The 274181-nt window shown below is 41.8% G+C and overlaps 5 protein-coding genes across 16 annotated transcripts in view; 3 read left to right on the top strand and 2 right to left on the bottom strand.

The window, feature by feature from the left end:
• Positions 1-35557, bottom strand: part of ulk2 (unc-51 like autophagy activating kinase 2) — a 53043-nt gene extending 17486 nt beyond the window's left edge. For all 3 annotated transcript variants that reach the window (XM_063017257.1, XM_063017258.1, XM_063017259.1), the window contains exons 1-15: positions 35273-35557; positions 32904-32996; positions 32291-32332; positions 19165-19197; positions 16260-16296; positions 12244-12417; positions 10758-10831; positions 10546-10647; positions 8908-8966; positions 8709-8791; positions 8557-8607; positions 7632-7720; positions 7379-7550; positions 6411-6471; positions 1145-1288 (exon numbers count right to left, since the gene is read on the bottom strand). In XM_063017257.1, the coding sequence (XP_062873327.1) occupies positions 1145-1288; positions 6411-6471; positions 7379-7550; positions 7632-7720; positions 8557-8607; positions 8709-8791; positions 8908-8966; positions 10546-10647; positions 10758-10831; positions 12244-12417; positions 16260-16296; positions 19165-19197; positions 32291-32332; positions 32904-32996; positions 35273-35362 (1304 nt within the window). In that variant the 5' untranslated portion in view covers positions 35363-35557. The remainder of the gene's footprint in view (positions 1-1144; positions 1289-6410; positions 6472-7378; positions 7551-7631; positions 7721-8556; positions 8608-8708; positions 8792-8907; positions 8967-10545; positions 10648-10757; positions 10832-12243; positions 12418-16259; positions 16297-19164; positions 19198-32290; positions 32333-32903; positions 32997-35272) is intronic.
• Positions 35558-38874: 3317 nt separating this feature from the next.
• On the top strand, positions 38875-51400 carry LOC134334432 (aldehyde dehydrogenase family 3 member A2-like). 5 transcript variants are annotated; one of them, XR_010015489.1, is made up of 11 exons: positions 38875-38920; positions 40986-41195; positions 42442-42673; positions 42772-42854; positions 42937-43145; positions 45586-45703; positions 45784-45925; positions 46814-46980; positions 47166-47593; positions 47708-47991; positions 48117-48203. XR_010015489.1 is itself a non-coding variant. In XM_063016739.1 (11 exons), the coding sequence occupies exons 2-11, from the start codon at positions 41034-41036 to the stop codon at positions 50944-50946; spliced, it is 1467 nt and encodes a 488-aa protein (XP_062872809.1). In that variant the 5' UTR covers positions 38875-38920; positions 40986-41033; the 3' UTR covers positions 50947-51400. The 5 variants fall into 5 exon arrangements, 2 of the variants coding, with proteins under 2 accessions (XP_062872809.1, XP_062872810.1); XM_063016739.1 differs by lacking the exons at positions 47166-47593; positions 47708-47991 and adding exons at positions 48305-48543; positions 50932-51400 and having other exon boundaries at positions 48117-48216; XM_063016740.1 differs by lacking the exons at positions 38875-38920; positions 47166-47593; positions 47708-47991 and adding exons at positions 39352-39668; positions 48305-48543; positions 50932-51400 and having other exon boundaries at positions 48117-48216.
• Positions 51401-55136: 3736 nt separating this feature from the next.
• LOC134334225 (aldehyde dehydrogenase family 3 member A2-like) lies at positions 55137-92480 on the top strand. 2 transcript variants are annotated; one of them, XM_063016461.1, is made up of 10 exons: positions 55137-55292; positions 56718-56949; positions 57921-58006; positions 59030-59238; positions 60259-60376; positions 61354-61495; positions 62945-63111; positions 63202-63301; positions 64256-64432; positions 92395-92480. In XM_063016461.1, coding segments are annotated over exons 1-10 (1389 nt in total). In that variant the 3' UTR covers positions 92397-92480. The 2 variants fall into 2 exon arrangements, with proteins under 2 accessions (XP_062872531.1, XP_062872530.1); XM_063016460.1 differs by lacking the exon at positions 92395-92480 and having other exon boundaries at positions 64256-65333.
• An 11484-nt stretch (positions 92481-103964) lies between these two features.
• On the top strand, positions 103965-173953 carry tpst1 (tyrosylprotein sulfotransferase 1). 4 transcript variants are annotated; one of them, XM_063016358.1, is made up of 6 exons: positions 103965-104099; positions 133456-134445; positions 147215-147413; positions 170627-170677; positions 172643-172712; positions 173245-173953. In XM_063016358.1, the coding sequence occupies exons 2-5, from the start codon at positions 133613-133615 to the stop codon at positions 172676-172678; spliced, it is 1119 nt and encodes a 372-aa protein (XP_062872428.1). In that variant the 5' UTR covers positions 103965-104099; positions 133456-133612; the 3' UTR covers positions 172679-172712; positions 173245-173953. The 4 variants fall into 4 exon arrangements, with proteins under 4 accessions (XP_062872428.1, XP_062872431.1, XP_062872430.1 ...); XM_063016360.1 differs by lacking the exon at positions 103965-104099 and adding an exon at positions 106769-106909; XM_063016359.1 differs by lacking the exon at positions 103965-104099 and adding an exon at positions 115379-116221.
• A 12222-nt stretch (positions 173954-186175) lies between these two features.
• sgsm2 (small G protein signaling modulator 2) lies at positions 186176-272084 on the bottom strand. 2 transcript variants are annotated; one of them, XM_063016370.1, is made up of 24 exons: positions 271947-272084; positions 252749-252824; positions 220432-220600; positions 213964-214128; positions 212915-212982; positions 212618-212766; positions 210218-210352; positions 208255-208379; positions 208083-208150; positions 207790-207953; positions 205992-206124; positions 205571-205705; positions 199435-199594; positions 198135-198199; positions 197907-198052; positions 197696-197824; positions 197435-197617; positions 191702-192070; positions 189416-189540; positions 189238-189320; positions 188034-188143; positions 187853-187949; positions 187591-187758; positions 186176-186502 (listed from the first exon to the last, which is right to left on the bottom strand). In XM_063016370.1, exons 1-24 carry the CDS (start codon positions 272004-272006, stop codon positions 186414-186416), a joined length of 3171 nt encoding a protein of 1056 aa, XP_062872440.1. In that variant the 5' UTR covers positions 272007-272084; the 3' UTR covers positions 186176-186413. The 2 variants fall into 2 exon arrangements, with proteins under 2 accessions (XP_062872440.1, XP_062872439.1); XM_063016369.1 differs by lacking the exon at positions 205571-205705.
• Positions 272085-274181: the final 2097 nt, after the last annotated feature.

Below are 274181 nucleotides of genomic sequence, written 5' to 3'. Positions count from 1 at the left end.
CCATATCCTTTGGTGCGTGTAAGAGGTTTTTTTTGGGCTTAGGGGTTGGGGTCGAGGTCCAGGGGTACGTCCCTGAAATGAGTTTTTGCAACTTGGGATGTCTGGGTGGATAGGAGCTGGCAAACATGAAATCTAGCAATGCCCTTGGGCCAATATATGAATCTGAGAATTGACATCTACATTTGTGGCAACCTGGCAGTCGTGGGGCTTGAACCAGCGACCTTTCGATTACTAGTCCAGTACCTTAATCGATAGGCTACAACTGAGAATAACAATAATTGTATTATATACCTTTCATCCAATGATAGCACACTCAGAAGTGCATGAATAAATCAGAACATTCATTATTCTGGCTGTGTCCCAAATTGTATACATACGCACCAAACAGTATGTCAAATAAGTGCACTAAGTTCTTTAACACTTATTGCAGGACTTCAGCAGGGCTTCAGCAATTCAACCCACCCTTAGACAGCCAATCATGTATGTGTAGGTGCCCGGGTGGTCGATTGCACCTGCTGAGATTCAAACCCAGACGCTAGATGTGGTGGTGGGCTGGCATAATAGACCGAAGCCCAGCAATTGATTGGCGGCCTGTACGTGGTGTATTCCTCCCATCCAGGAAACTAGACACACCACGACCCTGACCAGGGCCATTTTTCTCCGTGTTTGAATCTGGGCACCCACTAGCAGGCACAATTGACAGTGCCTGCAGCAGACAAAATCGGCCACTAGTCTGCTGGGTGGGAAAAGACCGGACTGAAAAGGGAGTAGGGTCTTCGATGCTGTGTAAGGACCCTGGTTAGTAGGCCGAGGCGCCTACAGAAGTGTAGGAACACAGAGAACGCAGAGGAATGAGTGACTCTCCATGCGCAGGACTGGTCTCGCATGCAAAACCACCATATTATGGGCGAATAAGAAGGGGTCGGTGGACAGTGCATGCGTCGGAGGGAGCGTGTCAGGCAAATATACCCTCCTCGGATGTGACTTTTGGGTGTAATGCGCTGCTATCGGACAAAGATGCTGTACAATAAGGGGAGCATGGTACTCATTCACACCCTAAATGTTGAAAACTTAGGTATCAAAAAACTACAACTTTTTAAATGATTTAATGAACTGTCAGAGCATTTGTTCTAGCATTTTTTACCTTGGAGAGCCGTAGAGCGTGTTGCTCGGGCTGCTGGAGAGGTTCTGCTTGATCCTCTGGTAGTTGCGTACTTGAGTGGGCACCGGGATCGGCGTCGTCTCGGCCCTGGGGGAAACCATCTGGCTCAACGAGGGCTGCGGATGCCTGGACGCATCAGAGAAAATATGCAGCGATCCGTTCGGCATGTGTCAGAACCTGCTGAACCATTATGCTAACACCCTTAATGCCTTTTAAAAAGTAGCAGCAGAGCACAGAGCTCTTCAGAGTTCTTTGTTTCACAGCTTGTTTACAGTGGCTCGATTATGAAACACCTCTTCCTGTTTGAGGGACCTGAATGAACTCGAGAGGGATGAGAAACCATGTGAGCACATGCAGCTTCAGCCAATCGGAGCAAAAGGAGCCAAGCGGAGGCTGGCTCAGTCAAATGTGGGTTAAGCTTCTTAACCAATGGCAGGTGCCAAGAACTCCCACTTTGACGAAAAGCTCATTTGCATTTGTTTTCTGCAGGGGACAAAATGTCTAAGGGCAAAAGTCATGAGCGGGTCACCTACAGGAGGGGTCGGTGCATATATTTAGAGCTTGTTTTGAGGAAAGGGAGAGGTATAAAGCAAATATGTTATCAGATGGAGGGTATACAGACATACACTGATCAGCCATGACATTAAAACCACCTCCTTGTTTCTACACTTACCATTTAGAAGCACTTTGTAGTTCTACAATTACTGACTGTAGTCCATCTGTTTCTCTACATACTTTGTTAGCCCCCTTTCATGCTGTTCTTCAATGGACAGGTATTATTTAGATAGTGGGTCATTCTCAGCTCTGCAGTGACACTGACATGGTGGTGGTGTGTTAGTGTGTGTTGTGCTGGTATGAGTGGATCAGACACAGCAGCGCTGCTGGAGTTTTTAATACCGTGTCCACTCACTGTCCACTCTATTAGACACTCCTACCTAGTTGGTCCACCTTGCAGATGTAAAGTCAGAGATGATCGCTCATCTATTGCTGTTGTTTGAGTTGGTTCATCAGTGGTCACAAAACAGTGCCCACTGGGCTTTTTGGTTGGTGGACTATTCTCAGTCCAGCAGTGACAGTGAGGTGTTTAAAAACTCCAGCAGTGCTGCTGTGTCTGATCCACTCATACCAGCACAACACACACTAACACACCACCACCATGTCAGTGTCACTGCAGTGCTGAGAATGATCCACCACCTAAATAATATCTGCTCTGTGGTGGTCCTGTGGGGGTCCTGACCATTGAAGAACAGCATGAAAGGGGGCTAACAAAGCATGCAGAGAAACAGATGGACTACAGTCAGTAACTGTAGAACTACAAAGTGCTTCTTTATGGTAAGTGGAGCTGATAAAATGGACAATAGAAACAAGGAGGTGGTTTTAATGTTATGGCTGATCGGTGTATAATCCCAGAGTATCTATTATTCTGAGTCTGAAGCACTGCTGGTGGCTACTGGAGAAGTGCTGGTGCATAACTAAGCACTAGAAACGAAGAAAAAAGGCGAGAACAAAGTGAGCCTCCATGCGCCGTTAAATCCGAAATCCGTCAAATGAAGGTCCGTTAAATCGAGGTCCCACTGTATAGTAAATTATACATAAAATGATGTTTCTAAACTCTTTCTAACACCATTATTTGTCCACCATCACAGATTCTTTCATCAAAGGCTAGTTCCTGTGCATACGTTTTCAGTATCCCACGCTACTGTCTGATTTTTGCGTACCACTCCTGCGAATCACATGTTCAGCAATCCACACACAGAACAAAAACACTGTGAGTCAGAGAGCAGCAGATGGGAAAACTGTGTAGGGCAGCGCTGCAGAGCTCCAGGAAAAGCGAACGGCTCTCCTGGAGGACCTGGCACATGGCCAAAGTATTGCGCTACAGTTCACACATGAATAGCATGAAAAATGCAGCGTGACCCGCTGCTTAGCCGCCTCAGTCGCGTTAACACTGAGTGTGTCTTAGGTTAGAGTTAAACAACATAGGGGTAAAAAGCAGCTACAAGGGCAAGAGGAGCATGGAAAAATACAACGGTACCCTGGGAGTGGAGTGGAGTTTAAAAGGTGTTGAGTTTTAAGGTATTTTTTTCCACAAGGATGTATGGGAAACCTTTTAATGTGTTTTATGGGCCTGCATATATTTTAGGCTTATGTAAAAAACCACCTCCTTGTTTCTACACTCACTGTCCATTTTATCAGCTCCACTTACCATATAGAAGCACTTTGTAGTTCTACAATTACTGACTGTAGTCCATGTATTTCTTTACACACCTTTGGGCCTGCTTTCACCCTGTTCTTCAATGGTCAGGACCCCCACAGATCAGGTATTATTTAGGTGGTGGATCATTCTCAGCACTGCAGTGACAATGACATGGTGGTGGTGTGTTAGTGTGTGTTGTGCTGGTATGAGTGGATAAGACACAGCAATGCTGCTGGAGTTTTTAAATACCGTGTCCACTCACTGTCCACTCTACTAGACACTCCTACCCAGCTGGAGATGTAAAGTCAGAGACGATCGCTCATCTTTTGCTGCTGTTTGAGTTGGTCATCTTCTAGACCTTCATCAGTGGTCACAGGACGCTGCCCACGGGGCGCTGTTGGCTGGATATTTTTGGTTGGTGGGACTATTCCCAGTCCAGCAGTGACAGTGAGATGTTTAACACACCACCACCATGTCAGTGTCACTGCAGTGCTGAGAATTCTACTGTCCTGGCAGCAAAACGGGGACCAACACAATATTAGGAAGGTGGTCATAATGTTATGCCTCATCGGGGTACGTTTTGAGAATCTATGCACCGTGTGCAAAACTGAGTTGCAAAACAGAATCATGTGACATTTATTTTCACACGTTTATGCTGGAAGAGGGATGGCCGGATCTCCGTGATAGACTGATGTGTTTACTTTCCACTTCTTGAAAGTGGGAATTACATCATAACAGCCGTCTGTGTTTGTGCCGGTTACTCATAATTCAGTGGTTATAAATAACAGCCAGATAAAAATAGAAAGTACGAGTTTATGAGCTGAATAATGAGCTCAGAAACACATTTAAAAGCCATAAAGTCAATTCAGTATAATGCAGTCTGTCTATTTTTACACCGATCAGCCATAATATTAAAACCACCTCCTTGTTTCTACACTCACTGTCCATTTTATCAGCTCCACTTACCATATAGGAGCACTTTGTAGTTCTACAATTACTGACTGTAGTCCATGTATTTCTTTACATACCTTTGGGCCTGCTTTCACCCTGTTCTTCAATGGTCAGGACCCCCACAGAGTAGGTATTATTTAGGTGGTGGATCATTCTCAGCACTGCGGTGACACTGACATGGTGGTGGTGTGTTAGTGTGTGTTGTGCTGGTATGAGTGGATCAGACACAGCAGCGCTGCTGGAGTTTTTAAATACCGTGTCCACTCACTGTCCACTCTATTAGACACACCTACCTAGCTGGAGATGTAAATTTAGAGACGATCGCTCATCTATTGCTGCTGTTTGACTTGGTCATCTTCTAGACCTTCATCAGTCATCAGTGGCTGGATGTTTTTGGTTGGTGGACTATTCTCAGTCCAGCAGTGACAGTGAGGTGTTTAAAAACTCCAGCAGTGCTGCTGTGTCTGATCCACTCATACCACACTAACACACCACCACCATGTCAGTGTCACTGCAGTGCTGAGAATGATCCACCACCTAAATAATACCTGCTCTGTGGTGGTCCTGTGGGGGTCCTGACCATTGAAGAACAGCATGAAAGGGGGCTAACAAAGCATGCAGAGAAACAGGTGGGCTACAGTCAGTAATTGTAGAACTACAAAGTGCTTCTATATGAAAAGTGGAGCTGATAAAATGGACAGTGAGTGTAGAGTGTAGAAACAAGAAGGTGGTTTTAATGTTATGGCTGATCAGTGTAGATCTAGCACTAAAGGAAACCATCTAAACAACTGTGCTAAATTTTTTCCTATAAGCAATCCTCACAACCCGATATAGTTTTTCCAATGCTGTCCACCATGTGACACAAGATTCAGTCACCTGAGTGAGTTTTCCTGATTTAGCGCACCAAAAATAACTCATTCATGACTAACGGTGTGAAGCCAGTTCTGCTGACACTAGAGGTGAGCAACAGAGGTGAAATCACACTCTCACTTACCGATCAGACATAACGTTATGACCATCTTCCTAATATTGTGTTGGTCCCGAGGCATCAAGACATGGACTCCACTAGACCCCTAAAGGTGTGCTGGGGTATCTATCTGGCACCAAGATGTTACCAGCAGATCCTTTAACTCCTCTAAGTTGCGAGGTGGGGCCTCCATGGATCGGACTTGTTTGTCCAGCACATCCCACAGATGCTCGATTGGATTGAGATCTGGGGAATTTGGAGCACGTTGTTGTGCTCCTCAAACCATTCCTGAAGCATTTTTGCTTTGTGGCAGGGCGCATTATCCTGCTGAAAGAGGCCACACCCATCAGGGAATACCGTTTCCATGAAAGGACGTACATGGTCTGCAACAATGCTTAGGTAGGTAGTACGTGTCAAAGTAACATCCACATGGATGGCAGGACCCAAGGTTTCCCTGCATCACACTGCCTCCGCCGGCTTGCCTTCTTCCCATAGTGCATCCTGGTGCCATGTGTTCCCCAGGTAAGAGACGCACATGCACCCGGCCATCCACGTGATGTGAAAGAAAACGTAATTCATTACACCAGACCACCTTCTTCCATTGCTCCGTGGTCCAGTTCCAATGCTCACGTGCCCATTGTTGGCGCTTTCGGAAGTATACAGGGCTCAGCATGGGCACCCTGACTGGTCTGTGGCTATGCAGCCCCATACACAACAAACTGTGATGCACTGTGTATTCTGACACCTTTCTATCAGAACCAGCTTTAACTTCTTCAGCAGTTTGAGCTACAGTAGCTCGTCTGTTGGATCGAACCACACGGGCCAGCCTTCGCTCCCCACGTGCATCGATGAGCCTTGGCCGCCCATGACCCTGTCGCTGGGTTAGCACTGTTCCCTCCTTGGACCACTTTTGATAGATACTGACCACTGCAGAGCGGGAACACCCCACAAGAGCTGCACCCAGTCGTCTAGCCATCACCATCCTTACGCTTGCCCGTTTTTCCTCCTTCTAACACATCAACTTTGAGGATAAAATGTTCACTTGCTGCCTAATATATCCCACCTACTAACAGGTGCGGTGATGAAGAGATAATGTTACCATGTCTGACAGTAATTTATTAGCGGTAACGTACCCTCCACACAGCAGAAACTCGCTGGACAATCTGCGCCCGGTGGCCCCCATCGGCAGGTCATCTGAAAAGCACAAGAGTAAATAACTCTCAACAGAGCTGGCAGTTGTGACAGTTGAAATCAAGAGTTTACATCCAGCTGTTGTTTAAACAAACCCCATTTCCATGCAATGAGAAAGAATTTTATGCCTGCAACACACTCCAGAAATGTTGGGACATGGGCAAACAAGTGAGAGAAGTTTATACTGTAGAATATTTAAGGTACAGTGTTCCACATGGTAACAGGTGAGGGAGTCATGATTGGGAATAACAAAAGGATCCACCAAAGAATCAGTCTTTATGAGCAATGATGGGTCGTGGTTCACTACTTCGTGCCAAACTTTTGTGAGAGAATCACCAATCAGTTCAAAAAGAACATTTCAAGCAAGATCACCATCTACTGTCCATAATATTGTAAAAAGATTCAAAGAATCTGGAGAGAACATGTAGGGCAAAACCACTGTTCAATGTGTTCGACCAACCAGACTGGTATCAGTGAAAGACGCAACAGCCAACATCTGTTATGGTATGGGGATGCATCAGTGCCCAGTACCATTGACGCACATTGACGTGTACTGGGATTTTGGAGACACATGCTACCATCAAGGTATTTCAGCAAGATGATGCCAGGCTTCATTCTGTACGTGTTTGACTCTGCACAGTGCTTGAAGACCCCATCCACATAGTCCGGTCATCCCGCCCTAGCAGGCACTGCCAATTATGCCCGCTGGATGGCGCCCAGTCGCTGGTGGTTAATTACACTGTTATATACTGTTATTATAGACAAATTGCCAGAACAAAAGCACGGCTGTAGATCCACCATCGATCATTGGCATCCAAAAATACCTACCATCCAAAAATTAGAAAGTCATTATTTATAATGTGTTGCATGATTGGAATGTCGCGCCCGGTGTGAATTCCTGGTAACTCACAGGACTGTTCCCCCGATAGGTGCGGCACCAGCACGAAATCATCCGTGTCGCACGAGGAGTTCTTGCTGCTGGTGCTTCCGCCGGACTCTTTAGACAGCTGCAGGTAGTTGGGAGGGCCGAGAGGGGGCGAGGAGAGCACGTCTTCGGGCAAAGTCTGCATATCGGGCAACGACTGGAGGGCGGAAACAGTCAGTCAGTGAGTGCACTATTAATTAGCATTTACAGCTCGCATGGGCTGAAGGGACGAACTCACCGGAGGAGAGACGAAGCGGCAGGACGGCGAGCTACCACAGGTGCTGTCCGAGACCGAGCCGGGGCATGCGGGCACTGGCACAGGACAGGCTGGGGTAAAACAGGACAGATTGCTTAGTTAGCAGATCAGCACCAGACTGGCTTTTGGAACAGTATATGATTATACAACAATGAGGCATAACATTATGACCACCTTCCTAATATTGTGTTGGTCCCCCTTTTGCTGCCAAAACAGCCCTGATCCATTGAGACATGGACTCCACTAGACCCCTGAAAATGTGCTGTGGTATCTGGCACCAAGATGTTAGCAGCAGATCCTTTAACTCCTGTATGTTGTGACGTTGGGCCTCCATGGATCGGACTTGTTTGTCCAGCACAGATTGGATTGAGATCTGGACCATTCCTGAAGCATTTTTGCTTTGAAGCAGGGCGCATTATCCTGCTCAAAGAGGCCACAGCCATCAGAGAATACTTGGTGGTGGACAGGGGTCAGCATGGGCACCCTGACTGGTCTGCGGCTATGCTGCCCCATATGCAACAGGTGTATTCTGACACCTTTCTATCAGAACCAGCATTAACTTCTTCAGCAATCTGAGCTACAGTAGCTCAGCCTTCGCTCCCCACGTGCATCAATGAGCCTTGGCCGCCCATGACCCCGTCGTCGGTTTACCACTGTTCCTTTCTTGGACCACTTTTGATAGATACTGATGCTCTGACCCAGTCGTCTAGCCATCAAATCATTACGCTCGCCCATTTTCCTCCTTCTAACACATCAACTTTGAGGATAAAATGTTCACTTGCTGCCTAATATATCCCACCCACTAACAGGTGCCGTGATGAAGAGATAATCAGTGTTATTCACTTCACCTGTCATTGGTCATAATGTTATGCCATTCATTCATTCATTCATTCATTATGGTTCTTACATTTTTTAATGCTGGGGGGTTGCTCCAGGAAGGGATGGCTGAAGAATGTGTCTGTTAGAGGCAACAAGAGTGTAATTAGTAAAAACAAACCCTGGATTTATTACAGAGAGACGTTCTTTATTACAGTGACAGAATGAAAAAGCCGTCCTGACCGAAATCAATTCTGTCCTTCTGATTGCGCTGCAGCAAGCCCAGCAGCAGATCTGCCAGAGGAGGAGACGTTTCTCTGGGGATACTGAAAGCAGGAAGGAAGTGCTTAATATTATGAAGTCAGTAGAGGCTGTATTACAGTAGAACTTTGGAGCCGTAATGGCTGTTTGCACTGTGAATAATAATAATGTGAGTTTTTACCTTGGCATCAGGGTCTTGTTCTTCTCGTAGAACATCCTCAGGTCTTGTGGACTGTTTGCCTACAAGGACAACAAAGCACATTAAAATATTATTTATTTATTTATTTATTTATTAGGATTTTAACGTCATGTTTTACACACTTTGGTTACACAAGATTCATCACTTCACAAGTTTAATGTCAAATACAGTCATGGACGATTTTGTATCTCTAATTAACCAGACTGCATGTCTTCGGACTGTGGGAGGAAACCCAAGCAGACACGGGGAGAACATGCAAACCCCCCACAGAAAGGACCCGAACCGCCCCACCTGTGGATCCAACCCAGGACCTTCTTGCTGTGAGGCGACAGTGCTACCCACTTAGCCAACGTGCCACCCCGACATCCTCGGAAACGGCGCTGAGAGAGCAGTAACAAGTGCGCCTTTCAAATGATAGGCTGTTCCACACAGCCAATCATATCTGTGTATAAGCCTGCCTGACCGAAAGCACAGCTGAGATCTGGAGTTAGGATCTCAGCAGTGCTATCAGCTGGTTGGGCGTCTATACAGACATGTTTGACGATGTTTGGGTGTGGGATAGCCAGACAGCCTGGGCTTGCTGAGCCACATACTTATGACAATTGTAAGCTAACGTAGAAAGAATTGTTAAGAGAGATTAAGCTGGACTGCAATTATGGGATGGCAAATGGTCATTGGGGTCTTTCCAAACTGCCTATTAATGACAATTCTTGGTGTTTTAATAAAAACGAACGTTACAATGTTGCTAGGCCATATTTATTAACAATGTATTAAATTACCTAGATTATTATTGTTTTTTAATTGCATTTCCCCTCAATTTTCCTCCCAATCTAGTCGTATCCAATTACTTATCGCATTTCGCTTCCTCTCTACTGCTGAAGACCTCCACTCCTGACTAAGGAGAGCCGTAACTAACACACGCCCCCCTTCAACACGTGTGCAGTAGCCGGCTGCATCTTTTCACCTCCATGAGACAGGTTCACATGGAGCTCAGTATCACGTACAGAGTCGCACACTGATCCCCGTTATTCCCTGTCTCCGTGCAGACGCTATCATTCAGCCAGCAGAGGTCATAATTAAATAATTTATGAGGAATCCCATTCGACAATCCCACCCACGGACAAGACAATCATTGTCCGTACAGGTGCCCAACTTGCCGAAAGTAGATTTGAGACTTGAACTCGTGAGCTCGAGGCGGCAGCTCTGATGTGCTAGAGTGTTTTACTGCTGCGCCACCCGAGCACCTAATTTTACTAGGTTATTGATAGATTCAATATATGTAAGTTAACTTTCAAAGGTTTTTTCTTAGATTTTTAAATCAAAAGAGCCATTTATGTACTTGTTACAAAATAATCACTGTCCAGTTTTACTTGCTATATTATCAGCATCATAGCTGATGCTGACCAGTCCTATTGAGAAATGACCAACACCATGTGTTCCAAATGCAGTTAACTAAGACGACACTGAATGAGAATTTTTTAGACCATTTATAAATAAACCTTTGTAGTTTTGTAACGTTCTAATGTGTTCTGTATACTACCAAATGCTGTACGACATCCCCTTTGTGCTTGGTTTCTGTTCCCATAGTACTAGTCAGGTATAATCAAACAAGTCTCTGACCTGAAAGGGTGGCTTCCCCACGAGACACTGGTAAATAACAGTCCCGATGCTCCACAGGTCAGCCTTGGCATCGTAGTTCTGGGACATTATTACTTCAGGGGCCTGGAGGGTAAAACATGCAGTTTACGATATGATGCACAATAAAAACTTAAACCATAGTAGTCTTAAAAACAAAAGGGGGGGGGGGGGGGGGTTAAAGGGGGCTTACTTACCATGTACATGGGCGAGCCGCAGAGCGTGGCAGCCATCATGTTGCTTTGTAGATATCGCGCAAAGCCAAAGTCAGCTGTAAAACAAGTGCAGGTCAGTGTGTCTGTGCTTATTATTAGCACTTTTCTGCTATTGTTGGCATAACACGAGCTCCTGGCACTGAGATGGACCATTGTGCATGGGCCAGGAATAGACTAACGGGTGATAAGAGGAGTTTTCCGCTACATGAATGCCCGGTCCATAATGTCTGAGAGCTATTTTATAACAGACAGGTGATGAATTACAGTAAACATCTTTGATGTGCCTCGTGATAAACCCATTGAACCCCTTTTTCCAAAGGATACGTCCTCTATTGGTGGCTTGAAATCTTCCTACAATGTTTAATTTGCTTGAGATCTGGCAACCGCATGATTTCTACACTTATAAACAAGGGGACAAACGGACACAAATCGTGCCTGCAACATGTCACCAAAAAAACAGCACAGCTACCAAGTTCTGTCATTGCAAGGGTCAAGCATTCAGTCCTGTACTGTTCTCTTGGTGTACTCCACACATACAAAACAAACCAGCTGAGGAGTATTTGTGACCGTCAAACTTTTCTGTGCCCTGTCAGTAACCCTTTGCTATAAAGGGACAAATGGACACAAACCGTGCCTGCAACATTTCCCCGATGGAATAGCACAGCTACCAAGTTTTCTCATTGCAAGGGTCAATCATTCAGTCCTGTACTGTTCTCTTGGTGTACTCCAAGAGTACATATATTTGTGACCGTCAAACTTGTCTGTGCCCTGTCAGTAACCTCAAATGGAATAGCACAGCTACCAAGTCCTGTCATTGCAGGGGTCAATCATTCAGTCCTGTCCTGTTCTCTTGGTGTACTCCACACATGAAACTCTAGCCAGCTGAGGAATATTTGTGACCGCCAAACTAAACAAGGCGACAAATGGACACATACCGTGCCTGCAACATTTCCCAGTTGGAATAGCACAGCTACCAAGTTTTCTTATTGCATGGGGTCAATCATTCAGTCCTGTACTGTTCTCTTGGTGTACTCCACATATAAAAAAACTAGGAATATTTGTGACTGTCAGACTTTTAAAGGCACCAAGATCTTTTCTTTTTGCATCTGGTTGCATCTGCCATCGACTTCAAATCTTCCCACAATGTTTAATTTGCTTGAGATCTGGCAACCGCATGATTTCTACACATATCAAACCAGCCAGTAAACACATGTGCCCTGTCAAGGACCCTTCGTTATAATGGTCTATTCTCTGCAAATGGCCACAAACCGTGCCTGCAACAATTCCCCAACAAGTCCTCTCATTGCATGGGGTGAATCATTCAGTCCTGTACCGTTCTCTTAGTGTACTCCACACATGAAACACTAACCAGCTGAGGAATATTTGTCACAAAAAAAACTTTTAAAGGCACAAAGATCTGTACATACAAAGCAATAGCAGTCAGTCTTTGTTAGATGTATCCGATTACCTATTTTAATCCGGATGCCGTTGATGTTGGATTTCTTGCGGCCAGTGTAGGACAGAAGGATGTTCTGGGGTTTGAGGTCCCGGTGGATGATGCCCTTGCTGTTAAGGACTCGCATGGCTGCTGCTATCTGCTGCAGAAAGACCCGCAGGGTGTCCTCCCGCAAAGTGCCCTTACCTAGAACAGCAGAATGACAGGAATGTTCATTAATATTCACAAAAGTGCCAAAGTCGTTGAAACGTTTGTAGGTATTTTGTGAAAGATACTTTGTGTATTTAAACATATATTTATTTATTCATTGTTTATAATAAGGCTGGAAAATACATGAACTTTTGTATTTCATAATTGGTTGAACCCTAAAGCAGCAACAACATTGAATGTAGCCACTGTTCAGTCTTGCACAATTTACATCATGTGGGGATTTCTTGCATGAATAACCCACTTCAGGTCATATCACATCTCAGCTGGGGTATGTACTTAGAATTGGTCATTCCAATTTCCAAAAAATCTACCCATGATTATTATTATTACTATTATTATTACCACTGCTATTACTACTACTACCAGTATTATTTTCATTATTATGATGATTTAAATCTATTATTATTGTTAAATAAACTTATTCATATTTATAATACTACTGATTTCTATCTATTATTATTTTATTATTATTATTATTATTATTGTTATTATTAATAATAATAATATTCATATTCATATACATATTATTAATATTATTATTATTACTACTGATATTACTACTACTACTTCTATTATTGGTATTATTATTATGAATTTTTATTTTTATCTATAAATTACTGTTAATATTAAACGTATTACTATTTATTATAATACTGATTTCTATCTAATCATAATCATTATTATTATTATTTATTTTAATCTTTTTATTATAGTTATTATGATATTATATTATATATTATTATTACTACTGCTATTTCAACTACCACCACTATTATTTAATTATTAAGAATATTTATTTTAATCTATTTATTATTGTTATTATTAAACATTAGTATTTATAATACTACTGATTTCTATCCAATATTATTATAATGAATATTTATTTCTCTTTATTATTATTATTACTCTTGTTATTACTACTATTACTATTATTATTTTATCATCATTAATATTTATTTTCATCTATTCATTTCTGTGATTATTAAACTTATTAATATTTATAATACTACAGATTTCTATCAAATATTATTATTTTTCTTAAAATTAGGATTTAAATCTTTTTATTATTATAATTATTATTACTACTGCTATTACTACCACTACTATTATTTATTATAATTATGAATATTTATTTTTATCTATTAATTGTTATTGATATTTTTCTAATCATTATTATAATTATAATAATGATTATTAATATTTTCTTCTTTCTGTTCTTATTACTACTGCTATTACTACTATTACTATTATTATTTTTTAAATATTATTATGATTACTTAGTCTATTATGAGTACTTATATCTAATAATTACTGTTTATATTAAACTTATTAATACTATTAATAATTATTATTATTAATATTATTTCTATCTATTATTATTATTCGTTTATATTTTATTATTAATATTTCTATTATTACTATTATTATTATTATTATAATTATTATTATAAGTATTTATTGTTACCATTACTGTTATTGTTAAACTTATAAATATTTATAATACTGTCTAATAATAATCATTATTATTATTATACATTATTTATTTATTTTCATCTTTTTATTATTGTTAGTACTGAACTTATTATTTATGCTATTATTAATATTTATGTCTATCCTTATTATTATTATTATTTATTAATAATAATAGTTAAATTACTTGATAAAAAACAAATAAATAAATGAAAAATAACAACTTAAGTGCATCTTTTCTTAATTGACAGACCATCTTCAAAACCCAGACCTTATTCATTTAAACACCCAATATAAGGAAAAACATTTATTTCCACCTGAACTGTCAATGGTTAATCACTGGGTTCAGTGAAGACAAAGACATAACCGGAGCTAAGCTTTTGCACACACTTCACTGCCCATGCATGAATTTCAAAATTAAGGCCATGTGGGATTACACAAATATCAGTGTACCCTCTGTCCCCTGTTACAACAAAACCCCATTAATACACTAATCCATTAAGAAGCTTTCATTCATCCACTCGGTACACAGCGGCAACGATTATCACAATAGATCCAGCTTCTAGAGTGCTTATGGTGATACTTCCCACCGTACACATCAAAAGGAGTGCGCTTGTATAACCGAGGAACAGTTACACAATTAACAGCAGGGAGGGTGAGAGGCCGAGACGTGCTGCACCGTGCCGTCTGACGTGGGAACGTTCACCTGAATTCAACTGTTATGCAGTGATAATAGCTCCAGTTTCACAGAACAAAGGGCTAGAGTTCAGCTGCTTTATTTATCTCTTTAAAAGCTCGATAGAGTACACAGAGACATTAAAACACAGTACTTAGGACTACTAGTGACTCATTTTAGCATGAAAACATGTTTCAGACCAATAACATGCAGTCACAAAGTGCACCAGAGCATTTACAGTATATCTTCATGTAAACACAGATAAGCCATAGATCAATAGGCTAACCGGTGCAGGGACGAAGCCCATCTTAACAAGCAAATTCTTTATTTTTTACTGTGTTCCCTGAATAATTATGTGATTCCAAACAGGTGATGTCAACAGGTGATTGTAATCATGGTTTGGTACAAAAGCAGCATCCAGGAAAGGCTGAGTCTTTGATGAGCAAAGATGATCAGAGGATCTCCAGTTTGTCAACAAATGTGTGAGAAAATGATTGAAATGTTTAAAACAATGTACCTCAAAGAAAGATTGGAAGGGATTTGCATATTTCTCCCTCTACAGTGCATAATATCATTAAACCATTCAAGGAATCGGGAGGAATTTCAGTGAGTAAAGACCAAGGGCGCAAGCTTAAGCTGAACGCTTGTGATCTTCGATCCCTCAGACGGCACTGCATCAAGAACCGCCACTCAACAATAGCTGATATAACCACATGGGTGAGGGATTACTTTGGCAAACCTTTGTCAAGCACTACTGTGCAAAAAAGAAGCCTTTTGTTAACCATGTCCAGAAGCGGCGTCGACTTCTCTGGGCTCTGAGGCACCTCGGATGGACCATCACACAGTGGAAACGTGTATTGTGGTCAGATGAATCAGCATTCCAGGTCTTTTTTGGGGGGAAAAATGGACGCCGTGTGCTCCGGACCAAAGACGAAAAGGACCATCCAGACTGTTATCAGTAACAAGTCCAAAAGCCAGGGTCTGTCATGGTCTGGGGCTGTGTCAGTGCCCTTGGCAAAGGTCATTTACACTTCTGTGATGGCAGCATTAATGCAGAAAAGTACATTGATTTCGTCTTTTCCAGGGACGTCCATGCATTTTTCAACAAGACGATGCAAAGCCACATGCTGCACACATTACAAAGGCATGGCGACAACGACAACCCCGTACTGTTGCACATCTTAAGACGTGTTTGCAGGAAGAATGGGACAAAATAAAAGCTGAAACACTAAATGGCACCGAAGCGTCTTTTAAGTGTGGTGAAAATGTGTGGTGAATGCTTTACTGTCCCAACTTTTTTTGGAATGTGTTGCAGGCCTGAAATACAGGAATGGATGTTTATTAATAAATGAAATGAAGTTGAGGAGATAAAACATGAAATATCTCAGGTTCATCCTGTCTGCAATCAAACCAAAGTCAAGTCTGGGGTTGTATTATACGGATCCTTCATACAGATCCTCTATTTCTCTGTGTATTATTGGCTGCACTTTGAAAAAGTCAATGGCGAATGGGCCAAAGTGCAATCTGATTGATCGAGCCGTAAAAACCAACAGCAGCAAATTTACTTGTTTTATAGTTTGTGGCGTATCATGTGACTGCAGCCTTAGAGAAGACAGTAAATGATCTTTGAGAGATATCAGGGTTTTAAGATACGCTTAATCCAAGTGCTTACCTTGTAAATAGTCAGCCAGATCTCCTCCATTGCAGAACTGCATTAACACACACACACACACAAAATGCTATTTAATTCCCGGCATCTATTATTTATTAAGTGACAGACATTAGTGCTGGGAGACGAGCATTAAACAGGAATAGTACTTGCAATATACACCGATCAGCCATAACATTAAACCACCTCCTTGTTTCTACACTCAGTGTCCATTTTATCAGCTCCACTTACCATATGGAGCACCATATGTTAGCCCCCTTTCATGCTGTTCTTCAATGGTCAGGACCCCCACAGGACCACCACAGAGCAGGTATTATTTAGATGATGGATCATTCTCAGCACTGCAGTGACACTGACATGGTGCTGGTGTGTTAGTGTGTGTTGTGCTGGTATGAGTGGATCAGACACAGCAGTCCACTCACTGTCCACTCTATTAGACACTCCTACCTAGTTGGTCCACCTTGTAGATGTAAAGTCAGAGACGATCGCTCATCTATTGCTGCTGTTTGAGTCGGTCATCTTCTAGACCTTCATCAGTGGTCACAGGACGCTGCCCACGGGGCGCTGTTGGCTGGATATTTTTGGTTGGTGGACTATTCTCAGTCCAGCAGTGACAGTGAGGTGTGAGGCGCTGCTGTGTCTGATCCACTCATACCAGCACAACACACACTAACACACCACCACCATGTCATTGTCACTGCAGTGCTGAGAATGATCCACCACCTAAATGATACCTGCTCTGTGGTGGTTCTGATCATTGAAGAACAGAGTGAAAGCAGGCTAAAGAAGTATGTAGAAAAACAGATGGACTACAGTCAGTAATTGTAGAACTACAAAGTGCTCCTATATGGTAGGTGGAGCTGATAAAATGGACAGTGAGTGTAGAAACAAGGAGGTGGTTTTAATGTTATGGCTGATCAGAGTATTTGATTAATCTGATAATGTGATGCAGGATTATGTTGCTGAGTATAATGCTGTTCTTTATCATCTGTTTAATTAAATCTCGTTAAAAGCATTATTAGACTGGATTAATTACTGCCACTGTTGATTGCGGAATTTATAGAGTACAAGCTTATCACATGGATGGACTGATTATATAATTGACTTTTCTAATCCAAATTCACATCTAACCGCAAGCATCAAACAGCTAAGCCAAACAAATACAGCCACCCAGTCTTTATGGTCATTCCCACTTCCCACAGAATTCCAGTAAACGAGTCTTATCTTATCAGCAGGTGCACATAAAGGGTCTGAATTAGGGCTGGGCGATATGGATCAAAAATTATATCTCAATATTTTTTTCTGAATGGCGATATACGATATATATCTCGATATTTTTTTATTCCATAAGGTAATAACAAAAAGACACTTCTGAGACAAAGCTACATGTTCCAATTTTTTTACAGGCACTTTTATTAATATTCATGCTGGGGAAGCTTCACACATGAATGATTTTTGCTTAAAAAAAAAAAAAAGAGCTATTCTAAGAAAAAAAAAAGTTGTTTTCTAAGGCATCTCCTGTTGTCTAACGTGAATTACAAATATATTGTCTGGCCCTTTAAGAATGTTAAGTGTACTATAGGGCGCAGGGAGCGAGTGTGTAGGGAAGATGTTGGAATGACATGGTTTCCGGCTGAGCTTGTGTGACATTAAAAGTAAAACCCCGTTAAAGTAAACCCCTCGTTAACCCCCCACCCCCCCATGTTTGGACTTTATACATTATTTTATGTATATGTCGCCACAACATTAACATTTACATTAATATTTTCTTTTACTGTATAGAACTCAGTTCTGTAATACAGGCAGAACTAATGGTTCATGTTACTGTGTAACTATTACAACATTTAATGCATTTTAATCAGCGTTCTTCTTCATGCACTTTATTATTATTTAACAGCTTTATTTGCTGTTTAATTGCTGTTTGCTCCTTGTTTACTGCAGAGTTAGTTCATGCAATTTAATAATGTTTGGTTGTTTATTGGCCGACAACAAGAAATACTATAATAGAAGATAAATAAATAAATGACGTGTCGGACGTCGGGCGATCGTCCAGTATAAACTAACACAACCACGTACAACATCCAGTACAGAAATCCCCATAATGTTTGTTTTTACAGATAGAGCAAATATCTGCACATCACATATACAAACACAAGAGTCAGAACAACAGGAGACGCACCGCTACGTTATTATTACTTTCTCAACACTTAATGTGAAGTAAACACGTGCATGTCAGCGTGTGCATGCGCTTGTGTTGGTTTTTGAAATGAATAACGACTCGTTTTCTTGTTTTTTAACTTTGGGATTTGAAGTGAAAAACGAATGAAGGTACACGGAGCTGGAACCTTTTGTCTGGACTTGTTTTCGGCATTCTCTACAGAATACATTATTCTGCTGCTCATCTGACACTTTGAATTCGAACCATCTCCAAATAATTACAAAATTAGTCATTATTTTTCTTTTTAGTAAGCAGCTCCTCTTCGATAGCTTATGTCATGTCTTTATCCGTCTCCATGCTATCGCTGCCTGCAGGAATTACTGGTGAGGCGGTGGGGAGGGGCGAGTTGTGTTCAGTGAGGGAGAGGGGCGGGGCAGGTGAACATGTGCAGAGACAAACTGGGAGAAGAGAAAGACGAACTGTCGGATCTAACTGGAACGCAACATTTATATCGATATATGCGATATTGTCTTATCTTATATCGCGTATGAAAATATATCGATATTTTTAAAATATCGATATATCGCCCAGCCCTAGTCTGAATAACATAAAATATCCCAGAACAAAGCTGGTTTGGTCAAGTGATGATGCTCAATACAGACATCAACATCAGCAAAAGACAGAAGTAGAGAGAGAGAGAGAGAGAGAGAGAGAGAGAGGATTTGCTTATGATTAATGCAACTGACTCACCTCCATTACTAGGAACACAAAATTAGGAGTTTCCTGAAAAAAAAACAGAAGACACATTTATGCATCTCATCTTATTTCTAAATAAAACATCATGTAGCTTTGACCAAAGAAAAAAAAACAGGACACTTACTACGGTAAAACCAAAAATAGTGTTACCATAAACTGTACAAAAGCAGCATCCAGGAAAGGCTGAGACTTTAATGAGCAAAGATGATCAGAGGATCTCCAGTTTGTCAACAAATGTGTGAGAAAATTATTGAAATGTTTAAAAACAATGAACCTCAAAGAAAGATTGGAAGGGATTTGCATATTTCTCACTCAACAATAGCTGATATAACCACATGGGTGAGGGATTACTTTGGCAAACCTTTGTCAAGCACTACAATACAGAGTTACATGCACAAATACCACTTAAAACTTTACTGTGCAAAAACTAAGCCTTATGTTAACCATGTCCAGAAGCAGCGTCGATTTCTCTGGGCTCTGAGGCATCTAGGATGGACCATCACACAGTGGAAACGTGTAATGTGGTCAGATGAATTAACGCTGTGTGCTCCGGACCAAAGAAGAAAAGGACCATCCAGACTGCTACCAGGAACAAGTCCAGAAGCCAGGGTCTGTCATGGTATGGGGCTGTGTCAGTGCCCTTGGTAAAGGTCAGTTACACTTCTGTGATGGCAGCATTAATGCAGAAAAGTACATTGAGATCTTAGAGCAACATGTGCTGCCTTCAAGACGTCATATTTTCCAGGGACGTCCATGCATTTTTCAACAAGACGATGCAAAACCACATGCTGCACACATTACAAAGGCATGGCTGCGGAAGAAGAGGATACGGGTACTGGACTGGCCTGCCTGCAGTCCTGACCTGTCCCTAATGTGCCAACACATCTTTTCAGGAAACACCTGTACACCCAGTCAACCAGTTTTGTGGCAGCAGGGTTTACTCATAATTATGTAAAAATTACAGTAAATGGCAGTTCTATGAGTAGAAACACAATGTTAATAAGAGTGAGCAGCTGATTCGAGCTGACACGAAATGGTCAGAAGCCCTCACAGGACCCCCACAGAGCAGGTATTATTTAGGTGGTGGATCATTCTCAGCACTGCAGTGACACAGACATGGTGGTGTGTTAGTGTTTGTTGTGCTGGTATGAGTGGATCAGACACAGCAGCGCTGCTGGAGTTTTTAAATACCGTGTCCACTCACTGTCCACTCTGTTAGACACTCCTACCTAGTTGGTCCACCTTGTAGATGTAAAGTCAGAGACGATCGCTCATCTATTGCTGCTGTTTGAGTCGGTCATCTTCTAGACCTTCATCAGTGGTCACAGGACGCTGCCCACGGGGCGCTGTTGGCTGGATGTTTTTGGTTGGTGGACTATTCTCAGTCCAGCAGTGACAGTGAGGTGCTTAAAAACTCCATCAGAATTGCTGTGTCTTATCCACTCATTTTAGCACAACACACACTAACACACCACCATCATTGTCAGTGTTACTGCAGTGCTGAGAATGATCCGCCACCCAAATAATACCTGCTCTGTGGTGGTCCTGTGGGGGTCCTGACCATTGAAGAACAGCATGAAAGGGGGCTAACAAAGCATGCAGAGAAACAGATGGACTACAGTCAGTAATTGTGGAACTACAAAGTGCTTCAATATGGTAAGTGGAGCTGATAAAATGGACAGCGTGTGTTTTAATGTTATGGCTGAGTACTATTTCACATGAATTTAAATGTTTATTATACCCACTTATGCAACCATTGAGTTTTTGCATTTTTATTTTTCCCCTCTAAATTAAATGATTTCAGTTTATTTTTTAATTAAATGACACATTAAAGGTGGAAACAAAAGAAATGATGTATCTTAAACCGACTGAGTTTGGATAATGACTCAGCACCGCAATGATCTCCCAGCTTCTTTAAATAGTCCTGAAATCAGGTCCAGTACATTAGCCCTTATTAGTGCTACAACTCCTAAGTTTTATAGTCTGTTTGAGACTACATCGGGTCATTTTACTCTGATGAAAGTAATCAACCCGTTACACCCGCATCATCTGTTTTTCTCAAACACATTACTATGCTGGCAGCTGAACTAAGAATACTAATTTAGCCCAGCAATGCCCTTGGAATTGCTATTCATTTGACTTTCTACTAGAAAAATGCTAGTATTCTCTTCAAACAGCCGAGTCCTTGGACCAGGCATCAATTCAGCTTGAGTTTGTGTAAGCAATTCAGTCTGCACCCTCTCCTAGACTGGGGAATGGACTGGTTGCCGGTTGTGCAACTGCTTATCTCCATAATATTACGTTCTAGACGTTTCAGAATGTTTGCCAAGTGGGTACAAAGTGATCACACGCGCACGCTGGTGTGATACGCCTGAGAGGAGCTGTTGACCAAGTGTGGGTGGGGAGAAAAAAAATCAAAACAAGCAGCACTAAGTTCAGAATCACATGCTGTCCACAGACAAACAGCGCTGCCAAGATCAGATCATCCTGCCATGTTTGTATTTATTTTTTTGGCTTTTGCCAAGTGACCCTGACCGCGTTTGGTTGCTTGCCTAATAACATCTTGGGGCAAGAACCCATAGTGGTAGTAGATCTTATAATGTAAACAATCCAATAACAAAAACATGATTACAGTAAAGTTTATGTCCATGTTATTTACACCGATCAGCCATAACATGTTTCTACACTTACAGTCCATTTTATCAGCTCCACTTTTGTGGTTCTACAATTACTGACTGTAGTCTGTTTCTCTGCATGCTTTGTTAGCCCTCTTCATGCTGTTCTTCAATGGTCAGGACCCCCACAGGACCACTACACAGCAGGTATTATTTAGTGTGTGTTGTGCTGGTATGAGTGGATCAGACACAGCAGCGCTGCTGGAGTTTTTCTCCCGACTTTTTAGCGCGTCCAATTGCCCGATTGCGTAATGCATCCTCTCCACCAATGCCGATCCCTGCTCTGATTGAGGAGAACGAAGCTAACCCACGCCCCCTCCGACACGTGGGCAGCAGCCGTATGCATCTTATCACCTACACTTAGACGAGTGCAGTGCAGCCCAGCGTTGTGTACCGAGAGACACTCCCTGAGAGCACTCTTTTCTCCTCTCTGTGCAGGCGCCATCAATCAGCCAGCAGAGGTCGTAATTGCACCAGTCATGGGAGAGAGACCCCATCCGGCTTAGTCCCGCCCATATCTGAACAACAGGCCGATCGTTGTTTATGTGGCCGGCAGGCAAAACTGAGATTCGATACGATGTATTCGGGATCCCAGCTCTGGTTCCAGCGTGTGTTTTTACCGCTGCGCCACCTGAGCGGCCCTGATGGAGTTTTTAAACGCCTCACTGTCACTGCTGGACTGAAAATAGTCCGCCAATCAAAAATATATGCAGCCAACAGCACCCGTGGGCAGCGTCCTGTGACCACTGATGAAGGTCTAGAAGATGATCGACTCAAACAGCGGCAATAGATGAGCGATCGTCTCTGCCTTTACGTCTACAAGGTGGACCAACTAGGTAGGAGTGTCTAATAGAGTGGACTCCAGCAGCGCTGCTGTGTCTGATCCACTCATACCACCATACCACTCATTTCCCTGCAGTGCTGAGAATGATCCACCACCTAAATAATACCTGCTCTGTGGTGGTCCTGACCATTGAAGACCAGGGTGAAAGTAGGCCAATGAATAAAAGGTATGTAGAGAAATAGATAGACTACAGTCAGTAATTGTAGAACTACAAAGAGCTCCTATATGGTAAGTTGAGCTAATAAAATGTGGTTTTAATGAATGACTGAACGACTTTGCGTTTCATTAATATGCTAGTGACGGGATGAGGTTTTAAAAAGTCTATTCATCCAGACCCTGAGCATGTTGTTGCACAGAGTACTGACAGATAAAGAAAGAAAGGGGAACAAACAGTGCTTGAACTAGCTTGTGAGGAACACTCTCAAGTAAACACACACACACACACAGGATGTCGTACATATATGCTTAAACACACAGAAGCCATTCTCAAACCCAGTCATTTCTGCCTACATGGAGCTAGTTAACACACACACATTTTCAACTGTTTACTAAGGAAAGGAAGCGTATGATGTCGAAAATAAACTCGGCCTCGTCAGCTCAGGCTCAAGTTAGAAAATTACATACAGACGGGACAGCCTGGGCATGACTTCAGACCGTGTTATCTAGTGAAAACATCTACTCTTGAACCACAACCTGTTCTGCAAGGCTGGAAAGCAAATTCCTGAAAAGCACAAACCCCCTGATTCACAGCGTGATTCTTCTTCAAACCCTTCCCCCCGTGCTTTCCAAGAACTGGAGAGCAATACCGAGAAGAACACAGACACAAGGAACACAGAGTTCTACAGCATAAAGATTAGGACCTGCACGGTGGTTTGAAACAATGGACTGTTCTGTTGGTATATGTATCGCTCTCAAATTCATTGTAAACAAACACTTGCGTGTTCACATTCTCTATACGTAATAGACATCAAATACACTGATCAGTCATAACACCAAGACCACCTCCTTGTTTCTGCACTCACTGACCATATAGAAGCACTTTGTAGTTCTACAATTACTGACTGTAGTCCATGTGTTTCTCTGCATGCTTTGTTAGCCCCCTTTCATGCTGTTCTTCAATGGTCAGGACCCCCACAGGACCACCACAGAGCAGGTATTATTTAGGTAGTGGATCATTCTCAGCACTGCACTGACATGGTGGTGGTGTGTTAGTGTGTGTTGTGCTGGTATGAGTGGATAAGACACAGCAGCTCACTGTCACTGCTGGACTGAGAATAGTCCACCAACCTAATGAAGGTCTAGAAGATGACCAACTCAAACAGCAGCAATAGATGAGCGATCGTCTCTGACTTTACATCTACAAGGTGGACCGACTAGGTAGGAGTGGACAGTCAGTGTCAGTGTCAGTGCAGTGCTGAGAATGATCTACCATCTATATAATACCTGCTCTGTAGTGGTCCTGTGGAGGTCCTGATCAGATGGACTACAGTCAGTAATCGTAGAACTACAAAGTGCTCCTATATGGTAAGTGGAGCTGATAAAATGGACAGTGAGTGTAAAAACAAGGAGGTGGTTTTAATGTTATAGCTACTGGAGGATTATGCAGGCTTAATATAGGCAGCCACATCCCTGTTATTAGAGGAATTTAAACCACTTCCACATAGCATACATAATGCCTGAACAGGAGCGATACAGCTCTTGGTATAGACCTGTTATTAGAACAGTTGAGCTGACAGCTCTATTCAGAATAAAAGAATCCATGTAGAAAGGTGCTATTACTGGGATGTTAATTCAGCACTTACAACCAGTCCTCACAGTGTGCCAGCACTTCTACATTTTACTCTTTGGCGTACTAATACTTTTCTAATGTGCTGCTGTACTATTGTTTGCCCTCTCCATATACAGTGGTACCTTCAAAATCAACGTCAACTGGTTCTGGGAGGCGTTGGGTTTAAAAGGCGTTGAGTTATGAAGTATTTTTCCCATAAGGATGTATGGGAAACCTGTTAATGTGTTCCATGGTCCCGTGGAACTGCATACATTTTAGGCTAATGTAAAATAAATGGAGTTTGTTTGTTTAATGCAATGACAATAAACACTTGCATGTCTTTGGACTGTGGGAGGAAACCGGAGCTCCCGGAAGAAAACCCACGCAGACACGGGGAGAACATGCAAACTCCACACAGAAAGGACCCGGACCGCCTCACCTGGGGATCATCAAACCCAGGACCCTTCTTGCTGTGAGGTGACGGTGCTACCCACCGAGCCACCGTGCCACCCAAAAAAATGGGGTTGTTTTTGACACTTATACACTGAAAATAATATAATATAATATAAAAACACTAAAAACAGTTCAACATCAATGAAAATACAATAAAACCTGCTCTTTACCTCTTTATTGTTTCCTTATGCTTCTTAATCATGGAGATGCTTGATCTTGGAATACCGTATTCCTTAGCAATTTCACATGAGAAGCGGCAAAATAGCTTCTGCGCTGTCTGTGCCATCTTTTCCTATGGAGTGTGTGCTGTGCACAAAGCTTAATGTTGTACTAAAACAACAAGCGAGGAATTTCATTACTCAGGAGAACTTGAGCAGTAATAATTAAGAGAGGTTTAGTGCTCCTGTGTTGTTCTTTTAATACATTTAGTCATTTTAGACTCTCTCTGAAAAGCTGATTCTCACAATTTCTCAGAACCTCGAGCTATAACACAAGTTTAAAAGTGAAACAGGAGAAAAATCCAGCTAAACACAGATACATGTGAAGCTTTCAGAGTGGAATTGAGGGTTATTCCACACAAATGCAGATTCGTCTCGCATTCGATCTTTGATGTCGTCTTACCGCAACGCTCAAGCCGAGCGCTGAACAAAGCGGCGGCCTCACACACGTCGAGTTTAAGGATACACATTTCTCAACTAAGGGCGTCCAGTTTCAAAGATTTCGAGTTTACAAGGTACCACTGTAACTGATTTATTACACCTGTTGGATGTAACACATGAATTCAGAAATGATAAGGCGTATCCCAACACTGTGCTCTGACCCTATCTTCCAAACAAGCGGAGATATGCTGAAAAATCATTTCATTGTACTCTACACCAGTAATTCTCAACCTTTTTTCAGTCACGGCACCCTTTAAAAGTATTCAAAATCTCAAGTCACCCCAGTCTAAAATGCATTAAAAAAACTTACACTCTGCATTACTCGGACTGCTAACACACAAAAACACTACAGGGAAGAGACGTACTGTAGTCGCATTGCATTACAGTATATATATATTAGGGCTGTCGAAGTTAACGCGATAATAACGCATTAACGCAATCTCAATTTAACGCGATTAAAAAAAATAGTGTCGTTAACGCAAATTCTAGTTAATGTTAAGACTTGACTGGTAGAACAAACGTTTTAATGTCGGACTTGCCACCGCTTTTCATTTGCGGTTTGTTAACATAATGTAATTATAACGTAGTGATGCCCTTGCATAATAAAGAAATAAATACACGCTATATTCACAAGTTGTCGGGAGCAGAACACTTTTATTAACTTATTCTGTTACGGTACCAAATACCGGAAAGCTGAGTCAAGCACGTTAGTCCATGCACTATGGAAGCCCCAAAGGGTCAAAACACACTCACTTCGTGTAGAAACGGCCATCAAACCATTGTCACAATACAACCACAGAAAAGCCTGTTACAATAACTACGCCTTATCCCACCTAAAGCACCGCTGATCTACAATGTTTGCTGATGGAGAAATTCTAACCTACAATCTGACATTTACTGCCTAGTATGTGAGTGAATAAACTCCCTTACAGTTTTCTCTTGTTCCAGCAGTTTTTAACATAAGGACATTTAGCATAAAATGTGTTCACCATTTTAACTGTAACATTTCACTTAAAAATCCTTGTTTTCTATAACATTTACACAGATTTTTTTATGCGATTAATCGCGATTAACTATATGAAATTCTGAGATTAATCGCGATTAAAATCTTTAATCGTTTGACAGCCCTAATATATATATATATATATATAGCGGCTCCCAGAGGCGCGACTCGGTTCCTTTTGTTCATTTTAAAGAGCCGTTCAATAGAATCTGATCGTTCGCGAACGACCCCTCACTATAGGCAACGCACGCAACCCGCGTTGACGTTGTAGCATGGGAAAAGGGGCGTGTGAGACAAATTTGGATGTTTGAGGCGGCTAATGGTCTACATTTTCATGATAAGTTGACTTTTTTATGAATTTATTTCATAGTATCAGTAACGTCAGAATATTTTTGACGGCACCCCTGACGAAGCCAGACGGCACCCCAGGGTGCAGCGGCACCCCGCTTGAGAAAGGCTGCTCTACACGTACATGTACAGTGTATCACAAAAGTGAGTACACCCCTCACATTTCTGCAGATATTTAAGTATATCTTTTCATGGGACAACACTGACAAAATGACACTTTGACACAATGAAAAGTAGTCTGTGTGCAGCTTATATAACAGTGTAAATTTATTCTTCCCTCAAAATAACTCAATATACAGCCATTAATGTCTAAACCACCTGCAACAAAAGTGAGTACACCCCTAAGAGACTACACCCCTAAATGTCCAAATTGAGCACTGCTTGTAATTTTCCCTCCAAAATGTCATGTGATTTGTTAGTGTTACTAGGTCTCAGGTGTGCATAGGGAGCAGGTGTGTTCAATTTAGTAGTACAGCTCTCACACTCTCTCATACTGGTCACTGAAAGTTCCAACATGGCACCTCATGGCAAAGAACTCTCTGAGGATCTTAAAAGACGAATTGTTGCGCTACATGAAGATGGCCAAGGCTACAAGAAGATTGCCAACACCCTGAAACTGAGCTGCAGCACAGTGGCCAAGATCATCCAGCGTTTTAAAAGAGCAGGGTCCACTCAGAACAGACCTCGCGTTGGTCGTCCAAAGAAGCTGAGTGCACGTGCTCAGCGTCACAGCCAACTGCTGTCTTTGAAAGATAGGCGCAGGAGTGCTGTCAGCATTGCTGCAGAGATTGAAAAGGTGGGGGGTCAGCCTGTCAGTGCTCAGACCATACGCCGCACACTACATCAAATCGGTCTGCATGGCTGTCACCCCAGAAGGAAGCCTCTTCTGAAGTCTCTACACAAGAAAGCCCGCAAACAGTTTGCTGAAGACATGTCAACAAAGGACATGGATTACTGGAACCATGTCCTATGGTCTGATGAGACCAAGATTAATTTGTTTGGTTCAGATGGTCTCAAGCATGTGTGGCAGCAATCAGGTGAGGAGTACAAAGATAAGTGTGTCATGCCTACAGTCAAGCATGGTGGTGGGAATGCCATGGTCTGGGGCTGCATGAGTGCAGCAGGTGTTGGGGAGTTACATTTCATTGAGGGACACATGAACTCCAATATGTACTGTGAAATACTGAAGCAGAGCATGATCCCCTCCCTCTGGAAACTGGGTCGCAGGGCAGTGTTCCAGCATGATAATGACCCCAAACACACCTCTAAGACGACCACTGCTTTATTGAAGAGGCTGAGGGTAAAGGTGATGGACTGGCCAAGCATGTCTCCAGACCTAAACACAATAGAACATCTTTGGGGCATCCTCAAGCGGAAGGTGGAGGAGCGCAAAGTCTTGAATATCCGCCAGCTCCGTGATGTCGTTATGGAGGAGTGGAAAAGCATTCCAGTGGCAACCTGTGAAGCTCTGGTACACTCCATGCCCAGGAGAGTTAAGGCAGTTCTGGGAAATAATGGTGGCCACACAAAATATTGACACTTCAGGAACTTTCACTAAGGGGTGTACTCACTTTTGTTGCCGGTGGTTTAGACATTAATGGCTGTATATTGAGTTATTTTGAGGGAGGAATAAATTTACACTGTTATATAAGCTGCACACAGACTACTTTTCATTGTGTCAAAGTGTCATTTTGTCAGTGTTGTCCCATGAAAAGATATACTTAAATATCTGCAGAAATGTGAGGGGTGTACTCACTTTTGTGATACACTGTATATGCATATAAGACAAATAAAGCCATTTTTTATCTATTCTTTTGTCCATATAGTGTACTTTTTAGGGTGAGCCTGTGAGGGGGTTTGAACGTTACCGATATGCAATACCGATACTACACACTGCTGTAGTTTATTAATATTCATTAATAAAGATCTATTCACTGCACAAGTGTGTGTATTCATGTCTCCTTGGCCAAACATCACAGTACATGTTCCCCCTAGACGGTCTTTAGCTTTTTCTTTCTACAGTAGAGAAAACGCACTAAAGCAACTGGCATGTCAATAGCAAATCACAGCAACGGCACAGCCACATCATTTCCTCCCACATAAAATAAGCTCTGCAGCACTTTCTAAATGGGATTTTGAAGGATGAGATATCAGATCTGATTCTGCAGGGCAATAATGCAGTGCAGAAAGGTTAGAAGTCTTATACTGAACAGAGCTGCATTACAATAGCAAGTGGCATGAAGAGAGGATGTGTAATGGCTAGATACGAGGATAGATTTACTAAAGATAAGTGAGTTAAAGGATGAAACCCCAAGCTTAACAGGCTCTGTAAGCATCGCTTCTCTGAGGTGGGAGTTTTATGTAAGAAAAAGTGGGAAGAGCAGTATACACACTATTTATACACACTTCACTTCATGAAATGCATGTAAATCTGGTTCACTTTCTCTTAAATGACGTCCCACTGGAGTGGCTACTCAATCCAGATGTTCTCAATTAGAATCCCACAGCTACTTAATAAAGGCTTTATTGCCTCTCAGCATTACTTCTTATTTGTTAAGCACTAGACGACAATGCACAAGACTAAGTGATGAAGAATTAATCAGCTGAAGTGTAGAGCATGCAATTGAAAACACCCATATTATAAAAAGGCCAATATTTTTTAGACTGGATTACCATCAGGTGTCAAAAAGCTAGCTAAAGGACAGTCAGGGTACTAAGATAGTGATTCTCTATCAAATACAATTACAAGAAAAGCATTTCCTGAGTCTGATCTAACATTAGGCTAGACCGAAGATGATGACTCGAATCTGTGACTCGAGTCTGAATTTCACATAAGTCGCACACACAGCCACTTCAGACTCGACTTGGACTCGTTTCAAATGACTCGGACTCGACTCATGACTCGCAAAAAATGACTCATGAACAAGAGTCCCTAGTGTCAGCATGTGATAACATTAGTTACGTGTGACATATACAGTGTATCACAAAAGTGAGTACACCCCTCACATTTCTGCAAATATTTCATTATATCTTTTCATGGGACAACACTATAGACATGAAACTTGGATATAACTTAGAGTAGTCAGTGTACAACTTGTATAGCAGTGTAGATTTACTGTCTTCTGAAAATAACTCAACACACAGCCATTAATGTCTAAATGGCTGGCAACATAAGTGAGTACACCCCACAGTGAACATGTCCAAATTGTGCCCAGTGTCAATATTTTGTGTGACCACCATTATTATCCAGCACTGCCTTAACCCTCCTGGGCATGGAATTCACCAGAGCTGCACAGGTTGCTACTGGAATCCTCTTCCACTCCTCCATGATGACATCACGGAGCTGGTGGATGTTAGACACCTTGAACTCCTCCACCTTCCACTTGAGGATGCGCCACAGGTGCTCAATTGGGTTTAGTCCATCACCTTTACCTTCAGCTTCCTCAGCAAGGCAGTTGTCATCTTGGAGGTTGTGTTTGGGGTCGTTATCCTGTTGGAAAACTGCCATGAGGCCCAGTTTTTGAAGGGAGGGGATCATGCTCTGTTTCAGAATGTCACAGTACATGTTGGAATTCATGTTTCCCTCAATGAACTGCAGCTCCCCAGTGCCAGCAACACTCATGCAGCCCAAGACCATGATGCTACCACCACCATGCTTGACTGTAGGCAAGATACAGTTGTCTTGGTACTTCTCACCAGGGCGCCGCCACACATGCTGGACACCATCTGAGCCAAACAAGTTTATCTTGGTCTCGTCAGACCACAGGGCATTCCAGTAATCCATGTTCTTGGACTGCTTGTCTTCAGCAAACTGTTTGCTGGCTTTCTTGTGCGTCAGCTTCCTTCTGGGATGACGACCATGCAGACCGAGTTGATGCAGTGTGCGGCGTATGGTCTGAGCACTGACAGGCTGACCTCCCACGTCTTCAACCTCTGCAGCAATGCTGGCAGCACTCATGTGTCTATTTTTTAAAGCCAACCTCTGGATATGACGCCGAACACGTGGACTCAACTTCTTTGGTCGACCCTGGCGAAGCCTGTTCCGAGTGGAACCTGTCCTGGAAAACCGCTGTATGACCTTGGCCACCATGCTGTAGCTCAGTTTCAGGGTGTTAGCAATCTTCTTAAAGCCCAGGCCATCTTTGTGGAGAGCAACAATTCTATTTCTCACATCCTCAGAGAGTTCTTTGCCATGAGGTGCCATGTTGAATATCCAGTGGCCAGTATGAGAGAATTGTACCCAAAACACCAAATTTAACAGCCCTGCTCCCCATTTACACCTGGGACCTTGACACATGACACCAGGGAGGGACAACGACACATTTGGGCACAATTTGGACATGTTCACTGTGGGGTGTACTCACTTATGTTGCCAGCTATTTAGACATTAATGGCCGTGTGTTGAGTTATTTTCAGAAGACAGTAAATCTACACTGCTATACAAGCTGTACACTGACTACTCTAAGTTATATCCAAGTTTCATGTCTATAGTGTTGTCCCATGAAAAGATATAATGAAATATTTGCAGAAATGTGAGGGGTGTACTCACTTTTGTGATACACTGTATATATATACCGCTTTCTGAACCAATTAGACCTTCTGATTTTAATTTTTAGTAAGAAATGCTGTTATTTGCATTTATTCAGTTTGCGTCACACAGATTATGTGTGAATGAAACGCTTGATTGGCTTTCTAACGAGTTCGTGTTTTACTTCACAACCGGGAAAAGTTTGGAGGTTTTTAATTATAAGCACATTTACAAAATAACGGATTCTATTTCTAATGGGACACACGGTTATAAATGTAATAGCATCTGGAAGAACATAAGCTAAGGTAAGCAGTGGTTAGGATTTTTTTTTGCTGTGTTTTGGATTTTGGCCGCTGTGCCGTGATTTATCGGGCGCTTTTGTTCTGCAGTGAAAACAAAACGTATCAGTTTAAGCTTTTAACTGGTACCTTCTTGTTACAGAAATTACATTCATTTGCACAATGACTAGGAAAGTAAAGGTACTAAGTAACACGGCAAAATACAGTTGCTAATCTGTTGTTGGTTTTTATCTGGACTTACATATTATTTGTTTATTTCTATGCTACATTTCCAATATATGTTTTGTGTAGATTATATTGACTCGTGACTTGACTCGGACTCTAGCCTAAAGACTCGTGACTTGACTCGGACCCTAGCCTAAAGACTCGTGACTTGACTCGGACTCGTATTTTGTGACTTGTGAACATCTCTGGTAAGAGGTGGGTTCATGTAAAAGCGAACTGCAAGTTAATAGTTTTACACCAGTACTACTGCTAGAAGCCATTTAAGCATCATCTCAGATTGTCAATCAAACAGCAAAATAACATAAAAATTTGGCCTACCTGGACATCATAGAGTGCCACAATGTTCTCATGCTGCAGTTCCTACAGAAAAGGTAAAAAAAAACAAGGTGTAAACAATCCTTCCCAGCCCGCTATTTCCCCAAAGCCATCAGTGATCAGGTCTATATGCAAATCTCAATGACTATTAATTCCAATGGCCATATGTGCCTTTCACATTTGATCGGGGTATAGCTGCAATCACAGCGTTGTAAGATGGTGAGAGACGTACTCTCAGCCACACCCCCCCTCCCCCCGGTTCAGGGATGGTCGTGCCCTCTTCACATAGATGACTGCGTTCTTCCTTGTCAAGGATCTGCACATCTTCATCATTAAATAAGTGGCCGCTGAGTGTAAACTGCGAAGTCCTGGCCAGAGGAGGTTGATCTTCTATGTTGGGCCATCCGTTTGCCGTTTCTTCACCGCCCGCTCAGACTGAAGAACGGATGAGTGACGAAACGTATCTCTATCTTGGGTATTGAGCATGCATCAAGATATTTCCTCAAGGGTTCAAACTTTTACCTACTTCACAATTTTTCCAGACTTTTAATTTTACACCATGAATTCCCATGAATTTTGGACCCAGTACCCTCAAACAGCCACAAAACAATCTCACCTTCAAAATTTTTATTTCCTTTCCAAGCAGAATCTGAGACTTGGAGAGATTCTTCTTGTTGATGCTCTTGATGGCAACTTCCCAGTCTGTCTTCTGAAATAGATTGAGATAAAGACATTTCTTAAACTTCTGATGAAGTACATAACCGCACTGTGCACTGTGCATAACAACTGAATATTATATACACAACCCCAAATCAGAACAGTATGGAAAATGCAAATAAAATAAGAACAGTGTTTCTTACATTTACTTTGACTTTTATTTCATTGCAGACAGTTTGAACCCGAGATATTTCATGTTTTGTCTGCTCAACTTCATTTCATTTCTTAATATACCTCGGTACCTCATAAACAATGTTTTTAAACATTTCAATAATTTTCTCATGCATTTGTTGACAAACTGGAGATCCTCTGATCATCTTTGCTCATCAAAGACTCTCCTGGATGCTGCTTTTGTACCAAACCATGATTACAATCACCTGTTGACATCACATGTTTGGAATCACATCATTATTTAGTTTTTTCACCTCATTACTAGCCATAAATTGCCCCTGTCCCAACTTTTGGTTTTGTGTTGCAGGCCTGAAGACAAAACATAAGTCAAAATAAATGTAAAGAACACTGCATTTTATTTTAAATGTTGTAAAGTTTGGTGGAGGGGGGATTATGGTGTGGGGTTGTTTTTCAGGAGTTGGGCTCGGCCCCTTAGTTCCAGTGAAAGGAACCCTTAATGCTTCGGCACACCAAGAGATTTTGGACAATTTCATGCTCCCAACTTTGTAAGAACAGTTTGGGGATGGCCCCTTCCTGTTCCAACATGACTGCGCACCAGTGCACAAAGCAAACTCCATAAAGTCCTGACCTCAACCCGATAGAACACCTCTGGGATGAATTAGAGTGGAGACTGCGAGCCAGGCCATCTCGTCCAACATCAGTGCCTGACCGCACAAATGCGCTTCTGGAAGAATGGTCAAAAATTCCCATAAACACACTCCTAAACCTTGTGGAAAGCCTTCCCAGAAGAGTTGAAGCTGTTATAGCTGCAAAAGGTGGGCCGACATCATATTAAACCCTATGGATTAAGAATGGGAATCACTCAAGTTCATATGTGTGTGAAGGCAAACGAGCAAATACTTTTGGCAATATAGTGTATCAATATAGTGTTTCTTCATTTATCAGTATTTAAGTAAGCTGGGGTTAAGAATGAGTATCAAGCTGATTATGAACTAAACATTGGATTTACTGAAGGCGTGTTACATTACACCATGTAACGGAGGACACAAGTTATGTTTAAACACACTTTTGATGGTGTAAACAACACACTTCCACAAGGATAAGTCAGTCTCATTGAGTTTAGATCAGTACTAGTACCGACTTCTATCTATTTAATCTATTTAATGTCAAACTCAATTTAGGCATCCTTAGCGATGGTGTTGGTGTTAGATATCTGCCAGCCTACATGCTCACCTCTGCTGATTTTATGAATGAGAGTCTGCCTGGCTGGCTACGTCCATCCTGCGTCACTCAATCACATGATGCCATTCATTTGCAGTGGTTGTTAACATGTATAAGATATCCATACATTACATATTACGTACTTTATAACAATGTCCTACATACAAAAAGCACTGACCCAGATTTTAAACCATCATGAGTGTACGCCGCTTGTATGCCCGTGCTCGTCTCCCACCCCTGAAAGTGTCTGTGAGGACATTTGTCTGTTTGAGCCTGTTCATCAATGCTAATCATCAGATGATTGGGCAAAATTGGGGATGTTTTATTAGGGACAGTGGTAGCCTAGTGGGTAGAGCTTTGGGCTATCAACCGGAAGATTGGCGGTTCAAATCCCAGGCTCTGCTATGCAGCCACTGATGGAGGGTTGGGTCCTTGAGCAAGGCCCTTAACCCTGTCTGCTCCAGGGGGCGCCGTACGACGGCTGACCCTGCGCTCTGACCCCGGCTTCCAAAACAAGCTGGGATATGCGAAGAAAGAATTTCATTGTACTGTAAAACTGTATAAGTATATATGACAAATAAAGTATATCTTTTGCCATTTCTCATGTACATAACTCTTTACGAGGGGTCTTAAGTCTGTTGGTGGGACGTGCATTGGTGTGACTGGTACTTCTGCTGCTCTTTTGGCTATGGTATCTGCTTCCTCATTTCCTCTAATGCCCCTGTGGCCCGGTATCCAACATAGCCTCAAAATTTTGCCAAACAAGCTTGGATATGCAAAGAAAGAATTTAACTGTACTGTACACCTGTATATATGACAAATAGTATATAGTATATATATATAAAAAAAGTGGTGGTTTTGGATGAATGAGGATGAAGATAGTCATGAGGATAGTCACCTAGTAAAATAGTTTACCTTTTTATGTCTCCCTTTGAAGACGACAGCGAAGGCTCCGTGTCCTATGAGGTCTTTTCGGGTGTACTCGAAGTCCCCAACGGTCTCCATCTCTGGTTGAAGCAAGTGGATGCCCAATGATGATGCTGATGATCAATGGATGGGGGAAGTTGTGGAGTTTACAAGCCCTAGCTCAGTAAAGGCTGCCATACCTTAATGATAATAAATGATAATTGATCTAATAATAATGATTAACAATAAGTATAAATATATTATAATATATTAGTATTATTTACAACAATCCTATGTCTCTTTGTAGGATTTAAGCAAAGCCAAGCCAAGCTAAGTGAAGTTCAGGATGTAGATATAAGTGCCCTAGCTGTCATTTTCTGACCTAGTTAGCACTTAGCACTGAGCTAGCCAAGCTTCCTATTGCAACCAATAGTCAAAGTGACAACCAAGCTCTCTCTCTACATGATGACAGATATACAATATCAATACAAAACCAGTTTGACGTTCCAGTACTGACTGGTTGGTTTGACGTAATGCCCATGCTAGAGTCCCCAACCTGTGAGCACTTTAAAAATCCTAAAAAATACCATATGACACAGTCATTTCATTCGAATTTCATCCAAGTCAATATTTCAATTCTTCTTAGAAGAAAACTGCCTATTATAAACGATCTATGAGCAGAATTATGATGTCATAACGTGCACTCGTTATATTAATCCTATTTCAAATCCGTCACATTAACACACATGATGTGTTCGTTGTTTGTATTCCGCAACACCTATAAACAAAGCGGTTTGTTTATCCAGCTCTGGTCCTGTACAATCCGTTTGCGTCTTCAAATCCCGCATGACAAGTCAGTCGACTTCTTTCTTATCCGTAAACAAGCGCGTTTTATTGTTCTTGTATTAAAAATAAATATAAAAACATATAAATTACAGTCTGTCTGTTATGTCTGTTAGCTCTGCACTGTCTCTCAGTGTGCAGGATCGACTTGACGTAAGTGCGGAGCTGGCCTACATCATAATAAAGCCGCCGTGCTCGTGTATTACTCCGCCAGTTATTCGCCCTCCGTTAGAAAATAGTTCCATGCCATCAATATATATTTATATATTTACATACAGGCACGTGCACAGACATTTTTGGGGGCAGGTGCTCAAGCCAAAAAAAAGGGCACCCATCGCCAAAATTATTAATAAAATAAATTAAAAAAACACAGTAGGATATTTAACTTATATGTTTATTTTTGTTAACACAATCAATACACATCTAATCAAATAACTTAAATTATCAAATTGAATGAATGAATAAAAAACAGGCAAAACAAGGCCCTATTGTGCGCTTTTTAATAACCAAACAATATATTAAATTATCATCAAAAAATAGCTCAACTTAAGACCTACCTTTGATTTCAAATCAGAAACCCACTTTGGGTATTTAATGTTAACAATGGGCCTATTATTATGCAATAAAATCAAACAGACAGTTAAATAACATTTTCCTATTTATTCATCATTTTGTATGCTGTTCTATATCATAGAGCATTATATTTAGCCTTCTACATATATTAGTTTGTAATGTTAATTACCTAGCAAAATTATTCCTCATTTGTAAACCTCAACTGTTGAAGTATAAATGCTTGCATGAAAATAACTCCTTGACTAAAGGTGACTTTTCCTACACAGCGTTTTGGCCAGGATGCTGTAATTATAAAATATTGTATGTTTGTATCTATTTGAGCTACTTGACATTTTCCTGCAAAATGTTTGTGCTCATGTTTTGTTTTTTTCACACTTTCACATCAAACTAAGTAAGATTTTAAATAAAACAAAACTAGTGGAACACTTTTGGGGGAATTGATGACAGAGAGGGTAATATTTATTTTTAAATATTGATAAATGTAGAAATAAATTGGGCTCCAGCAGAAAGGGCACTTTTCTCATCCAGGGCAAAAGGGCAGGTGCTTGAGCACCACTAGGGGTCTATCTGTGACTGTTTACATTTATTTTACATACACACGATTAAAAAAAAACACTTTATTTTTATGTGTGTGAAAGTGCTATAAAAATGTATGGCTGCATGTGAATAGGCTCAATAATCTAGATAGCATGTTAGCCTATGCACATCGACACAGTACATTTGTGCTGTATTGTGTCTTATTGAAATAATTTGTTAATTTATTGATTATTTGTATATATTTTGTATTTTTGTAATTATATATATATATACTGTAACAACACCATTCCCAAAACTGCGCTACACGGTTAAAGTAAGTTTGGATACCACGGCCGCAAGTCCCTTCGTCATTTTCTCCCTCTTTTTCTCCATTTTTAGTGCGTCCAATTGCCCGATTGCGTCATGCTTCCTCTCCACCAATGCTGATCCCCGCTCCGATTGAGGAGAACGAAGCTAACCCACACCCCCCCTCCGACACGTGGGCAGCATGCCGTATGCATCTTATCACCTGCACTTTGACGAGTGCAGTGCAGCTCAGCGTTGTGTACGGACAGACACTTTTTTCTCATCTCTGTGCAGGCACCATCAATCAGCCAGCAGAGAGACCCTAAATACATCAGTATACTGGGGAGGGGGGCAATTTGAGCATATCTGTCCCCCCACAATAGATTCTGTGATTACGGTCCTGTCTTTACGAATACGAATACCTTTATTGTCATTGTACAAGTACAACGAGATTCAGTGTGCTCTACTTAGGAAATAAAATGTAAAAAATACAGTATATACCTATACAAGTAGTTAGGAAGTAGGATAAGCAGTATATACAATCAGTCCAATGGAGAAGTGTGCACTACTTGTATAATAACCCTTGCCTTTAACCCCTGTGTTCTGCTGACATTGACTTTACTGCTTTGTTCTTTGGAATCCCAGAGACCTCAGCGTTGTGTAGGTAAAACAAAAGAGAGAGGGTGAGGTGGGAGATTGAGATTTTGTAAAGGGTTTTGTGTGTGTGTATGTGTGTGTGTGTGTAAGACATTTAGCCGTAGCCTCAACACCAGACATAAACTAAAAACATATGAAATTCTATATTCATGTATTCTAGCTGGTATCTCTGAGGCTTCAAACTAAAGTGCATAACCCACACGGAAATGTAATATATGACATATATGCCCCTATATCAATTATGTTTTTTTCCACATACTGTATGTTACCTGTAAAGTGATATATAATTATAACATACCTACATCCTCTGGATATATGTAGATGTAAGCTTATAACATATATTAAAAACCCATACTAAAATGTGTCTATGTACGTGTATTAAATATATCTATAGGATTAATTTTGTATGGTATCATATGTTGTGTATATATGCAATTCTATTAACATAAATATATTATTATTATTATTATTATTATTATTGCTGTTGTTGTTGTTGGCTACAGTAATATTCAAATAATTATAAACAGCAGATGGCACTATAGTACCCATCATTATGAAGCCATGACCAACGCTCAAACGTGAAGAAGCCGCACCAAAACGATTCGAATTCCGAATGGCTGAATGTGCACTCCCAAGTGCACTACTACAGTTTTCATTCCTTGGTAATTCAGCCCCTATGTAGTGTATTTCTATAGGCAGTGAGGAAGCATTTGAAACTTGACCAACCACACAAGGACCTTCACGTTTTGACTGCTTTTAAAGGTAAATGATCGCGCGGATTAATGAAGTTGTTGTTTATTAAGCAACGATGAGTGTTTTATATTACCTCCTTTAGCTTACAATCTAACCACAATGTTTATACGGCGTTATTTTCGTCTTTATAGTCGTCATAACTTGTATAATAGCTTTTAAATCACATTGTTTGAAGGAATAAATTTGAACTGTGTTTACTGTTTTAACCAGCAATCCAGTAATATTACAGAAAGTTACAATGTTTGTCCAAATATTTTTGAAAGTTGACTAACATTTAACAAAGTTAGGGGCTAAGGTCCCTTTTTGACTCACAGTGTGTATGTATGTATTTATTTATATATTTATACTTTTATCTTTATATATCTATAGATATACATACATACATTGTTTTTTGCATTTTTCCCAGTTTCCCTCCCAATCTAGTCGTATCCAATTACCCTATTGCATTACGCGTCCTATCTACTGATGTTTATCCCCACTCTTGATTGAGGAGAGCGAGACTGACGCACGTGCCCTCCGACACGAGTTCATATGCGGATCAGCTTTGTGTACAGAGAGTCGCACCCTGGTCGATGCATTATCCCTCGACTCTGCAGGCGGCATCCACCAGCCAGCAAAGATCGTCTTTGCATCAGTTATGAGGTCCTGTCCTGTCCTGTCCATCTTCCCACCCTGTATGAACAACAGCCAATTGTTGTTCATGTAGCCGCCCAGCCCAGACAGATGGCAGAGCTCCTACATACATACACATCAACAGGTTAATGACCCAAAACTAGTGTCCTGTAATGAGTCTTGATCTAAATTCTTATTGATATGTGTGGAAAGAGCTTAAACTTGCTTGTGGAAGATTGTACTTGAACAATTTGCCATAGAAGAATGGGCCAAACTTCCAAAAACTTGATTGCTTTTTCCGATCCATTTATCATAAATTAAAGAATAATGGATACAACACCTCTTTGTCAGGACGAAAAACTTGATGAATGTGTAGGTGTAGTAATATGTTTGGCCACATCTGTATTTGGGCAGTGGGAAGTCACAAACTATAGTAAGTTCAAATCACTAACCAGGATTTAGGAGGTCATGTCAGTTAAATGACATTATATAACTTTCTATACTAACAACTCTGACCTTAGCCTAGATAGAGTGTCTCATAAACAATGGTGGACCAATTTTATATTTAGATTTAAGGCTTTTTAACAGACATACGAAGGTAACTCAGTATTGCCACTGAAAACAGTGTAAGCACTTGAGAATAAGCCATAACATTAAAACCACCTCGTTTCTACGCTCACTGTCCATTTTATCTGCTCCACTTACCATATAGGAGCACTTTGTAGTTCTACAATTACTAACTGTAGTCCATCTGTGTCTCTGCATTCTTTGTTAGCCCCCTTTCATGCTGTTCTTTAATAGTCAGGACTCTCCCAGGACCACTACAGAGCAGGTATTATTTAGGTGGTGGATCATTCTCTGCACTGCAGTGACACTGACATGGTGGTTGTGTGTTAGTGTGTGTTGTACTGGTATGAGTGGATAAGACACAGCAGCGCTGAACATCTTACTGTCACTGTTAGATTGAGAATAGTCCACCAACCAAAAATATCCAGCCAACAGCACCCTGTGGGCAGCGTCCTGTGACCACTGATGAAGGTCTAGAAGACGACCAACTCAAACAGCAGCAACAGATGAGCGATCATCTCTGACATTACATCTACAAGGTGGACCAACTAGGTAGGAGTGTCTGATAGAGGACAGTGAGTGGACACAGTGTTTAAAAACTCCATCAGTGCTGCTGTGTCTGACCCACTCATACCTGCTCTGTGGGGGTCCTGTGAGAGTCCTGACCATTAAAGAACAGGGTGAAAGCAGGCTAAAAAGGTATGTACAGAAACAGATGGACTACAGTCAGTAATTGTAGCACTACAAAGTGCTTCTATATGGTAAGTGGAGCTGATAAAATGGACAGTGAGTGTAGAAACAAGGAGGTGGTTTTAATGTTATGGCTGATCAGTGTATGCCATTGTACTAAGTTAATGTCTGGCTTTTAATTTATACCTTTGTTTTGTCCTTACAGTTTCAATTTCCTTTGTAAACACTGTGTCATGAGTCCAGCCTTTTGAAAATGTCTCGGGAACAGTTGGCAGTTCAGCAGGCCAGGAGGGCCTTTCATACAGGGAGGTCAAAACCACTGGATTTCAGAGTGCAGCAGCTGAAGAACCTACAGCGTTTCATTACTGAAAGACAAAAGGACATCACTGATGCTCTCAAGAAGGACCTGTGCAAGGTGATATACAGTTCATATCAGATGCTAATCAATGCATTGCCACAATGTTTGAGGAAAGTCAAATTATTCACAAATCTTTAGGCTAGAGTCCGAGTCAAGTCACGAGTCTTTAGGCTAGAGTCCGAGTCAAGTCATGAGTCAATATAATAAACACAAAACATATATTGGAAATGTAGCGTAGAAATAAACAAATAATATGTAAGTTCAGATTAAAAAAACAACAACAGATTAGCGACTGTATTTTGCCGTGTTACTTAGTGCCTTTACTTTCCTAGTCATTGTGCAAATAAATGTAATTTCCGTAACAAGAAGGTACCAGTTAAAAGCTTAAACTGATACGTTTTGTTTTCATTGCAAAACAAAAGCGCCCGATAAATCACGGCACAGCGGCCAAAATCCAAATCACAGCAAGAAAATCATAACCACTGCTTACCTTAGCTTATGTTCTTCCAGATGCTATTACATTTATAAGTGTGTGTTGTCCCATTAGGAATATAATCCGTTATTTTGTAAATGTGCTTATAATTAAAAACCTCCAAACTTTTCCCGGTTGTGAAGTAAAACATTATCTCGTTAGAAAGCCAATCAAGCGTTTCATTGACACATCATCTGTGTGACGCAAACTGAATAAATGCTAAAAATTAATTGATTGGTTCAGAAAGCGGTTCTTTCAACCATTAGTGCCAATTCTGTAGGAGTGTTCCATTCATCCAGTTGTTCCTGTGAAGTGCACTGTGTAGGGAATTACATCATTTTAAATGAGATTCCAATCCAAAGGTAACAAAAATGCTCAAATGAAGTGAACTTCAAACTGTGTAGGGAGTAGGGAGCGACGCTTCATCACTATTCAGCTGGCTGTAACATTCACCCATTGAGTGCGTTGCGGGTTAAGATGGCCAAAACGGGTTAATTGTCACACATAAAAGACGGGTTAACTGTCACACGTAACTAATGTTAACACATGCTGAGTCATTTTTTGCGAGTCATGAGTTGAGTCCGAATCATTTGAAACGATTCTGAGTCGAAGTCTGAAGTCCCCGAGTACCCATCTCTGCTGATAGGCCCAATAGATGTACACCAGCCCAACATTGACTAACATTATATCATCCGGTCATTGTCACTGCTCTAATAAGAATGGTCCAGTCAAGTAATAGCTGGTCAGTGCTGGTCCTGTGGTGGCTCTGTTTTATAAGGTAGGTTTAGCAGATAACCTGGGGCATCTAACTGTATCTTTTGCTCTAAGTAGAGCGAGAACGGAACACAGCTGTATGAGATCTTCGGCGTTGAGGGTGAGATTAAACTGGCCCTCAGCAAGCTGCCAGAATGGACAGCGCCTCGTCCTGTGGCTAAAACCCTTCTCACCATCACTGACGAGGCTTATATCCATCCAGAACCTCTCGGTGTGGTGCTCATCATCGGAGCTTGGAATTATCCAATATCTGTGACCCTTCAGCCGCTTGTCGGAGCCATCGCTGCGGGTAAAGCTTAAAACACTATCTACCATTGACCATCATGCTGCCAAATATGCCTGGGTGTAAAATTTACCTCCTTATTACCTGGATTTACCTTTCTGTAGGTAATGCAGCAGTGATCAAGCCTTCAGAGGTCAGCTCTCACACTGCAAAGGTCATGGAGCTCTTGTCCCTCTACTTGGATACGGTAAAACCTAATTCAGTTCTTAGTATCTGTGCTTTTGCAAGACAAGTAAAGTTAAACTTGTAACACTTTACACTGTTTTTAGGAGATGTACCAGGTGGTGATCGGAGGGGTTCCAGAAACGCAAGAGCTGCTGAAGGAGCGTTTTGACCACATCTTCTACACAGGAAGCAGCACAGTAGGAAAGCTGGTTATGGAAGCAGCTGCCCGACACCTCACACCAGTCACTCTTGAGCTGGGGGGAAAAAGTCCCTGTTACATCGACAAACATTGTGATCTTAGGATTGCCTGTCGGTGAGATTTATCCACATAATATCTAAATAAATGAATATTAAATATAATTATATGTACATCTCTAGCAATGGCAAAGTCATTTACTTTGACTTACATTTCACTGCAGACAGGATGAATCTGAGATATTTCATGTTTTATCTGCTCAACTTCATTTCATTTATTAATAAACATCCATTCCTGCATTTCAGGTCTGCAACACATTCCAAAAAAGTTGGGACAGTAAAGCATTTACTACTTTGTAATGTTGCCATTCCTTTTCACCACACTTGAAAGACGTTTTGGCACCGAGGATACCAAGTGATTTAGTGTTTCTGGTTTTATTTTGTCCCATTCTTCCTATAGTACGGGGTCGTGTTGTCGCATTTTCTGTTTCAAAATTCTCCACACGTTCTCTATTGGGGACAGATCAGGACTGAAGGCAGGCCAGTCCAGTACCCGTACCTTCTTCTTCCGCAGCCATGCCTTTGTAATGTCTGCAGCGTGTGGTTTTGCATTGTCTTGTTGAAATATGCATGGACGTCCCTGAAAAGATGACGACTTGACGTCTTGAAGGCAGCACATGTTGCTCTAAGATCTGAATGTACTTTTCTGCATTAATGCTGCCATCACAGAAGTGTAAATGACCTTCACCAAGGGCACTGAAACAGCCCCATACCATGACAGACCCTGACTTTTAGACTTGTTGCTGATAACAGTCTGGATGGTCCTTTTCGTCTTTGGTCCGGAGCACACAGCGTCACCCGCCCCAAAAAAAGACCTGGAATGTTAATTCATCTGACCACAATACACGTTTCCACTGTGTGATGGTCCATCCTAGATGCCTCCGAGCCCAGAGTAGTCGACAACAGTATTTTGGACATGGTTAACATAAGTAAGTTGCCAAAGTAATCCCTCACCCATGTGGTTATATCAGCTATTGTTGAGTGTCGGTTCTCGATGCAGTGCCGTCTGAGGGATGGAAGATCACAGGCGTTCAGCTTAAGCTCCTACACTGTAAGCCCGGATAAGTTCAATCTACTTAAAAAATTTGAGGAAACCGGTTGCCTTAAAAAAGTTAAGTAATGTATAATGAAAACTTGAGTTAGCATAACTTAAAACATTAAGTTATTACACCTAAAAGGCAAGTTGATTAAACTTTCTTTTTTTTGTTATACCAACTGCTTTTCCCAATAATTCTACTTAATATCTTGAGCTCAATGGAAAAAACTATTGATTTTTTCTTAGTTTTCATGTTAATTACATTTTAAATATGAATTACAAATGTTTATAGAAAAACAGACACAATTATAAAATTATTTTTCTTTATTTCACTTCAGAAGTATTTACTTAAAATACAACATGTCAAGAAAACATCTTTAAAACTGTACAAACTGTATCTAAAGTTCTGATAAAACACAAACAGCTCTTCACAGTAACCATGAACCTGTAAAACAACAAAAAGAAACAACAGAAGTATTAAAATCAACATTAATAGCATTAATTTAAGGATTAAAATAAAGCAGGCCAGCACACTCTTTGCTTTGTATGAAGGCTAGCATGCTAACATGCTAGCATGTAGCCTAAATATGGCAAATAAAGCAGCGCTGTTTGATTATTTATTTAGTGTCAACATTAAGATCATTTATTTTAAACAAAATTGTTAAGTAAAGTACAACACTTACCAAAATTAGACGGAAGATGAAAAAGCCCCATCAGACTGGTGTACATGCTACTCAAAAATAGCATAATGAGGAAGAAAATGTTTGTCCACTTAGTTTAACAAAGGTTCCACTTCACAAAAGACATTTCAGGAAGACAAGTTTACTTTTGCAAAAAGCCTTAAATGAACAGTAAAAAGTAATTTGCAACAACAGGTTACAAAAGTTAAAACAAATGGCTGCCTGATTCACTAACAGCAAGCACTTACATGTAAATGGGGGCGTTTTTCCTTAACTTAACTTTTTTAAGTTAATCTGATAGAAAAGTAATTTTTTTTGTTAAGTAAACTTAAATCTTTTAGCACATTTAAATGTGTACTCAAATTAGTACAATGTACTCTGCATTTTATAGTAGAGCAAAAAAACTTAAACAATTTATGTATGTTGTACTAAAAATGTTTGATTAAATATAAAGTCCGGGCTAACAGTGTACTGACTCGTTGAATGGTTTAATGATATTATGCACTGTAGAAGGAGAAATATGCAAATCCCTTCTAATCTTTCTTTGAGGTACATTGTTTTTAAACATTTCAATCATTTTCTCACACCTTTGTTGACAAACTGGAGATCCTCTGATCATCTTTGCTCATCAAAGACTCAAATATCTCGGGTTCAAACTGTCTGCAATCAAATAAAAGGCAAAATAAATGTAAGAAACTCTGCATTATTATTTAATTTGCATTTTCCATACTGTCCCAACTTTTTCTGATTTGGGGTTGTACTTATATTACTTGTGTCCTTAGCCGAATCACATGGGGAAAGTATTGTAACTGTGGACAGACCTGCATTGCGCCTGATTATATCCTCTGTGAACCATGCATCCAGGATAAAGTGGTGGAGGAGATCAGCAAATGCATTAAGGTTAGTAAATATTTTTAAATATCACTGACTTTTACTTTTTTGCTTGGTCACATGACAAACAGTTGTGTTCGTAATGACAGGAATTTTATACAGACGACCCTAAGACCTGCACGGACTATGGCCGCATCATCAATCGACGTCATTTTACGAGGATTACGGCTCTGCTCGAAGGAAGCACAGCAGCTATCGGGGGAGAACATGACGAATCCCACTGCTACATCGGTATGTTCTAACGGTGGTAAAACCAGAAGTCAAGGAGGGATAATGGAGATAAGCGTGAGATTCTCTGTACGTGATACCAAGCCCCATATGAACTCGCCCTGTGCAGGTGATAAGAAGCAGTCGGCTACTGAACATGTAACAGATGGGGCATAGGTTAGTTATGGCTCTCCTCAGTCAGGTGTGGAAGTTGGGTAATGCAATCGGGTAATTGGATATGACTAGATTTGGTGGGAAATTGGGGAAAAGTGAATACATTGCGTTCAAACTGAAGTGTGAAGGCTAGATGTTGCATAGGGTAACATTGTATAGCACAATGCTTTTAAAACACGTGTTATTCTGCTCATTTACCATGGTATGTCTTTACATACACACTTTTTTTTATTATTATAATTAATATTATAATTATAATCTATTTTCCTTCGCCGCTGACTCAGGACGCCTCTCAACTGACTTGCGCCCCCTCCGGTACGCAGTCAGTCCACTATACACTAAAGGACGCTGTGTACAGAGGGTCACACCCCCATCAGAATTATTCCTCAGCCCTGTGCAGGCGCCATCAGTCAGCCAGAAGGGGCCGCAGTCGCACCAGTTATGAGGACCTACGATCCGACTCTCTACCCTCTAACCCTGAACAACAGCCAATCGTTGTTCATGCTGCCACCCAGCCCAGTCAGAAAGGTAGAGTCGAGATTCGATGTGATGCATTCAGAACCCCAACTCTGGTGCACTAGCATACTTTACCGCTGCGCCACCTGAGCGGCTGTCTTTACATTTCTAAACTTAGTAACTTATCTAAAAGGATCTAAAAGTTGTGTATTATTTTTATATCTATGGAAAGTAAGAAGTGGCCACATATTGCATATTTGAATAAAGCTTTTCTTTTCTCAGCTCCCACTGTCTTAAAGGATGTAGACCCAAAATCAAAGGTGATGCAGGAGGAGATATTTGGGCCTGTACTACCCATTGTACCTGTCAATGGACTGAATGAAGCTATCCAGTTTATCAATGAAAGAGAGAAGCCTTTAGCCCTTTACGTTTTCTCATCCAGCAAAAAGGTATTAACTTGTTATTAATGTGTAATAAGTTACATTTTACAACCCCAAATCAGAAAAAGTCGGGATAGTATGGAAAATGCAAATACAATAAAAATGACTGTATGTATGATTGCAGACAGATATTTAATGTTTTGTCTGCTTAACTTCATTTCATCCCTTTATAAACATCCATTCCTGCGTTTCAGGCCTGCAACACATTCCAAAAAAAGTTTGGATGGGGGGCAATTTAGAGCTAGTAATGAGGTGAAAAAAACTAAATAACGATCTGATGTCAACAGGTGATTGTAATCATGGTTTGGTACAAAAGCAGCATCCAGGAAAGGCTGAGTCTTTGATGAGCAAAGATAATCAGAGGATCTCCAGTTTGTCAACAAATGTGTGAGAAAATGATTGAAATGTTTAAAAACAATGAACCTCAAAGAAAGATTGGAAGGGATTTGCATATTTCTCCCTCTACAGTGCATAATATCATTAAACGATCAAGGAATCGGGAGGAATTTCGGTGCATAAAGGCCAAGGGCGCAAGCTTAATCTGAACGCCCGTAATCTTCGATCCTTTAGACGGCACTGCATCAAGAACTGCCACTCAACAATAGCTGATATAACCACATGGGTGAGGGATTACTTTGGCAAACCTTTGTCCAGCACTACAATACAGAGTTACATGCACAAATGCTACTTAAAACTTTACTGTGCAAAAAAGAAGCCTTACGTTAACCATGTCCAGAAGCGGCGTAGACTTCTCTGAGCTCGGAGGCATCTAGGATGGACCATCACACAGTGGAAACGTGTATTGTGGTCAGATGAATCAGCATTCCAGGTCTTTGTTGGAAAAAATGGACGTCGTGTGCTCCGGACCAAAGACGAAAAGGACCGTCCAGACTGTTATCAGGAACAATTCCAAAAGCCAGGGTCTGTCATGGTATGGGGCTGTGTCAGTGCCCTTAGCAAAGGTCATTTACACTTCCTGAAATGCAGGAATGGATGTTCATCCTGTCTGCAATGAAATAAGTAAGTAAGTAAATGCAAGATACTCTGTTTTTTATTTGCATTTTCCATGCTGTCCCAACTTTTTCTGATTTGGGGTTGTAATACACAGAATCCTACCATCTTACATTTACCATTTTATCCTCAAGGTAATAAACAAAATGATCTCCGAGACATCCAGTGGAGCCCTGCTAGCCAACGACTGCCTCGTTCACTTCACCATCAGTGACTTGCCCTTTGGTGGTGTTGGTAAGCCTCCATGATTCAGCAACTCTTGATTTCTTTTTTGTTTAAAGAGAGATACTTTGTTCTAGTGTCGCCACTTTTATGCCAACAGGTAACAGCGGGATGGGTCGTTACCATGGTAAACACACATTCGATCAGCTGAGCCACTTGCGCAGCTGCCTCATTAAAAAGCTGCACATGGAGCCGGTGAACCAGATCCGCTACCCTCCTCACACTAAGGAGAAACTGCGCTGGGCACGAATGCTCCTTCTCAAGCAGGTGAATTTGAGACGCTGGCGCCAGTTGGTACAGGTTTCCATGCTCGCAGCATTGGCGGCTTTTGTGGTGAAGGTAGGTTACTTCATTTCTTGAGTTCATGTCCTTTGTATTCACAATGCACGGCACTGCATTAAGAACCGCCACTCAACAATAGCTACATAAAAGTCTGAGCAGCCTCATGATATACGAGGGTTCTTCAAAAAGTTTCCTTACTTTTTTTACTCTATTTATTAAGTTTTGAAAACAAATTACATCATTTTTCTACATAATCACCATCCTTTGTGATGCATTTTTCCAGCGTCGTACCAACTTTTTAATGCCATCAGCAAAAAACGTTTTTGGTTGAGCGAGTAGCCACCGATACACCGCTGCTTTCACATCATCATCATCACATGAAAATCTTCTTCCCCTTAAAGCTTCTTTGTGCATCCAAAAAGGTGAAAATCAGGTGCTGCTAAATCTGGACTATAAGCTTTCTCAGTCCCCTCCCACCCTCACCATTTCCAACCAAAATCTAAAAGTGTGGAAACTTTTTGAAGATCCCTGGTATTACTGCTACTAAATTAAATAATAACCCAATTGCATTATGCTTCCTCTCTACTGGAGCTGACCCCCGCCCTGATTGAGAAGAGCGAACTGACACACGGCCCCCTTCAACACGTGTGCAGTAGCCGACTGCATCTTTTCACCTGCATGAGGCGAGTTCATATGCGAATCAGCTTTGTGTACAGAGAGACACACCCTGATCCTCATTGTTTCTCGACTCTGTGCAGGCGCCATCAATCAGCCAGCAGAGGTCCCTATGAGCTATGAGGTCCCTATCTGACTATTCCCTCCCTGTACGAACAACAAGCCAATCATTGTTCACATAGCCGCCCAGCCCAGCCGGCAGGCGGGGCCGCCTATATGGACAATGATTGGCTTGTACGTGGGATACAATTGCAGGACGGGATTGCTGCAATTATGACCTCTGCTGGTTGATTGAGGGAGCATGCACAACAGACGGGTTTAATGGTGTACCCTGTGTGACTCTCCGTATGAGATACGGACCCCTAGATCATAACAATCTGCCTTATGTGGATGGAAAGAAGTGTACAGCTCCCCACACATGTCGGAGGGGATCTGCAATGGTTGTCTCTCTCCTAAGATTGGGAATAGAGAATTGCAGCAGTAGAGGCTGAAATATGAATTGGGTAATTGGATATAACTAAATTGGGATAAAATTGGGATAAAATTGGGGGGGGGGGGGGGGGGGGGGTGTATAAATAGAAAAGAAAACAAAATGTATCACATTGGACACCTCCAGCCCTGGCCTGCCCACCAACCCTGAAAATATAAGACTGTGCAGACATTAATGCAACATTGTGCATACAGTGGAGTTTATTATTTGATGCATGACGGATACCCTTTTTAAGAAGTTATATAGTTTTTTTTTTTGTTTTTTTGTTTTTTAGTTTAAACATATATTTTTTTATATAATTTAACGTAATTAAACCCTTAGTTTACTTTCTTTCTGTTCTTGTAACTAGATTTTTTTATGGGGGGGGGATACAAAGACCCTCTATATCAGTGGTCCCCAACCACCGGGATGTGGACCAGTACTGGTTCATGGGTCATTTATTATTGGGCCACAGAAAGAATAAATAATTAGAGATCGCTACAAGAGCAATTACAGTTCCAACACTCTTCGGGTGTCATTTTCCCCAATCATCACTAGGTGGGAGCAGTGTCTCGTTGCAGCGATAAAAGCTCAGGATTCACACAGATTTTTTATTCTATACTGTAGTTATTCTATTTTAAATCGTCCCTCCCCTGCCGGTTCGTGAAATTATATCTTATATGAAATGGGTCTGTGGTGCAAAAAAGGTTGGGGACCACTGCTCTATATGTTTTATTTTTTTAATAGGAAAATAATAAGTTAGATTTAATTCTTTTAATGGGTGCTTCGATGGTGAATCGATCTATTACATATAGCCAGACACAGCTAATGTCCTGGTTTAATTCTCATCACATAGGGTACATGAGATTAATTACCTGATTTCTAGGCTAAAATCTAAGTGACTGTTTTGTTGTTCGCATGAGCGCTCAGTGTATACTAAATGCTACATTACCACATTGTAAACAAGACAAAGGTTTTACATAGTGAGTGGCCACATAAAGTTCTCCACAATGAGTCTCTGTGCTTGTGATAGAAATTCACTGAACTGGACAATTCATCCCCTTCCCCCAGTCAGGAAGAGAAGAATGAACAGTAGGTAATACAATTACCATGTAGGAATGACCAGGTTTCTTTTACATGGTCAGAAGAAGAATACCTTAATTAACTGGTGGGAAAAGACAAAGAAAACAGTTCATCTGTATTTTTGAGCCATGCTGTAATGGGAGGAATCTCTGAACTGCTTAATGACTCATTCTGGTGTGTGATCTGATTGTTTAAACTGGTTTTTACTTCTTTTGTAGAGGTTCCTGCGATAGGACGACTGAAGAAGAATGCCAGCCTGCCTTGAAGCACCTCTCTGGAAACAAATGGAATTACTGTAATAAATACAGGCTTATCACATAAAGTAATAAAAAGATAACCATGTGATATTTATTTGGTAGCTTAGACACTAACCAAATGTAAATCAGGTGTTCAATTATTATTTATGCATTAATTTTATAATTAAACTCGATTACTGGTAAACTTTTATTCTGTAATATTTTATTTGGTGTACAGTGGTACCTTGAAACTCAGCATCAATTGGTTGTGGGAGTAGTGTTGAGTTTCAAGGTATTTTTCCCCATAATGATGTATAGGAAACCTGTTAATGCAGTCAATGGTCTTGTGGAACTGCATATATTTTAGGTTAATATAAAGTAATGGGGTTGTTTTTGACACCTATACACTGAAAATACCACAAATATAATAGACAAACACTAAAATACAATTGAAAATGGTTTAAAATCAATAAAAATTACAATAAAACCTGCACTTCTTAATTGTGGAGATGCTTGATCTTGAAATATCGTATTTCGTTTAGGAAAGGTGCATTCATGTAAGAAGCGGCAAATTAGCTTTTGCGCTGGCTGTGCCGTTATTTCCTATGGAGTGTGTCAGTGCACAAAGCTTAATGTGACTTATTGCACTAAAACGAGAGTGGAATTTTATTAGTGGAGAGAACTTATGAGCAGTAATAATTAAGAGAGGTTTAGTGTCAAGCTTTTTTTTACGATAAACATTTAAAACTCTCTCGGAAAAGCTGATTCTCACAATTTCTCAGCACCCTGAGCTATAACACAAGTTTAAAAGTGAAACAGGAGGAAAATCCAGCTAAACACAGGTACATGTGGAGCTTTCAGACTGGATTTGATGGTTATTCCACACAAATGCAGATTTGTCTCGTATTCGCACCACTCGAGCCAAGCGCTGAACAAAGCGGCTCTTCATTGTTAATCTGAAATTAAATAAATACATTTAAAAACAGTTAAACACTTTGAGTTCAAGGGAAATGTTGTTGAGTTTGTACACATTTCTCCACGAAGAGCGTCAAATTTTAAAGAATTTGAGTTTACGGGACGTCGAGTTATTGGGCATTTAATTTTCAGGAAGTTTTTTTCAAAACATGACTGAACAATACCGTTTTATGCAAAAGTTTGGACACTTGGGCAATTTCCATGGTTTGTTGATTTGCACATTTTACATTTTAAGCATTTAGCAGACGCCTTTATCCAAAGCGACTTACACAATGAGCGGAACACGATGAGCAATTGAGGGTTAAGGGCCTTGCTCAAGGACCCAACAGTGGCAACTTGGTGGTGGCGGGGCTTGAACCGGCAACCTTCTGTTTACTAGTCCAGTACCTTAACCACTGAGCTATCACTGGCTATCACATTGACTGTTTAGGTGATTTTAACATTTTGGGGAAAAATAAAACCTAATTAATGATGTGTGCAAATGTCGTTGTACATTTAATATGTTAATTTTTTTCTTTTTCATTAAATGTATTAAATACAACCCCAAATCCGAAACAGTTGGGACAGTGTGGAAAATGCAAATACAATTAAAATGCAGTGTTCCTTACATTACCTTTTATTTAATTGCAGACAGTTTGAACTCAAGATATTTCATGTTTTGTCTGCGCAAATTCATTTCATTTATTAATAAACATCTATTCCTGCATTTCAGGCCTGCAACACATTCCAAAAAAAGTTGGGACGGGGGCAATTTAGGGCTAGTAATGAGGTAAAAAAACTAAATAATGATGTGATTCCAAAGAGGTGATTGTAATCATGGTTTGGTACAAAAGCAGCATCCAGGAAAGCAAAGATGATCAGAGGATCTCCAGTTTGTCAACAAATGTGTGACAAATTATTGAAATGTTTAAAAAGAATGAACCTCAAAGAAAGATTGGAAGGGATTTGCATATTTCTCCCTCTACAGTGCATAATATCATTAAACCATTCAAGGAATCGGGAGGAATTTCAGTGCATGAATGCCAAGGGTGCAAGCTTAATCCGAACGCCTGTGATCTTCGATCCCTCAGACGGCACTGCATCAAGGACCGCCACTCAACAATAGATTATACAGTATAACCACATGGGCAAGAGAAAAAGACAAAAAGGACCATCCAGACTTGGTATCCTCTGTGCCAAAACGTTTTTTAAGTGTGGTAAAGAGAAAAGCAACATTACAAAGTGGTAAATGCTTTACTGTCCCAACTTTTTTTTTTTAAAGTGTTGCAGGCCTGATATGCAGGAATGGATGTTTATTAGCAGACAAAACATAAACTATCTCAGGTGCATCCTGTCTGCAATGAAATAAAAGTCAAAGTAAATGTACGAAATTGTTGCTGTCCCAACTTTTTCTGATTTGTGGTTGTAAAATTCGATGCTAAAACGTGCAGAAACAGTCATCTGTAGTGGATGTTCTGTATATCCGATTCCAAAGACGTGCTAATGGAATTTGAGCAGGGGAGTGGTGTGGCTGCACCTCCTTTTATTCACCACACAGTATAAAGGGCTTTGTTTGCTCATTTCACTCCTATCCGAGGCTTGCAGTTCGTTAGCAGCACGTTACACCATTTCTACATAAACAAGTAAGTAAATCTTGCCTTTTTGTTTTGTTTAATGCTGTCAAGAAGCATTGTTTACTGTGCTATAGAAAGCGAAGCTAGTTAGATAAGCTAATGTAGGCTACAGTGTGACGTAAGTTTTTGTTTATACCGATTTTGCACACTTTCTACGTCATTATGACGAACCAGCAGCTGTAGTAACGGTGTAAAACAACATTTATAAAAGGCATAGTTCCGGTCCTGAAATCTGATTGGCTGAGCCGCGTTCGAAGCCGTTGTAAAATCCCCGATAACCCCACACCTATGACCGCCTCACATCATTCCATATTAATACGCCACTGAAAAGAAAAAGTGAATGTTATGTTCGCCCTCATGTTGCCTAGCAACACTGTTACCGGACTACGTGATTTCGCGGAAGAATGCTTTTTGTACGTGTTTTTGTAAATAAAATCATTTATTTATTGAACATCGTTGTATTTTATTATATTTTATGTTGACCGCCGTTTTATAAAAACAATAAGCCACTCGAGACCGTGCGTTACTGCTATGATTTTATCACAGGGAAAGACGTTTTAGGCACTCCGCTTGGCGTCGTGCCAAAACATCCTTCCCCGTGATAAAATCGCAGTAACGCACGGTCTCTCGTGGCTTATTGCTTTAAGCAATAATGTTACCAGCTCTCAAAACCTTTATTTGTTTACACTGTATGATTATTTTTGCTTTAAAATCGAACGCTATTAAATATTTATAGGTTACGGTTATATAAAGTAAATTAATGCATAATGAATGTATTAACGTAGTAATGTATATTAAGTTCTGTATATTAATGCTGTGAATAAAAATTTTATTGGGTCTATGACTTAACTGTTTAAGAAATTATGAGTAGAATTTATTACATTTAATGAGTAATTGGTTTGAAAATTTACAAGTGGAAAGCTAATGGAACTACAAATCGCTCCACACACCTTCATACTACCACCACTATGTTTCACTGTTGGTGTAATGCTGTATCACCTTAATGCCTTGTTTTACAACAACTTTTTTTTATATAGTAAAAGGATTATATTTTATACACATATAAAATGTGTTATGTTTCTCTTGGTAACTATTGCTATTTTTAAACTATTTTTGGACTTTTTATTGATGAAATCATGAACGCTGACTTCATCAGGTGAAAAGGCTTGCATTTCCTTGCATGTGTGGGTTTCTTGATTTGGTATGATTTCCTGGATGAGTTCCTAAATTTGATAGGCTAGCCATTTCTAGGAGAAAATGACTCTCGCTGTGGTTCACTGTAGTCCCAAAGCCATAGAAATGGCTTTGTATATCTTTTAGAACTTCTTATATCTTCTGGGGCGGCACGGTGGCTCAGTGGGTAGCACTGTTGCCTTACAGCAAGAAGGTCCTGGGTTCGATCTGTGTGGAGTTTGCATGTTCTCCCCGTGTCTGCATGGGTCTCCTCTGGTAGCTCCGGTTTCCTCCTACAGTCCAAAAACATGCAAGTTGAATGAAGTATGCTACTGAAATAGTCATTCAGTGTTTTGTATCATTTATATCATGTTTTCTGCTTGTATTTCAATATATTTTTAACCATTTTCATCAGTAGCAGCAGAAATGGTGAAAGACTCGGTGGATTTAGCCAGGAGAGCCTTTAACACAGGACTGTCCAAAGTCCTGCAGTACAGAGTTCAGCATCTGCGAGCTTTACTGCAACTCATCACTGAACGCCAGGCAGATATCATAGCAGCTCTCCAACTGGACCTGCACAAGGTACACCACCAACACCTTACAGTGCATTGTGTATAGGGTGTGTGTTTGTTTGTGTGGGGAAGGGGGGTGGACGAAAAGAGCTGGAATATTGATGATTCTGTATAGTGCAGTGCTGCTGGCCTGGTCGGGTGCTCAACAGACACAGTTGGTCAGGTCTAATAGAGGGAGAGTCAAATAGGTTTTCGACTCTTTGGCTGTCTGGTCGTGGTCCTCCATAATTGCTAAGACTGTCAGTCTAAAGATGAAGTCTACATATAACCTTGTGCCACAAACTGGATTCTGAGGATCACCAGGAACATCAACCGTTGTTGTCATAGTGATCAAGGTCTGAGATGGTGCCTGTAGCTCACTTGCCACCTTAACTGGTTATTTTCCAAATTTAGTCCCAGTCATTACGAACAAACTTATTATTTCATTTACAAAATACAAACACCAAGTCATTTGTAAATAATTAAGGTATTTTATCAGCAGTTTACTGCTGCAATTCTGATAATGGACGATAAATAGCTGTGATTAAGCCATAAAACTGAGGACAGTCTGCACCAGGGCGATTGCAGCTTAAGTATTTTAAATATGGTGACATATACACTATACATAGACAGCCATAACATTAAAACCACCTCCTTGTTTCTATACTCACTGTCCAGATTATCAGCTCCACTTACCGTATAGAAGCACTTTGTAGTTCTACAATTACTGACTGTAGTCCATCTGTTTCTCTACTTACTTTTTTAGCCTGCTTTCACCCTGTTCTTCAATGGTCAGGACCCCCACAGTACCACTACAGAGCAGGTATTATTTAGATGGTCGATCATTCTCAGCACTGCAGTGACACTGACATGGTGGTGGTGTGTTAGTGTGTGTTGCACTGGTATGAGTGGATCAGACACAGCAGCGCTGCTGGAGTTTTTAAATACCGTGTCCACTCACTGTCCACTCTATTAGACACTCCCACCTAGTTGGTCCACCTTGTAGATGTAAAGTCAGAGACGATCGCTCGTCTATTGCTGCTGTTTGAGTTGGTCATCTTCTAGACCTTCTAGATCAGTGGTCACATGACGCTGCTCACAGGGTGCTGTTGGCTGGATGTCTTTGGTTGGTGGACTATTCTCAGTCCAGCAGTGACAGTGAGGTGTTTAAAAACTCCAGGAGCGCTGCTGTGTCTGATCCACTCATACCAGCACCACACACACTAACACACCACCACCATGTCAGTGTCACTGCAGTGCTGAGAATGATCCAACACCCAAATAATATCTGCTCTGTAGGGGTCCTGATCATTGACGAACAGCATGAAAGGGGGCTAACAAAGCATGCAGAGAAATAGATGCCTACAGTCAGTAATTGTAGAACTACAAAGTGCTTCTATATAGTAGGTGGAGCTGATAGTTACAGTTACATTTAAGTGTGTGTTTTTGACTGCAGAGTGAGTTTGACACGTCGCTTTTCGAGCTCATTGGTCTTGAGAATGAAATCAAGCTGGCACTGAGGGAACTGAGTGACTGGATGCGTCCTGAGCCTGTGCGGAAGAATCTCCTTACCCTGATGGATGATGTGTATATTAAATCCGAACCTTTGGGTGTGGTGCTGATCATCGGAGCCTGGAATTACCCTTGGGCTCTTACCTTGGGGCCTCTCATTGGAGCTATTGCAGCAGGTATACAGCTCTCTCTTCTGTTTTCAATGATGGAATACGGGTAGGATTTCAGAAAGTAAACAAGGCCAGATAAAAACATCATAAAGACCTGAGTGACTTTGAAGGACCAAACAGTTATGGCCAGGTAAAGGGGTAGAATGGGTAGATGTATCTCAAACAGCAAGGGGTGCTGACAAACAGCCTTGGTAATTATATACAGACAGAGGTCTGAGGAAGGACAAGCCAAAAACCGCCAACAGGTTGTCGGGCGGCCAAGACTCACTTATGTCATGTGGCTCAAATTGCATAGTTCCATCGTTTACCCACTCGCAATATACAAAAGTTGAAGAACCTGCTGGTAATATCCTGGTACCAGATATCCCAAGCACGTTCAGACAGTCCATGTCTCAGCTGGTCAGGGCTTTATGACAACACCTTAGGTGGGTGGTCTAAATGTTTTGGCACATCAGTGTATACACAGCTTCTAATGAAGGTCTAAATGTATGTACAATTTACCTTAACTGTAAGTAAAAACTGGCTAAGGGTAAATCTTACTAGGTCTGAGGAAGGACAAGTCAAAAACCGCCAACAGGTTGTTGGGCGGCCAAGACTCACTGATGTCAGAGGACATGAAGGCCTTAGAGTCTGGTATGGACCTTCAAAAGGACTCATGTGGCTCAAATTGCATAGTTCCATCGTTTACCCATTCGGCAATATACAAAAATTAAAGGACGTGCTTGTAATACCAGATATCACAGACGTGTTTAGACAGTCCATGTCTCAGCTGGTCAGAGTTGTTTTGACATCACCAAAGGTGTGTGGTCTAAATGTTTTGCCGCATCAGTGTATACACAGCTTCTAATTAAGGTCTAAATGTACGTACAATTTACTTAAATCTTACTAGGCACTGTTGTGTATAATTTTAGTCTGCGGTAATGAAAATCCAATGTTTATTATAAGTAACTCATGACTTTTTGATCTTCTCCTGTTAGGTAATGCTGCTATAGTGAAGCCTTCAGAACTGAGCAAGAACTCAGCCAGTCTACTGAAAGAACTGCTTCCTCAGTATTTAGATAAGGTGTGTTAACTGCTGTTTTATACTGGTCTGCAGCCAGTTTGACTTTACTGTAATCATGTATACACTGATCAGCCATAACATTAAAACCACCAAAGTTTATACTTTTTTAGCTCCATTTACCATATAGGAGCACTTTGTAGTTCTACAATTACTGACTGTTGTCCATCTGTTTCTCTGCATGCTTTGTTAGCCCCCTTTCATGCTGTTCTTCAGTGGTCAGGACCCCCACAGGACCACTACAGAGTAGGTATTTTTTGGCTGGTGGGTCATTCTCAGCATGCAGTGACACTAACATGGTGGTGGTGTCAGTGCAATGCTAATGTCACTGCTGGACTGAGAATAGTCCATCAACCAAAAATATCCAGCCAACAGCGCCCCGTGGGAAGCGTCTTGTGACCACTGTTGAAGGTCTAGAAGATGACCGACTCAAACATCAGCAATAGATGAGCGATCGTCTCTGACTTTACATCTACAAGGTGGATCGACTAGGTATGAGTGTTTAATAAAGTGGACAGTGAGTGGACACGGTAATTAAAAACTTCAGCAGCGCTGCTGTGTCTGATCCACTCATACCAGCACAATACACACTAACACACCACCACCATGTCAGTGTCACTACAGTGCTGAGAATGATCCACCACCTAAATGATACCTGCTCTGTGGTGGTCCTGTGGGGGTCCTGACCATTGAAGAACAGGGTGAAAGCAGGTTAAAAAAGCATGTAGAGAAACAGATGGACCACAGACAGTAATTGTAGAACTACAAAGTGCTTCTGTATGGTAAGTGGAGCTGATAAAATGGACAGTGAGTGTAGAAACAAGGAGGTGGTTTTAATGTTATGGCTAATCAGTGAATATTATTACTTGGAAAATGATCCACTGTCCACCCTAATAATATAATGTGGTAACTTTCTGAGTCTATCATTATCTATTAAGACTTCATTGTTTTTTAGTAGTTCATGACTATACAGAAGCAAATCCTCTACTTATATGTGCTGTAAATACCTTGTTGTTTACCTTTTAGGAGATGTACCAAGTAGTGACTGGAGGAATTCCAGAAACCCAGGAGCTGCTGAAGCAGCGTTTTGACCACATCTTCTACACGGGAAGCAGCACAGTGGGAAAACTGGTTATGGAAGCAGCTGCCCAGCACCTCACACCAGTCACTCTTGAGCTGGGAGGAAAAAGTCCCTGTTACATCGATCAGAACTGTGACATTGCAGTTGCTTGCCGGTATTGCATTGTTTACTAGAATTCTAACGTCATCAGATTTAAGTACAGTTGTTAGTTAAAACAAGAAGGTCCTGGGTTCGATCCTCAGGCGGGGCGGTCCGGGGCCTTTCTGTGCCGAGTTTGCATGTTCTCCCCGTGTCTGCGTGGGTTTTCTCCATGAGCTCCGGTTTCCTCTCACAGTCCAAAAACATGCAGTCAGTTTAATTGGAGACATTGAATTGCCCTATAGGTGAATGGGTATGTGTGTGTATGTATGTGTGTCTGCCCTGCGATGGACTGTCCAGGGTGTTACTGTGTGCCTTGTGCCCATTGAAAAGCTGGGATAGGCTTTGGCTTGAGGCAAAACAGCTGCTCCCTTATATGCCACGAGCACTTCACCTCAAACAAGGTGCAGCTGTGGATCATTGGCTACTGACCAATCATAATAAGGAGGCGTTGCCTTGACACCCTAAACAAAGCCCCCTTCAGCCTCCATGTGCTCTTAGAAACAGGGGCGTGGCAGCTACACAATAAACATTCTCTAGGAGCGCAGGGGCTGATTTGTGACAATAATACCATAAAAGTCATATTTTTTAGCCCTGGGACACACAAAGCCCATGATTTTGGATATGATTTTGTGGATTTTACCCAATACTGAAGCCAAGGCGGATCACCACACACCCCTTTTGACACGTGTCCAGTCTGTAGGTGCTTCTTATCACTTACACAGAGCTGTATAGTGAATGGCAAGCCATAATAAACTCCATGTGACACCATCCCCACCTTCCCTCTTTTAAACACATCCAGTTGTGTTTGTTTGGATACCAGGCCTGGTAGGTGACTCTGCTGCTCGTGAACTTGCGAGTTTGAACACTCCCCAGTGGTATGCTAGCGTGTTAGACCACTGCGCCACCCGAGCACCCAAAATACAATTCTAACAAGCAGTTGTGGATATGTGCTAGGGCCATAAAAGTAGTTGAAGTGTCAAGATCTTAAATGGTTACAATCCATGTAAAAAGTGTTGGTTATTTACACCCACAGTCGAATCACCTGGGGAAAGTTTGCTAATTGTGGCCAGACGTGCATTGCACCAGACTACATCCTCTGCCATCCCAGTATCCAGAACAGCGTGATTGAAGAGATCCGTCAAACGTTACTGGTGAGATTTCTGATGTTTTGTTATGATAATCATATTGTTTGTGGATAAGACACAGCAGCGCTGCTGGAGTTTTTAAACACCTCACTGTCACTGCTGGAGTGAGAATAGTGCACCAACCAAAAATATCCAGCCAACACTGAAGAAGGTCTAGAAGACGACCAACTCAAACAGCAGCAATAGATGAGCGATCGTCTCTGACTTTACATCTACGAGGTGGACCAACTAGGTAGGAGTGTCTAATAGAGTGGACAGTGAGTGGACACGGTATTTAAAAACTCCAGCAGCGCTGCTGTGTCTGATCCACTCATACCAGCACAACACACTAACACACCACCACCATGTCAGTGTCACTGCAGTGCTGAGAATGATCCAACACCTAAATAATACCTGCTCTGTGGTGGTCCTGTGGGGGTCCTGACCACTGAAGAACAGGATGAAAGCAGTCTAAAAATGTATGTAGAGAAACAGATGGACTACAGTCAGTAATTGTAGAACTACAAGGTGCTTCTAAATCATAAGTGGTGCTGATGAAATTGAGGGGCAATCCACAAAATGCCGACAGGTTGTTGGGAAGCCAGGACTCACTGACACTATGGTGTCTGGTACAGTCCAAAAGAAAGACTACTATGGTTCCTATCCACCATCAAAAGCACCTACAATGGACACGCAGGCATTAGAACTGGACATCAGATTAATGGACGAAAGTCAACTGTCAGTTGAATCCTGTTTTCTCCAAGGTCATGTGGGCGGCTAGGCATAGGTGCATGATTTACCAATGGAAGAAATGGCACAGATGCACTGTAGGATCATCAACGTCTGGTTATGTCTTGGACCCGGATACCAGGCTCATTCAGACAGTCATTGTATCGATTGATCAGAGCTGTTTAAACCACATATTATTTTTATATATAGCAGTTTATAGCAGTTAAATTAAATGTTTTTATATGTTCTGACGTTTGTGTGTTCATTAACTGCAGGAGTTCTACAAGGAGGACCCTAAAACATCTCCAGATTATGGTCGCATCATCAACCAAAATCACTTCGATCGTGTGCTGGCTCTGATGGAAGGATGCAGTGTGGCTGTGGGGGGCGATAGTGATAAATCACAGTGTTACATTGGTACGGTTAAGAATAATTTTTGATATTTAACATACGTATAGTGGATTTAAAAGGTCTGGTCACCCTTGTTATAGTGCCAGGTTTTGTGATGTAAAAACATGACACCAATTCAGTTCATTAGAATAACAAACTTTTATGACAGCATTTTATGATAGAATTTTATGACAGCATTTTATGATAGAATTTTATGACAGCATTTTATGACACCATTCACTCATTTACATAGGAGTCTATTAGCATGGCACATCTTGACTTGGCAGTCTTTGCCCCCTCTTACTTGCAAAAATGTTCCAAATCTGTCAGATTGTGAGGTCATCTCCTCCCTTCACCTTGACTAAAGCCCCAGTTCCAGCTGAAGAAAAACACACCCAAAACATAATGCTGCCACCACCATGCTTCACTGTAGGTATGGTGGTCTTCAAGTCACCTTACAGAATTTCATTTGGATTCTCCTCAGGTCTGAGCTCTGGTTGGGCTTCCAGAACTTTGATGATTTTGTGGTGAAGCCATTCTTTTGTTGATGTGGTGGTATGCTTTGGGTCGTTTTCATGCTTTGGTTCATTGTCATGCTTTAGGTCGTTATGGTGGTCTTTTGGTAATACACTCTTCAGGTCACCTTAGAGAATTTCAGTTGGATTCTCCTCAGGTTTGGGCTCTGGTTAGGCTTCCAAAACTTTGATAATTTTCTAGTGAAGCCATTCTTTTGTTGATGTGGTGGTATGCTTTGGGTCAAGCTGTCAAGCTGAAAGGCTAAAACTGTTCATACTTCCTTCCACCTTGACTGAAGCCCCAGTTCCAGCTGAAGACAAACAGACCCAAAACATAATGCTGCCACCACCATGCTTCACTGTAGGTATGGTGGTCTTTAAGTCACCTTACAGAATTTCATTTGGATTCTCCTCAGGTTTGGGCTCTGGTTGGGCTTCCAAAACTTTGATAATTTTCTGGTGAAGCCATTCTTTTGTTGATGGTATGCTTTGGGTCGTTGGGTCGTTATGGTGGTCTTTTGCTAATACACTTTTAAGGTCAGCTTAGAGAATTTCAGCTGGATTCTCCTCAGGTTTGGACTTCCAAAACTTTGATCATTTTCTGGTGAAGCCATTGTTTTGTTGATGTGGGGGTATGCTTTGGGCCATTGTCAACTCTTAATCTTCAGCCTTTTAGAAGAGGCATAAAACTGTTCATATTTCCTTCCACTTTGACTAAAGCCCCAGTTCCAGCTGAAGAAAAGCAGACCCAAAACATAATGCTTCCACCACCATGCTTCACTGTAAGTATGGTGGTCTTCAGGTCACCTTAGAGAATTTCAGTTTGATTATAAAATGTAAGGAACACTGCAATTTTGTTTTATTTGCATTTTCCATACTGTCCTAACTTTTTCTGATTTAGGGGTTGTATTTAAATGAAGGATGTGCAAATACGTTATTAATATTTTCTGATTTCTACTAGCCCCTACTGTTCTGAAGGACGTTTCGCCCCATGCCAGGATAATGCAGGAGGAAATCTTTGGACCCGTGTTGCCAATAGTAGCCGTTAGTGACATCAGTGAGGCCATTCAATTCATCAATGAGAGAGAGAAACCTTTGGCTCTTTATGTTTTTTCTTCTGACAAGAAGGTACTTTTATAAACCATTAATAACATTAGAATTTTAATGGAGGAAAAAAACTGGCACCAAGTGACTTTTTTTCTATTTGTTTTTGGGGAGGTGATCAAGCGAATGCTAAATCAGACGACCAGTGGAGGAGTGGTGGTTAATGATGTCATAATGCACTATACAGTCAATTCTTTACCCTTTGGAGGAGTAGGTAAGCCAGCATACTGAAAGTACACTTCTACTTTGTTAGTCCTTGACCAACAAAGAAAATGATACATTGGTACATTTTAGTCCTGGTTTGCTTAGCGTCCAGACTCACAAATTTAAAGTAGAACCAATATACAGTGGTAATGATCCACAGCTGCGCCTTGTTGAGGGCTAATGCACGATGTATAGTTTGCTCGATGTATTTTGATTTTGGTTTGCCTTTGTCACGGTTGCTTAGTGGGTAGCACTGTCGCCTCACAGCAAGAAGGTCCTGGGTTCGATCCCCGGGCGGGGCGGTCCGGGTCCTTTCTGTGCGGAGTTTGCATGTTCTCCCCGTGTCTGTGTGGGTTTCCCCACAGTCCAAAAACATGCAGTCAGGTTAATTGGAGACACTGAATTGCCCTATAGGTGAATGGGTGTGTGTGTGTCTGCCCTGCGATGGACTGGCGTCTCGTCCAGGGTGTTATTGTGTGCCTTGCGCCTATTGAAAAGCTGGGATAGGCTCCAGAACCCCCCTCGACCCTAACTGGATAAGCGGATAAGAAAATGAAAGAATGTCGGTTTGCTTCCTTCCTGTCTTCTTAAAACAAGAATGCGTCATGTTCATGCTCTTTGTATTAGTTTGTTTATGTTTAGCTCTAGTATTGTTAGCATAGGGTAGGATTGTTTAGGTTTATGTTTCTGGTGTTTAGATTAGCTCCAACATGTACTCCCGGAGAGAGGGGCGTGGCACATAAACACATTGAATATATTTATGGATGTGTTAAGGAGGCCATAAGGATTTTTTTCCTTTTTTTAGATCGTATTTTACTTATTTAATTATTTGTTTGACGTGCTGTCTATGGGTTGTCGACTTTATTCTAATTTCATGTAGAAGTTACTGATGTTCTGCTACTGGATTCTTGAAATAATTACTTTACCATTGATAGTATTCATACTTGACTTTTTTCTCCGTCAGGAAAAAGTGGAATGGGCAGATACCACGGCAAACACAGCTTCGATCAGCTCAGTCACAAGCGCGCCTGCCTCGTCAAGTCTTTGGCGATGGAGAGTCTGAACAAACCACGTTATCCTCCACTGACGGCGTCCCGTCTCCGACAGGCCAGGTTCTTCCTTCTGAGTCGCTGTTGCAGCTGTAAACATCTCTTGTGCATCTGGGCCATAACTGCTTCAGTTCTGGCTTTGGGTCTGCTTATTGCGTTACTTGTCAACCTGTTTAAAGTTGACCATCAATTTACCTAATTTTCACCTTGGAGTAATTGTTTCTGAACAATACGTTAATATTAGAACTCAGCCAGGAGGTGGCGTCATTTCGCTACAATAAAATGCTTTAGTTTTAATCTCAATACACTATTGGCTTAAATCACTTAATATTCCCTAATAACATTTAGGGAACATTTACGTCTAACATTTTGCCACAGTTGAAGACATTTACATACACTTGGTCAGTTGTAATCCAAGGTCCATTTAAAACCTGTGTTAAACGGCCCTTAGTTGAACATTACATGACATTGGTCTAGAGCAGTGTTTCTCAGCATTTTTTCAGTCACGGCACCCTTTAAAAGTATTCAAAATCTCAAGTCACCCCAGTCTAAAATGTATTAAAAAACTTACACTCTGCCTCCCTCAGACTGCTAACACACAAAAACACTACAGGGAAGAGACGTACTGTGGTTGCATTGCATTAAGTTTCAGAAAAATCCTCACTTGTGCAGAGATGTGCCTGTGTTTGTTTCTGCTTTAAAACAAGCACCATGAACCAATCAGATTTAACATCATTAAACAAGTTTATAGTTTATTTCTCAATTATTTGTCATTATACCACTAGCACTGCTCATTGTCTGCATGGTTTCTCTGTAGCTCGGTTATGGCTCTCAAACTTAAACTCAAAAGAAGCTTTATTGGCATGACAAATAAGGACATTCGTATTGCCAAAGCAAGTTGGAGAGAAATAATAAAAATAACAATAAGAATGAACAAATACATACAAAACAGTTACATGTGCAAAAATATAAAATAGAATAAAATATTAATAAAAACAGCAAAATAATAACAATAAAAATTATAATATTTACATTAATTAGGTAATTACCTCTCTCTCTTTCTGTGTGTGTGTGTGTGTGCCGCTTGCTCTCTCCGCAATACTGAAAGTGATTTGAATTTCGACAATTAACAGCTCTTATTATGACTGATTAATTCCCTCTACTGATGGAAGCGGAATGGTTGAATTCCTCACGATAAGAACTGCACAGAAATATAAATATATATATATAGCGGCTCCCAGAGGCGCGACTCGGTTCCTTTTGTTCATTTTAAAGAGCCGTTCAATAGAATCGGATCGTTCGCGAACGACTCATCACTATAGGCAACGCACGCAACCCGTGTTGACGTTGTAGCATGGGAAAAGGGGCGTGTGAGACAAATTTTGATGTTTTTCATTTTCATGATAAGTTGACGTTTTTGTATTTTAAATTTATTTCATTTTCAATATCAGTAACGTCAGAATATTTTTGACGGCACCCCTGACGAAGCCAGACGGCACCCCAGGATGCCGCGGCACCCCGGTTGAGAAAGGCTGGTCTAGAGGCCACCATGCAAGAACAATATGCCTCTGCCCCAAAATTGGCACCATAAAGCTTAAAATAAGCACAAGTCTGTGTACAGTTGACCCATGCTCCAGTAGGTAACTAAGAGCAGATTTGTTTTTGTGCATCTTGGATCATATCTAACCATCCAGTCATATTAGATAACAGGATAAAAAGGCAGTTTGGCTTTTCTTCATTAATCTACCTTTTCCAAAAGAAAAGTTTCCCTTGTATTTTTAATGGGTGCAGACAAGCTAGCCCTATTTATATTGTTCATCCTGGCTGAACAGCAATTTCCTAAAACTTAATACGGACAAAACAGAACTCTTGTTAGTTGGGTCAAATAATCTCATCAAGAAAATGCCTAATTTGGTCATTGACATCGACATCACGAGAACGCGAGAATGAAGGGAACCTCAAAGTTATGTTTGATTTCCATCTCGCCCTTGAATCTCACATCAGTTCCTTAACCAGCTCCGCAACATCACATGGCTGCGACCTATTACCGATACTAAAACCCTGATTCATGCCTTCATTTATTCACGCATCGATTGTAATTTGTTATTCTCTGTACGCTGGTCTTCCTACCAAAATCATCAACAAGCTGCAATACATTCAAAACTAGTCGGCGAGAGTTCTCGGCCCCCATCACCCCCATTCTAAATGAATTAATTGCACTGGCTTCCGATCACATTACACATACAATTCAAAATTCTTCATGGTCTGGCCCCAGCTTATCTTTGAGAGCTCTTACACCCTTACACTCCCTCTTGCTGCTTAAGGTCCTCCGGTGGTAGGTTTCTTTCTATGCTTCTGACCAAACTGTCCCCAATGGGTGGCAGAACTTTCACTGCGGTTGCTCTTAAGCTTTGGAACTTTCTGCCTCAATCCCTGTGAGATTGCTCTTCTATTTCTATTAAGTCCCTACTGAAGACTTTTCTTTTGGAACAGCATTTTTGTTCCTTCTCTCCTGTAAAGTGACCTTGAGACTGTGAAAGCTGCTTTATGAATAAAACATTGTTATTATCATTATTATACTGGCCCAAAAAGGTCACCCTCTATAGTAAATCATGACGGCTAATAAAGAATTGGCAGGCCATGACACAAAGTCTATTGGTGTAAAAAGTTCTATACTAAGTAGCTGGATGTATATTTTACTCCTCTATCGCTGAGATCCAGTGTGAATCTAATTGTCTACAACAGTGCTTCTCAAAGTCAGAAGCACTGCTAGCATTGAGTTTTGTGCAGTAAGACATTGCAGTTATGTATAGATTACAATATGTAAAATAAATCTCAGTGGAGTTTAAAAGCATATGACGTGTATGTGTGTGTCGGAGTGGGCGGGGGGGGGGTCTAAAATATTCATATTTACAAAAGGGTAGCACTGCAGAAAAAAGTTGGGAACCACTGGTCTACACAGGCATGAGTGGCTGTGTCCAAGGAGAAGGGGATAGCGCTTGTCAGTGCGCTCTTAGTGCTGGTCCCAAGCCCGTAAGTAAATAAGCAGGGTCGTGTCAGAACGGGCATCAGTTGTAAAAACTGTGCCAAATCAGATATGCAGACCAAAATGATCCGATGTGGCCACCCCTAAATAAGGAGAAGCCTGTATTTATGGCCGTGATGTACATTTCACTAATAAGTGTATATAAATTTTTTGGCATCAACTGTATACTGATCTCCCTCTTAAAATAATTTTATCATATTGTTTTTTATGACTGTATATATTGTTTTACAACATTCGGTCTATTCAGTTTTACTGTATAATCAGTCTATCAGTTTTATAAATAAAGAAACATTTTTGTAGTTTGTAATTTTTTTATTAATAACTGTTAAATAATGAATTAAAGAATGAATTTTATGTTTGTTAAAATTTACAAGTGGCCGCTCAGGTGGCGCAGCGGTAAACCACACGCTAGCACAGATGTAAAGTCAGAGACAATCGCTTATCTATTGCTGCTGTTTGAGTTGGGCGATGTTGGCTGAATATTTTTGGTTGGTGGACTATTCTCAGTCCAGCAGTGACACCACCACCATGTCAGTGTCACTGCAGTGCTGAGAATGCCCCACCACCCAAATAATTCCTACTCTGTAGTGGTCCTGTGGGGGTCCTGACCATTAAAGAACAGGGTGAAAGCAGGCTAAAAAAGTATGTAAAAAAACAGATGGACTACAGTCAGTAATTGTAGAACTACAAAGTGCTTCTATATGGTAAGTGGAGCTGATAATCTGGACAGTGAGTGTAGAAACAAAGAGGAGGTCATAATGGTCAACAACCACACTGTTTTATTAAGAACATATTTAACATTACAATACACATAAATATTTAACTGATCTGTCTTGGTCAGTTTGGCAATGTTCTACTCATATTGTTCATTTCAAAGCCAATTTTACATGCATTATTCCACATTCTCTCAACCACACTGGGGATAAAGCAATATTTGGAGGAGAAAAATGACACTGCTTGGGCCTGTCCTGTTGTTTTTCCATATGTTATTCATGAACACTGTGTTCAGTACAGATTTCAGCATATTGCAGATCTGCTGTGAATCACAGCGTCTAGTCGACCCCTGAGGGGACGACACCACTGTTACTGTTTAACATTCATGTATTCCAGTAGGTTTTTGAATTCCAGTACAAGCTCAGAGCTTTAGTGTCTGTTTATACTGGAATCTCGCCATTAGTGCGGCTCCAAGTGTTAAAGGCTACTAGGCTGCATATCTTCTTTTGTTTATTCAGATGTGATATCAAGTGTTCCAGGGGAAAAAGAGCGGTTTCTGTACCGATCAGCCATAACATTAAAACACCCTCCTTGTTTCTACACTCACTGTCCATTTTATCAGCTCCACTTACCATATAGGAGCACTTTGTAGTTCTACAATTACTAACTGTAGTCCATCTATTTCTTTACATACTGTTTTAGCCTGCTTTTACCCTGTTCTTCAATGGTCAGGACTGTTCCAGGACCACTACAGAGCAGGTATTATTTAGGTGGTGGATCATTCTCAGCACTGCAGTGACACTGACATGGTGGTGGTGTGTTAGTGTGTGTTGAGCTGGTATGAGTGGATAAGACACAGCAATGCTGCTGGAGTTTGTAAACACCTCACTGTCACTGCTGGACTGAAATTAGTCCACCAACCAAAAATATCCAGCTAACAGCTCCCCGTGGGCAGCGTCCTTTGACCACTGATGAAGGTCTAGAAGATGACCAACTCAAACAGCAGCAAGAGATGAGCGATCGTCTCTGACTTTACATCTACGAGGTGGACCCATGGCTGGATTACTGACCGGGCCAGTGGGGCCAGCGCCCAGGGGCCCTTGAGGTCAGGGGGCCACGGGGGGGCCCTGGCCCAAAACATTTTGCGATGCCTATCAACATTTATGATACAATATATTTTTATTTCCGAGGGCCCTCCATTTTAAGGATCCTCTGGCTATTAGGGACTTTGACCCCAGGGCCTCTTGGGGGCCCTAGCCATGCTTTTGGGGCCCCTAGCCATGCTTTGGGCCCTAGCCAAAATACTTAACTCTGTTATAGTTGACTCCACTCCAGACCTTGCTCATGTGGACCAACTTACTTTTATTTTCAGGTTTGTTAATAATGACGGACATGTAGTTGAGCGTTTTCTAGCTTTTGAGCCTATTGAAAACCATAGTGGGGACAGTTTGGCAGAGTGTGTCGTTGCTATGGTGGAGAATCTGGGCCTAGACTTATCCAACTGTAGGGGCCAGTCATATGATAATGCAAGTAACATGTCGGGAAAGTACAATGGAGTCCAAGCTCATCTTAAACAAAGAAACCCTTTGATTTGTTATGTCCCCTGTGCAGCACATTCACTGAATTTAGTTGGTGTCAATGCTGTTGACAGTAGCCCAGAAGCTGGACGTTTTTTTGACTTTGTACAGGCAATGTACACATTTTGTGCATCATCTACACACAGGTGGGGAAATGTTTTCCGTGATACTGATATCAAACTCACACTGAAATCACTGTCAGGTACTCGATGGAGTCAACTAAGGCTCTTTGGAAATATTATGCACAACTGAGAGAGGCATTGAATGATATGTCTAAAGATATGGAGGAGAAATGTGTAACTCGAAGTGAAGCCTCTGCACTCTGTGACAAATTGGACACGTTGGAGATGGCCTTCATGGCATACTTCTGGGACACAATACTACAGAGGTTCCAAGCCACAAGCATGATATTGACATATGTACAGCTACACAACTTCTCTTGTCTTTACGAGACTTTGTGGCAGCACAGAGAGATAACTTTGAGGTGTTTGAAGGGGCAGCTTTAAATGTCACCACTGCTGTCTCCCAAGAGTACAGGCATGACCTCCAGCGTACAACTCTTTGCCCAGGGGCCCAGACTATCCTTAATCCGTCCTTGGGTGGACCAACTAGGTAGAAGTGTATAATAGAGTGGACAGTGAGTGGACACGGAATTTTAAAACTCCAGCAGTGCTGCTGTGTCTGATCCACTCATACCAGCACAACACACACTAACACACCACCACCATGTCAGTGTCACTGCAGTGCTGAAAATGAGTCAAGTCAAGTCAACTTTATTTATATAGCGCTTTTTACAATAGACATTGTCTCAAAGCAACTTTACAAAATCCAGGACCAACAGATACAAAAACCCCTGTTGAGCAAGCCGAGGGCGACTGTGGCAAGGAAAAACTCCCTGAAAATTACAGGAAGAAACCTTGAGAGGAACCAGACTCAGCAGGGCCCATCCTTCTTGGGTGGCCTGGAGGATACACCACCCAAATAATACCTGTTCTGTGGTGGTTCTGTGGAGGTCCTGACCATTAAAGAACAAACAGGGTGAGAGCAGGCTAAAAACGTATGTAGAGAAATAGATGGACTACAGTCAGTAATTGTAGAACTACAAAGTGCTCCTATATGGTAAGTGGAGCTGATAAAATGGACAGTAAGTGTAGAAACAAGGAAGTGGTTTTAATGTTATGGCTGATCAGTGCACTTAAAATTGTAAAGTTAATAATAAAATACAGACTTATATTTAATATGTTGATTTTAATAACTAACAATGTAATTGTCATGCTAACAACATGCTAAACAGCATGATTATCAAAAAAGCTAATTAGTGATTAGGGTGGTAATTGTAAGCTTGGTGGACCTAATTAAGATCAAACAAAAATAATATTAATAAATTATATAAATTATATTACTAAGAATTAAAGGAAAAATCACCAGACTGTTAATTTGTTAAGTTGCTAAGGGGACTAATACATGCTACATGATACAGCTTTATCTACCTTGGCATTCATTTCAAAAGTCTGTGCTAAAGGAATGGAACATAATTCTTTTTAAAAGATATTTTCATTGATATTTTGTTAAAATAGTGATTGAGACTATTGTATAACATATTAATTTAATTTTGTATACATTAAAATTTCAGTGTTTAATTAAGTTCAAAAGCGGTACGTGTGAAGCACTTAGCATGTAGCTTACACAGTATACTCATAAAAGCGTCTCATTCAGTTTCTCCTTGTGCCCTGTAGATGGCAGCGTTGTCATCCTTGAAGAGATCACTACTCACAGGAGAGCAACATTATTCAAGAGATCAGTCACAATATTTTGGTATTGATTTGCACTGATTTTTTTCCTCATAAGGGACTAGTGCATCCACTAGTGCGTCCATCACTTACAAGGGGTCAAGCATGTGGTTGCAGACTCACTCCGTTTCATGTTTCATTTTGTTTAATATCAGAATCAGAATCAGATTTATTGGCCAAGTATGTGGATACACACAAGGAATTTGGTTCTGGGTGATGGTATTAACATTAAACACAATATTATACAAATTATAAGACTTTATACAACAGTTAGTTCCGACCTGACAATCTGATTGGTTGAGAAGCGTTCTAACCGTGCTGATATTCGTGATAACAGCACGGCCTTTTCACACCACGCGTTGCCAGTAACGACAAGCTTCATGCACACAAACGCGCACGCAGGCGACACAGACTTTTTTCCCGATCGCGTTTTAAATCCGTTATCTGATATACAATCTAGCGCACTGTGTAGGGAACATAAATCAATTGTCTAATACACTGTCTAGTGCACCATGTAGTGAACATGAATGCGTTATCTGATATACAATCTAGTGCACTGTGTAGGGAACATAAATCAATTGTCTAATTCACTACCTAGTGCACTATGTAGGGAACATGGTACACAATCTAGTGCACTATGTAGGAAACATTAATGTGTTTGTAACGCAAACAGTTAGCTTAATAGCCCAGTTAACAGCTCCTAAGAGTTCTGTTATCACCCATAATCCTTTGGTGTGTGCAAGAGGTTTTTTATTTCTTTTTTTTCCCTTCGGAGGTTCTTGCCTTTTTCTTCTTGTTGTTCTTACCTCCCTGAAATGAGTTTTTGCAACTTGGGATGTCTGCTTTGTAGTGTTAAACTTTGTGGAACTACTTTTTGGCGGAAGGTATTGTCAATATTAAAGCATATTTATTATGAAATTCAGGACCTCTTTGATTTATTTTCTTTCTTTATTTTGTAAAAACTGTTGTATAAAAGCAATAGAACACTCGAGGTCGTGTGATATCGCGATAACACACTCCCTCGTGTTCTATTGCTTAAATACGGTATACAAGCAATATATAGAAAATGTATGGACGTGTGCATGTATGTATGTACAGTATTTAGTGACCAATGTATGTATGTACATATAAGCAGAGGTACACAATATATGGTACCATACCGATGGCAATACACAGTAATATACAGATAATGTAGGTAAGCAGTGTGTGGAATATTTACAAAAATAATAGTAAAGTACACAGCATGTAGGATGAGTACTACAATATTTAGTCAATTGGCAGCAGATGAATATTGTCACGCTCAAGTCTGTATTGTCATTTATTTGTTTAGGAGGGAGATGGCCTTCTTTTTTGCACAGTAAAGTTTTAAGTGGTATTTGTGCATGTAACTCTGTATTGTAGTGCTGGACAAAGGTTTGCCAAAGTAATCCCTCACCCATGTGGTTATATCAGCTATTGTTGAGTGGCGGTTCTCGATGCAGTGCCGTCTGAGGGATCACCCTTGGCCTTTACGCACTGAAATTCCTCCCGATTCCTTGAATCGTTTAATGATGTGCACTGTAGAGGGAGAAATATGCAAATCCTTTCCAATCTTTCTCGAGGTACATTGTTTTTAAACATTTCAATCATTTTCTCACACATTTGTTGACAAACTGGAGATCCTCTGATCATCTTTACCGGATGCTGCTTTTGTACCAAACCATGATTACAATCACCTGTTTGGAATCACATCATTATTTATTTTTTTCACCTCGTTACTAGCCCTACTATTTTATTTAAATTTTCCATACCGTCCCAACTTTTTCTGATTTGGGGTTGTAAATGTAATCCTTTCATATTCCCTGCAGTTTTGGACAGCTTTTGTACTTGCTGACAGGACAGTTGTGACATCTGCTTTGTCGTTAAAGCGCTGCACTAGTGATTGCTGGGGGTATGATCTGTCTCTCCGTATATGTGTGGTACTGCTGTCTGTGAGACTCCACCACTGACAGGTAAAAATGTAGCCAACTACTGTACGCTTTTCCATAAGTGTGAAGTGTCTTTTACATTGCTATGGGGGAACTTTGGCACACTCTTCTTTGCAGAATTGCTACAGTGAATGCTTTCCGAGCATAAAGTTCTCAATGGGTTCAGCTTGATTCAGCTTCTCCAAAACCTTAATTGTGTTTCTTCTGAGTCATTCAGAAGTGGACGTACTTGTGTCCTTTGGATTAATGTCCTGCTGCATAACCCAGCTGAGCTTGAGCTTTAGGTCATGAACTGATAATTCCTGTAGAATCAAAGCAGTCCCAGATCATCACATGACCTCCAACATCTTTGGCCGTTGTTATGACGTTGCTATAGTGGAATGTGGTGTTCGCCAGATGTAATGGGATGCATGTCTACCAAAGAAATATACCTTTAGCACATTAGTCCACAAAATATTATCATTCTTCCTTACTGTGGAATTGTATACACCGATTATGACCACCTACCTCCTTGTTTCTACACTCACTGTCCATTTAATCAGCTCCACTTACCATATAGGAGCACTTTGTAGGTCTACAATTACTGACTGTAGTCCATCTGATTCTTTACATACTTTTTTAGCCTGCTTTCACCCTGTTCTTCAATGGTCAGGACCCCCACAGGACCACCACAGAGTAGGTATTATTTGGGTGGTGGGTCATTCTCAGCACTGCAGTGACACTGACATGGTGTTTGTGTGGATAAGACACAGCAATGCTAATAGAGTTTTTAAACACCTCACTGTCACTGCTGGACTGAGAATAGTCCACCAACCAAAGATATCCAGCCAACAACGCCCCGTGGGCAGCGTCCTGTGACCACTGATGAAGATCTAGAAGATGACCAACTCAAACAGCAGAAATAGATGAGCGATCGTCTCTGACTTCACATCTACAAGGTGGACCAACTAGGTAGGAGTGTCTAATAGAGTGGACAGTGAGTGGACACGGTATTTAAAAACTCCAGCAGCACTGCTGTGTCTGATCCAGTCATACTAGCACAACACACACTGACACACCACCACCATGTCATTGTTACTGCAGTGCTGAGAACAATACCTACTCTGTAGTGGTCCTGTGGGGGTCCTGACCATTGAAGAACAGGGTGAAAACAGGCTAAAAATATGTAGAGAAACATATGGACTACAGTCAGTAATTGTAGAACTACAAAGTGCTCCTATATGGTAAGTGGAGCTGATAAAATGGACAGTGAGTGTAGAAACAAGGAGGTGGTTTTAATGTTTTGGCTGATCAGTGTATATTGACCTCACTTAAGGTAAGTGAGGCGTCGAAGTGTTCTGTGTAGACTCACCACTGGGTTCACCACTGTTCCAGGTTTTCTCCATTTGTGAATAATGTGGCTTTCACTGTGGTTCACTGGGCCTCCGCAATGGCGTTGTAATCCTTTCCAGACCTTAAATTTCAAGGACTTTGTTTGTATGTGTATTTCAATGCTGCTTTTTAGACCTTCCAGTCTGCTTTACATTGCCACACAGTGGTGTTTAGATTTAACCATGCTGGCAGTAATCATGCCTGAGTGTGTCTAGTGAAATTGAACCCACTTGTCAATTGAATTGGGTTAGTTGATTGATTTAGTAGCTAAGCAGTTACTAAGCAATTACTTTTTCCACATAGGGCCAGGTAGCGCTGAACAACATTTTTCCTTCAATAAAGAAAATCATCATTAAAAATGTGTTTACTTGGGTTTCCTTTGTCTAATATTACAACCCCAAATCAGAAAAAGTTGAAAAACGCAAATAAAATAATGCAGTGTTCCTTACATTTACTTTGACTTTTATTTAATTAAATTTTTTATATCAAAAGTTGGGACAGGGGCAATTTAGGGCTAGTAATGAGGTGTAAAAAACTAAATAATGACGTGATTCCAAACAGGTGATTGTAATCGTGGTTTGGTACAAAAGCAGCATCCATCCTGAGAACATTATTGAAATGTTTAAAAACAATGTACCTTAAAGAAAGATTGAAAGGGATTCACAAAATATCATTAAACGATTTAAGAAATCAAAAGGAATTTTAGTGCGTAAAGGCCAAGGGCGCAAGTTTTAGCTGAATGTCTGTGATCTTCGACCCCCCAGACGGCACTGCATCAAGAACCGCCACTCAACAATAGCTGATATAACCACATGGGTGAGGGATTACTTTGGCAAACCTTTGTCAAGCACTACAATACAGAGTTACATGCACAAATGCCACTTAAAACTTTACTGTGCAAAAAAGAAGCCTTATGTTAACCATGTCCAGAAGCGGCGTCGACTTCTCTGGGCTCGGAGGCATCTAGGATGGACCATTGTGGTCAGATGAATCAGCATTCCAGGTCTTTTTTGGTAAAAATAGACACTGTGTGCTCCTGACCAAAGACGAAAAGGACCATCCAGACTATTATCAGCAACAAGTCCAAAAGCCAGGGTCTGTCATGGTATGGGGTTGTGTCAGTGCCCTTGGTAAAGATCATTTACACTTCTGTGATGGCAGCATTAATGCAGAAAAGTACATTGAGATCTCAGAGCAACATGCGCTGCCTTCAAGACGTCATCTTTTCCAGGGACGTCAACAAGACTATGCAAAACCACATGCTGCACACATTACAAAGGCATGGCTGTGGAAGAAGAGGGTACGGGTACTGGACTGACCTGCCTGCACTCCTGACCTGTCCCTAATAGAGAATGTGTGAGAAAACATCTTTTAAGTGTGGTGAAAAGGAATAGCAACATTACAAAGTGGTAAATGCTTTACTGTCCCAACTTTTTTTGGAATGTCTTGCAGGCCTGAAATGCAGGAATGGATGTTTATTAATAAATGAAATGAAGTTGAGCAGACAAAACATAAAATATCTCAGGTTCATCCTGTCTGCAATGAAATAAAAGTCAAAGTAAATGTAAGGAACACTGCATTTTTATTTTATGTGCATTTTCCATACTGTCCCAATTGTTTGTTTATGTAGCGGTTATCTTATTATTTTGTTCTTTTTGCTAAACTGAGACACATTTCTGTCTCACGGTTCCTGTGTTGCAGTTTCCATGACTACACATTAACCCTGCTAACCTTGGCACAGAAAACAGTTATGAATGTGTGTGTGTGTGTGTGTTTGTGTGTGTGTGTGTGTGTTAGTGCAAAGTGATTGCACCGCCTACGCTAGACCAACTTAACTCTCTCTGCTGTACTCACCTTTCCTCCCTCTTTCTATTGTCTTCTCTGGTTCTGGTTCTGGTTCTGGTCTGGGCACTCTGCCAATATTTCAGGGTTGTAGTTCTTGATACTAGTTTTGGTCTTAACTCCAGACTCGATACCACTGTACCCTTGTATTGATCTTGTCTATCTTGAGAGATTTTCCATGCCAAACTATATTATTATGGACTTTACATGCTTCACAAGGACACAATCCATTCCCAAACCAAACCATTGCCATGAAATTGCAGGCATGTCATTTATTATATTCTAGTAATTGTATATGCCTGACCTGTCTGGGGTGTTTCCACAATGACCCTGACCCGGAGATGTTCACAAGTCACAAAATACGAGTCCGAGTCAAGTCACGAGTCTTTAGACCAGAGTCCGCGTCAAGTCATGAGTCTTTAGGCTAGAGTCTGAGTCAAGTCACAAGTCTTTAGGCTAGAGTCCGAGTCAAGTCACGAGTCTTTAGGCTAGAGTCCGAGTCAAGTCACGAGTCTTTAGGCTAGAGTCCGAGTCAAGTCACGAGTCTTTAGGCTAGAGTCCGAGTCAAGTCACGAGTCTTTAGGCTAGAGTCCGAGTCAAGTCACGAGTCTTTAGGCTAGAGTCCGAGTCAAGTCACGAGTCTTTAGGCTAGAGTCCGAGTCAAGTCACGAGTCTTTAGGCTAGAGTCCGAGTCAAGTCACGAGTCAATATAATCTACACAAAACATATATTAGAAATGTAGCGTAGAAATAAACAAATAATCTGTACGTTCAGATAAAAAACAACAACAGATTAGCGACTGTATTTTGCTGTTGTACTTAGTGCCTTTACTTTTCTAGTCATTGTGCAAAGGAATGTAATTTCCGTAACAAGAAGGTACCAGTTAAAAAAGCTTAAACTGATACGTTTTGTTTTCATTGCAAAACAAAAGCATGCTAAATCACGGCACAGCGGCCAAAATCCAAAACACAGCAAAAAAAATCATAACCACTGCTTACCTTAGCTTATGTTCTTCCAGATGCTATTAAATTTATAACCGTGTGTCCCATTAGGAATATAATCCGTTATTTTGTAAATGTGCTTATAATTAAAAACCTCCAAACTTTTCCCAGTTGTGAAGTAAAACACGAACTCGTTAGAAAGCCAATCGAGCGTTTCATTACCACATCATCTGTGTGACGCAAACTGAATAAATGCAAATAACAGCATTTCTTAAAATTCAAAAAATTACAATCAGAAGGTCTGATTGGTTCAGAAAGCTGACTTTTGACCATCAGTGCCAATTCTGTAGGAGCGTTCCATTCACCCCGGTTGTTCCTGTGAAGTGCACTACGTAGGGTATTCCACCATTTTAAGTGAGATTCCAATCCGTCCATCCTGTGTAGGCAGTAGGGAGCGACGCTTCATCACTACGTCGGAAGCTGCCTGTAACATTTACCCATTGTGTGCATTGCAGGTTTAGACGGCCGGAGCGTTATCAGAGAGCAGAATATTTATAATAATAATTATATATATATAGAATTGTCACACTTAACTAACGTTGACACATGCTGCCACTAGGGACTCGTTGTTTACGAGTCATTTTTTTGCGGGTCATGAGTCGAGTCCGAGTCATTTGAAACGAGTTCGAGTCGAGTCTGAAGTCAGACTCAAGTCCCCATCTCTGCCCTGACCAGGATAAAGCAGTGGTAAAACAGACGATGAATGAACGACTTGTACATACCTGTTTGTAACAGGTGTGGCTGATTCAACTGATTGCAATAATTAGGAGGGGTGACCAAACCTTATTTTTTTTAGACCATAATGGTGGTTCAGCACTGGGCCCTTTGGTCAGAATGAGAAATGTTGGCATGTACTCCTGTGTCCTTGGATTTCTTCTATGCACACTGTTTTTTCCACCTCTTATAAGGAATGTGTATTGGCTCACACCCCTAGCTAGCAAATGGGTGTGTGTTAATGATATTGGAAAGGGATGACCAACACGCTTGTGGCCAGGTGTCCAGATACTTTTGTCAATACAGTGTTGGCTAATGGCTTGCAAATCAAACACCAATAAGCAGTCAATAAGCACTTCACAACCAACACCTGCTATGAGCTGCCAAGACTATTGTAATTAGCTGTCCGGTTAGCTGTCGGGTCACTTCCCTTCTTATTTCTTCCTTTTACTCAACTTTGAGAAATCAGTTGTATCCAGCATGGTGATGCTAGCTCTGCTGCCGCAGTTAATGACGTCCCCAGCGACATGAACTACAATAGGCTATAGTTAACCACTGGAACTATGAAACCGGTGGTGTGTTTTGGGACAAAGCAGATTTTCCTGTATTTAACAAGCTGTAACAATACAGTGCTGTCAAATTTTTTTCCCAAGAGAATGTGGTCTGGTTAGGGTTTCTCTAGAGCAACTAGAACTCCTTGGAGATATTAAACATGTGTTGACCATCTCTCTGATTGGGTGGGTTTACCCAGAATCAGAATCAGAATCAGAATATCTTTATTGTCATTATACCAGGTATAACGAAATTAAGGTGCAATACTCTCTAGTGTTATAAGCAATACATTTAAAGAAAAACTAGAATTTACAAAATACCAAAATTTGCATTTACAAAAATTAACAGAATTTACAATAAAAACAATAACATTAACACACAAAAATAGACTTTCTCTCAGTAACAAGCTGGTGGAAAATTTGCACATTACCCTTAGTAAACATTATAAAATTGCCCAAAAATTGCACATTACCCTTGCAATTTAAATTGCACATTACCCTTTGTAAACATTGTCCGAAAATGCACAGTTTGTAAACATTGTCCAAAAATTAACAGTCCCACTGTTTACATAACAAATGTTGAATTATTGTGGATTTAGAAGAATAAATGATAATTAATAATATATACACTATATTGCCAAAAGTATTCATTAGTCTGCCTTCACACGCATATGAACTTGAGTGATTCCCATTCTTAATCCATAGGGTTTAATATGATGTCGGCCCACCCTTTGCAGCTATAACAGCTTCAACTCTTCTGGGAAGGCTTTCCACAAGGTTTAGGAGTGTGTTTATGGGAATTTTTGACCATTCTTCCAGAAGCGCATTCATGAGGTCAGACACTGTCTCCGCTCTAATTCATCCCAAAGGTGTTCTCTCGGGCTGAGGTCAGGACTCACTCATCCATGTCTTTATGGACCTTGCTTTGTGCGCAGTCATGTTGGAACAGGAAGGGGCCATCCCTAAACTGTCCCCACAAAGTTGGGCGCATGACATTGTCCAAAATCTCTTGGTATGCTGAAGCATTAAGAGTTCCTTTCACTGGAACTAAGGGGACGAGTCCAACTCCTGAAAAACAACCACCATAATCCCCCCTCCACCAAACTCTCTACACACTGTTCTTGAGCTAATCTGAAGGCCACATGAAGTTTGGAGGTCTGTAGCGACTGACTCTGGAGAAAGTTGGCGACCTCTGCGCTATATGCGCCTCAGCATCCGCCGCCCCCGCCCTGTCATTTTACGTGGTCTACCACTTTGTTTCCAATCGCTTCCACTTTGTTATAATACCACTGACGGTTGACGGTGGAATATTTAGTAGCGAGAAAATTTCACAACTGGACTTGTTGCACAGGTGGCGTCCTATCACGATACCACGCCACACACTCCTACTAAATACATGCTTGCACACACACAATCACCTGTCTGAACAAAAGTATTCACACTCATACTGAATACATGTTTGCACACACACAATCACCTGTCTGTGCAAAAGTATTCACACTCCTACTAAATGTCTGGACATATAATCTGTAATATTTTGTAGCTACAAAGCGCATGCCTCAGCTCAACACTTATTCAGCACAAGTAAACTCGTATTGGTGTCACATTTAATGACATACTGCGTTGTCTTTTATATCTTTACCTCAGTGTTAAACCGACACATCCCAGCAGGCCTATTCATACTCGTTTTATTCTTTCCTTTAACCCGATTCCTGCATGTAGCTTTATCCAGCACATCTCCAGCTGACACCCGAGAGTCCATTCAGTGTAAAATTAAAGTACTGTTCCTTGCCTAATTCACTCAGCATTAAATGGATATCTTGGGAGTTGCCTACCCAGCTCTCCAAGCGTCTGTGATCCTACCTTTCCCACACATACTTGAATACAGACCTTTCACCAGGGTTTTGTGGATACAAAGCACATCAGGGATCATGTTCGTGATATGGGTTGAACAATACTGGAATAAAATGGGTAGTGGGTAGCACTGTCACCTCACAGCAGGAAGGTCCTGGGTTGGATTCCCAGGTGGGGCAGAGCGGGTCCTTTCTGTGTGGAGTTTGCATGTTCTCCCCGTGTCTGCGTGGGCTTTCCTCCCACAGTCCAAAACCATGCAGTAAGGTTCATTGGAGACAGTGAATTGCCCTATAGGTGAATGGGTGTGTGTGTGTGTCTGCCCTGCGATGGACTGGCGCCCCGCCCAGGGTGTTACTGTGTGCCTTGCGCCCATTGAAAAGCTGGGATAGGCTCCAGCACACACACACACACACACACACACACACACCCCCTCCCCACCAAACACCAAATTGTATATCCAGTGAAAAATCCATTTTGGGGCTACCTTTGATAGTTAAAGGTCCCATGTCCTAGCTTGCTAGCATACTGTCTCACATCACAGTGGGTGGCAACATGTCAGCTTTCACCACCCAGGTCAACTCTGAATCAAGATTTATGGACCACACACATAGTGCAGACCTCCCTCTTCCAAGAGGGAGACGCAGAAATACTGGATATTGGATACTTTACCAATTACTTAAATGCTGGGAACATGATTATTTAAATCGAGATTTGTAGACTCCACTTACAATATAGAAGCACTTTGTAGGTCTGTTTCTCTGCATGCTTTGTTTGCCTCCTTTTATGCTGTTCTTCAATGGTCAGGACTCTCCCAGGACCACTAAAGAGTAGGTACTATTTGGGTGGTGGATCATGCCGTGACACTGACATGGTGGCGGTGTGTTAGTGTGTGTTGTGCTGTTGTGCTATGAGTGGATCAGACACAGCAATGCTGTCACTGCTGGACTGAGAACAGGCTAATAATGAAGGTCTAGAAGAGCAATAGATGAGCGATCATCTCTGACTTCACATCTACAAGGTGGTCCAACTAACCGCTCAGGTGGCGCAGAGGTAAAAACACACGCTGCAACCAGACTGTGATCTCGAATACGTCGTATCGAATCCAGCTCTGCCTTACCGGTCGAGGCTGAGCGCCTGTATGAACAACGATTGGCCTGTTGTTCAGATGGGCGGGACTAAGGTCGGATATGGGTCTCTCTCTGTCAGAATGGTGCAGTTACGACCTCTGCTGGCTGATTAGAGGCGCCTACACGGAGATGAGGAAGGAGTGCTCTTAGGGTGTGTCTCTCCGCACGCAACGCTAGGTGGCGCAACACTCGTCAATGTGTGGGTGCTGCTCACGAGAGGATGCGTGATGCAAATTGGGCAATTGGACGTGCTAAAGGGGGAGAAAAGGGGAGAAAATGCAAAAAAAAAGTAGGAGTATCTAATAGAGTGGACAGTGAGCTGACACGGTATTTAAAAACTCCAGCAGCGCTGCTGTGTCTGATCCACTCACACCAGCACAACACACACTAACACACCACCACCATGTCAGTGTCACTGCAGTGCTGAGAATGATCCACCACCTAAATAATACCTGCTCTGTGGTGGTCCTGTAAACAGGGTGAAAACAGGCTAAAAAGGGATGTAGAGAAATAGATGAACTACAGTCAGTAATTGTAGAACTAAAGTGCTTCTATATTGTAAGTGGAGCTTATACAAGGATTTTAATGTTATGGCTGATCAATATATATATATATATATATATATATATATATATATATATATATATATATATACTGTATATATTTATTTATTTATTTTTTATTATTATTTTTATTGTAGCTAACATGCTATATCTTTTCTGTCTCAGTGCCCTCAGTACCCATTCGCAGCTTTTATTGGGCTCACCCTGTTCCCTCTTTTAATGAGGAAATCATTACGCCTTTAATATTTGATCACAAGCCGCATGTTGTATTACATTTTCCTCTGTGATGTACACTTGGTTCCTAGTGACATTTAATTCCGCTTTGATAAAAAATGGATTGATCACCGTAGGCGCAGACCTTTTATCCACATTTACTCTGTTTCCATGGGTATGTTATGGACATTTATGTTTTATGATAGCATTGCAGGGTTCACTTTAAAGATAAGATTAAAACGTGGCCCAATTCCTGCCCAAACCCACATGTTGACATTTCCAAACACCATTGATCTCTAGGTTCTATCTGGGAACGTGTGTCGCAGTGTGGGTTGCAGAGTCACTGGCAGTGTGGGTTGTGTCGTGTATACATTTGGATTGTTTAGGAAGATTAGCTCTCTGGAGGGCTGTAAACATTTTTCTGTGAACATTTTTTCCCATCATCCCTCATTCCTCACATTTACTCCCATTCATTTTTTTTCTTTACCCGACAGCCACTAAAATTAATGTATACCTTCGGTGTAGGTCATCAAGCTCTAATCTCCTTTTTTCCATTCACTTGTGGTTGCACACACACATAATCACCTGTCTGAGCAAAAGTATTTGCACCCCCACCAAATACATGCTTGTCTGAACAAAAGTATTCACATTCCCACTAACACCTCAGCAACCACCCGTATACCTTGAAACAGTTTAGTAATACCTTAGAAACCAGCTTGTAACAGCTTAGCAACCATGCAATCATGTTGCCCATGTTTCTTGTTTTATTTTTATCTCCTTTGTTTATGCCTCCTTCCTCTCATTCACTTTTGTTTGCACACATACATACTTGCACACACACAATCACCTGTCTAAATAAAAGCATTCATATATCCTCACTAACACTAACATTTAAACAATTTAGCAATACCTTAGAAACCAGCTTGTAACAGTAACCACACAATCACCATAACAATTACCTAGCAACAGCATAGCAACTAACCAGTTAGCAGAGCAACTGACTAGCAACATCTTATTAACCACCTAGTAAAAGCTTGGCATCCTCAGTACATCTTGGGCAATGCATAGGAAAACCTTAGCAACCACTCATCAGCATCATAATATTACCGGTCGAACAACTCTTTAACAGCATCTTATCATATTACCATAGCAACAGTCTAGCTATATCTTAGCAACCACCTAAAAAACCTTAAGGACCAATGAGTACACCTTGATAACCACCTTACCCACACACAATCACCTATCTGAGGAAAAGACTGCATGATCATTTAAGTCAATATGTCGCTCACATCCTTATGCAAGAGTGACTGATATGCATTTGCACATGTTCCTAATCAAAGGATCCGGGGATTTGTATTTCTATTGAATGCAATAATGCCAGTCTTTTTTATACTGCATGTACATGAAGATACAGCACACCCATAAACCCACCTGAGAAAACACGCTCTCCCAAGCTGCACATAATGGCCGTGATATTTTTATCAAGCTGTGCATTTTCTGTTGTTGCAGAACACTCAGATACATGAGTCATGGCTGCACTGGTTAGTTATCACAGAGTAACATTACTCACCCACTCACATTCTAAACCGATTATCCTAATAAAGGGGGGGGGGGGGGGGTGTTGCTGGGGCCAGGGTAATAACTAGGCATAACATTATGACCACTGACAGGTGAGGTGAATAACACTGATTATCTCTTCATCACAGCACCTGTTAGTAGGTGGGATATATTAGCCAGCAAGTGAACATTTTATCCTCAAAGTTGATATGTTAGAAGGAGGAAAAATGAGCAAGAGTAAGGATCTGAGGCCAAATTGTGATGGCTAGACGACTGGGTCAGAGCATCTTCAAAACTGCAGCTCTTGTGGTCAGTATCTATCAAAAGTGGTCCAAGGAAGAAACAGTGGTAAACCGGCGACAGGGGCATGGGCAGCCAAGGCTCATTGATGCCCGTGGGGAGCGAAGGCTGGCCCGTGTGGTCCGATTTAACAGACGAGCTACTGTACCTCAGATTGCTGAAGAAGTTAATCCTGGTTCTGATAGAAAGGTGTCAGAATACACAGTGCATTGCAGTTTGTTGCGTATGGGGCTGCAAAAAGGGGGCCGGTGTATACTATGTGCTATACACTATTTGACCAAATATGGACATTCCCACTCATCAATTACTAAGTTATTACAGGTGTATATACAGTAGACCTACAGTAGGTTATGTAAGGTCATAGTTCGACAAGTTCAGCCCTGTCCCCAACTCTACTGAACACTTTTGGACTTTTTGGGTACAAACTGACACCCTAAAATCTTGTTGAATGCCTTCCTAGAGGAATGGAGGCTGTTATAGCCACAAAGGGTACACAGGATGATTAATGCCCATGGTGGGTGGCACTTACAGCAAGTCTGTGTGGGTTTCCAAAGACACGCAGTCAGGTTAATTGGAGTCCCCTTAGGTATAGGTATGTGGTTTACCCTGTGAGGCACTTGGATGGTTCCCGCCTTTTGCCCACTGAATCGGACCCACTGTGACTCTTAATGAACCAGACAATGTATGAATGAATACTGCCCATTGTTTTGGGATGGGATGTCCAACAAGCTCACAGTCAGCTTAAATGTGGGGGTAAAGTGTGTAGCACAATAACAGGCATCCGCTCCGGGAACTTGACTTCGTAGTTGCACAGCCAGCACCGCAATGCTATTGGACAGGTCAGCACAACTGCCATCTTCATGGTGCAGAATTTCCGACCTTGCACATTTATGGTATCTTCGGAACTCTTGTCGGGGCTCAAATTTCGCCATACAGGCAGAGGATGAGGACATTAATCCTCTGGGCATTAGAAGAGAGGAAAGGAAGACAATTATGTGTCGAATGCTATTCCAAAACGATTCTGTAAAGTCTGATTAGCCACTTTATGGAGGGGGAGGATCACGTGTATCATTAGTTGCGAACAATTCCGACTAAGCTGCCTCTCAGGTTCCATTTTATGGTCTACACGAAGAGGTCTGTAGAATCACAAATCTTAGGAAAGTTACTGCATGTCCAACATGTCCAGAAGTATGTGGACACCAAAGCTGCAATACATCCATGTTAAACATTCCATTCCAAAACCATTACCGTTAAAACCAGTGATGCTAGATCAGTCTCCACTCTTCTTGGAAGACCTCCAACTAGATTTAAAACATGACTACAAAAAAAAAGTATGCAGATGGACTACAGTCAGTAATTGTAGAACTACAAAGTGCTTCTATATGGTAAGTGGAGCTGATAAAATGGACAGTGAGTGTAGAAACAAGGAGGTGTTTTTTTTGGTTTAGAATAATCAAAGATAATTTACTATCATTGCTTTCACAACTTACTATCATACAGCTCGTTGTTTTCCTTCTTTTCTGTTGCATTGTTGTTATTTTTATTAATAATTTCTTTTTATTTAAAAGGCTGACTTAATAACTAAACCATCAGTCAACTGTCTGCCTTTCCCATTGCTGCGTCTGTGTTAAACCAACAGGACCTGTCCTCCTCACGACCCATCAACCTTTCAAAAGGGTATTTACAACAGAACCACCCACGCTGGACACCCACTGATTAAGCAAACACTGCAACGCCACTGTAGCCTTTGTGATCGTCTAATCAACACAGTGTGCTCTTCAATCACTTGATGGGATATGAGTGTGCTCTTTCACAGCGATGGTGACAGTTGGCATGCTTAGCAGGGAAAGAAAGAAAAATCCAGAGAGCAGATCTTGTGCCAGCTGCAGTGTTGGCGCAGAATCACTGTCGCTCTGTCGGCCTGTTAATGAACGATAGCTGGAGTTAACTCCGATATAACAGTCAGGATTTAAATAGGTGGAAGGTCCAGATCAGCCTGTCAAATACAGGTTGGGTCATTCAACTTCATCCATTAAAACCTCTGAAAAACCATACCAGTTCCACGCGTGTCAGTCTGCTGGCTTCTGAAAAGCTGGAGTTTATGTAGGAATGCAGAAGTCGAACCACCCCATAAGCACAAACCACCATCTGGTACTCATTATTCTTGTATAGGAGTTACATAGTTACGCCACTACGTGATTAATGCAGCATTTTAGTCATCCTTGCATTCAGTGGTGGAACAGCAGCTAGTATCGTCTTACAGGAGCTACACACTCCTGAAAAGAAGGCTGTCCAAATTCTTAGATACCTTAAAATGCTGCCTACTAAGGTGCCTTAATTCAAAGCTATAAATGGACTGAATGAAGAGGGAGGATCCAATGCTTCCTTAGCAGTGAAGGCAATCCCAGCATTCAGTGCGGCACAACTTTCCTCACAAAATAATTACAAATATGGCTGACGAATGCGAGCAATAAAAATTCTTTAATTTGTATAAAGGAGGGAGATGTTAGCTGTCATGCTGGCGGGTTGTGCCGCCTCAGCCCATTGGTTTGAATGGCCTGAGGCTAACTGTGTTAGCGTAGTAAGCTAAAACTTCACTAAAATCACACACACTGCTCAGCCATAACATTAAAACCACCTCCTTGTTTCTATACTCACTGTCCATTTTATCAGCTCCACTTACCATATAGAAGCACTTTGTAGTTCTACAATTACTGACTGTAGTCCATCTGGATAACGGGCGTTCAGTTTAAGCTTGTGCCCTTGGCCTTTAAGCACTGAAATTCTTCCAGATTCCTTGAATCGTGTAACTATTTTATGCACTGTAGAGGACTCAGCCTTTCCTGGATGCTGCTTTTGTACCAAACCATGATTACAATCACCTGTTTGGAATCACATCATTATTTAGTTTTTTCACCTCATTACTAGTCCTAAATTGACCCATCTCAACTTTTTGTCTAAGTTGAGCAGACAAAACATTAAATATCTTGGGTTCAAACTGTTTGCAATCAAATAAAAGTCAAAGTAAATAAAGAACACTGCATTTTTATTTAATTAGCATTTTCCATACTGTCCCAACTTTTTCTGATTTGGGTGTGTATTTAGAACAGGCCTTTTCCAAGCCGTTCTTGTGTTAAAATGAGGGACACTGGGGATAAAGCATCAGTTTTATTTATGAAATCAAGCATAAAATATGCCACTGCAGTACACAGTACACTAGGCTGTTTTTTTTCCAGATGGTTTGCTGATGACGGGGGACAGACACCCCCTTTAAAAGCAAGACAGGCGGCTAATGAGATGAATTGCTGGTACATTCGATGTATTGTCCTTTGTCTCTGGGCCTTATTAAGCGTAGACAAGAGCTGTGGGGCACACGGTAAAAGCTTTTAGCTAATTGGCTCATATGTAGTGATTCAATTTTCTATCTAGTTTTAAAGCCTTTGTTGACATAAGCTTTGTTGTGAAGAACATAAATCTTTGATTTGCAATCTTTACACTTACAGACTTTACATTGTAATTTACCTGGTTTTACCCATTTACACATTTGCAAAGTCTTGTGAACATGACAAAAAAGTCAACTAAACGTAGATTAAAACATTATTTATTGCAAAATGCTATAGGCATGACCTGCCACAGTATTTCTATTGGGTTCATTTTAGTATTTTGCATCAGACTTAGCTTACAGACACGTATTTTCATTTTTTAATTACATTATCCAATTACTGTCATAGAACACATAAGTTCTTGGGTTTGTTTGCCACACCCCCTCTGTCTCTGCCCACCTTCTGATTTGCCCTCATGTCTATCTATGAGCCCCAGCTGTTCCTTGTTTCAGTTTCTGTCTGTCTGTCTGTCTGTCTGTCTGTCTGTCTGTCTGTCTGTCTGTCTGTCTGTCTATCTATCTATCTATCTATCTATCTATCTATCTATCTATCTATCTATCTATCTATCTATCTATCTATCTATCTATCTATTTGTTCTATCTATCTATTTGTCTGTCTGTCTATCTATCTATCTATTTATTTATCTATCTGTCTGTCTGACTGTCTGTATGCCTGTCTGTCTGTCTGTCTGTCTGTCTGTCTGTCTATCTATCTATCTATCTATCTATTTGTTCATCTATTTGTCTGTCTGTCTGTCTGTCTGTCTGTCTGTCTGTCTGTCTCTCTCTCTCTCTCTCTCTCTCTATATATATATATATATATACAGTGTATCACAAAAGTGAGTACACCCCTCACATTTCTGCAGATATTTAAGTATATCTTTTCATGGGACAACGCTGACAAAATGACACTTTGACACAATGAAAAGTAGTCTGTGTGCAGCTTATATAACAGTGTAAATTTATTCTTCCCTCAAAATAACTCAATATACAGCCATTAATGTCTAAACCACCGGCAACAAAAGTGAGTACACCCCTTAGTGAAAGTTCTTGAAGTGTCAATATTTTGTGTGGCCACCATTATTTCCCAGAACTGCCTTAACTCTCCTGGGCATGGAGTTTACCAGAGCTTCACAGGTTGCCACTGGAATGCTTTTCCACTCCTCCATGACGACATCACGGAGCTGGCGGATATTCGAGACTTTGCGCTCCTCCACCTTCCGCTTGAGGATGCCCCAAAGATGTTCTATTGGGTTTAGGTCTGGAGACATGCTTGGCCAGTCCATCACCTTTACCCTCAGCCTCTTCAATAAAGCAGTGGTCGTCTTAGAGGTGTGTTTGGGGTCATTATCATGCTGGAACACTGCCCTGCGACCCAGTTTCCGGAGGGAGGGGATCATGCTCTGCTTCAGTATTTCACAGTACATATTGGAGTTCATGTGTCCCTCAATGAAATGTAACTCCCCAACACCTGCTGCACTCATGCAGCCCCAGACCATGGCATTCCCACCACCATGCTTGACTGTAGGCATGACACACTTATCTTTGTACTCCTCACCTGATTGCCACCACACATGCTTGAGACCCTCTGAACCAAACAAATTAATCTTGGTCTCATCAGACCATAGGACATGGTTCCAGTAATCCATGTCCTTTGTTGACATGTCTTCAGCAAACTGTTTGCGGGCTTTCTTGTGTAGAGACTTCAGAAGAGGCTTCCTTCTGGGGTGACAGCCATGCAGACCAATTTGATGTAGTGTGCGGCGTATGGTCTGAGCACTGACAGGCTGACCCCCCACCTTTTCAATCTCTGCAGCAATGCTGACAGCACTCCTGCGCCTATCTTTCAAAGACAGCAGTTGGATGTGACGCTGAGCACGTGCACTCAGCTTCTTTGGATGACCAACGCGAGCGGTCTGTTCTGAGTGGACCCTGCTCTTTTAAAACGCTGGATGATCTTGGCCACTGTGCTGCAGCTCAGTTTCAGGGTGTTGGCAATCTTCTTGTAGCGCAACAATTCGTCTTTTAAGATCCTCAGAGAGTTCTTTGCCATGAGGTGCCATGTTGGAACTTTCAGTGACCAGTATGAGAGAGTGTGAGAGCTGTACTACTAAATTGAACACACCTGCTCCCTATGCACACCTGAGACCTAGTAACACTAACAAATCACATGACATTTTGGAGGGAAAATGACAAGCAGTGCTCAATTTGGACATTTAGGGGTGTAGTCTCTTAGGGGTGTACTCACTTTTGTTGCCGGTGGTTTAGACATTAATGGCTGTATATTGAGTTATTTTGAGGGAAGAATAAATTTACACTGTTATTTAAGCTGCACACAGACTACTTTTCATTGTGTCAAATTGTCATTTTGTCAGTGTTGTCCCATGAAAAGATATACTTCAATATCTGCAGAAATGTGAGGAGTGTACTCACTTTTGTGATACACTGTATCTATCTACCTTTTCTATCTGTCTATCTGTCTGTCTATCTATCTATCTATCTATCTGTCTGTCTGTCTGTCTGTCTGTCTGTCTGTCTGTCTGTCTGTCTGTCTGTCTATCTATCTGTCTGTCTATCTATTTATCTGTCTATTTATATATATATATATATATATATATACAGTGTATCACAAAAGTGAGTACACCCCTCACATTTCTGCAAATATTTTATTATATCTTTTAATGGGACAACACTATAGAACTAAAACTTGGATATAACTTAGAGTAGTCAGTGTACAACTTGTATAGCAGTGTAGATTTACTGTCTTCTGAAAATAACTCAACACACAGCCATTAATGTCTAAATGGCTGGCAACATAAGTGAGTACACCCCACAGTGAACATGTCCAAATTGTGCCCAAAGTGTCAATATTTTGTGTGACCACCATTATTATCCAGCACTGCCTTAACCCTCCTGGGCATGGAATTCACCAGAGCTGCACAGGTTGCTACTGGAATCCTCTTCCACTCCTCCATGATGACATCACGGAGCTGGTGGATGTTAGACACCTTGAACTCCTCCACTTTCCACTTGAGGATGCGCCACAGGTGCTCAATTGGGTTTAGTCCATCACCTTTACCTTCAGCTTCCTCAGCAAGGCAGTTGTCATCTTGGAGGTTGTGTTTGGGGTCGTTATCCTGTTGGAAAACTGCCATGAGGCCCAGTTTTCGAAGGGAGGGGATCATGCTCTGTTTCAGAATGTCACAGTACATGTTGGAATTCATGTTTCCCTCAATGAACTGCAGCTCCCCAGTGCCAGCAACACTCATGCAGCCCAAGACCATGATGCTACCACCACCATGCTTGACTGTAGGCAAGATACAGTTGTCTTGGTACTTCTCACCAGGGCGCCGCCACACATGCTGGACACCATCTGAGCCAAACAAGTTTATCTTGGTCTCGTCAGACCACAGGGCATTCCAGTAATCCATGTCTTGGACTGCTTGTCTTCAGCAAACTGTTTGCGGGCTTTCTTGTGCGTCAGCTTCCTTCTGGGATGACGACCATGCAGACCGAGTTGATGCAGTGTGCGGCGTATGGTCTGAGCACTGACAGGCTGACCTCCCACGTCTTCAACCTCTGCAGCAATGCTGGCAGCACTCATGTGTCTATTTTTTAAAGCCAACCTCTGGATATGACGCCGAACACGTGGACTCAACTTCTTTGGTCGACCCTGGCGAAGCCTGTTCCGAGTGGAACCTGTCCTGGAAAACCGCTGTATGACCTTGGCCACCATGCTGTAGCTCAGTTTCAGGGTGTTAGCAATCTTCTTATAGCCCAGGCCATCTTTGTGGAGAGTAACAATTCTATTTCTCACATCCTCAGAGAGTTCTTTGCCATGAGGTGCCATGTTGAATATCCAGTGGCCAGTATGAGAGAATTGTACCCAAAACACAAAATTTAACAGCCCTGCTCCCCATTTACACCTGGGACCTTGACACATGACACCAGGGAGGGACAACGACACATTTGGGCACAATTTGGACATGTTCACTGTGGGGTGTACTCACTTATGTTGCCAGCTATTTAGACATTAATGGCTGTGTATTGAGTTATTTTCAGAAGACAGTAAATCTACACTGCTATACAAGCTGTACACTGACTACTCTAAGTTATATCCAAGTTTCATGTCTATAGTGTTGTCCCATGAAAAGATATAATGAAATATTTGCAGAAATGTGAGGGGTGTACTCACTTTTGTGATACACTGTATATATATATATATATATATATATATCTGTCTATCTGTCTATCTATCATCTATCTCTCTGTTTGTCTGTCTATCTGTCTACCTGTCTGTCTGTCTATCAATCTATTTGTCTATCTGTATATCTATCTATCTCTCTATCTGTCTCTGTCTGTCTATCTGTGTCTATCACTCTATCTGTCTGTCTGTCCGTCCGTCTATCTGTCTGTCTGTCTATCTGTCTGTTTATTTGTCAATTAATCAATATATCAATCTATCTATCTGTCTGTCTCTTTCAGAGCCAGAACCAGAGCTGGAACCAGGAGAACAAAGTTCTCATACTGGCCTACTCTCCAAGAGCTTGGTTTGTGGCAGACGGCAAATAAAGAGCCCATCACAGTGCAAAACCCAGTTCTTATTTCTTCACTGCACTATCTCTGTTCTGTCCCCTATCTTCGTAGTGGGTTGCAGACATCATATTTTGGTATCCTTTTCCGTTGCTGCTTAGTATTTGGTAATGATTTCACTTTGGACAGATATTCTGCACAGGTTTTCTATTTTCTGCCTTTCAAATGGGTCAGGAATTGGGGAATGGATGACAATTCACTTTTCATACAGCCTAAACTACACTGGAGAGGCATTGAGGCAAGTCTGTGAATGTCCTTAAGTGGCTCAAGTGGTCAAAGCCCAGACTTAAACCTTTTTAAACATCTGTAAAGAGACCTTTATCCTGGTTAGGTTTGCAGTGGGGACTGAAGAACACTGGACTCAGGGCAGAAATACTTGGGCCAGGGTACCAACCTAATGCAGGGCAAATAGCACCACAGGTATTTAAATCTGGATCTTGGCGGCAGTGAGTTAGTCTAATAGACTGCAGCACCACACAAGCACCATTATTACATCTTTGCTTTACAGCTACCATCCAGGGAGTATTAAGGCTAGCACATCATTTGAGTCACATCACCAGTTGGAACAGTCTGGGTCCTTTCGGTGTGGAGTTTGTGTGTTCTCCTAGTGACCCTGAATAGGATACAGCTGTTGTGTCTTTGCAAACTATAGATCGTACAACGTCATTGTTCAGATTAGTGTGCTCTCAGACTTCCTGCCATAGATAGCTATTCGGAAAAATCATTGGGAAGTAAACTCACTCTGACTTATAATGATGCCTAAAACAAACATCTATTAATGTTAGGGCTAATGCTTATCTGTTACCGTATTGTCTTTATTACAGCTGTAATGTCTTCCAGACATAAAAATGAATAAGATGCTTTCCCTTATGCATAATTGTGAGGTTATATAACTGTTATGTTTAAATACTTGCCTGTTTTACCACCATTTTTATCCTATTCGGGGTTGCAGTGAGTACGAATCACTGGGCAAAAGGGGGCATGAGCAGGCGAATATACCCTCCTCGAACGCAATCAGGGAAGACAAATTGAATATGCTAAAATTGGGAGAAAAGACTATTAGTTCTATCATCTCTGGCCGCCCATTAAATTCCACATTAATTACAAAATACTTTAACTAACCTATGAAGCACTACATGGTCTGGCTCAACAGTATTTGAGTGAACTCATTGAGCACTACAAGCCAGCACGTTCTTCATTCCCAAGGTGCAGGGTTACTTACAGTTCCCCTACAGCAGAGGTATTAGCATTCTCCTATATAGCCCCACAACATTGGAATAATCTCCCTGTCTTTGTTCGAGATTCAGACGTTAGCTGCGTCCGGAATCGCATACTTACAGAGTACATACTAGATTGGAGGAAGTATGCACTACTCGGCCGGTAAAAAAGTACATACTTTCAGTACAGAAGTGTGCAGTATGCACACAACACCACAACACGCTACGTACTACATCCGCCATCTTACCAACGTCAGGTGAAGACGTGGGACGTGATGACGTAATATCACCATAGTTACAGACTCGTTACAAACCCCACTCGCCAAAATTTTGGATATTTATCGTCTTTTTGTTATTTATTAGTCTTTAAAATTGTTATTTTGTTTATCTTACTTACACTTGTAAACAGAGGACTCTCCATTTTCCGCCATCTTTCTTGTTTCTTATTCCGCTTTGAACGCCTACGCAGCTCCAGTTGCATTATGGGATACATTAGTGGACCACAAGTGTGCATCGCTTGCATACTTAAACATGGCTGCCCGAGAAGTAGGTCATCCGGGTACTTCTCGCATACCTTTTTATGTATACTATGTATTCGGACATACTAACCGCTCTCGCGTACTCATTGAGTATGGAAGTATGCGATTCCGGATGCAGCCACAGTCTCAATTGGCGATTCCAGATTATTAACTTAGGCTGTTAATTATTGTTTCCAAACCAGGAAGGTGTGGCTCCCATCGTAGGGCTGAAATAGTCTGTTGGCTTCTGGCTGCACCTGGTTTCAACCTGGTTTCAAACGCTTGGCCCAAAACTGCCCACCCCATCCATAGAGAGTTGTAATCAGGGATGTTGAGTTGCTGTTGTTCTGCCTCTTTCATGCGAATACTCAGGTTTGTTGACAATGGAAAAGGTGGACTCATGGCTGTATAACCTCCTTGTTCCCTCTTTTAGTTATGCTGTAGTAATTAGACATGCCAGAGTCTCTTTCTTTTTTTTTTATTCTTTTTTTTTTTAAATGCATTTTCTCCCCTTCTTCTTCCCCTTTTTAGTGCGTCCAATTGCTCAATTGCGTCGTGCTTCCTCTCTGTCTATGCCGATCTCTGCTCTGACCGAGGAGATCGAAGCTAACCCACGCTCCCTCCGTCACGTGAGCAGCAAGCCGCATGCATCTTATCACCTGCACAATGACGAGTGTTGCGCCACCAAGCGTTGTGTACGGAGGGACACACCCTAAGAGCACTCTTTCCTCATCTCTGTGTAGGCGCCTCTAATCAGGTGTACTGCACTCACAATATCCAGAACTCACTATTAGACTTCACCCTTTTACCTACTCTCTAGGCCACCCAAGGAGGATGGATCCCTGTTGAGTGTGATTCCTCTTAACGTTTGTTTTTCCTTGCCACTGTCGCCTTCAGCTTGTTCAACAGGGGGTTCGTCCAGGATGCCGTAAAGTTTCTTTGAGACAATGTCTATTGTAAAAGGTGCTATAAAAATACATTTGACTTGTCTTGAATTGACTGGAAAAAGTAGCTTAGTGGCCATCGAAATCCGCCTCTAAAACAAACCCAATGTTCCAATAAATGAGCCTACTAGACTAACCAGTGACCACCAATAATGATTTTTTTTATATTATTATTTAATATGTGAGGACGAGAAGTCCCAAATGCAATTCTTAGTTATTATTTTATTTATAATAAAACAGATGCTTTGAAAGGATTTTGGCTCACCTCACCTCTGCTCACATGCTCTGATGAAATGACAGGAAATGACATCCCATTATTCACCACTCCAATCTGTCATTAGTGCATGTTTAACTCAATGTGCCAAACAAACAAGCTAATTGTTACATAATATTGAGGTGAGTGTGTTGTTGTTAGCCTTTTTATGCATTTTCTCCCTTTTTCTCCCACTGTTTATTGTGTCCAATTGTTACACAATTGCGTTATGCTTCCTTTCCACTGGAGCTGACCCCCGCCCCGATTGAGGAGAGCGAGACTGACACACGCTCCCTCCGACAAGTGTGCAGTAACCGACTGCGTCTTTTTACCTGCACAAGGTGAGTTCATATGTGGATCAGCTTTGTGCACGGAGAGCCACACCCTGATCAATGAATCTGTGCAGGTGCCATTAATCAGAATACCTTAACTCAATTGTTGTTCATGTAGCTGCCCAGCTGGATGGCTGAGCTGAGTTTTGAACCGACAAGTTCTATCTATCTATCTATCTATCTATCTATCTATCTATCTATCTATCTATCTATCTATCTATCTATCTATCTATCTATCCATCCATCCATCCATCCATCCATCCATCCATCCATCCATCCATCCATCCATCCATCCATCCATCCATCCATCCATCCATCCATCCATCCATCCATCCATCCATCCATCCATCCATCCATCCATCTATCTATCTATCTTTCCGTCTATCTATATATCCATCTCTTTCTATCTGTCTGTCTGTCCGTCCGTCTATTCATCCATCTATCTGTATATCTGTCTGTCTATCTATTTTATATATCTGTCTATCTGTCTGTCTATCTATCTAATCTATCTGTCTGTCTATCTATCTAATCTATCTGTCTGTCTGTCTAATCTATCTATCTTTCTGTCTGTCTATCGATCTAACCTATCTATCTATCTATCTATCTATCTATCTATCTATCTATCTATCTATCTATCTATCTATCTATCTATCTATCTATCTATCTATCTATCTATCTATCTATCTATCTATCGAGTGATGATGAATAAGAAAGCCTGGCCATTCCAAGTGTTTAGTGGCCACAATCTCGTCAGCATATACTTTTCATATACTTAAATGTATACACCTGTGATTAGTGTGTGGCAGAAACACAAGCTTTACAATTAGCAGTGGGGCGGCACGGTGTCTTGGTGGGTAGCACTGTCGCCTCACAGCAAGAAGGTCCTGGGTTTGATCCCCAGGTGGGTCCTTTCTGTGTGGAGTTCGCATGTTCTCCTTGTGTCTGTGTGGGAGCTCCAGTTTCCTCCCACAGTCCATAAAGTGTACTTTATTAATTATACTCTGAATATGTATATACTTGCCTAACCATGTCCATGGTTCATTATTTTTTTAATCAGCTGCAAAAATTAACCATTTGCCAGTATCCTCCCACCAGAAGCCCTTGGAGAAGGAAACTCACACCCAGGAGGTGTCATTTGTTTGTCTTCTTTCAATCTCAGTTCATCTCTGAGCTCACCCTTACAGAGACACGCTGTGGGACATTGTGACTTCCTTCCATTCTTACAAGGCTTCCATCTGTTCCCACACTTCAGAGTACGTACAGTGTTTTCCAGGCCAGTCCAGTCCCTGAAGACGTATTGTTAAGTGTACCTTGTTTGACCCCATTGTCTGTGTGTTTTCTGTGCTGAGTGTGCTGTATATGAATAGCCGGCCTTATGGCAGAGATGTTCACAAGTCACAAAATATGAGTCTGAGTCAAGGCACGAGTCTTTAGGCTAGAGTCTGAGTCAAGTCACGAGTCTTTAGGCTAGAGTCTGAGTCAAGTCACGAGTCTTTAGGCTGGAGTCCGAGTCAAGTCACGAGTCTTTAGGCTAGAGTCCGAGTCAAGTCACGAGTCTTAAGGCTGGAGTCCGAGTCAAGTCACAAGTCTTTAAGCTAGAGTCCGAGTCAAGTCACAGGTCTTTAGACTAGAGTCCAAGTCAGGTCAAGTCACGAGTCAATATAATATACACAAAACATATATTGGAAATGTAGCGTAGAAATAAACAAATAATATGTAAGTTCAGATAAAAAACAACAACAGATTAGCAACTGTATTTTGCCGTGTTACTTAGTACCTTTACTTTCCTAGTCATTGTGCAAATGAATGTAATTTCCGTAACAAGAAGGTACCAGTTAAAAGCTTAAACTGATAGGTTTTGTTTCCATTGCAAAACAAAAGTGCCCGATAAATCACAGCACAGCGGCCAAAATCCAAATCACAGCAAAAAAAATCATAACCACTGCTTACCTTAGCTTATGTTCTTCCAGATGCTATTACATTTATAACTGTGTGTCCCATTAGAAATAGAATCCGTTATTTTGTAAATGTGCTTATAATTAAAAACCTCCAAACTTTTCCTGGTTGTGAAGTAAAACACGAACTCGTTAGAAAGCCAATCAAGCATTTCATCGACACATCATCTGTGTGATGCTGCAAACTGAATAAATGCAAATAACAGCATTTCTTACTAAAAATTTAAATCAGAAGGTCTGATTGGTTCAGAACACGGTCTTTCAACCATTAGTGCCAATTCTGTAGGAGCGTTCCATTCACCCCAGTTGTTCCTGTGAAGTGCACTACGTAGGGTATTCCAGCTTTTTAAGTGAGATTCCAATCCAAAGGTAATGAAAATGTTCAAATGAAGTGAACTTCAAACTGTGCAGGGAGTAGGGAGCGACGCTTCATCACTACACCGGAAGCTGGCTGAAACATTTACCCATTAGCCATTGTGTGCATTGCGGGTTAAGACGGCCGGAGCGTTATTAGAGAGCAGAAAATTACAATAACATCCAGAAACGCTGCACAATCCACCAAAAACACAAATGTAGCTCGTTAAACCCCCACAGACACGGGGAGAACATGCAAACTCCACACAGAAAGGACCCAGACCGCCCCACCTGGGGATCAAACACAGGACCTTCTTGCTTTAACGCAACAGTGCTACCCACTGAGCCACCAAGCCGCCCAACAAACACTAAACCTCTCTTTATTATTACCTTTACTTTACTGCCTTTACTGAACAGAATACAGTATTCCAATATCACACATCTCCACGATTAAGAAGCATAAGGAAACAATAAGATAAAGTGCAGGTTAATTGTATTTTTATAGATTTTTTACTGCATTTCAGTGTTTTTATATTATATTTGTGTTATTTTCAGTGTATAAGTGTCAAAAACAACCCCATTATTTACATAAGCCTAAAATATATGCAGTTCCATGGTACCATGGATTGCATTAACAGGTTTCCCATACATCCTTAGGGGAAAAATACCTTAAAAACTCAACATTGAGTTTTAAGGTACCACTGTATCTTTTTATACTGTGGTGATTTCCCAGGCCATCACTGTGTCACACTGCTGAGCAGTCAGTCACCACAAGGATCAGCACCAAGGGATATTCACTTATCCAGCTTTAATGAAATTAATCTCTTTTGAATGGTCAAATCCACTAAAGTAGGTCCTTCTACAGTATATCAGAAGCTTTTGAATCAGAGAAAGAAGAAAAGATAAACGATATGATTAAAGTGGATTTTATACGAGAAGAGTGCTCACATCTTACATCTGTCTTCTCTTCGGTTTAAGGAAGCTGTTAACAGATCTAAGCCATGCTAGGAGCCCCGGGCACCATCCACTGAACAGATCTCATGGCTTTCATCAATACGGTTGTGTGATGGCCTGGTTTGGAGTGTTATCATAAACAGAGCATCTTCTATAGTAAATAATATCAGAGCAGCATTTATGGTTCTTCCTCTGCTGGGGACTTCAGTGGATTCACTCATGAGGCCAGTCTCGCGCATGGAGAGTCACGCACTGATCTCCACGTTCCTCCATTTAGAATAGAATAGAATAGAATGCCTTTATTGTCATTGCACAGTGCACAACGAAAATTTTGAGCATCTCCTTGACGGTACATGTACGTTCACACAGACATACAGTATATATATATACACATGTATTTACAAAACAAACATATACACATCTAGATCCAAAAATATAGTGGTTTTAAGAACTTTACAGAAGAAAAGAAGAAGAAGGTTATTGCACAGTCCCTATAAATTGCACATTATTTCCTAGAATGTAACATTTGATAGTTTAGTGTTTTTATGGCGGAGGGGTAAAAGCTTTTCAGGAGTCTGGAAGTACGAGCCTTAATACTCCTATAGCGCCTACCAGAGGGCAACAAGGAGAACTTGTTTGTGCATTTCTGTAAAGGCACCTCGGGAAACTAACCAGGGTCCTTACACAACGTTGAAGACCCCTCACACTTATCAGTCCAATCTTTTCCCACCCAGCAGACCAGTGGCCAATTATGTCTGCTACAGAAATGACCAGTTGTGCCTGCTAGGAGGAGCCCACCTGCTAGGAGTGCAGAATAATAAAGTTTAATTTTATCATCCGTGAAGCAGAGATGGGGACGCACGTAAGTCGCACACACAGCGACTTCAGACTCGACTAGTTTCAAATGACTCGGACTCGACTCGTAACTCGCAAAAACAATGACTTGAGAAACAACAAGAGTCCCTAGCCAGTTGGTCCCTACTGAGTGCCCTTGTGTTCCCTACACACTGATCACGTGATCTTGTCTATGGGACCTTAAGCAGGTTAAACGAATTCATTCGGATGCCCTGTGACGTCATCACGTACATGAAATACATTGTTACCGATCAGCCGTCTATCATATTATGATGTCATCTGGGAATAAACCTGATTTTATCATCATACAGCCGCTTTAAAAACTTTTTACATAAAGGGTGTGTTCAAAAACCTAGTGAGCTGCCTTGCTGTCTTACTGCCTACATAGGCAGCTGCCTAAGTAGAGAGGATTCTAATAAGTCATTGACTTACAAGTGAGGTCATTCAAACGCGCTTCTTAGACAGCGATTCCATCACTTTTTGCTTACTGATTGTGACGGAGCGGTGGACGTTTGGTTTGTTTGTTTAGGTTAAAGTTGCTCGACAACGCCACCTAGGGGAATTTCACCCCTAGGAAATATTTATATAACGGGCACTTAAGGCCCTGAAAGAAAGACACCCAGGTTCGAACACACTTGGAGACCAGAGACGTACTTCCAACACTTAGTCAATTTTATTAACAATTGTTTACAAAAGTTTCCACACGGGACAAGCCACGTTCTGAGACAGACACAATTAGTATTAAATGATTAGCCACATCACATTTAATACTCTATGGGTCCATTTACAATTCACAAACAAGACTGAGGCAGAAGGAACAGGGCTGAGGGCTTACCACGGCAGCGGAAAATATGGAAGTAAAGAAATCTCCTACACTACACACCACACGTGATCACACCGCACACCTCAATAACACCCAACGTGCTCTAGACTGCAGGGCAAGTGAAAGAGGTTCCACCACCAAAGTCCGTCTGCCTCCTGCTTTGGCCCACAGCTCCTGTCCAGCCAAAGGAAAAGAAAGAAAACAAATAATTCTCCAATACAATAAACCATAAATCAAAATAAATGAAAACAATTATATAAACAAAATGTATTTATACAAAACAATAACTCAAAATACGACTCAGACAAAACAGTAATGTAGACAAAAATGACAAAGTCCGACCAAACAGTAGTTTAGGCAGAACAGTAATCCAGACAAAACAGTAGTTCCAGCAGAACACTAATGCCGGCAAAACAGTTCTTTAGGCAAAACACCAATGCAGGCAAAACAGTCTCTCAGGCAAAACAGTTCTTTGGGCAAAACAATAGTTCCAGCAGAACACCGATGAAGGCAAAACAATAGTTCCAGCAGAACACCGATGAAGGCAAAACAGCAGCACTCAGGAAACTGGAACCGAACCAGCACGATCCAGGCTAAAAGACCTATAAAATACACAACACTTAAAATAATCAACTCATACGATGACCAATTTAAAATTAGATCGTATACCTAACAGGATACAGCAATGCAGTTTTCCGCGCAGTGAAAGTCAGAGTACAGACCAGCGGGCACAACAGCTACCGTAGTCACAGTAGTGTAATGTGGCCGCTATTTCCACTCGACTGGAGGCGAAACACGCCAACAGAATCGCAGAGAGAACCCGCAACATAGCACCGGTACTACAAACACAAGCCCACATGGCTTTTAATCGTTAAGAAGCGATTCACCGGGAGAGGAAACAGCAGGAAGTGCACCCCAGGTAGTCAACCAATACCAATACTTATAGCATGGGAAAGGACCGCCCAGCAATTTAAAGGTACCTACAAATCATCCTCAGCTGGAGAGCAATTTAGATGAAATCAACACAAAACTCCATCCTGCTACATAAGCTAACACAGTTAGCCTCATGCCATTCGAACCAATGGGATGGGGTGGCACAACGTGCTAGCATGTCATCTAACATCTCTGTCCGTGTACCGAAAACGCTTACATTCACTGACAAGCCACATTATGCCAATAAATCACACTTGTGCAAGTTTATACAAATTAAAAATCAATAATATTTTATTTACGTTTGAAAATAATAATGTTTCCCTGCAATGTCCGCCTCTTTTTTTTTTTCCTGTGAAAAAAATTGCCGCACTGAATGCTCTGATTGCCTCCACCGCTAAGGCAGCGTCAGATGCTCAGTTGTTCTTGAGTCAAAATACCTTTTAAATTTTAAAATACCTTACTAGTGAGCATATTAAGGCATCTAGGATTTCGAACAGCCTCCTTCTCGGGAGTGCGTAGGTGAAATGCTGTCTATGTAGAGAGCTCACTAGGTTTTTGGATTATTTGTTTGGGGGTGGGTAGTTAATGAATGATGCCTGCAATTCAGTCTAATCAGATCATTCAAACAAGCCCTATTTTTTTGGGCACAAATAAATCATCAGCTGTACTCAATAAAATATCTAATAAGAATTTAGGAGTAATTATGGTGTTTTGTGATACACTGTATGGACAAAACTAAAGGCCTTTTCCTGTTTCTGCTTTACTGTGCCCCTGTGCACAAAGCAGCATCTATACAGACATGAAGAAAAGCTTGATTTAAAGTAACTCCAGTGGTCTGCACAGAGCCCTTACCTCAGCCCCACTAAATAAACATCAGTGCCCAGCTATACAAATGCTCCTTTGTGATTTACTGAATCGGCATAAATTCCCACAGATATACTTCAAAGTCTTGTGAGAAGTCACAAAAGGAACTAGATGAACGTCTAAAAAACTGCAGGCCTCATTTGAGGACAGTTGAAGACAATGTATATAATTTCACAATGACATCTGTGGGAGTGTTACAAGGCGTGTCTAATTAAAAGGTTTGATTGCAATGGTGGCACAACCAGTTATTAGGCTTAGGTGCCCGTGCTGACCCCTGTCCACCGCCGAAAGCGCCAACAATGGACCACGGAGCAATGGAAGAAGGTGGCCTGGTCTGATGAATCATGTCTTCTTTTATGTCACGTGGATGGCCGGGTGTGTGTGTTGTGTTGCATACCTGGGGAACACATGGCACCAGGATGCACTATGGGAAGAAGGCAAGCCGGCGGAGGCAGTGTGATGCTTTGGGTAATGTTCTGCTGGGAAACCTTGGGTCCTGCAATCCATGTGGATGTTACTTTGACTTGTACCACCTACCTAAGCATTGTTGCAGACCATTTCATGGAAACGGTATTCCCTGATGGTTGTGGCCTCTTTCAGCAGCATAATGCGCCCTGCCACAACGCAAAAATGCTTCAGGAATAGTTTGAGGAGCATAACAACGAGTCCGAGGTGTTGACCTGGCCTCCGAATTCCCCAGATCTCAGTCCAATCGAGCATCTGTGGGATGTGCTGGACAAACAAGTCCGATCCACGGATGCCCCACCTTGCAGGAGTTAAAGGATCTGCTGCCAGATACCACAGCACATCTTCAGGGGTCTAGTGGAGTCCATGCCTCGATGGGTCAGGGCTGTTTTGGCAGCAAAAGTGGGACCAACACAATAGTATTAGAAAGGTGGTCATAATGTTATGCCTAATCGGAGTATGTAGATGGAGAATGGAATCTTTCATGGCAACTTAATGGATTGTTAGCTTGTTGTTGTAGTAGTTTATACCATGTTATTTAGATTTTTATACACTGTTTTCATTTGCACACCTTTAAAACGAGCTACTTCTCGACCCTACGTTACAGAACTCTGTCAATAGGGCGGGGCGTAACTCTGTCCTCAATTTATGAACCAATCCGCTGCTTGGAGACAATCGCGTCCAGACGTCCGAACCAATCAGAATTTTCCTGCGCATTATTTTCGCTTTTGACGCGTGGTTGCCAGTTCGCTTTAAAACGAATTAAATTGACTCGATTGTAGTCGGCGTGAGAAAAATTGACACGTGAGTTATATTTCCTTTTTTTGTGATGTTTAAATGGGAGTTTGTATTTTGTACCTTTTTTTTTTAATTAGCGTGTGTAATTGGTGTGTCAATGTGAGGCATGACAGATATATGTTTGTGAGGATCTGGCAACCCGTTTTATGTGACGCCTATTGAGTCTGCTGGAGCGTTTGGAACCGAAGGGAGCTGATCTCAGTGTGGCGTTTTTCTCCGCGCAGATCGGAGCGTTGATCGGATGAATTGTGCGTCAAACGCGGGTTTCTGGTGCGGATCTGGTGCCTGAATTGTTCCTGATCTGGTGTTTAAGGACGGATCGTCAGATTTAGGTGGGTCACAGTACACTGCTGTAGTACAGAATGGAACCGGGTCTGATCTGCTGAGGTTCGAAGTTGAGATCGTGGGGTTGTTTGTTGCTCTGATCGTTAAACTGGTGTAGATGTAGCGATCGTGCTTGTGGATGAATACATGGACAGTGTAGAATAGGTTGCGTCCCATGCTGACTATGTATTGAATGTAGATGTGCATTGAGGGTCAGTTTTGTTATAGCTGATCACTATGTAAATAACCAAAGGCATAACATTATGACCACCTTCTTGTTTCTACACTCCACGCTCCACTTATCATATAAAAGCACTTTGTAGTTCTACAATCACTGACTGTAGTCCATCTCTTTCTCTACATACTTTTTTAGCCTGCTTTCACCCTGTTCTTCAATGGTCAGGACCCCCACAGGACCACCACAGAGCAGGTATTATTTAGGTGGTGGGTAATTCTCAGCACTGCACTGACACTGACATGGTGGTGGTGTGTTCGTGTGTGTTGTGCTGGTATGAGTGGAGTTTATAAATACCGTGTCCACTCACTGTCCACTCTATTAGACACTCCTACCTAGTTGGTCCACCTTGTAGATGTAAAGTCAGAGACGATCGCTCATCTATTGCTGCTGTTTGAGGTGGTCATCTTTGAGACCTTCATCAGTGGTCACAGAACGCTGCCCACGGGGCGCTGTTGGCTGGATGTTGTCGGTTGGTGGACTATTCTCAGTCCAGCAGTCACAGTGAGGTGTTTAAAAACTCTTAAAATCAGCGCTGCTGTGTCTGATCCACTCATACCAGCACAACACACACTAACACACCAGCACCATGTCAGTGTCACTGCAGTGCTGAGAATGATCCACCACCTAAATAATACCGGCTCTGTGTGGGGGTCCTGACCATTGAAGAACAGGGTCAAAGCAGGCTAAAAAAGTATGTAGAGAAACTGATGGACTACAGTCAGTAATTGTAGAAACAAGGAGGTGGTTTTAATATTATACCTGATTGGTGTATATGCTCTATTTATACTTATTCATTTAGCCACTTTTATTCACCTTTCATTACTCTGTAATTATATACTAGTCTATACTCTGTACAATCAGCATTACCTGTTTAATATTCTTTAACTTGTGTCTCTTTATTTCACTTATCTGGTCACTTATGCACTTTAGCTGTATTATATGTAAATAATCTCTATCTTGCACTTCTGGTTAGATCCAATGTATTTCATTGGCTCTGTTCTTGTACTTGCACATTTACAAAGTTGAATCTAATCTAATCTAATCTAATCATATACAGTGGTACCTTGTCACTCAGCGTCCACTCTGAAAGCTCTACATGTATCTGGATTTTCCTCCTGTTTCACTTTTAAACTTGTGTTACAGCTCGAGGTTCTGAGAAATTGTTCTGAGAAAAAAACTCTTATTGTTAAAAAAGCTTAATGTGACTTAATGTATTAAAAGAACAACGTAGAAACACTAAACTTCTCTTAATTATTACTGCTAATAAGTTCTTTCCACTAAGTAAGAAGCATAAGTAATCAATAAAGTAAATAGTAGGATTTATTGTATTTCTATATTAATGTTTAACGGTTTTTCAATTGTAATTCAGTGTTTTTATAGTTTATTTGTGTTATTTTCAGTGTCTAAGTTTAAAAAACAACCCCATTATTTTACATTAGCCTTAAATATATGCAGTTCCACAGGACCATGGAACACATGGGGGGGGGGGGGGGGGGGGGGGAACCTTGACGGATCCAAACATTAAGCAAAGCTAGTGAGTGAAATATGTTAATTGATATTTTTACCTCCTTATATTGTTGGGGGCATTTTGAGCATATCTGAACATGGGGATGGGCAATATACACTGACGAAGCATAACATTATGACAAGTGAAGTGAACAACACTGATTATCTCATCATCACGATACCTGTTAGTGGGTGGGATATATTAGGCAGCAAGTGAACATTTTATCCTCAAAGTTGATGTGTTAGGGATTTGAGCGAGTTTGACAAGGGCCGAATTGTGATGGCTAGACGACTGGGTCGGAGCATCTCCAAAACTGCGGCTCTTGTGGGGTGTTCCCGGTCTGCAGTGGTCAGTATCTATGAGAAGTGGTCCAAGGAAGGAAAGGGTCACGGTTGTCAGAATACACAGCGCATGGTAGATGTAGGGCTGTTTTGGCAACACAATTATTAATACGCAAAATAAGAGGCCAAGCAACAATCTAAAACAACGTTACATTACATTCCTTACCACCAAATGAATAATCTAACTTGCTATGTATATTTTGATCCTGCACATTTTTAGAAAACCCACAATCAATTCACAAAATAATACAACTTCTCAGGGCTCTAGAGTGCGACCAATTTGGTCGCACATGCGACCTAATTTCTCAATGGTGCGACTAAAAAAAATCTCAGGTCGCACCGGTGCGACCAGGCGTCCGAGGGAAAAAAAAACAACAGACACACATTAGGCCAATATCATGGTCTAAACCAATCAGAGATAGTGAAGGGCGGGACAATATTGTAGCGGTGATATGTGAGCGACATTCAGCTCAGCCAATCAGAATGCAGCACCAGGTTTCTACATGTGCGTTCGGACGTTCTGCCGTAAGTTTAGTTTTGTATATGAGACTCGCCGGATGTCCCCAGAATGGAAGTTCGGGTTCTGGAGCTCGGCGGTGTAAAGTGTTGTAACGCTCACTGAAGTCCTGACTAAACAGTTAAAGTGACTCGACCCTGCCGTGTGCCTTTATTCCCACACCTCCACCACCGCACAGCAAAAGACCCGCAGCATCTCCACCGGACAGCGGCTAGGTGAGCCGACCCTCTACAGTAGCAAGGGGCTAATGCTAGCGGTAAAGTGCCGCGATAGTGAAAGTAAAAACATGACAATATTTTCGTTAAGTAAAATATAAAAATAACTAAAAGACCAAAATATATTAGAATACATGTAGTCAAAATACACAGTGAGTGCACCGCAAGCGATTTTGGGAATCTGTGTAAAAGATTCAGTAAAGCCGATAATATAATGCACTGCATTTAAGATTACACTCTAACACACACACAAACATATACATATAATTTTAAATATACACACACATATAAATAGATATACACACATACATACACATTTACTCTATTATTTTTATAATTTTTATAAGTGTGCTATAATTAGTCTGTAATACTATAATTAACTGTAAAGAAGACAGTGGCCGGCAATAGTATATTTGTGACTGGTTCTAATACATTTTGAATTGAAAGGCTGAAAAAGCCCAATGCATCTATAAAACACATTACATGCCTCGATAAATGCACTGCCCAAGTGTCCCCTCTCCCCACTGCCCTTCAGCGGCAGGCAGCAGCAAACAGATCATCAGACGAGGCCATGTTGACCAGATTGTTAGTTATTTACAAGTCAATATTGCCTGTATGGACAGTGATTAAAAAAAAAAAAAAAAAGTGAACCTGTAAAACTGCGGTGTTAAATGCGATGCGGTCGAAAATTTGGGTGCACCTAACTTTTGTGCTGGTGCACCTAAGAAAAAAAGTTAGGCGCACCAGTGCAACCAGTGCAAAACGTTAGTCTAGAGCCCTGCTTCTTAAAAGAGGATGTATTACAGTCTATCAGTGACAGGAGAGAGAGGTTGAAGAAATCATTAAAATCCCAAGTGGCGGATGATAAACGATCCATGTGAGTTTATGTAACCTTTTGACTTCGACTGTAATTGCATTTAGCGACTAATTTTGTTCCTATACAGACAAAAATGTATTCTGAACGCACTATAGACCGTTTCAAATGAATATTCATGAGTCCAGGAAGTGACGTTGATGTTCCTAAGACGCTTCCGCTTGGTGGTAAACAGCGCTCAGAACAACAGCGATTGACCACAACTGCTTCAATTCTTTTGCGCTAGTTCAGTTGTGATTTACTGACAGTATGTCTAAATTAAAGTTAGGACCGTGTTGTTCGGTTGTCGGATGTTCCCTCAGGCCAGGTACAAACTTGCTTTCAGAAATTAAGGTGAACAGATTTCCAAAAGACAACGCACAGCGAAACGCTTGGATTGCTGCTGTAAATAGAGCCGGCTGGATACCCACCATCAACTCTTATAATAAATGTAATATATATTATTTCATAATAAAATATTGTGAACAAATGTACTCACTTAAACGCTGTTCTCTTGGTGTCTTGTCCCTGACGTTTAGCTTAAGTGTATTAAAATATGCATGCGCTTAATATTTGTATTAATAGAACAGAATAAACATAAACCTAACATAAGCCTTAAAAAGTTTACATTTTCCTGAGAATACGATGTAAAAGCCATAACTATATAGGACTATATTTTGGGGAAATGTCACTATATGGAATTATATTAACGGCTTAATTAGCTGTAATAATTAGCTTAGCTTAATTATTAAATGACACACAGACCTGTAAAGAAACATGGTTCTACTTTTGTAATACAAAAAGTAAACATTCTATTTATGAGTACATTGTGCTTACTGTAAAATATTTCATGTATTTCCAGTTAGGCTATAAAAAATAGTTTTAGCATTAGCTAATATGTTCTAATTCAGATGAGAAGTAATTCACTGTGGTTTGTCATATTTTTATCATATTATAATGGCTCTTAACTCAACAGACACAAAAGGGGAGATGACACAATAATGATTTTAATAATTAATTGTATGCGTCCAAACTGCGGTATGCTTTCACTGCCTCTCTGGTGTAAACACACTCCGTTTCAACAGGGTAGTGATACACGTCTGGGTATGTTACCTCAGGCAAACGTTTTAGGTCAGCGGAAAAACACTTCTTAAATTCTCCTCAAAAGGGTCTGGTAAAGATACTTGATGATCTATCATTCATTTCTGCTAATATCGCGTTTGTTCCGCGTTCGGGAGACTCGAAAAGTACGAGCTCGTCATGTTGACAGCTGGATGGATGTTTAAAAGTGGCGCTACCGGAAAGGCGAAAGGAACAGACATGCGCAGTAGCGTTGTTATTGTTTACCCTCATTGAAACGGTCTATAGAGTGTGTTTATTGTGATTATTTTGCTCATTACTGAAAGCATAAGTACTTATTTAGTGATTATTCAGTGGTACTGATACAGTGGTACAGTATAGTACCATCTTTATAAAGCTCAAACAAGACATCACTAATGTACAATGACTCTAGCCAATCTCCTAACTTCAAACCTATTAAAAATGTATGGGTGATTTTTAAATTGTGAGTGCATTAAAGGGATCCTCATACACTTGGGAGAACAGTTTGCCAAGATTAAGGGGTTAGGATTTACGCAGATGCTTTTATCCAGAGCAACTTACAGTACTGTGACAGTACACCGATCAGCCATAACATTAAAACCACCTCCTTGTCCATTTTATCAGCTCCACTTACCATATAGAAGCACTGTAGACTGTAGTCCATTTGTTTCTCTGCATGCTTTGTTAGCCCACTTTCATGCTGTTCTTCAATGGTCAGGACTCTCCCAGGACCACTACATAGCAGGTATTATTTGGGTGGTGGATCATTCTTAGCACTGCAGTGACACTGACATGGTGGTGGTGTGTTAGTGTGTGTTGTGCTGGTATGAGTGGATAAGACACAGCAATACCAACCAAAAATATCCAGCCAACGGCGCTCCGTGGGCAGCGTCCTGTGACCACTGATGAAGGTCTAGAAGATGACCAACTCAAACAGCAGCAATAGATGAGCGATCGTCTCTGACTTTACATCTACAAGGTGGACCAACTAGGTAGGAGTGGACAGTGAGTGGACACGGTGTTTAAAAACTCCACTCATACCAGCACAACACACACTAACACACCACCACCATGTCAGTGTCACTGCAGTGCTGAGAATGATCCACCACCTAAATGATACCTGCTCTGTGGGGGTCCTGAAAGCAGGTTAAAAAAGCATGCAGAGTAGCAGATGGACTACAGTCAGTAATCGTAGAACTACAAAGTGCTCCTATATGGTAAGTGGAGCTGATAAAATGGACAGTGAGTGTAGAAACAAGGAGGTGGTTTTAATGTTATGGCTGATCAGTGTATTGTCTAAGCAATTGAGGGTTAAGTGCCTTGCTCGAGGGTCCAACAGTAAAAACTAATTTTAGCCAATAGGCTACAACTGACTATGGCACAGGCACAGCCACAGAGCACCAATGTTTGTATTGCGGCTTCTGCAGGTTGCATTCATCCCTGCAGACGCCCACAAATGGCATGCTGAACGAATCCATTTTACAGCATGTGTAAGCGCAGCCTGAAATGCCCCCAGGTGTGAATAAGTCAATGAGTCATGTGACATTGTGCGTTTTACAGGAAATATAGAATGAAGCGCTTGAGTGACGTCCCATTCTTAATCCATAGGGTTTAATATGATGTCGGCCCACACTTTGCAGCTATAACAGCTTCAACTCTTCTGGGAAGGCTTTCCACAAGGTTTAGGAGTGTGTTTATGGGAATTTTTGACCATTCTTCCAGAAGCGCATTTGTGAGGTCGGACACTGATGTTGGACGAGAAGGCCTGGCTCACAGTCTCCGCTCTAATTCATCCCAAAGGTGTTCTATCGGGTTGAGGTCAGGACTCCGTGTCTTTATGGACCTTGCTTTGTGCACTGGTGCGCGGTCATGTTGGAACAGGAAGGGGCCATCCCCAAACTGTTCCCACAAAGTTGGGAGCGTGAAACTGTCCAAAATCTCTTGGTATGCTGAAGCATTAAGAGTTCCTTTCACTGGAACTAAGGGGCCGAGCCCAACTCCTGAAAAACAACCCCACACCATAATCCCCCCTCCACCAAACTTTACACTCGGCACAATGCAGTCAGACAGGTACCGTTCTCCTGGCAACCGCCAAACCCAGACTCGTCCATCAGGTTGCCAGGCAGAGAAGCGTGATTCATCGCTCCAGAGAACACGTCTCCACCACTCTACAGTCCAGTGGCGGTGTGCTTTACACCACTGCATCCAACCATTGCATTGCGCTTGGTGATTTAAGCTGCTCGGCCATTGAAACCCATCCCATGAAGCTCTCTACGCACTGTTCTTGAGCTAATCTGAAGGCCACATTAAGTTTGGAGGTCTGCAGCAATTGCCTCAGCATCCGCTGACCCCGCCCTGTCATTTTACGTGACCTACCACTTTGTGGCTGAGTTGCTGTCGTTCCTAATCGCTTCCACTTTGTTATAATACCACTGACAGTTGAATGTAGCGAGGAAATTTCATGACTGGACTTGTTGCACAGGTGGCATCCTGTCACGGTACCACGCTGGAATTCACTGAGCTCCTGAGAGCGACCCATTCTTTCACTAATGTTTGTAGAAGCAGTCTGCATGCCTAGGTGCTTGGTTTTATACACCTGTGGCCATGGAAGTGATCGGAACACCTGAATGTGAATACTTTTGGCAATATAGTGTATTAGGAAATCTTTTAGGAATTAAGCTGCTGCTTTACTAGAATTTAACAGAACAGTCAGTGATTCATAGTGATTTGTCCTTGTGTTTTATCCTTGATTGTGTTTGTTTGTTCAAAGCCCTAAACTCTGAACTTTAAACCATTATGAAACAGCTAATGTCAGTCTGTCTCCACTAAATACACAAGCATTGTTTGAGCAATGTCATTAAAGGCTTCTTATTTCACAATAGCATGTAACAATAGAATAATTGCATAGTGTATTAACACATTATTTATACACTTCTGTACATACAATTACTCTCTCCTGACGTGTCAAAGTCTGACCGGTCCGTGTACCTTCGGTCATTTGTTTTTCACTTCAAATCCCAAAGTTGAAAATCAAGGAAACGGGCCGTTTTTCATTTCAAAAAACAATATTGAAAAACGGGAAAACGGGGTGTTATTCGTTTTTAGTTTTAAGATCGCCCAAAGCATCACACTGCCTCCGCCGTCTTGCCTTCTTCCCATAGTGCATCCTGGTGCCGTATGTTCCCCATGTACCCGGCCATCCACGTGATAAATATCTAGTTGGTCCACCTTGTAGATGTAAAGTCAGAGACGATCGCTCATCTATTGCTGCTGTTTGAGTTGGTCGTCTTCTAGACCTTCATCAGTGGTCACAGGACGCTGCCCACAGGGTGCTGTTGGCTGGATATTTTTGGTCGGTGGACTATTCTCAGTCCAGCAGTGACAGGGAGGTGTTTAAAAACACACCACCACCATGTCAGTGTCACTGCAGCGCTGAGAATGATCCACCACCCAAATAATATCTGCTCTGTAATGGTCCTGACCATTGAAGAACAGCTATCCAAAATCAACATTTTTTATCAGTTCAACTGGAAATAAACACACACGTGTGTACATGCGCTGACGTGTATATTTTTTGCTTCATATTTGCTTCAGTGTAAATTAAGTACAAGTGTTGAGAAGACGGAGCAAAAAGTAGTAATAACGTTACGCCGCGTCCCGTTATATTACCATATAAGACTCAATTCTGTAATACAGGCATAACTAATCGTACATGTAACTATTACATCATTTAATGCTTTTTTTTTATCAGCCTTCTGCTTATTGTTAACCAAATAACTTTTTGAAATATATTTGATTGTTGTTTGTAGGGCTGGGTATCGCCACTAATTTCCTGGATCGATTCGATTCCGATTCACAAGGTCCCGATTCGATTCGATCTTTGATTTTCAATTTTCGATTCGATTTTCGATTCGATTTTCGATTCGATTTTCGATTCGATTTTCGATTCGATTTTCGATTCGATTTCGATTCAACACATTTAGGCATATTTGAGTTACATTAACAGGTTTTGTTAAAATATGTAAAGATGTTCAGAGAACGAATGTGATAATTGTACAAAGAACACTCATTATTAAAAATATTTGTGTATTTTGTTTACATAAATAATTAATCCAAAACAGAAAACAGTAACATTCATTTTTTATTATAATTTTATATGTCTGACACGCTACAACATTGTAAATGTAATGTAAACATACACCTGGCTGTTGAACAGCTTATGCCAAGTTTACACTACACAACACTCTGATTACCACCTGGTCGCTGTAACGTTCACACTACACGACTGATCGGCGATGGGGGGTTTTACACTACACCATCTATCACCAGGGGGAATCACAGGCGAGCTTCTCTGGTCTCCAAAACTACGTTTTGTCACGAAAACACACGTGAGAAGTGATGAAAGGTTTAATGATACCACGTCCAAACATGCACATCAACAAGTAGCGAGAGATCAAAGTTTGTGCGCTGATGAAATAAATGAATCTGAGTGGATTTGGCAACACGAGCAGCATGGCTTGTTCTATAGTGAGTTGAAGGTTAATAAATATTTTGTTTTGTAGAGAACGATCAGGTCAGAAATACTGTAAAACTCGCGTGTGCTGATGTATTCTGATAGAAACTATATTGCGCTCCACCTGTTTACAACCTCTCCCCTGTGTTTCCCCTCGCTGTTTTGATCGCAGAGCGAACACCGAGTTCCTCCCGAATCCAGCACCGACCCGTCGCCGAGCGAAAATCAGTGCAAAAAGTTGTGTAGTGGTCATAACTTGAGCTTCTGCCATGCTGAACTGATGTGCAGGTCAGATCTCGTTGCATGAAAAAACACTGGCTGGCCACGCGAAATTAAAGAAGGTAACAGATTTCCGTGTGCACCGTAAAAAGGGGCGTATTTAAAAGATCGATCTCGCGTTTATATGAATCGATATCGGATCGTTCAAATAAAGATAGATTCGAATCGAAAAATCTATTTTATAAACCCACCCTTAGTTGTTTGCTCCTTGTTTACTGCAGAGTTAGTTCGTGCAATTGTATTACTTTTTGGATGTTTATTGGCCGAGAACAAGAAATATTGAATCGCCTGGGTTAATGATTCGAATCTTCGTACTGAATCAGGAATCACGAGTCCGAGATCTCGATTAACCCGGATCCTATGAGTCCTCTGATTGGCCCTGGCTCTGAGTGCACAGAAGACAAGTGATATTTGGATGCATTTTCATGCAGTAAATCAATCGCAATCAAGATGTCAGTACAGATGACTCAAGTGACTCAAGTGAACCGAATCACATTACATTTACATTTTCAGCATTTAGCAGACGCTTTTATCCAAAGCGACTTACAGTATACAGTCTAAGCAATTGAGGGTTAAGGGCCTTGCTCAAGGGCCCAACAGTGGTAACCTGGCAGTGGTGGGGTTTGAACCAGCAACCCTCTGCTTACTAGTCCAGTACCTTAACCGCTAGGCTACAACTGCCTTACTGCCTTACATTACTGAGTGACTCAGACTTACCCAAGTCCATAAAATAACCCGAATTTACCACCACTATGTGACATGTCCGATTAGTTATGCCTGTATTACAGAGTCCTATACGGTAATAATAATAATAATAATGTAAAAAATTAATGCAGCATTCTTTTTCTTAGAATAGCCCCCCTTTTTTTTTTTGAAAAATAGTTCTTGTGTGAATTACAAGGACAGGAAAAAGTACGCCAGGCACAAAAGTCAGAACAGGGGACGTGGCGTAACGTTATTATTACTGTTTGCTCTGGCTTCTCAACACTGAAGCAAATATGAAGCAAATATACACGTCAGCACATGCACGCGTGTGTGTGTTTATTTCTGGTTGAACTGATAGAAAATGTTATTTGATTAAATTAAAATACGACCCGTTTTTCAATATTGTTTGTAGAAATTAAAAACAGCCCGTTTTCTTGTTTTTCAACTTTAGGATTAAAAGTGAAAAACGAATGACCGAAGGTACACGGACCCTGTCCGCAAGTTATATATTTCAATCTGGTCATTTTGTTCTGGCTGACCAATCACTTCAGTCAATATTTGTAACCTGGTTCCTGGAAGGCAGAGGTGATTGATATGTTTTGTTTCTTGGGTGTTCAAGCCCATGCTGATACCATTAGCTCAAGCTAACGGAGCTATGTGTTGGTAACCTACGCATGAGTCTGAGGAATTGCAATATGTTGGAAGGTGATACATTTACATATGGGTCACATGTATGTTAATACTTATCAGATAACGGACAGACGGTCATTGTTTGATTAATGCAGTCAGATATTCATTTCCAACAGCTGGTGGATGATTTGAATTGAGCATAGTTACCGGAACAGAAAGAAACCTTGAACATTTGTATAATTTATATGATTTAAATATACTGTAGAATGATGGAACTATTGCGCGTTAAAATCACAAACTGGTCAGCTGTTTTATATCAGTTCATGTTGTTCCAAAATGATTTGGATATTTTGTGTCATGTCCCAGTAAAAAGGTAGAACTTGGCCGTTCAGGTGGCGCAGAGCTGGGATCTCGAATACATCGTATCGAGTCTCAGGCTGAGCAGCCACATGAACAACGGTTGGCCTGTTGTTCATATAGGGGTGGGATATTAAAAAGCCGCATAGGGACTCTCTCATAACTAATGCAATCACGACCTCTGCTGGCTGATCGATGGCGCCTGCGCAGAGATGAGAAAAGAGTGCTCTCAGGGTGTGTCTCTCCATAGACGGTGCTGATCCGTGTTGCACTCGTCAAAGTGTAGGTGAGAAAATGCATACGGCTGCTGCCCACGTGTCGGAGGGGGTGTGGGCTAGCTTCGTTCTCCTCAATCAGAGCCGGGGTCGGCATTGGTGGAGGAAGCATGACGCAATCGGGCAATTGGATGCGCTAAAAGGGAGAAAAAGGGGGAGAAAAATGTATAAACAACCACAAAAAAACAAGAAAAAATAAAACTTAGCTTATTATATCATTATAATTTTATATAAGACACTAAGATACTAAAGCCTTTTGCTGAGGAGCTTGGTGGCGGGCCTCAGTTACGGAATCATGTCCTTCTGTCTTGCTAAATAGGGCCATTGGAGGGGCCATTGAGGTGCAAATGATTGACGTATCAGTTCCTCTTAACTGACAGATTTGTCAACTCCTGTGTTGGGAAACTTGTGTTTGATGCCTGGCTCAGTCTGACTTAGTTTTCTGCTGTCCAGCACACCTTCCTTCTGGGAACTAAGCTGACATCACAAGGGAACCGCACTAGACGAACCAGCTGCCCCAGAGCCAAAGTAAGGGCCTATTTCCAAAGCAGGTACAACATTGGGTCCCATGCTGGTTGTAAGCGGTGCCAGTTGGTGAGGTGAGTTGTCGTTCATACATTGCTGTCCTCGGGTTACCTTTCTTTAATCTTTTCTTCACAGCAAGAAGGTCCTGGGTTCCATTCCCAGGTGGAGCGGTCTGGGTCCTTTCTGTGTGGCGTTTGCATGTTTTCATTGTGTCTGTGTTACTGGTTACACCAATAAACAGTTTTTTAGTAAAGCTCTGAGCAGCTTTACCAGTTTTAATTCCTGCGCTATCCCTTTTCTATTCACTGTCTCCATTGCGGGCTCCTTAATTCGTTACTCTGTTTTTTGGAATTTTGACCGTCGCTTTTTGTTGCTCTTACGTACAGTAATGCTCTGCTTTGGTTGAGCACCCTGCAAACTGGTTTCATTTTCAGATCTTGCAGGGGAAAGGCTACACCTTGGGGCGTGATGCACTCTGTTACACTTTTAGATGGCTGCAACTCTGTTTTTTTTGAAAGACCATGTTTAGATAGGACTGTTTGCTGAACAAGCTGAACTAGTCGTGTTTATGATCGTACTGTTCCACCTTAATAAAAAAGCATAGAGGCTTGTTGATATAACACTTACTCATTGAATGATAGAATAAATGGAAGCTACAATACACAGCACAGGCTACCTTTATGGTTGAACGTAAACCTAGAACATACAGCAATGGTGCTAGACTTCATGTCTCAAATAGCGAAAGAACCAAAAAGAACTCTGGTTCTTGAACCGGTTCTGTTCAGGTTTCTTCGAACCTTGGTGTTTTGTAGAGAACCGACCCACGTTTCCACCAGTTTTTGGGAACCAAGCCTGCGTCATCAACGGTGGGTGTTACACAATGAAAGTAAAGAGTAGTGACATGATGGTGGAGCGTGTAGATTATGTGTGAGCATTTGTACTGCTGTTACAGATGTTAGTTTTTTTTAGTTTAAAAAAAAAAATGCATTTTCTCCCCCTTTAGCGCGTCCAATTGCCCAATTTGCCTCACGCCACCTCTCTGTCTATGCCGATCTCTGCCCTGACTGAGGAGATCGAAGCTAACCCACATCCCCTCCAAGCCGTATGCATCTTGCATAAGCAGCAAGCCGTATGCATCTTGCCACCCACACATTGATGGGTGTTGCGCCACCTAGCATTGCATGCGGAGAGACACACCCTAAGAGCACTCCTTCCCCATCTCCGTGTAGGCGCCTCTGATCGCCCTGAACGTTGCGAGTGGCGTTGAGTGCTATGTCGAATTACAGCCAATGAGAACGCAGGACACGGGGTGAGGGAAAACCCTGGGGGGGGGGGGGGGGTTCAGAATGTGGGACAGGGGCATAATATAGTTTATAACAGAATACATCAACACACACAAGCTTTACAGTATTTGCGACTTATCCAACTCACTACAGAACAGACGATCCCTGCTGATCGCGTTGCCCAATCCACTCGGATTCATTCATTTTTTCTAATTGTTTTTACGCTGCACATCAGCGCACAAACAACTACGATCGCTCGCATATTGTTGGCATATATTTATGGACATGGTGTCATTAAATCCTTCGTCACTTTTTGTGTGTGTTTTCGTGACAACTGATCAGCCAGCAGAGGTCGTAACTGCACCATTCTGACAGAGAGAGACCCACTTCCGGCCTCAGTCCCGCCCATCTGAACAACGGGCCAATCGTCGTTCATATAGCCGCTCAGCCTCGACCGGTAAGGCAGAGCTGGATTCGATACGACGTACTCGAGATCCAGCTCCGGTGGCAGCGTGTGTTTTTTACCGCTGCGCCACTTGAGCGGCTCCAGATGTTCGTTTTTATACAAAAAGCATCGATCAGCTATTGGTGATGAGAAGACGTATACGTAGACGTGTTTGTCGCAGTTGTTGTTCGCAGTTGCAAAATCGTGTAGTGTGAAAGGAGGTGCGAGCGGGTTGCGAGTGGCGTTGAGTGCTATGTCGAATTACAGCCAATGAGAACGCAGGACACGGGGTGAGGGAAAACCCTGGGGGGGGGGGGGGGGGGGTTCAGAATGTGGGACAGGGGCATAATATAGTTTATAACAGAATACATCAACACACACAAGCTTTACAGTATTTGCGACTTATCCAACTCACTACAGAACAGACGATCCCTGCTGATCGCGTTGCCCAATCCACTCGGATTCATTCATTTTTTCTAATTGTTTTTACGCTGCACATCAGCGCACAAACAACTACGATCGCTCGCATATTGTTGGCATATATTTATGGACATGGTGTCATTAAATCCTTCGTCACTTTTTGTGTGTGTTTTCGTGACAACGTAGTTTGGGAGACCAAACAGACTCGCCTGTGATTCCTCCTGGTGATAGATCGTGTAGTGTGTGACCCCTATTATCGATCAGTCGTGTAGTGTGAAAACCACGACCTAAAAGACTCCCGATTACAAGAGATCCAGTTGTGTAGTGTAGTCATGTAGTGTGAACTTGGCATTAAAGCACTTGAAAGCTACAGCAAATTGTGTATTACTCGGGAAACGTCTCATTTCACAGCTTTTGATGGGATTAGTTAGAGCTCCAATTATGGCTGTTAGCGGTTAAAAGAAATTGGCACCCCAATGAATACATATTTAATACACTAGGACAAAACAGCAGCATTGGTGCTGATTCTGGTGTATAATTCTAGATCTAATTGGATCAACATTTTTGTCTCTTTCACTGCTGCATTTCACCCTTTGAATGCAGGATGTTACCCGACCACAATAGTTCTAAAGCCTGCTGCTATTCTGATGTGATGTTTTACCCAACTTTGCAACAGAGATGCTCAAGCTTAACCTACTTAAGCCTCGGTTTTGTGTCAAAGGAAGTGGTTCAAAGAAGACACATATAAGACATATATAATACCTGCTGTGTTTGTGGTCATTGTTGTGTGATAACTGTCACATTGTGCAATTTCAAGTTTCTCAAGGCAAGAGCTTTAAAAAAAATCGATTTCTTCTCACACTATTTTGGACAAAAGCTTGAGAATCTGGCCGACATCAATGGGTCTGTAACTCGAAGGACTCTGAGTCTCTGATAAACCCTACTTGTTAGAGACACAGTGGTTTAATTGGTCCAGTATTCTTGGCCCCTTTTACTTTGTAGAACAGGAGGGAATAGGTCCTTCTTAAGAGGCGAACCAATGGGGGGCCTTGTTTCCCGTGAGGTGAGATCTTTGTCTGGAAAGGATGAGCCAACGCAGCACTTTGGCTCATACTTGGCAGGGACAAGTGGTTGGATTGGCCTGCTCCAATTGACTGGCTGGTCAAGACTTGCCCTGTATCTCTTTAAAGGCCACCAGAAGGCGTTGGTTCGGGGTCAATTGAGCAATATTACAATATTATCCTGGTGTATAACCATTGATGTTTATACAACTTTTCCCCACACTGTATCTTGCATTCTCATTGGCTGGACTACTAGTGAAATGAGTTGAGTATAAGTTGCTTATATTTAGATGTATCTGCTCCTGCTGAAGGTTGAAGATAAAGTAGGGTTAACGGATAAAGCAGTAATTTTGTGGGGAAGGGAAGCTGAGATGGTTTGTACCGAGCCGTGATAAATAAGTACCTTAACCAAGGTTATGATTCGGGAGAATTACGCAGCATTACGTGATTTAGTGGTGTGTGGTTGTGGCTTAGTCAGAAATCCTTTAAGATTATATTTACCAAACTACCCTGTAAAGTTCTTTGCACTGCATATATGTTTCCTTTGTTATTTATTTATAATTATTATAATTATGTCCTTGTTGCTATGTAGGTTGAGGTAAGGATGTAGATTGTGCCAAATAGCAAATGTGGCAGTAATTATTATTAACAAATATTATTATTAATTATTACCGTGACTGTGGTAACCTAGTGGGTAGAGCTTTGGGCTCTCATTCGGAAGATTGTCGGTTCAAATCCAGGCTCTGCTATACAGCCACTATTGGCTCTTAAGCAAGGCCTTTAACCCAGTCTGCTCTAGGGGGAATTTAAAGTTAAATGCTAAGAATGACATTACATACAAATTTTCAGCTTCCAATAATAATAATAATAATAATAAATCAGTAAAATAATAATAATAAATCAGTAAAAAAAATTTAGTAAAATAATAATAATAATAAATCAGTAAAAAATAATTAATATAATAATAAATCAGTAAAAAAAAAAAGTGAAATTATAATAATAATAAATCAGTAACAAATAATTAATATAATAATAATAAATCAGTAAAAAATAAATAGTAATAAATCAATAAAAAATCAGTAAATAATAATAATAAATCAGTAATAAATAATAATAAATCATTAAAAATAACAATAATAATAAATCAGTAAAAAAAAAAAATATAATAATATTAAATCAGTAAAAAATAATAATAAGTCAGTAAAAATAATAATACATCAGTAAAAAATAAATAATAATAATAAGTCTGTAAAAAATAAGGATATCATAAATCAGTAACAAATAACAATAATAATAATAATAATAATAATAATAATAAATCTGTAAAAAAAAAATCAGTAAAATAATAATAATAATAATAAATCTGTAAAAAAAAAAAAAACATTTTAATCAGGCAACCATGTAGCTGGCCAACAGACCAAAGAAGTTGCCCTCCCAAGACACAGCTCAGTGTTCACGGCTGAGCCCTACTCCCCGCTTTTGGCCTCTGGAGTACGCCATAAGCATACAGTGGCAAACCATGTATCAGCAGCTATGGTAGCTGGGCAACAAACCGAAGGAGTATAGCCCTCTAGGGCCTACACCTTACTTTTGGCCTCTAGAGCATGCCAAAGAGACCAAGTCCTGCTTGCAGGCTTTAGAAGCCCTTGAGTCTGATCACCCCACCGTTGATAACTCTGTTAAATCTTGACATAGTCTTAGCAAGGAAGACTACCGGGATGCCAGGCCATGACCGAATGACTCCAATTGATGCAAGCAATGCCAGCATTGACTTCTTACATCATAGGGCAGATGGCAAGCTGAGTGGGACAACAAACTGCATGAGGCCAATCCCAGCATAGGGGGTAGAATGGAAATGTACCCCAAAAATCCATGGGACCATGTGGTTTATATAATGTAATTAACTAAAGCTCTACCTAATTCACAGCCGTGAAGATCGCGTCCCATATTGAACATTTTCATACAAACGTCTTCTGTCATGTCGATGATCTAAGGTCAGGAAATGACCAGTGTAAATCTTTCAGGTTAGAAGGTGTGGGGTGATACTTCCTCTTGCAAAATATTTAGCATACGACAGATTTAGCACCCATTGAGTCCTAAAAATGACCAACATCTGTGGCAACACGATCATCTTTGCGTTCTCTCAGAACCTCTTTTCTTTTCTCCCCTCCCCCATTTAAAAAAATAAAATATTGACTGACCCTTCACGTCATGTTGTCTATCAAGGCTGGCAGAAACACTCATTATTAAGTGTTAAATGTGGTCTAGTTGCCCCACAGGCCCATCGAGGATTCCCAAACAGATCAATGGAGAAATTCAATGGAGGATATCTGTAACAGAAGTGAGGAAGCGCTGTTAATTTAATACCAACACTTTCTTCATTTCAGTATCACCAGGATGAAACATAAGACCAAACATTGCTTGACCACAGTAGTAACTCTCTTACAAGGCCTCCTGGGTTGATTTCTGTTTGACGGTATTGAATCTAAATCTGAATATGTATCATTCAGGTATATTGTTGCAGTTTAACATTAAACATGGCTTGATTTTTATCGTATCCACAAACACAGTCTGCCAATATAAACACTAATAAACACTTATGGACAGCATTTTACATCATCGTCTATCACATTCCCGAAAAGAAGGCTGTCTGAATTCTAAGATGCCTTAAAATGCTGCCTACCAAGATGCCTTATTCTGACAATAACGAGGGAGCTATGTGCTTCCTCGGCCTCAAAGGCATCTCGGAATTCACTGCGGCACAACTTTTCTCACACTAGTACCCTGTGATTAATTATTCACCTTCCATGCTGGAAATGCTTAGGGGCCCAAAGTGGCAACTTGGCGGTGGTGGGCTTGAACAGATAAGCATAATATAATAATAATAATAATAATAATAATAATAATAATTAATGCTTAGGGGCCCAGCAGTGGCAACTTGGCGGTGGTGGGGCTTGAACAGATAAGCAGATGCTTTTTTTTTTTCCATTAATAATAAATCAGTAAAAACAATAATAGTAAATCAGTTATAAATGAATAATAATAATAATAATAAATCAGTTAAAATAATAATAATATAATAATAATAATAATAATAATGATAATAATAGTAATAATAATAATAATAATAATTAATGCTTAGGGGCCCAGCAGTGGCAACTTGGCGGTGGTGGGGCTTGAACAGATAAGCAGATGCTTTTTTTTTCCATTAATAATAAATCAGTAAAAACAATAATAATAATAGTAAATCAGTTATAAATGAATAATAATAATAATAATATATCAATTAAAATAATAATAATATAATAATAATAATAATAATAATGATAATAATAGTAATAATAATAATAATAATAATAATAATAATAATAATAATAAATGCTTAGGGGCCCAGCAGTGGCAACTTGGCGGTGGTGGGGCTTGAACAGATAAGCAGATGCTTTTTTTCTTCCGTTTAATAATAAATCAGTAAAAACAATAATAATAATAATAGTAAATCAGTTATAAATGAATAATAATAATAATAATAATAATAAATCAGTTAAAATAATAATAATATAATAATAATAATAATAATAATAATTAATAATAATAATAATAATAATAAAATAATAATAATAATAAAATAATAATAATAATAATAATAATAATAAATGCTTAGGGGCCCAGCAGTGGCAACTTGGCGGTGGTGGGGCTTCAACAGATAAGCAGATGCTTTTTTATCCATTGATATTAAATCAGTAAAAATAATAATAGTAAATCAGTAATAAATGAATAATAATAATAAATCAGTAAAAAATAAAAAAATTCAAAAATTAAATAAATAAAAATAAATAAATACTTAGGGGCCCAGCAGTGGCAACTTGGCAGTGGTGGGGCTTGAAGAGGATAAGCAGATGTTTTTTTATCCATTGATAATTGTATTATGAGCAGTTAAGGTTTGAGAGCCTTGTTCAGGGGCCCAACAGTGACAACTTGGCGGTGGTGGGGCTTGAACCAGCAATCTTTGAATACTAGTCAAGTACATTTATCATTAAATGCAATTTGAGCAATTGAGGTTTGAGAGCCTTGAATAGTGGCCCAACAGTGGCAACTTGGCAGTGGTGGGGATGAACCAGCAACCTTCTGATTACTTGTCAAGTACCCTAACCGCCGAGCTATCACTGCCCGAATTTTTATAAAGGTGTACAAGTGTCATTTATTTTGCAATTTTGGGTTTGACCGTGACTTTGTAGCAGTTTTTGCTACACGGAGGGAGATGTTAGCTGGAATGCTAGCGTGTTGTGTTGCCTCAGCCCATTGGTCTGAATGGCCTGAGGCTAACTGGGTTAGCTTAGTAAGCGAAAACTGCGGGTGCAGTCGCTGTCTAAGTAGTGCGTCTCAATAATCTGCCTAGGTAGGCAGTGGGCAGCAAGGCAGTTCACAAGGTTTTCAGACAGACCCTGTGATTAATTATTCACCTTCCAAGCTGGAAATAGAACTACAGGGGTTTCTACCCTTCATCCTTTGGATTGTTTGCAGTCTGCTACACATTGAGATGCTGTCTACATTTTTGTACCTCAGGTCCATCATTCCTGTACATTAATACATGCATTAGACCGGCTTTTCTTGTTGGCCTTTGTGTTCTTGCTGCTAAAGTTTGAAACCCTTTCTAGGCTAATGATGTGGCATTTCTGCACAGAATTGATGTACGGTAGCGGCAGTGGTAGACTGTGTTAAGAGACAATGTTTTACCGAAGTACTACCAAGCTCATGTGGCTATATTTATCACAGTAGCTTGTCTGCTTTCCATGCAGTGCCGTCTGAGGGCTCAATATTCATCCACATTCAACATCAGTCCCTGGCTTTGCACTACATGGACCGAGTTCTTTCCAGGTTCCCTGAATCCTTTCGCAATACTATGAACAGTAGATGGTGAAAGACTAAATTAGTTGCATTCTTGCATTGAGAACTGATTTTTGAACTGGCAATTCTTCTCTGAAGTTTGGCACCCATACCCCTTTTCCACCAAAAAAAAACATGGTTCTTGAACCGGTTCTGTTCAGGTTTCTTAGAACCTTGTTGTTCTGTAGAGAACCGACGTGCGTTTCCACCAGTTTTTGAGAACCAAGCAGCGTCATTAACGGTGGGCGTTACTTAACGAAAGTTAAGAGTAGTAATATCATGGCGGAGTGTGTGGATTATGTGCGAGCATTTGTGCTGCTGTTACAGATGTTCGTTTTTATGCAAAAAAGCATCGATCAGCTATCGGTGATAAGAAGACGTAGACGTGTTTGTCGCAGTTGTTGTTTTCTTTAGTTTATTGACGTGAGAAGCGTTTTGTGCTTCGGTTTCACCGCGTCTCTCGGCGCAAAATGCCGGTTTACTCAGCGCTCGACTCGAGCGGTGAAACATCACTGAAGTTCCTCAACACGAACAAACATCTGCGTGAAATAACCATCAAATCCAGTCTTAATCCAGTCCACGTTAAGCATTTTCCGTTCTGTCCGGGTCACTTATCACGTCATATCACACAATTCATCTTTTAAAAGGCGCTTTGAAAATATCAGCGGCATGTAATCAGGTGAACTTTAAAAGATAAAAATTCAGCATCTAGCTCCATATGAGACACCAGCTGACGCCGTTGTTGCTGTCGCTATGCTGTACAACATGACACGCCCACAGACGGACGTCACGGTTCGGGCTGAAAAACCAAGTATTCTGTGGGGCCAGATTGGCCCGCTAGTTCGCTGTCTGGCACCTCTTGTTTTCGGTGGAAACACGCGGAACCGGTTCAAAACCAAGTTCACGAACCAGAACGGCCCCCGTTCCCCGTTGCTTGAAAAGACTGATCCTTTGGTGGATCCATCGTGACTCCCTCTCCTGTCTTACCAGTTCACCTGCTTTACCTCAATCACAACCTTTTTGGAGTGTGTACTGGACTAGTAATGAAAAGGTTGCTGGTTCACGCCCACCACTGCCTGGTCGCCACTGTTGGGCCCTTGAGCAAGGCCTTTAACCCTCAGTTGCTTAGACAGTGTGCTGTCACAGTACTGTAAGTCGCTTTGGATAAAAAGCATCTGCTAAATGCTGAATATGTAAATGTTTTAACATCTCACACCTGGAACAGTCTAGAATGTCTTGGAAGTGAGTCAAACCAAAGTGTGTTAATGTCTCGCTGAATTTAAACAGAACATTATAAGAGCTAACGTTTATGTAAATAAAAATGCTGTGTGATTAATAATAAGCGGTACAGTTTGTTCCTAGAACTCGTGGTGTTTAGAGTACATGTTGTTTTACCCTGAACTCCCACGCCCTTGATGTTAACTGATGTTAGTCAAACATGCGCTCTTCATTTCTGGTCAGTCTGACTGATAGAAATGCTTAACCACATGCTGTGTGGTCATCGGGGGTGTATCAGTTTAACCCCATTTTACATTTTCTTTGTTATATGATTTTCACCCTGCTAAATATAGATACACTATATGGACAAAAGTATTGGGACACTCCTTAATCATCAAATTCAGCCTTGGTACACTTTTTGCACCAGATGGTGTGTGTATATAGATCGAATAGGCATAACATTATGACCACCTTATTAATATTGTGTTGGTCCCCTTTTGCTGCCAAAACAGTCCGGACCCATCGAGGTATGGACTTCACTTGACCCCTGAAGGTGTGCTGTGGTATCTGGCACCAAGATGTTAGCAGCAGATCCTTTAACTCCTGTAAGTTGTGAGGTGGGGCCTCCATGGATCAGACTTGTTTGTCCAGCACATCCCACAGATGCTTGATTGGATTGAGATCTGAATTCCTGAAGCATTTTTGCTTTGTAGCAGCTGAAATATACAGTGTATCACAAAAGTGAGTACACCCCTCACATTTCTGCAGATATTTAAGTATATCTTTTCATGGGACAACACTGACAAAATGACACTTTGACACAATGAAAAGTAGTCTGTGTGCAGCTTATATAACAGTGTAAATTTATTCTTCCCTCAAAATAACTCAATATACAGCCATTAATGTCTAAACCACCGGCAACAAAAGTGAGTACACCCCTAAGAGACTACACCGCTAAATGTCCAAATTGAGCACTGCTTCTCATTTTCCCTCCAAAATGTCATGTGATTTGTTAGTGTTACTAGGTCTCAGGTGTGCATAGGGAGCAGGTGTGTTCAATTTAGTAGTACAGCTCTCACACTCTCTCATACTGGTCACTGAAAGTTCCAACATGGCACCTCATGGCAAAGAACTCTCTGAGGATCTTAAAAGACGAATTGTTGCGCTACATGAAGATGGCCAAGGCTACAAGAAGATTGCCAACACCCTGAAACTGAGCTGCAGCACAGTGGCCAAGATCATCCAGCGTTTTAAAAGAGCAGGGTCCACTCAGAACAGACCTCGCGTTGGTCGTCCAAAGAAGCTGAGTGCACGTGCTCAGCGTCACATCCAACTGCTGTCTTTGAAAGATAGGCGCAGGAGTGCTGTCAGCATTGCTGCAGAGATTGAAAAGGTGGGGGGTCAGCCTGTCAGTGCTCAGACCATACGCCGCACACTACATCAAATTGGTCTGCATGGCTGTCACCCCAGAAGGAAGCCTCTTCTGAAGTCTCTACACAAGAAAGCCCGCAAACAGTTTGCTGAAGACATGTCAACAAAGGACATGGATTACTGGAACCATGTCCTATGGTCTGATGAGACCAAGATTAATTTGTTTGGTTCAGATGGTCTCAAGCATGTGTGGCGGCAATCAGGTGAGGAGTACAAAGATAAGTGTGTCATGCCTACAGTCAAGCATGGTGGTGGGAATGCAAGTTACATTTCATTGAGGGACACATGAACTCCAATATGTACTGTGAAATACTGAAGCAGAGCATGATCCCCTCCCTCCGGAAACTGGGTCGCAGGGGAGTGTTCCAGCATGATAATGACCCCAAACACACCTCTAAGACGACCACTGCTTTATTGAAGAGGCTGAGGGTAAAGGTGATGGACTGGCCAAGCATGTCTCCAGACCTAAACCCAATAGAACATCTTTTGGGCATCCTCAAGCGGAAGGTGGAGGAGCGCAAAGTCTCGAATATCCGCCAGCTCCGTGATGTCGTCATGGAGGAGTGGAAAAGCATTCCAGTGGCAACCTGTGAAGCTCTGGTAAACTCCATGCCCAGGAGAGTTAAGGCAGTTCTGGGAAATAATGGTGGCCACACAAAATATTGACACTTCAGGAACTTTCACTAAGGGGTGTACTCACTTTTGTTGCCGGTGGTTTAGACATTAATGGCTGTATATTGAGTTATTTTGAGGGAAGAATAAATTTACACTGTTATATAAGCTGCACACAGACTACTTTTCATTGTGTCAAAGTGTCATTTTGTCAGTGTTGTCCCATGAAAATATATACTGAAATATCTGCAGAAATGTGAGGGGTGTACTCACTTTTGTGATACACTGTATGTATATACAGTGTATCACAAAAGTGAGTACACCCCTCACATTTCTGCAGATATTTAAGTATATCTTTTCATGGGACAACACTGACAAAATGACACTTTGACACAATGAAAAGTAGTCTGTGTGCAGCTTATATAACAGTGTAAATTTATTCTTCCCTCAAAATAACTCAATATACAGCCATTAATGTCTAAACCACCGGCAACATAAGTGAGTACACCCCTAAGAGACTACACCCCTAAATGTCCAAATTGAGCACTGCTTGTCATTTTCCCTCCAAAATGTCATGTGATTTGTTAGTGTTACTAGGTCTCAGGTGTGCATAGGGAGCAGGTGTGTTCAATTTAGTAGTACAGCTCTCACACTCTCTCATACTGGTCACTGAAAGTTCCAACATGGCACCTCATGGCAAAGAACTCTCTGAGGATCTTAAAAGACGAATTGTTGCGCTACATGAAGATGGCCAAGGCTACAAGAAGATTGCCAACACCCTGAAACTGAGCTGCAGCACAGTGGCCAAGATCACCCAGCGTTTTAAAAGAGCAGGGTCCACTCAGAACAGACCTCGCGTTGGTCGTCCAAAGAAGCTGAGTGCACGTGCTCAGCGTCACATCCAACTGCTGTCTTTGAAAGATAGGCGCAGGAGTGCTGTCAGCATTGCGGTAGAGATTGAAAAGGTGGGGGGTCAGCCTGTCAGTGCTCAGACCATACGCCGCACACTACATCAAATTGGTCTGCATGGCTGTCAACCCAGAAGGAAGCCTCTTCTGAAGTCTCTACACAAGAAAGCCCGCAAACAGTTTGCTGAAGACATGTCAACAAAGGACATGGATTACTGGAACCATGTCCTATGGTCTGATGAGACCAAGATTAATTTGTTTGGTTCAGATGGTCTCAAGCATGTGTGGCGGCAATCAGGTGAGGAGTACAAAGATAAGTGTGTCATGCCTACAGTCAAGCATGGTGGTGGGAATGCCATGGTCTGGGGCTGCATGAGTGCAGCAGGTGTTGGGGAGTTACATTTCATTGAGGGACACATGAACTCCAATATGTACTGTGAAATACTGAAGCAGAGCATGATCCCCTCCCTCCGGAAACTGGGTCGCAGGGCAGTGTTCCAGCATGATAATGACCCCAAACACACCTCTAAGACGACCACTGCTTTATTGAAGAGGCTGAGGGTAAAGGTGATGGACTGGCCAAGCATGTCTCCAGACCTAAACCCAATAGAACATCTTTGGGGCATCCTCAAGCGGAAGGTGGAGGAGCGCAAAGTCTCGAATATCCGCCAGCTCCGTGATGTCGTCATGGAGGAGTGGAAAAGCATTCCAGTGGCAACCTGTGAAGCTCTGGTAAACTCCATGCCCAGGAGAGTTAAGGCAGTTCTGGGAAATAATGGTGGCCACACAAAATATTGACACTTCAAGAACTTTCACTAAGGGGTGTACTCACTTTTGTTGCCGGTGGTTTAGACATTAATGGCTGTATATTGAGTTATTTTGAGGGAAGAATAAATTTACACTGTTATATAAGCTGCACACAGACTACTTTTCATTGTGTCAAAGTGTCATTTTGTCAGTGTTGTCCCATGAAAAGATATACTTCAATATCTGCAGAAATGTGAGGGGTGTACTCACTTTTGTGATACACAGTGTATCACAAAAGTGAGTACACCCCTCACATTTCTGCAGATATTTAAGTATATCTTTTCATGGGACAACACTGACAAAATGACACTTTGACACAATGAAAAGTAGTCTGTGTGCAGCTTATATAACAGTGTAAATTTATTCTTCCCTCAAAATAACTCAATATACAGCCATTAATGTCTAAACCACCGGCAACAAAAGTGAGTACACCCCTAAGAGACTACACCCCTAAATGTCCAAATTGAGCACTGCTTGTCATTTTCCCTCCAAAATGTCATGTGATTTGTTAGTGTTACTAGGTCTCAGGTGTGCATAGGGAGCAGGTGTGTTCAATTTAGTAGTACAGCTCTCACACTCTCTCATACTGGTCACTGAAAGCTCCAACATGGCACCTCATGGCAAAGAACTCTCTGAGGATCTTAAAAGACGAATTGTTGCGCTACATGAAGATGGCCAAGGCTACAAGAAGATTGCCAACACCCTGAAACTGAGCTGCAGCACAGTGGCCAAGATCATCCAGCGTTTTAAAAGAGCAGGGTCCACTCAGAACAGACCTCGCGTTGGTCGTCCAAAGAAGCTGAGTGCACGTGCTCAGCGTCACATCCAACTGCTGTCTTTGAAAGATAGGCGCAGGAGTGCTGTCAGCATTGCTGCAGAGATTGAAAAGGTGGGGGGTCAGCCTGTCAGTGCTCAGACCATACGCCGCACACTACATCAAATTGGTCTGCATGGCTGTCACCCCATAAGGAAGCCTCTTCTGAAGTCTCTACACAAGAAAGCCCGCAAACAGTTTGCTGAAGACATGTCAACAAAGGACATGGATTACTGGAACCATGTCCTATGGTCTGATGAGACCAAGATTAATTTGTTTGGTTCAGATGGTCTCAAGCATGTGTGGCGGCAATCAGGTGAGGAGTACAAAGATAAGTGTGTCATGCCTACAGTCAAGCATGGTGGTGGGAATGCCATGGTCTGGGGCTGCATGAGTGCAGCAGGTGTTGGGGAGTTACATTTCATTGAGGGACACATGAACTCCAATATGTACTGTGAAATACTGAAGCAGAGCATGATCCCCTCCCTCCGGAAACTGGGTCGCAGGGCAGTGTTCCAGCATGATAATGACCCCAAACACACCTCTAAGACGACCACTGCTTTATTGAAGAGGCTGAGGGTAAAGGTGATGGACTGGCCAAGCATGTCTCCAGACCTAAACCCAATAGAACATCTTTGGGGCATCCTCAAGCGGAAGGTGGAGGAGCGCAAAGTCTCGAATATCCGCCAGCTCCATGATGTCGTCATGGAGGAGTGGAAAAGCATTCCAGTGGCAACCTGTGAAGCTCTGGTAAACTCCATGCCCAGGAGAGTTAAGGCAGTTCTGGGAAATAATGGTGGCCACACAAAATATTGACACTTCAGGAACTTTCACTTAGGGGTGTACTCACTTTTGTTGCCGGTGGTTTAGACATTAATGGCTGTATATTGAGTTATTTTAAGGGAAGAATAAATTTACACTGTTATATAAGCTGCACACAGACTACTTTTCATTGTGTCAAAGTGTCATTTTGTCAGTGTTGTCCCATGAAAAGATATACTTAAATATCTGCAGAAATGTGAGGGGTGTACTCACTTTTGTGATACACTGTATATATATATATATATATATATATATATATATATATATATATATATATATATATATATATACATACAAGAGAGAGAGAGAGAGAGAGAGAGAGAGAGAGAGACAGCTCACGAGTAAGCCAGATAGCGTTAGTACAATAGGTAGCGTTTTCTTCAATATGGTGAAAAAAATTTACAAAAACAGATGGAGGATGAAGAGAGGAAGACCAAATATGCACCGGAAGAACCTGCCAAAGAAATGAGCCGTGTCGGCAGTTCAGAACAGACTAAAACACTATCTACTGTACGGTTTGTCAAGCCAAACGGTGTAGCGACATTATGAACACAGTAACGATCCACATATGCAAGGACACGATTCTTCTATAGACAGTCGAGAAAGAGGTTTTTAGAGCAGCGATCAAAACAGTGAATTCCAGGTTTGTCTTACGGGGCGAAAATACTTCAGGTCAGTCGCTATTCCAACGTTATAAGCGAACTGGTATCCGAGATATTTAAAATCGTCCACTTTTTTACGACGACGTTTGCAAACGTCGTTTTATTCGTTAAACGGAGAGCTTTCTTCTCATAACTGTAGGAACTACAAGATAGAATTTATAATGCAGTTTTTTTGCCTATACTAGTAGACCATTAGGATATACTGTATGAGACACATATCAAGCCGATATGTTAAAATGTCACAGCAATAAAATGGACATAATGTTGTGGCTCCCAATGTGGTTCTATTTTGGTTGAAACAGGACAGTTGGCAACATTTGCATCCCCTTTGAGGCTCCTAACTGCGCCTCTACAATCTACTCTTCTTTCTACCTTTAGGAAGTGTGTTCATGCACTCGGTTTATGTGCCAGCATGTGGCACTTTGGTCAAACAAAAGCACAGAGGAAAACCTCACGACATGACCAGCGAGTGTGAGCCAGCACTGAGCGGTGGAGTTTTATGTGAGGAAGCTATTGTGTGGTCTTCAACGCCCGCTTTGGTGGATTAAAGATCGGGCTGGTGCTGGCAGTGATTGACTTCCTGAGGTGTTTCTTGAAGACATAATGAGTTCTAGTGGTGTACCGATGTTGTATTCATATGCAGGTCCAAAATTTGATGGAATTTGATGTCTGCAACACACTCAAAGTTAAGATAGATGCATTTAACCCCAAGTGTTCCATCGTCTTACCTATTAATGACACATTTGGGAACTGAGGACACTAACTGTTGCAGCTTGATACGAGACTTCAGCCACTCAACAGTCCCATGTAGGAGCACTTTGTAGTTCTACAATTACTGACTGTAGTCCATCTGTTTCGCTGCATGCTTTGTTAGCCCCCTTTCATGCTGTTCTTCAATGGTCAGGACTCTCCCAGGACCACCACAGAGCAGGTATTATTTGGGTGGTGGATCATTCTCAGCACTGCAGTGACACTGACATGGTTGTGGTGTGTTAGTGTGTGTTGTGCTGGTATTAGTGGATCAGACACAGCAGTGCTGCTGGAGTTTTTAAACACCTCACTGTCACTGCTGGACTGAGAATAGTCCACCAGCCAACAGCGCCCCGTGGGCAGCGTCCTGTGACCACTGATGAAGGTCTAGAAGATGACCAACTCAAACAGCAGCAGTAGATGAGCGATCGTCTCTGACTTTACATCTACAAGGTGGACCAACTAGGTAGGAGTGTCTAATAGAGTGGACAGTGAGTGGACACGGTATTTATAAACTCCAGCAGCACCGCTGTGTCTTATCCATTTATACCAGCACAACACACACTAACACACCACCATGTCAGTGTCACTGCAGTGCTGAGAATGATCCACCACCTAAATTGAAGAACAGCATGAAAGGGGGCTAACAAAGCATGCAGAGAAACATATAGACTACAGTCAGTAATTGTAGAACTACAAAGTGCTTCTATATGGGAAGTGGAGCTGATAAAATGGGCAATGAGTGTAGAAACAAGGAGGTGGTTTTATTGTTATGGCTGATCGGTGTACAGTTTAATAGGTGATGGATCAGGGCTGCAGGCAGGACAGTCAAGCACTCACACTCCTGGCATCATCTTGCTGAAATAATAGTAGCTTATGTCTCTCTATAATCCCAGTATATGCCTCTTTGTCAATGGGACCTTCACACAAACACAAGTCACTCATGCTGTGGGCAGTTGCACCTTTCACTGATAACAGTCTGGATGGTCCTTTTTATCTTTGGTTTAATAAACTCCCAAAACAAGCTGACTGTTGAACCTATCTGACAACAGCAAATGTTTCACTGTTTTGGACCACCTCCTAAATACATAGGTGTGCATAGTGTTCCCAGTAAGCACTGGGAGCTGGGAAAAAGCCTCAGTTTCATATGAATCATCTAAAAATAAAACGTTGTTCTTATTTATGTTGCAGGCCTGATGGAGCTGGGAACACATCGAAAGCCAAACGGAGCAGATCTCAATCTACGCCCGTCCCGCAGCAGGGAATCCTGAAGCCCGGGTGGCGCAGAACGTCCCCCTTCCCTCCTTTGACTGCAACCCCACGTCCTGTCTCGTCCACCTACCCCAAGATGATCGGCAAACTGAAACAAAACCTGCTGGTGGCCTGCCTGGTCATCAGCTCCGTCACGGTCTTCTACCTGTGTCGACATGCCATGGAGTGCCACCAGCGCATCGAGGAGCGGGGCCAGCCGCTGCTGGGCAGCCTGCACGCCACGCTTCGCTCCGGACAAAACCTCAGCGCCCCTTACGTTTACAACAAGGACATGCCCCTGATCTTTATCGGCGGCGTTCCGCGTAGCGGGACGACGCTCATGAGGGCCATGCTCGACGCCCACCCGGACGTGCGCTGCGGCGAGGAGACGCGCGTCATCCCGCGCATCCTCGCCATGAAGCAGATGTGGAGCCGGTCCGGTCGCGAGAAGATGCGCCTGGACGAGGCGGGTGTTACGGACGAGGTGTTGGACTCCGCCATGCAGGCTTTTCTGCTGGAGATCATCGTTAAACACGGCGAACCGGCTACCTACCTGTGCAACAAGGACCCGTTCGCACTTAAATCCCTCTCGTACTTGGCGAAGATCTTCCCGCAGGCCAAGTTCATCCTCATGATTCGCGACGGCAGGGCTTCCGTCCACTCTATGATCTCTAGAAAGGTCACCATCGCCGGGTTTGACTTGAACAGTTACCGGGACTGCTTAACGAAATGGAATCGGGCTATAGAGACCATGTACACGCAGTGCCTGGAGGCGGCCGACAAGTGCCTACCGGTGCACTATGAGCAGCTGGTCCTGCACCCGGAGAAGTGGATGCAGACGCTCCTGAAGTTTCTGAAGGTTCCCTGGAATGAGGCCGTCCTGCATCACGAGGAGCTAATTGGGAAGGCAGGGGGAGTGTCGCTATCCAAGTAAGTATTGGTTGATTGGTTTATGGCAGCCACAAGAAACAGATACAGTTAGTAACAGAATGTTAGGGATGGCGTCTCAGACTCGTGCGCAGTTTACCGATTCGCATATGAGGCCAGTCTTGCGCATGGAGAGTCACTCACTGATCTTGAATCCTGAGTCCTTACACAGCATCGAAGACCCCACCCTTTTTTTTTTTGTCCGGTCTTTTCTCACCTAGCAGAGCTACTTATGAGAACCCCCTGATCAGCCATAATATTAAAACCACCTCCTTGTTTCTACACTCACTGTCCATTTTATCAGCTCCACTTACCATATAGGAGCACCTTGCAGTTCTACAATTACTGACTGTAGTCCATCTGTTTCTCTGCATGCTTTCTTCAATGGTCAGTGCTTTCCCCACAGTACCACCACAGAGCAGGTATTATTTAGGTGGTGGATCATTCTCAGCTCTGCAGTGACACTGACATGGTGGTGGTGTGTTAGTGTGTGTTGTGCTGGTATGAGTGGATCAGACACAGCAGCACTGCTGGAGTTTTTAAATACCGTGTCCACTCACTGTCCACTCTATTAGACACTCCTATCTAGTTGGTCCAACTTGTAGATGTAAAGTCAGAGACGATCGCTCATCTATTGCTGCTGTTTGAGTCGGTCATCTTCTAGACCTTCATTAGTGGTCACAGGACGCTGCCCACGGTGCGCTGTTGGCTGGATATATTTGGTTGGTGGACTATTTTCAGTCCAGTTTTATTAATTTCTTGTATGCAGGCTAAAATAGCTCCACCACTATTTTTCTCTCACACGGTCAGCCGGGTTGCTTAAGCCCTTTGTTTCCTGTTTTCTCTTGAGGCTTTTTAGAGCGGCCCTTATCAAGTTAGCCTCAGCGCAACACACTGTTAGACACCACAGCTGATACAGGTTTTGTTAAGGATTAGTTTATAGCTCATATAGTGTGGATTTCAATTTCAGTTGTTCCATGTACAACCCCAAATCAGAAAAAGTTGGGACAGTATGGAAAATGCGAATAAAATAAACATTCCTTACATTTACTTTGACTTTTATTTGATTGCAGACAGGATGAACCTGAGATATTTCATGTTTTGTCTGCTTAACTTCATTTCATTTATTAATAAACATCCATTCCTGCATTTCAGGCCTGCACCACATTCCAATAAATAATGATGTGATTCCAAGGAATTACTTTAGCAAACCTTTGTCAAGCACTACAATACATGCATGAGTTACATGCACAAATGCCACTTAAAACTTTACTGTGCAAAAACGAAGCCTTATGCTAACCATGTCCAGAAGCGGCGTCGATTTCCCTGGGCTCGGAGGCATCTAGGATGGACCATCACACACTGGAAACGTGTATTGTGGTCAGATGAATGAAAAATAGACGCCGTGTCCATAAGCCAGGGTCTGTCATGGTATGGGGCTGTGTCAGTGCCCTTGTGTGATGGCAGAATTATTGCAGAAAAGTACATTGAGATCTTAGAGCAACATATGCTGCCTTCAAGACGTCATCTTTTTTAACAAACAATGCAAAACCACAAGTCTTTGAGAGTATCATTGTTCTTTATTGTCCACCTCGTACATATCCAAATAACCACAGAGAAGACCCTAGTTTGGACAGTTCTGGTCTATGATTGGAGAGACATATCATTACACCCGAAGATCTGAAGAATCTGTAGATCTTTTGCTTTTAATAATTGATCCAACTGGACAAAAGCTGTCCATCATTTTGACATCATCTCCATGAGTAGAAAGGTTAATGGTCTTTGCTGTTGGCATTACTTTTGTCTTCTTTTTATTGACCTAAGTCTAATCTTTTCACTCTATTTTTAAGGGCCTTCAGATCTATCTAATTTTCTGCTGAGCTATTTTATGTACACTGTATGGCCAAAGTATGTAGACGCCTGAGCATGAGTTTGTTAAACATCCACAACTATTATGGCCAATATTATGGAGTTGCGACTAATAGGTTGTCCTACAACAGCTTCTGCTGTTCTGAAAAAGTCTGTCTGTCCGTTTATTTAACAGAGCATTTTGAGGTCAGGAACTAATGATGGATTAAGGACTAAGTCCTGTCCAGCAATTAATGGTCCAGTACATTGCAATGCTATTTAGTCCTATTTTGAGGACAGGGTTCTGTTCAGGTCACTGAAGTTCCTTCACAGCAATGGATGTTGTATAGAATGGATGTTATACAGCTGTTAGCAGTAGGTTTAAACGTAAAATAACATTTTAAATGTTCAGTACATCAGTGGAAACAGCCAATAGAAGGACTAAGTGTTGGACTCCAATAAGATACGATTCCTTTTATTGATCCCCATGGGGGAAATTCGAGTTTTACAGCAGCTCCAGCACAGAGTTAATAGAGGTGAAGATTTAATAAGTAAATAAAACAGGGTAGAATAGAATAAAATAAAAATTTTGACTTTATAGGGCAATTACTATTATACAGCAGTATGGTAAATGTAACTATATAGGAAAACACTATATACGACTAGGCATAACATTATGATCACTGACAGGTGAAGTGAATAACACTGATTATCTCTTGATTAATCCTGATATTACGCAGCAAGTGAACATTTTATCCTCAAAGTTGATGTATTAGAAGCAGTGAGGATTTGAGCGAGCTTGACAAGTGCCACATTGTGATGGCTAGACGACTGGGTCAGAGCTTCTCCAAAACTGCAGCTCTTGTGGGGTGTTCCCGGTCTGCAGTGGTCAGTATCTGTCAAAAGTGGTCCAAGTAAGGAACAGTGGTAAACCGGCGACTGGGTCATGGGCGGCCAAGGCTCAGTGATGCACGTGGGGAGCGAAGGCTGGCCCGTGTGGTCCGATCCAACAGACGAGCTACTGTAGCTCAAATTGCTGAAGAAGTTAATGCTGGTTCTGATAGAAAGGTGTTAAAATACACAGTGCATCACAGTTTGTTGCGTATGTGGCTGCATAGCCGCAGACAAGTCAGGGTGCCCATGCTGACCCCTGTGCACCGCCGGAACTGGACCACGGAGCAATGGAAGAAGGTGGCCTGGTCTTATGAATCATGTTTTCTGCTTACGTTTCTGGAACACATGACACCTGGGGGGGAACACATGACACTATGATGCACTATGGGAAGAAGGCAAGCCGGCTGAGGCAGTGTGATGCTTTGGGTAATGTTCAGCTGGGAAACCTTGAGTCCTGCCATCCATGTGGATGTTACTTTGACACGCACCACCTACCTAAGCATTGTTGCAGACCATGTACACCCTTTCAACGCTTCGTCTAGCTCTTGGGTTGAAGGAGCATGTGACTAAATGTACTGTCCAGCCGCCATAGTGCCTCATTGAGACGGTGAGAAGGATTGTCCAGGATTTTGTCTTTCATCCTCCTCTCATCCGCTACCTCCAGACTGTCCAGCTTAGAGCTGGCTTTCCTCACTGGCTTATTCAGTACAGTGTCTTAATCCAGATGTTACTGATCTTTATATGTTCCGTGGGATTTTGACAATGTAATCCAGATGCACTTGCTTCACTTTTGCTCGTAGTTTCCTCACTATACTGGAATGCATACAATTGTTCGCACTGTATGCGAATCCATCGAGGCATCAACGTAGCGTGTAGACAAACGCATTTGTTGCGGTCTCCACTGTACCCATAGAAAGATGCTTTTAGTTTTAGTAAGATGCCAAGTGTTTGGTGTTCTGCTTAAACCTGTAGTCCATACACTGTACCCAAAGAAGATTGAGAGAAAAGGATGGCAGTGTTTGCTGGAGGTGAATGAATGGGGAGGCACATTGATCCCAATAAAGTATTAATAAAACGTGACCTTGTATAGTGCCTTGGGCCACAAACTAGCCACAGACCTGACTTTGACCTGACCAAACTACAGTGGTACCATGAAACTCAACGTCAGTTGGTTCTGGGAGTGGTGTTGAGTTTCAAGGTATTTTTTCCCATAGAGATGTACAGGGGTTGGACAAAATAACTGAAACACCTGGTTTTAGACCACAATAATGTATTAGTATGGTGTAGGGCCTCCTTTTGCGGCCAATACAGCGTCAATTCGTCTTGGAAATGACATATACAAGTCCTGCACAGTGGTCAGAGGGATTTTAAGCCATTCTTCTTGCAGGATAGTGGCCAGGTCACTACGTGATGCTGGTGGAGGAAAACGTTTCCTGACTCGCTTCTCCAAAACACCCCAAAGTGGCTCAATAATATTTAGATCTGGTGACTGTGCAGGCCATGGGAGATGTTCAACTTCACTTTCATGTTCATCAAACCAATCTTTCACCAGTCTTGCTGTGTGTATTGGTGCATTGTCATCCTGATGCACGGCACCGCCATTGGATGCACATGGTCCTCCAGAATGGTTCGGTAGTCCTTGGCAGTGACGCGCCCATCTAGCACAAGTATTGGGCCAAGGGAATGCCATGATATGGCAGCCCAAACCATCACTGATCCACCCCCATGCTTCACTCTGGGCATGCAACAGTCTGGGTGGTACGCTTCTTTGGGGCTTCTCCACACCGTAACTCTCCCGGATGTGGGGAAAACAGTAAAGGTGGACTCATCAGAGAACAATACATGTTTCACATTGTCCACAGCCCAAGATTTGCGCTCCTTGCACCATTGAAACCGACGTTTGGCATTGGCACGAGTGACCACAGGTTTGGCTATAGCAGCCCGGCCGTGTATATTGACCCTGTGGAGCTCCCGACGGACAGTTCTGGTGGAAACAGGAGAGTTGATGTGCACATTTAATTCTGCCGTGATTTGGGCAGCCGTGGTTTTATGTTTTTTGGATACAATCCGGGTTAGCACCCGAACATCCCTTTCAGACAGCTTCCTCTTGCGTCCACAGTTAATCCTGTTGGATGTGGTTTGTCCTTCTTGGTGGTATGCTGACATTACCCTGGATACCGTGGCTATTGAAACATCACAAAGACTTGCTGTCTTGGTCACAGATGCGCCAGCAAGACGTGCACCAACAATTTGTCCTCTTTTGAACTCTGGTATGTCACCCATAATGTTGTGTGCATTGCAATATTTTGAGCAAAACTGTGCTCTTACCCTGCTAATTGAACCTTCATACTCTGCTCTTACTGGTGCAATGTGCAATTAATGAAGATTGGCCACCAGACTGGTCCAATTTAGCCATGAAACCTCCCACACTAAAATGACAGGTGTTTCAGTTATTTTGTCCAACCCCTGTATGTGGAACCTGTTAATGCGTTCCATTGCCCTGTGGAGCTAATATATTTTTAGGCTAATGTACAACCCCAAATCAGAAAAAGTTGGGACAGTATGGAAAATGGAAATAAAATAAAAATGCAGTGTTCCTTACATTTACTTTGACTTTTATCTGATTGCAGACAGTTTGAACCTGAGATATTTCATTTGTTAATATACTTCCATTCCTGCATTTCAGACCTGCAACACATTCCAACAAAATGTTGGGACGGGGGCAATTTAAGGCTAGTAATGAGGTGAAAAAAACTAAATAATGATGTGATTCCAAACAGGTGGTTGTAATCATAGTTTGGTACAAAAGCAGCATCCAGGAAAGGCATCCAGAGTCTTTAATGAGCACAGATAACCAGAGGATCTCCAGTTTGTCAACATATGCATGAGAAAATGATTGAAATGTTTAAAACCAATGTACCTCAAAGAAAGATTGGAAGGGGCTGCTCGGGTGGCGCAGCGGTAAAAACGTGCTGGAACCAGAGCTGGGATCTCGAATACATCATATCAAGTCTCAGCTCTGCCTGCCAGCTTGGCTGAGCTGCCATATGAACAACAATTGGCCTGTTGTTCGGATAGGGGAATAGGATATTAAAAGCCGGATAGAGACTCTCATAACTAATAAAATAACGACCTCTGCTGACTGACTGATGGCACCTGCACAGAGATGGGAAAAGAGTGCGTTGATCAGGGTGTGTCTCTCAGTACACAGAGCTGATCTGCGCTGGACTCATCAAAGTGTAGGTGACAAAATGCATACGGCTGCTGCCCACGTGTCAGAGGGGGTGTGGGTTAGCTTCGTTCTCCTCAATCAGAGCGGAGATCGAAATTGGTGGAGAGGAAGCATGACGCAATCTGGCATATGGACGTGCTAAAAAGGAGAAAAAGGGAAGAATGGGACAAAATAAAAGCTGAAACACTAAATCACTTGGTATCATCGGTGCCAAAACGTCTTTTAATTGTGGTGAAAAGGAATGGCAAAATTACAAAGTGGTAAATGCTTTACTGTCCCAACTTTTTTTGGAATGTGTTGCAGGTCTGAAATGCAGGAATGGATGTTTATTAATAAATTAAGTGAAGTTGAGCAGATAAAGCATGAAATATCTCAGATTTGCTATAGTGCATGCAGGCAAAGAGTATTCTGCAAGTCAAGACAAGTGCTTTCTGTTAGTAGTTTAGTTATTGAACAAATGTCAGGCTGGACTTTTTACACAGGCATTTAGCAAAACATGCCCCGTCTAGCTGCACTCATGCTACGGTCCTCCCAGGGGCAACTGAAGCACCCCAGCTCATTTCTGAAGCAAGGATTGATATGATTTTAGAAAATCCAAGGAGTGCTCGCAGAGCTCTAATGGCTGATGATCAACATGGAACCCCACCCTGTCTCCCAGAGGGCATGTACAGACAACCATCCATTAAATTTGGCCCGGAGCACTTGCCAGAAGAGTGCTAGCCCTATTATGTACTCTCTCGTTGGCAGCGCGGGTCTATCTATGGACAATAATTTGCTCTCAACATCAAGTACTAGCAGAGTCCCCAAAGCCAGGACGTGACCATTAGCATCAATTATGCAGTCGTTTTTGTGAGGTGACTTGCGGCAGAGGTCCGGGGGGTACTCAGGCGTACGCAGGTGGAGGGGCTCTCTAATCGGACTTTGGGAATATACCACGCTGCAGAAAAGATGTAGTTTATCATGAATAATTGACAGACGCCATTAGGCAGCGCACAACCTGTTATCTGCAGGGTGGAACGTTTTATGTACTTGGATGTTTAAGAGAGGTATAAATCAATAAATTAGTTTTTTTTTAAATACTTTAAAAAGCATTCAAATTAAAATATATATTTCTAGCAAGACAAATTAATTGATAGTCATTTTTACACAACTTTTTTTTATTTTATAAGTTCAAAACATTTAGAAATTGAAAGGTTAGCAGCTGCATTTCTTGTTTTTTTTATGCTTCTTTTAATAATTTTTATTATTTACTATATTCATTGAATTTTTTATATATAATAAAAACATTTTTAATACAAGTTTTATTTAAATACAAAATAGATTTCAAAGAAAATTTTATTTCTAGCAGTCTAAGCTTAAAATGTGTAATGCAATTTTATACAGCATTTTTATTTAATAAATGCAGAATCATTAAAAATAGTTCATCTAGACGCTGCTTTTTTCCCTTTTGGCTGCATATTTTCTTTTGACTACTGAGATTTTTAAGATTTTATTATTTATTAAACTTTTTTAATTCAGTCAGTTTAGTTTTTTTTGTTTATTTAATACAAAAATAGAAACTATTTAGCAGTTCAAGCAAATGTATAATGCCATTTTATACAGCATTTTTATTTAATAAATGCAAAATAATTAAAAAATTTTTATATATTATTACAAAAATAGCTTTCAAATAATAAAAAAAAAATTTATATAATTTTGATGACTCAATTAATTTGTTGTGTATATTTATTACAAAAATAGCATTCGAATGAAAATATATTTCCAACAGTTCAAGCAAACGTGTAAATAAAACATTTAAAAACTTGTTAGAATTTGTTAACTGCTGCAATTTTATATATATATATATATATATTTCTTTTCTTTTTTTATTGTTTTTTAAAGTTTTTTTGAATAGTTTAATAAATTGTTATTATGTGTATTAAATACAAAAATATTATTAATAATTCAATTAAAATATAGATTTCTAAAATTTCAAGAAAATGTGTGTTTCATTTAATAAATTCAAGATAATTATAAACAGAAAAACATTTTTTTTCTTTTGGTGACTTTTTTAAAAATTATTTATAACCACTCAATAATTCAGTTAATTTAGTTTTTATAAATTTAGTACAAAAATAGCGTTCAAATGAAAATATATATTTCTAGTAGTTTAAGCAAATGTATAGTGCCATTTTTACGTTTTTAGTCAATTCAAAATAATGAAAAATAGAAAAACACGTTAGACTGGTAAATGTAGCTGCTTTTTTTTTCTATTGGCTACTAAGATTTTTTTTTATTATTTATCACATTTTTTAAATCAATTAATTGTATTTTTTTTGTTCATTTAATACAAAAATATAGTTAATTAAAATATATTTTTAGCTTAAGCAAATGTATAAAATACAATATTTTTTTATTTAATCAATTTAGAAGATTTAAAAATAGAAAAGCATGCTAATGGTTAAACTAGCAGCTGCATTTTTTTCATTTTGCCTACTAAGATATATTAGCGTCAGCGCTGTGCACTGTGCAGAAAGTGTATTAATCGTTTGACCAATCGGAATCAAGGGCTTTAATCTCTGTTAAAGTGATTCTTCTCTTTACGAGCACTGTTCTCAGACACACTGGGGATTTGTGTTTCTGTTTAGGGTATTACCATATGTATAGACTGGTCAAAGAGGATGCAGATTGATCCTGTCTGTCTTGGCCAGACCTTGAAAATATCAATGCGTGACGGACCTATCAGTCTAGTCTGCCAGCTAGAAGCTAAGCCCTAGACGCTAACGGCGACAGCGTGACCACTTTCAAATGGCAAATATTCATGCCAATTAGGTTTAATGTTTTATAGCCATGCTGGCGCTCTGCTAGTTAGTCATAGCAACAGCGGAAGACAGATGATTGCTAGAGAATGGCATGAATCATTAGCCAACCGGCTGGCAGGATGGGCTTTAGCGCTTCGTCACACTTTTTTTTTGGAGATTCACCCCGCGCTGCATCGATTCGTGGAATATCACGTAGGAGAAAAAGAAGAATATGAGCCTATTAAACATGTACAAAGTGCTGAAGAGCAAATCCAGCGTAGATGGATTATTGAAGCATACGCAGTGTCTGCCAAAGTTCTGAGTGATAAATCGTGAAAAGCGCCGCCTAGTTCCGCTGTAAACAGACAGCGCAACATCTGGAGACGAGGCTCGGGTCTTCAGCTTTAGAATGTGCATGTTTCACACATGCTGTACTTGTGTGATTTGAACCAGAACCTGTTTACACAAGAGAGATACTGCACATAGGATGTGACAGAACAAAGCACACATAGTGGGCGGAGTCAGCGATTACCAATAGGTATTGAGCATATGCACGTAATTTTTGCCATCATGACGCATCATACGCTCTATTTTTGGTTCCTAGACAATAGTTCTTTTAGGTAATAACATCAAGGTGTCCATAAACTTTTGGTAACTTGGCCTACTCTGTCCTGTGTTACAACAGGTGCTCATTTCAGTAATAGTTAACCACAGAACCTGTCTCCCCTTTAAATGTTAACAACCCCAACACCCCTGGCCGCTCAGGTGGCGCAGCGGTGAAGTAGTACACCAGAGTTGGGGTTTCGAATACATCGTATCGAATCTCAGCTCTGCCTTCCGACTGGGCTGGGCGGCTGCGTGAACAACGATTGGCTGTTGTTCATAGGGTTAGGGGTAAAAGAGTCGGATCCTAGGTCCTCATAACTGGTGCAACTGCGGCCCCTGCTGGCTGACTGATAATGCTGATGGGGGTGTGGCGCTCCGTACACAGTGCCCGGCGATGTATGAACTCGATTCGCGCAGGTGAAAAATGCAGTCTGTTCTGACTGTACGTGCCGGAGTTGAGAGGCGTCCTCAGTCAGCGGTGAAGGGTCGAATCAGTATAGAGGACGCAATCAGGGTAATTGGACACGACTAGATTAACCTCATTATGGCAGTATAACAATTATTCTGGGAGAACTAAGGAAATTGTATAACACATAATACGTAATAAAATGTTATGGTCATTTTGTGGGGCTAAACTCACACTCACTGTCTTATCAGCTCCACTTACCATATAGAAGCACTTTGTAGTTCTACAATCACTGACTGTAGTCCATTTGTTTCTCTACATGCTTTGTGAGTCTCCTTTCATGCTGTTCTTCAGTGGTCAGGACTCTCCCAGGACCACTACAGAGCAGGTATTATTTGGGTGGTGGATCATTCTCAGCACTGCAGTGACACTGACATGGTGGTGGTGTGTTAGTGTGTGTTGTGCTGTTATGAGTGGATCAGACACAGCAATGCTGATGGAGTTTTTAAACACCTCACTGTCACTGCTGGACTGAGAATAGTCCACCAACCAGATATATCCAGCCAACCCTGTGGGCTGCGTCCTGTGACCACTGATGAAGGTCTAAATGATGACCAACTCAAACAGCAGCGATAGATGAGCGCTCGTCTCTGACTTTACATCTACAAATAGTGGACAGTGAGTGGACACGGTATTTAAAAACTCCAGCAGCGCTGCTGTGTCTGATCCACTCATACCAGGACAACACACTGTAGTGGACAGTGAGTGTAGAAACAAGGAGGTGGTTTTAATGTTATGGCTGATTGGTGTGTATAAAATCCCAGTGATTCATAAAATAAAAATAATTAAAACAAAAATACTGTGATATACCGTGAAACCGTCAGAATTCGAAATAATACAGTGATACAAATTTTTGGCCATACACTGCACTGCATACCTACTTTTTGGCCCTCCTCTCCATCCTCTGCTCCCTTCTCCCGACAGAGCTCGCATCCCTCGTCTGCACATGCCCAAAACATCATAATCTTTCCTTCCTCACCTTGTCTCCAAAACATGGGACACTTCTTTTAAAATGAATCTATCCTGAAAAGTGGGGGCTGAATGATGCACATGATTTTAAATATCCAAGCTGAATCTGACTGGAGTCTGCCATGTTTGTTGCGCTCATTCCCAAGGAATTTGATGAGGTCTCAGGTTACGAGAGCTAGTCGGGACGCTGACTTGGGATTAATCCGACAAATAAATGACGGTTCCTTCTTGGCATGTCTGTTAGAGTGAGCAGGGTCAGTAAGTCCAGGACATAATCTTTACATCTGTGGTCTCTTAAATTCTGTAGTAGGAATAAGTAGCCATGACGAGGCAGACAATCGCGCCTGCTTTTGGACTTCACGCACACACACACATACACACACACATACCAATGTGAGTCACGCTAGATGCCTCACCCCTCTGGCTCGCAGGAAGAACAGTGAAAATAACAGATCCTCATGGAAATGAAATACCCAAGGCCTCCAGTCTGAGGGGGGAAAGTCTGTACTTCATCCAGAACCACTTGACAGTTCATTCTGGCAATGTTTCAGAGTTGCTTTGGAAGCTGAACTGCAGGGATTGCTGGAGATCCACGGGGGACGTAGCTGCAGATAGGAATTCGCTTCTCTGATCTGTTTCCTATCTGGTTCTAGTTGCCTGTTACAGTGTGGGATGATAATCAGGAGGCTGTGACTTCTAGTCAGTGTATATAGTCCTTGTTTCTACACACATTGTCCATTTTTTCGGCTTCACTTACCACATAGAAGCACTTTGTAGTTCTATAAATACTGACTGTAGTCCATCTGTTTCTCTGCATGCTTTGTTAGCCCCCTTTCATGCTATTCTTCAATGGTCAGGACCCCCACAGTACCACCACAGAGTAGGTATTATTTAGGTGGTGGATCATTCTCAGCACTGCACTGACACTGACATGGTGGTGGTGTGTTAGTGTGTGTTGTGCTGGTATTAGTGGATCAGACACAGCAGCGCTGCTGGAGTTTTTAAACACCTCACTGTCACTGCTTGACTGAGAATAGTCCACCAACCAGTGGGCAGCGTCCTGTGACCACTGATGAAGGTCTAGAAGATGACCAAGTCAAACAGCAGCAATTGATGAGCGATCGTCTCTGACTTTACATCTACGAGGTGGACCAACTAGGTAGGAGTGGACAGTGAGTGGACACGGTATTTAAAAACTCCAGCAGCGCTGCTGTGTCTGATCCACTCATACAAGCACAACACACACTAACACACCACCACCATGTCATGTGATGTTGTGTGGTGGTCCTGTGGAGGTCCTGACCATTGAAGAACAGCATGAAAGGGGGCTAACAAAGCATGCAGAGAAACAAATGGACTACAGTCAGTAATTGTAGAACTACAACGTGCTGCTATAGGGTTAAAGCGGTGGTAAAACAGACAATAAAAGAATAAATGAGTTGTTATTATTATTTCTAGCCCTATGCTACTAAATATTTCATTATAGACTGATCAATCATTTAGAATAAGTGTGACAATGCATGATTCATCTGCTTAATGTTTTCCACTCGCACTATTTCACGTCAAAGGGTGCACACTGTTTCCATGGCAACGGTGTTTTGTTTGATCTATATAAAAGTTGCAACGTGACATACAGAAAGACACGTACGCATACGCAATGTTACCTTTTGGTTTGATAAATGTGTTACATAAATGAAACGCCTTGTCATAAGGCTGCAGGTCATTATTTTAGTTAGCTGGTTCTGTATACAATATAAGAATATTACTGACACTCAGTAGAGCCACTGCTGCCACTGTCATTACCTTAATCAAATCCAGACATTATGTGGCCCGTGAAACATGATGCAATGGCGGGGACCTCAGAGACTGAAACGTCGTTGGTTTGAACCATTATCCAAGCCGCTGCGCATAGACGTAAAGACTGAGCAGGCGCTAAAATGATGGTGTCTCGCTAAAACGGTGCTTTGTGTTCCACAGGGTGGAGCGCTCGACAGACCAAGTGATCAAGCCGGTCAACGTCGAGGCCTTGTCCAAGTGGGTGGGTAAGATCCCCGTGGACGTGATGAGGGACATGCCCGCCATCGCGCCCATGCTTGCCAGACTGGGATACGACCCCAACGCCAACCCGCCCAACTACGGCCGGCCTGATCCTCGCGTCCTGGACAACACTAGAAGGGTGAGTGCTCATCTTTAAAACAACACTGCGGCACTTACTGTATGTTCAGGTTCTTTCAGAATCAGAATACTTTATTGATCCCAGAGGGAAATTGCAGTTCTTACAGTAGCACCCATTTATGTAGAAAGAATAAACACTCTACTAGCTAAAAACTAAGAAAAGAAAATTTCCTTCCATATATACAAAGTAACAAGTTAAATGTGTTTTGGTGACAAGATAACACAAGGGTTTGGTGACTAGACAACAAAAGGGTTTGGTAACAAGACTGCACAAGGGTTTGGTAACAAGACAACTCCAGGGTTTGGTGACAAGACAACACAAGAACAACTCAAGGGTTAAGACTCAAGGGTTTGGTGACAAGGCAGCTCAAGGGTTTGGTAACAAGACAGCACAAGGGTTTGGTAACGAGACAACACAAGGGTTTGGTGACAAGGCAGCTCAAGGGTTTGGTGACAAGACAACACAAGAACAACTCAAGGGTTAAGACTCAAGGGTTTGGTGACGAGACAACTCAAGGGTTTGGTAACAAGACAGCACAAGGGTTTGGTGACAAGACAACTCAAGGGTTTGGTGACGAGACAACACAATGATTCAGTGACAAGGCAGCTCAAGGGTTTGGTGACGAGACAACACAAGGGTTTGGTGACAAGGCAGCTCAAGGGTTTGGTGACAAGACAACTCAAGGGTTTGGTGACGAGACAACACAGGGGTTTGGTGACAAGGCAGCTCAAGGGTTTGGTGACAAGACAACACAAGAACAACTCAAGGGTTAAGACTCAAGGGTTTGGTGACAAGGCAGCTCAAGGGTTTGGTGACAAGACAACACAAGAACAACTCAAGGGTTAAGACTCAAGGGTTTGGTGACAAGACAACTCAAGGGTTTGGTGACGAGACAGCACAAGGGTTTGGTGACAAGACAGCACAAGGGTTTGGTGACAAGACAGCACAAGGGTTTGGTGACAAGACAGCACAAGGGTTTGGTGACAAGACAACACAAGGTTTTGGTGACGAGACAGCACAAGGGTTTGGTGACAAGACAACACAAGGTTTTGGTGACGAGACAGCACAAGGGTTTGGTGACAAGACAGCACAAGGGTTTGGTGACAAGACAACACAAGAACAACTCAAGGGATTGGTGACAAGACAACTCAAGGGTTTGGTGACGAGACAGCACAAGGGTTTGGTGACAAGACAGCACAAGGGTTTGGTGACAAGACAGCACAAGGGTTTGGTGACAAGACAACTCAAGGGTTTGGTGACAAGACAACACAAGGTTTTGGTGACGAGACAACACAAGGGTTTGGTGACAAGACAGCACAAGGGTTTCTATCTTATGGCCAGCCCTGCTGGCTTGGACCAAAATGTCCTTGCAATCTTTCAGCCAGCACGTCTGGCCTATGCAGGAAATCCCTACATATTTATCCACAGGTTTATTCATTGCTTCTGGGCCATAACGATCAATGATGCAATGACGTCTACGAAAATCTGGCCTCCCTGTAGCTATTTATAAACTGCCATTTGGTAATTTATTGGGATTTTTGTTGGTGGGCATAACAATTTTAGTAGATGGATAAAGGTTAAGCATGTGGGTGGATCTGATATGCCCAAGAGTTGTGTGGCAAGTAGTGGAAATATTGATTCCAATGGGACAAAGTCAGTCAAGAAATTGAAACTAAAACATCTGAAATCAGGGGTGTCCAGAGAGTAAAGCTTGGTAATGATGATCCTTGACCTGCTGTATTTTATCACCGATTAAAAACTATGGTCTTGTTTTTATTTATTGCGCCACCTCCAACCCTTTTTCCGACCGTGCTTCAATACCAGTTACACTTCACCACATGACCACTGTAGTGTCTGAATCCGGAAGGATGTGTCTCACTTCCTGATGATCCATGCATTCTTTATTAGGTCACAGTGCCAAGTGGAAGTATTAAGTATACGATTTAGCCTACGGCTTGAGTTTTTCAGACGTGTGCTGACACGTGCATTATGTACTGTAGTCTGTTCAGGAGGGGTTTGTATTCCTTGCTGTATCGAGCGACTGAGTGTTAGCGCCATGGGATTATATGTCACTTGCAATTGTAGACGGATCCAGTTTCAGTGCTCTCGTCAGGGCTGCGTCGAGCAATCGACGTAATTGATGAGCGGCTATGAAAATTTTTGGCAACCACAGTAAAATAGATACATTTGTTAGTCTCACTAGAGAACTGTAATGCTATAGTAGCAAACTTGGCTTGTTTATATTCACCAGTACAAGTTAAAAACAACATTGTGCCCTTACGTTTGGGTTCTTTGCGTTCAGGTACACAAAGTAACGCACACAGTATTTTAAATACAATTGGGAGCTATGTAGTCATCCAACATTGCCCAATACGGCGTTTGGCTTCACAGTGTTCAACGTGATTGACGTAAAAAGTAGACACTGTTTCTTTAATTTGCTGTTTGTTACCATAGCTACGCCTCAGCCCTCCTAAATCACTGCTAATCTAGAAAGTTTTCATCGATACCGATCAGTAGCCAGTTTGCGCCATTTTTGCATTTTTCCTTTTGTAACCTACACATCAAGGAGTTTCTTTGCGTCTCGAACGATAGAGACGATAGAGAATACACTCAGCTGGACACTGGGGTTGTTGTTGTTGTTATTACTGAGTTATAAAAATAATTTATAATTATAGTACTCAACTATTATTGAGTTATTGATGTGCTGGCTTCAAAAACTGCATCGTTGTTCCACATGGACCCATCTGCTCTTGAAAATGAGATTTTAATCCTACAAGCTGACAATTTTGGAACTTGCTGGCTGAGGAAGAATATCCAAACATAAGAAAACGTGCCTACGTCTGAATTAGTCTTTTCCTACGTGGAAGTAATCAAGTCTAAATATGGGTCCACCCTTACTGATGAACACTTGGAAGCCTGATTGAGATTTGGCATCAGCAGCTACTGTCCAGACTACATAAACCTGGCTGACACCATTCAGTGCAAATCATCAGGATAAGGTCAGTGTGATGCTGAATATCAATATAGGCAACTGCAGCACAATGAAAAATGATGACCTGTGGACTGAAATAGTAGCTCTCATGCCACAAAATTACGGGCACCCCTGCTCTACAGTGTAAACACGGTGATTTTAAGTATATGGCACTCTATCGTAATCAAAACACCCACAGAGCCCTGCTTGTGATCTACGTAAAATCAGTGTGATTATGGGATATTTTAAAGCATGGCTACTCTTTAGGTCAGTATCATCAACATGACAAATTGATCTCAGAGGAGTTAACTGGACTTGAGGTCATTGCTTTGTGCAGAGCCTCCACACCAAAGTTTAAGAAAGTTCAAGATGCTTTATTGTCAGTTCAGCTCCGAGATGGGGACTCGAGTCTGCGAGTCCTGCTCTAGGACAAAGAACACAAGTGCAAACAAAACAATATACATAATAAATACAATAACTACACCCCCCCCCCCCCCCCCATCTTCCTATTTTTAGCATAGTCAATTAGTTTTTTCATGCTAAAGGCCCCGATCTTGACCGAGAAGGGTATACAGTGGTACTTTGTAACTCGACGTCCCCTAAACTCGAAATCTTTGAAACTCGACGCCCTTCGTCAAGAAATTTGTACCCTTAAACAAATACAAACTCTATTGTATTATTATATTGATTCTTAACTGTTTTTAATTGTATTTCAGTGTTTTTTATATTATATTTGTGTAATTTTTAGTGTATAAGTGTCAAAAACAGCCTAAAATATATGCAGTTCCACGGGACCATGGAACGCATTAACAGGTTTCCTATACATCCTTATAGGGAAAAATACCTTAAAACTCAACGCCTTTTAAACTCGATGCCACTCCCAGAACCAAAAGACGTTGAGTTTCAAGGTACCACTGTATTTGCCTGGCGTGTGCTCCTTCTGACATAAGGACAGTGCGCAGTCCTGAACCCCTTCTTATTCACCCATGTGCAGTCCACTTCTGGCTACTAACTAGTGTTCTTACACAGTGTTGACGGTCCCACCCCATTTTTAAATTGGCCAATTGTGCCTGCTAGGAGGGCACCCAGTTGAACCGTAGCAGAGCTAAATTTTGGTCTGGAGAGTTCCGAATCCCAGCGCTGGTGTGCTAGCAGAATAGGAAGGTGACTGTAGAAAAGGGATGTAGTTTGTTTTTGAAATTGTTAATAAATAGAGTTAAAAAGTGAACCCTCGTAAATCAGCAGTTACATTGAAGGATACTGTGCAAAAATGATTCTGAGTCTGAATCGAGTCAAGAGTCTTTAGGCTAGAGTCTGAGTCAAGTCCCGAGTCGTTAGGCTACAGTTTGAGTCAAGTCACGGATCAATATAATATGCACAGAACATATATTGCAAGTGTAGCGTAGAAATAAACAAATAATATGTAAGTTCAGATAAAAAACAACAACAGATTAGTGACTGTATTTTGCCGTTTTACTTAGTGCCTTTACTTTCCTAGGTACTGGTAGTTAAAAGCTCAAACTGACGTTTTGTTTTCATAGCAAATTACGGCACAGCGGCCAAAATCCCAAACACAGCAAAAAAAAATCCATAATACTGCTTACCTTAGCTTATGTTCTTCCAGATGCTATTAAATTTTTATTTTATTATTTTGTAAATGTGCTTATAATTAAAAACCTCCAAACTTTTCCCGGTTGTGAAGTAAAACACAAACTTGTTAGAAAGCCAATCAAGCGTTTCACTGACAATCATCTGTGTGACGCTGCAAACTTAACACATGCAAATAACAGCATTTCTTACTAACAATTAAAATGGTAAAAAAATTGGTTCAGAAAGCGGTTCTTTCAATCATTAGCGCCAATTCTGTAGGAGCGTTCCATTCACATTATCTGTTACTGTGAAGTGCACTACGTAGGGTATTCCACCATTTGAAGTAGGGACGCTTCATCACTACACTGGAAGCTGGCTGGAACATTTACCCATTGCGTGCGTTGCGGGTTAAGACGATCAGAATGATGTCGGATCATATATATATATATATATATGTCACACGTAACTAAAGTTGCTGACTTTTGCTGTCCACAAGTCATTTTTTGCGAGTCACGAGTCGAGTTCAACCTGGTCACAGCAATATGTATGGCTGAAACACCTGAACTCAATAATCAAGCGGTGTCCACATATTTCTGGCCATAAACTTTGTTCCGTCATAGCTCGGGAGTGCATAAATACCCCCCATTTCCTTTCTCCTTGTTGTTTTTACTTATTGATCTCTAATCGTTCTTGATGCTCTGCTGGATGGAAGCCCGGCGCATAGCTTTTAAGACCTAATAGTGTACTCCGTTAGGAAATCAGAAGAGACTCGCCGGCCGTCGCCGGGTTAACGTCGCTCCTCGTTTGCCAACCTCCATTATAGATGAGTCCTCGCTTGCAGATATAGATATAGAGTACGGTACTTATTTTGTAAGAGGACACCACGTGTCGGTGCATCTTGCATCAGTCGTTTTCCCCCAAGGTTAAATGTCAAAATCAACCGATGTGCCATTTTGACTAATTCTCTTCGGAGGCTTCAGAAGTTGAACGGTACCTCTAATGGCTTCGGTGTTTGGCTCCTTGTTTTCTTACCACCGCTCACTGGCCTTGTCGTACGTTGGCAGCTTCACGCTGGAATCCCTTGTAGCAGGTCTGGATCTGTTTGGCTTAATGATAAGATCGTGCGCTGAAGTGAAAGCTGTTTAATACCCTGTAAAAGTCCATAAGCTTTATCAAAATAGCTCCGGGCGCAGTGGGTTCCTTTAGTGCTCCAGCCTGAGGAATATTACTCCCAAATACCGATCAGCCATAACATTAAAACCACCTCCTTGTTTCTACACTCACTGTCCATTTTATCAGCTCCACTTACCACATAGAAGCACTTTGTAGTTCTACAATTACTGACTGTAGTCCATCTGTTTCTCTACATACTTTTTTAGCCTGCTTTCACCCTGTTCTTCAATGGTCAGGACCCCCACAGGACCACTACAGAGCAGATATTATTTGGGTAGTGGATCATTCTCAGCACTGCAGTGACACTGACATGGTGGTGTGTTAGTGTGTGTTGTGCTGGTATGAGTGGATCAGACACAGCAGCGCTGCTGGAGTTTTTAAATACCGTGTCCACTCACTGTCCACTCTATTAGACACTCCTACCTAGTTGGTCCACCTTGCAGATGTAAAGTCAGAGACGGTCGCTCATCTATTGCTGCTGTTTGACTTCTTGGTCATCTTTGAGATCTTCATCAGTTGTGAAAGGACGCTGCCTATGAGGCGCAGTTGGATGGATATTTTTAATTTGTGGACTATTCTCAGTCCAGCGGTGACTCCATCAGCGCTGCTGTGTCTGATCCACTCATACCAGCACAACACACACTAACACACCACAGTGCTGAGAATGATCCACCACCTAAATAATACCAACTCTGTAGTGGTCCTGACCATTGAAGAACAGAGTGAAAGGGGGCTAACAAAGCATGCAGAGAAACAGATGGACTACAGTCAGTAAATGGTAAGTGAAGCTGATAAAATGGACAGTGAGTGTAAAAACAAGGAGGTGGTTGTAATGTTATGACTGATCGGTGTAAAAAAACATGGTCATACCGCCCAGCCCTACCACATACTTAGTTGAAAAGTCAGTGTCTGTATCCATCAGTTTGGAGCCGGGAGCATTCTGCAAATGCAGTATTTGGCACGGACCACCAGTATTGACAGCTTTCGCTATGAACACAGCCCATTGTCAGCAGCTCTGAGTCAATCAGTTCAGACAGACCATTTCTCAATACAATTGAGTTTTTGTTTTGTTAGGTTCAGACTAAAGTCACTACACAAACGTCCCTTCTATAGATATAGATCAAGAAAGGATGGAGTCAGTGAAATCCGTAAGGGGAACGCACTCGGACAAGAGACAAGGTCAGAGTTTAAGATGCCTTTGGTTATTCTGCGTACTACAATAGCTTACACCCATCAGGAATAACACTATGACCACCTTCCTAATATTGCCAAAACAGCCCTGACCCGTGGAGGCACGGACTCCACTAGACCCCTGAAGATGTGCTGTGGTATCTGGCACCAAGATGTTTGCAGCAGAGCCTTTAACTCCTGTAAGTTGTGAGGTGGGGCCTCCATGGATCCAAGTCAACACCTCAAACTCGTTGCTGTTCTCCTCAAACCATTTCTGAACCATTTTTGCCCATTTTTGCCCATTGTTGGCATTTTCGGCGGTGCACAGGGGTCAGCATGGGCACCCCGACTGGTCTGCGGCTATGCAGACCCATACGCAACAAACTGTGATGCACTGTGTATTCTGACACCTTTCTATCAGAACCAGCATTAACTCCTTCAGCAATTTGAGCTACAGTAGCTCGTCTGTTGGATCGGACCACACGGGCCAGCCTTCGCTCCCCACGTGCATCAATGAGCCTTGGCCGCCCATGACCCAGTCGCCGGTTTACGACTGTTCCTTTCTTGGACCACTTTTGACAGATACTGACCACTGCAGACCATTGTGGGAACACTCCACAAGAGCTGCAGTTTTGGAGCTGCTCTGACCCAGTCGTCTAGCCATCACAATTTGGCCCTTGTCAAACTCGCTCAAATCCTTACGCTCGTCCATTTTTCCTGCTTCTAACACATCAACTTTGAGGATAAAATGTTCACTTTCTGCCTAATATATCCCACCTACTAACAGGTGCCATGATGAAGAGATAATCAGTGTTATTCACCTCACCTGGTCATAATGTTAGTGTTTTAATAATGAATATATTTGCATGTTTTGTAAGGGTGTTAAGATGCTCGCCTTCATGTACACCTTTGTTACTCCTCCGAGATTCAACATGCTTTCTGATTAATAATTAATCCTTGCGACAATAGCAGGATCCCGTCTTCCTTCCTGAGCGCAGACCACATAAAAAAGAACTGTTTTTCACATCTGCAGGGTATTACTGCGTCCTTCCCCCGAATCAAACACAGCTGTATTACTTGTTTGTCTTCCTGTACATGCAGAGTAGTGAGATCTACTCTCAAGTGTGTACGATACAGTCTGTAGCTTTTATTAGAAGCACTTTACCTCCCAGGATGATAGATGACCATAAATCAGGTGGGCTGTTCTGTTTGAGAAGTATTGGAATACTACACTTAAAAGGATGTATAGGAAACTTGTTAATGCGTTCCATGGTACCGTGGAACTGCATATATTGTGGGCTAATGTACTACAAAGGGGGTGTTTTTATATATTTATATTATATATATTTATATATATATGTATATACTGTATGTATATACTGTATATATACAGTATATGTATATATCTTATACACTGAAAATAACACAAATATAATATAAAACATTTAAATCCAATTGAAAATAGTTTAAAAATCGATATATAAATACAATAAAACCTGCACTTTACTTTTACCTCTTTATTGTTTCCTTATGCTTCTTAATTTTGGAGATGCTTGATCTTGGAATATCGTGTTCCGTCCAGTAAAGGCGCATTCACATGAGCACTTCTTTGACTTATTGTACTAAAACAATGAGTGAGGAATTTCATTAGTGGAGAGAACCTATGAGCAGTAATAATTAGGAAAGTTTTAGTGTTCCTGTGTCGTTCTTTTAATACATTAATCCACTTTTTTTTATGATAAGCGTTTTAGACTCAATTTCTTAGAACCCTGAGCTATAACACAAGTTTAAAAGTGAAACAGTGAGGAAAATCCAGACACATGCACAGCCATATCTGCATAAACACAGATACATGTGGAGCTTTCAGAGTGGATTTGACTTGTGGTTATTCTACACAAATGCAGATTAGTCTCATATTCGCACTTTGATGTGTCTGTTGTTCAGGGTTAGAGGGTAAGAAAGTCGGATCGTAGGTCCTCATAACTGGTGCGACTGCGGCCCCTGCTGGCTGACTGATGGCGCCTGCACAGGGCTGAGGAATAATGCTGATGGGGGTGTGGCCCTCCATACACAGTGCCCGTCAAGTGTATGAACTCGACTCGTGAGGGTGAAAAATGCAGTCTGTACTGACTGTATGTGCCGGAGGGGGCGTATGTCAGTTGAGAGGCGTCCACAGTCAGCGGTGAAGAGTCAAATCAGTATAGAGGACGCAATCAGGGTAATTGGACACGACTAGATAAGGGGGGAACAATTGGGGTAAAAAAAAAAAAAAGGCTCACACCAGCACAGAGATTCTGAACTCCTCGGTTTGCAACTTAAACCGGTCGGCTAGGCACCATCTGGCGGGCATAATTGGCAGTGCCTGCAGCAGATTTTAATTGGCTATCATATCTGCAGGGTCTTCAAATGCTGTATAAGGACCCTGATTGGTGGAAGAGACGCCTGTGCAGAAAGCAGGGGCGAGAAGAGGAGGGCCGTGCATGTGTCTGAGAGACGTGTCTGTACAGCGACGTGCTCTCCTCGGATGCAATCTGGTATCTCTCGGCAGCAGAAGACAAATCGAATTTCGAATACATATTCTCCGACTTTACATCTACAATGTGGACCAACTAGGTAGGAGTGTCTAATAGAGTGGACAGTGAGTGGACACGGTATTTAAAACCTCCAGCAGCGCTGCTGTGTCTGATCCACTCATACCAGCACAACACACACTAACACACCACCACCATGTCAGTGTCACTGCAGTGCTGAGAATGATCCACCACCTAAATAATACCTCCTCTGTGGTACTGTAGGGGTCCTGACCATTAAAGGACAGCATGAAAGGGGGCTAACAAAGCATGCATAGAAACAGATGGACTACAGTCAGTAATTGTAGCACTACAAAGTGCTTCTATATGGTAAGTGGAGCTGATAAAATGTACAGTGTGTGTAGAAACAAGGAGGTGGTTTAATCAGTGTACATGTGTACAGAACAATCAAATCCTTTTACCGCTTATCCCAGCTTGTTTGGAAGCTGGGGTCAGAGCACAGGGTCAGGCAGTGTACGGCGCCCCTGGAGCAGACCGGATTAAGGGTCTTGCTCAAGGGCTGCATACCAGAGCCTGGATTTGAACTGACAATCTCCTGATTAACTGCCCAAAGCTCTACCCCACTAGGCTACCACTGTCCAACTATCCTTACTGTAGATTTAGTGCATATTGTACTCAGTGGGATTCTGTGCTCAATTTCCCAGTTGTCAGCAAATTCTGGGGAAGTGCCTGATACTGCAGTTGGTCGGTGACTAGACTTGGCACGTGCCTTTAATAATGGGCTTCATGAGTCATTGGACCGCTATGATTGGACAAGCAATCTGTTGCCAAGGCTCTGGTGTTTTTCAGAGTGTTTGAAAAGGTTGCCAATCAATTACACTGATCAGCCATAACATTAAAACCACCTTGTTTATACACTAACTGTCCATTTTATCAGCTCCACTTACCATATGCGAGCACTTTGTAGTTCTACAATTACTGACTGTAGTCTATGTGTTTGTCTACATACTTTTTTAACCTGTTTTCACCCTGTTCTTCAATAGTCAGGACCCCCACAGAGCAGGTATTATTTAGGTGGTGGATGATTCTCAGCACTGCAGTGACACTGACATGTGCTGGTATGAGTGGATCAGACACAGCAGCGCTGCTGGAGTTTTTAAATACAGTGTCCACTCACTGTCCACTCTATTAGACACTCCTACCTAGTTGGTCCACCTTGTAGATGTAAAGTCAGAGACGAGCGCTCATCTATTGCTGCTGTTTGAGTTGGTCATCTTTTAGACCTTCAACAGTGGACGCTGTTGGCTGGATATTTTTGGTTGGTGGACTATTCTCAGTTCAGCAGTGACAGTGAGGTCAGTCAGCAGAGGTCGTAATTGCACCAGTTATAAGGAACCCTGGTCCTGCTTGTTTCATCCCTGAACAGCAGCCAATCGTTGTTCATGTGGCCAACCAGCCCTGCAGGATGGCTCTAGATTCTATACGATGTATTTGAAATCCCAGCTCTGGTGTGCTATTACCGCTGCGCCACCTGAGCGGCCTTTTTTTTTTATTATTATTATTTTTTTTATTTATTCATTTATTCATTTATTTATTTTGTTATTTTTATTTATTTATTTATTTTCATTCATTCATTATTTATTTATTTTGTTATTTTTATTTATTTATTAATTTCCATTATTTTATTTTTATTTATTTCCTTTATTTATTTATTTTGTTATTTTTATATTTACCACCCTAGTTGTTTATTTATTTATTTATTCAGTTTTTTATCATTATGATCCTAATTTTTATTGTTATTAAAACTGCTCCTGTACTGTATTTCTGTAGTAATTATATCTTTTGTTTTCTTTAAATATCCTGTTGGATTTAATATTTAAAAACAGATGACTTTTGTAGTACTATTTGTAGTATAGTATGTTTTTGTACTGAATGCTGGTATTGCCTTTGTGACTGAAGAATATTGCTCAGAATAAGGCATCTCAGTAGGCAGCATTTTAAGGCATCCAAGAATTGGGACAGCTTTTTTGGGTAGAGAGCTCACTAGGTTTCAAGACAGGCCCTAACAAACATACCTGATGCATACCTCAAACAACCATTACATGATCTCTATTCAACTGTTTTGGCAGCAAAAAGGGGACCAACACAATGTTAGGAAGGTGGTCATAATGTTATGGCTGCTCTTCAGGAGTGTTTACGTTCATCCCGCAGGCTTTTCTCGACTGTATCTTTCAAATCGCCCGGTCAGAGCCCGGTTTCCTTGGTAACGCAGCCTGACCCGTGGATGTAAGGCGTTGGGTAGATTGCTGTATGTTTATTAGAGCGTTCAGGATTGATTGGAGAGAACGAGAGCATCTGAAAACAGATCCAGCTTTGATTCTGATCTCCAGCTGTGCTCACCAGTTGGCCGGCTAAAATTGCTCCTCTTCTGTGGCGTGGGCGATACGGCGCATATTAACAAGCCGTTTGGTTTCCATCGACGGCAGTCGGCCCGATGATTGTTTTTATTAGTCGAGGAATCATCAATTTGATGTGCCGGGCAGTGAATTTTCAAGTGTTCCACTTCTACATTTGCTACAACCCCAAATCAGAAAAAGTTGGGACAGTATGGAAAATGTGGAAAACTTTTATTCCATTTTATTCCATTACCTGAGATAATTTATGTTTTGTCTGTTCAACTTCTTGCATTTCAGGTCTGCAACACATTCCAAAAAAAGTTGGGACGGTAAAGCGTTTACGACTTTGTAATGTTGCAATTCCTTTTCACCACACTTAAGATGTGCAACAGTACGGGGTCGTCGTTGTCACATTTTTCCTTTCAAAATTCTCCACACATTCTCTATTGGGGACAGGTCAGGACTGCAGGCAGGCCAGTCCAGTACCCGTACCCTCTTCTTCCGCATCCATGCCTTTGTAATGTGTGCAGCATGTGGTTTTGCATCGTCTTGTTGAAAAATGCATGGACGTCCCTGGAAAAGATGACGTCTTGAAGGCAGCACATGTTGCTCTAAGACCTCAAAGTGTAAATGACACAGCCTCATACCATGACAGACCCTGGCTTTTGGACTTGTTGCTAATAACAGTCTGGATGGTCTTTTTCGTCTTTGGTCCGGAGCAAACAGCGTCCATTAAAAAAAAAAAAAAAAAAAAGACCTGGAATGCTGATTCATCTGACCACAATAAACGTTTCTACTGTGTGACGGTTCATCCTCCGAGCCCAGAGAAGTCGACGCCGCTTCTGGACATGGTTAACATAAGTAAAGTTTTAAGTAGCATTCGTGCATGTAACTCTGTATTGTAGTGCTTGACAAAGGTTTGCCAAAGTAATCCCTCACCCATGTGGTTATATCAGCTATTGTTGAGTGGAGGTTCTTGATGCAGTGCCGTCTGAGGGATCGAAGATCACGGGCGTTCAGATTAAGTTTGCGCCCTTGGCCTTAATGCACTGAAATTCCTCCTGATTCCTTGAATCGTTTAATGATATTATGCACCGTAGAGGGAGAAATATTCAAATCCCCTCCAATCTTTCTTTGAGGTTCATTATTTTAAAATATTTCAATAATTTTCTCACACATTAGTTGACAAACTGGAGATCCTCTGATCATCTTTGGTCATCAGAGACTCAGTCTTTCCTGGATGCTGCTTTTGTACCAAACTATGATTACTATCACTTGTTTGGAATCACATCATTATTTAGTTTTTTCACCTCATTACTAGCCCTAAATTGCCCCGTCCCAACTTTTTTTGGAATGTGTTGCAGGTCTGAAATGCAGGAATGGATGTTTATTAATAAATGAAATGAAGTTGAGCAGACAATACAAACTGCCTGCAATCAAATAAAAGTAAATGTAAGGAACACTTCATTTTTATTTGATTTGCGACCCTGAATGAATATTCATAAAGCTAGACAAGCTTTGCACCATTATGTAGCTTATTATTTTACAGTTACATAAACCTGTTTATTTTTTATTAAATAGGAATATTAAATATCTTGGTAGTTTCAGCTGTATCCAGTACCAGTCAGTCATAGTACATTTTTTAGCAGATACATGCCTGAGGTGTTTCCCGTAGAAGTAATTTACGACTTATTTTCCTCGGTGAATATACCGTATGAGCAGCACTCGTAGTAATTTAACTGTCAGTCTGAATTATTTGGCACGATGGACCTGGTATGATTAAATCTACATGTCGGTATGATGTGTTTCTGCAGTTAATTGGATGAATGAGGCTTTGCGACGCTGCTTCTGCTAGCTATTTTGTGAACCTGTTGAACTTGAAGTAACTCCTGATTACGTTTGATTGATCTTCAGTAAAGTCACTATAATAAATAAAAAAGTATTACTGTTTTTGTCTGTTATAAGTAGGGCCTTATTAAATTTTCCCGGTTAGACTTCAACATTGATTGCTAGTGTAACCGAGCGTCTTTAGAGTTTGCTATGTACAGTTTATTTGTATCGGGAGCATAATACTTAACTGACTTGTAAAAAGAGACGATCATGTGTGTAGAGAAGCACACTTTTTCATTGATTATAGAATCCCCAAGTGGACAAAATGCACTTCTTGAGGAATGGTCCAAAGATGCTACAGACACACTCCAAAATCTTGTAGAAAGCCTTCAAAGAAGAGTGGAAAAGAATAACCTTAACATCTGGTGTTCTATGCATTTTTTGTCTGACATATCCAGACATGACGTGTGGATGGAACCTATTTTACTCCTGAGGTATTTCCTGTGTGGACATTTTTACCTAATAGCACCAGCATTAGCTTAAAGAACAAACAAGGAAGACCCTGAGCTCTTGAAGCATGTAAAATGTTACATGGATACAGTATGGCTCCTCAGGCAGGATTGGATTTGTTGACAACAAAATAAAAAGACGTTTAATGCCAGTGACAGCTATAGATGGTTGTGGAGAAGTATGTCTCCTCCACATTCCTCTGTCTGAAGTTGTTTTTCCATACGTGCTTCAGGTTAAGACCACATGAGTCGAACGTACACCAGAGCTTACCACAGGATACACTATATTGCCAAAAGTATTCGCTCGTCTGCCTTCACACACATATGAACTTGAGTGATTCCCATTCTTAATCCATAGGGCAGGGGTCGGCAACCTTTTTTGTACTCTGTGCCGATTGAAAAAAATAGGTTGAAGATGAAGTACTAAGTGTGCCATGGAATACGTCATATAATACAAACTGTTGCTATGTATGTGACATAAACCAATTAATCAGTTAATTAATCTTACATGTCAGTGTGATCCTTGTCCCTGACTCTCTGCAAAGATGATCCATCTGTGGTGTATATGAGGTGAACTTACTGGCTTAAATTTTTGAAGAACACTCGTCTGTTTCTTGTACCTTGAAATTGCTTGTTTGATTGATTCCATTTTGTCAGCATCATCCTTAAATGAGCTTTGGTGCTTTGTCTCAAAATGGCAGCGCACACTTGAGGTCTTGTTGAATTGAACAAACATCCACTTTTATATAGCCATGCTATACCACATTTTGCACAAAACTCAAAAGCTGACTCACTTCTGACACCTTGATTAACTTTAACTAGCATAAATTACTCAACCTTAACTGGCCATAGGTGGAGGCAGTTAAGGTGGAGTAATTTATGGTTGTTAAGGTTAATCAAGGTGTCGGGAGTGAGCATATGGCATAGGGTGTAAGGACGGATCCAACTAATAAGGCGCAACCCTGAGCATGAAATACATTTTTTACTCTTACCAAAGAGAGTGCCACACAAACGTGCTTCAAGTGCCAGCTTTGGCACGCGTGCCATAGGTTGCTGACCCCTGCCATAGGGTTTAATATGATGTCGGCCCACACTTTGCAGCTATAACAGCTTCAACTCTTCTGGGAAGGCTTTCCACAAGGTTTAGGAGTGTGTTTATGGGAATTTTTGACCATTCTTTCAGAAGAGCATTTGTGAGGTCAGACACTGATGTTGGACGAGAAGGCCTGGCTCGCAGTCTCCGCTCTAATTCATCCCAAAGGTGTTCTGTCACGTTGAGGTCAGGACTCTGTGCAGGCCAGTCAAGTTCTTCCACAGCAAACTCGCTCATCCACGTCTTTATGGACCTTGCTTTGTGCACTGGTGCGCAGTCATGTTGGAACAGGAAGGGACCATCCCCAAACTGTTCACACAAAGTTGGGAGCATGAAATTGTCCAAAATCTCTTGGTATGCTGAAGCATTAAGAGTTCCTTTCACTGGAACTAAGGGGCCGAGCCCAACTCCTGAAAAACAACCCCACACCATAATCCCCCCTCCACCAAACTTTACACTTGGCACAATGCAGTCAGACAAGTACCGTTCTCCTGGCAACCGCCAAACCCAGACTCGTCCATCGGATTGCCAAACAGAGAAGCGTGATTCGTCACTCCAGAGAACACGTCTCCACTGCTCTAGAGTCCAGTGGCGCGTGCTTTACACCACTGCATCCGACACATTGCATTGCACTTGGTGATGTAAGGCTTGGATGCAGCTGCTCGGCCATGGAAACCCATTCCATGAAGCTCTCTACGCACTGTTCTTGAGCTAATCTGAAGGCCACATGAAGTTTGGAGGTCTGTAGCGATAGACTCTGCAGAAAGTTGGTGACCTCTGCGCACTGTGTGCCTCAGCACCCGATGACCCCGCTCTGTCATTTTACCTGGCTACCACTTCGTGGCTGAGTTGCTGTCGTTCCCAATCGCTTCCACTTTGTTATAATACCACTGACAATCGACTGTGGAATATTTAGTAGCGAGGAAATTTCACAACTGGACTTGTTGCACAGGTGGCATCCTATCACGGTACCACGCTGGAATTCACTGAGCTCCTGAGAGCGACCCATTCTTTCACTAATGTTCGTAGAAGCAGTCTGCATGCCTAGGTGCTTGGTTTTATACACCTGTGGCCATGGAAGTGATTGGAACACCTGAACACCCGGCTTCATAAGATTTCACCTTGCTTGTTGCTGCTGTCTTTAGTGCTTACATAATAGTTGCACGTCGACAGGCTTTGTCTCGTCAATCTGAGTCATCACAGCTAATTTGTGACACTGGGTGTCTCCAGTGTTTTCTTCCGATTGTAAAAGCCGGTCCTGCCAAAACCTGAATCTGCTTTTGACACGAGCTTAGAACAGAGGATCCCTTTTAAGGAGGGGCTGTAATGGAGTCAAGTAATTTTCGAGTTATTTCTCCTGAAAGTAGAGTGGCATGTTTGATAGGATTTGACTGGCTATGACATTCACATTTGGTGGATTTGGACAAAGTCCAAGCTCCTCTCTGTCTTAGACTCCCTCTTCCTGCTTTACTGTATTATCTGAAAATCCTTATAAGAAGCCATAACTGAAGGACTACCTACTCACCTCCTTGTCATACACAGATGAGGCATAACATTATGGCCACCTTACTTCCCTGACCCGTCGAGGCATGGACTCCACTAGACCCCTGAAGGTGTGCTGAGCTATCTGGCACCAAGATGTTAGCAGCAGATCCTTTAACTCCTGTAAGTTGTGAGGTGGGGCCTCCATGGATCGGACTTGTTTGTCCAGCACATCCCACAGATGCTCGATTGGATTGAGATCTGGAGAATTTGGAGGAGGAACTCGTCTTTGTGCTCCTCAAACCATTCCTGAAGCATTTTTGCTTTGTGGCAGGGCGCATTATCCTGCTGAAAGAGGCCACAGCCATCAGGGAATACCGTTTCCATATTAGGATGTACATGGTCTGCAACAATGCTTAAGTAGGTGGTACGTGTCAAAGTAACATCTACATGGATGGCAGGACCCAAGGTTTCCCAGCAGAACATTGCCCAAAGCAAAGCATCACACTGCCTCTGCTGGCTTGCCTTCTTCTCATAGTGCATCCTGGTGCCATGTGTTCACCAGGTAAGCGATGCACACGCACCCGGCCATCCACGTGATGTAAAAGAAGACTATCAGAATCAGAAGATTCATCAGACGAGGCCACCTTCTTCCATTGCTCCGTGGTCCAGTTTCTATGCTCACGTGTGTTGGCGCTTTTGCCGGTGGACAGGGGTCAGCATGGGCACCCTGACTGGTCTGCGGCTGTGCAGCCCCATACACAACAAACTGTGATGCTCTGTGTATTCTGACACCTTTCTATCAGAACCAGCATCAACTTCTTCAGCAATCTGAGCTACAGTAGCCTGATGTGCATTGATGAGCCTTGGCCACCCATGACCCTGTTGCAGGTTTACCACTGTTCCTTCCTTGGACCACTCTTGATAGATACTGACCACTGCAGAACACTTGTGGGAACACCCCACAAGAGCTGCAGTTTTGGAGATGCTCTGACCCAGTCGTCTAGCCATCACGATTTGGCCCTTGTCAAACTCACCCACTAACAAATGCCGTGATGAAGAGATAATCAGTGTTATTCACTTCACCTGTTAGTGGTCATAGAGTTATGCCATGCCATGTCCCACCTACCCAGTTAATTGAGCTAAGAATTAAACCCTGGATCTTAAAGTTATGCAAAACCAGAACTACACTGTTGTTCCAGTATGCTTCCCTTAAGGATTCTTGTGAGGTACACTGGTAACTCCAGTGTTTGTATTGGCAGCCTTCTCATCATCTTGTGATAAACAAGCTGTGAATGGTTGATTTTAGATTACGGCTGCATCACTGTTTGGTCTTAGAAGATAAGGAATCTCAATCAGCCTTGCCATGAGGTTTTAGGGTTGGTGTGTTTTTTGTGGGGGGGAGGGAGGAGGGTGTTTCTGGGCTCCTTCTGTCAGAATATCTTCTTACACTGCCGTCTGTGTCTAATTAGCAATAACAGAGCCTTACAAGTAGTGAATAAATCTGGCCTCCAGATATCCAGGTTCTGGATTAAGACCTTGCATTCCATGGTTACATGAGAGAAGCTTCCAGAAACCAATCATATACACTGATCAGCCATAACATTAAAACCACCTCCTTGTTTCTACACTTACTGTCCATTTTATCAACTCTACTTACCATATAGGAGCACTTTGTAGTTCTACAATTACTGACTGTAGTCCATCTGCTTCTCTGCATGCTTTGTTCTTCAATGGTCAGGACTCTCCCAGGACCACTACAGAGCAGGTATTATTTGAGTGGTGGATCATTCTCAGCACTGCAGTGACACTGACAGGGTGGTGGTGTGTTAGTGTGTGTTGTGCTGGTATGAGTGGGTAAGACACATCACTGTCACTGCTGGACTGAGAATAGTCCACCAACCAAAAATATATCCAGCCAACAGCGCCCCATGGGCAGCGTCTTGTGACCACTGATGAGGATCTAGAAGATGACCAACTCAAACAGCAGCAATAGATGAGCGATCGTCTCCGACTTTACATCTACAAGGTGGACCAACTAGGTAGGAGTGTCTAATAGAGTGGACAGTGAGTGGACACGGTATTTAAAAACTCCAGCAGCGCTGCTGTGTCTGATCCACTCATACCTGCACAACACACACTAACACACCACCACCATTTCATGAGAATGATCCACTACCTAAATAATACCTGCCCTGTGGTAGTCCTGTGGGGTCCTGACCATTGAAGAACAGGGTGAAAGCAGGTTAAAAAAGATATGTAGAAAAACAGATGGACTACAGTCAGTAATTGTAGAACTACAAAGTGCTTCTATATGGTAAGTGGAGCTGATAAAATAGACAGTGAGTGTAGAAACAAGGAGGTGGTTTTAATGTTATGGCTGATCAGTGTAGTTCTTCCTAGATTTACAATCCTGATTGTTCACAGCCCTCCCATCTTCTATCCTGACAGTTTTTCATTAGGAGTGTTCTGACCTTGTCCTGTACTTTTGGAGCGTTATGAAATGCTACGCTCTCCGTGCGTGTTGGAATTTATTACGACCACATTCCTTTCTGACTTAGAGGTTCTAAGAGGAAGCAGCTTGATCCTGGAAGCACTCCGTCACCGGTGGGGTCAGTTCTGGACGGCTCTTGGTGATTAGGTTTGAGAACCGTAACACGCATCTCTTGAAGCTGTGCTAGGCCAATCAAAGCAAATTCACTCAGCAGATTAGCAAGAATGTGGTGAAGAAAGTGTCCTGTCAAACAGGGTGTTTTGGTCACCATTATTGGCACCCTTGATTACATTTGCAACCTTTAGCAGCTGCTTTTATCCAATACAATTTGACCAACTGAGAGTTAAGTACCTTGCTCAGTGGCCCACAGTAGCAACTTGGCTGCAGTTGGTCTTGAGCCGGCAGCCTTCTGATTACTATTCCAGTACCATATCCACTGAGCTACTGTCAGTCCAGAAAGTGAAGTCAACACATTTCAAACCACTGACTTCAGGTCTTTCTTTGGCTTTTAGTGCTTCAACCCCAGATTGAATCACAGACTTTTGGATCTTCAGACTAACACTCTCCCAATTGAGTCATTTCGGCATCTAAAATTTAGCAATTTGACTACAATGATCAATTAAAGGTTAAGAGTCTTGCTCAGGGGCCCAAAAGTGGCAACTCGGTGGTGGTGGGTCTTTAACTGGCAACTGATTACTAGACCAGTACCTTAACCGCTGAGCTACCACTACCTTCGTTTAGTATAAAAGGCAATATCTTCAAAAATAAGGGAACTTGTAACTTTGTAACATTAGAATATTTGAATAGCATGTCCAAACACATCCAACAACAATTATGACCTGTCAACATACATGCGGTCATTTAAAAAATAAAAATGATGGACAGGATTAAAGGTGTCTTCCTTAATACTTACTTGCACAACCTTTGGCAACAATAAAATCCCCTAAATGTTAACATTGTAGCCATCTGTGAACTTCTTGCACCTTTTAGCTGGTAGTTTATTTCGCTCTATTGCTGCAGTTCTCTCAAACTCTTGAATGTTTGCAGGGTTCCTTTTCCCAATAGCAGATTTGAGCTCTCTCTACAGATTTTTTTATTGGATTGAGATCAGGACTTTTTCCTGGCCAGTTTAAAACTGTGTACTTTTGGACACAAACCTAGTGTTCTAGGTTTGGGAGCACATTTTACTCTAAAATGCTCTAATAATCCTCTGATCCTCTAGTTCCAGAGGCAGTAAAGCAGCCCCAAAACAGTATGGATCCTCCACAATGTTTCACTGTAGATAGGGTGCACCATTCTTTATGGGCTTCAGTTTGTTGTCTATATACATAATGCTTTTATGCATGTCCAAAGAGCTCTAGTTTGGTTTTATCTGTCCATAGAACATTTTCCCAGAAGGATTGTGGTTTGTCTTTGTATGTTTTGGAAAAATGTAGTCGCTCTTATTATGCCTTTATTTTTGTTTTTCTATTTTATTTATGCATTTTCAATATTCATAGTCAATTTGTCTTCCGCTGCTGAGGGATCCCTAATTGCAGCCGAGGTGGGTATATTGCTGTGTCTGCTGGAGGCACTGCCAATTATGCCCGCTAGATGGCGCCCAGCCGACCGGTGGCAACACCGAGTTTCGAACGAGGAGTTCAGAATCTCAGCGCTAATACTCCTCCGATCATCTGGTTCCAGAGGCAGCAAAGCAGCCCCAAAACAGTATGGATCCTCCACAATGTTTCACTGTAGATAGGGTGCACCTTTCTTTATAGGCTTGATTTTGCTGTCTATAAACTTAATGCTGGTTTACATTGCTGAGGAGCTCAAGTTTGGTTTTATCTGTCCATAGAACATTGTTCCCAGAAGGATTGTGGTTTGTTTTGGCAAAATTTAGTCGCTCTTATTATTAATTTCTGTAAGCAGTGGGGTTCTCTTTGGGCTTTGCCAAAAGTACCCTGTTTTGTTCAGTATGATATGGATTGTAACCCTCATTCCAGATGTTTCCAGCTCAGCCTGAAGTCTTTTGGCTGCCTTACTTTGTTTCTTTGCTAAATTTGGAACCATCTTTGGTTGGGATAGGACGTACACATACTCATTGGCTAACTGGTTAATCAATGACATTGTGTGTTATGATTCATGATTGTACTTTTTTAATTGGTTAGAGGTAAAGTGAACTCAAAGAGACATGCAAGAGAACTCCCTTCTACTATGTCCTTGCTTCTAAACTCCCTCATGCTCTTAAGGGGTTTGAAGTCTGACTGATGGAATTTGTCAGAATCAGACTCTGTGGAGATCTAATGACCGACTGGCCCCAGCAGTGGCTCCTACAGTAGTGGAAAATAAAACAACCGAGCGGCTCAGGTTTCCCAGCGGCAGCCTGTTCTCCATTTTGCTGAGTGAAGTGTTGTTAAATTCTAGTTTTTGGAAAGTATAATTGACTTTTTTTTTAGCTATTTTTAGCCACCTACGTGTCCCTTTTTCCATCTGCCAGTCGTGTTTTCATTAGCTGTTTTTATACTATTGCTTTTATTGCTTCAGTCGTGAGTCACATGTGAACTTGCAGTTAAAGACCTAGAGGCAGGGGCTCTGGGAAAGTTGGCAAAGGTTAAAAATCTCATTACATTACATTATAAATTGTATTTCTTTTATACCACTAGTAAACGGTGTCAGATGATGTTTGATCAGGAGCTTCTGTGTTCTTCTATTTATTATTGAGTTCAGGTGTTTTAGTTACACCCAGTTGTGTAATTCTGATCGTGGCAACAAGTTGGCCCATTTTGTTCACACCATATATCTGCCCCTTAATCATAAAGACGTGGTTTGACTAGTTTATGGTACAGGAATTCTTGTGGCTTACTGAACACCTTTGGGAAGAATTGGCTTTGTGAAATCTTGACAGTGCTGCTTCTTAAATGAACCACTTACACTTGGCTGACTTGAGGTTTTGGGTCGGGCCAGTCCGACACGTTGGGAACTGAGAATTGCTACTCAATATCCTCCCAGCGATGGGAAAATGGTTTGAAAGAATTTTGATCATTCTGATTGTGGCAACAGGTTGGCACCTTCTGTTCCATCATAAATCTGCCTTCTGGCTTGACTAGTTTATGGTACATGAATTCTTGTGGCCTGTACAGGACCATGATCCAAAGTCCTACTGAACACCTTTGGGAAGATTTGGCTCTGTGAACTCTTGACAGTGCTGATTTCTTAAATGAACCACTTACACTTAGCTGACTTGAGGTTTAAACCTTGGGTTCAGCCTGTTCGACACAGTGGGAACTGAGGATTGCTACACAGTGTCCTCCTAGTGATGGGAAAATGGGTGTCTTTTAAAAGATGGCTGTTAGGTACACCCATATTGTATTATTTTAGATAATTCTGATTGTTTTAACAGGTTGGCACCTTCTGTTCCATCATAAATCTGCCTTTTAATCATAAAGACGTAGTTTGACTAGTTTATGGTACATGAATTCTTGTGGCCTGTACTGGACCATGATCTAAAGCCCTACTGAACACCTTTGGGAGTGCTGATTCTCAAATGAACCACTTACACTTGGCTGACTTGAGGTTTAAACTTTGGGTTTGGCCTGTTTGACACATTGGGAACTGAGGATTGCTTTGGGAAAATGGGTGTCTTTCATAAGATGCCTGTTATTTACACAATGCCTCTTTTATTGTTTAAAATGTTATGTGGATATTTATATTGTTTATTATCATTTCCAAATGCAGCTGCTTTATTGGCTCTTTGGTGCCACATTTGATTTCAATTGTAGCTGCCATTATACTGACAGGCCACTTCTTGGATTCTAGAATAGATTGGATACAGATGTTGAGGGACGCTTTCTGCGGTAAAAGAATTGGATCATTTAGGGTGGATAATTGTATCCATGTCACATATTGGTTTGCTCTAGATGTAAGAAAAGAGCTCTTGTAGTGACTGGACTTGTTTCCCAGCTTCTAAAATCAGCTCTTTGTTTTTGTTCCAGGTGTTTAAAGGTGAATTTCAGCTACCTGACTTTCTTAAAGAGCAAACACAGGTATGCTTGATTTGAAAAGGATTACTTTTTTTCTTTTATAATCTTGCTTTAAATATAACAGGGCTGATCTTTATGTTTTATAGAAATATTGGTGCTGCTGATGAGCGCTGGCTTGCAACTATTATTGACATCCTTTTATAATTCTTGACTTTAATGATTCAAAAATTCATCTAACCCTAAACCCTAACCCTAACCCTGTTGCTAAAACGGTTGGGCTTATTTCTTTCGGTCGTTTGTTTAGGGTAAGGGATTGGGATGCTTTTTGACTGTCCAGTGAATATTTGAAATGCTTTCTCACTGATTTCTTGTCTGTCTCACCAGGCATAACATTATGACCACTGAGAGGTGAAGTGAATAACACTGATTATCTCTTCATCACGGCACCTGTTAGTAGGTGGGATATATTAGGCACCAAGTGATCATTTTATCCTCAAAGTTGATGTGTTAGGGATTTGAGCGAGTTTGACAAGGGCCAGATTGTGATGGCTAGACGACTGGGTCGGAGCATCTCCAAAACTGCAGCTCTTGTGGGGTGTTCCCGGTCTGCAGTGGTCAGTATCTATTGGTAGATAGTGGTAAACCAGCGACAGATTTATGGCCGGCCAAGGCTCATCGATGCACGTGGGGAGCGAAGGTTGGCCCGTGTGGTCCGATCCAGCAGACGAGCTACTGTAGCTCAAACTGCTGAAGATGTTAATGCTGGTTTTGATAGAAAGGTGTCAGAATACACAGTTCATTGCAGTTTGTTGCGTATGGGGCGTATGCTGACCCATGTCCACTGCCGAAAGCGTCAACAATAGGCACATGAGCATCGGAACTGGACCACAAAGTAATGGAAGAAGGTGGTCTGGTCTGATGAGTCACTAGGATTCACAAGCTACTTACAGGTGTATAGACAGATTACAAATGTAAATGTACTTTTCTGGCATTCTAAAATTATCCTTTGTCTGTCTCTGTCAGTAAGACTTGACTACCAGGTTACTAGCTGGTTCTGGTATGTAGTTGTTTTAAACAGAACCGACTTTTGATGGGCAATGAGCAATACGTGCAGGATATCACTAGATCAGAAGTTGTTTTTACCATGAGACACTGTGTACATTGAAATGCTTGTGATGAGACAGGTTACCTTGCTGTATAGCGAGAATGCCAAGCTATTTCCGCCAAGTTGCTTAGAGGAGCATAAATCATAGACAAACATTGGCAGCAGAAGAGCTTTATAGTGACTGTTATACTCATCCATAACTGTATGGGTTGGTTCCTCTACCTTACAAGAGCAAGCCAGACTCCTGCAGACAGGATCATTGGAAGTAGTCTGCCAACTTGTCTTGTATGTAGACTTTCCACTGGAGCCAGGCCTGGGGGTAGTGTGCAACTAAGAGCACCCAGTGGCCGGACAGCCCATGTAACCCGGCCAGACTCAGCCCCTAAAAGGTCAAGTCAAGTCAAATTTATTTATTTAAAACTTTTTACAATGAACATTGTCTCAAAGCAACTGTACAGACACCAGGACCAACAGACCAAAAACCCCTATTGAGCAAGCTGAGGGCGACAGTGGGAAGAAAAAACTCCCTTAAAATTACAGGAACAAACCTTGAGAGGAACCACACTCAGCAGGGACCCATCCTTCTTGGGTGGCCTGGAGGATTTACACAAATCATACAAACACAAAATTAAATTGAACTGAAAGTTATAACTAGCAGAAAAATAATTGGAGTTATATATTAGAGTGATAAAGTCCATTGTAAGTTCTGGACATTTTTGGTGCAAACACGCCAGGTTTCCTTCACATCTAGTAGGAGCAGCAGATCGTGTGGACCCACCATACACACGATCCAGGTTAAGGCTGTGGTACAATGCTCTCTAGGCACAGAACAGGGGCGGAAAAGCCCTTGGTGGTATATTAGTAGCCACTGATGTTACATGTTAGTCATGTTATGTTTTAATGTATCTTTATCTGTTTTTCAGCTACAGAAGTCTTCAGAGAAACCAAACCCAAGTTAAGAAGAGAGGAAAAGGAGGGAACACATCTGTAGAAGTAAGTGACCCTTTTATTAACCTGTAGTCACAATAATAATCACAGTACAGCATTTCCACTAGACCCCTGAAGGTGTGCTGTGGTATCTGGCACCAAGATGTTAGCAGCAGATCCTTTAACTCCTCGAAGTTGTGAGGTGGGGCCTCCATGGATTACCTGTTGTGCGTATAATTCAAAAAACAGGGATAATGGAAAATATTTATTAAAAAGTCGCAAATGCTACTGTAGGGCTGGGCGCCTACATAAACAACGATTGGATTGTAGTTCATTCAGGGTGGGAAGCCCTATGGGGACCTCATAACTGATGCAATTACAACCTGTGCTGGCTGATTGATGCCGCCTGCACAGAGACGAGGGATAATAAGTTGATCAGGTTGTGGCTCCCCGTACACAGAGCTGATCCGCATATGAACTCGCCTCGTGCGGGTAAAAAGATGCAGCCGGACGGCAGAAATTTTATGAAATATCATCATCCACCTCACATCATTGTTTTATTTACAAGTATCATTAGTCAGTCTCTGTTGTGTTACAGGGTGAAGCAGAAACAAATCAAGCGGGACCATGGTGGACCCATATAACCCCGCTGGGACCTCCATACTTCCTCAGACATTCACAAGAAAAGACTCTGACCCCGTCTACAAACACGCGTCATTCTCTCAAAGGTCGATGAGCCGGAACCACTATACGGAGAACTTTTGGCCTTCAGTGTTTTACCGTCACAATTGTGGCCTATGAATGTTTTTTTTTGTTTTGTTTCATTCTTGAAATTTTAATTCCATTTTTTTTTTTGGTCACGTAACACCTACCAGACTTTTTCCTAGCGACATAAATCTGTGATTCTGTTATAAGAAAATACAGTGTCTAGCACAGGAAGTATTCAAGGAACGTTAGCTTTTAAAGATGCATTATGTATTTTGATGTTGTTGATTTGATTTTGTTTTATTTTCATGCCTTTGTATTGTGCAATTCCTTGGGCGTCGGTGTACGAGATCTCGTAGCTCGGTGGTCCGAAGCCGGGACTGCGTTTTGTACCATCGTGAACAGGAGTGGAATTTTGTACACAGAACTGTAATAAAAGGATTGTCAGTGTTGAAGGCAGGAGAATGTGCTTGCGATTTTTCCATTGGTGGAAAAATGGTATGCCGAGACATTATGTTTGCGTCGTCTTTTTTGTACCAATGTGTTAAACATCATCACCAGGTCTGTCTTTTTTTGGGTGAAATAAACAGTTAAGCACTGTAGTAGCGTATGTTTATTACTTCAAAATGGATGGGGACTCGAATCTGCGACTTCAGACTCCACTGGGACTCGTTTCAAATGACTTGGACTCGACTCGTGACTTGTGGACAACAAAAGTCAGCAACATTAGTTACGTGTGACAATTATATATATATATATACTAGGGATGTAACGATACACTCTACCCACGACACGATGCGATTCACGATACTGGTTTCACGATACGATTTTTTCCCCAATTTTTTTAAAACTAAAATTGAAGACAAATTATTATTATTTATTATTATTATTATTAAGTTTCCTTTTATTATTTTTCTTAAAAAAAGAAAATAAAAGTGTATTTGTGGTTATCTTTTATTTATCTAAATAATGAATGCCCTTTTATATTTGAGGTAAGTACAAACTATGCAAAACAATTTTGAATTAAGACCAATAGCGCCATTGACGTTCAACAAGGCGAGGTGAATAGCGCCAGCGCCCTCTGCTGTTTAAAGTGAATATCGATTCATTTTACATGTCGAATCGATTTGAATTGTGGAATTTTTGAATCGGTTATTAACTGTATTGTGGTGAATCGTTACATCCCTAATATATACATGATCCGACATCGTTCTGATCGTGTCATTTTCTGCTCTCTAATAACGCTCCGGCCGTCTTAACCCGCAACACACAATGGATAAATGTTCCAGCCAGCTTCCGGCGTAGTGATGGAGCGTCACTCCCTATTTTAAATGGTGGAATACCCTACGTAATGCACTTCACAGTAACAGATGTGAATGGAACGCTCCTACAGAATTGGCGCTAATGATTATAAGAACCGCTTTCTGAACCAGTCAGACCTGATTGTAATTTTAGTAAGAAATGCTGTTATTTGCATTTATTCAGTTTGCAGCGTCACACAGATGATTGTCAATGAAACGCTTGATTGGCTTTCTAACGAGTTCGTGTTTTACTTCACAACCGGGAAAAGTTTGGAGGTTTTTAATTAGAAGCACATTTACAAAATAAATGTAATAGCATCTGGAAGAACATAAGCTAAGGTAAGCAGTATTATGGATTTTTTGCTGTGTTTGGGCGGCTGTGCCGTGATTAGCAATGAAAACAAACCGTCAGTTTACTGGTACCTAGGAAAGTAAAGGCACGAAGTAAAACGGCAAAATACAGTCGCTAATCTGTTGTTTTTTATTTGAAAGTACATATTATTTGTTTGTTTCTACATTACATTTCCAATATATGTTTTGTATATATTATATTGACTCGTGACTTGACTCGGACTCTAGCCTAAAGACTCGTGACTCGACTCGGACTCATATTTTGTGACTTGTGAACATCTCTGCTACAGTGGTACCTTGTAACTCAACGTCCTCAAAACTCAACGCCCTTAATCAAGAAAATTGTACCCTTAAACTCAAAGTTTCCCGGAAACTCAACGTGTTCTGTTTGTTTTCTGAAAATGTATTTGTTTAATTACAAATTAACAGTGAACAGCGGCTTTGTTTAGCGCTTTACTTGAGCAATGCAGTAAGACATCATCAAAGTGTGCATATGAGACGAACCTGCATTTGTGTAAAACTCTGAAAGCATCCACATGTATCTATTTCAGCTTTTATAATATATTTGTGTTATTTTTAGTATATAGGTGTCAAAAACAACCTCATTATTTTATATAAGCCTAAAAGAAACTGATCAGCCATAACATTAAAACCACCTCCTTGTTTCTACACACACTGTCCATTTTATCAGCTCCACTTACCATATAGGAGCACTTTGTGGTTCTACAATTACTGACTGTAGTTCATATGTTTCTCTGCATGCTTTGTAAGCCCCCTTTCATGCTGTTCTTTAATGGTCAGGACCACCACAGAGCAAGTTTTATTTAGGTGGTGGATCATTATCAGCACTGCAGTGACACTGACATGGTGGTGGTGTGTTAGTGTGTGTTGTGCTGGTATGAGTGGATCAGACACAGCAGTGCTGCTGGAGTTTTTAAAAGTGTCCACTCTATTAGACACTCCTACCTAGTTGGTCCACCTTGTAGATGTAAAGTCAGAGACGATCGCTCATCTATTGTTGCTGTTTGAGTTAGACCTTCATCAGTGGTCACAGGACGCTGCCCACGGGGCGCTGTTGGCTGGATGTTTTTGGTTGGTGGACTATTCTCAGTCCAGCAGTGACAGTGAGGTGGTTAAAAACTCCAGCAGCGCTGCTGTGTCTGATCCACTTATACCAGCACAACACACACTAACATACCACCACCATGTCGGTGTCTGTGGGGAACCTGTGGGGGTCCTGACCATTGAAGAACAGGGTGAAAGCAGGTTAAAAAAAGTATGTAGAGAAACAGATGGACTACAGTTATTAATTGTAGAACTACAAAGTGCTTCTATATGGTAAGTGGAGCTGATAAAATGGACAGTGAGTGTAGAAACAAGGAGGTGGTTTTAATGTTATGGCTGATCAGTATACGTGGTTTAATTAATACCAAAGTGGCAGAACAGATGTTTGATAGACACTGACGTCCTTGTGTATAAACACATTTTCCTACTCGAATACATTTAAGACACCGGTTTTAAGAGATCCACATGGATTAGTTTGGGGGAAACACTGAACATATGTTGCTCTTCAACTGAACTTGTATAATTGTGGCTGAAACATGGGACCGTAAACAGACAAAATATTAAACAATCAGCCAGAGATGTATTAACACTGTTGCTAGGCAACTAACCATATTGACATCACACTTAAGTTATTCAGGGTTTGTTGCTACTGATTTAGTTGGCTAGATCTTTTATAATAGTACATTGTTTATCTTTTCTGTTAATTTACCACCCACTATCAGTTGCACTACTCTGACACCCCAACTTGTGTGTGGATTAGGAAAGCAAATGATTTATAAGGAGGATTGTGTCACTATATACAACATAAAACTATGTCTAACTACCCGTCCGTCCGTCTACCTATTATCTGTATATCAATCTGTCTGTCTGTCTGTCTATCTATCTATCTATCTGCCTGTCTGTATGTCTATCTGTATATCCATTTGTCTGTCTGGCTATCTGTCTGTCTATCTGTATATCTATCTGTCTGTCTAGCTGTCTGTCTGTCTGTCTATATATCTGTATATCCATCTACTTATCTGTCTGTCTGTCCGTCCATCTATCTGTCTGTCTATCTATATGTCTGTCTGTCTATCTATATATCCATTTACCTATCTGTCTGTCTGTCTATCTATCTGTCTGTCTATCTATCTGTTTGTCTATCTATATGTCTAGTTGTCTATCTGTATATCCATCTATCTGTCTTTCTATCTCTCTGTCTGTCTGTCTATCTGTATATCCATCTATCTGTCTGTCTATCTGTATATCTATCTGTCTGTGTGTCTGTCTATCTGTCTATCTGTATATTCATCTGTATGTCTATCTGTCTGTCTGTATATCTGTCTGTCTGTGTCTATCTGTACATCCATCTATCTGTCTGTCTATCTGTATATCCATCTATCTGTCTGTCTATCTGTATATCCATCTTTCTGTCTCTGTCTGTATATCTGTCTGTCTGTGTCTATCTGTACATCCATCTATCTGTCTGTCTATCTGTATATCCATCTATCTGTCCGTCTGTCTATCTATCTTATAAACCATCCGTCTGTCTATCTATCTATCTATCTATCTATCTATCTATCTATCTATCTATCTATCTATCTATCTATCTATCTATCTATCTGTCTATCTATCTGTCTGTGTATCCATATATTTGTCTGTCTGTCTATCTATCTTTCTGTCTGTCTGTCAATCTATATGTCTATCTATTTTTATCTGTTTATCTATCTGTTTATCTGTCTGTCTGTCTATCTATTTGTATACCATTATATCTGTCTGTCTGTCTGTCTAGCTATCTAATCTTTATACAATTGATGTATTACACCTGATAGCAATTGAGCATGAAACACATGAATATAATAATTAGAAGGGGTGTTACAATACTTTTCACCATATAGTGTATGATGCTTGAACCTACCTGAATATCACTCCATTTAAAAGAATATTACTCATGTTCATAATAATTCATTTATTTAATTCATAGTTGAACATGGAGTATTGGAGATTCTTTCTGTGTGTGGCATGTTCTCCCTGTGTTTGCTTGGCTTCCCTCCAGATGATCTGGTTTCCTCCCACAGTCCAAAGACATGCAGTCAGGTTAACTGGAGATGCTAAAGTCTGCCTAGGTGTGTGTGTTTGCCCTGTGATGTACTGGTGACCTGTCTGGGGTGTTTTCTTCTTTTCCTCAGTGAATTGTACCCATTAAGACCCTGGTAAAACAGACAATGAATGAATGACTGAATATTTTAACAGGATTTTAAGATACACTGTTTAATACCATAAAATAAGAGACTTAAAACTGCATCTAAAAAATTGCGATCATATAAATAATATAGCTGCACAGAAACCATCGTGCTTGGTTTTATAATCCTGGGTGGCTTAAAAAATTTAATTTATCACCAAAATCATTTCCAAGAAAAACTGGAGAATCATGATTCCATCGTCATGGTTTCTGATTCACAGCTATTTCTGGCTCACATTACTAGAACCCAAAGCAACAGCATAAACATGGTCGAGCATTAAAATGTTTCTGCTTACTCAGGGGAACATAAAATATGAATGGAAATTTACTTCTGTTAGTTTAATCTTGTATGAATTTCTAGGAGTGATACAATTGTGGTACTAAAGGATAATGCAGTGTTCCTTACATTGATTTTTATTTGATTGCAGACAGGATGAACCAAGATATTTCATGTTTTGTCTGCTCAACTTCATTTCATTTGGTAATATACCTCTATTCCTGCATTTCAGGCCTGCAACACATTCCAAAAAAGTTGGGACAGGGGCAATTTAGAACTAGAGGTGAAAAAACTAAATAATGATGTGATTCCAAACAGGTGCTTGTAATCATGGTTTGGTACAAAAGCAGCATCCAGGAAAGGCTGAGTCTTTGATGAGCAAAGATGATCAGAGGATCTCCAGCTTGTCAACAAATGCATGAAAAAAATATTGAAATGTTTAAAAACAATGTACCTCAAAGAAAAATTGGAAGGATTTGCATATTTCTCCCTCTACAGTGCATAATATCATTAAACGATTCAAGGAATCTGAAGGAATTTCAGTGTGTAAAGCCACTTAAAACTTTACTGTGCAAAAAAGAAGCCTTATGTTAACCATGTCCAGAAGCGGCGTCGACTTCTCTGGGCTTTGAGGCATCTAGGATGGACCATCACACAGTGGAAACATGTATTGTGATCAGATGAATCAGCGTTTCAGGTCTTTTTTGGAAAAAATGGACGCCGTGTGCTCCGGACCAAAGACGAAAAGGACCATCCAGACTGTTATCAGGAACAAGTCCAAAAGCCAGGGTCTGTCATGGTATGGGGCTGTGTCAGTGCCCTTAGCAAAGGTCATTTACACTTCTGTGATGGCAGCATTAATGCAGAAAAGTACATTGAGATCTCAGAGCAACATGTGACATGTGCTGCCTTCAAGACGTCATCTTTTCCAGGGACGTCCATGCATTTTTCAACAAGACGATGCAAAAACCACATGCTGCACACATTACAAAGACATGGCTGCGGAAGAAAAGGGTACGGGTACTGGACTGGCCTGCCTGCAGTCCTGTCCTGTCCCTAATAGAGAATGTGTTGAGACCCTGTACTGGTGCACATCTTAAGACATGTTTGCAGGAAGAATGGGACAAAATAAAAGCTGAAACACTAAATCACTTGGTATCCTCTGTGCCAAAACGTCATTTAAGTGTGGTGAAAAGGAATGGCAAGATTACAAAGTGGTAAATGCTTTACTGTCCCAACATTTTTTGGAATGTGTTGCAGGCCTGAAATGCAGGAATGGATGTTTACTAATAAATGAAATGAAGTTGACCAGATAAAACAATGAAATATCTCAGGTTCATCCTGTCTGCAATGAAGTAAAAGTCAAAGTAAATGTAAGAAACTACTGTCCCATTTTTTTTTCTCATTTGGGGTTGTATTATTAATTAAATAATAAATATAGGTACTTTTTATAATGATAAATTAAACGTAAACGATAAAACTAACATCATACGTTGCTAAATCTATCTTTGAAGCTTATATAATATTTTACACTAACGTTTTTGGTTTATTTATTTGACCGTTACTCCCCCTAGTGGTGGATTTAGCAAAAAGCGTCTGAGTTTCTAGAACCTTCTGACTCGGGAGACACTCTAAATTCGTGGCTTGAGAGCTACTATTTCAGTCGACAGGTCATTGGCCTAATCATAATTAGAAAAAGCTTTGTAGCTTTTTTAAATAGGCTTGAGTTGCCTATATTGATATTTAGTATTATAGAGCAAGCAACTGAAAAATCACACTAACCTTATTGTGACGATTTACACTGAATGGTCAGCCAGGTTTATATAGTCTGGACCAGAGATGTTCACAAGTCACAAAATACGAGTCCGAGTCAGGTCATGAGTTAACATAATCTACACAAAACACATAACCGCTGCTTACCTTAGCTTATGTTCTTCCAGATGCTATTAAATTTATAACTGTGTGTCCCATTAGGAACAGAATCTGTTATTTTGTAAATGTGCTTCTAATTAAAAACCTCCAAACTTTTCCCGGTTGTGAAGTAAAACACGAACTCGTTAGAAAGCCAATCAAGCGTTTCATTGACACATCATCTGTGTGACGCAAACTGAATAAATGCAAATAACAGCATTTCTTACTAACAATTGAAATGAGAAGGTCTGACTGGTTCAAAAAGCGTTTTTTTTTTCAATCATTAGCGCCTATTCTGTAGAAGCGTTCTATTCACATTATCTGTTACTGTAAAGTGTACTATGTAGGGTATTCCACCATTTTAAGTAGGGAGCGACGCTTCATCACTTCGACGGAAGCTGGAACATTTACCCATTGAGTGCCCATTAGTACATAACTAATGTTGCTGACTTTTGTTTTCCACAAGTCCTTTTTTGCGAGTCACGAGTCGAGTTCGAGTCATTTGAAACGAGTCCGAGTCGAGTCTGAAGTCGCTGTGTGTGCGACTTACGTGCGACTCGAGTCCCCATCTCTGGTCTGGACGGTAGCTGCTGATGCCAATTCTCAAGCAGCTTCCAAGCGTTCATCAGTAAGGGTGGACCGATATTTAGACGTAACTAACGCTGATTCACACAAGTAGGTTGATCCAAAAACGCTGTCAAATATATGGCACATTTTCTTATGTTAGACTTCATATAAATGTCTGATTGTAGAGTTAAAATTTCTGTATGTAACATGAGGTCTGAATATTCTCCATCAGCTTCTTCTATGTATGAATGAAACAGCCGTCTCCACAGTGGTCTTGCCCGAATCGAAGCGTTTTTGGTTTCTTTGTGCTTGGTTGTGCACTCATCTTCACAGACAGTGTAGGTTACAAAAGGAAAAAAGCAAAAATGGCGCAAACTGGCTACTGATGAAGAAAAACTTTATAGATTAGCGGTGCTTTAGGTGGGCTGAGGTGTAGCTATGGTAACAAATTGCAAATTGTTGCCACATTTAATGTCAATCACTTTGACCTGTTTGAATGAGGCGCGATCTACCAGTCAGTAACACAGTGCACGCTGGTAGGTCGCGCCTCATTCAAACAGGTGAAAGTGATTGACATTAAATGTGGCAACAATCGATGTACAGTAGACCCTTGACTTACGAATTTAATTGGTTCCGAAGGGATGTTCTTAATTCAAAGTGTTTGTTAGTTAAACCTATTTTTCCTATAAGAAATCATGTAAATAGAATTAATCAGTTCCAGACCTCCCAAACCCCCCCCCCTTACCTAACCTTTCTAATGTCTTAAATGGTCTTTTTAGTTATAAATAGAACTATATTTTCCCTTAATCCTAAATTATAGAATAGACATTACTCTAATAAACAATAATAAACAACAATACACAGTAGTACTGTACTGCACATCAAAAACACACATCACATTTCAGTACAGTACGTGTGCTGTACCATACACCATAATATATATATTTAATATTTTTTTTTTTTTATAAAATGTATCTACCAGAAACAACAATAACTCTCATATTTCTCTATTATTTCCTTCTTTATTTCAATAGTGTTGTATTTTGTAGGTGTAATTGCACGAAAGAAAGAATACTTTACTGAGCCGAATTCCTTCTTCTCTCTCACTCACTGTCCCCTCTGTCTGATACACAGTGACAGCTACTGGCAGGAGTAATTATACAACAACCAGTCTCACCACTAAGCTTTCTCTGCACCTTATTTGGGGCCATTTTAATATAGAATTTTACAAAATATAAAGAAAACACAGCAAAAAAAACTCTGGCCAGCTGTCGCTCACTGTATATAGAGAGAGAGAGAGAGACGGTCGGAGTCAACTTGTTCGTGACGTCACGTGTTTCACGAATTTCGGTTCGTAATGCAAAATTTGTTCGTACGTTAAGTTGAAAAAGGTCGCTCGTAACCGGAAATGTTCGTACGGTAAACGGTTCGTAACTCAAGGGTCTACTGTATTGGGCACTCCTGCTCTAAATAGACACACCAAGATTCTACAAGTTTAGTTTGACTGTTTAAAAAGCATGTATTTTTGACAGATAAAACTCGATCATATGAAAATATGTAACACCATTTTTCAGCAATACATACATTCAAGGTAAATGATACATCCATTACAATACATACCTAAGCATCGAGAGTTTGGCATTCAAACTAAATATATTAATATTTATTTCAAAGTAGCATTCAGGGTACAACATTAATAAGGACTATAACAGTCAACATTACAGTAACAAAGCTTTCGAATTTACATTCGAATTGTACAGTTCTCTTCATACGCAGGGTTCTTTTTAAAGCAAATTTCTACAACCACGGTAAAAAATTAGAGTTAAAAATACAGGTGCCTTTATAGCCCTCTGCTCTGAGAACTGCGGGCCTTTTGTTTTCTTTTGGTATTTACACTACAGTAGCAGGACATAGGAAAAGATTAATACATGAAATGTTTCACAGTAAAAATCTTTCGTACAACAGTCTTTGAGTTATGCTCGGAAATCGCACAACTTTACACCACTACGGACAATGTCATCATGGAGGCTTTGGTACTCAAGCTCCTGTTGGAAGTAATCGTTCGAAGGGCTCGTAACGTCCCTCGCGCATACTAAACCGAAGACGACTGATCGGCGGGGATGTATTGAGGCACAGAGATTAGAGCGCCACTAGGAAAGTTCCAGACTTATGCTACCTGCAGATAGATCTACACAGGTGAATCTAAAGGGAGTTTGTTTTGTCAGTGGAGAGGTGGAATTAGGCAGCAATAGATCAGGATAGGGGAAGACTTTTGGGGAGATCTGAGAGACTTTAAGGAGTGAAAGACACCGATCAGCCATAACATTAAAAACACCTCCTTGTTTTTTACACTCCCTGTCCATTTTTTTAGCTCCACTTACCATATAGAAGCACTTTGTAGTTCTACAATTACTGACTGTGGTCCATCTGTTTCTCTGCATGCTTTGTTAGCCCCCTTTCATGCTGTTCTTCAATGGTCAGGACTCTTCCAGGACCACTAAAGAGCAGGTATTATTTAGGTGGTGGGTCATTCTCAGTGCTGCAGTGACACTGACATGGTGGTGGTGTGTTAGTGTGTGTTGTGCTGGTATGAGTGGATCAGACACAGCAGTGCTGCTGGAATTTTTAAACACCTCACTGTCACTGCTGGACTGAGAATAGTCCACCAACCCAAAAATATCCAGCCAACAGCACCCTGTGGGCAGCGTCCTGTGACCACTGATGAAGGTCTAGAAGATGACCAACTCAAACAGCAGCAATAGATGAACGATCATCTCTGACTTTACATCTACAAGGTGGACCAACTAGGTAGGAGTGTCTAATAGAGTGGACAGTGAGTGGACACGGTATTTAAAAACTCCGCTCATACCAGCACAACACACACTAACACACTGCAGTGCTGAGAATGATCCACCACATAAATAATACCTGCTCTGTAGTGGTCCTGTGGGGGTCTTGATCATTGAAGAACAGGGTGAAAGCAGGTTTAAAAAGTATGTAAAGAAACAGATGGACTACAGTCAGTAATTGTAGAACTACAAAGTGCTTCTATATGGTAAGTGGAGCTGATCAAATGGACAGTGAGTGTAAAAACAAGGAGGTGGTTTTAATGTTGTGGCTGATCGGTGTATACAGTCAAGCCGGAAAGTCTACACACCCCTTTCACCTTCTCCACGTTTTATTACGGTACTATACTAGACTACTAGACTACACTAGACTAAAGTGTGCACACCCTTTGATACGACACCCAAAAGTCAGCTGAGGTGCACTGATTCTGCTCGAGATGGTTCTACAATTTAATCGGAGTCCACCTGTGGTAAATTCAATTGATTGGACATGATTGGGGATTGCCAAGACCTGCCTATATAAGGTCCCACAGTCGACGGTGCATATCAGAGCAAACTCCAAACCATGGGGTCAAAGGAATGACCTGCAGACCTCAGAAACAGGATTGTGTCTAGGCACAGATCTGGAGAAGGGTACAGAAACATTGCTGCAGCTTTGCAGGTCCCAAAGAGCACAGTGGACACCATCATTCATAAATGTAAGAAGTTTGGAACCACCAAAAATCTTCCTAGGATTGGCCGCCCGGCCAAACTGAGCCATCGGGGAAGACGGGCCTTGGCCAGGGAGGTGAGCAGGAACCCGAGGGTCACTCAGACAGAGCTCCAGTGTATCCTTGTGGAGATGGGAGAACCTATCAGAAGATCAACCATCCAGGCAGCACTCCACAAATCACGCCTTTATGGTAGAGTGGCCAGACGGAAGCCACTCCTTAGTAACAGGCACATGACAGCCCGCTTGGAGTTTGCCAAAAGGCACCTAGAGGACTCTCAAACCATAAGATAATGAAACCAAAATTGAACTTTTTGGCCTGAATACCAAGCGTTACGTCTGGAGGAAACCAGGCACCGCTCATCACCTGTAAAGCATGGCGGTGGTAGCATCATCATGATGTGGGGATGTTTTTCAGCAGCAGGACCGGGGCGACTAGTCCTGATAGAGGGAATGATGAATGCAGCTAAGTACCCCGAGATCCTAGAAGAAAACCTGCTCCAGAGCGCTCTGGACCTAAGACTGGGGTGAAGGTTTACCTTCCAACATGACAATGACCCGAAGCATACAGCCAAGAGGACAAAGGAGTGGCTTCGGAGAAAGCCCAGCCAGAGCCCAGACCTGAATCCAATCGAACATATGACGGAGCTTGTAAGGATATGCCAAGAGGAATGGGCGAAAATGTCCAGAAACAAGTGTGCCAAGCTCGTAGCTTCTTTCCCAAGACATTGCTGCCAAAGGTGCATCAACCAAGTATTAGGCTAAGGGTGTGTACAGATATGTAACTCAATCTATTATAGAATGAGTCTGTAACGTAATGAAACGAGGAGAAGGCGAAAGAGGTGTGCAGACTCTCCGGCTTGACTGATTCATAAAGCCATGCACTATCCCTGATGTGGCACACTAAGAGGTACTGTAACATTGCACTCTTTACATGGCTTACAGCCATTACATGGAAGTAGCTCGCCTCCGTGTCCCAACACCAATCTTATCTAGGGGCATACAGGCCTTTCCAATGCCCGACTCCCCTCATAAAGGCAGTAAGGATTCTGGGCATCACACTTCTTTTTCTCTCTGCTTGGAATGCTGGGCATTTCTGCCATCTACTGAGGAATGTATCAAAGTGCAAATGTAGCAATACAGGTTGTAAATGAAGGCAACATCTTTATCAGCAACCATCAGAAAGGCTAAATAATTAACACAAGGCCATGGCGTTTGAATACTATGACAAGGTCATATAATTGGCACAGTCCTTTTGGTCACAAATGAACGCTTGAATGACTATTCGTGGCTTAGTTTAATTAAATTCTGCTTATTTAGCAGTACTGTAATGTCTGCCATGTGATAAATATATGATCAGACAATATGTGCTCAAGGGTACTGGTGCCATCTCAACAATAGGTGAAGAATACTTCCTTTACATTTGGCAGAGATGAGCAGTCATTTGTAAAATCATTTGTGGAATCTTGTTGGCCGTTACAAGAGTGTTTTTTTTACCGGATGCATGTTTACAGGCTTAAAAAAACTTAAAATACCTTAGTCACAGTGTGCTCAGATCCCACAAGCATGCAGACAACTCCAAGGGCTTACACAACGGCATTCCATTAGGCGAAGGATACAGAAATAGGACCCTCAGACGAACGGCGGGTCCCGGACAGCCTCATCGCTTTACCCTAGGCAGTCCTAGAGAGCAAGTATGCTCTCCTTCCCTTTGTCTTTTTCTGCGCAGGGAGCCGAGTGGGTCGACGGGAAAGGTAGGCGTAGGAAACGGGGAAGGAGCCAGAAGTGGGTTTCGGCCGGTCGCTTGTTTGTGCTCACTTGTTCTCGATGAGCGTCTGCACTTTGTAAACCAGCTCGCGCGCTATCCTCAGGATGTGCTGGACGTCGTGGCGCTCGGCCATTTCTGTAAGACAGAGCAGGATTCATGCGGTTGATATGTTAGTAAGCACCAACTCAACTTCATTTCATTTATTAATAAATATCCATTCCTGCATTTCAGGCCTGCAACACATTCCAAAAAAAGTTGGGACAGTAAAGCGTTTACCACTTTGTAATGTTGCCGTTCCTTTTCACCACACATTCTCTATTGGGGACAGGTCAGGACTGCAGGCAGGCCAGTCCAGTACCCATACTCTTTCCTTCCACAGCCATGCTTTTGTAATGTGTGCAGCATGTGGTTTTGCATCGTCTTGTTGAAAAATGGAAAAGATGACGTCTTGAAGGCAGCACATGTTGCTCTAAGATCTCAATGTACTTTTCTGCATTAATGCTGCCATCACAGAAGTGTAAATGACCTTTGCCAAGGGCACTGACACAGCCCCATACCATGACAGACCCTGACTTTTGGACTTAACAGTCTGGACGGTCCTTTTCATCTTTGGTCCGGAGCACATGGCATCTATTTTTTTTCCAAAGTGGCCACAATACATGTTTTCACTGTGTGATGGTCCATCCTAGATGCCTGTGAGCCCAGAGAAGTCGACGCCGCTTCTGGACGGGGTTAACATAAGGCTTCTTTTTTGCACTGTAAAGTTTTAAGTGGTATTTGTGCATGTAACTCTGTATTGTAGTGCTTGACAAAGGTTTGCTAAAGTAATCCCTCACCCATGTGGTTATATCAGCTATTGTTAAGTGGTGGTTCTTAATGCAGTGCCGCCTGAGGGGTCGAAGATCACAGGCATTCAGCTTAAGCTTGCACTTTTGGCCTTTACGTACTGAAATTGCTCCTGATTCCTTGAATCGGTAATGATATTATGCACTGTAGAGGGAGAAATATGCAAATCCCTTCCAATCTTTCTTTGAGGTACATTGTTTTTAAACATTTCAATCATTTTCTCACACATTTGGTGACAAACTGGAGATCCTCTGATCATCTTTGCTCATCAAAGACTCATTATTTAGTTTTTTCACCTCATTACTAGCCCTAAATCGCCCCCGTCCCGACTTCTTTAGGAATGTGTTGCAGGCCTGAAATGCAGGCTGTCTAATTACCATTGAAGAACTTGATGATGTCCGTGAAGTCCATGTTGTTGTCCCGGATGATCTCCCGGTACACCTCCACCAGAGCCAGCGCAATAAATAGCACAAAGTGTTTGGAGGAGATGTAGGGTGCCACCCAGATGACTTCCCACACTGCAAAAACATCCTCATAGAGCAGCTCTAAGACACAAAAACATACATAAACATAAGCAACGGTCCAAAAAGAAATAAGAAGAGATGCCTAATTTGCTGTAGTATGCCAGTCCTGCCATACCCCTCTTGAAGTCCAGTAGGAACCAGCGGTAGCAGAAGTAGAAGTGAGTGTAATCTCCATTCTGGTGCATCAGCTCAAACAGCTCGGAGTCAAGGATCTACAAAGACAAAGACAGCTCATGAGTAATAATATGTGAGTGTTAAGCCAAATGGTCATGTGACAAGTGAGAAGACGGACGAACCTGTATCAGGGACCTCATATTGGAAAAATGGGTGTCCATGGCTCCTCCGTTGGGGAAGTTCTGACTCATTCTCTTCATTAGCTGTGTGAAACAGCTGTAAGCAAGGCACTCTAAGAGGAGCCAGAACGCATGGAGACGTCAATAAATAAAAAATAATTATAATGCTTATTTTAGTGCTTAATTAATTGTTTTTTGATCATATGACCTCTTTCCTAATATTGTGTTGGACCCCTTTTGCTGGCAAAACAGCCCTGACCCGTCAAGGCATGGACTCCACTAGACCCCTGAAGGTGTGCTGTGGTATCTGGCACCAAGATGTTACCAGCAGAATTTGGAGGCAAACTCGTTGTTGTGCTCCTCAAACCATTCCAGAACCATTTTTGCTTTGTGGCAGGGCGCATTATCCTGCTGAGAGAGGCCACAGCCATCAAGGAATACCGTTTCCATATAAGGGTGTACATGGTCTGCAACAATGCTTAGGTAGGTGGTACGTGTCAAAGTAACATCCACATGGATGGCAGGACCCAAGGTTTCCCAGCAGAACATTACCCAAAGCATCATACTGCCTCCCCCGGCTTGCCTTCTTCCCATAGTGCATCCTAGTGCCATGTGCTCCCCAGGTAAGCGACGCACACACACCCGGTGATGTAAAAGAAACCGTGATTCATCAGACCAGGCCACCTTCTTCCATTGTTCCGTGGTCCAGATGCTCACGTGCCCATTGTTGGCACTTTCGGCAGTGGACAGGGGTCAGCATGGGCACCCTGACTGGTCTGCGGCTATGCAGCCCCATACGCAACAAACTGTGATGTACTGTTTATTCTCACACCTTTCAGCAATTTGAGCTATAGTAGCTCTGTTGGATCGGACCACACGGGCCAGCCTTCGCTCCCCATGTGCATCAGTGAGCCTTGGCCACCCATGACCCTGTCGCTGGTTTACCACTGTTCCTTCTTTGGACCACTTTTCATAGATGCTGACCACCACAAGAGCTGTATTTTTGGAGATGCTCTGACCCAGGTCGTCTAGTCATCACAATTTGGCCCTTGTGTAACCCATCAACTCTGAGGATAAAATGTTCACTTGGTGCCTAATATATCCCACCCACTAACAGGTGCCGTGATGAAGAGATAATCAGTGTTATGCCTGGTCAGTGTACATGTGGCCTATTCTACAGCACATCTAGTGTAGATCTGATTCTTACCGTCATCCAAAATGACCATCAGGGGGGCTAGGAGGTCACACATGCCCTGCACATAGCCTACCTCTAGGTGCTCCCACACATAACTGAAAAGGAAAAAAAGAGGGACTTTTAAGACTAAGTAAAATAAAGACAAATTTTAAGGAAATTAAGAAAATTCACAGATGGATGTTTGTCTCACCTGCACATGATGTTTCTCAGTTTCTCCAGGTTGCTGGTGGTGAAGTAGTAATAGTTGCGGTCGCATCGTGCGACATCCTTGTCTATTCTGTGTAAATTCAGAGCCACTGTGTCCAAAAGCTCAATCTGCTCAGTAAAGAATAGATGATTAAATAATATATTAATGGCTAAAACAATCCAGAATGATACATTTACATGTTTGATGCTTTAATGAACCAAAGTACATTGGTAGTTAACAGTACATTGTCTAAGCATTTGAGGGTTAGACTAAAATCTATCTATATACCTAAAAACCTACCTACCTACCTACCTACCTGCCTATCTATCTATCTATCTACAGTGTATCACAAAAGTGAGTACACCCCTCACATTTCTGCAAATATTTCATTATATCTTTTCATGGGACAACACTATAGACATGAAACTTGGATATAACTTAGAGTAGTCAGTGTACAGCTTGTATAGCAGTGTAGATTTACTGTCTTCTGATAATAACTCAACACACAGCCATTAATGTCTAAATGGCTGGCAACATAAGTGAGTACACCCCACAGTGAACATGTCCAAATTGTGCCCAAAGTGTCAATATTTTGTGTGACCACCATTATTATCCAGCACTGCCTTAACCCTCCTGGGCATGGAATTCACCAGAGCTGCACAGGTTGCTACTGGAATCCTCTTCCACTCCTCCATGATGACATCACGGAGCTGGTGGATGTTAGACACCTTGAACTCCTCCACCTTCCACTTGAGGATGCGCCACAGGTGCTCAATTGGTTTTAGTCCATCACCTTTACCTTTAGCTTCCTCAGCAAGGCAGTTGTCATCTTGGAGGTTGTGTTTGGGGTCGTTATCCTGTTGGAAAACTGCCATGAGGCCCAGTTTTCGAAGGGAGGGGATCATGCTCTGTTTCAGAATGTCACAGTACATGTTGGAATTCATGTTTCCCTCAATGAACTGCAGCTCCCCAGTGCCAGCAACACTCATGCAGCACAAGACCATGATGCTACCACCACCATGCTTGACTGTAGGCAAGATACAGTTGTCTTGATACTTCTCACCAGGGCGCCGCCACACATGCTGGACACCATCTGAGCCAAACAAGTTTATCTTGGTCTCGTCAGACCACAGGGCATTCCAGTAATCCATGTTCTTGGACTGCTTGTTTTCAGCAAACTGTTTGCTGGCTTTCTTGTGCGTCAGCTTCCTTTTGGGATGACGACCATGCAGACCGAGTTGATGCAGTGTGCGGCGTATGGTCTGAGCACTGACAGGCTGACCTCCCACGTCTTCAACCTCTGCAGCAATGCTGGCAGCACTCATGTGTCTATTTTTTAAAGCCAACCTCTGGATATGACGCCGAACACGTGGACTCAACTTCTTTGGTCGACCCTGGCAAGGCCTGTTCCGAGTGGAACCTGTCCTGGAAAACCGCTGTATGACCTTGGCCACCATGCTGTAGCTCAGTTTCAGGGTGTTAGCAATCTTCTTATAGCTCAGGCCATCTTTGTGGAGAGCAACAATTCTATTTCTCACATCCTCAGAGAGTTCTTTGCCATGAGGTGCCATGTTGAATATCCAGTGGCCAGTATGAGAGAATTGTACCCAAAACACCAAATTTAACAGCCCTGCTCCCCATTTACACCTGGGACCTTGACACATGACACCAGGGAGGGACAACGACACATTTGGGCACAATTTGGACATGTTCACTGTGGGGTGTACTCACTTATGTTGCCAGCTATTTAGACATTAATGGCTGTGTGTTGAGTTATTTTCAGAAGACAGTAAATCTACACTGCTATACAAGCTGTACACTGACTACTCTAAGTTATATCCAAGTTTCATGTCTATAGTGTTGTCCCATGAAAAGATATAATGAAATATTTGCAGAAATGTGAGGGGTGTACTCACTTTTGTGATACACTGTATCTATCTATCTATCTATCTATCTATCTATCTATCTATCTATCTATCTATCTATCTATCTACAAACATACCTATCTGTCTGTCGGTCTGTCTGTCAGTCTGTCCTACAAACCTACCTACCTAAAACAATCCAGTATGATACATTTACATTTTTGATGCTTTAATGATCCAAAGTACATTGGTTGTTTAACAGTACTTTGTCTAAGCAATTGAGGGTTAAAGGCCTTGCTCAAGCAGAGGTGGGGCTTGAACCAGCAACCTTTTGATTACTAGTCCAGTACCTTAACCTCTAGGCTACAACTGCCCAGGAATAACAAATCAAAACAACAATTAAAATAAAGAAGACGTCTAATCGTACCGTATATGATGAAAAGGACGGTACAACGTCCTCGCTGGAGGTGACCATCTTATCCATTTGACTGCACAGCTTGTCCTCAGTGGGCGTGTCCCGTTCACTCTGCCCTCCCTGTCCACCCCTTAGCATGGCCTCGTCTCCCGGTTCTTCCTCCATGCTCTGCCCGTCGTCGATGCTAGACAAAATCTGAGAGTGCCCGGAGGCTACGGAATAGTTCCTGGAAGAGGGGAGGCCTGAGTCAGGAGAATCAAACTCGACCATCTGCCTGTCGTCGGGAGCCAGAGCGGCCGGATTGATGATGGCGGTCATGGTGGGCGTGTTATCACACGGAGCATTGTGACCGACATCGGTCTCGTCCACTGACATGAATACCTGAAAGAGGGAGGAAATAATGTAGAATTAGGATAGATTTTAGTCCATCCATCCACCTACCTATCTATCTACCAACATTTCTATCTATCTGTCTGTCTGTCTGTCTGTCTGTCTGTCTGTCTGTCTGACCATCTATATATATATATATATATATATATATACAGTGTATCACAAAAGTGAGTACACCCCTCACATTTCTGCAGATATTTAAGTATATCTTTTCATGGGACAACACTGACAAAATGACACTTTGACACAATGAAAAGTAGTCTGTGTGCAGCTTATATAACAGTGTAAATTTATTCTTCCCTCAAAATAACTCAATATACAGCCATTAATGTCTAAACCACCGGCAACAAAAGTGAGTACACCCCTTAGTGAAAGTTCCTGAAGTGTCAATATTTTGTGTGGCCACCATTATTTCCCAGAACTGCCTTAACTCTCCTGGGCATGGAGTTTACCAGAGCTTCACAGGTTGCCACTGGAATGCTTTTCCACTCCTCCATGACGACATCACGGAGCTGGCGGATATTCGAGACTTTGCGCTCCTCCACCTTCCGCTTGAGGATGCCCCAAAGATGTTCTATTGGGTTTAGGTCTGGAGACATGCTTGGCCAGTCCATCACCTTTACCCTCAGCCTCTTCAATAAAGCAGTGGTCGTCTTAGAGGTGTGTTTGGGGTCATTATCATGCTGGAACACTGCCCTGCGAACCAGTTTCCGGAGGGAGGGGATCATGCTCTGCTTCAGTATTTCACAGTACATATTGGAGTTCATGTGTCCCTCAATGAAATGTAACTCCCCAACACCTGCTGCACTCATGCAGCCCCAGACCATGGCATTCCCACCACCATGCTTGACTGTAGGCATGACACACTTATCTTTGTACTTCTCACCTGATTGCCACCACACATGCTTGAGACCATCTGAACCAAACAAATTAATCTTGGTCTCATCAGACCATAGGACATGGTTCCAGTAATCCATGTCCTTTGTTGACATGTCTTCAGCAACTGTTTGCGGGCTTTCTTGTGTAAAGACTTCAGAAGAGGCTTCCTTCTGGGGTGACAGCCATGCAGACCAATTTGATGTAGTGTGCGGCGTATGGTCTGAGCACTGACAGGCTGACCCCCCACCTTTTCAATCTCTGCAGCAATGCTGACAGCACTCCTGCGCCTATCTTTCAAAGACAGCAGTTGGATGTGACGCTGAGCACGTGCACTCAGCTTCTTTGGACGACCAACGCGAGGTCTGTTCTGAGTGGACCCTGCTCTTTTAAAACGCTGGATGATCTTGGCCACTGTGCTGCAGCTCAGTTTCAGGGTGTTGGCAATCTTCTTGTAGCCTTGGCCATCTTCATGTAGCGCAACAATTCGTCTTTTAAGATCCTCAGAGAGTTATTTGCCATGAGGTGCCATGTTGGAACTTTCAGTGACCAGTATGAGAGAGTGTGAGAGCTGTACTACTAAATTGAACACACCTGCTCCCTATGCATACCTGAGACCTAGTAACACTAACAAATCACATGACATTTTGGAGGGAAAATGACAAGCAGTGCTCAATTTGGACATTTAGGGGTGTAGTCTCTTAGGGGTGTACTCACTTTTGTTGCCGGTGGTTTAGACATTAATGGCTGTATTTTGAGTTATTTTGAGGGAAGAATAAATGTACACTGTTATATAAGCTGCACACAGACTACTTTTCATTGTGTCAAATTTTCATTTTGTCAGTGTTGTCCCATGAAAAGATATACTTAAATATCTGCAGAAATGTGAGGGCTGTACTCACTTTTGTGATACACTGTATATATATATATATATATATATACAGTACAGGCCAAAAGTTTGGACACACCAGTCAAAAGTTTGGACACACCTTCTCTTCAATGTTTTTTCTTGATTATTTTTATTTTCTACATTGTAGATTAATACTGAAGACATCCAAACTATGAAGAATTATGTAGTGAACCAAAAAGTGTTAAACAAACCAGAATATGTTTTATATTTTACCAACTCTACCTCTGCACAGCCCAACTGATGGTCTCAAACACATTAAAAAAGCAACAAATTCCAAAAATTCACTCTAGACAAGGCGCAAACATTCATTGAAAACCATTCCAGGTGGAAACCTAATAAAGCTGGTTGAGAAAATTTCAAAGAGTGTGCAAATCTGTCATTAAAGCAAAATATGGCTACTTTGAAGAATCTAAAATATAAAACATATTCTGGTTTGTTTAACACTTTTTTGTTTACTACATAATTCCATACGTGTTCCTTCATAGTTTGGATGTCTTTAGTATTAATCTACAATGTAGAAAATTTAAAAAAATTAAGAAAAACCACAGGAATGAGAAGGTGTGTCCAAACTTTTGGCCTGTACTGTATATATATATATCTACCTACCTATTAACATTTCTATCTATCTATCTGTCTGTCTGTCCGTCCATCCATCTACCTACATTTCCATCTATCTGTCTGTCTGTCTGCCCGCCCGTCCATCCAACTACCCATCTATCTACCTACATTTCTATCTGTCTGTCTGTCTGTCTGTCTGTCTATGTACTTACCTATCTGTCTGTCTGTCTGTCTATCTATCTATCTATCTATCTATCTATCTATCTATCTATCTATCTATCTATCTATCTATCTATCTATCTATCTATCTATAATAATAATACATTTTATTTATATAGCGCTTTTCAAGATACTCAAAGACGCTTTACATAAGACAAATAATCAAAACAAATACGTACATACACCATACAAATCATAGTACTATCTATCTATCTATCTATCTATCTATCTATCTATCTATCTATCTATCTATCTATCTATCTATCTATCTATCTATCTATCTATCTATCTATCTATCTATCTATCTATCTATCTATCTATCTATCTATCTATCTATCTATCTATCTATCTACAACCTACCTATTGACCCAACTGGCTTGTCTATCTATCTATATACCTACAAACCAAGCTACCTATCTATTTGTCTGTCTGTCTACCTATCTATCTATATACCTACAAACCTACCTACCTACCTACCTACCTACCTACCTACCTACCTACCTACCTACCTACCTACCTACCTACCTACCCATCTATCTACCCATCTATCTACCATCTATCTACCCATCTACCTACCTACCTACCTACCTACCTACATATCCATCCATCCATCCATCCATCCATCCATCCACCCATCCACTATCTATCTCTCTGTCTGTCCGTCCGTCCGTCCGTCCGTATCCATCCATCCATCCACTATCTATCTCTCTGTCTGTCCGTCCGTCCGTCTATCCATCCAATATCTATCTATCTATCTATCTATCTATCTATCTATCTATCTATCTATCTATCTATCTATCTATCTATCTATCTATCTATCCAGTGTATCACAAAAGTGAGTACACCCCTCACATTTCTGCAAATATTTCATTATATCTTTTCATTGGACAACACTATAGACATGAAACTTGGATATAACTTAGAGTAGTCAGTGTACAGCTTGTATAGCAGTGTAGATTTACTGTCTTCTGAAAATAACTCAACACACAGCCATTAATGTCTAAATAGCTGGCAACATAAGTGAATACACCCCACAGTGAACATGTCCAAATTGTGCCCAAATGTGTCGTTGTCCCTCCCTGGTGTCATGTGTCAAGGTCCCAGGTGTAAATGGGGAGCAGGGCTGTTAAATTTGGTGTTTTGGGTACAATTCTCTCATACTGGCCACTGGATATTCAACATGGCACCTCATGGCAAAGAATTCTCTGAGGATGTGAGAAATAGAATTGTTGCTCTCCACAAAGATGGCCTGGGCTATAAGAAGATTGCTAACACCCTGAAACTGAGCTACAGCATGGTGGCCAAGGTCATACAGCGGTTTTCCAGGACAGGTTCCACTCGGAACAGGCTTCGCCAGGGTCGACCAAAGAAGTTGAGTCCACGTGTTCGGCGTCATATCCAGAGGTTGGCTTTAAAAAATAGACACATGAGTGCTGCCAGCATTGCTGCAGAGGTTGAAGACTTGGGAGGTCAGCCTGTCAGTGCTCAGACCATACGCCGCACACTGCATCAACTCGGTCTGCATGGTCGTCATCCCAGAAGGAAGCTGACGCACAAGAAAGCCCGCAAACAGTTTGCTGAAGACAAGCAGTCCAAGAACATGGATTACGGGAATGCCCTGTGGTCTGACGAGACCAAGATAAACTTGTTTGGCTCAGATGGTGTCCAGCATGTGTGGCGGTGCCCTGGTGAGAAGTACCAAGACAACTGTACCTTGCCTACAGTCAAGCATGGTGGTGGTAGCATCATGGTCTTGGGCTGCATGAGTGTTGCTGGCACTGGGGAGCTGCAGTTCATTGAGGGAAACATGAATTCCAACATGTACTGTGACATTCTGAAACAGAGCATGATCCCCTCCCTTCGAAAACTGGGCCTCATGGCAGTTTTCCAACAGGATAACGACCCCAAACACAACCTCCAAGATGACAACTGCCTTGCTGAGGAAGCTGAAGGTAAAGGTGATGGACTAAACCTAATTGAGCACCTGTGTCGCATCCTCAAGTGGAAGGTGGAGGAGTTCAAGGTGTCTAACATCCACCAGCTCCGTGATGTCATCATGGAGGAGTGGAAGAGGATTCCAGTAGCAACCTGTGCAGCTCTGGTGAATTCCATGCCCAGGAGGGTTAAGGCAGTGCTGGATAATAATGGTGGTCACACAAAATATTGACACTTTGGGCACAATTTGGACATGTTCACTGTGGGGTGTACTCACTTATGTTGCAGCTATTTAGACATTAATGGCTGTGTGTTGAGTTATTTTCAGAAGACAGTAAATCTACACTGCTATACAAGTTGTACACTGACTACTCTAAGTTATATCCAAGTTTTAGTTCTATAGTGTTGTCCCATGAAAAGATATAATGAAATATTTGCAGAAATGTGAGGGGTGTACTCACTTTTGTGATACACTGTATATATATATATATACCTACAAACCTACCCACCTACCTACCTACCTATCTATCTATATATCAACATTTCTATCTATCTGTCTGTCTGTCTGCCTGCCCGTCCATCCAACTTTCCATCTATCTACCTACATTTCTGTCTGTCTGTCTGTCTGTCTGTCTGTCTGTCTGTCTGTCTGTCTGTCTGTCTGTGTCTGTCTGTGTACTTACCTATCTGTCTGTCTGTCTGTCTGTCTGTCTGTCTGTCTATCTATCTATCTATCTATCTATCTAGCTGTCTATTTATTTGTCTACCTACCTATCTATCCGTCCGTCCATCCATTCAACGAACTAGCTATGCTTTTAATGATCATAAAATGCTGTTCAAGCTTGGCAAACACCCACCTCATTGCTGAGGGTTGAGTCTCGGTGGATGAGTTTCATCACATGGCTGTCGATGCTGCTGCCCGAGGACAACTTGGCGAAGATGGCAGACTGCATCTCCTTCTCTCGCTGCTTCACAATGACCTCACAAGCCTTCCACTCTCGCATCACCTGCTTGTAGCGCACCATGATCTTCTCATCAATCTACAGACGAAAAGTGAACATCAGAAGCAGTTTAAAAAAAAAAACAATGTCCCTTGAGACTTGAGGTAACAGTTTTACCTGTGCCATGTCTTTCTTGTCCATGCCAAACCTATAATGTCCCAGCAAAAACGGCCACACCTCTTTCCTAATCTCGTGCTCCACACCCCCGTAGTAAACCAAACGCAGCAGCTCAAGCTCCTTGTAGTTCTAAGCAGAAACAGGAAAGTATATTTAAATTTGATGCTATAATCAAACGCAGTGCTACCTGCCTCGCCTGCTCCGCACTTACCTTGCAATCCTTTTGGTATTTGCTCCAAACATCTTTGCTCAGTCCTCCAGAAGCTTCACAGGGTTTGTCTGGTGGAACGATATTGTGGTTGACCAGTGCTGACAGATGTGTTCTTACTGTGGACAGGTGCCGGCAGTAGCCCAGCCCTAAAAAAAAGTACATTTAAATTTTAATACGTCTGCTGAATGTTTGATTTGGCATATAAAACTGTCTAGTTCTGAGACTTACAGCCATAGAACGCTCTGGAGACGATCTGCCTCTTCATGTTATGACACAGCATCTTAAGAGGAACCCTGGATGTTAAAAAAAATAAAAAATAAATCAAAACCATTACAAGTTTCTTACATTTACTTTGACCTTTATTTCATTGCAGACAGGATAAACCTGAGATATTTAATTTCATTTATTAATAAACATCCATTCCTGCATTTCAAAAAATGTTGGGACAGTAAAGCATTTGCCACTTTGTAATCTTACCATTCCATTTCACCACACTTAAAAGACGTTTTGGCACAGAGGATACCAATTGATTTAGTGACGCTCGTTTCAAAATTCTCCACACATTCTCTATTGGGGACAGGTCGGGACTGCAGGCAGGCCAGTCCAGTACCCATACCCTCTTCTTCCTCAGCCGTGCCTTTGTGAAGTGTGCAGCATGTGGTTTTGCATCGTCTTGTTGAAAAATACATGGACGACCCTGAATAAGATGACGTCTTGAAGGCACCACGTGTTGCTCTAAGATCTCAGTGTACTTTTCTGCATTAATGCTGCCATCACAGAAGTGTAAATGACCTTTGCAAAGGGCACTGACACAGTCCCAAACCATGACAGACCCTGGCTTTTGGACTTGTTGCTGATAACAGTCTGGATGGTCCTTTTGCAAAAAAGACCTGGAATGCTTATTTATCTGACCACTATAAACGTTTCCATTGTGTGATGGTCCATCCTAGATGCCTCCGAGCCCAGAAAAGTCGACGCCGCTTCTGGACATGGTTAACATAAGGCTTCTTTTTTGCACAGTAAAGTTTGAAGTGGCGTTTGTGCATTTAACTCTGTGTTGTAGTGCTCGACAAAGGTTTGCCAAAGTAATCCCGCACCCATGTGGTTAAATCATTGTTTAGTGGCGGTTCTTGATGCAGTACCGTCTGAAGGATAAAGATCATGGGCGTTCAACTTAAGCTTGCGCCCTTGGCCTTTATGCACTAAAATTCTTCCAGATTCCTTAAATCGTGTAATGATATTATGCACTGTAGAGGGAGAAATATGCAAATCCCTTCCAATATTTCTTTGAGGTACATTGTTTTTAAACATTTCAATCATTTTCTCACACATTTGTTGACAAACTGGGGATCCTCTGATCATCTTTGCTTATCAAATCACATCATTATTTAGTTTCTTCACCTCATTACTAGCCCTAAATTGCTCCTGTCCCAACTTTGTGTTGCAGGCCTGAAATGCAGGAATGGAGGTTTATCACATACAACTTTTTCTGATTTGGGGTTGTATTGAACTACAGGTGTATTCTTACCGATCGTTCATGCAGGTACACGCTCCAGGAAGGTCGGCGGACAAGCTGCCCACCCCGGCCGAGCAGGACAGGCAAGACGACGCATGACTCGAAATCTCGGTCTGCTGCCACGATGACGGGCTAACGCCGAAGCCTTGCGTTTCTATGACGTCGCCATGGTCTAACAGGAGAAGGGGTTTTAAAGGGAGAGACAGAAACAGAGAAAGATAAATGAGCTGTGTGAGGGACGTCCTAGTAACCTGCATCATTGGTTTACGTCTGTACTGCTGACGGCATTGCATTACTAACTGTGCTAATCCAGCTAAAATTAATTAAAGAAAGGGATTTTAGTGACAGAAGCGACATAGAATAACAATCTACATGTAAAACAATGTTCAAGTACTGACACAAATGTTGTTATCTAATTATAACAGGCCTCTCAGCTCAACCGTCAGATTAATTAAGGTAGTAAAGATTCAGAAAATTTCCCCATCAAGCCTCCATCCCAAAGGAGTCGTTCGGTTTCGGATCTTTGAATCCCCGAGCATGCATCTGTGAAGAAACGAGAACTAAAAGAAAAAAGGCATGATCGATGCAAGGGGGTTTTGCCATGCCGGAAGACCTGCCAATCACAGCGTGCCACGGCATGGACAGAGCCAGGCATTCAGACAGCTACAAGAGGAAGAGAGGGAACATGAAGCCACCGCTCCCGCCATGCTGGATGCATCAAACCAAACAACAGGGCGGAGAGGAGAACAACGACAAACTTAAAAAGGACAACTGGGGAGAAATCATTCGTCATCGGATAGAATCCAGCCAAATAAATAAATTGAACACTTCAGGACACACTGAGCAAATGCTCTTCACCTTAATTCTTCAGGCCCGAGCTGGTGACCTGCTATCGATACCGCCTTCCCTTTGGGCCATGACCAAAAAAAACAACCATTCATTTCAAGGAGAGTTGGATGTGTTGCTAATAAGGCTATGGGATTTTAAATAGTGCCAGCGTTATGGACAGATGGATGGTGCATTCACGGAACAATTCACGTGTCTACAACGCCAGAACCCCACAGGACCAGACTGTCATAATGAAAGGTGACCGCAGTTAGTGAAGAATTACAGTGAACAGCATTGCAGAAAAACTGGCTGAAAACAGAAGGGAGGAAGAAAAAAATTTAAAGTAAAAGTTAATCGTTTCAAGCTAAAGGAAAGTAAACAGGTCAGAGCGGGAGAACACAGTCTGGACGGAAAGCAAAGGGGGTGTAGAAAAGTGGAAATGTGCAGGTCTTTTTCATGCAGAGTTATCAAGCAAATAATGACGGAAAATATGATCGTTCGAATTTATTAAATCAAAAGAACGAAGGAAGACCAAGCAAAAAATTGGAAGCGTTGCTGTCCGCCCAACAGTACAGTGATTTTGTGCCATAACATTAAAACCACCTCCTTGTTTCTACACTCACTGTCCATTTTATCAGCTCCACTTACCATATAGAAGCACTTTGTAGTTCTACAATTACTGACTGTAGTCCATCTGTTTCTCTGCATGCTTTGTTAGCCCCTGCTTTGTCCACTCACTGCTACCTAGTTGGTCCACGTTGTAGATGTAAAGTCAGAGACGATCGCTCATCTATTGCTGCTGTTTGAGTTGGTCATCTTTTAGACCTTCATCAGTGGTCACAGGACGCTGCCCACGGGGCGCTGTTGGCTGGATATTTTTGGTTGGCGGACTATTCTCAGTCCAGCAGTGATAGTGAGGTGTTTAGGAACTCCATCAGCAAAGCTGTGTCTTATCCACTCATACCAGCACAACACACACTAACACACCACCACCACTATGTCAGTGTCACTGCAGTGCTGAGAATGATCCACTACCTAAATAGTACCTGGTGGTCTTGGGAGAGTCCTGACCATTGAATAACGAGGAGGGGGGGGCAACTAGGTAGGAGTGTCTAATAGATTGGACAGTGAGTGGACACGGTATTTAAAAACTCCAGCAGCATTGCTGTGTTTTATCCACTCATACCAGCACAACACTCACTAACACACCACCACCATGTCAGTGTCACTGCAGTGTTGAGAATAATCCAACACCTAAATAATACCTGCTCTGTGGTGGTCCTGACCATTGAAGAACAGCATGAAAGGGAGCTAACAAAGCATGCAGAGAAACAGATGGACTACAGTCAGTAATTATAGAACTACAAACTGCTCTTATATGGTAAGTGGAGCTGATAAAATGGACAGTGAGTGTAGAAACAAGGGGGTGGTTTTAATGTTATGGCTGATCAGTGTATGACAACCCCATAAATACAACAAATCTGGTGTCATATCCAATCATTTGATTGCATTTTGTATCCTTGTACTGCTCCTGACCGAGGAGAGCCGTGACTAATGCACACCCCATCCGACACATGTGCAGTAGCCGACTGCTTCTTTTTACCTGCATGGGTCAAGTTCACACAGGTCTCCGTCAGATCTCAAATTATCCTCCGCCTCTCGTAATTGCATCAGTTATGAGGAATCCCATCCGGCATCCAACCCAACAGACGAGCCAATCGTTGTCCGTATAGGTGCCCAGCCTGCCGGTAGCAGAGCTGAGATTCTGGTGTTCTATGTATCCAATAACCCGATTGCATTACGCTTTCTCTCTACTGATGTAAAACCCTACTCTTACTGAGGAGGGCTGTGATTAACACACGCCCCCGCTGACACGTGTGCAGTAGCAGACTTCTTCTTTTTACCTGCATAAGGTGGGTTCATATGGAGCTCATCTCCATTATCACTTCTATGCAGGCACCATCAATCAACCAACATATCGTTGCCAATCGTTGTTCATATAGGCGCCCAGCCTGCCGGAAGCACAGCTGAGATTCTGGTGTGCTAGAGTGATATACCGCTGCGCCACCTGAGTGCCCAAACTTACTTTCTTTCTGCCTCAGAGTTCATTATTATTATTTCTTTTTTTTTGCATTTCCTTCCCCAATTTTCTCCCAATCTAGTCGTATCCAATTACCTGATTGTATTTTGCTTCCTCTGTACTGCTGCTGACCTCCAGTCCTGACCGAGGAGAGCTGTGACTAACACATGCACCCTCCGACATGTGTGCAGTAGCCGACTGCTTCTTTTCATCTGCATGAGGCGAGTTCATATGGGGGTCTTGGAGAGTCACACACTGATCTCCATTATCCCACGTCTCTATGCAGGCGCTGTCAAGCAACCAGCAGAGGTCGTAATTGCATCAGTTATGAGAAATCCCCTCCGGCATCCAACCCGACAGATGCCCTGCCGGAAGCAGAGCTGACATTCTGGTTTGCTAGAGTGATTTACAGCTGCGCCACCTGAGTGCCCATCAAACTCGTCGGACGAGCTGATCGTTGTTCGTACAGGTGCCCAGCCTGCCGGAAGCACAGCTGAGATTCTGGTGTGATAGAATGATTTACCGCTGTGCCACCTGAGTGCCCAAACTTACTTTCTTTCTACTTATGAGTTTATTATTATTATTTAGTTTTGCATTTTCCCCCCAGTTTACTCCCAATCTTGTCGTATCCAATAACCCGAATGCATTTCGCATCCTCTGTACTGCTGCTGACCTCCACTGGGGGTCCTCCTGACTGAGAAGAGCTGAGACTAACACGGGGTCACGTCAGATCCTGAATTATCCTCTGCCTCTCATAACTGCATCAGTTATGAGAAATCCTCTCCGGCATCCAACCCGCTAAACGAGCCAATCGCTGTCTCTACAGGCGCCCAGCCTACCAGTAGCAGAGCTGAGATTCTGGTGTTCTATGTATCCAATAACCCGATTGCATTATGCTTCCTCTCTACTGATGTTGACCGACACGTGTGCAGTAGCCGACTGCTTCTTTTCATCTGCATGAGGCGAGTTCATATGGGGGTCTTGAAGAGTCACGCACTGATCTACATTATCCCTCGTCTCTATGCAGGCACCGTCAATCAGCATCAATTATGAGAAATCTTCTCCGGGATCCAACCCAACAGATGAGCCAATCGTTGTCTGTACAGGCGCCCAGCCTGCCGGTAGTACAGCTCTAATCAAGGGTCCATTATTAAAGCAATGTACTTATCATTACACTTACAAGTGCTTTCTCAGTACAGCTCTTTATTGGTCTACCGGCAGCCCTTTCATTTCATCTGTATGAATGAAATGGTTTCCTTTGTGTGTTTTTCATGAAATATAAGGACAAGACCTTATTTTTTCACAGACCAACCCAACCTGGAGTAATACTATGTTTTTACCTGGGTAACATTCAGCCTACATACTGTAAGATACCAGAATAGTATAAAAAGAACATGTGCATGTCCAAAGAAAAAAACTTACCCATCAGAACAGCTGATTATTAACGATTCCTCTTGATGTCTGTCACTGTGATGATATTTATGTATTATATATTATATATTTATACAGGTCCACACAGCAGATCTGGTCCAGATACCCGATTCGGTACAGTCTGTATTCTGGGTGCCCTTCCTCCCGTGCAACATTCCTATTTAAATTCCGGCTTGGGACCAACACTGAGAGCACACTGAAAACTACTCCCAATGGCTAGACTGTTCCACACATTAGCCAATCATGTCCGATGCCCGACCATGGGATTGGAACCCCAGGTCTTAGTAGTAGTGGACTAACTTTAGTTTACTGCTGCACCACCCAAGCGCCTGTTCAAACTCATGAATAAAGGTGGCATTTACCCATATTTCAATTTTATAAATTGCTGCAGCGGTTTAGACCTGAACAGACCCAGTAAGCCAGGCACACACCATGTGAAAAAGGGGCTATAATGAACCCACGTACACTGATCAGCCATAACATTAAAACCATTTTTGTCCATTTTATCGGCTCCACTACACTTTGTAGTTTGTACAATTACTGACTGTAGTCCATCTGTTTCTCTACATGCTTTGTTAGCCCCCTTTCATGCTGTTCTTCAATGATCAGGACCCCCACAGGACCACCACAGAGTAGGTATTATTTAGGTGGTGGGTCATTCTCAGCTCTGCAGTGACACTGACATGGTGGTGGTGTGTTAGTGTGTGTTGTGCTGGTATGAGTGGATCAGACACAGCAGCGCTGCTGGAGTTTTTAAATACCGTGTCCACTCACTGTCCACTCTATTAGACACTCCTACCTAGTTGGTCCACCTTGTAGATGTAAAGTCAGAGACGATCGCTCAGCTATTGCTGCTGTTTGAGTTGGTCATCTTCTAGACCTTCATAATTGGTCACAAGACGCTGCCCACGGGGCGCTGTTGGCTGAATATATTTGGTTGGTGGACTATTCTCAGTCCAGCAGTGACAGTGAGGTGTTTAAAAACTCCATCAGCATTGCTGTGTCTGATCCCCTCATACCAGCACAACACACACTAACACACCACCACCATGTCAGTGTCACTGCAGTGCTGAGAATGATCCATCACTCAAGTAATACCTGCTCTGTAGTGGTCCTAGGAGAGTCCTGACCATTGGAGAACAGCATGAAAGGGGGCTAACAAAGCATGCAGCGAAACAGATGGACTACAGTCAGTAATTGTAGAACTACAAAGTGCTCCTATATGGTAAGTGGAGCTGATAAAATGGACAGTGAGTGTAGAAACAAGGAGGTGGTTTTAATGTTGGTAAATGACGACAGTGCTACCCACCAAGCCACTGTGCCACCCTAGTTAAAATACATCGCACTATAATACAAGCTCTGTAGGCTTCACCTGAGTTAATGAATCGCTTCGACAGATGATGGTACGAGAAAATGAAGCTCCGCCTACCCTGCCTAAAACAATATCTGTAGGACAGCCTAATTTCTCCAGCATCAGAGAAACCTCATCAGAGGCCTCATCAGTTGACCTGGCTTTTGTTCTCCATGCTGATGTTCCCATGGTAACCATGGTTACCTGCACACAGGCTCAGCCAATCGAGCGCGCCGACACAAGATGGAGTCAGAGAAAGGAAGCGCATATCAAGCCGGTATGATTAACCTCCTAATATCTGCTGCACTGTTGGGCTTCAGACTCAGGGAAGGAGGGAATGGAGGGCAGGATCAGGCAAGCATCCAGAAGCGAGGCATGACACAAGGGAAAGATGGAGCGAGAAATGAAAAAGAGAGACGGTGAATGGGGTCGGGTGGGGTGGCACTGGTGATAAAAACCTTTCATGACATTAGGGTCTGTGAGGTTCCGCGAGCAGATCATTGAGATCATTGCGTGAAGTCTATCCTCCTCCTCCTCATCGTCATCCAGAGAGGGCGCACGACTGCCCGTGGTGTGGTGGTAGTTTATAGTGACTGCTCGGGCAATAAGAAAACACAGTTTAGCACTCTCCTTCGCAATTCAACCACACCATACACACAAGCACATACATAAACACTCCCTAGCATGATTAGTTCCGAGTCCTCGCGAGGTGGGATGAACCCCTTCACCCCTTCAGCAGCCTCTGACCAAGCCATCATATTTACATTACATTAAAAAAAAATAACCCTGGCAGTGGCTATACAAGCGTGGATAGACGGATGGGCGGATTAACAAGCAAATTAATGGTATAGAACACGTAGGGAGAGATTTCAGACTCACTGGAGTCGTGCCGATGTCCTGGGTAGACAATGCGAAACACATAGTCCGCAGCGACTTCATCACCTTCATCACTTTCGTGATCCACCAACCGCGCCGTGCTGTTCCTCTTACGTAGCTTGGGGAAAACTTTACCCTGCCAGATACACACCCAAACAATTATGTTCGGATTTCAATCTAAGCACGTACAACGTAGGAACGCTTGATGGATAGCCAGGGCGAGGGATCAATTAGCTAGACTAAGAGTTTGCTCAGGAGTAAAAGCCTAATTAGCATTAGCGAATGAAATACAGCCTTAACTTTTTTTTTGCTTTTGAACAAGTTAAACACTGAATACAAAAATTTTAAAAAATATACTAACAATTTGGGATATTTATTCAGTTATTCAACATAGCCTTTAAATATTTAAAATACGATATAGATATGATACAGTACAATATGGTAGGTAAGGTGCGGTTAGGTATGGTACGATATGATACGGTAGGTCACGTAAGGTAAAGTCTGGTATTGTAGATAAGGTAAGGTAAGGTACGGTAAGGTAAAATAAGGTAAGGTAAGATATGGTAAGGTTAAGGTACAATACAGTAGACAAAGTAAGTAATGTAAGGTACGGTAGATAAGGTAAAGTAAAGATAAGGTATGGTAGACAAAGTAAGGTAAAGTAAAGTAAGGTAAGATATGGTAGACAAGGTTAGGTAAGGTACAATAGATAAGGTAAGGTACGGTAGGTAAGGTACAGTAGGTGAGGTATGGTATGTATGGTACGGCAAGGTAAAGTAAGGTAAGATACAGTAGACAAGGTAAGATAAGGTAAGACAGGGTAAGGTAGGGTAAGGTAAGGTACAGTAGGTCAGGTAAGGTACGTTAGATAAGGTACAGTACGATAGATAAGGTAAGTATGGTATGATAGATAAGGTACGGTAAGATAAGGTAAGGTAAGTTACCGTAGATAAGGTAAGGTATGGTATTGTAGATAAGGTAAGGTACGGTACGGTAGATAAGGTAAGATAAGATGTGGTAAGGGTAAGGTGGGGGTAAGGTAAGGTATGGTACGGTAGATAAGGTAAGTAAGATACGGTATGGTAGATAAGGTAAGTAAGGTACGGTGTGGTACAGTAGATAAGATAAGGGATGGTAAGGTAAGTAAGATAAGGTAAGGTATGGTACGGTAGATAAGGTAAGTAAGATACGGTATGGTAGATAAGGTAAGTAAGGTACGGTGTGGTACAGTAGATAAGATAAGGGATGGTAAGGTAAGTAAGATAAGGTAAGGTATGGTACAGTAGACAAGGTAAGGTATTATAGGCAATGTAAGGTAGGGTAAAGTAAGGTAAGATATGGTAGAAAAGGTAAGGTAATGTAAGGTATGGTATACAGGGTAAGGTAGGGAAAATATGGTAAGGTAAGGTAGACAAGGTAAGGTAGGGTAAAGTAAGTAAGGTATGGTAGACAGGGTAAGGTAGAGTAAAGTATGGTAAGTTACGGTTGACAGGGTAAGGTAAGGTATGGTAGACAGGGAAAGGTAGGGTAAAGTATGGTAAGGTACGGTACACAGGATAAGGCAAGGTACAGTAAGCAAAGTAAGGTAAAGTAAGGTCAATGCGTAGATAAGGTAAGTAAGGTAAGGTAGGCAAGGTAAGGTATGGTACAGTAGGTACAATACGATAAGATAAGATCTTTTTGGCACCAGTAGCGAACATACTGTATGTGTGCCTATGTGTTGGTGGCAGGCCAAAAGTTGAACTCTGCACTCGTAGAAACAATTACTGTAGACTAAAAAAAGTGTGTGTCTGACACTCACCTTGCCTTTCTGGGACCAGAGAGGAGGCTCCAGTTGCCCCCTGGGTAGCAAGCCGGTCTCCAGACAAGACAAAAATGCCAGCAGGTGACCACCAGGAGGAAAGTGCAAAGGGGGGCGTTGAATTCCATCCTGACTAACCAACACCAGAGTCCCACCACAGTCCGCTGAGAGAACAGTCAGTACAAAGTATTATCAGGGTTTCATTTATTGAATTTAAAGTTTTAAACAGTATTTCTGACTAAACTCTAAACAAAGTAATGCCTGGAGTATAAAAAATGACCAGAGAGACTTACGCCGTTGGTGACAGTGAATGCAGACGATCTGTCTTAAGGGCACAGTCAATGCGTAGTCCCAATAAATACTGCAGCAATGGCATTAGCAGGGGGTTAGAAAACGTGTCAGAGTCAATTTATGTGACTGCTTGTACTGCTGTGTGGCTAAATCAATGTTTAAGTGCTGAGCTACCTCTTTTCCAGGTCGCAGTCCCCCAAAGTACCGTTGATTAACTGGTTGGGTGTCCATTTCAGTGTAAGTGTGTCAGCAGACTGGTGTAGGGACAGATACCCCCTCAACACTTCCATGTCCTTTTTCTGCAAAAATACAGACATGTGACTGAAAACTCATTAATTAATTTGACAAAGCAGGGTAAACAAGATACTAATTAAGTAGTTATGTTGTGAGAGCACTTGCTTAACAACTTTGGGATTTGGGATATATATGCAGCTAGCACATAGTTTTTAAATATTTTAGGTAAGGTAAGATACAGTGGGGTGAGGTAAGGTAAGCTACAGTAAGGTAAGGTAAAGTACAGTAAGGTAAGGTAAGCTACAGTAAGGTAAGGTAAGGTACAATAACGTAAGGTTAGGTACAGTAAGGTAAGGTACAGTGGGGTAGGGTAAGGTACAATGGAGTAGGTAACAAAGTAAAGTACAGTAAAGTGAGGTACAATACAGTAAGGTAAGGAAAGGTAAAGTGGGGAAAGGTAAGGTACAGCAAGATATGGTAAGCAACAATGGGGTAAGGTAAGCTACAGTGGGCTAAGGTAAGGTACAATAGGGTAAGAAACGGTAGGTAAGGTAAGGTACAGTAAGCTAAGGTAAGGTACAGTGGGGTAAGGTAAGGTACATTAAGGTAAGGTAAGGTAAGGTAAGCTACAATGGGGTAGGGTAAGGTACAGTAAGATAAGGTAAGGTACAGTGGGGCAAGGTAAGCTACAATGGGGTAAGGTAAGGTACAGTAAGCTAAGGTAAGGTACAATAACGTAAGGTAAGGTACAGTAAGGTAAGGTACAGTAAGGTAAGGTAAGGTACAATAACAAAGTAAGGTACAGTAAGGTAAGGTACAGTAAGGTAAGGTACAGTGGGGTAGGGTAAGGTATAATGGAGTAGGGTAAAGTACAAAAAAGAAAGGTACGGTAAGGTAAGGTACAGTGGGGTAAAGTAAGGTACAGTAAAGTAAGGTCAGGTACAGTAGGGTAACATATGGTAAAGGTAAGGTAAGATATGGTATGGGTAGGGTAAGGTACAGTAAGCTAAGGTAAGCTACAGTAAGTTAAGGTAAGCTACAATGGGGTAAGGTAAGGTACAGTAAGCTAAGGTAAGGTACAGTGGTGTAAGGTACGGTACAGTAAGGTAAGTTAAGGTACAGTGGGATAAGGTAAAGTACAATAAGGTAAGGTAAGGTAAGGTACAGTGGTGTAAGGTACGGTACAAGAAGGTCATATACAGTAAAGTAAGGTCAGGTACAATAATGTAAGGTAAGATATGGCAAGGGTAGGGTGGGGGTAAGGTATGGTAAGGTACGGACTACAACTGATCTTGGGAAGAAATGGCCAGACATCAGCCTCTTTTTAATTTACATTAGTGACACTTAGTCACCATGGTAACTTACCAGACTGCACTTATTAACATATTTGTCAATACACTGGTAATTATGATATAAATCCCTGGTTACAGTAAATTCATTCATCGCCTATAAATGTAAATGTGCTGTAAATGTAAACTAATTAATTAATTCTCTCTTTAAACATAATCAGAGGCGCCCAGGTGGCGCAGCGGGATATTCCGCTGACGCACCAGCACAGAGTTTCTGAACTCCCGAGTTCAAGGCTCGGTGTTGCCACCGGTCGGCTGGGCGCCATCTGGCGGGCATTATTGGCAGTGCCTGCAGCAGATACTAATTGGCCACCGTATCTGCAGGGTGGGGACCGGACTATATGTGGGTGGGTGGGTCTTCATGCGCTGTGTAAGGACCCTGATTGGCAGAAGAGACGCCGTGCAGGAAGCACGGACAAGAAGAGGAGGGCTGTGCAGGTGTAAAGAAGGCGTGGGCAGCGACGTGCTCTCCATGGATGCAAATCTGGAGTCTGTCAGCTGTGGAAGACAAATTGGATGCGCTAAATTGGGAGGAAAAATGGGTGTTGCCTCACCGGCTGAACCAGTACGTTGTTTTTTCCATACAGTAGATGTACGCGCGAGTTCTGATGAAGAGACTCCACATACTCCCTCGCCGAGGCTGCAAACTTATCCTCGGACATGCTCCCGCTGGACTGCCTCTTCCGGATCTGAGACCAAAGCAGAAGGATTGAAATATGCACTCGATTAATGAAATAATCATATTCATGAATCCTGCATACCTACATCCACTGGTCACTTTATTAGGAACACTATACCATACTAATACTAAAGTAGGATATACAACCCCCAATCAGAAAAAGTTCGGACAGTGTGGAAAATGCAAATAAAATAAAAATGCAGTGTTCCTTACATTTACTTTGACTTTTATTTCATTGCAGACAGGATGAACCAGAGATATTTCATGTTTTGTCTGCTCAATTTCATTTCATTTATTAATAAACATTCATTCCTGCATTTCAGGCCTGCAACACATTCCAAAAAATAGTGTGTGATTCAGAGCAAGTGATTGTAATTATGGTGCATAATATCATTAAACCATTCAAGGAATCGGGAGGAATTTCAGTGCGTAAAGGCTAAGGGTGCATGCTTAATCTGAACGCCCGTGATCTTTGATCCCTCAGACGGCACTGCATCAAGAACCGCCACTCAACAATAGCTGATATAACCACATGGGTGAGGGATTACTTTGGCAAACCTTTGTCAAGCACTACAATACAGAGTTACATGCACAAATGCCACTTAAAACTTTACTGTGCAAAAAAAGAAGCCTTATGTTAACCATGTCCAAAAGACGCGTCGACTTCTCTGGGCTCAGAGGCATCTAGGATGGACCATCACACAGTGGAAACATGTATTGTGGTCAGACAAATCAGCATTCCAGGTTTTTTTTGGAAATAAGGGACCCCGTGTGCTCCAGACCAAAAAGGAAAAGAACCATCCAAACTGTTATCAGCAACAGGTCCAAAAGCCAGGGTCTGTCATGGTTTGGGACTGTGTCAGTGCCCTTGGCAAAGGTCATTAACACTTCCGTGATGGCAGCATTAATGCAGAAAAGTACATTGAGATCTTAGAGCAACATGTGCTGCTTTCAAGACGTCATCTTTTCCATGGACGTCCATGCATTTTTCAACAAAACGATGCAAAACCACATGCTGCACACATTACAAAGGCATGGCTGCGGAAGAAGAGGGTACGGGTGCTGGCCTGGCCTGCCTGTAGTCCTGATCTGTCCCCAATAGAGAATTTTGAAAGGAAAAATGCGGCAACGACGACCCCGTACTGTCGCACATCTTAAGACGTGTTTGCAAGAAGAATGAGACAAAATAAAACCTGAAAAAAGGAATGGATGTTTATTAATAAATTAAATGAAGTTGAGCAGATAAAACATGAAATATCTCAGGTTCATTCTGTCTGCAATCAAATAAAAGTCAAAGTAAATATAAGGAACTCTGTTTTTTTTATTATTATTTGCATTTTCCATGCTGTCCCAACTTTTTCTGATTTGGGGTTGTATATATTTTTTTATTTGTAGTATGCAAGTGTTAAAAATCTTTCTTTGGGATTCTGGTTTACATAATTGCTTCAGGTTATTGCTGCACCTTTATGCTGCAAATTTCCCGTTCCACCACATCCCAAAAGTGCTATACTGGATTCAGATCTAGTGATTGGGGAGGTCATTAAAATACAATGAACTCCTTATGTTTATGAAAGTAGTTGCTTTGTAACATGCTGCATTTCTATGCTGGAATTGCCCATAATAAATAGCTTAATTGCGGCCATAAAAGGTTTGATATGAGCCAAGAAAACATTGCACATTTTATTAAATCACTAGCAGATGTCTATATATATATATATATATATATATATATATACACATACACACGGATCAGCCATAACATTAAAACCACCTCCTTATATAGTCCACCAACCAAAACTATATCCAGCCAACAGCACCCCGTGGGCAGCGTCCTGTGACCACTGATGAAGGTCTAGAAGATGACCATCTCAAACATCAGCAATAGATGAGCGATCATCTCTGATTTTACATCTACAAGGTGGACCAACCAGGCAGGAGGGTCTAAAAACTCTGATCCAGCACAACACACACTAACACACCACCACCATGTCAGTGTCACTGTAGTGCTGAGAATGATTCACCACCCAAATAATACCTGCTCTGTAGTGGTCCTGTGAGAGTCCTGACCATTGAAGAACAGGGTGAAAGCAGGCTAACAAAGCATGCAGAGAAACAAATGGACTACAGTCAGTAATTGTAGAACTACAAAGTGCTTCTATATGGTAAGTGGAGCTGATAAAATGGACAGTGAGTGTATAAACAAGGAGGTGGTTTTAATGTTATATATTCTTTCGTTTCTATTTTTCGACACCCCTTGTGTTAATTCATTTCTCACCCCTAGAGCAGGTCTGCGACTGGGCGATGCTTCCTGTCCTCGATGTGCCCCATGTATACGGTGTCTCTGAACCAGCTCGTTAGCTGACGGGTCCGTCCAGAAATGGTCTGCTGTCTTAAGCTTCGTATACTCCAGAGCACAAGGCCCAACTACAGTTGAAACAAACAGTTGTGGAAACAGAGGAGTGTCTTTGTGATTGGTGTAATTAATATCAGGCATTGGTTAGTACATGCAATAATCATAAATGTATTTAATATGTATTTATACAACATAAAAATATAATTCAAACAGGCTCACCGAGAAGTGCAGCTAATATAGGACCGAATACTGAGTCGTGCATCAAGGCTTCTCGTTCATAATACTTACTGCAAACACACAGATATAACAAACGTTTATAGGCCATTTGAGATATACACCGATCAGCCATAACATTAAAACCACCTCCTTGTTTCTACACTCACTGTCCATTTTATCAGCTCCACTTACCATATAGAAGCACTTTGTAGTTCTACAATTACTGACTGTAGTCCATCTGTTTCTCTGCATGCTTTGTTAACCCCCTTTTAATGCTGTTTTTCAATGGTCAGGACCTCCACAGGACCACTACAGAGCAGGTATTATTTGGGTGGTGGATCATTCTCAGCACTGCAGTGACACTGACATGGTGGTGGTGTGTTAGTGTTTGTTGTGCTGGTATGAGTGGATTAGACACAGCTATGCTGCCACCTCACTGTCACTCCTGGACTGAGAACAGTCCACCAACCAAAATATCCAGGCAACAGCGCCCCGTGGGCAGCGTCCTGTGACCACTGATGAAGGTCTAGAACATGACCAACTCAAACAGCAGCAATAGATGAGCAAACGTCTCTGACTTTACATCTACAAGGTGGACCAACTAGGTGGGAGTGTCTAATAGAGTGGACAGTGAGTGGACACGGTATTTATCCACTCATACCAGCACAACACACACTAACACACTACCACCATGTCAATGTCACTACAGTGCTGAGAATGATCCACCACCTAAATAATACCTACTGTGTGGTGGTCCTGTAGTGGTCCTACAGGATCTGACCATTGAATCTGAACATTGAAGAACCGGGTGAAAGCAGGTTAAAAACGTATGTAGAGATATAGATGGACTACAGTCAGTAATTGTAGAACTACAAAGTGCTTCTATATGGTAAGTGGAGCTGATAAAATGGACAGTGAGTGCAGAAACAAGGTGGTTTTAATGTTATGGCTGATCGGTGTATGAGATATGTACTCTTAATGTTTAAGCCTTAGCAGGACTGAACAAACCAAGAGGATCTACTACAGTATAATAAAGGTAACGGTAAACTTACCTTGAGTTATCCACAATATACTGCACTATTTTGTCCAGGACCTTTTCGAAAAGGGCAGTGCGGACCCAGATGTGCTTAATAGCCTGAGCTGAAAGAGGTTGGGGGACTCGGCCTGCTGAGGAACCCTGTCTCCGGAGGGGCTCCTGACCGATGCTCTGGGTTCTCCTAAGGGTGTAGTATATGCAAAAGAACATCAGATACAGTACTCCAATAAAAATGATGAATGCAATACATTTTTATGTACTTTAGCTTATTATTTGCAGTGGTAGCTCAGTGGTAAAGGACCTAGTAATCAGAAGGTTGCTGGTTCAAGCCCCACCACTGCCAAGTTGCAACTGTTGGGCACCTGAGTAGCCCTCAATTGCTCAAACTGTATCAGTCTGATACATATAAACTGTCTGATAAATGCTGCGAATGTAACCGAAAGCACAACAGTTGTAGCTTAGTGGTTAAGGTACAGCACTAGTAATTGAAAGGTCGCTGGTTCAAGCCCCACCACTGCCAAGTTGCTGATGTTGGGCCCTTGAGCAAGGCCCTTAACCCTCAGTTGCTTGGACAATATACTGTCAGAGTACTGTAAGTCACTTTGGATAAAAGCGTCTGCTAAATGCTGTAAATGCTATTTAAGTTAAATGACAAAACTTACACAATGCACATATACAACCCCAAATCAGAAAAAGTTGGGACAGCATGGAAAATGCACGTAATAAAAAACACAGAGTTTCTTACATTTACTTTGACTTTTATTTGATTGCAGACAGGATGAACCTGAGATATATTATGTTTTGTCTGGTCAACTTCATTTCATTTATTAATAAACATCCATTCCTGCATTTCAGGCCTGCAACACATTCCAAAAAAAGTTGGGACAGTAAAGCATTTGTAACCACTTTGTGGTGTGTCCTTTTCACCACACTTTTTGTCCCAAAAAAGACCTGGAATGCTGATTCATCTGACCACAATACACGTTTTCACTGTGTGATGGTCCATCCTAGATGCCTCTGAGCCCAGAGAAGTTGACGTCGCTTCTGTACATGGTTAACATAAGGCTTCTTTTTTGCACAGTAAAGTTTTAAGTGGCATTTGTGCATGTAACTCTGTATTGTAGTGCTTGACAAAGTAATCCCTCACCCATGTGGTTATATCAGCTATTGTTGAGTGGTGGTTCTTGATGCAGTGCCGTCTGAGGGATCGAAGATCACGGGTGTTAAGCTTAAGCTTGTGCCCTTGTCCTTTATGCACTGAAATTCCTTCTGATTCCTTAAATGGTTTAATGATATTATGCACTATAGATATTATGCACATTTCAATCATCCTCTGATCATCTTTGCTCATCAGAGACTCAGTCTTTCATAGATGCTGCTTTTGTACCAAAGCATGATCACAATCACCTGTTTGGAATCACATCATTATCTAGCTTTTTCACCTCATTACTAGCCCAAAATTAACCTGTACCAACTTTTTTGGAATGTGTTGCAGGTGCATCTGCACAGTAATAAAAAACAGGACATAATAACATGTGCTCCAATAACACAGGGCCAGAGGGCCAGTCGTGTCTGCATATCATTTTATTATACACAGCCTACCCACTGGGGAGTGACAGCATTCAAAACATTCAGCTGGTTACTGCAGACGAGGAGTGCTCGTGGCAGTCACGACACACTCATTCACAGTCATTTATTCCCGGCAAGTCATTCAACAGTAGTGATAACACATGCGTGGTGACTGTGTCATCTTGTGAGACTTGAATTAGCGTGCATTTATAGAGTAAGAGACTTGAACAGTCAAATTACATGAGTTGTACCATTTATTTGTGATATGTATGCGAATCGTACTTCCAACAGTGTTTGAATAAACTGCAATTATAGTCGTACAGTGGTACCTTGTTACTCGACATCCCTCTAAACTCGACGCCCTTCGTTAAGAAATTTGTACCCTTTAACTCGATGTGTGTGCGTGACCCAGATCAACCACACAGCAGCATAAAATCATAACTTACCTGAGCTTCACACACAATCTACACTGACCACTGACAGGTGAAGTGAATAACACTGATTATCTCTTCATCACGGCACCTGTTAGTGGGTGGGATATATTAGGCAGCAAGTGAACATTTTATTCCCAAAGTTGATGTGTTAGAAGCAGGAAAAATTAGTTTTGAGCGAGTTTGACGAGGGCCAAATTGTGATGGCTAGACGACTGGGTCAGAGCATCTCCAAAACTGCCGGTCTGCAGTGGTCAGTATCTATCAAAAGTGGTGCAAGGAAGGAACAGTGGTAAACCGGCGACAGGGTCATGGGTGGCCAAGGCTCATTGATGCACGTGCGAAGCGAAGGCTGGCCCATTTGGTCCAATCCAACAGACAAGCTACTGTAGCTCAAACTGCTGAAGAAGTTAATGCTGGTTCTGACAGCCGCAGACCAGTCAGGGTGCCCATGCTTACCCCTGTCCACTGCCGAAAGCGGCAACAATGGGCACATGAGCAATGGAAGAAGGTGGCCTGGTCTGATGAATCCCGTTTTCTTTTACATCACGTGAATGGCCGGGTGCGTGTGTGTCGCTTACCTGGGGAACACATGGCACCAGGATGCACTATGGGAAGAAGGCAAGCTGGCGGAGGCAGTGTGATGCTTTGGGCAATGTTCTGCTGGGAAACCTTGGGTCCTGCCATCCATGTGGATGTTACTTTGACATGTAGCACCCACATAAGCATTGTTGAAGACCATGTACACGCTTTAATGGAAACGATATAGATGCTTTAATGGATAATGCATCCTGAGACCACCCGAACAAGTCGTGTCCAATTACCCGATAGCCTTACGCTTCCTCTCTACTGATGTTGACCTCCACTCCTGACTGAGAAGAGCTGTAACTAACACACGCCCCTCCGACACTTCTTTTCACCAGAACGAGGCGGGTTCATTTGTGGATCAGCTTTGTGTAGGAAGAGTCACACCCTGATCCCATTATTCCCTGTCTCTGTGCAGGCGCCACCAATCAGCCAGCAGAGGTCGTAATTGCATCAGTTATGAGGAATCTTATCAGGCACTCACCCAGCAAATGAGTCAATCACTGTTTGTGTAGGCGCCCAGCCTGCCGGTAGCAGAGCTGACATTCGAACCGACGAGTTTGAGATGTCAGCTCTGGTGCACTGGAGTGTTTTACCGCTGTGCCACCTGAGCACCTAAAGGATTTATTTTAGGTAGAATTAACTATAAAAAATCCCAACTGTTCAGTAAATACAGCAAACAGAATTCAGGAGTCACTCTATCAGGTATGATTCCATAAAAACATGAAGCCCATGGTCATTCTGAGCAACGCTATGATTAAACTCATGATCTCACTGAGCCAAAAACCCATCGATCTGTCCTGTGATGGACAATCCTCCTTCTCGCACCACAGCCTTTCCCCATACCCACAAAACATCATTACCATTGAGTCCATATTGTCCTGCCAATCAAGCAAGCACACAATGGCTCTGTTCTTTAAGCCAATATAATAAGTAAAAGAGCTAATGAATCTTAGTGGCAGAGATGACAGCTTGAGATACGCAAGTGTTATTGCTATTTACAGGCAGATTCTGTAAACCAGGCGCAATACCGCCTTATATGGCTTACAACACATTACAACTAGAGTAATTTCATAGTCGACTGATATGCATGGTGTAAAAATGTGGTAGCAACAGGCAATCTGGACTAGTTACAGACAGACAGACAGACAGACAGACAGAGACAGACAGACAGACAGACAGACAGACAGGTAGATAGATAGATAGATAGATAGATAGATAGATAGATAGATAGATAGATAGACACAGACACAGAAAGACAGACAGATAGATAGACAGATAGACTGATAGACAGACAGGTAGATAGACATACATACATACTTACATACCTACATACATACAGACAGACAGACAGACAGACAGACAGACAGACAGACAGACAGACAGACAGATATACATACTGTACATACAGACAGACAGACAGATATATAGACAGACAGACAAATAGATAGATAGATAGATAGATAGATAGATAGATAGATAGATAGATAGATAGATAGACAGACAGACAGACAGACAGACAGATAGATAGATATACATACTGTACATACAGACAGACAGATATATAGACAGACAGACAAATAGATAGATAGATAGATAGATAGATAGATAGATAGATAGATAGATAGATAGATAGATAGATAGATAGATAGACAGACAGACAGACAGACAGGCAGACAGGCAGATAATAGATTGATTGATAGACAGACAGGTAGATAGATAGACAGATAGATTAATTGACTGAAATACAGACAGACAGATAAATAAATAGATAGATATAAAGACAGATAGATAAGTAGATAGACAGACTGACAGACAGACAGACAGACAGACATACAGACAGACAGACAGACAGACAGGTAGATAGATGCTGTGAATTCTGTCCTTCAGCATTTCTACATTAAATCTTTGACATTTACATAAAGTCAGTCAGGTTACAGTAAGAATGTCAGTGTCCGTAAGTATCAGGACAGGCCAATAAAATTGCTATTAGAGATGTAAAATAAAAACAAAAATCTTGGTTTTCTTTCTTTATTGAAAGAGAAAGAAGTTTCTGAAAGTCATTATAGTCTCAGTGTATAGAAAACCCCTTCTTATCCCTCACTGTTTTGTAAACATGATGGGAGAATCTTTCTTTACTACAAGGAATCATGTTTGCTTTGACGCCTTCGAGCCAGAAATCCTCCTCTCTCATCCCTCAGCAACATCCATCTAACACAATTTGAACCCAAAACGGATCATCCAAATTAGATCTAGCTTGTGCTGTGGGATAGAGCTCTGCCGAATGGCTCCTATCGGCTCAGGCAGGCTAATTTCATTTCGGAAAGCAAGCAAATGAAGAAAATGGTCATGTTATAAGTATTATAGCCTTAGAAGTCTTAGAATCAAAATTTTAACGTACTTAGTAATGATCTTTGCTTTAAGATCAATCAAAACCTTTAATTACTATTGTAGAGGGAAACTATATTGGGAGACTTTGCCAGTTGTACCAATGCTGATGCCTGAATGTTGCCATGGAAATGGATCCACTGAGCGAACGCAACCTCGGTGGAGTGTAAGGATGTGCTCGGGAGTGCTCTATGCCAAATGTGTGTGGGCTGCGTCTGAGCTGAACGTCTGTGTTGTGAGATGAACCCGGTTATGGATGCACCCGGGAGACAATGGCCCCATATGCCACTCCCTTATAGCAGCAGGGCCCTAGAGACCCCATTATTCAGAACGGCTCAGCTTAGTGCCACAGACTCGTCGTGCGGCTTTGCTAATGGACAATTAATGGACAAATAAGAAGCCAAGTGGAGTCTTTGTACATCCATAAAAACCATCTTTCACTAATGGTGGATAGTTTCAATGCTGATTAGAGGTCCAACAAATAGCGCTTGCTCACTAATCTCCACAAGTGGCCCAGATATTATCTGCTGTCCCACTGCTTTTTCCAATTTTATGCAGTTTTTTTGCCATAAGCATCTATTAATATCATATTACAGCAGCAGGATTTGAGAAGTGAGGCTAAATGCACCAACTGTAATGATTTAACGCCAATGGATACTATTACCCCTGCATTTTTATATCATTTTTATATTATGACCACCTTCCTAATATTGTGTTGGTCCCCTTTTTGCTGCCAAAACAGCCCTGACCCGTCAAGCCATGAACTCCACTAGACCCCTGAAGGTGTGCTGTGGTATCTGGCACCAAGATGTTAGCAGCAGAACCTTTAACTCCTGTAAGTTGCGAGGTGGGGTCTCCATGGATCGGACTTGCTTGTCCAGCACATCCCACAGATGCTCGATTGGACTGATAACTGATAACCTCAAACTTATCGTTGTGCTCCTCAAACCATTCCTGAAGCATTTTTGCTTTTTGGCAGGGTGCATTATGCTGCTGAAAGAGGCCACAGCCATCAGGGAAGGTACATGGTCTGCAACAATGCTTAGGTAGGTGGTACATGTCAAAGTAACAACCACATGGATTTCCCAGCAGAACATCGCCCAAAGCATCACACTGCCTCCGCCAGCTTGCCTTCTTCCCATAGTGCATCCTGGTGCCATGTGTTCCCCAGGTAAGAGACGCACACGCACCCGGTCATCCACGTGATCCGAGGTCCAATTCCGATGCTCACGTGCCCATTGTTGGCGCTTACCGTGGTGGACAGGGGTCAGCATGGGCACCCTGACTGGTCTGCGGCTATGCAGCCCCATACACAACAAAGTTTGATGCACTGTGTATTCTGACATCTTTCTATCAGAACCAGCATTAACTTCTTCAGCAATTTGAGCTACAGTAGCTCGTCTGTTGGATCAGACCAGACAGGCTTTCGCTCCCCATGAGAATGGATGGAAAGATAGATAGATAGATTAATTTACTATACACTGGACAGAATTTAAATAAAAGGGTCAGACCTGGTAATGTCAGACTGCTGCTGCAGCTGTTCTTGAACCTTACAGCACACCTCTTCAGCTGTGGCATACACCTTCCCTATTTTGGTGAAAAGTGCAGCAATCTTATCACTCCGGAGGAAGCCTGCAGCTCTGCGTTTCAGCATGTGACCTAGGCAAGCCTCGATGGCACCTGTAGAAGGGAAAGAAAAGATGTAGTAAGACAGAAAATCACAAGTTGGACATCATGTGATGAGATGGTTACTATACGCCAGTGAGATTATTTATCTGAGCAGTGCTAAGATAGAATAGAATGCCTTTATTAGTCATGTATACATATACATATACAGGTGTACATTCATAGAGAAGAGAGGGTTAAGGGTCCTGCTCAAGGGCCGAACAGTGACTGAATGGCAGAGTTGGGATTCGAAGTCTCACCCTCTAAATTGATAGCCCAAAGATCCACCTATTGCCACTGTCACACTAAAAATACTAGTGCTTATGATGTCAATATGCAGTCAGTCTTATTATATATGTATTTATTTATATATATCAAGTCAAGTCAAGTCATGTCCATTTTATCAGCTCCACTTACAATATAGAAGCACTTTGTAGTTCTACAACTACTGACTGTAGTCCATCTATTTCTCTACATGCTTTGTTAGCCCCCTTTCATGCTGTTCTTCAATCTTCAGGACTGTCCCAGCACCACTACAGAGCAGGTATTATTTAGGTGGTGGACCATTTTCAGCACTGCAGTGACAGTGACATGGTGGTGTGTTAGTGTATGTTGTGCTGGTATGAGAAGATCAGACACAGCAGCGCTACAGGAGTTTTACATACCGTGTCCACTCACTGTCCACTCTATTAGAAACTCCTACCTAGTTAGTCCACCTTGTAGATATAAAGTCAGAGATGATCGCTCATCTATTGCTGCTGCTTGAGTTGGGCATCTTCTAGACATTCATCAGTGGTCACAGGATGCTGCCCATGGGGTGATGTTGGCTGGATATTTTTGGTTGGTGGACTATTCTCAGTCCAGCAGGGACAGTGAGGTGTTTAAAACTCCATCAGCATTGCTGTGTCTGATCCACTCATACCAGCACAACACACTAACACACCACCACCATGTCAGTGTCACTGCAGTGCTGAGAATGATCCACCACCCAAATAATACCTGCTCTGTGGTGGTCCTGACCACTGAATAACAGAGTGAAAGCAGGTAAAAAAAAGTATTTAGAGAAACAGATGGACTACAGTCAGTAATTGTAGATCTTCAAAGTGCTTCTATATGGTAGGTGGAGCTGATAAAATGGACAGTGAGTGTAGAAACAAGGAGGTGGTTTTAATGTTAATGTTGTTTTAATGTTAATGTTTAATGTGGCTGATCGGTATATACGTATATACAGTATACGTATATATACAGTGTATCACAGAAGTGAGTACACCCCTCACATTTCTGCAGATATTTAAGTATATCTTTTCATGGGACAACACTGACAAAATGACACTTTGACACAATGAAAAGTAGTCTGTGTGCAGCTTAAATAACAGTGTAAATTTATTCTTCCCTCAAAATAACTCAATATACAGCCATTAATGTCTAAACCACCGGCAACAAAAGTGAGTACACCCCTTAGTGAAAGTTCCTGAAGTGTCAATATTTTGTGTGGCCACCATTATTTCCCAGAACTGCCTTAACTCTCCTGGGCATGGAGTTTACCAGAGCTTCACAGGTTGCCACTGGAATGCTTTTCCACTCCTCCATGACGACATCACGGAGCTGGCGGATATTCGAGACTTTGCACTCCTCCACCTTCCGCTTGAGGATGCCCCAAAGATGTTCTATTGGGTTTAGGTCTGGAGACATGCTTGGCCAGTCCATCACCTTTACCCTCAGCCTCTTCAATAAAGCAGTGGTCGTCTTAGAGGTGTGTTTGGGGTCATTATCATGCTTGATCACTGCCCTGCGACCCAGTTTCCGGAGGGAGGAGATCATGCTCTGCTTCAGTATTTCACAGTACATATTGGAGTTCATGTGTCCCTCAATGAAATGTAACTCCCCAACACCTGCTGCACTCATGCAGCCCCAGACCATGGCATTCCCACCACCATGCTTGACTGTAGGCATGACACACTTATCTTTGTACTCCTCACCTGATTGCCGCCACACATGCTTGAGACCATCTGAACCAAACAAATTAATCTTGGTCTCATCAGACCATAGGACATGGTTCCAGTAATCCATGTCCTTTGTTGACATGTCTTCAGCAAACTGTTTGCGGGCTTTCTTGTGTAGAGACTTCAGAAGAGGCTTCCTTCTGAGGTGACAGCCATGCAGACCAATTTGATGTAGTGTGCGGCGTATGGTCTGAGCACTGACAGGCTGACCCCCCACCTTTTCAATCTCTGCAGCAATGCTGACAGCACTCCTGCGCCTATCTTTCAAAGACAGCAGTTGGATGTGACGCTGAGCACGTGCACTCAGCTTCTTTGGACGACCAACGCGAGGTCTGTTCTGAGTGGACCCTGCTCTTTTAAAACGCTGGATGATCTTGGCCACTGTGCTGCATCTCAGTTTCAGGGTGTTGGCAATCTTCTTGTAGCCTTGGCCATCTTCATGTAGCGCAACAATTCGTCTTTTAAGATCCTCAGAGAGTTCTTTGCCATGAGGTGCCATGTTGGAACTTTCAGTGACCAGTATGAGAGAGTGTGAGAGCTGTACTACTAAATTGAACACACCTGCTCCCTATGCACACCTGAGACCTAGTAACACTAACAAATCACATGACATTTTGGAGGGAAAATGACAAGCAGTGCTCAATTTGGACATTTAGGGGTGTAGTCTCTTAGGGGTGTACTCACTTTTGTTGCCGGTGGTTTAGACATTAATGGCTGTATATTGAGTTATTTTGAGGGAAGAATAAATTTACACTGTTATATAAGCTGCACACAGACTACTTTTCATTGTGTCAAAGTGTCATTTTGTCAGTGTTGTCCCATGAAAAGATATACTTAAATATCTGCAGAAATGTGAGGGGTGTACTCACTTTTGTGATACACTGTATATATATATATATATATATATATATATATATATATATATATATATATATATATACAGTGTATCACAAAAGTGAGTACACCCCTCACATTTCTGCAAATATTTCATTATATCTTTTTATGGGACAACACTATAGACATGAAACTTGGATATAACTTAGAGTAGTCAGTGTACAACTTGTATAGCAGTGTAGATTTACTGTCTTCTGAAAATAACTCAACACACAGCCATTAATGTCTAAATAGCTGGCAACATAAGTGAGTACACCCCACAGTGAACATGTCCAAATTGTGCCCAAACGTGTCGTTGTCCCTCCCTGGTGTCATGTGTCAAGGTCCCAGGTGTAAATGGGGAGCAGGGCTGTTAAATTTGGTGTTTTGGGTACAATTCTCTCATACTGGCCACTGGATATTCAACATGGCACCTCATGGCAAAGAACTCTCTGAGGATGTGAGAAATAGAATTGTTGCTCTCCACAAAGATGGCCTGGGCTATAAGAAGATTGCTAACACCCTGAAACTGAGCTACAGCATGGTGGCCAAGGTCATACAGCGGTTTTCCAGGACAGGTTCCACTCGGAACAGGCTTCGCCAGGGTCGACCAAAGAAGTTGAGTCCACGTGTTCGGCGTCATATCCAGAGGTTGGCTTTAAAAAATAGACACATGAGTGCTGCCAGCATTGCTGCAGAGGTTGAAGACGTGGGAGGTCAGCCTGTCAGTGCTCAGACCATACGCCGCACACTGCATCAACTCGGTCTGCATGGTCGTCATCCCAGAAGGAAGCTGACGCACAAGAAAGCCAGCAAACAGTTTGCTGAAGACAAGCAGTCCAAGAACATGGATTACTGGAATGCCCTGTGGTCTGACGAGACTAAGATAAACTTGTTTGGCTCAGATGGTGTCCAGCATGTGTGGCGGCGCCCTGGTGAGAAGTACCAAGACAACTGTATCTTGCCTACAGTCAAGCATGGTGGTGGTAGCATCATGGTCTTGGGCTGCATGAGTGTTGCTGGCACTGGGGAGCTGCAGTTCATTGAGGGAAACATGAATTCCAACATGTACTGTGACATTCTGAAACAGAGCATGATCCCCTCCCTTCGAAAACTGGGCCTCATGGCAGTTTTCCAACAGGATAACGACCCCAAACACAACCTCCAAGATGACAACTGCCTTGCTGAGGAAGCTGAAGGTAAAGGTGATGGACTAAACCCAATTGAGCACCTGTGGCGCATCCTCAAGTGGAAGGTGGAGGAGTTCAAGGTGTCTAACATCCACCAGCTCCGTGATGTCATCATGGAGGAGTGGAAGAGGATTCCAGTAGCAACCTGTGCAGCTCTGGTGAATTCCATGCTCAGGAGGGTTAAGGCAGTGCTGGATAATAATGGTGGTCACACAAAATATTGACACTTTGGGCACAATTTGGACATGTTCACTGTGGGGTGTACTCACTTATGTTGCCAGCCATTTAGACATTAATGGCTGTGTGTTGAGTTATTTTCAGAAGACAGTAAATCTACACTGCTATACAAGTTGTACACTGACTACTCTAAGTTATATCCAAGTTTTATTTCTATAGTGTTGTCCTATGAAAAGATATAATAAAATATTTGCAGAAATGTGTGGGAACAAGTGGGTAGGCTTTATGTGGCAGTTGCCCTAGACAGGAAAAATGTTTGAGGGCTCAAAACACAATTACCTCTGGCATCATGATTTACAAGCTAGTGCTGAAGCCCTGCTAAATATTTAAGTAGGGACAAAGCAAATCTGCTCTTGCTACAGCTTTTGTCAGATCCAGTGAGTCCCCACTGATTAGGATTATCAAACACAGCTTAGCAAAAACAAAAATCCAATATAAGCACGTCAAATTCTAAATTCACTTGGAAAATACGGTTCATGTGTGTGTTTATACGAGGGATATTCAAAAAGTTTCCGCAAGTTTCTTTTATAATTTTGTTGGAAAGCGTGAGGGTGGGAGGAGTAGTAATTGGTTGTATCTGAGAGACTAAGAGAGAGCTTATAGTCCGGATTTAGAGCCACCTGATCTTTTTGGACCACTCAAAGAAGCTTTAAGAAGCATCAGTAGAGAGGAAGCGTAATGCAAACGGGTAATAGGATACGACTAGATTGGGAGGAAAATTGGGAAAATGCAAAAAAAAAAATAGCTTAGTGGGGAGAGCTTTGGACTATCAGTCAAAAGGTTGAGGGTTTGAATCTTCGCTCTGTCAAACAGCCACTGTGGTGGATTATTCTCAGCACTGCAGTGACACTGACATGGTGGTGGTGTGTTAGTGTGTGTTGGTATGAGTGGATCAGACACAGCAACGCTGATGGAGTTTTAAAACTCCTCACTGTCACTGCTTGACTGAGAATAGTCCACCAACCTAAAATATCCAGCCAACAGCACCCCATGGGCAGCGTCCTGTGACCATTGATAAAGGTCTAGAAGATGACCAACTTAAACAGCAGCAATAGATGAGCGATCATCTCTGACATTACATCTACAAGATGGACCAACCAAGGTAGGAGTGTCTAATAGAGGACAGTGAGTGGACACGGTATTTAAAAACTCCAGCAGAGCTGCTGTGTCTGATCCACTCATACCAGCACAACACACACTAACACACCACCACCATGTCAGTGTCACTGCAGTGCTGAGAATGATCCACCACCTAAATAATATCAGCTCTGTGGTGGTCCTGTGGGGGTCCTGACCATTAAAGAACAGCATGAAAGCAGGTTAAAAATGAACAGTGAGTGTAGAAACAAAGATGTGGTTTTAATGTTATGGCTGATCAGTGTATATATGACAAATAAAGGCATCCTATTCATACTGTAATTTTTAATAAGTGTTCCTATTGGGACTGTTCTGCTCTTACTTAGCATCTATGTTTACTAAGCATTGGAAGTCAGACCAGCCATTGAGTGTGTGTGGATTAGATGAATCATGTAAGTGCTAAGTGCTTTCTGTTGAGGCCACAGCATGTAACAATAATGCTCCCATCCACCAAACTAAGGCATTAAAGGGACAACACCAGAGAAAAACATAGCTAGTCATTTATGGTGTTAGCTGGGCAAGAACATTCTCATTTCTGTCTTTACATAACGCTTTCATGGCTCGCCTTGCCCGTGTGCATTTGTACGCCCACATGCTCACCCATATTCACACACTCCCCCAACACCAAAAAGCAAAACACTAATAATCTGATAGATGTTACTGCCTCTAAAACAATAAAATCAAATGTAAGTAAGTAAGTAAACATTTATTTATATAGCACTTTGTAGACAGGCTACAAAGTGCTTCACAATAAATAAGATAAAATATGAATGAAAAAGATAAAACAAAAATAAAACACACGAAAGTACACATAATCCATAAAAACAACCCAGGTACATCCATGGGTGGAATAAAACAGACATAAACCATACAAACCGTGCAGCTCCTAATCTAATAAACGATAAAACAGGAAACATCAGCTAGTGTTCATTCTCAAAGGCTGTGGTATAAAAATATCTTATTATCTTAAGCCTTCTTTTTAAAATCTCCTTTGACCCAGTGTTAGGAGTTTTTCAAAGTCACTCAAAGTCCTTTCCCTTAAAGTAATAGAAAGAACTTAACCAGGAGAAGAATCATTCGTTAAATCTCGTACAAGGAAAGCAACCAGACCAGATGCCAAGTCAAAGTATGAATGCCTTCCTCGTACGAGATTCAACAAATGATTCTTCTCCTGGTTAAGTTCTTTCTATTACTTTATTGGACAGGACTTTGAGTGACTTTGAGAAACTTCTAACAAATGGTGGAGAATGCGGGCATCATCCAGGTAAGTCAGACCTGGGCATTGTACGGCCCGCGGGCCGGATGTGGCATCCCCAACCGGCCCGCATGAGGTTCATGGCAATTAAAAATTAGACGTAAATAAATGTACATCAAACATGCAATACAACAGGATTGTTTTTGACGGGAGGGCTATGTCTTTAAATATCCGCAAGTTTCGTTTTCAAGTTTCGTTTTCCAGCTTCACCGTAATGCGAACAGAACTGAGTGTGACTGACGGTCGAGTTTTTAACAAGACGTGAACTTCTGAAGTATTTATTTACTGAAGTCAGATGTAAAGCTGTTTAACAATCACAATTTAGGTTTTAAATCGCTGTTATGGTACTAAACTGAGAAATACAAGAACATGAACGATGCGGCGCGTCACACCTAAAGCTTCACTAACTAAACTGCAACAAGGACTTTTTATAAAGTTTAACACAACCAGAACTGAAGCAGTCAGGACCAGCTTTGTGATTTTAATAAGAATATCCAACAATAACAAAGGACTGAAAAACAAATGATGTAATTAGACTCAAAACAAAATAGTGTAAAGTTTAAAAACCTGCACATTTTGTTCACATTTGTTTTTTTTTTTGCATTTGTTTGTTTAAATAGTAAAATAATGTTCATGTTTTTACTCTGCCTACTTTTAATTGTCTGATTGTAACATCTAAACATTAACAACTTATTAGAACTGTACAATTTACTGCTTTTAATAAAGAGTGAGCAGTTGTAGCCTAGTGCTTAAGGTACTGGACTAGTAACCAGAAGGTCGCTGGTTCAAGCCCCACCACCGCCAGGTTGCTGCTGGCCCTTAACTAATACTGAGCAGAATTAAGTTCACCTTATTGGTCCAGCCCTCCACAACAGTCCCAGTTTCTTATGTGGCCCTTTCGAAAATTTAATTGCCCACCCCTGAGGTAAGTGATCTTCTCTAAGGTTATTTATCTGTTGAACTGCCGATCTGTTTCTCTGTTTTAAGGAAATATTGTGTTGAAATTGTTCAACATTGGGAGTACTGTTCAGAATACGTAGAGATTGGAAGTTTCAAAGCTACTTATCTGATTACTATGTTTCGTTTTAAGGATCCTTGTTTATTTTGTGTATTTCCTCAGGCACTCTTCCAGTCCTTTTTACTTTTATTTTTCTAAGGTATTTAAAAACTCCAGCAGCGCTGCTGTGTCTGATCCACTCAGCACAACACACACTAACAGCACAACACACACTAACACCACCACCATGTCATTGTCACTGCAGTGTTGAGAATGATCTACCACCCAAATAATACCTGCTTTGTAGTGGTCCTGGGACCATTAAAGTCAAGACCATTAAAGAACAGCATGAAAGGGGGCTAACAAAGCATGCAGAGAAACAGATGGACTACAGTCAGTAATTGTAGAACTACAAAGTGCTTTTATATGGTAAGTGACATATCAAGTTTATCATCAAAAGGGAGCATATATAAAGAAAATAAAATGGGACAGACGATTGACCCCTGTGGAACCCCACACGAAAGATCAGCGCATGAGTTCAACTTTTCTCCAATAGATACCCTAAATGTTCTATTTGATAAATATGAAACAAGCCAATCTAATGCAGATCCAGATATTCCGACCCACTGATGCAGCGCTGCCTCTCTGTCAAAATAATATGATCAAGCCGCTCAGGGGGTGCAGTGGTAAAAACACACGCTAGAACACCAAAACTGGGATCTTGAATACGTCGTATCAAGTCTCGGCTCTGCCTGCCGGCTGGGCTGAGCAGCCACATGAACAACGATTGGCCTGTTGTTCAGATAGGGGCGGGGTATTGTGCCGGATAGGGACTCTCTCATGACAGATGCAACTACGACCTCTGCTGGCTGGTTGATGGTGCCTGCACAGGGTGTGTCTCTCCGTACACAGGGCTGAGCCGCATTAGCACTCGTCTAGTGCAGGTGAAAAAATGCATACGGCTGCTGCCCACGTGTCGGAGGGGGCATGGGTTAGCTTCGTTCTACTCAAATCAGAGCGGGGGTCGGCATTAGTGGAGAGGAAGCATGACGCAACCGGGCAGTTGGACGCCCTAAAAGTCGGGAGAAAATGCATAAACTAAATTTGTGCTGCAGTAATATCTAATAAAACCAAAACAGACAACTCAAATGGAATTATTAAAACTTTTAAACCATTTAGCCAATAATTTCCAAGTTTAAACAAGTGCCAAAGGGCCAATTTCTCTCCACTTCAAAAGTTTTATGAAGATTCAACCTCAATACCCTTCACTCGCTCATAGAAAATAAGCATTGTTAAGTGCATCTCACACTTTACACGGGGCATAATGAGCTGAGGCTGATTGGCCACATTAGGTCTGACAATCTTTACAGCTCTGCTTAAGAAATGACAGAATTTTTTTCTAATGGTGCGCTAATGGCTAAACGCTCCGTGACTCTTTTCAGACGGGATGAGCAGCCGGGCTGAACGAGGGAGGAGGAAGATGTCTCCATAGTACAATCTCCATCAAGCTCATTAGCAGATCTAATTAAGGCAGAGGAACAATTAACTCTGGCTTAAAGTCAGGAGCTGACAGAGAGTGGGCAGGCACACCAAATTCAACCACTGTTCTTTTTACACACTGGTGAATAAGAGACAGGATACAGCACTCTTCATACAAAGCTTAGTTCTGAAAAAGATGGGACGTTTTGTTAAACACAATAACAAGAAGCATCTGTGATTTGTTAATTTTCTTGACTCTTTATTTAGAAAAGATTCCCAATGTTTGCATTGATCAACTTCATTGTATTTTGTTAATAGAAACGCATTTAGAATTTGATGCCTGGAACACAGTCAAAAAATTAGGACAGAGGCAAAATAAGAGTAGTCAAGTTACAGTGTTCCACAATAAGCAGGCGAATTAGTAACAGGTGAAGGAAGGAATCAGGTTTGGGTATAAACGGAGGATCTGATGCCCAAGTGGTGCAGCGGGATATTTCGCTAGCACACCAGTGCCGAGATTCTAAACTCCTGGTTTCAAAACTCTGCGCTGCCACCGGCCGGCTGGGCACCATCTGGCGGGCATAATTGGCAGTGCCTGTAGCAGATACTAATTGGCCACCGTATCTGCTAGGGCGGGACGACCGGACTATATGTGATGGGATCTTCATACACTGTGTAAGGACCCTGATTGGTGGAAGAGACGCCTGTGCAGAATGCAAAGGGCGAGAAAAGGAGGGCTGTGCATGTGTCGGAAGAGGCGTGGGCAGCGACATGCTCTCCTCGGATGCAATCGGGTATCCCTCAGCAGCGGGAGACAAATTGGGTGCGCTAAATTGGGAGGAAAATGGGGAGAAAATGCATTTAAAAAAGGAGGATCCACCAAAGGTCTTTACAAGCAATGGTGGGTCATAGCTCACTAAGTTGTGCCAAACTTCAGAACAGAATCGCCAATTAGTTCAAAAAGAACATTTCTCAATATAAGATTGCAAATAATTAATAAAAAGTAAAAAATAATAAAAAAATCTTTCACCATCTACTGTTTATAATATTGTTAAAAGATTAAGGGAATCTCGAGAAATCTCAGTCTGTGTAGGGTAAAGCCAGAAGTCACCGTTGAATGTGCTCTTGAGTGTGCTATTTTAATAAATATAGCCACATGGGTGCAGGAGTACTTCAGAAAACCATCTTTACTTAACACAGTCCGCTGCTGCTTCAAGCAATGCAACCTGAAACTTAGTTACACAAAGAGAAAGCGGTACATTAATTCTATGCAGAAATTCCTCAGAGTTCTCTTGTCCCAAGTACATCTCAGATGGTCTGAATGACAGACCATGGTCAGATGAGTCCATGTTTCATCTTGTTTTTGGGAAAAATGGATGTAGAGTTGCCAAAGATGAAAAGAACCATTCAGACTGTTATCAGTGAAAGCTGCAAAAGCCAACATCTGTCACGGTATGAGGGTGAATCAGGGCCCATGGCATGGGTGACTTGCACATGTGTGAAGGTACAATTAACTCGGAGGCATATATTGATATTTTAAAGAAACATATGCCGCCATCAAGGCAACGTCTTAAACTGTATACACAAAGTGTGTGTGCTTGACTGGCTTGCCTGCAGTCCAGTGCTGTCGCCTATTGAAAATGTATGGTGAAACATGAAGAGGAGAATCAGATGACAGCGGCCACGGACTGTTAGGCAGGTGAAGTCTCGTATCAAGCAAGAATGGAGAAAAATTTCACTTGCAAAACTGCAACAATTAGTGTCCTCAGTTCCCAAATTAAAAAATCACATTAATTAGGACAGGTGATGAAACATGGAGTAAATACGCCTGTTGTTGTTGCAGTGTGTTGCAGGCCTCAAAGATTAAATGTGGTTAAATGAACAAAATACTATGAAGTTGATCAGTAAAAAAAACATTGGAAATCTTTTCTCTCTCTACTTTTATCAGTTTAAGTGTCAAGACAATTAACAAATCACGTTTGCTTCAGAAATAGGGTTCCATTAAGCCCCAAAAGCAATCAGGATGGACACTGATTGCAGGCAACAAAGCCTAACTAACATTTTGCATTACTATTCTTCCAAATGTAACACAACATTGAACACATTTTTACTTTAAGCCTCTTTTCTAAAGGATAAGAACCTGTTTCAATATGATAAACAATTCTCTAAAATGGGTAGACAATTGTGGGATTAGGTGCAGCACAGATTCATTATTGCTCATCAGGAATGAGGATGGTAATTACCTGCCTCATTAGGTGTGTTTAAGAAAAAAATTACCACAGTATGCTTCTTTAGAATGCCATTGTACATGTCATTAGATGGTAAAAAAAAAATTAATAATTAATATGGATTTTCCCCCCACTTTTTAAGAATCCAATGGCTGTGTGCCTTACACAACTCTGGTCAATGATTAAGCTCATCTTAGATGGACCGAAAGACTGTGGAAGTGTGCAGCCATCAAATTTAGATGAGTCCACGTTTCCACTTGTTTTTAATGAAAAATCAATGTAGATCAAAAGACATCAAAGACACACAGAGTGCAAGTGCTGGGCTGGCCTGCCTGCCTGCCTGCAATCCAGATCTGTCTCCTTTTGAAAATGTGTGGTGTAATATGAAGGCAGTTGTAGCTTTGCGGTTAAGGTACTGGACTAGTACTCAAAACGTCACTGGTCAAGCCCCACCAATGCCAGGCTGTCACTGTTGGGCCCTTGAGCAAGACCCTTAACCCTCAATTGCTTAGACAATACACTGTCACAATACTGCAAGCTTATGCTAAATGCCAAAAATGTAAATGTAAAATGAAGGGGAGAATCAGACGACAGCGACCGCAGACTGTTGGGCAGCAAAAGTGTTGTATTAAGCAAGAACGGACACAAATCCCACTTGCAAACCTGCAAAAATTAGTGTCCTCAGTTTCCTCAGTTTTTACCTCAAAGTCCAATGGTTCTGTGCTTTACACAACTCCAGCCAATACTTTAGCTCATCTCAGATGGAGTAAAAGACTGTAGTTGTAACGATTTAGGGCTAGACTGGACAAGAAGGGTGGACACACACGCCGAGAGGTTTACACTCTCTATTTCCTCGGCTGCTCCCGCTATCCGCATTATTGATTTGGCACAGTTTTTACGCCGGATGCCCTTCCTGACACAACCCTCCCTATTTATCCGGGCTTGGGACCAGCACTGCAAGGCACAGGTTTATGCATCCTAGTGGCTAGGTACCTATAGGACAATTCTAAAAGGGTTAAAGACAAGACACATTAACAAAGGACCTATGCTAAACGCTAAGCTAAATGCTAACGCTAATGAAACATGAACCTAACTAAACCTACACCCTAAGCTAAGCTAACATGAAACCTAAGCTAAACAAAAACAAGACTAAACAAGGCATGGACATTAACAAACAGACATGAGCTAACAGGAACAAACAACAAACAGGAGTCAAACCAAACTATAACAAGGCAAATCAAACCGACATGACGGAGTTCATTCAAAATCTCCAGTGAATTGTCCCCAGCTGCCTTCTTAAATCCCTGTGGGTGATTATCAGGGAGCCAATCACAATGAGGGGTGTTGGCTTCAGCCTGTGCTCCTGGAGAGAGGTGGGCACAGGAGCGCACATGGGCTGTATACGTGACTGTCAGATGAGTGCTTGACTGGCCTGCCTGCAGTCCAGATCTGTCTTCTATTAAAAATGCATGGTGCATCATAAAAAGGAGATGAGCAAATGAAGTCTTGTATCAAGCAAGAGAGGACAAAAATTCCAAAAAAAATGAGTGTCCTCAGTTCTCAAGTTATTAAAAAGAGTAATTAATAAAAACACATGTGGTAAAACACACACTAGCACACCAGAGCTGGGATTTCGAATACATCGTATCGAGTCTCAGCTCTGCCTGCCGGCTGGGCTGAGCAGCCACATAAACAACGATTGGCCTGTTGTTCAGATAGGGGTGGGATTAAGCCGGATAGGGACTCTCTCTCATAACTAATGCAATTACGACCTCTGCTGGCTGATTGATGGCACCTGCACAGAGACAGGGAAACGAGTGCTCTCAGGGTGTGTCTCTCCATACACAGTGCTGATCTGCATTGCACTCGTCAAAGTGTAGGTGACAAAATGCATACGGCTGCTGCCCATGTGTCGGAGGGGGCGTGGGGTAGTTTCGTTCTCCTCAATCAGAGCGGGGATTGGCATTGGTGGAGAGGAAGCATGACGCAATCTGGCAATTGAACGAGCTAAAGAATAAAATGTTTAATTATGTATTTATCTTGATGTTTATAGTGTAGTGCCCATAATAATTAGTGCCCGTAATCATTCACGAAAAAAGATGGCAGTGAAGTGCGTGTCTGTGTGGCATCTGTGCCTTTGTTGCCACCTGAAAATGTGCAGCCAAGCTGGAACTATGAGTCACTATAATTGACAGTAATGAACTGCATTACATAGAAACTAAGCAGCTGTGGACTGTGTGGGAGGGGAAATACAGGATAATTGTGGGAGAGCCGTAGATGGAGAGCATGACGATGAAGAGCATGACGATGAAGATCCTGGTAAAAATGCAAAACGGGTGAGAAAGATCAAGCAGGGCCAGGGGAGGGGAGCACAAAATGTCCGAGTGAGCCAACTATTCAAAATAGAAGAGTGGAAATATAATATATGGCATATATGCCCCTATATCAATAATGGTTTTTCCACATGTGTTACATGTAAGGTGATATATTATTATAACACGTATCCTCTGGATATATGTAGATACTGTATAAGTTAATAACATATACACCGATCAGGCATAACATTATAACCACCTTCCTAATATTGTGTTGGTCCCCCTTTTGCTGCCAAAACAGCTCTGACCTGTCAAGGCATGGACTCCACTAGACCCCTGAAGGTGTGCCGTGACATCTGGTGTTAACAATTCGAGCTACAGTAGCTCATCTGTTGGATCCCCATGTGCATTAATGAGCCTTGGCCGCTCATGAATCTGTCGCCGGTTTACCACTGTTCCTTCCTTGGACAACTTATAATAGATACTGACCACTGCAGACCAGGAACACCCCACAAAAGCTGCAGTTTTGGAGATGCTCTGACCCAGCTGTCTAGCCGTCACGATATGGCCCTTGTCAAACTCGCTCAAATCCTTACGCTTGTCCATTTTTCCTGCTTCTAACACATCAACTTTGAGGATAAAATTTTCACTTGCTGCCTAATATAACCCACCTACTAACAGGTGCCGTGATGAAGAGATAATCAGTGTTATTCACTTCACCTGTCAGTGGTCATAATGTTATGCCTCGTCTGTGTATTTACATTGTACATTTTACTGTTCATCATATGTGCATGTGGACCTTAGTGCTGTGCTTTCGTATATTTTCACACCCCCTGGGGAAAAAAATCCATACTTGCACGTGAGGCCAGTCTTGCACATGGAGAGTCACACACTGATCTCCGCCTTTCTCCACTTCTGTACAGGAGCATCGGGCTATTAACCAGGGTCCTTACACAGCATCAAAAACCCCACCCACTTATTAGTCTGATGTTTTCCCACTCGGCAAACTAGTGGCCAGTTTTGTCTGCTGCAGGCACTGCCAATTAGGGGGCGCCCAGCCGACCAGTAGCAGAGCTGAGATTTAAACTCATGGAATAATAAAGGAATCAGAACCCAGGTTGATACGGTAAATTGGACTACACACTTATTCACTCTAATTAAGCACAGAAAACAATACAACGTCTGTTTTAAAGCTTGTAAATACAACATACTGTGAAATCGAAACACTAAGAGAAGATAAAGGAGCAAAACAAATGCGAGAGCAGCTTTGTGGACACATTCATCTCATACCACACCCTGCAGTGATCTGAGAGAGGAGATGATTTTAAGTGTTACAATGTCCTCCCTCAGGAAACATGCTTAGACCTGATGAACTTTTCCCCTGAGGTGACCACGCTTACTACAAAGACGGGTTAAAAATCGAACTGACAAGAATTCTCTACAGGGATGTATTATGTACAACAGTTGATGATGCTAATGGAAGTTTGATGTAGATTAGTCGTGACTACTACAGAAAGAAGAACCACGGCATCTTTTCCCATCACTCATATACTATTTGACGGCTAAAACACACCGATCAACCACCTCCTTGTTTCTACACTCACTGTCCATTTTATCAGCTCCACTTACCATATAGAAGCACTTTGTAGTTCTACAATTACTGACTGTAGTCCTTCTATTTCTCTGGATACTTTGTTTGCCCCCTTTCATGCTGTTCCTCAATGGTCAGACCCCCCACTGAACCATGACAGAGCAGGTATTATTTAGGTGGTGGGTCATTCTCAGCACTGCAGTGACAATGACATGGTGGTGGTGTGTTAGTGTGTGTTGTGCTGGTATGATTTTAAATACCATGTCCACTCACTGTCCACTCTGTTAGACAGTCCTACCTGGTTGGTCCACCTTGTAGATGTAAAGTCACGATAGACGATCGCTCACCTATTGCTGCTGTTTGTGTTGGACATCTTCTAGACATTCATCAGTGGTCACAGGATGCTGCCCAAGGGGCGCTGTTGACTGGATGTTTTTGGTAGGTGGACTATTCTCAGTCCAGCAGTGACAGTGAGGTGTTTAAAAACTCCAGCAGCGTTGCTATGTCTGATCCACTCATACCAGCAAAACACACACTAACACACCACCACCATGTCAGTGTCACTGCAGTGCTGAGAATGATTCATCACCTAAATAATACCTACTCTGTCGTGGTCCTGTGGGGGTCCTGACCATTAAAGAACAGCATAAAAGGGGGCTAACAAAGCATGCAGAGAAACAGATGGACTACAGTCAGTAATTGTAGAACTACAAAGTGCTTCTATATGGTCAGTGAAGCTGATAAAATGAACAATGTGCGTAGAAACAAGGAGGTGGTTTTAATGTGATGGCTGATCGGTGTAGATGGTGGTGGGAATTTGTCAGATAAAGTTTTTACAGTACCAAACAGTCCTAAATTATGATGCCTATTTATAGACAAGGGTGTAACAACTGAGAAAAGTTGTAATAAGTGGCAAATGGCAAAAGCTATTTATATCCAGGCTTGCTGTGTATGTTGATTTTCCAGATGCTATATTAGGAAAATGATCCAATTTACACCTCTGAGGTTGCCAGGTGTTAAGAAAGAACTCATTTCATTGAGAGTTGTTTAGAGCTAATGGTCACACTTGGGCTCACTAAAGGGGAGGGGGCTCTGTTTTTTACTTCATAAGCGCAGCTCTATAACGTTAAAGGCAGAAATAATGAGTCACAAACTAAAGATGTTGGTGACTGAACTGCTGTAATGTAATATAACACAACCGCAAATCAGAAAAAGTTGGGACAGTGTGGAAAATGCAAATAAAATAATGCTGCTGGAGTTTTTAAATACTGTTCACCGTCACTGTCCACTCTGTTAGACACTCATACCTAGTTGGTCCACCTTGTAGATGTAAAGTCAGAGACGATCGCTCATCTATTGCTGCTGTTTGAGTTGGTCATCTTCTAGACCTTCATCAGTGGTCGCAGGACGCTGCCCACGGGGCGCTGTTGGCTTGATATATTTTTGGTTGGTGGACTATTCTCAGTCCAGCAGTGACAGTGAGGTGTTTAAAAACGCCATCAGTGCTGCTGTGTCTTATCCACTCATACCAGAACAACACACACTAACACACCACCACCATATCAGTGTCACTGCAGTGCTGAGAATGATCCACCACCTAAATAATACCTGTTCTGTGGTGGGGTCCTGTGGGGGTACAGACCATTGAAGAACAGGGTGAAAGCAGGCTGTCAAAGTTTTAAGAAACAGATGGACTACAGTCAGTAATTGTAGAACTACAAAGTGCTTCTATATGGTAAGTGGAGCTGATAAAATGGAGAGTAAGAGTAGAAACAAGGAGGTGGTCATAACGTTATGCCTGATCGGTGTATTATATTGACTTGTGACTTGACTCAGACTCTAGCCTAAAGACCCGTGACTTGTCTCGGACTCGTATCGTGGTCATAATAATGTGACTCGACTGTGTATATACACAGGGAAATAATGAAAACATGAGGAACAGCCGGGGGTGATTAACACATGGACAAATCAGGAACAAGGGGCGAAGACAAGGGGGGGTGTGATACCAAAACATACACAAAGACACCTTGTGCTGTACAGATAGCTGTGAGATAGTTGTGAAAGTTGGTCTATTGCACCACAAAGAGAAAGTGGACCATAGATATTCACCAGTTCAAGAAGTATATAATGAATAAAAACATTAATTAGTATATAAATCACACCTATCCGTTATTAGCATCCTCTGTGGTTCGAAAGATAAGTTCACAATAAATGTCAGATCAGAGACCAGGGACTCTGGGCCAACATCTCTCACCGTGGCTTATTTCCCTGGTCTTCTAGGTCTTTAGGTGATTAAACATTCCACAAGGTGATTAAATATTGATTCTGTCTGACTGTAAATCAGAGCTGTAATTTCTTGGGCAAATGGCAAATGGCTATAGATGATCAGGTTGGACTTTTATTCATCAGGAAATAGAAATCAGTCTTCTCGTGAATCTATGTGGACAGCACTGTGGAAGAGGTTTCCAAATAAAATGTCTTTTAGTCAGCGCTATATGAAACACCTTGATCAATATTTATTAGACTTAGGCAGAAGCGGCTTATTTTATAAGACAAGTCAAGGCGCTGTAAGACACCTGTTCACACGTTGGCATAACGGAATAAAATTACTGTTACTGTTTATACAGTCAGTGTGGAGAACCTGGCAATAATTCAATCACTGGATCTTACTTTAATAACATGACAGTGGGAAATGAGATTTTATCTTAGTTGTGAAATATACACTGATCAGCCATAACATTAAAACCACCTCCTTGTTTCTACACTCACTGTCCATTTTATCAGCTCCACTTACCATATAGAAGCACTTTGTAGTTATAGCCTGCTTTTTAGCCTGCTTTCACCCTGTTCTTCAATTATCAGGACCCCCACAGGACCACCACAGAGCAGGTATTATTTAGGTGGTGGATCATTCTCAGCACTGCAGTGACAATGACATGGTGGTGGTGTGTTAGTGTGTGTTGTGCTGATATGAGTGGATCACTCTATTAGACACTCATACCTAGTTGGTCCACCTTGTAGATGCAAAGTCAGAGACGATCGCTCATCTATTGGTGCTGTTTGAGTTGGTCATCTTCTAGACCTTCATCAGTTGTCCCAGGATGCTGCCCACGGGGCGCTGTTAGCTGGATGTTTTTGGTAGGTGGACTATTCTCAGTCCAGCAGTGACAGTGAGGTGTTTAAAAACTCCAGAAGCGCTGCTGTGTCTGATCCACTCATACCAGCACAACACACACTAACACACCACCACCATGTCAGTGTCACTGCAGTGCTGAGAATGATCCACCACCTAAATGATACCTGCTCTGTAGTGGTCCTGGAAGAGTCCTGACCATTGAAGAACAGCATGAAAGGAGGCTAACAAAGCATGCAGAGAAACAGATGGACTACAGTCAGTAATTTTAGAACTACAAAGTGCTTATATATGGTAAGTGGAGCTGATAAAATGGACAGTGAGTGTAGAAACAAGGAGGTGGTTTTAATGTTATGGCTGATCAGTGAATTATGCACACGCACACCAGTGGTTCCAAAAGGAAGGGGGGGAAGGGTCAAAAATAATCACACATAATAGGACAGGAATATCAATATCAACTATTAGCACACGGCAGTTCTCTTCTTGTGTCATCTAAATCTTTGAGATTGGACAGATATTTGATTTGCCCACCTCAAAAGTGCAATGGTCAACAGATAGCAACTGCAAATGATGACAAATCAGTAGCCAATACAAGTCAACTTTATTTGTTTAGCCCTCTTTAGAATAGACATTGACTCAAAGCAACTTTACAGCATCCAGGACTGACAAGCCAGTACCAAGACACAGTATGACTGATGTTATATGAGTATGATTAAAAATACCAAACAAATCTAATTTTCCTCTTTACTCTTTCACCCTCGGACATACACGACCACAAACACCTGATGTTAAACAGGTGCAAAGTGAAGCAAAGCCTTGAGGTCTTGAAAACCCATTTAGCCTTTCATTCCACCCAATGCCCAAGGCTCGACTTGTCTCCTCTCCTGTTCTCAGCTCTAATTAAGTACAGGCCTGTAGCATAGTATCAGTGCAAACAAAGGTGCACCAGAACACAGCAGGACTGCAAGTTTTAACTGAAAGATGACAGACACCGACTGGAAGTAAGTAAGGATCAGTTTGAATATGGTTACATCGCACATTTAGAAGTATGTGTTCAAGCTTTTATCGTTGGATAGGCTTTCGTTTGCCTAACTGAGTGAGAAAGAAACTAGTTCGACTGCTAATAAGGTGTGCATATAAGTATGTGGCCACCTTGGTGTGAGTTTGTTGGACATTCTATTCCAAAATCCAAAATAAAGCCTATAAAGAAAAGTGCACACTACATAGAGTGAACCATGGTAAAGGCTCCATAATGTTGTGGGGCTGCTTTGTTGCCTTTTTCAATGAAATCAGAGGATTATCAGAACATTTTAGATTAAAATGTGCTCTTAAGGGTAAGAAAATGTGTCCTACAGCAGAATAACAACCCAAAGCACAAATCCAAACATAAAAATGGACTGTTTTAAAATGGCCAGTGCTGAAATCTGCTATTGGGAAAAGGAACCCTGCAAACGTGAGAGCTTGATGAGTGGAAGAAACCTACAAATGGCAAGCTCATATTCCAAAACCATTACAGTTGTCCCAGTAGTTGTCCCCCATTAGCAAAAACAGTCTGCACTCCTCTGCAAAGGCTTTACAAAAGGCTTTAGAAGGTCAGGCACTGAAACTGGCCAATATGACCTGGATCTTAAGTGACGTTCCAATTAATCTCATAAATTTTCAATCAGACATTGGGTCTGTCTAAAAACCTAGTGAGCTCTCTACATAGGCAGCATTTTACATCATACTATGCTCGCTCCCAAGAAAAAGGCTAAGCCTAAATTCTTAGATACCCTAAAATGCTGCCTACTAAGGCGCCTTATTTTGAAGCTATAAACTGACTGAATTGGTTTGCCCATTGGTTTGAATGGCCTTAGGCTAACTGTGTTAGCTTAGTAAGCAAAACTAGTGTCTCTAAATAATCTGCCTTATACACCGATTAGCCAGAACATTAAATCCACCTCCTTATTTCTACACACACTGTCCATTTTATCAGCTCCACTTACCATATACAGTGTATCACAAAAGTGAGTACACCCCTCACATTTCTGCAGATATTTAAGTATATCTTTTCATGGGACAACACTGACAAAATGACACTTTGACACAATGAAAAGTAGTCTGTGTGCAGCTTATATAACAGTGTAAATTTATTCTTCCCTCAAAATAACTCAAAATACAGCCATTAATGTCTAAACCACCGGCAACAAAAGTGAGTACACCCCTAAGAGACTACACCCCTAAATGTCCAAATTGAGCACTGCTTGTCATTTTCCCTCCAAAATGTCATGTGACTCGTTAGTGTTACTAGGTCTCAGGTGTGCATAGGGAGCAGGTGTGTTCAATTTAGTAGTACAGCACTCACACTCTCTCATACTGGTCACTGAAAGTTCCAACATGGCACCTCATGGCAAAGAACTCTCTGAGGATCTTAAAAGACGAATTGTTGCGCTACATGAAGATGGCCAAGGCTACAAGAAGATTGCCAACACCCTGAAACTGAGCTGCAGCACAGTGGCCAAGATCATCCAGCGTTTTAAAAGAGCAGGGTCCACTCAGAACAGACCTCGCGTTGGTCGTCCAAAGAAGCTGAGTGCACGTGCTCAGCGTCACATCCAACTGCTGTCTTTGAAAGATAGGCGCAGGAGTGCTGTCAGCATTGCTGCAGAGATTGAAAAGGTGGGGGGTCAGCCTGTCAGTGCTCAGACCATACGCCGCACACTACATCAAATTGGTCTGCATGGCTGTCACCCCAGAAGGAAGCCTCTTCTGAAGTCTCTACACAAGAAAGCCCACAAACAGTTTGCTGAAGACATGTCAACAAAGGACATGGATTACTGGAACCATGTCCTATGGTCTGATGAGACCAAGATTAATTTGTTTGGTTCAGATGGTCTCAAGCATGTGTGGCGGCAATCAGGTGAGGAGTACAAAGATAAGTGTGTCATGCCTACAGTCAAGCATGGTGGTGGGAATGCCATGGTCTGGGGCTGCATGAGTGCAGCAGGTGTTGGGGAGTTACATTTCATTGAGGGACACATGAACTCCAATATGTACTGTGAAATACTGAAGCAGAGCATGATCCCCTCCCTCAGGAAACTGGGTCGCAGGGCAGTGTTCCAGCATGATAATGACCCCAAACACACCTCTAAGACGACCACTGCTTTATTGAAGAGGCTGAGGGTAAAGGTGATGGACTGGCCAAGCATGTCTCCAGACCTAAACCCAATAGAACATCTTTGGGGCATCCTCAAGCGGAAGGTGGAGGAGAGCAAAGTCTCGAATATCCGCCAGCTCCGTGATGTCGTCATGGAGGAGTGGAAAAGCATTCCAGTGGCAACCTGTGAAGCTCTGGTAAACTCCATGCCCAGGAGAGTTAAGGCAGTTCTGGGAAATAATGGTGTCCACACAAAATATTGACACTTCAGGAACTTTCACTAAGGTGTGTACTCACTTTTGTTGCTGGTGGTTTAGACATTAATGGCTGTATATTGAGTTATTTTGAGGGAAGAATAAATTTACAATGTTATATAAGCTGCACACAGACTACTTTTCATTGTGTCAAAGTGTCATTTTGTCAGTGTTGTCCCATGAAAAGATATACTTAAATATCTGCAGAAATGTGAGGGGTGTACTCACTTTTGTGATACACTGTAGAAGCACTTTATAGTTCTACAATTACTGACTGTAGTCAATCTGTTTCTCTACATACTTTTTAACCTGCTTTCACCCTGTTCTTCAATGGTCAGGACCACTACAGAGCAGGTATTATTTGGGTGGTGGATCATTCTCAGCACTGCAGTTGCACTGACATGGTGGTGGTGTGTTAGTGTGTGTTGTGCTGGTATGAGTGGATCAGACACAGCAGCGTTGCTAGAGTTTTTATATACCATGTCCACTCACTGTCCACTCTATTAGACACTCCTACCTAGTTGGTCCACCTTGTAGACGTAAAGTCAGAGACGATCGCTCATCTATTGCTGCTGTTTGAGTTGGTCATCTTCTAGACCTTGATCAGTGGATGCTGCCCACGGGACGCTGTTGGCTGGATATTTTTGGTTGGTGGACTATACTCAGTCCAGCAGTGACACTGAGTAAAACACACACTAACACACCACCATCATGTCAGTGTCACTGCAGTGCTGAGAATGATCCACCACCTAAATAATACCTGCTCTGTGGTGGTCCTGGGAGAGTCCTAAACATTGAAGAACAGCATGAAAGGGGACTAATAAAGCATGCAGAGAACCAGATGGACTACAGTCAGTAATTGTAGAACTACAAAGTGCTTCTATATGGTAAGTAATGCCGATAAAATGGACAGTGAGTGTAGAAACAAGGAGGTGGTGTTAATGTTACGGCTGATCGGTGTACATGTACATCTCATAAAACCCCATGAAGTTGACACCCTGTAGCCAAAATCAAAGTAAACAGGGAGCCTGCAGAGAAGTCACACCGCAGGAAAGCAGCCATGCCACCAGGAGATGTCAGAACTGGAAAAGATCAGAGGCGGCCTGTTAGACATGCTTAAACATACAAGTGGATGCCGTGTAGCTCCATGTATTGCAGTGAACAAGTCCACGCAGGCTACATAACTATTTACGAGCATCAATGAAAAAACTAGACAAACTATCCTCTCTACATGTTTAATTGGGTGTATGCGCATGTAATCACTTTGGACAAAGCTAAACATAAAGAACAACCATGTGTTGTCATGGTGATAGACAGTAATCATTTAAATACCTGAGACTTTTACAGGCTCGGTGGCTCGTTGGGTAGCACTGTCACCTCAGAGCAAGAAGGTCCAGGGTTCGATTCCCAGGTGGAGTTTGCCTGAGTGTCTGTGTGGGTATCAATGTGTGAGTGTGATGGACTGGCAAACTGTCTGGGGTGTTTCCGACCCAGAGTCGGGACCACCGCGACCCTGAACAGGATAAAGCAGTGGTAAAAATGGGGGTATTTTATTTACAAAATTTGACTACTTTACTTAAATCCCCCCAAAACTGACTTACTGGTAAATAATGTGTTGTGGTGAGTTGTGGTGGGTCTGATTTCTTGAAATTACAGCCCGCAATGTGGTAACACACCCAGGACAGGGCGCCAATCCACCCACCGCGTGTCTCGTCACGTCCATCATGTCTACATGTAGACACCCGACTGGTCGATAGCAGCACTTGGGATGGAAAGCCTGAATCCCAGCAGTGCTGCTTCCCAGTAACATGTGATCTGGGTTCAGGTCTTGCTTTCAGTCTTCGCATTTGAGTAATTTGGCATGTCCTGCCTGGGTACTCTGATCCTGTCCCACCTTTTAAAAACATGCCAGTAGGTTGAATTATTTATCAGTGTTGTGAATAGTGGGTCTCTTATTGGTGTGTTTCTTGTCCTCTAATGGATTGATGCCCTTTCTAGATCCCATTGTTTATTTTGGCCAAACTGTGTCCATCATGTCTGCATGTAGACACCTGACTGGTTGATAGCACCGCTGGGGATTGAAACCCTGGATCCCAGTGCTAGTGGGCTAGCATAATTTATTGCTGCCACCCAATGACATAGGATCTGGATTAAAGTCAAGTAATTTGGCATGTCCTGCCTGGGTACTCTGATCCTGTCCCACCTTTCAAAAACATGCCAGTAGGTTGAATTATTTCTCAGAGTATTGGGTCTCAAGTTGGTGTGTTTCTTGTCCTGTAATAGATTGATGCCCTGAGCAGGCCCCATTATTTATTTTGGCCAAACTGTGTCTATCATGTCTGTATGTAGACACCCATCAGGTCGATAGCACCACTGGGGATTAAAACCATGGATCCCAGCGGTAGTGGGATGGCATAATTTATTGCTGCTACCCAATGACATAGGATCTGGGTTAAAGTCAAGTAATTTGGCATGTCCTGCCTGGGTACTCTGATCCTGTCCCACCTTTCAAAAACATACCAGTAGGTGGGCTTATTGTGTGTTTTTTATATAATGGATTAATGCCCTGAGCAGGTCCCATTCTTTATTTTGACCAAACTGTGTTTCAACTGTATGATGTAAATACGATGAACAGGTGGTTTCATCAATCTAGCCCCTATTTGATCTAAGATAAAGTGGATACAAGCATTGTAGACAGGGGTTCCTGGTTTCACCCAGGGGTTGTTTATCCAAAAAGTGCATTTTCATCACATAAGCCTTTTGTGAGTTGCTTATCCAGTCTAGGTCAGCAGACGATGTGGTTACATATACAGTGTATCACAAAAGTGAGTACACCCCTCACATTTCTGCAGATATTTAAGTATATCTTTTCATGGGACAACACTGACAAAATGACACTTTGACACAATGAAAAGTAGTCTGTGTGCAGCTTATATAACAGTGTAAATTTATTCTTCCCTCAAAATAACTCAATATACAGCCATTAATGTCTAAACCACCGGCAACAAAAGTGAGTACACCCCTTAGTGAAAGTTCCTGAAGTGTCAATATTTTGTGTGGCCACCATTATTTCCCAGAACTGCCTTAACTCTCCTGGGCACGGAGTTTACCAGCGCTTCACAGGTTGCCACTGGAATGCTTTTCCACTCCTCCATGACGACATCACGGAGCTGGCGGATATTCGAGACTTTGCGCTCGTCCACCTTCCGCTTGAGGATGCCCCAAAGATGTTCTATTGGGTTTAGGTCTGGAGACATGCTTGGCCAGTCCATCACCTTTACCCTCAGCCTCTTCAATAAAGCAGTGGTCGTCTTAGAGGTGTGTTTGGGGTCATTATCATGCTGGAACACTGCCCTGCGACCCAGTTTCCGGAGGGAGGGGATCATGATCTGCTTCAGTATTTCACAGTACATATTGGAGTTCATGTGTCCCTCAATGAAATGTAACTCCCCAACACCTGCTGCACTCATGCAGCCCCAGACCATGGCATTCCCACCACCATGCTTGACTTTAGGCATGACACACTTATCTTTGTACTCCTCACCTGATTGCCGCCACACATGCTTGAGACCATCTGAACCAAACAAATTAATCTTGGTCTCATCAGACCATAGGACATGGTTCCAGTACTCCATGTCCTTTGTTGACATGTCTTCAGCAAACTGTTTGCGGGCTTTCTTGTGTAGAGACTTCAGAAGAGGCTTCCTTCTGGGGTGACAGCCATGCAGACCAATTTGATGTAGTGTGCGGCGTATGGTCTGAGCACTGACAGGCTGACCCCCCACCTTTTCAATCTCTGCAGCAATGCTGACAGCACTCCTGCGCCTATCTTTCAAAGACAGCAGTTGGATATGACGCTGAGCACGTGCACTCAGCTTCTTTGGACGACCAACGCGAGGTCTGTTAGGAGTGGACTCTGCTCTTTTAAAACGCTGGATGATCTTGGCCACTGTGCTGCAGCTCAGTTTCAGGGTGTTGGCAATCTTCTTGTAGCCTTGGCCATCTTCATGTAGCACAACAATTCGTCTTTTAAGATCCTCAGAGAGTTCTTTGCCATGAGGTGCCATGTTGGAACTTTCAGTGACCAGTATGAGAGAGTGTGAGAGCTGTACTACTACATTGAACACACCTGCTCCCTATGCACACCTGAGACCTAGTAACACTAACAAATCACATGACATTTTGGAGGGAAAATGACAAGCAGTGCTCAATTTGGACATTTAGGGGTGTAGTCTCTTAGGGGTGTACTCACTTTTGTTGCCGGTGGTTTAGACATTAATGGCTGTATATTGAGTTATTTTGAGGGAAGAATAAATTTACACTGTTATATAAGCTGCACACAGACTACTTTTCATTGTGTCAAAGTGTCATTTTGTCAGTGTTGTCCCATGAAAAGATATACTTAAATATCTGCAGAAATGTGAGGGGTGTACTCACTTTTGTGATACACTGTATATCCATGATGAATGAAGACATAAAACTTTGCCATTAACCAATCGTCCGTGTCTGTGTGCAGCCTAATTCAATTCTCGGTAAGTATTCGTCTGCAGGATGTTCAAACTCCTCTCTATGTCGAAGAGAGAAAATCTGCAGCGGTGTACCAACGGGGTAAACACAAGTGACTCAGATCGCTATTCATTCATTCATTATGGTGTAATTACTCCAATGTGTTGCAGGTGTTTAATATGCAATCTGGAAAGCTTTTCAATCTCTGAGGAATTCAGACTGCAAATCTGGCATACAGGCTGTAACGGAGCTATTAGTTGTCTGCCTATACAAGTGTTTCGGATATGTCTAAGGATGCCAGCTGGGTGATATAATGCAAAATGTCCTGCTGTTATACTACATAGCATGGTGCCTGGAACAGGGCGGGGTGTGCATCGCCACTGGGGCACCAGGTGTAGTCGAGCACCTGCAAGGATTAAAAATGAACCCTTTTTAGCAGATGCTTAACTAATGTAGAATAATACGATGGATAAAATGGTTAAAGAGAAAATAAAGGTGGCTAAAATGACAGAAACAAACTAAGTAACAGCAGCCTGCAATGGAGAAAGTGGTTAGAAAAGGGTTAGAGACCTGCGACAGCCAAAAGACTTAAAAAAGGTAACCCAGAACCTGCCAGGGACTGCAATGAACATTAAATGGTGTTCACTCCATTACGGAGTGCCAGCATCTCCGTCAAAAATAAACTATAACAAGCCTGGCATCATAGTTCCAACAAAAAAGCAGGTTGCCAACAGAGGAGCAGGCAAATCTACCACCTGGGGTTCCTGCCATTCTAAAATTCCCCTACTGATGGGAACACTGACAGATCATAACATTATGCAAAGGTAGTGAGTCATGTTTTGTTTTTTGGTACATTTTAACCCACTTTAACCTGATAAGGTTTTAATGAAGTGGTGTTTAAATGTAAGTATTGCTGCAATAACACGTGTCTGTGTTTCAATCATTATTACACAAAGTTATCAATTACATTTGGTTAACAGATTTAATAGGTTTAATAAGTTGTTGTTACCTGCATTACCAACAACAAAAATCATTTCAAAAACGCTGCATTACCAACAACAAAAATAATTTTAAAAAATGCTGCATTAACAACAGAAATCATTTAAAAATGCTGCATTAACAACAACAAAAATAATTTAAAAAATGCTGCATTAACAACATTTGTTGTTGTTTATGCAGCATTTTTTAAATGATTTTTTTGTTGTTTTTGCAGCATTTTTTTAAATGATTTTTGTTGTTTTTTATGCAGCATGTTTTAAATGTTTTTTGTTGTTGTTTATGTAGCATTTTTTAAATGATTTTTGTAGTTGTTGATGCAGCATTTTATAATGATTTAGTTGTTGTTAATGCAGCATGTTTTAAATGATTTTTGTTGTTGTTTATGCAGCATTTTTTAAATGTTTTTTGTTGTTAATGCAGCATTTTAAAAATGATTTTTGTTGTCGTTTATGCAGAATTTTTAAAATGATTTTTGTTGTTGTTTATGCAGCATTTTTAAAAAGATTTTTGTTGTTTATGCAGATTTTTTAAAATGATTTTTGTTGTTGTTTATGCAGCATTTTTTTAATGATTTTTGTTTTTGTTAATGCAGCATTTTTTTTAAATATTTTCCATTTTCATTAATGTTGTGTTTTTTAAATGTTTTTCATTTCAGTTAATGCAGCATTTTTGAAATTCCTGGTAACATATTTGCGTTCTCACTTACCGCTGTTGTGTTCTCAGCTTTTGTTTGCTTAGTAAATGTAGCTGTGATGTGACTCAGTGGGCCCCCGTAAAAATCTGACTGGTTGGTCAGTTTGGATGAAATCTGAAGCTACAAGGTGGATTCTGAGCCTGTCCAGGTAATCATTAAACTTAGAGGCTGGAAAGTCAAACCTTGAGAGTTTCACAGAAATCTCCCCATGACACACACACACACACAACACAACACAGTGAGGTCGTTAAACAAGTGGGCACAGTGCCAGCATTAAGAAATCACCTATTACCAGTCCCTGTTGCATCTAATGGGTCAGTGTCATACAGGTAGTAGTACAGTATGTTCTCTACTCAAGTGGGCTGCCAGTTCCAGGTAAATGATGCACATCCAACACAGGACCAGCATGGTCCTGGTAAAGGTGGGGAACAGGTGCCATAATGTCCACCCTCATATAAGAAAACTAGCTACCAAACTTGAAGTGACGCATATAGCTTAAAGCCGCCACCCCACATCAAGTTCCTGCTCTATAACTTTTTGTACAAACTGGCAAAGTTATCTTCTTTTGCCTTGGCAAGACTGGTTTCATCAGTCTTTCTCTGAAAGATCACAGCTTTTCCAAATATACTCTGTTTGGGAAGTGTGGCTGCGTGGGCAAGGTTAGCTGCGTGATTCCTTTGAGGAGGAGGCAGCCCGTGCGGGGGAATCCATGTTGTTCGGCTGTGATCTAGAACAAAATGAAGCTGTTGTCTGTTTTAGGCATGCTGATTACACCTGGCAGATCTCCCAGAGTGCCCCCTTCTTTCTGCGTGCCGGCTCGGAGCACACACTTCAGAAACACAGCCCACCCTCGCTGTCACGACTCCGCGATGCAGCCCGAAAAACAAATGGGACGGCGCTCACTCGGCCATTAATAGCTTTTATCAGAGAGCGATGCTGTCTGCTAGCTGCTAGATAGAGTGGGTGCTACACAGCAACATGGATTTTAGGGTGCCAGCAAGAACTAATAGAAATCCATAGAAATCCATAATAAAATGAATACAAATCAGTTAGCAATTAATTTCATTATCAATTCATTGATCTATTGTTAATTCCATACAAGCATGACATTCATTCAATCATTCACTGTCTGTTTTACCACTGCTTTATCCTATTCACTGGGCGAAAGGCAGGAAACTCCTCAAACGGGTTGCCAGTCCATCACAGAGCAAACACACACACATTCACACATTTTAGTAGCTCCAATTAGCACAACTTTATGTCTTTGGACTGTGGGAGGAACCAGAGCACCTGGAGCAAACCCATTCAAACATGGGGAGAACTTGCAAACTCCATACAGAAAGGACCCAGACCACTCCACCTGGGAATCAAACCCAGGACCTTCTTGCTAATAAATATAAAACCGTCATTATCTGTTCCGCTTATCCATTCAGGGTTGCGCTGGCAACAGAACAAGCGAAGAGTCCAGGGCATCTCTCTCCCCTGCGGCTTCTACCAGCTCCTCTGGTGGGATACCCAGGCGTTCCCATGCCAGCTGGGAGATGTAATCCCTCCAGCGGGTCCTGGATCGACCCCGGGCCATCCTCCCAGTTGGTTGTGCCTGGTATACCTCCAAAGGGAGGCGTACAGGAGGTATCCTTATCAGATGCCTGAACCACCTCGACTGGCTCCTCTCCACGCGAAGGAGCAGCGGTTCTACTCCGAGCTCCTCCAGTATTGCTGAGCTCCTCACCCTCAACCCACCGGAGAAAGCTCATTTTGCCAAAAGTATTCGCTCGTCTGCCTTCACACGCATCTGAACTTCAGTGACGTCCCATTCTTAATCCATAGGGTTTAATATGATGTCGGCCCACCCTTTGCAGCTATAACAGCTTCAACTCTTCTGGGAAGGCTTTCCACAAGGTTTAGGAGTGTGTTCATGGGAATTTTTGATCATTCTTTCAGAAGCGCATTTGTGAGGTCAGACACTGATGTTGGCCGAGAAGGCCTGGCTCACAGTCTCCGCTCTAATTCATCCCAAAGGTGTTCTATTGGATTGAGATCAGGACTCTGTGCAGACCGGTCAAGTTCTTCCACACCAGACTCGTCCATCGGATTGCCAGGTGGAGAAGCGTGATTCTTCACTCCAGAGAACACGTCTCCACTGCTCTAGAGTCCAGTGCCAGTGTGCTTTACACTACCACATCCAATGCTTTGCATTGCGCTCGGTGATGTAAGGCTTGGATGCAGCTGCTACCATGGTTAAATATCATGCCTTTGGGTTCATTTTCAATTCTCACACTTCAATGGCAAGGCGTGACCCATCCCTTTGCACACCTACCCACTCAATATGTCTGTTAATTAAAATGCCATGGTCAACAATATCAAAGGCTTAAAAATGAAAAATGCAGCAGTAATAAAATTGTGACCTCCTAGAATCAGCTATTTGGATAGTCTCAGTTTATCATTGCTCCCCTCTAACACGTCTAAAGCTACCGGCTACGTGTTTACACAAGCCAGCATTTTATTCTTCCACAGAGCTTTAACACCTTTGACAGATCATTCCACTCTGTCTGTTTTCTCCCTGCTTGTGTTGGGGCCTTGACCGGACAATAAGAGACGCAGTTGTACCAACAATAGGGTTATTTACCATCCAGCCTTCCTTCCATCCGACATGGCCAACAGACATGTGACTTTTAAACAGCTGTGTGTCGTGCCACCCGACGCCCTTTTTGAGTAATCCAGGCTGCAGCATAACCTCAGTAGTAGAAAACTCTTCTCTTTCTCTTTGCTTTTTAACAATTGCTGGGTTTTTTACATTTAATTATTTGCTTGCGGCCGTGCAGGCAAAAGCACACACAGTGTCACATTTATTATGGTGCTTATTTAATACAGATAATTTATTTATTCTCCCTACCAATTACTTTATGCTGAACTGTTGTCATATTTTTCTTTTTGCTACACTTTGCTACATTTATTAGCGTTTACATTACTAGTTTTATTTTATGGCAATCATGGCAGTTGTAAAGACATTTAGTCATTGGGTCCAATGACATGCAGAATTAACATGCTTGCAGTTATGCTAACCCTACTAAGAACAATAAAAAATACACTTTTAATTAATTCATCCATGTACAGTGGTACCTTGTAACTCGACAAATTTGTATTCGAGAAATTTTTACCCTTAAACTCAATGTTTCCCTTAAACTCAGTGTGTGTGCGACTACATACCTATCCATCCAAACCCATCTATCTATCATCTATCTACCTATCCATCCATTCATCCATCCATCCATCCATCCATCTATCCATCCATCCATCCATCCATCCATTCATCCATCTGTCCATCTATCTATCATCTATTTACCTATCCATCCATCCATCCATCCATCCATCCATTCATCCATCCATCCATCCATCCATCCATCCGTCCGTCCATCTATCTACCTATCCATCCATCCATTCATCCATCCATCTATCTACCTATCTATCCATCTATCCATCCATCCATCCATCCATCCGTCCATCTATCCATCCACTATCTATCTGTTTGTCCGTCCGTCCGTCCATCCATTCATCCACCTATCTATCCATCCATCTATACCTACCTACATACCTATCAATTTAAATCCCCTCTATCTATCATCTATCTACATATCCATCCATCCATCCATCCATCCATCCATCCATCCATCTATCCAATTATCTATTTTGTAGCAACGTCCAAAAAATGCAAAAGAGACAGGCCATTTTGCTCATTTAGCCTTGGCATAATATATTTGGGCATGCTTCACAGGGGATCAGTGCCACGCAGCTCAGTTCATTCACTGGTGAATAACATAATCTGGCCTTGCCAGGGTCCACCTGCCTTTACGCCACTGAGGGAGAGAGATGAGTCACACACTACAGTTCCCATTCATCCCCGGACGCGTCAGTCCTTCTGGCTCCATTTTAAAGATCCAGGATGGCCGAGTCACTCGGAGTCGGCCGCTACTCTCAGAAGATTGAATTCCCTAATGACGCCTTTCGCACCCGTGTTCATAAACTGGCTTTTGTCCAGGCACAATCAGGATGACATCAGCCGGCATCCTTTAAGATGATTCACATCGATATTGGCTTTTCTAGAGAGTTAAGTAGAAACAGGGACGGATACTCACTGCACAGAGCGATGACGTGGCTGCTGTCCTCGTGGACAAACTTCTTGGTTACGGCTTCCTCCATGATCTGTTTCACCTGCAAATGAAGGAAAAAACCCACAATACATTAGTGCTAATGTGACCGACGTCACGTCTGGCTTAATGTTCACTTCAAGTCCTTGATACAAACTCAGCACATCCTAATTAATACTAACTATGATTGTAATTAGACATTGTTCTATACACGTTTCCTCTGGGAGTGCAGGGAGTCGCGCCAAATGATGCATCATTTCTGTCTGTCAGAGTTCCAGACTTTTTAATTAATTGCAGTTTCCTGAAAGTTTCATCTTTTAAAGCATAATTAAAGAAAGGACTGTAGAAAAAAAGTTTTGGATGAATTACAGCTTTTTGATAGGGTGGGATGTGGTTGTCTGAGAGTCCACACAAACTACATTGGGCAAAAAACAGAGGATGGATGAATGGATAGCCGATCAGCCATAGCATTAAAACCACCTCCTTGTTTCTACACTCATTGCCCATTTTATCAGCTCCACTTACCATATACAGTGTATCACAAAAGTTAGTACACCCCTCACATTTCTGCAAATATTTCATTATATCTTTTCATGGGACAACACTATAGACATGAAACTTGGATATAACTTAGAGTAGTCAGTGTACAGCTTGTATAGCAGTGTAGATTTACTGTCTTCTGAAAATAACTCAACACGCAGCCATTAATGTCTAAATAGCTGGCAACATAAGTGAGTACACCCCACAGTCAACATGTCCAAATTGTGTCCAAATGTGTCGTTGTCCCTCCCTGGTGTCATGTGTCAAGGTCCCAGGTGTAAATGGGGAGCAGGGCTGTTAAATTTGGTGTTTTGGGTACAATTCTCTCATACTGGCCACTGGATATTCAACATGGCACCTCATGGCAAAGAACTCTCTGAGGATGTGAGAAATAGAATTGTTGCTCTCCACAAAGATGGCCTGGGCTATAAGAAGATTGCTAACACCCTGAAACTGAGCTACAGCATGGTGGCATGCTTCGCCAGGGTCGACCAAAGAAGTTGAGTCCACGTGTTCGGCGTCATATCCAGAGGTTGGCTTTAAAAAATAGACACATGAGTGCTGCCAGCATTGCTGCAGAGGTTGAAGACGTGGGAGGTCAGCCTGTCAGTGCTCAGACCATACGCCGCACACTGCATCAACTCGGTCTGCATGGTCGTCATCCCAGAAGGAAGCTGACGCACAAGAAAGCCAGCAAACAGTTTGCTGAAGACAAGCAGTCCAAGAACATGGATTACTGGAATGCCCTGTGGTCTGACGAGACCAAGATAAACTTGTTTGGCTCAGATGGTGTCCAGCATGTGTGGCGGCGCCCTGGTGAGAAGTACCAAGACAACTGTATCTTGCCTACAGTCAAGCATGGTGGTGGTAGCATCATGGTCTTGGGCTGCATGAGTGTTGCTGGCACTGGGGAGCTGCAGTTCATTGAGGGAAACATGAATTCCAACATGTACTGTGACATTCTGAAACAGAGCATGATCCCCTCCCTTCGAAAACTGGGCCTCATGGCAGTTTTCCAACACGATAACGACCCCAAACACAACCTCCAAGATGACAACTGCCTTGCTAAGGAAGCTGAAGGTAAAGGTGATGGACTAAACCCAATTGAGCACCTGTGGCGCATCCTCAAGTGGAAGGTGGAGCAGTTCAAGGTGTCTAACATCCACCAGCTCCGTGATGTCATCATGGAGGAGTGGAAGAGGATTCCAGTAGCAACCTGTGCAGCTCTGGTGAATTCCATGCCCAGGAGGGTTAAGGCAGTGCTGGATAATAATGGTGGTCACACAAAATATTGACACTTTGGGCACAATTTGGACATGTTCACTGTGGGGTGTACTCACTTATGTTGCCAGCCATTTAGACATTAATGGCTGTGTGTTGAGTTATTTTCAGAAGACAGTAAATCTACACTGCTATACAAGTTGTACACTGACTACTCTAAGTTATATCCAAGTTTCATGTCTATAGTGTTGTCCCACGAAAAGATATAATGAAATATTTGCAGAAATGTGAGGGGTGTACTCACTTTTGTGATACACTGTAGAAGCACTTTGTAGTTCTACAGTTACTGACTGTAATCCATCTGTTTCTCTGCATGCTTTGTTAGCTTTCACCCTGTTCTATAATGGTCAGGACCCCCACAGGACCACTACAGAGCAGGTATTATTTGGGTGGTGGATCATTCTCAGCACTGCAGTGACACTGACATGGTGGTGGTGTGTTAGTTTGTGTCGTGCTGGTATGAGTGGATCAGACACAGCAATGCTGCTGGAGTTTTTAAACACCTCACTGTCACTGCTGGACTGAGAATAGTCCACCAACCAAAAATATCCAACCAACAGTGCCCCGTGGGTGGCGTCCTGTGACCACTGATGAAGGTCTAGAAGATGACCAACTCAAACAGCTGCAATAGATGAGCGATCGTCTCTGACTTTACATCTACAAGGTGGACCAACTAGGTAGGAGTGTCTAATAGAGTGGACAGTGAGTGGACACGGTATTTAAAAACTCAAGCAGCGCTGCTGTGTCTGATCCACTCATATCAGCACAACACACACTAACACACCACCACCATGTCACTGTCACTGCAGTGCTGAGAATGATCCACCGCCTAAATAATACCTTTTCTATGGGGGTCCTGGGAGAGTCCTGACCATTGAAGAACAGCATGAAAGGGGGCTAACAAAGCATGTAGAGAAACAGATAGAGTACAGTCAGTAATTGTAGAACTACAAAGTGCTTCTATATGGTAAGTGGAGCTGATAAAATGGGCAATGAGTGTAGAAACAAGGAGGTGGTTTTAATGCTATGGCTGATCGGCTATCCATTCATCCATCCTCTGTTTTTTGCCCCCACCAGCTTACAGTACTGCTGAGATTCAAACCCTGGCTTATATAATATGCTGTTTTACAACTGTTGTAGATTTCATTGCTAATATATACGCGTCAATAAATTGGGCACCTTATTCTTGTAGAAGGAACAAGTGTTTGACTGCACAATAATAGGGTAAGACCCACTGTTGTACTAAAGTAATTTCTTTAATGCTGTCAGCCCTGCCAACCCAAATGTACCTATACACTCTTCGCAACTGGAACGCCATCTGGCCCCCAAAAAGAAAAGTTTGGACACCCCTGGTAAAGATAATTGTCACTACTACAAGTTTATTTATTCATATATTTGAAATACAAGAATGGTTGGGACACACGGTTGGTCTAATTCCATTCTGCCATTTAAAAGCACAGTTCAGGTGGTTTTGAATTCAGGTGGCTCTGCAAGCGTAAAATAATTATTACTAAGCTGGGAACTGAACAATACAGCATTAAATCCCATTGTCCAGCAGAGGCAGCAGGAACAATGGCTTTAATGAAGTCATTTTTCATGGATTATAATATCTGGGGATAAAGCGCGATCAGGAGCCTGTCAATCGATGCATACATGCTTTACAGTCATATCGCAGCAGCCCAGATGCTTCTCTCATCTACTGGATAATTGCTGGCATGGTCGCAGTCAGTAATAGACATTGACTTTCATATAGAAAAACCTGTTTGGGATTTAAAGTTGCTGAGCCAAACTGTGGACAACGTAATAGAGTACGTGAGTGAAAATTAAAACCACTTTTTTAAGAACTCAATGTTTATTTAAGCTGTAAATTATATATAAAGTCTCAAGAACATATAATAACATCGAAATAACAGCCTAAATATCCCTTCCCCCCCATTCCCCTATTCCTCCCACCCATCCATAACTACCACATGCATTACCAGTAAGTATAGAGACGTATGTTATTGATATTTTATTAATAAGCGTTTTGAATCTTCAATTCCATTCTGTCACATCGTCAGTGTAGATGGTTTTGCTCTATTGATTCTGGCGAAGATAATTCTAAATAGAATATATCTAAGAATGTGTAAAGCAGATGTTTGACTGTACAATTATGGTAATTGTATTACAGCTGTCAACCTTGCCAACAACGTACGTACACCCTCTCTGAAACTGGAATTCTGGAATCATCTAAATAAACATACGAATATTTAAAGCATATTCTTTCTCAACCAGGGGGCCAAGGTCTCCTAGGGGGCCTTAGTGAGCCTAGGGAGGGTCACGTTGCATTTAGTTGAGAAGTGTACAAAAGAATCGCACATGATGGGACGAGAAAATCAATAAGCTGCTGGCATAAGGAAGATTTCTTGTGATAGATATCTATTTTACACTGCCTATTTGAAAGAGAAAAGTAAAAAAATAATAAATTAATACATTAATTTACAGGAAAGTCTCAAGCCAACGCCCCTTTTGTGACTGGTCTCCTGTTAATGATCCACAGCTGCACCTTGTTTAGGGAAAACGCTCAGGACATTTAAGGAGGCAAGTCAACTGGATCATTCCAAGCTCATGTTATTTTGGTTTTGTCATGCTTTTGGTTTGGTTTGTCTGGTTTTCTTGCGTATGCTATTTTGGTCTCCTTGCTCAGTTTATCTGTTTGTCAGGTATAGCTCTAGCTCTACATTTACATTTTTGGCATTTAGCAGGCGCCTTTATCCAAAGTGACTTACATTACATTTACAGTATACAGTCTAAGCAATTGAGGGTTAAGGGCCTTGATCAAGGGCTCAACAGCAGCAACCTGGCAGTAGTGGGGCTAAAACCAGCGACCTTCTGATTACTAGGCCAGTACCTTAACCACTTGGCTACAACTTGCCCTACAAGCCTAGCTCTAGCTCATGTCTTTGTCCATGCTCTTTGTCCATGTCCAAGTCTTGTTTAGTGTTTAGTCTTGTTCATGTCTTGTGTTAGTCTTGTTCATGCTTAGCTTTAGCACTGTTAGCTTAAGGTTTAAGTTTGGTTACATTCATTGTTCATGTATGTTTAGATTAGCAGTTAGCTTAGGGCATTTGTTAGGGTCTTGTGTGTAATTCCCTATCTTGTGTTTTGTTATTATTAAACTTTGTTAAACATTTCTGCAGGTGTTTCCACCACCTGCTGTCCCGTCTTAGCCCAATCGTTACAATTACCATACAGGAGATCTCTTGTGATGTCATACAATTGTTTTAAACTACCTACAGCCTAGGTTAAGTCTTTGAGAATGAACAAATAATTGATTCGACCACCTCAAAAGTGTGACCACCTAAATAATACCTGCCCATTGAAGAACAGGGCAAAAGCAGGTTAAACAAGTATGTAGAGAAACAGATGGACTACAGTCAGTCATTGTAGAACTACAAAGTGCTTCTATATGGTAAGTGGAGCTGATAAAATGGACAGTATGTTGCATAACTTTTTATTGAATAAATAAAATGATGTCGTCACAAACAGTTCCTCCTTATATATAATTTTGAATGCGAGCTTAAAACCATTAGGTGTGACAAATATGCAAGAATTAAAATGGGCATTTTCACAGCATTTTATAGTAATTTAATTAATTACCACCATAAACTGTAAGCACAAACAGTCTAATACAAATAAATACACTGTGCTGTAAAATTTCATTTCTGCAAAATGTACTATATGGCGATTTATACCTTTAATATGATATAAAATGAGAAACTGCATGAGAAAAAAGAGAATTGTGGTCATATTCTCCACACTTGGGAACAGTAATTATTATAGATAGCAAAAACAACACTAAAAGCAACTGTTTTGGTTTGAAAAGGCCACCTCTCATAATCCTCGCCAGCAGCGGCTGTATAAATGGTGAATTGATGCAATTAAACTTCAGAGGTCGCTGCTGATGCTTTCTGTTTCTAGGCAACAAGGAGGCTGATAAGTGCAGCTGATAGTGACAAAAGCCCGAGGTGTAACATAAAGAACGCTGAGAAATGAGAACAAAAAAGAGCTCTCCTGTATTTATATATTTATAAACGCTTCTGATATACCGAACATTTTCCCCTTACATACATCCTTCATGCTTGATTTACTGCTCTTGGGTTTCGCCGTCGTCACGACCGCAAGCGGCTTACATCCAGAAACACTGACGTGATCCCCGGACTGACATGGAAATCAATACTCATTTGTGAAAGCCAAAGAAAAAAAGCATTCAGAAGTGTATAGATCCAATAAGTGTAATTTTAAAATGTTTGGTTTCTTAGACGGATTAAAAAGGTCACACTGTACTACAAATAAAGCTGGCTTAGACTGCCTTTAAGAACCAAGAGCCAGACAAGATTAATGCACAGGATCTCTTTAAAGCTTCATTAACAAGGTAATGTTAAAATTTCCTCATTAACCCGAGGCACTGGCCTGCTCCTGACAGCACAGATTTAAGACAGGGCATACGTCACTGATAGAAAACAGAAGGTGTAAGCTCTTAGGTTTGGTTGCCCAGCCTGTGAGGTTTTATTACATCATAATGAACAATTATAGTATCCTTAATTTTGTTTAGGATCAATAATGTATCTATCTGTCTGCCTGTCTTCCTGTCTCTCTGTCGGTCTGTATTTCTGTCTTAAGAAAAATCAGACTACTGTCCTGCTGTATGTAAGCGATATAAAATCTGGATAAAAAAATTCGAGGTAATAATAATTAAAAACAAAAAACATAATTTTTTTAATTTAAATTAAATTAATATATATATATATATACAGTATATACAGTGTATCACAAAAGTGAGTACACCCCTCACATTTCTGCAAATATTTCATTATATCTTTTCATGGGACAACACTATAGACATGAAACTTGGATATAACTTAGAGTAGTCAGTGTACAGCTTGTATAGCAGTGTAGATTTACTGTCTTCTGAAAATAACTCAACATACAGCCATTAATGTCTAAATAGCTGGCAACATAAGTGAGTACACACCACAGTGAACATGTCCAAATTGTGCCCAAATGTGTCGTTGTCCCACCCTGGTGTCATGTGTCAAGGTCCCAGGTGTGAATGGGGAGCAGGGCTGTTAAATTTGGTGTTTTGGGTACAATTCTCTCATACTGGCCACTGGATATTCAACATGGCACCTCATGGCAAAGAACTCTCTGAGGATGTGAGAAATAGAATTGTTGCTCTCCACAAAGATGGCCTGGGCAATAAGAAGATTGCTAACACCCTGAAACTGAGCTACAGCATGGTGGCCAAGGTCATACAGCGGTTTTCCAGGACAGGTTCCACTCTGAACAGGCTTCGCCAGGGTCGACCAAAGAAGTTGAGTCCACGTGTTCGGCGTCATATCCAGAGGTTGGCTTTAAAAAATAGACACATGAGTGCTGCCAGCATTGCTGCAGAGGTTGAAGACGTGGGAGGTCAGCCTGTCAGTGCTCAGACCATACGCCGCACACTGCATCAACTCGGTCTGCATGGTCGTCATCCCAGAAAAAAGCTGACGCACAAGAAAGCCCACAAACAGTTTGCTGAAGACAAGCAGTCCAAGAACATGGATTACTGGAATGCCCTGTGGTCTGACGAGACCAAGATAAACTTGTTTGGCTCAGATGGTGTCCAGCATGTGTGGCGGCGCCCTGATGAGAAGTACCAAGACAACTGTATCTTGCCTACAGTCAAGCATGGTGGTGGTAGCATCATGGTCTTGGGCTGCATGAGTGTTGCTGGCACTGGGGAGCTGCAGTTCATTGAGGGAAACATGAATTTCAACATGTACTGTGACATTCTGAAACAGAGCATGATCCCCTCCCTTCGAAAACTGGCACTCATGGCAGTTTTCCAACAGGATAACGACCCCAAACACAACCTCCAAGATGACAACTGCCTTGCTGAGGAAGCTGAAGGTAAAGGTGATGGACTAAACCCAATTGAGCACCTGTGGCGCATCCTCAAGTGGAAGGTGGAGGAGTTCAAGGTGTCTAACATCCACCAGCTCCGTGATGTCATCATGGAGGAGTGGAAGAGGATTCCAGTAGCAACCTGTGCAGCTCTGGTGAACTCCATGCCCAGGAGGGTTAAGGCAGTGCTGGATAATAATGGTGGTCACACAAAATATTGACACTTTGGGCACAATTTGGACATGTTCACTGTGGGGTGTACTCACTTATGTTGCCAGCCATTTAGACATTAATGGCTGTGTGTTGAGTTATTTTCAGAAGACAGTAAATCTACACTGCTATACAAGTTGTACACTGACTACTCTAAGTTATATCCAAGTTTTATTTCTATAGTGTTGTCCCATGAAAAGATATAATGAAATATTTGCAGAAATGTGAGGGGTGTACTCACTTTTGTGATACACTGTATATAACATTTATTAACATATATACATATAAAAATTTCAATTTAATTGATTAGTGATTGATAATTGATTATAAATATATCTTAATAAATTAAATTTAAATATATATATGTATATATATATATATATATACTAGGGCTGTCGAAGTTAACGCGATAATAACGCATTAACGCAATTTCAATTTAACGCGATTAAAAATAATAGTGCCGTTAACGCAAATTCTAGTTCATGTTGAGACTTGACTGGTAGAACAAACGTTTTAATGTCGGACTTGCCACCGTTTTTCATTTGCGGTTTGTTAACATAATGTAACCGATCGTGGTAGTGATGCACTTGCATAATAAAGAAATAAATACACGCTATATTCACAAGTTGTCGGGAGCAGAACACTTTTATTAACTTATTCTGTTAAGGTACCAAATACCGGAAAGCTGAGTCAAGCACGTTAGTCCATGCACTATGGAAGCCCCAAAGGGTCAAAACACACTCACTTCGTGTAGAAACGGCCATCAAACCATTGTCACGATACAACCACAGAAAAGTCTGTTACAATAACTACGCCTTATCCCACCTAAAGCACCGCTGATCTACAATGTTTGCTGATGGAGAAATTCTAACCTACAATCTGACATTTACTGCCTAGTATGTGAGTGAATAAACTCCCTTACAGTTTTCTCTTGTCCCAGCAGTTTTTAACATCAGTACATTTAGCATAAAATGTGTTCACCATTTTAATTGTAACATTTCACTTAAAAATCCTTGTTTTCTATAACATTTACACAGATTTTTTTTAATGCGATTAATCGCGATTAACTATATGAAATTCTGAGATTAATCGCGATTAAAAATTTTAATCGTTTGACAGCCCTAATATATACATATTAATAGACTTAATTTATATATATATATATATATATATATATTAATAAACGTAATTCAAATATATTATATATATATATATATATATATACAGTATATATACTGTATATACATATTTAAATTAAATTTATTTAAATATATATAATATATATATATATATATATATATATATATATATTTAAATGTAACTTATTAAGATATATATATATATATATATATAAATTACATTTATTAATATATATGTATATATATATATACAGTGTATCACAAAAGTGAGTACACCCCTCACATTTCTGCAAATATTTCATTATATCTTTTCATGGGACAACACTATAGACATGAAACTTGGATATAACTTAGAGTAGTCAGTGTACAGCTTGTATAGCAGTGTAGATTTACTGTCTTCTGAAAATAACTCAACACACAGCCATTAATGTCTAAATAGCTGGCAACATAAGTGAGTACACCCCACAGTGAACATGTCCAAATTGTGCCCAAAGTGTCAATATTTTGTGTGACCACCATTATTATCCAGCACTGCCTTAACCCTCCTGGGCATGGAATTCACCAGAGCTGCACAGGTTGCTACTGGAATCCTCTTCCACTCCTCCATGATGACATCACGGAGCTGGTGGATGTTAGACACCTTGAACTCCTCCACCTTCCACTTGAGGATGCGCCACAGGTGCTCAATTGGGTTTAGTCCATCACCTTTACCTTCAGCTTCCTCAGCAAGGCAGTTGTCATCTTGGAGGTTGTGTTTGGGGTCGTTATCCTGTTGGAAAACTGCCATGAGGCCCAGTTTTCGAAGGGAGGGGATCATGCTCTGTTTCAGAATGTCACAGTACATGTTGGAATTCATGTTTCCCTCAATGAACTGCAGCTCCCCAGTGCCAGCAACACTCATGCAGCCCAAGACCATGATGCTACCACCACCATGCTTGACTGTAGGCAAGATACAGTTGTCTTGGTACTTCTCACCAGGGTGCCGCCACACATGCTGGACACCATCTGAGCCAAACAAGTTTATCTTGGTCTCGTCAGACCACAGGGCATTCCAGTAATCCATGTTCTTGGACTGCTTGTCTTCAGCAAACTGTTTGCTGGCTTTCTTGTGCGTCAGCTTCCTTCTGGGATGACGACCATGCAGACCGAGTTGATGCAGTGTGCGGCGTATGGTCTGAGCACTGACAGGCTGACCTCCCACGTCTTCAACCTCTGCAGCAATGCTGGCAGCACTCATGTGTCTATTTTTTAAAGCCAACCTCTGGATATGACGCCGAACACGTGGACTCGACTTCTTTGGTCGACCCTGGCGAAGCCTGTTCCGAGTGGAACCTGTCCTGGAAAACCGCTGTATGACCTTGGCCACCATGCTGTAGCTCAGTTTCAGGGTGTTAGCAATCTTCTTATAGCCCAGGCCATCTTTGTGGAGAGCAACAATTCTATTTCTCACATCCTCAGAGAGTTCTTTGCCATGAGGTGCCATGTTGAATATCCAGTGGCCAGTATGAGAGAATTGATACCCAAAACACCAAATTTAACAGCCCTGCTCCCCATTTACACCTGGGACCTTGACACATGACACCAGGGAGGGACGACGACACATTTGGGCACAATTTGGACATGTTCACTGTGGGGTGTACTCACTTATGTTGCCAGCTATTTAGACATTAATGGCTGTGTGTTGAGTTATTTTCAGAAGACAGTAAATCTACACTGCTATACAAGCTGTACACTGACTACTCTAAGTTATATCCAAGTTTCATGTCTATAGTGTTGTCCCATGAAAAGATATAATGAAATATTTGCAGAAATGTGAGGGGTGTACTCACTTTTGTGATACACTGTATATATATATATATATATACAGTATATATATATATATACAGTATATATATATATATATATATATATATATATATATATATATATATATATATATATATATATATATATATATATATAAATATTTAAATTTAACCGTGCTGATATTCGTGATAACAGCACGGCCTTTTCACACCACAACTGTATTACTCCGCTGACGCGTTGCCAGTAACGACAAGCTTCATGCACACAAACGCGCACGCAGGCAACACAGCATTTTTTCCCGATCGCGTTTTAAATCCGTTATCTGATACACAATCTAGCACACTGTGTAGGGAACATAAATCAATTGTCTAATTCACTACCTAGTGCACTATGTAGGGAACATAAATCCGTGATCTGATACACAATCTAGTGCACTGTGTAGGGAACATAAATCAATTGTCTAATATATTGTCTATTGTCTTTTTGATTGCACAGATTATATGTTCCATTAAAGGTAGAAATAAATCTAAAATGATTTATATTGGTCTGATTGTTACATCACAAAGAACAGGCACTTTAACAGGGGTGTGTAGATGTTTTATATCCACCAAGTCGGTAATAATAAAGTAATTTTGCCATCCGTCATACATTAGCAGCTTTGAGTGAAAGTGAGTTTGCAGAATAGTCAGTAAATTGCTTTATAACCTTATGTTACATAACTAGTTTTAAGGCTTATTATAGTGAACTACTTGTCTTGAGGTTAAAGATTAACAGAATTCAGAGGCTGGGAAAACAGTATGCCAATTTCTCAAGCAATCCCAAATCAGAAAACAGTTGGGACAGTATGGAAAATGTAAATAAAATATAAACGCAGTGTTTCTTACATTTACTTTGACTTTTATTTGATTGCAGACAGTTTAAACTTGAGATATTTCATGTTTTGCCTGGTCAAATAAATTTTATTTGTTAATAAACATCCATTCCTGCATTTCAGGCCTGCAACACATTCCAAAAAAGTTGGGACAGGGACAATTTAGTGCCTCATCAACTAAATAATGATGTGATTTCAAACAGGTGATTGTATTCAACTGGTACAAGAGCAGTATCCACAAAAGGCTGAGTCTCTGATAAGCAGAGGATCTCCAGTTCATCAACAAATGCGTGAGAAAATTATTGAAATGTTTAAAAACAATGAACCTCAAAGAAAGATTGGAAGGGATTTGCAAATTTCTCCCTCTACAGTGCATAATATCACTAAACGATTCAAGAAATCTTTTAGGAATTTTAGTGTGTAATGGGCAAAAGCTCAAGTCTTAGCTGGTAGCTCAGTGGTTAAGGTACTGGACTACTAATCAAAAGGTTGATGGTTTAGCCACACCATTGCCAAGTAACCAGTATTGGGCCAACGAGCAATGCCCTTAACCCTTAATTGCTCAGATTGTATTTAGTTATAACTGTTGGACACTTCTTACTAATCTATATGAGCTACGATCCCTCAGACAGTACAGCATCAAGAACCGTCATTCATCAATAGCTGATATAACCACATGGGTGAGGGATTACTTTAACAAACCTTAGTCAAGCACTACAATACAGAGATACATGCACAAATACTACTTAAATCTTTACTCTGCTAAACAGAAGCCTTATGAAACAGCGTCGACTTGATCACACTGCGTCCGCCGGCTTGTCTTCTTCCCATAGTGCATCCTGGTGCCATGTGTTCCCCAGATAAGCGACACGCACCCGGCCATTCACATGATGTAAAAGAAAACGTGATTCATCAGACCAGGCCACCTTCTTCCATTGCTCCATGGTCTAGTTCCGATGCTCACGTGCCCATTGTAGGTGCTTTCGGCGGTGGACAGGGGTCAGCATGGGCACCCTGACTGGTCTGCGGCTATGCAGCCCCATACACAACAAACTGTGATACACTGTGTATTCTGACACCTTTCCATCAGAACCAGCATTAACTTCTTCAGCAATTTGTTGGATCGGACCACACGGGCCAGCCTTCGCTCCTCACATGCATCAATGAGCCTTGGCCGCCCATGACCCTGTCGCCGGTTTACCACTGTTCCTTCCTTGGACCACTTTTGATTGTTACTGACCACTGCAGTTTTGGAGATGCTCCGACCGAGTCGTCTAGCCATCACAATTTGGCCCTTGTCAAACTCGTTCAAATCCTTACGCTTGTCCATTTTTCCTGCTTCTAACATCAACTTTAAGGATAAAATGTTCACTCACTGGCTAATATATTCCACCTACTAACAGGTGCCGTGATGAAGAGATAATCAGTGTTATTCACTTCACCTGTCAGTGCTAATAATATTATGCCTGGTCGGTGTATAAAATGTAATTTTTAATAGTATTTAAAATGTGAGGGCCATTCCAAAGACTTCAGTTTGTGTTTCTTGAAGTAGTTAGTGGTAGAAGTGAATTTTAAGGTATGATATAGATTATTGGCTTGTTGCACAAGCCTGTTTTTTTTTTCAGATTCACATTCACATTTTCTGCCTGACCGAGTTATCATTTTCTTTTAAAATTTGCTGTTTGCCGATCCACAGCCCTAAAGCGTTTAGATCCACCCCATTTTCAACAGTTGGAAAGGTGTTATTTTCATCAAATGCTTCCTTCCCCCCCAAAGCACATCTACACTGATCAGCCATAACATTAAAACACCCTCCTTGTTTCTACAATCACTGTCCATTTTATCAGCTCCACTTACCATATAGAAGCACTTTGTAGTTCTACAATTACTGACTGTAGTCCATCTATTTTTCTACATACCTTTTTAGCCTGCTTTCACCCTGTTCTTCAATGTTCAGGACCCTCAAAGGACCACTACAGAGCAGATATTATTTAGGTAGTGGACTATTCACAGCACTGCAGTAACAATGACATGGTGGTGGTGTGTTAGTGTGTGTTGTGCTGGTATGAGTGGATCAGACACAGCACAGCTGCTGGAGTTTTTAAATACCGTGTCCACTCACTGTCCACTCTATTAGACACTCCGACCTAGTTGGTCCACCTTGTAGATGTAAAGTCAGAGACGATCGCTCATCTATTGCTGCCGTTTGAGTTGGCCATTGTCTAGACCTTCATCTGTGGTCACAGGACGCTGCCCACGGGGCGCTGTTGGCTGGATATTTTTGGTTGGTGGACTATTCTCAGTCCAGCAGTACACACACTAACACCACCACCATGTCAGTGTCACTGCAGTGCTGAGAATGACCCACCACCCAAATAATACCTGCTCTGTGGTGGTCCTGGGAGAGTCCTGACCATTGAAGAACAGCATGAAAGGGGGCTAACAAAGCATGAAGAGAAACAGATGGACTACAGTCAGTAATTGTAGAACTGTGGAGCTGATAAAATAAATTGCAGATTGTGTTTCTGCAAGTACCACTACTGTGTCAGCTCAACCTTACTGTTATATGCTGGTTTTGCTCTGCCATTCTGGTGAGCATACAAGCAGCTCTGAGTTTTCTAGCTTCGGATCTTGCCTTGCTTTACATAATTCCATTACCTGCCATTTCTTAATTGTAATTGAGAAATTACAAACTGATTGCTAGAACTGCTTTGCGATCTTTCCATAGTCCTTTTTCTACTTTTAGGCATCAGTTGCAGTTGTATTACATTTTAGGGCAGTTGTTGCCTAGTGGTAAAGGTCCTGGACTAGTAAGCAGAAGGTTGCTGGTTCAAGCCCCTCCCACTGCCAGGTTGCCACTGTTGGGCCCTTGAGCAAAGCCTAAACTCTCAATTGCTTATACTGCATAATGTAAGTCACTAAATGCATTTACATCAATAAGTTGCAATAAAAAGAAGCCCATGATTGTCTAGTGTTGGTACAAGGTTTAAAAATTGTATTAATGACTAATTTTAGAATTGTACTTACTTTTTGTTAAAGGTAATCAAATATAAAACTACTTTTATATCGTTTGCTGCAGAGGTTGTTTATGGTGCTTTAAAGTGCCCAAATCTTACCATACCATACCACCACATCTCAATGCACAATACCTCAAACCTACCTTGAGATATACTGGGTTTCACTTCTCATGCCAAATTCTGGCCCTACCATCTGTATGTCTTGGCAACAATTGAAATGTATCAGACCAGGCATTTTTTTCACATCTTCATCGGTCCAGTGTTGGGAGAGTCTGTGCCCACAGTAGTATCCTGTGGCTGACAAGAGGAACATCTATTCCTGCAGTTCAGTCAAGACATTCCAAAAAAAGCTGAGACAGGGCCAATTCAGGGCTAAAAATTAGGATAAATCTTAATGATTTTAATGATTTTTGCTTTTAAGAGCACAAGCAGCATCCACAAAAGTATATACAGTGTATCACAAAAGTGAGTACACCCCTCACATTTCTGCAAATATTTCATTATATCTTTTCATGGGACAACACTATAGAAATAAAACTTGGATATAACTTAGAGTAGTCAGTGTACAGCTTGTATAGCAGTGTAGATTTACTGTCTTCTGAAAATAACTCAACACACAGCCATTAATGTCTAAATGGCTGGCAACATAAGTGAGTACACCCCACCGTGAACATGTCCAAATTGTGCCCAAATGTGTCGTTGTCCCTCCCTGGTGTCATGTGTCAAGGTCCCAGGTGTAAATGGGGAGCAGGGCTGTTAAATTTGGTGTTTTGGGTACAATTCTCTCATACTGGCCACTGGATATTCAACATGGCACCTCATGGCAAAGAACTCTCTGAGGATGTGAGAAATAGAATTGTTGCTCTCCACAAAGATGGCCTGGGCTATAAGAAGATTGCTAACACCCTGAAACTGAGCTACAGCATGGTGGCCAAGGTCATACAGCGGTTTTCCAGGACAGGTTCCACTCGGAACAGGCTTCGCCAGGGTCGACCAAAGAAGTTGAGTCCACGTGTTCGGCGTCATATCCAGAGGTTGGCTTTAAAAAATAGACACATGAGTGCTGCCAGCATTGATGCAGAGGTTGAAGACGTGGGAGGTCAGCCTGTCAGTGCTCAGACCATACGCCGCACACTGCATCAACTCGGTCTGCATGGTCGTCATCCCAGAAGGAAGCTGACGCACAAGAAAGCCCGCAAACAGTTTGCTAAAGACAAGCAGTCCAAGAACATGGATTACTGGAATGCCCTGTGGTCTGACGAGACCAAGATAAACTTGTTTGGCTCAGATGGTGTCCAGCATGTGTGGCGGCGCCCTGGTGAGAAGTACCAAGACAACTGTATCTTGCCTACAGTCAAGCCTGGTGGTGGTAGCATCATGGTCTTGGGCTGCATGAGTGTTGCTGGCACTGGGGAGCTGCAGTTCATTGAGGGAAACATGAATTCCAACATGTACTGTGACATTTTGAAACAGAGCATGATCCCCTCCCTTCGAAAACTGGGCCTCATGGCAGTTTTCCAACAGGATAACGACCCCAAACACAACCTCCAAGATGACAACTGCCTTGCTGAGAAAGCTGAAGGTAAAGGTGATGGACTAAACCCAATTGAGCACCTGTGGCGCATCCTCAAGTGGAAGGTGGAGGAGTTCAAGGTGTCTAACATCCACCAGCTCCGTGATGTCATCATGGAGGAGTGGAAGAGGATTCCAGTAGCAACCTGTGCAGCTCTGGTGAATTCCATGCCCAGGAGGGTTAAGGCAGTGCTGGATAATAATGGTGGTCACACAAAATATTTACACTTTGGGCACAATTTGGACATGTTCACTGTGGGGTGTACTCACTTATGTTGCCAGCCATTTAGACATTAATGGCTGTGTGTTGAGTTATTTTCAGAAGACAGTAAATCTACACTGCTATACAAGTTGTACACTGACTACTCTAAGTTATATCCAAGTTTTATTTCTATAGTGTTGTCCCATGAAAAGATATAATAAAATATTTGCAGAAATGTGAGGGGTGTACTCACTTTTGTGATACACTGTATATATGAAATTTGTTGAGGGGGACCAAAATTTTTTTTCATGAGCCCCTAGTTACGCCACTGGCTAGATACGTTTAACAAAAAATGGTTACCAATAATGCTTGAAATGCAGGAACTGTAACTACCTCTTTTCTTAATTATTTTTTACCTATTGTTTTGTGTAATGAATAAAAAAAAATCAGTTCAAAAAAAAGAAAGTGCCCAAACTTGCATATACAGTGGTGTTCAAAAAAATAGCAGTCCAACACCATTAACCTGATAAATCACTGTTTTTATTAGAAATGCTATTTCCAATATAGCAAAAAAATTACTTGAAAGTGTAGTAGAATAATGAAAACAAAACAAACCCAACAATTGGGACATGCATGCCACTCATTCTGAGTGGTCGAAGCATTGATTGAAAGAGGGTTGTTCAAAATAATAGCAGTGAGGAGATCAATTGGTAAAGTCATTCATTCTGCAGATTATTTAAGGTAGGCGGGAGGCAAATGTTGCACATGTTGGTCATAGCACATTTCCTTTTGAAATACTGGGTAAAATGGGTTGTTCCAGACATTGTTCTGATGAACAGCGTACTTTGATTAAAAAGTTGATTGTAGAGGGAAAAACATACAGAGAAGTGAAGCAAATTATTGGCTGCTCATCTAAAATGATCTCAAATGCCTTGAAGTGACAACCAAAACCTGAAAGACGCAGAAAGAAGCGAGGAACTACTGTTCAAATGGATCGAAGAATAACCAAAATGGCAAATACTCAGCCAATGATCACCTCCAGAAAGATCAAGGAACATCTGAAGTTCCCAGTGAGTACAGAAGATGATTAAGTGAAGCCAATTTACCAGCAAGAACTCCTTGCAAAGTTCCGTTATTAAGAAAAAGACACGTCCTGAATGGGTTCAAATTTGCCAAGGAACACATTGACTGGTCCAAAGAGAAATGGAATTGGGTCTAGTGGCCGTAGACAGTATGTCAGACATCCCCGAGCACTGAATCAAGCCGAAGTTCAATGTGAAGGTAGTAAAGCATGGTGGTACAAAATGATGATATGGGATGTTTCTCATACCGTGGTGTTACGCCTATTTATCACATACGAGGGATCATGGATCAGTTTAAATATATCAGAATACTTGAGGACATCATGTTGCCCTATGTCGAAGAGGAAATGTCTTTAAAATGGGTGTTTCAACATGACAATGACCCAAAAACTTGGTTACAGACAAACTAAATTGAGGTAATAGAGTGGCCAGCCCAATCCCCTGACTTCAATCCCATAGAGAACTTGTGTTCTGACATCTGAAACATGTTTTTTTGAGGCAAAACTTAAAAATTGCAGAACTGTGGAATGTAGTCTAATCATCCTGGACTGGAATACCTGTTCAGAGGTGCCAGAAGTTGGTCGACTCCATGCAACACAGATCTCGGAAACAATTGTTATGCCACTAAATATTAGTTCAGTAATTTAAAGTAAAGCGAAACCTCAAACATTTTCCGTTTATAGATAAAACATTTTTTTTAGTTTTTTTTAGTTTTTTAAGAAAAATGCTGCACTGCTATTTTTTTGAACAGCCTAATATTAAATTTTCTTAATTTTCTGTAAAGGATTAACACAAACTGGCTAAATGTTGTTAATGTTTTGATTTAGAATTGAAAGTGAGGTATTTTCACTGCATTTGCACCATTGCATGGAAATAAAAGTTACTTTTTTTCTGTATGTGTGAGAAAAAAAAAGCCAACCATCAGGTGCACTGTCTGTCATGGCTGAGCTGAGGTTTAGCATTTCAGGGGTGTATGTAATGTACACTCCTGCAGATCTGCACAAAACAATAGGCTTACTAGTACAGTGGGTAGTGGCGCACAAGCCATTTCCGTGTGCAAAGCCAGGTTTGCTCATTCAACAGGTGGGAGTGCAGTTCAGTTCATGGTCACGATTAACCATTAATCCATATAAAACACTACACACTGCTGGGTATATCTGAAACCAGATTATACAGTAGAAATACACAATATAATACAATACAATACAGGGAGCAATTAAAGAACATTAAAGGATGCATGTGTGCTGTTTTGCGCCATATCCCTTTAATGCGCGCATATATGGATGGGTATGGGGAAGGGGGGGCGTAAATATGAATGGGCATCAATGGAAACTCGACTCTGCAGGATTTAATATAACAGTGCAATTCAGATCAATGTGATGCATGGCATTAAAATCATGCCAAACTTTCCACGTGGGATTGCATGTACATCCATGTCAATAAACACACTGATTGCACTGTAATAAGGAGCAATGTAGGATGCCCTGATGCTCCATATTTATCAATGCAAGCAATTCGGTCAAATAACCCGCACTCACCTCTCGTTTCACGTTCCATAGCAATTTCTCTTTAAATTCTTCCTCTGTAGCAGAACCCATCGCCCCGGTCTGTGTGGCACCCAGTACCCAGCGCGCAGCATAAACCGATGTGCAGATGAATAGATACTGGCTATTGTTTTTATCCTCGCTTCCTCTTAATGTACCCGTGAGTGCGCGCGCGCGCGTGCGTGAGAGCGTGTGCGCGCGCGTGTGTGTGTGTGTGAGCGTGTGTGTGCGCGCGCGCGTCTGCTGACAGCTGACGCAGCCGGTCGCCCCTCAACCTCCTCGTTTCCTACCTCCTTAGTGACGTCACAAGCATTCACACGCCCCCCCCAGGCTTGCCGACCAATAAGAGAACAGAGTGGCGGACCGAAGCCGAGCCCGTGTATTTTTAGCTCCTGATCTAATCTGAATACTGTAATGGACGTGATCCATTCAGTACACGGTGTCTTCTTGTGTCATGTGAAGTGTGTGTGTGTGATGATTTGACATATTAATGATAAAGGTACAGACGATGTCAAAAGTTCACATACAAGCCCGAATCAGAAAAAGTTGGGACGGTATGGAAAATGTAGATCAAATGAAATGCAGTGGTCACGTTTTGTCTGCTCAACTTCATTTCATTTGTTAATGAACCTCGATTTCAGGCCTGCAACACATGGGACAGGGGCAATTTAGGGCTAGTAATGAGGTGAAACTAAATAATGATGCGATTCCAAACAGGTGATTGTAATCATGGTTTGGTACAAAAGCAGCATCCAGGAAAGGCTGAGTCTTTCTCCCTCTACAGTGCATAATATCATTACACCATTCAAAGAAATCGGGTGGAATTTCAGTGCGTAAAGGCCTGTGATCTTTGATCCCTCAGACGGCACTGCATCAAGAACCGCCACTCAACAATAGCTGATATAACCACATGGGTGAGGGATTACTTTGGCAAACTTTTGTCAAGCACTACAATACAGAGTTACATGCACAAATACCACTTAAAACTTTACTGTGCAAAAAAGAAGCCTTATGTTAACCATGTCCAGAAGCGGCGTCGACTTCTCTGGGCTTGGAGGCATCTAGGATGGACCATCACACAGTGGAAACGTATATTGTGGTCAGATGAATCAGAATTCCAGGTCTTTTGGTCCGGACACGCTGTGTGCTCCGGACCAAAGACAAAAAGGACCATCCAGACTGTTATCAGGAACAAGTCCAAAAGTCAGGGTCTGTCATGGTATGGGGCTGTGTGAGTGCCCTTGGCAAAGGTCAGTTACACTTCTGTGATGGCAGCATTAATGCAGAAAAGTACATTGAGATCTTAGAGAAACATGTGCTGCCTTCAAGACGTCGTCTTTTCCAAGGACGTCCATGCAGTTTTTAACAAGACGATGCAAAACCACATGCTGCACACATTACAAAGGCATGGCTGAGGAAGAAGAGGGTATGGGTACTGGACTGTCCTGCCTGCAGTCCTGATCTGTCCCTAATAGAGAATGTGTGGAGAATTTTGAAAGGAAAAATGTGACAACGACGACCCCGTACTGTCGCACATCTTAAGACGTGTTTGCAAAATAAAAGCTGAAACACTAAATCACTCGGTATCCTCGGTGCCAAAGCGTCTTTTAAGTGTGGTGAAAAGGAACGGCAACATTACAAAGTGGTAAATGCTTTACTGTCCCAAAATTTTTTTGGATTGCGTTGCAGGCCTGAAATGTTTTGTTGGTCCTCCTTTTGCTGCCAACACACTTCCCTGACTCGTCAAAGCATGGACACCACTAGACACCCGAAGGTGTGCTGTGGTATCCGGCACCAAGATGTTTGATCCATCTTTAACATGGGTCATACTTTAACAGGTAACTGCAATAAATATTACAAGAGCAAGTTGTATAGTTAAATATTTTAATAAAGAGTATGAAACACTAAATATAATCTATAGATAAAAGATCATCATTTATAAAGATTTAGAAATATAATTAGTAAAATATAACAAATGTCATTTCCCAACCACCCTTTATATTGTTAAACCTCACGTCAGAACATAAATTCACATCTGGTTTTGTGTTAACTTGACAAACAAGACCACACAGCATTCTTAAATATACACACATGAGCCAAAACATTAGGACCACCTGTTCGCTACATTGTTCAAACCCGCCAGTGACTCCACAAGACCTCTGAGAACATCTGTGGTATCTGATACTAGGATATTACCAGCAGGTCCTTTCGTTCTACAGTGTACCCTGG

This window comes from Trichomycterus rosablanca, chromosome 20 (genome assembly GCF_030014385.1).
Source record: "Trichomycterus rosablanca isolate fTriRos1 chromosome 20, fTriRos1.hap1, whole genome shotgun sequence".
NCBI classification, from domain to species: Eukaryota; Metazoa; Chordata; class Actinopteri; order Siluriformes; family Trichomycteridae; genus Trichomycterus; species Trichomycterus rosablanca.
Note: the sequence above shows the minus strand (reverse complement) of the source record. Positions and strands in the feature narration are given on the sequence as shown.

What these genes read in the sequence shown, in the direction of transcription:
- LOC134334432 (XM_063016739.1), top strand. Translation starts at nt 41,034, where the DNA reads ATGTCTCGGGAACAGTTGGCAGTTCAGCAGGCCAGGAGGGCCTTTCAT. An exon ending in TCAAGAAGGACCTGTGCAAG is followed by an intron (nt 41,196 to 42,441) that starts GTGATATACAGT and finishes TGCTCTAAGTAG; the next exon opens with AGCGAGAACGGAACACAGCT. An exon ending in GATCTTAGGATTGCCTGTCG is followed by an intron (nt 43,146 to 45,585) that starts GTGAGATTTATC and finishes TTGTGTCCTTAG; the next exon opens with CCGAATCACATGGGGAAAGT.
- LOC134334225 (XM_063016460.1), top strand. Translation starts at nt 55,137, where the DNA reads ATGGTGAAAGACTCGGTGGATTTAGCCAGGAGAGCCTTTAACACAGGA. An exon ending in TCCAACTGGACCTGCACAAG is followed by an intron (nt 55,293 to 56,717) that starts GTACACCACCAA and finishes TTTTGACTGCAG; the next exon opens with AGTGAGTTTGACACGTCGCT. An exon ending in TAAATCACAGTGTTACATTG is followed by an intron (nt 61,496 to 62,944) that starts GTACGGTTAAGA and finishes GATTTCTACTAG; the next exon opens with CCCCTACTGTTCTGAAGGAC.
- tpst1 (XM_063016358.1), top strand. Translation starts at nt 133,613, where the DNA reads ATGATCGGCAAACTGAAACAAAACCTGCTGGTGGCCTGCCTGGTCATC. An exon ending in TCCTGGACAACACTAGAAGG is followed by an intron (nt 147,414 to 170,626) that starts GTGAGTGCTCAT and finishes TTTTTGTTCCAG; the next exon opens with GTGTTTAAAGGTGAATTTCA. An exon ending in TTCTTAAAGAGCAAACACAG is followed by an intron (nt 170,678 to 172,642) that starts GTATGCTTGATT and finishes TCTGTTTTTCAG; the next exon opens with CTACAGAAGTCTTCAGAGAA.
- sgsm2 (XM_063016370.1), bottom strand. Translation starts at nt 272,006, where the DNA reads ATGGGTTCTGCTACAGAGGAAGAATTTAAAGAGAAATTGCTATGGAAC. An exon ending in GACTGCGACCTGGAAAAGAG is followed by an intron (nt 208,151 to 208,254) that starts GTAGCTCAGCAC and finishes CCATTGCTGCAG; the next exon opens with TATTTATTGGGACTACGCAT. An exon ending in CCTACTGGACTTCAAGAGGG is followed by an intron (nt 187,759 to 187,852) that starts GTATGGCAGGAC and finishes TTTGTGTCTTAG; the next exon opens with AGCTGCTCTATGAGGATGTT.